Raw genomic sequence first — 275,013 nt, 5'->3', positions numbered from 1 at the left:
CTGCCAGGGGCCATCCTCCCATTGACCACTGAGGGCTTCAAAACCCCCAGCGGGGCTGCAGCCTCTCACAAACCCGGGTCTTAGCTACCTGATTAAATCTCCCCAGCTGAAGCGATGTTGGTTCCCAAATTGGAGATTGTGTTGTTACTTTATTTAAAATGCACCGATGAATAGAGGCAGGGAAGGAGGAGGGTGATTATATCTGCCTGCCAGGAGGAGAAAAGAGCGAGAGTCCCAGACCCCAGAAACATCAAAGCCAGAACAAAAAATCTCTTTCTTAGAGGGCTGAAAACCTTCTGCTCCTGAAAGGGCCTTTAAGTGGTGGCTCTTCGTAGCTCTTTCATGCCAACAGCTTTTCTGCTTGTAAAAGGGCAGCTTTGAGGAGTGGAACAAGCCCTGGCTGAAGGGTGGGCTGGAGGGAGAAGGAGGGCTGCCCACCAAGACGGGAGAGGACTTTAGAAATCATGGAGTGCCACAGGGGTAGGGCAGCCAGGGACGGTCTGCAGCCGCTTTCACAGGCAGCTTTTTGGAATTAACAGGCATGAAATTGAGCCCAAACATGCGTCCCTGCAAAGACACGACCGGTTAATTCACCAACCCATCAGAGAAATTCGGAGGAGGGGAGCGGGATAAAGAAAGAGCGTCCACGCTCAGTTGGCTCGGCGTGCAGATGGAGTGGGATGCCGTGTCCCTCCTCCTCGCCCTCCCCGGCCCCTCTGCAGACCCACGGGAGGGGAGCAGAAAGGCCATAAAGGGACAGTGAGAGAGCCATCGCTCGCCGGTCTCCTGAATGACAGCCTCTTCAGTGAGGCACCATATGCCGGCTCATGCCTCCCGATCGGGAGTTTTTTCAGCGGGTGCTGGCTGCACAAATTGGCACAATTCAGCTCTCGAGCTCCTCAGCTGGTCTCCACACCCCACTTGACATGGGAGCGACCTCTCTTTTGTGGGTCCCAGGCAGAGGGGAGGGGAGACCCCGGTGTGGCGGCTGAATTGGAGGCTGTTCCCCCTCGCATTCAGATGGCCCGAGGAGGAGGAGAGGGGGGAGAGGGAGCAAAGGTGCCCAATTAAATGCACATTTATAGCCGATGCCGCAGAAACAGTTGATTGCGTACGTGGTGCATGGAGTGAGGCCTGATGCAGCGCGTGGGCACCAGCACCGGCTTTGGGCACGACGAAATGCCACCTTTGCCATGGAAAGTGTTGCTGCTGTTTTCATTTTTTCTTTAATCGGCTCAGTCTGAGGTGGTGGCAGGGGTGGGCAGGGGCCAGGCTGTTTGCCGTCGTGTCTGGGCTTCTTTTCACACTAAATGCAAGAGTTCTGCAGACAGCAGATCCCTTTAGCAAAAAACTGTGTTTCCTCATAGAAAAACTTTTAGTGGAGACATTTGGACTCCTCTTTCTGGTCTACTGTTTTTTAACTCAACACTGAGCCAAATTCCCTCCTTGAGCACTCAGCCCGGCCATCCGATTGCACCTACGAGTAGGTGGCTGTCGCAGTATGTCTCTGTGTTCTTTAAAGCCTATTCAGATGGTGAAAATGCAAGAGAGTGGTTTGTTTAATTGATTGATTGCTTATGAACAAAACATTTTGAACTGTTTACAGTGTGCTCTTTGCCGCTTCCTTCCCAGTTCCAACTGGGCAAAGCGCTGAGCACGTCGATCTGTTGACGACCAGGTGATGCTGCAGTGATGGCAGGGAAGGATTTTCCATTCCAGCTGCTCCTGCCATCTGGGGAAATCAAAAAGAGGGGATTGGATCAGCTGGTCGAATTAAAATATGTGAAACTTGTTTCAGATGAGTTGTCTAATAGATTCAGCGCAAGGTAGATCAGCGACTGTTTTTCCTTTGGAAAGGAAACACTTTTTAATCTGTTACACAATGGAGACGCTCCGTGGGGTCTGATAAGTCTTGTCGTTTAATTATCCTTTAGGCACCTGTGTGTTGGTTAGAAAGTCTCTTCATTTGGTTCTTCACCGTATTGTCCTTGCCTGTCTCGTGTGGCAGGGTGATAAGTCCAAGGAAATAGAAATGCAGAGAGGAGGCAGGCGGCTCGGCTCTGGGTCGGGGGGCGCAAGGGGCTGGTTTGTGCCTCAGCTCCCCTGGCTGTGCAGTGGGAGAGCAGCTCCAGGAGGGTTTCCTGGGAGGAGAGGTGCTGCGGAGGCCGCAGCCGATCTGCATCACTGCTGACCTCCGGATCGAGCACTTTTGATATCTGGATTCGGATTTCTTGTCTCCTCTTAGAAATAATGTGCAGTACCCTGCGTGAAGTGTGGGCTTGCACCGAGCTCTCCACAGAAAACACAAACACCCCGGGGAGGATGAGCTTTCATGGATCTGTTGGAGGCCACAAAGATGGTCCGAGGGCTGAGAACAGGCTGAGAGAGCTGTGGTTGTTCAGCCTGGAGAAGAGAAGGCTCCAGGGAGACCTTAGAGCAGCTTCCAGGACTGACAGGGGCTACAGAAAAGCCAGAAAGGGGCTCTTACTAAGGAAGTACAGGCACAGGATCAGGAGGAATGGTTTTCAGCTGAAACAGGAGAGATTTAGATTAGGTATTAGGAAAAAAAGTTTTCTTGTGAGGGTGGGGAGGCCCTGGCCCAGGCTGCCCCATCCCTGGAGGAGTTCCAGGCCAGGTTGGATGCGGCTGTGAGCACCATGTCCACCTGGGAGGTGTCCCTGCCCATGGCAGGGAGTGGAACTGGATGAGCTTTAAGGTCCCTTCCAACCCAAACCATTCTGTGGTTGTATGATTCATCTTTGTATAGAAAGAGTCCAAAAATCTGACCAGGTCTTAAGCTGGGTGCACTGGGTGGAACAGGGAGAACTGGGATAACGAAAAGCCAGCTCGGCCGTGACTCCCACACGCTGCTGCCTGTGCACGGCTGGCTGCCAGCCCGCTCCCTGGCAGCAGCCCCAAAGGGATCAGGGCAGGGGAAGCAGGAGAAGGGTGGCTGCAGTCGGTGCTTTGCCTGTATTGCTCCTCCACTGGGTTTAGCGCCCAGCAAAGTGCTCGTGCCAAAAGCAGGGCTGCTCATCCTGGACCGTCACCCGGTCCATACTCTGCGTGGGGCGAGCAGGTTTGTACGCTCTAGTCCAGCCAGCCCTGGAGATGTGTCTCAGCGGCACCAGGGAAGGGACAGAATGCTGCTCCTGCTCACACCCATCCGGCTGGGGGGGAGGTAAAGGCTTTGGCCCCGCTACCTTTACAGCACTTGGTGTTTTGATCAGACAAAGGCTGTTGCTAGATTCGTGGCATCTGTTAACAGACTACTGCTGTCATTAGCTGCAACCAGGCATCTGCTGCTCCAACCCAACACGTAACAGATGCCAGTTTGGAAGGAGTGGGGGCGGGGAAACCCTGAAGCTCTAATATTTCACTTTTCTGCCGGCGGTGCTTCACAGTTGGCAGCAGGGCTGGTTGTACCTCAGCGACTGCGCTGTTCGGAGGAAATCTGCCCCTCTTGCAAAGACTGCCCCACGTCCCTGCCCCAAGCACTCCCTCTTCACTCCCCCCCAGCTCTGTCTGCAAAGTGAGCCAATTCCCAGCTCGCGTGGTTCCTTCACATGGACACACACAAATCCCCGAAGTGGTTGGGCATGTGGTGCTCAGTGTTGGAGCTGGCATTGCGCTGTGCCAGGCTGGAAGAAGGTGCGGCTGCGGCGAGTGAGAGCTGCCCCGAGGGTTGTGGCTGCACATGGGCAGCATCCAGCCCTGCAGACCCCCAGTTTCTAGGTAAGACATAAATCCATATAATAATAATAATGATGTACAAGGAAAGGCACAGGCACTTTGGATCTGCCCAACCTTCACTTTCAGGTTTTGCAAGCATCTTCTTCAATGGATAAGGAGAAAAGGGGAAAAGTGTTTGTCCTGTGGGGTTTTTCCCCTAATACCATAAAAATGGGAAAACGAGGACCCTGTGCTGATGGGTAATGAGACAATATCAATGTGATATGTTGTTAGTACCGTACCAAATAGGCTTTTAATTTTCTAGGGAGGTGTGGTGCGTCTGTGCAGTGCCAGCATCAATCATCGTCACGAGGTCTAGGTCCCGGCTCTCCCGGGGGCCTTTCATTGTAAAGGATTCCCTCTCCTTCTGACTAGGGGCCGTTCTACCTCCGTCGTGATGCCTCTCGCAGACTAATTGCTGATTTGTTCTTTTTATGATGATAGAGCTCATGTCACTGCAAAAAAAAGAATATTAGGATAAAGTCTTTAAAGTGGCCATGCAGATGGGAAACTAATTTAGAGTTTCTGCTGGTTAAAAAGAAAAGAAGTAGTGGTATTGGTAGCCAGGACGTTATTTGTGTCATCAATGACTAGAAATGAATATGGGTTTGGTCATAAGATGCCCAATACTCAGCCTGGCTGCTTCCTTAAATCTCTCTCCTCCTTTTCTTCCAGATCTTTGTAACAAACTTTTATTCTGCTTTCCTTTGGTTCCTTGGGGAACTGGCGATGCTCAGGATATTTCCTCTTGTGCCAGAGGGCAGAGGCTCTGCTTGCAGAGGTAGAAAAGGCCTTTCCTACCCTTAAATTCCTAATCCTGGAGTCTCCCCACCCGAGCCCAGCTCCCCTTCCCCACTATCACTCATGTTTACCAAGACAGATTTGCCACGGCTCCTAGAGCGCAGCAGAGGGAAGTTGTCAGAGACTCAGAGGACATTAAGGTAAAAAGCTGCCGTTGGACAGTAGTGGGAACGGCCACTGTCTTGCCTGGGGACCAGGAGAAATTCTGGCCCAGATGCCTTTGGAGCCAAGACCCATTTCCCAAAGTATAATAATTTAGTACATAAGAGCCACTGCCACTGACAAGGAGGGTGTTTGGACCCTGTGGTCACACAGGGAGTGAGTGTGGGAAGTATCGAAGCACCCAAGGTGGGGTGGTGGGCACACTGCTGTTGTGTGGCATCACACGTTTGTTCGTGCCTGCCAAAAGTCTGGGAAGTTCCAGCTTATACTGATGTCGCCTTGGCTGCTGCTCTCTCCTAGCGTAAGGAATGTTTGGGGGTGATTTCCAAGTGTGAGATTGCTCAGGAGGGTTCCCGCAAAGGAGAACGGGAGCAGCTCTGTGGTGGCTGCCAGCCCTGGCGCGGAGAGGAGCACCCAGTTCCCCTGGTGCCAGGAGCACCCCGGCTCCGCGTCCCCATCGCCCTCCTTGCTCTTCGCTGGCGCAGGGGACAGGGTGACACAGGGGGAGAAGGCAGAATAAGGGAAAAAAATGTTTGTCTGAAAACCTACTTGGGGGGAGAAAAAGTCTCACTAAAAAAAAGAAGGTGGCAAAGCAGTGGCTGCGTCCCCTTCCCCAGATGCAATCCCACTCCTGTAATTTCTGGTGGAATTGGTTCATCTTGGGTGCAGATATATTTGTGTCAAGGTGCAGCTGCACAGATAGCCTGACTCTATGCATAGTAAGAGGCTTTCAGAGAAAGAGGTTATGCCCAGAGCAAGGCCTTATCAGAGCAAGCTGCCTGCCATTTATCTGGTTCCCTATCAAATATGAAAACAGGCCTCAATCTGCTGCTTCTATTTTCCTTGTGAAGGCTATGGGTGGAATAATAATTCAGTCCAGTTTTTTTGTTTCCGATGCTAACCTTCTGCCAAACTCTGCTCTTCCCAACTTTGCCCGGGCAGCTCAGCGGCAGCGCTCGGGTGCCCGCCGGGCTGGCTCCGGCACGTTGTGGGTGCCAGCGAGTGTGCGCAGCCCGTGGGGAAATCATTTGAGCCCACACCGCCAGGGAAAGAGGGCTTGCGTTCAGGAAAGGGTTTTATATGTGCAGGGCTCATGGGATAGCTGTTGTTTACCGGTTTAATATCATTATAATTATTCATTATTTGTATTACAGTAGCCCCTAGAGGCCTCGCCATGTCCAAGCCCTCCCGCGTGGGCAGTGGGAATGAGACGGGCAGCAGGATGGGAAAGTCCCAGGGATGCAAGGGGATGCAGGCTGGCCCCTGGGCTGCACCCAGCTCCTCCATGCACCCCTTGGAAAGCAGCTGTTTGCTTCAGGCCAAAGCTGAGTATGTCCTTAGAACCATCGCAAAGAGCAGGGCGTCACCCCCAGACGCTGGAGCAGGAGGGATGAGGCCGTGGGAGATGTGCCCAGGTGGTCCAGGACCTGCAGAGCTGAGCCTGGGGCAGATTCCCAGAGATGTGCTGGGGCTGGGGCTCCCTGTCGCCTCTGGATGAGCCGAGCCAGCACCCTACCAACCCAACCATGCCCTGCGCCCCCACCTCGTACACCTTTGCCGTAAGCTCCCACTGCCCCAAGACAGCTTCTGCTGTTTAATGCAAACCCTCGCCTGCTGGAGGACAAGAGGCTGAGCGAGTGTCACCTCGGGGGTACCGGGTGGGAGCAGCTCCCTGACCCCAGGGCTGTGGCAGCTCCGCTTAGCCTTGCGGGGCAGCAGCGGGAGAGGAAAGCCAGAGCATGAAACCCCAGCCCTGCGTCGCACTCCTCCCTCCCTCTGCCATCCATCCTGCGGGGCCTCCCCGGCAGTAATAAGGCCTGAAAAGCCACTGCTTACATTTTTAATTCCATATCTGTGTCTAACTGCTGATGCTAAACTCCGATCCCACAGCTTCTGAGGGCAATGCGATCCACATGTTAATATTTTAAGCCAGCCACTAATATTTTTATGTGGGAAATTGAGATTTTCTACGGTTGCTGGATGAGCAGGCCATTTCTCCACGCTGAAGTATGAAAACTGTAGCTGGGGAAAACATTATTTTACATATTTGTATTTCTCAGAGCTGCTGTCCCATGCCAGGAGGGGCGGCTGCCTTCCTGCTCATCCCTGCGCCGGCTCTGTCCTTCTGAGAGGCTCACCCGAAAGCCCCCCGGCGCCTGCACCACTGGGTGTGGGCAGACACCTGAAGCAGCCGAGCATCTCTTATTTCTCATGCAGCTGAATGTTTTGTATTTTTAAAAACCTGAGAGCAGAAACCTATTTATAAAACTCGGGCTCCTCTTGACAGGCACCAAACCCCGTCTAACCAGCTCGTTAGGAAGCGGAGGGAGGTGGGCAGCGTCCTGGGCACCCGACTGCCACCGGAGCCCATCGCTGAAGTAGCAGACAGTCCATCTGGTGCAATGAGTTGATGGCAGAGGCAGTGTTTCTCCCTAACGGCTGCCTGTAAATCACATTTATGGTCCGCAGTCGTGGTCCAGGCAGCGCTGGCTGGACAGACTGTTTGGCAGCGCCACGGCCGGGGTCACGGGCAGCTGTAAATTGTCGCTCAAACGTGGGGAAGCCAAAGCTGCGCCAGAGTCAGCGCCAGGATGCAGGGAATGGACCTGGACAGAGGTGTGCACGCTCACGAACACGTGCTTGCCCCCTCACCATGGCCCTAAACCTCTGCTGACAAGCAGGCAGACAGTGGCAAAGCTTAAATGAAGTGCAGACAAGTGTCCATGTCCCCAGCCTAATCACTCAATCTCCACGGCTGCTGACACGCTGCGTTATCAGAATCTGTGGAAGTGCACACTTGGGCTGGGCTTTGAGCTTAACGACGTCTTTGTCAGCTCAACACTTAACCCAAAACCTTGCCTGTGTTTCCCCACCATGCTCGGTGCGCTGGGAGCTGGGGGGCTTAGAAGATGGGGTGGTGGTGCTAGTCCAGCACCGCAGATCGAAGCCTTTCTCCAGCTCAGCAGTGGCTGGAGGTGAGTCGAGGGGCAGCAAGCAGCCAAGACCCAGGACTTTCACCCCCAATCCTGTGTGCTGTCCTTCCAGGAGGACTCGTAGGGCAGCCCAATGGCACTGCACGTGTCCCTTGATGCCAGCATCCACCCACAGCAGAGTGCAGCAGCAGCAAGGACGTTGTGTCCAGAGCTGCTCTTGCCAATAGCTATAAACCTGGACAAAAACAGAAGTGAAAATAAGGGAAACTCCAAAGCGTTTTGCCCAAAATACACTGAGAGATATTTTTTCTCCATCAGAAAAGCTTAGCTTTAAAAGAAACAAAAGCTGTGGTGTTCAGTAAACTGGAATTTACGGTGCCAGAGGAGGCAGGAGGCTTGAGTTCATTCCCTTCGGGCATCTTCCCTCCATACTGTCCACCTCCATTGACCTGTTCCTTGGATATGAGGAAGCATGACAAAATATTTTAGAACAAAAACTCACAGAAATGCCCTTCACTGCAGAAAGTGGCCTCTTTCTGCTGCTGAAAAATGGAAAACATTCTTGGGGTTTAAGCAGATTACAGATGAAGGTGAATAAATATTGAGACAGATGCATCTCAGATTCTTTCCAGTAGTTAAGCGTGCATTTCGTATGTATGGACTTTAACAAGTGCTCAGAGATTTTGACCCGCTGGTATAGATTACTGTGAGAGAACCTGCCAGGCCCACATCATTGTTTAAGACAAGTCCATGATGCAAATTGGCAGACAAAGCAGTGAGCAGTCAATACAGATTAGAATTAAGTCTCTCCTCTTGTCCACAACCAGGGGCCCTGCATTGATCGGATTGCAAACGCCAGAAACCTGGGCTTTGCCCAAAGTGGCGGGGAGGGAGCAGGAGCCTGTGCCCGGCTGGGGAGGTGCCGTCGCTCCCCTCCTCCTGGTCCCTGACCTCAGCCTCGTTTGCGGGAGAGCAGGTAGCGTTGGTGCCGGGTTATATAGAGGCACCTAAGAAATCCTGGAAGAGGAGCATAGAGAGAGTCAAAGCTGTGGTTTAGCACAGGCTGAAGATTAACCTTATCACTGTCTACAACTACCTTAAAGGAGGTTGTAGCGAGGTGGGTGCTGGTCTCTTCTCCCAAGGGACAGGAGACAGGATGAGAGGAAATGGCCTCAAGTTGCACCAGGGCAGGTTCAGATCAGACATCAGGAAAATTTTCTTCACTGTGAGTGTTCTCAGGCCCTGGCAGAGGCTGCGCAGGGAGGGGGTTGAGTCCCCATCTGAGGAGGTTTTTAAAAGATGGGCTGATTAAGTGCTTGGGGATATGGTTTAGTAGTGGACTGGTACAGTTGGACTCGGTGATCTCCAAGGACTTTTCCAGCCAAGCAGTTCTATGATTCTAAATGCACATCTGACCATGTCCTGCACTGGGGCCTCTTCCAGCTACATGAGAGCTGACAGAAACATCCACTAATGCTTTCTTCTCTTCTTCCATCATTTTCCAAGATGACCCGGCTCTCACCATGCTTTGCCTTTTCCACCAGCGTGCGCCTCAGTGGGACTTTTGCCTTCACAGACAGGGGGAACAGGGCTTGTTCATTAGACCCCCACCCACAGGTACTTGAAGGTACACCCACAGGTACCACCCGCACTTCACCACTGGTGCAGGAAGGGTCTGCTGTGCCTGCCAGCAAAGGGCGACCACACCTTCCAAGGTACCGGCCCTGCCGTGAGTAATGGCCATTTCAGGGGTTCAATTAACCGCCAGCCCATAGGGCGACATCCACTCACAAAAAACCTGCTTGAATGCTTAAGAATAATGAGTGCATTCATAAAAATCAAAGTTTGCGCCTTGTAATTTGACTCAGAGAATGAAAGGGTATTTCTGTTGGGTCACTCATTTCCTTTAACTACTTTGCCTGGCTATAGTTTTAGCTACAGTTCAGCGTCTGCCTCTTATCGCGTTGCCAGCTGGATGAGCAGCAATCGGGACACCCCAACTGCGGGCCCAGCTTTAGGTGCCACCAAAAATGAAATCAGTTGGTGCTCTGTGTTTCTGGAAACACAGCTAAAGATATGGCATCAGTCATATTTGCTTTGCAGGGAGGCAAAAGGATTGGGCTTAATGATTTCTTGTTTGGCTTCTGCAGAAGACCCGTGGTATCTTGTACCGCCGTGATAGCAGATTTCCTTGTGCTGCAGAATTACCCCAGAAATGCAAATGCCTCTATCAGTCAGGATCCAGAGCAGCAAACCACAGCCCTGAGTGACCCCCAGCCCTCCTGCTCGCTCTCTCGATCTCTGGTGCATTTTCTTCTCAAAATAATTTATTAGATAGAGGCTGCGGGAAATAATCTGTCTTTTTTTTTTTCCATTTGTGTTCTCATGCAAATGAATTCCCACCAACTTTTATTTTCTTTATTTCCCAATTGTCATGCAAAACTCATCTCTCTGAACTGTATCTCCTCTCCACTTTTTTTCTTCTCTCCGAGGAAATTCCCTCTATTATGGCCAAGGGCAAAGCTTGGGTGCATTGCTGCTGAGATGCGTTTCAGCAAGAGGCCCCAAGCCTTTCTCACCCCAGCAGGGTCGGCAGGGAGAGGTGCTGTCACCCCCCGCTTGCTAAGAGAACAGACGCACAAATGTCTACAGGGGGAAGGAGCTGGGTCAGGTCCAGCCTAAAAGCAATGCTAAGCTCCAGAGTCGGGCTCTGTGAAACATCCGGACTGAAAGCAGTGGAGATGTGGGGTTTTGGGACACAAGCACAGATGCATTTAAGTTATGGACTCTGGTCCTGGGCACCTCATAGAGGGTTTGGCCACTGGGCCATCCTCACTCTTCCAAACCCAGCACCGGCTTTGTCACTAATCTGGGACTCGATTTTCCTGGCAGCAGCACAGCCAAAGACTCATGCCTTGCGCAGAGGTTTGTGTGCGCAGAGGGTGTGAGTGGTGTGACAGCATGTGTGCATCACTGCAAGGGTTGGAGATGGCAGTAGAAAATACGGAATTACTGCTCCTTTCCTATTTTGGCTAATCAATCTGTATCATGTCTTTTAGCTAGCTTCCCTCCCCACGTGAAATATTCTGCCGGGAGCTGGGGAAGCTCCTGGTTTTGCGGGGGGTGCTGTGTTGCCTCTGCCTGGGGCTCCTCCGGGCAGCGCCGCGGCGGTCGGGCAGCTCTCCCTGCCTCTTCTCCGTGCCAGGCTTTCCCCACGCACACCCTCTGGGAGAAAGCTACCTTGCTGGGGCAAAACAAGGTGAAAAAAGATCACAATAGGCAATATTGTCCATGTAGAGCTAAACCTTCGACTGCTGCAGAAGAGCCCCCCGGCAGCACGGTGGCCTTTGTTTGCGCTCCCTTGCCCCACGGAGCCTGCCTGCCTCCCCTCTCCCAGGCGTGAGCCTTTGAATTTTCATGCCAGTGCCTTTCTTTGCATTGACCAGAGTTTATCACATATCTCTGGTTGGGATCCTGCCTGGCTTAGCATAAGACAAAAATAGGGGGGAGAAAAAAAAATCGTCTGAATAATAGGACGGATTTGTAGCAGCTGAGGATTTGCATTCAAATGTTCGCCAGCCTCCTCTGAGCTCGAGTTTTATCATGTCTTTACAGCCAACAGCTTGTTTATGAATAAAAAATGTGGCATGAAACCAGAGGAGTGAGTTGTCTTTGTTTTGTCAAGTGTGTGGAGACAAAATGCTCGCTTCTCACAAGTCTTCACTTCATACAAGTCTTCTGGGACGGGGGCAGCTGGCCGCGGGCTGCTACCTGCCCGTTGCCATGGCCGGCGGCACCTCCATGCACCCCTCCATATGCATGAGCCCCCAGCAGAGCCGCCGGGCGCCTATGCAAAGCAGCCCCTGCTTTGACAGGCAGCCACTTTATTAACTCATTAAGCTCATCTTGTTCCTTTAAATGCAGTATAATTACAAATAAAGCTGTCACACTTTGTTTGCGGTTATATAATTTAGCTAAGTGCCGCTACGACCTGGGCTTCAAGGAGGAAAGGGAGGTTGTGAGCCAGGGCCGCCGCAGTGCACGGGGCGGAGGGAAGAGACGGGGAACTTTGAGGCCATCCTCAGCGCGGCTCTGCTGGCGGAGATGGGTCTGGATGGCAAACCCAAAGGGCGAACCTGCGATAACCCCATCCGCTCCAGCACGATGGCTCAAGGAGCATCTTTCCTCCCTTCGCCGCTGCTGCTGGAAAGTGAGAGAAGGATGGGGAGAGCCCCGACTCTGCCATGTGCCGGTCGGGCTGTGGCTGTGCAGCGCGCCTCTGGGTTCGTTCATTTGCAATTAGAGCATTGGCGCCATGTTCAGCTAAAACAGGAAAGTCGTCGGCTTCTCTCCTCGCAGCGGTCTGCATCCATGTGCGGGAGGCGAAGGGGTGGCGAGCGGAGCAGGCCGGCGTGCTCCCGCCTCTGCCTCCAGCCGGAATACAGAGCAGGGCTGGGAGCATCATTGGTAGTCAGGGCACAGAGCCGGGAGGGACGCGGGCTGGAGACCGGAGCGGGAGAGGGGAGGAGAAGCAAAGGAGGCAACGGCGTTCAGAGAGCAGGAGGAAGCGTAGAGGTAGGGAAGAGATGGGGAGGAAAACTTGGAAGGAGAATGCTACCAGCCGTCCGCTTCGACTGCGGGGAAGCACGTGAAAGGCCTCTGCCACCAACCCGCCGGCGTGCGGGGAGATGTGCCGTGAGGAACAGCCTCCTGTAACGGGGATGGGGGCTTAGAGCTGGGGAGGGCGTGACGTGCGGCGAGGACCTGGAGTAGCTGGCAGGGCTGATGGAGGATGTGTCCCCCTGGAAAGAGTATTGGGGTGTTAAAAAAATACTTTTATTTTTAATAATTTCTCTCCTTTTCATAGTGGCAGGAAGAAAGGATAAATATTTGTACAGGTGAGAATAAACAAAATAATGCAAAGAGGCTTTTTTGATGCCAGATTTGAGTGCAGTCCCCTTCCTTGCTGGGGCGGGAGGTCTCCTTCTGCACTAGTCCTGGCGCAGGCCTGTGCTGCTGCCTTGGCTTTTATGCTCTGTCTGGGTTCTCCCAAGTGCACTTGGAAAGTGAGACAGTATTTTTCTGGATAGCAGAAAGGAAGGGATCAGATTTGTGAGAGATTTCAGCCACAAACACCTAAAGAAGACTGGAAAAAGATGCACTCGTGTGACTTCTGTAGATAGAGTGGACTTTTCCGGGCACCAGGGAAGGAGCAGAAAGCCTGGTGCCCACTCTTGGAGGTGATGGGAAGCCCTTCTGTGCTCTGCTCGGGCAGGGAAGGTCTGACCCAACACCACAGCGTCCCCGGGAGCTTTGCTCTGCCTTTCGGAGCGCCTGCAGGATGAGGCCCTGCCTCAGTGAAAATTCAGGCTGGTATCTTCACAAGGCCTAAACAAATTAGCACTTGATTAAGGTCCCAAATGCCTTTGCCCCTGTTGGATAACCCCACTCTGGTGAGGGGTTTGGTGCTGGTAGCCAATGTATTCCCAGCAGAGCCCCTTGGGAGCTGGAGGGGGATCTACAGCCCCATGGCATCCGTGCAGGACCAGCACCGCTGCCACGCAGCCCCTGCCCAGGGGCACGCAGAGCCCCACGGGGAGCGTGGCACAGCCCCGGGGCAGGAGCCAGGGCCAGAGCAGCTCGCTCACCTCCCCAGGGCACGGCAGCCCTTGTTGCCCTTCCCTACCCGTGGTCCAGGCAAAACCTGACCTCATCCCAACAGGAGCAACAGGGTCCTGCTCCAGCGTGTGCACACGCATCCTGGGGAGACGAGGACCAGGCTTGTCACGCCCGGCGCACTGTAATAAAGAACAGCTCGTTTAAACGTCTTAGCAAGGGAAACAATGGGCTGCAACTCATTTTCCTGGTTTTGCAGAATCTCCTGTAAGGCCGTGTCCTAGATTTAGCACAGGTTCTGATAAGGCTGAAAGAGATAAGTCCCAGATTGTACTGCTGTGCCCAACAGACTGGTTACATCGTGCTTGATGACACTTCAGACCCGTTGTCATGACCCCATATAATCCGGCATCCTGGACCATCTGACACACATTTACACTTAACATTTTGTTAGAGACTCTATAAATGAGATCTCTTTGACCTTCAATCCTTGGCTAATTGCTAGTTTCATGTACAAGACTAGCCTAATTTTACGTGATAATTACCTGAAAGTGGCAATACATATGGCATTGCATGTTTGAAATGTCAGAACTGGAAAAATATCAAGTGGCTGGAGTCTTAGGCAAATGGAGGGAGTGGAAGGGTCAGAACAATATACTTTACTGCTCAAATGATGAAGAGGGACTGTATATCACTATAAACCCCAGTAAATAGTATACATCTGTAATAAATCCTGTGCATAATGTTTGTTGAAGGGAGTTGTATCCATGTGCGGCTGGATGCTAAGGCAGTCATAAAACAAAAAGAGATCTTGAATTTGCAACCGGTTAAGTCATTCGTTCAACTTGTTTCTTTTCACCAAGGAGTCCACGCTTCGTGCGTTGTCAAATAATCCTGAATTTCTTGTACCACAGTGGCACAAATCTCATAACCTCCCGCTGTGGGCAGCGCACGGCACAGGTGAGGGGTGATGAGCAGCAGTGAATCAGCGCTGGGGAACCATCGCGGGGGCGTTTGAGCAAAAATTCACGTTTCGTGGATTCCTAAGGGGAAAAAAATACCCTTTTGGTGTAACTGAGTGAGTGTTCAGCGGGTTTGCCTGGCCTTGCGTGCCTGGCAAGGAAGTGGGAATGAGGTGGGATGGTGGAGAGCAGCAGAGAGAGCAGCACCCCAAAAACATCCAACTCATGGAAGGACCCACCTGGAGCAGCGCAGGTGTCCCAGGTCCTCCCTAACTGCTGGTTTGCTTTGCTGGAAATATGATTATGATGCTTGTTTGCTTACCAGGGTGTAACCACCAAACAATGTTGCATCCTGTATTTGGATTTAATTAATTGGTTAATAAGATTATAATTAATGAAAATAAATTAAAATCACTTCAGTAATTAATTCACTGTAAACATTATTGACAACACTTCCTAAATACTGTAAACTCAGATTTAAAGCCCTGGTTAGGAATACTGAGTCGCGGGATCCCTGTAATTAGAGGTGGAACAGGGCTATTGGATTATTGAGCATATCCGCGCGTAGGGGCAGGTTATGTGTCCATATATACAGGAAGGGGGGAAGTGTTGAGATTTTTAGCTTATCAGCTTTCTGATACTGCTTTAACCGTGTCAGCGATGCTCTTCTCCAACAGCCTTTTTTATTAAACTCATGAAAAATACATTTTCAGGTTCTCAGACATCCCCTCTGACTGCAGTTGACTGAAATGTTACAGCCCATATTTAGACACGCAGAGCTGGGTTTGTCCCTGAGGCTTCGTGCCAGCCCCGCTCTGGATCCAGGCTGAGGAGCTCTCAGAAAGGACAAGGAGCCCCGCGCCTCCGCCAGCTCTTCCCTCTCTGTGTCTGGCCGGAGGGCTGAAAAAAATACAACCATAAAACACCGCTATCTCTTTGCGGTGCTGTTCTGCAGTGGCCTTTGGGGACGAAGGGAGGTCTTTGAGTGACAACACAGTGCCCGCAGCTCCACTGCTCCCACGCGAGGCTTTGAACTCTCTCAGGGCTTTGACTCTGGACTCAAGCAGCGGGATTTGGGCTGCAGTGTCTTTTCCCATCCCCTTTCCGTCCTTTACGCTGTCTTGTGGTACCTGCGACGTAAATAATAGTAACGCTTGCTGCAAAGAGGCCTCAAACACTGTGTTTTAATTACAGTCCTCGAATTATAGGGTTGGTGTGCCATTAGAGGCAGAGCTAATTGTGTGCTCTCGTCCTCTGCAATCAGCATTTGGAGGAGCTGGGAAAGGAGAGCACATGGACATGGCACCGCACACCCCCTTCCGCTGGCGCCTCGTGCTTCCCGCTCTGCTAACAAAGCACATTTTGCAGCCAAACGACAAAATTCAAGGCATTTGCAGCGCATCTTCTCCCGGCGATGTCTCAACCCCAACCTCTGTTTTCTCAATATAAAAAGCTAATCCTTTTAGAAACTTGTAAATTGGGAAACAGAGCCGGTGTCAGCCCAAGTCGCGTCTCCTCCCAGGTGTTTGTTAAGACTAAGCGCTTTTCTTCTCTGCCCTCCTACACAAACTGATAAGCAGTTGTTTTATCAGATAATAAAATGGTAAACAGCCGGGTAAACAGGGTGGTAATAATTTTAGTGCAAAAGGTTTAGGAGAACAAGAGGTGTTTGAACGTCAGCCTTCTGTGACCGATTCAGCCGTGTCCGGACACCCCCCAGGTTGCTCATCTCCACTAATTGTAAGAGCGGGCAGCCGAATCCAGCATTTCCACCATTCTCTGGGATCCATGGGCTTGGGAGCTGGCATTGCAGCCGTTGGTGTTCTCTGGGTGGCAAAGAAGGACCTGCCCTTTGGGGGGAAAAAAGACATTTTTAGGTATAACTGTATTTTTGTTTGTTAATTGGCAGAAAGTGATGTGTGCAGGAAGGAAGGACCCTGTGCTTGCCCCACACACCAGTGCTTCCCGAAGGCCACCGACGTCCCAGGGTGTCCGGAGAGGGCTGGGGGGCTCCAGCACTCTTGCCTGGTACTGGGGTTCGCTGGGTGCGTGGTGTGGAGGACGTTTCCGCGTGCGGTGCTGCATGACGATGCCGCTGGTGTTCCTGAGCTCTGAGCTGGCCCACTGGGAGAGCTTTGTCCCTGGCTGCAATGTGTCAGTGTCCAGAAATGCAGCTGACGTGGAAGCAGCAGGATTTTACCCTGCAGGAGCTTTGCTGTGTTATTTTACACCTTGCAGGTTTTGTTGGGTAAATACGTTTGGCAGAGAGCAGGGCTGAGCTCTGCGCAGAGCAGCCCCAGGCTCTTTGCAGACCCCGGGAACGCGGTGACCCATATTCGCTGGATCAAATAGCTGCGCTCAGCAGAAGTCCTGCTCTAAGGTACCGTGGCTGGAGGCTATCTTCACACCTGCCTGCCCCCAGGGCCAGCGAAGCAGGGATCCAGCTCAGTGGCTGTACAAATATTTGGATGAAACTCTCCGTAACGTTCCCAGCCCATGTGAGTTTTTGCCAAGCCTGGGCACACAGCAGCATCCCTTGGGAGCCCGCTCCAGGCTCTCCGTAGTGAAGAGGTGGTTTTATACGGGGACAGCACTCAGTTCTCCTTGCAGCCCCCCCCCCAGACGTGGCATGGCACCCACCAGCTGGACAGGACAGACCCTTTTCTTTCATCCAGCTGCCAAAGTCACTGCTTTGCCCTCTGCGCCCAGGCCTGTGGCTCCGTCTGGGGCAGCGTGGGGGGATGTGTTATGATTGAATCCCACAAGAACCTGTTGGGCATAGGCAGAAGTGGTGCTTGTTTAACTTTTGTCCTGAAGGCCAGAGATCCCCTTGCTCGCAGGTGAGCTTTCCTGGAGCCCCACCGGTTGGGTTTTGCGCGCTTCGGGTAACAACAACTCATTCTGTAGATGCGTCTTCTCCCTTAGCACACCTGTGGGTGCAAGGTATGGTGCGTGGTGGGTAGCACGCTGTTCTCCTCTCCGTGTTTTGGGCTCAGGAGATTGTGTAGTGTTAGGGTTGTGTGGAGAGCGGTGTGACAGCTCACCGTGCCCCGCGTGCGGCACGCGTCCAGCCAGCCAGCAACAAGCACGCGGCCCAGATGCCACCTTATGCTGGCTTGCCTCTTCTTTTATACTTAAAGCATGCATCATATTTTGTGCTGACTTAATACAACATGGATAGTTGTACTTTCCAAGTAGCTGGCAACCCTTAATCAATGTTAATTGGCTCTAATTAGCATATGTTAATTAATGATATTTACTACAAATTAAAGGTATGAGTGCTCCCAGAGGGTTTCCTGTTCATCCAATTAGTGCCAATTAGTTGCAATTAACACGTGTAAATGAGATGCCATTGAACCCAAAACAAACAGCACATAGACTGCTGTACTCGCTCGCAGTTGAACTTGAGCGTGCGGTTGCACAGGGAGGGGAGAGGGACTGCAGAGGGCTTTTAAATTACAGGAAGGTCTCTAACATCTATTTAAGCCGGCTCATTATGTCTTATTTTGTTTCTCACCCTACGCAAGTGAGTTGAAGGAAAGTTGATCTGAATAAAAGCCCTTGACGGTGTAAATGGGACATGTTTTCTTGTCTTCTTCGACCGTGAAAAGTACACAGCACTCTTTTAAGATAACTGCCATGTTCATATTTGCACCTCGTCCTGGTTTGCGTTTGGCAGGGGGATACACAGCCCTCAACTCGAGCTACTTCTGCACCTGTCGGGAGCACGGAGGGGACCCAGCCTCATCCTCTGGTGCCGGTGTGGCACAAGAGAAGCCCACGGCTATTCCTGAGGACACCGATCATCTCAACTGGTTCCCCACCCTCCCCTTGTGGTTATTTTTTTTCAGCACCATCATCAAAAGGTGTACTTTTGGTATATTTCTCTTCATTTTTTTGGCCTGGAGATACAAACATCCGTGCGTTTCTTGCCCTCGGCTTCGATTGCGCATGCAATCTGGCAGGCAGCAGAACAAATTGTCATAATTGTGTTTAATTAAAAAGCATAAATGGATTATCTTCAGGTAAGGATGATTTATTTAACTAATCAGTCTGATCACAGAGAATGTATAGTCTGGCGATGGAAATTGTTTGGGGGAAATGAGTAATTCCTCTTCCCATCAGCCCTAAAATAAGTCAGGGTTTGAGAGCGAAAGCCAGCTCAGAGAGAGGGGCTCAGCCAGGTACGACCCTTGTTCCCAAGAGATGGTTTTGAACATCCTCTCACCCCACATCTCTTGCGCTGGAGTTAGTCTTTTATTTCCTGTTTTCAGATGGAAACAGCTGTGTGATCCCATTTTTGATGGTTTGTGCCATACACCCTGGGCTCATCCTGGGCTCAGTGGACACTCCACCCCTTGCCGCATAAATTCAGCAGGGTGGGGAGGACAACCCCGGGTGGGACGGAGCTGGCAGTGCTGCTCTAACTGTTCTTGCGATGGGAGGCTGTGCGGTTTGGACACGGAGCCCAGGGCCAGGCACTAGAAACACCACACGAGCATAATTAATTGACCATCCGCTTGAAAAGCCAAGTACTGGGTGGCACTGAAGCGTGACTGCCATGTCGTGAGCTTCTGAAACACCTCTGGAAGTTGGGTGCTCTGGGCACTGATGTCCAGCTCAGAAGTCCAGAGCTTTCCTTTGGTTTTATGTGAGTGCTTTTCACTTTTAGAAGGTGGAGGTGCTTCGTGGCATGATGCAAAGCCTGCAGCCGGGGAAGCTGTCCCTTCCAGGGGGTGGTGAGGAGGAAAAATGAAGGGAAGGTGCCAGCTAGCGTCTGCTCCTCCAGAGAAGGGTCTCTGAAGACCTCAGTCCTCACCTTAGCGCATAACAATTCCCTTGTTGTGGTTATGTGTTTGGGGAATTATTTGAAACCATTACAGGTGGGAAATAAGGCACCTGTGGTGTTTTCTGTTATTCCTGAGAAAATTCTCCTTGTATTTAATAGGTGATGTTTAATAAAAATGAAAATGAGCTTATCCTGAGCAGGCATGCACGCCAAAAGCTGGCATTTAAATTAGAAATTATGATTTAATAACTTGTCAAGAAACTCACCAATGTAACAGCGTGATAATTATTGAAAGGAGGCTTCATAAATACTGGAATATCATGATCTGTTATGAGAACCGAGCTCATAAACACCCGGTGATCTCTGCACGGGGCTGAGCTGCAGAGCTCTGGTCCTCACCAGAAGTTCTACCCATGAGGTCCTTCGGGAATCCCCTTCCCGGAGATGATGTACCTTGGGTTTGAGGTGGTTCACTACAGGGTTGCGCTGCTGCGTCCAAGAGCTTCTCTGTGGGTGTGAAGGGCACGCAGAGAACCGCAGGTGGTGGAGCGGAGCAAGCAGGGCTGGGCAGGGAAGGCTCCTGCTCCGGGGAGAGGGGCTCCAGGACTGGGAGATGCGTGCATGGTGCGATTTGGTGAGGTGGTACCGGGGAGCTGTGTACCTCGCCAGGGGCTCGGCGGCGGTGGCACCGCTCGGGAGCACACACACCCGCAGCAGGGCAGCGTTGGGTTTGCATTGGGTTTGCAGCCGCAACCGGGCTGGCGTAGCAGGGAGCTTGGCTGCACGGAGTCAAAACGGAGTCGCCCAGCACTGGAGGCCGAGCAGACGGCGTGTGTCGGGGCGCTGGGGCTGCGGGAGGATGTGACAGACGGGGCTGGAGAGCGCGAGGGAGCCCACGTGGAGGGCAGCGCGGCTTTGCCTGGGGGAGGTTGGCCATGGCCCAAGGACGCTGTTGGCCGTCCAGCTCTGCCGCGGCCGCGCTGAGCTCGCCCTGCCGCCTGGACAAATACGGCTCCACCGCTGAAACCTCCAAGGTACTGCTTCGAGACAGAGCAGGCTGCTGGGCAGAGTCCTCCTTTCGAATAATCTGACAACAAAAAATATTTATAGACTTGGGAGGTCAGGATTGCTCCTTCGCGTCCCCTGAGCCTCCTCTAAACTCTTGACTGATTTGCTAGGAAAAAAATTATCTTTGGTGAGGCCTTATTGTTTGAGTCATGGCCCATCTCTTAATTTAAACAAAACGTTCACATAAGGGCTTTTTAATATATACTTTAAACTGCAATCTTGACTTTCTGTTGGTTGATTATAGCATATGACTCTCAGTTGGAAGGCCATTATTTCTGCTATGATTTACAAAGCAGTTAAAGCGAAATCTATGTAATAAATATTGAAGCATTGTAATAGATAATTCCACATATTTAAATGCAACAGACTCCTTGGCACAATGTTTGGTTGGCAGGACAGCATGAAAAACCCAGACAAAAGCATCTGGCAGGCTCGGGTTTTGGTTTCTGGCTCAGCCTCGTGTCTCAGTGGGATCAGGGTGCTGGGTGTCCTCGTGGACATTGGGGTGTTCCCGTGGAAGATGGGCACTGGTTGCCACAGGCTCTGGCAGCTCTGGGAGCTGAGGGGCTCAGCGCAAAGTTCTCCCATTAAATGTAAGCCGTTCTCTTCATGCTACTTATAGGTGGTGCCATAGTGAAAATGGGCCTTAAAACACCACCGAAACATGCACGTAAGAGCTTAGCTTTTATACCAGATTCCTGCTGTAAATCCAGGGAGTGGAAGTGGGCACCCAATCCAGATTAACTGCAGCCAAGAAAAGCAAAAGCAAACTCTACAGGGAAGCCAGAGATTTACTGCACCCTCTCATGACCACCATCCTGTGCCGCTCAGCAAAGCGCTGCTGTCTCCAGATAAATCACAGCAGCTGAGGAGAGCGCGTGGCACTAACGAGGGTTCCAGCGCATCGCTCTGTGGCTGCTGGAGCAGTCTGGGTGCCTGCCCGAGGCACGGCGCTTGCACATCTCTCCCTCCGCAGATCCGCAGCCCTAGCAGCTGCAGGGGGAAAAAAATGATAGTTGAGGTGGCAGCTTGAGCGCCTGGAGTTTGGTGCCTTTGTTGGTGGTTTTTCGAGCTCACCTGCAGTGGTGCGGGAGTGGGCTGTGGTGTGACGTGGGGTGGCACCGCCGCAGGACGGCGTTGTGGCTGCGGAGCTACAACGGGATTGAGGGGCTGTAGGAGCTGCCTGCAGCACGTCCAGCAGTCGCTCTGTGTCCGGGGGTCATCAAAGCTTTCTGCCAAGGCCACCAACCAGATCCTTTCCACCTTTAGTCCCCCATGCCTCAGTCTCCTACTAGGAAACAGGGGAAACCATACCTCCTTCCTTTCCTTTTTCTTGGTTGTGTTGACTGTCATCATGCAGACAATCAGGCACCAACTTTGTGTTTCAAATGTAAGTGGTGTTACAGAAACCGGGCACAGAGCTTACAACAAAGAACCGGGGCTGGTTTGGGGGCCATCTCTTGTTGTGTACATTCAGAGCTCCTGTCCTGATGTGACCCCATCCCAGGTGAAACCTCAGGATGCTGCTGTAATGCCAGTACTCTTATTAATAACAATTAAATGGCACTCTGGAGCAGCCAGTGGTTTCCAAAATCATGTGAATCGGGGCTTTGCTGGCCAGGAGAGCTTTAGGAGAGGGTCTTCCTCCTTGCTGTTTGGGAAAGGATGTTTGAAGAGGTGCCATGGATGCCAGCTGATCCCGGGGCTGGGCACCACGCTCTCCTCTACAGCAGGACATGCACACCTCACTGCTCAGGATGAACCAGCACCCTCAGCTCAGCCCAACTCTTCTTCCTTTAGTCCAGTTTCAGCTGTGAAGTCAAGTCTGTGAACAGCTACTCCTGTTGCCACTTGCACCTCCCGAAATCCAGATTAACCCGAAATCCAGATTAACTCGCTGGCTTCGCCCCATAGCCCTGGGTTTGCGGCACCCTGACCATGACAAGGACCTGGGGCTGTGACCAGCGACCAGCAGCGCTCCCTGCTCGCTGCTGAGTTTGGAGCAGGTACATCTCCCACGCACTCTTGGCAAAGTGTTTTTTCCTCCATTCATGCAGCTGTGTTGCACGTGCAAACAGCTCGAACCACAGGGGCGTTCTTCGTACAGCAAGTTCAACGGGGAAGACACAACAGGACCTTATCCAGGTCAATGCTGGGGAGTGGAAATGTTCCCATTGATTTCGGTTGCATTTGGGTCAGGACTTCAAAATAGCCAAATTGCTGGTGAATTTTATCTTAAATTAAATTCCTACCATAAATTCTGATTACAACTATTAAGCTGCATGCATAATTAAAGAGAATTCCATCTGGGCTTCTTCCAACACTTTGCACGCAGAGCAGGGCAGGCGGAGGGGACTCCGTTTGGCAGCTCTCAGCTGGCAGAATATCAGCTGCAAACTACCGTTAGGTGCAAACAGCCACACTTGAGTGTCGCACAGAAGGTGGCTTGGGAGAAGGGATGCCCAGCGGTCGCTTGTAGCAACCTCCATCTGAGGATCTTAAAGGATTATGCTTTAAAATCACAAAACCCGTCTGACACAGCCTATTTCCATTCTGTGATGGAGTGAGACTCAGGAGTAAGGATTGTGATGTTCCTGGGATAATACAGGCAAATATTGACTGAGCCAGGGACAGAACACACCCCTCCAAGCCCCCGTCTCAGGCTACGCTCACTCTTGCTGGCTCCAGGCTGTTGTCAGCTCTTGAGGATTATAAACTCAGATTTTGCTGAAGAAATAAGTCATAAAAGCCGATAAACCTTACCTTCACAAGGGAAAATGTTAAAAAGTGGCTTAGCTTGGTCAGCTTGTAGAGTTAAAACATTTTTACCTTTATTTGGAAAGCATCAGAAACAAAAGAAGTTTGGTAATTTCTCCTTCTTGAGATGTGTCGTTGTTCCTTGGTGGTTCCCAATGTCTTGTTCATCCCGGTCCCTTTTTCCTCAGGGAGTGGCTGGCCATCCTGGAGCATCTCTTGGGGACGAGTAGAGAGAGGGAAGAAAAAATAACAAACTATGAAAGTGATGGGGAAAAATTGCTCTCCTGTTTCTTCTAGCCCAAGAAAATGTCACAGGAATACTTTCCTACAGATTTTTCCAGTATTTTTCAGTGAAAAATATGTTTCCTTGGAGAAATTTCAGGTCACTCTATGACTAAATAGTGAGTCTGCTTGTTATTCTGTCCGGTGCTCCAGGACATTTTTTTTTAAGTGAAAACAACTTGAGAGAGAGAGAAAATCTCTTTGACACTAAAATCAAATAGGTGTGTTTGAAAGTAATTGGACTGGCCTGGAAAAAAATGCTTAGTCGATAATGTTGAATTATAAAATGACCACTGTGCCGTACGAGGGTGACCGGGGAGGCTCGGTGGTGACCGGTGTCACGGCCGCGCTGGCACCGAGCGAGGTGCAGGCGGGAGGGAGCTGCTGAGGGCAGGCATGGGGCACGGTCCCCCACATCCATCCCTCCCGCCCCTCCTGACCGCGGTCCAAATGCCCTTCCTCGTCCTCCCCCATCGCTTCCATCCACTTTGGCACTTAATTAGACGAGGAGATGGTGGAGCGCTGCCGGCACCTCAAGAGCGCAATTATCTGGGCAGCATCCTCGGGGGCTGCAGCTCCATGTGCCTGGATTGCAAACGATGGTGGCTCCCGCCGGCTGAGGTCCTGCCTGCACCTCGCTGGCAGAGCCGTTCCCTCGCTCAGCTCGGTCTGGCAAGACTAAAATTCGTGACTTGTGAGATTGTAGGGCCAGATTGGCCAGGGAGTTTAGACCAGAAATCCATTGTTTTTTCTTTATAGAAAAAAAAACAAAACACAAAAACAAGGAAAAAAGCTTTTTGTTTCATTTTTGCTTGTTTTTTCGATCTTGGTACTTCCTTTTTTCCCTAAAGAGAAGCGAAGTATTGCGCTTTTGTTATCAAAAAGTGATGGTATGTGCGAAGCCCCACGGTGCTGTCGGGCAGCTCTGCCCGACGGATCCTGCAGGGATGGGTTTGTGGTTCTTCCCCTCTCGTGTCATCTCCTTCAGCCCAAGAAACGGCAGTTTGTCGCCAGCTCTGGCCAGGCTGCCATATCTCTCACCTCCCCTCCCCGTCAAAGGTGGGACGTGGAGAGAGGTTAAATTCAGGTCAGCCCTTCCTGGTCACACGTTTCTGAAAGCATCCCTTGGAAAGCCACAGGGATCCTCGCGCGGCGGTGCCCGCCGACTCAGTCAAGGTGAGAAGAGCGGCGGGTGCGGGGGCCGCTGCGCTGGGGAGGGCTTCACAGCCCTGTGTTCCTGCACCGCGTCCCCCTCCAAACAAACAGAGCTCATGGCGAGCTGGGGGCGAGAGATGGATGGCAAACAAATGCGCCTTTGAAGAGTGACAATGAAATAAATCACGCGGTTCCTCCGTTGGCACACTTGATAATGCCGTTATCGTAAAGAAGGGACTGTCAGGAACACCACGGCAGGGGCTGGGGGATGCCAGGGTGGGGGCTGCACGCAGGACCATCCCCTTCCCCAGGGCACGGGGGGGTTCTCTGTCCGCTTGGCTGGGGTAGGGCAGGTTCAGACTCGCAGAGCGCTGATGAACTTTGCCTTAATTGGGGTGCCCGTGCCTTAAAATGCAACCTGTTGGTGTTCCTGCTGGTGCAGCCGTCTCTCCCCTGCACTGGGTGAGCAGAATTTCATCTGGTGTCATAACCTAACGCTGATGTTTACCCAATGGCCATCGATCCATGGCATCCGTTCAGCTCTACCAAACACATCCTTGGCTCCACCAGCCTGGAGCTCCTGATGCAGAGGTATCTGTGTTCAGTTTTCCCTGGAAGTCAATAGATTTGGGATCAGGGTCACAGCCTGGTCCAGGGCTTTATCTCAGGGCAGGAGAGATTTCTCCTGGTGGGTTTGCCTCCCTCTCCACCAAACTGCATGATCCCTCTCCAGCCTGGGAACTCGTGGGTCTGTGTAGCAAAGGTGCTTCAGCACCTCAGCCCTATTGTATTTAGACTCTTATTTGCTTTAAACTGGTGGGATTGGTTGATTTTGTTCCTGTAAATTCACTGACTAAAGCTGAGCTGGATGTCATTGTCTCTGAAAGTGGGCGCAACCCTTTGTTTTCACTAAATCGGTGTAAAATCATGCTTTTACATGATGTGGCTCTGTGTAAATCCTGCTCCTCACTGGCTCAATACAAATCTGAAGTAATCCTTTTACGGAATTACATGTACACCAGACTCAACCGATGCTGCCCGTGTCCCTCCTGCCTCTCCCTGCGCTCTGAGTAAGGGGTTCACAACTCTTCAGTGAACCTCGATGGTCATGAGGAGGAGGCTCCTTCCTCCAATGAGACCTTCAGCTCCCATCGTGGTGCACCGGCGTCAGTGGGGGTTCACGGGGACTTCTCAGCCTTTGGGCATAAAGTTAAGCGGGTGCTTAAGAGCTTGGTCCTGAGCTGTGGAAGTCGGACGTCTTTCTACTGACTCGAGGAAGAGCAGGATCTTCCCTCAATTCCCTGCGGGTTTAGGGCCAGAGGGCTCCATCCACTGCCCTGCCCACAACAGAAGGGAAAAAGAAAGGGAGGGGGACAAAATATGGAGAAAAATGAGGAATGCTGAGATGAAGTTGTGCTCATTCAGAAGCCCAGGTCTCCATCATTAATATTAAGCAAGCCCTGACAATACCACTCTGTGTTTCCGAAAGAATAACTACCAGCCAGGTAAATAAACCTGGGAAGGTACAAAATTCCGCAGGATGTCTCATCTATAGTGGCTTTATGATAAATGTAACAAGGCAACAGCTATGCAAAAAAAAAAAATAAAATTAAAATGTAGAAAATTGACATTTGGAATTGAGCTGGGATGCGCTGGAAACACCGGCTCTTATCGACAAGGGGGGGACCCACAGCCCTTTCTTAAACCCCAACGATAGAGGCTAATTTATATGCAGTTATTCACGTGTGCAGTAAATTCCAATTATGTTTACAGATGTCTGCTTAACATTTATGAGAAAGGAACCTCAGCATGTCTGAAATATCCTTATAAGGATTGGGACTTGGAGAGCTTTTTTCCTTTTTTTTTTTCTTTTACCAACACCAATTTAATTATATTTTGCAGATTTAAAAAAAAAAAAAAAATCCAGCTGAGCGCTCTGATGGAAGGTTTAACATCTAATGCATATATTTGGGTTGTACGACCATTTCAGAGATGTTGTAACTGTGGGGTTTTGTTTTCATATGAAACTCGGGAGTTTGGTTGATTTTTGTAGACACAAAAAGAAGCGGCAACAAATAAGTACAGTAAGAGATGCACAGGCTTACGAAGGACTCCCCGTTGTTGGTTATTTTTATTCTTTGTCTTGGAATTTCTTTATTTAAAGGAAATATTTCATGGCTCCGGCGTGGCATGCATCAGACCAGGCTGTGATGGTCTCGCCTATCACTGGGTGGCATTTTGCGCTCCACTGTGTGAAGAAGCCTCACATCCATCCTCATTTTTCCCTGTGAAAGGTGTTTCTCGCCCTTCTCCTCCCTAAACGTGCACGTTTCCCTCTCCTCTGTGCAAGTTCAGCTGCAGGTTTATACCCGGTTGTGTTGCCGCTGCTGCTGACTCTGGTGTTAGCAGGGCTGAATAATGCTGGGAGCCCCGGTGAGCGAGAGGTCCCCGCCTGGAGCCCCACAGCCTGGGCCATCCAGCCGGGCACACGCCTGCAAGGATGGGCTTTCTTGCTGTCGTAGTCATAAGAAAATATGTGTATTTTCAAGATGCAAGAGGCAAGAAGCAGCAATTTTCACGCTGTCCCACCCTGGGTCTCTGCTCTAAAGGCGGCTGCAGCCCTGAGAAGTGACAGCCCCGTGGGGAGACCTGGCGTGAGCTGGACCTTGGGGGGCAATTTCCGCCAAGAAAGAGGGTGGTTTCTGCAAGTTCTCAAACCACTGTGTTCAAACATTCTTCCCTCCTCTTTCTCTCTCAATTTGAAACACTCATAGTACACTACAGCGCATTGTGTGAGCAGCAGCCCCGTGAGTGGCAGCCTGGCTCCACAGACGTGTCTGCCTGGGGACAACACGTGTCCGGCGGGGTACCCCAGCATGGCCCCGGGGGACCGGGACAGAGATTTCCTCTGGGAGCCGGAGGATTGGCATGGTTTATTGGTGCCCGCCTCCACTCACTTTTCCTCTGGAGAGTGAGGGTGATGCACACTCGCCTCCTGGGGCTCTGCAGCAATGCAGGAGTTACCTCAAGTCCCACCTCAGTGTCTTGGGGTGTGCTGGGACAGCGTCAGGTCCCTGAACATGACTGTCTCTGTCTGTGTCCGGTAACTCGTTTGCAGTACTGCCGGCCAGCTGCTGGTACAGCCGCTTGTGGTGGTGGTGTGTACACTGGAGGAGTGAAAAAGCTGCTCCATCACCACCGTTAAAGCTTGGTAAGTCAGGATCTTGGCTACGAAAGTACCCAAACTCAAATAGGGGAATGAAACCCACACTGGTATTTGGAAATGGCATTTCCCTCTCCTATGAAGCACCAGCCCTGCAGAATATTAATCTGGGGGTTTAAAAGCTACGGTAGGAAAACGTCTTTCCAGAGCACATACGGCCCTAAACCATTCCTCAAACACTGGAGCCTCCAGAGGACTCTGCCATGCGTGTTTGCTTGTCCAGCCTGCAGACAGAGGTGGGAAGGGAACCTTTCTGTGTGCTTCCTTGTGTAGGGGACATAATCTCCTGCACAATAGAAGTGGTAACAGCCTACAGACATAAATTTTGGTATGAGAGTATGGAGTTGATCTGGGACTCAAGAGATCCATCCAGGGACTCCTGTGGATCTCAGGCTGGGATGAGGACAAACGCTGAAGCTCCTTTGCAGAAGTTGTGACCTTTTGGGAGGCTCCTGCAGCTGTCAGCCCAGGACCGAGGGCAACGGGTTTGCTCTTTAGGGTGCTGGGTGGGAAGAAGAGCCTGTCCTTGAGAAGCCCAGTGTGGCAGGTGTTAACGAGGAATTAGAGACGGGGGAGAAGAGGAAGAGCGTGCTGTGTTTAGAGGGACTTACTTGATCTGAGAGCATATGTGGAATAAATGTGTCAGATTTTAAAAATTAGTTTTGTTTATTAGCACACCCTTAAGGAAATAAATTGTACATCGTTAGGAGTGATGTCCTCTCACCAGCCATCTTCGTTATTATTAACACATTTATCCATCTTTCAGACATTTATTCTGGAATCCTTTACAAATATTAACTAATTGCAGCAATGAAGATTTTATTTCAGCAACTGAAAAAAACACATTGATGGGGAATTGTGCAGACTCAGAGTTCCTAGGTTTGAACATGGAATCACAGAATAGTTTGGGTTGGTTTCCCATCCACCAGGCAACGCAGTTGGGAAGGGAGCTGAGAGGTGATGGAATCTGAAGGATACAGTGCATCCACGTGGGAGCTGGGAGGTTGTGCCCATCTCTGAGTGAAGGAGAAGCTCCCCACGCGGTGCCCTCCCGCGCTCCTCACCAACACAGCGGCTCTGGCGGGATCTCCAGGCCCAGCAAGGAGCAATGATGTTGATACGTTTTTAGAGCTGTATGGTTTTTTTAAAGTGAGCTTCTGAGCATGGAGAATTGGTCCTTGGTAACGCCGGTGTGTGACTCTGCCCGGCGTGAAGGACTCATGCTGGAGCACAGCAGAGCTGGCCGGACCCTCACCGGGCCGGGGCTCTTCCTCCAGCTTCTGCTGGAAAATTTATTTGAAGCTCGTGAAATATCACATTCTACAATGGAATTACCTGGGTATTTTTGTCTTGAAAGCAGTATATTGATGTGCTTCAGGGTAGTGGGATCTTGGCTGTGCACACCGTATCCTTGCTATAGTGTGGAAATGACTTGTATATGTGTACAGCCAAACTTAGAACATCGCTTACTGCTGTACGAAGGGACGGTAACAGGAGTTTTAAACGTGCATTTTTTTATACAATAAAGTGTTTGGCCACACTTCCTTACTGCAACGTTCCAGTTTCATACCAGTGCAGTGGTGACCCTGTAGAAATGAGATGCTCAATTAGCGGCTCAGGTGTCATGAGCAGCACAGGGCTGTTCAGGGCTAACAAGCCCTGTCTGGAGCGTGCCAGTGACCTCTTTAATTGCCTCCGTGCTTGCAGTACAGGGGTGTGCGAGCACTTTGAGCCATGGGTTCCCATGCAGCCTCTACCTTCTACCTGGTTCTTGCCCACCTGGACCAGGCAGACAAAACGTGCTGAGCTGCAGGTACCTGGCAGCCAGGAACTTTGTTGGGCTCAAACGGCGTAAACCCAGCTGCCTCGATTTGTGGGCTTATGGTGAAGTGAGGAGAAAGAAGGGCATGTTGACCAGAGCCTCTGCATCCCATCAGAAGCCTCAAAATAGAAGCCTGTATAAATAGGGTGTGACATAGGATATTATATAGTAGCATGGTATCAAATTACAGATTCTATATATAGAAGATTAATCAGAGGTCGGCACTAAGCAGACAGTTATAAATACAGCCAGGAGCTCGGGATTCATTTGCATGAGCAGCAAGGGAAGTTTGTGTTGCTGTGGTACCTGGTCCAGGTGATGCTGTTTTATCACCCTGAACTGAGATCCGCTCCTGCCTCTGCAGCAGGTAGGCAGAGGCCAGTGCTGGCTTCCCACCAGTGCAGGCGTGTTGTCCCTTTATTTTATTGGGATGGTCCTATTTGTTTTCATTTCAATTATTTTTCTCAAACACTCTCTGTGACGGTGATGTCAGACACCAAAAGCTGACATCCTTCTGATGACAAAAAACCCTCTTACACTGAGAACCCTCTTCTCCAGCTGCTTGTAAAGAACAAATAACACAGCAGTGCTTCTTCTGTATGCGTATGGGAAAACGGGGACAGCGTTTGGCAGAGAAAAGTCGGTGCAGTTACTCCTTTCCGAGCAGGAGGATGCGCTCCTGTTGGAGTGGAAGGTTCTGCCCACCCTCAGAAGGAAGGAAAACAAAGAATGTGCCTGGTTTCTCGCAGCAGGTCAGCAGCAGGAGAAGAGGGAAGGGTCTGGGCACCCTCATCCCTCCACCACTGCCGGCAGACCCACAGCCTCCGCACACAGTGGCGCGTACGTGTGAGATGGGTGGATGAGATTGACTCTCACTCCCAGGGAAGTTCAGTGACTGTGAAATTAGTAAATTACACAGGCCCACAGAACTTAGAAAAACAATATAATCCTGAGGGTACTGAAATAATTAATTTGCTAATCAACTACACCTTGCTTTTTTAATTTGCAAATAGCGCTTGCGTTTCGTTTCCCCTATCAGCCACCTTAAGGAGAGCGGTGTTGCGGGCGGCAGCGCGGGGCGCAGCACCCCGAGGGCTGCGGGGACCCAGCGAGAGCTGAGTGATGCTTTTGGGGGGTCCCGCTGTGCTCTGGATGCGCCCCCCGACTCCGGCCAGAGCCGGGCTGGTTTGTGCTGGTTTGCCTCCTGGTTTCGCCGCACCGTTGTTTGCTTTAAATCATTTCAAACGCGGAGGTTGTCAGACAAGACAATTAACATGGGGAAGGGGGGAAAGTATTACCATCCATTATTTGCCATAACATGAATTTAAGCCGAGAAGTCAAATGATAAAATATGTGGTGAAAAGTGGTGGTGGTGGTGGGAGTGCCTCGATGAGTAATAGCCCCGCGCTGCTGAGCCTCGAACTCGGCCCTGCGGGGGAAATCCCCGAGGTCAAAAAGTAGGAAAATTGTTGCAGCTCGGGGAGATATATTTTAACTTCGCCAAAGGTCCCCGCGAAGCCGCCGCTGGGCAGGGAGAGGGCTGCTGCTCCGGGGGGAACGGGAAATGAGGGAAGGAGAAGGCAGGAGCGGGGCTGTGCGGGCGCCCGGGAGCGGCTCCGGGGATGGGGAGCGGCTCCAGAGGCTCCGCAGAGCCATAGCTCGGCCGGGAGAAGCGCTCTAAAGCCCCGCCGGGAGCCCCGGGGTCTCCGCTTCCCTCCGCTCCGCCGCGCTCCAATTCTTCCCCTTTAAAACTCCTTCTCCCTATCGAGCTGACCACGCGGCGGGATTTATGGAGAGAGATGTTTTAGCAGAAATCCCCCCGAGTCTCCCATCAGCCCTAAATCCCCAGCCCGCTCTCCCTGGGAGACCTCATGACACAGAGCATGCCAAAACAGCTTCGTTTTGCCTATGCATTAGCAATCTATTTTACCTTTTTGACATCTCTCACACATAAAACCGTAAGAGAGAAATAAAATATCTGTCTCTGGGCGAAAATAAAGCTTTGCCTCCCTCCTGATCTATAGGATATAAAATAAAGCCATGGCTTTGATAGTGGCTTTTCCTTATACCGGAGTTGCTTTTGCACACACGGAGACAATGAAGATGGATGAGCAGGGGTCGGTGCATCCTCCTGGGGTTGGTTTCACCCTCTTTTTTTATAGGCCCGCCCCCGCCACCTCTTTACTTTTCTTTCTTTTCTCTTTTGTTCGTCTTTTATCTGTCCTTTCTCCCTTTACTATGGGGAAGAGCCCCGCGCCGCAGCCGCACACCGGGCTCTGCCTCCCCCGCCCCGCTCGCCCCGGGCCCGGTTGAGCCCCCTCTCCCCGCTGCCCCCACCGGGACCCGTTCCCGGGGCGCTGGGGCCACCACCGGCCCCTTCCCAGGCGCTCTCCCGTCTCCAGCGGCAGCTCTCAGTCAAACGCAGGGATGCACACCTCGGATTTGTAATTATTTATTAACTATATTTCCCATAAACAATGCATGAGCTTGGAGTGTAAGCGACAACATTTAGCGACGTGGAAGGAAACCCGGGAGGGGGAATCGAAGGGGAGGGGGGCAGGAAAATAAATAAGGGAAGGGAAAGGTGAGCGGAGCCGGGAGGGGACGGAGCGGGACCGCCCGGGCGTGTTTACCCTCAGCATCGACCCCAGTGCGGCAGAATAAACCGAGAACCCCGAATACATAATTTAAAGAGCTTTTTTTTTCTTTTTCTTTTTTTTTTTTTTTTAAATCGAGCTCCTTTAAAACAAACCTGGCGCGGAGCGATGGATCCTGTCCAGCAGCAATGGGGATGTTCTACAGGCTTAATTACATCTGAACTTCAATATTTGTTTAGTGCATTAACCGCGTATACATTTAATCAGGCGGAGGCGCTCTGCCTGCGAGAAAAGTTTTTTGGGGAAAGTAGCGGAATGGAGATGGGAAAGAGAGGTGACCCCCAGCTCTTCCCACGGGATGCACCCCCGAAGCGCTGCCCGGGCCGGCGGGGGATGCTCCCACGGCCGCGGCGCTCCCGGAGAGCAGAGCATCCCCGCCGGCCCGGCTCCACCGGGAAACCGAGGGGTCGGAGCGGGGCTTGGAGCTGCCCCCCACCCCGGGGGGGTCTGGAGACAGCGCGGGGGGAGCGGCTCCGCGCAGCTCCGAGCCCGGCAGCATCACTGACCCCGGGCGCGATCGTGGCGAAACGTTGCGAGGGATGGAAAAACCAAAATAAACGGGAAAAGAGGGAAAGCTTCGTGCTGTCAGGGAATGGATACGGGAGAGAAAGTGGCTGTGCCCGGGCCGGGAGCGGAGTTTCTTCCTCGGCTTCGCTGGAGGAGATGGAGAGTCTGGGGCTGGGGGATGCTGTGGTCCCCGGAGCTCCGCCAGCAGCCGCGGGCAGCTCGGTGTCCGGTCAGAGCGGGCGCCGGTGTTCGCACGGCACCAGTGCCCCGTAAAGGAGAGAGAAATCCCATTACCGAGCGCAGCGGTGTAGAAAGGCTGATGATAAACGGGGTGATGTTTAACTAAAAAGACGGGAACGACATCAATAAAATGCAAATTCAAAGTCGCCTGAAAGGGACCTATTTTAAATTCTATATTAGATTTAAAATAAAATTTGAGGAGGTTTCTTAGGGGGTTTCTTTTTAACTCTTTTCATTCCCCTCTTTCCCTCTCCGGGGCCGGGCGGGGATGCTGGGCTCTGGACCCCCCCTCCCGCCGGGGAGAATTGCAAAATACAGTGAAAAAATACCCCAAAAATGAACTCGGCCCCCTTGCCCCGGGCGGGGCGGCGGCAGGCAGGTCGTGCCCGGGGGAGGTTTGGGATTCCCTCCCCGCCCGGGCTCGGCGGAGTCCCCGGAGGGCAGAGCGGGCCCGTGGGAGCCCGTGGAGTTTTTCCTGCGGGAAACAGCGCTGGCATTTTCGCCCGTGCTGAGTCGGGGTCAGCGGGGGGGGGGGAAGGAGGAGAAGGGCCAGGACCCCCCGTCCCGGGAGAAGCAGCCCCTGGAGCGGGATTTTCGGGGGGGGGGGGGGGGGGAATCATGTCCCGGGGGGATGGCGGGGGCCCCGCCGGTAAATCCGTGCAGCGGGACCCGGGGAACCCCGGGCTCCTCTCCCCGCTCCTGGGATGGAGCCTCGCCCCCAGCCCCGATTTCGGAGGGGACACACACACAGCGGTCTGTGCGCATCGCGGCGCCCCCGGTCGCTGCGCGGGGGGGAGGGGGACGGGCTAACCAGATGCTAACGCCTGGGAAAGGGAAAGAAAACAACAACAACAACCAAAATCGCTGTGAAAAACTGGTGCTTGATGGACACGGGATGCTCATCCCCTTCCCCTCATTCATCCCCACCAACACATGTCACCGGGGGGCCGCAGTCGCAGCGCCGCGGTCCCCTGACGGCAGCCCCACAGCTGTCGCCTTCCCGGGCGGTGAGCGGGGCCGCCGCGGCCCCTCCGCCCCGCATGAGAAGCGGCCCAGATGGGGGGGACCGGGCGGACCCCCCCGCCCAGGGCTCTATTGATCCCCGGCAGCGAAGCAGCCCGACAGCTGCCAGGACGCGGAGCCAGAGCCCCGCGCAGCCCCGACGGGGCGGGGATGGCGGTGGCACGGGGAAACCGGGAGGGGGGGGGGGAAATCGCCGAGGCAGCCCCGGGGCTTTTAAACACCCGCAGAGACCCCGGGAACGGCCGAGGTTCCGCGCCCTGCCCTGCGCTCCGCCTTCTCCTGTTTATTTTCCCATTTCTCCCTGCTCTGCTTCCTATCTCCCGCCCGAGGAGGAGGAAAACAGACGGGAAAGAGGGTGAGGGTGATGCGTGAGGGCGCGGGGAGGCGGGGGATGCTGCGGGGTGGGGGGGCGGCGGGGGCTGCGCTCAGGCCGTTTAATCCCCCTTTTCCCTCCAAATTCCCAGCCAGCGGATCGCTCAGTGTTAGAGAACCACAGAATGGTTTGGGTTGGAAGGGACCTCAAAGCCCACACAGTTCTATCTCCTTCCTTGGGCGGGGACACCTCCCACCGGATCGGGCTGTCCGCAGCCCCGTCCCTCCTGGCCTTGAACCGCTCCGGGGGTGGCGCAGCGGAGGGAAGGCGAGCGGAGGGGCTGCCGGGGGCGACACCTCCCGCCGGGCATCCCAGCGCGACGGGAAGAGCATTCCCGTCCCTGCGAGCCGCCCCGGCCGAGCCCCTAGGAATGGGAAAGCAAATGGATTTTTATTTGCCAAGGAAAAAGAAATCCATCGGCGGCGGCCGGAGCCGATCGGCCCCAAACGGGGGCGGCGGGTGCCGGAATCACCGCGGAGTTCCCGGAGCCCCCGGCCCCTCCTCGCACCCCGGACTGCCCCGCGCTGCTGGGCCGGTGCCTCCGCCCCTCCTCCCGCGGCACCGGCGAACCGCGGCGGGTTCCTCCCGGGCCAGGATGCTCCGCTCCCCGCGCCCTCGGGGGTCGCCGTTCGCCGTGGGTCAAACCTCGCTAAACCGGGAACTCGTTTGACTCCGCTTCCTAACCGACCCGTTTGCGATGGGTCAAACCGCGTTAAACCGGCAACTCGTTTAACTCCGCTTCCTAACCGACCCGTTTGCGACGGGGGGGGAGGAGGGGGGGGCTGGACGGTACACGGGACGGGACACCGTGCGAACCCGGCAACTCGTTCGACTCCGCTTCCCAACCGAGCCGCTTGCGGTGGGTCAAACCCGTGCGAACTCGCCTCTCCCGAGCCGCGCCGGTCGCTCCACCGGCTCCGTCCCCGTGCGGCGGTGCCAGCCCCCGTTCCGCTCCCCCCCGCGCACCGGCACACCTACCGCTGCAGCCGGGGGCTCCGAGCAGGGCGCGCCGGGGCCGCGGCGGCTGCCCGGCTCCTCTATTATAAAGGGGCGCGGACGCCCCGTCCGGCGGCGGCGCGGCGGGCGCGGGGCGGGCGGGCGCGGGGCGGAGGGGAGGCGGGGGGGGCGGCAGCGGCGGCGGCGGCGATTGGCCGTGTCGGGCGGTGACGTGGTGTCGCGGTGCATAAGGCAGCGGCGGCGGGGCTGCCGGGAACATGCAGAGCGCCCTGCGCTGCCGGGACGGCGCGGGCAGAGCGGGCGGCCCCGCTCTCTGCCCTCCCTCCTCCCCTCCGCTCCCGGCCCGGCGCGGGGAGGCGCGACAGGGAAAAAAAAAAAGCCGGCGGAGCCCGGGCGATGCCTCGAAGGGCGGGCGGGGAGCGGTGAGAGGGGGTAGGTAGGAACCGGGCGCCGCCGAGACGTCGAGGGAGAGGAAAAGAGCGAGAGAGGCCGGAGCCGGGAGCCGCGGAGCATCCTCCCCGCGCGAGGCCGGCGCGCCGGGCCATGTCGCCGCGGCCGCAGCCGGAGCCCCGCTGAGCGCCGCCCCTCCCGCCTCCCCAGCGGGTCCTGTCGGCTGCTTTTTTATCCTCCTTTGATTTCCTCTTTGGGAAAAGCACTTTTGACTCCTGACTGCTCTACCTCAGACCTGAGAAAAACTCGTCACGCTCGCTTTTTGGCGTTTTTTTTGTTTTTAATTGTTGAATTTTATTTTTAATTTTTTTTTTTTTTTTTACTTTTTATGAGCGCCGACCTTTATAGTCGTTGTTTTATTGTCACTGTTATTATTATCACTATTCTCGTGGTTGGTAGCGGCCGGGATTCTGCGGTTGTGCCGAAGCGCTGGTCTCCTCGGGCAGAGGGTGCTTTCTCCTGTCTCTCCCTCCTAGGACACTCGAACGAAGATTTTTCTTCCTCCCCTTCTTTTTCTCCTTCACTTCTCCAAGGCTTTTAAAAACAAACACGCACACACCTAAAAGCAAACCTACGCCGGTGTTGTCGTCTTCTTAAAAAAACAAAAAAACAAAGCATTTTTATTGTTTTTATTTTTATTTTTGCTTGACATCTGGGAAACCAATCCCCCGCTCTCAGAAATAACCAAAGACAATGGTTCACTGTGCAGGCTGCAAGAGGCCAATCTTGGACCGGTTTTTGTTGAATGTACTGGACAGGGCTTGGCATGTGAAGTGTGTTCAGTGCTGTGAATGTAAATGCAATTTGACAGAGAAATGCTTTTCGCGAGAAGGCAAGCTTTACTGCAAAAACGACTTCTTTCGGTAAGTACCGCACCCCGCCCGCAGCCGTAGCTCCTTCGCATCCATTTTTCATCTCCGTTTTTCCGTTTTTTTTCCCCCCGTTTGTTCGCTGTGTCCCACAGACGCCCCTTCCCCCTCCCTGTGTTCACGCAGCCCCCCGCAAACCCGGCTGCTCCCGGGGTGCCCGGGGCTGGCGGGGGTCGGGGCGCCCCGTCGGGGCCCGCAGGGCGAGCACCGCCCGAGCTCCGCTTCCCAAAGTTGCCTCAAACTCTGCGGGAGGGGCAGCGGCTTTTACCGGAGTTCCCGGCGGGGCTTTCCGTCTGCCGGAGCCCGGCGTTGTCTCCAGCAGGCCCGGTGCCTCCCGTTAACCGGGGCCGCTCCCGGAGGGCACTGGCCGCCGTCTCGGCGGATTGATGGAGCGGGTACCCGCGCCGCATCCCGGCGAGCCCCGACTCTCGGGATGAATCTGGAAGCGGGGCCGCCCGTGTCCGGCCGGGCCCCGGGATACAGCCGAAGGGCGGCAGGGACCGGCTCGGGGCCGGGGGGACCGGCTGCCCCGAGCCCCGGTGCGGAGCCGCGGCTGCCAGAGCCGCCCGAGCCGGTCCCGGCAGCTCCCCCGGCCGCCCCCGTTTATGAACACAAGAATGTCTGCTTCATATTTGTGGAGCGTCGTTAATCAACGAAGGGGACCCCTGGACGGGCAGCCCGGGGATTAATTGCTCCCCGCGCTTCATCCTCCGCCCGCATCGGGGCTTTTCTGTTTTTTAAAGGTAGAATTTCCGGCATTCGTTAGCGAGAGAAAACGCTCCGGAGGGATGCTCTGCCTCTTTTTATTCTATGTCACGGCACTGTGCGCGGCCCGGCGCGGTGCGGTGCGGTGCCTGCGCGGGGTGCGGTGCTGAGCCGCCTCCCGGCCTCTCCCCGCAGGTGTTTCGGGACCAAGTGCGCGGGCTGTGCCCAGGGCATCTCCCCCAGCGACCTGGTCCGCAGGGCGCGGAGCAAAGTGTTCCATTTGAACTGTTTTACGTGTATGATGTGTAACAAGCAACTCTCTACCGGCGAGGAGCTCTACATCATAGACGAAAACAAGTTTGTCTGCAAAGAAGATTACCTAAATAACAGCAATACTGCCAAAGAAAACAGCCTGCATTCAGGTGAGGGAGCGCGGCCGGGGCGGCGCGGGCGGGGATGCGCTCAGACCCGGCTCCTCCGCGGGGCGAGAGCCGCTCCTCTCCCTTCTCCTCTCTCCCTTTTCCTCTCCTCTCTCCCTTCTTTTCTCCTTTCTCCCTTCTCTTCTCCTCTCTCCCTTCTCTTCTCCTCTCTCCCTTCTTTTCTCCTTTCTCCTTTCTCCCTTCTCTTCTCCTCTCTCCCTTCTCTTCTCCTCTCTCCCTTCTCTTCTCCTCTCTCCCTTCTCTTCTCCTCTCTCCCTTCTTTTCTCCTCTCTCCCTTCTCTTCTCCTCTCTCCCTTCTCTTCTCCTTTCTCCTTTCTCCCTTCTTCTCTCCTCTCTCCCTTCTCTTCTCCTTTCTCCCTTCTTTTCTCCTCTCTCCCTTCTTTTCTCCTCTCTCCCTTCTTTTCTCCTTTCTCCCTTCTCTTCTCCTTTCTCCTTTCTCCCTTCTTTTCTCCTCTCTCCCTTCTTTTCTCCTTTCTCCCTTCTCTTCTCCCCTCTCCCCTCTCCCCTGTCCCCTCCCCTCCCTCCCCCGGCCGCTCCCCCGGGCTGACGGTGACCCGCTTTGCTTTCCCGCAGCCACCACCGGCAGTGACCCCAGCCTGTCTCCGGATTCCCAAGACCCTTCCCAAGACGACGCCAAGGATTCGGAAAGCGCCAACGTATCCGACAAGGAGACGGGCAGCAACGAAAACGACGACCAGAACCTGGGGGCTAAACGGCGGGGCCCCCGCACCACCATCAAAGCCAAACAGCTAGAGACTCTGAAAGCCGCCTTCGCGGCCACCCCAAAGCCCACGCGGCACATCAGGGAGCAGCTGGCGCAGGAGACCGGCCTCAACATGCGGGTCATCCAGGTACCACCGGCCCGGGGGAGCCCCCCGCACCCCTCCATCGCTGTCGCCGCGGCGGCCGAGGGGCAGAGCCGGGGTTTGCTTTTAGCGAGTCCTAAAGAAGCCGTAAACGGTATCGAAATTAATAACCATAAATGTGAGGGGTTAATGGATAAATAAAGAACGACAACGCGCTGGAATTATTAAAAGGTTTATAAACCCGCAGCGCTGGGGGTAATGGGGGGTTAAAGGACCGTTAAAGGCGAGGTTAGATTGGAGAGGCTCAGTGTGAGGGTAATTAGGAGTAATCTTGTCAGGGTAATAAGAATTAACTCCATCGTTCCGGACCCGCGTGGGCTCGGGTCGAACGAAGGAGGCCGGGGAGCTGCGGGTGCCGGGGGGGCTCCGGCCGCGGCCCCCCTGACCGGCCCCTCTCCCCCCCAGGTCTGGTTCCAGAACCGGCGCTCCAAGGAGCGGAGGATGAAGCAGCTGAGCGCGCTGGGCGCCCGCAGACACGCGTTCTTCCGCAGCCCGCGCAGGATGCGGCCGCTGGTGGACCGGCTGGAGCCCGGCGAGCTCATCCCCAACGGGCCCTTCTCCTTCTACGGAGGTGGGTAACGCCGTGTCGTGGTGCCCCTCGTCCCCGCCGGGATGCTCCCTCATCCCCGCCGTGATGCTCCCTCGTCCCCGCCGGGATGCTGCCTCGCCGTGTCGTGATGCTCGCCCCTCTCTCGTGATGCTCGCCCCCCCTCTCGCGATACCGCTGGCCCGAACCCGTCGGGGCGGCCGCGGGGTCCCCGGGGATGCGGGCTGGTGCTCCCCCCGGTGTTTTCGGAGCCCGGCGGGGACGCTCCCCGAGGACCGGGGCATCTCTGCGGAGCGGGCCGTGTCATTTCGCCGTTCCCGAGCGTTTTCACGGAGCTGAGCCCTCTCCTTTCGATGTTCCCGAGCGTTTCCGGGCAGCGGGCCGTGTCCTTTCGGTGTCTGTGGCCGTTTCAACCGAGCGGGTCGCGTCATTTCGGTGTCTGTGGGCGTTTTTGCGGCGGGGCCGTTTCATTTCGGTGTCTGTGGCCGTTTTAACGGAGCGGGTCGCATCATTCCGGTGTCTGTGAGCGTTTTTGCGGAGGGGCCGTTTCATTCCGGCTCCCCCCGCCGGGGGCTCCGCCCGAAGGGGTCCCCGGAGCCGCCCGGAGCCCGGCCGAGCCGTTTCCCCGCGGGGTTCCGCCGACACCCCGAGTTCTGCCGCCGACACCCCGAGTTCTGCCGCCGTGGAAACGCACTCGCGCCTGTTCACACTCGATTACTCGGTGCGTTACCTCCCCTCTGTCTCTCCTTGTCCACCAGATTATCAAAGCGAATATTACGGCCCTGGAAGCAATTACGATTTCTTCCCCCAAGGACCTCCTTCGTCTCAAGCTCAGACCCCCGTGGATCTGCCCTTCGTGCCCTCCTCGGGGCCGTCAGGCACCCCCCTGGGGGCCCTGGACCACCCCCTGCCCGGACATCACCCCTCCAGTGAGGCTCAGCGCTTCACTGACATCATGTCGCATCCCCCCGGAGACTCGCCCAGCCCCGAACCCAACCTGCCCGGGTCCTTGCACTCCATGTCCGCGGAAGTTTTTGGCCCCAGCCCTCCGTTTTCTTCGATATCCGTCAACGGTGGTGCTAACTATGGCAATCACTTGTCACATCCACCAGAAATGAACGAAGCGGCTGTGTGGTAGCTTTAAAACAAACTGGGTCTAAGTAAGTGATGATCACCTAGTCTGCTTATTGTTACGGTGTACAGAAATGAATAAATATAACATCTCTCCTGCCCTAAGACAATATTACCTTGGGAACGAACTGAATCCCATCGCTCCAAGGCAAGCTTTGCTCTAGACCGGGACAATCTCCATGGTATGGTTGTATCAAGGGGACTTTTTTTGTACCATTGACAAAGAAACTGGTGAAGCTGTACAGTAAAGTGCTGCCCTACCGTAGGATGGCGTAAGTTTGGTTACCCTGTTGGATGTCATCCTAAGAGCCACAATCCTTAGAAACTTCTCGTTTTAAAAAAAAAAAAATAATAATAATTGAATGAAGGAAAGGTCAAAGGAAAAAAAGGGGAAAAAAAAGCTTCAAGAACTCTAGCGTTCCCGGTTAAGGATGGTTCTGGCATTATGAATTTGTTTGTTAATTTTGTCTCTCAGAAAGTTCAGCAACAAGAAACTCTTTTTAGCTTCAGCCATTTCAGCCTGCTGACTACCAGGTGGGACAACTTTCTTTTTTCCTTTCTTGTTTTTTTTGTTTTGTTTTCCAAAATAGCAAATACTAAATGTTAAGCCCTCAGCACCAACTCTTCTACCTTCACAAAGCTACACGTACAAAACCTCCTCATCATAGCAAAGGTCACCACCCAGACCTCTAACGAAAATGACTTGAAAACAGACAAACAGAAAGTATTCTACCTTCACAGAGAGAGAAAAGCTAAACAAAAAGACTCTATTGAACTAAAAACAGTCAACTGTTTACGTCTAATGTTAAATTCAGGAGTTCAATGTTTTACTAATAAATCCTGTTTTAGAACCTCTTGTTCAAAAGCAAAATATTTTGAGCAACCAACCAAAATAGTTCCTTTTCTTTTCTGTAGATGTTATAACAGATTGCAGGGCTTGTGGTTCACTGTGCTAGTTTGTAAAAGGTGTTGTTTACAGAAGGCAAAGAAAAAAAACCCCACGAAACCCAGACAGTTGCCAAATAAAGTAAATATATAGCACAAATACTGTAAGGTGCTTTGCACCAGCAACCCGAGAAGGTGTTTAAAAAGTGTTACAAGGTTAAAAACAAGCAAACAAACAAACATCTTTGCTAATTTTTAGTCCTGTTGAACATTCATGGAATTGTTAATATGACTTATATAGACCCACACAGGTTTTATTTTTGTGTCTTTAAAATAAAAGTCCAAAATATTTAAATTTTATGGTCAAATATGCAGTCAACAGCTGCTACTTTTTTCTTTATATATTAAATTTCTCATATGTCTTTTATTGTTCTAATAAACCTAAGCTTGTGTGACCTCCAGTGCATATTAGACCATTCACTGTATGAAAGAAAACATGTTGGATAAAATTTGTGCGTTTTTAATAAAATTAGAAAATCTGATGTTTAGATAACTTGTGTTTCATTTGATGTTTTAAGCAATTTTAAATGGATTCTCTCGCGTTAAATAGCCCTGAGAAAGACTGATCCACTCTGCTGATAATCCTGTCGAGCTCTCTTGCGCTGGTGCAGCTCTAAGCCCTGGTGTCGATGCAGCCAGTGGAGCTCCAGCCTTTCTTTCCATCTGCAGCCTCAGCTGTCAAAGTGCAAATAATACACTGTACGTTAAATTTCAGAATTGCAAACTAATCAAATTGTTAAATATCTTTATCTGTTCTTGGTTTTTGCTAAGAGAAAAGAGATTCAAAATGCTTATTTTATGCATAAACAAAAATGTATTGTAAATGCAAAACGTGTGCAAAGATATGGTTTTAAATTGACCCATATTTATCTAAATTTGCTCTCCAAAGGTATTTTTTTTTCCCTAATTGGATGGTTTTGAACACAGCATAACCTCAATGTCATGAAAGTAATTTTAATCCTTTTTGAGAGCTGATACAAAGTCAATTGTTTCGTAGCCTTTGCTGTATATGGAGTTCTCTGAAGGGCAGCGGGGAGAATGCTTTGCTTTGCACTAGATACGTGCTAATGTGCTTGGAGAAAAAGGAAACAAAACAAACCAAAAAATTCGGCAGCCTTGTGAGATGACAGATTTAATGTTTTAATTATAAACGATTGCAGAAACCCAAATACTCAGTTCTTCAAAGTCTCACTGTTTCCGAGAGGACTTTGACCCGTGTCAAACGCACAGAATTGGGTTCGGTCCTGAGAAGTCACTGGTTTAAATGTTTTCCACTTGCTGAGCTAATAGAATGAGATGAACTATAATTGCATATTTCCCATCATCTCTCAACTAATCGTGATTCTGGCTTCTTTTTTTTTTTTTTTTATTTTATTTTACTTAGACAGAGAAATTTATGCTAAAAACACGATTTCCTACATTCTCAGCGATTCAATTATTGATCTCTTTGGACTGAGAGAAGAGGGGAGGAATCAAAAGGCTTTAAAGTTGTATGATCTGTGATTTTCAGTGGTGATTTCTTATTCACAGTCTACCTAGTTCCTTCGCCTAGAAGAAGCAATAGTTCACTTTAAACACAAAATGTCTTATATAATAATATAAAGATTAAAAACTATCTGCAAGGGATCTGTTAGTGTTTCTAAACAAATTCATGCTTTATTAAATACAGGGGAGACTTCTTAAACTTGTGGACTCTGTGTATAACTCATTTCTTTCTCTTTTGTGCTCGTTCTATGTTTTGTTGCTGTTTTGCGTGTCTATAAGCGAAGTACTGGGCAATCTATTTATTACAAACTTTAACTTATCTGGGCAAGTGCTATTGATAAATGCTGCTGTTTGTCCTGCCGGGCTAGGCTGCTGGTTTATTGTTGAATCAATTATTTTAAATGAGAATTTCACTAAATGCGGCTTGTTTTGTAGAAAATATGACTGCTCTATGTTTTTTCTTTTTTTTTTCTATTTTCCTCTTATTTTTTCCTTTTTTTTTTTTTTTTCTTTTCAATAAGGTACTCGTACGGTTTGTTCTGTGTTAATTTAGGCAGCAATGTGATACGGTTCAGTTTAGGTCACTGGTTTATAAAAGGGAGGGAGGAGAGCCAGTATTTTTTTCAGCGCTCCCATCCCTTCCGCAGGGGTTTTGCCCATGAGCCGTTCCCATGCTTAAGGCTGAGCGTGTCCTTCAGAGCTTCCCGGGATCCGCTCCGGAGGCCCCAGCACTTTGCAGATTGGAATTCTGGGCTCTTCAGAGCGAGCTCGGTGTTTCTGAAGACCCTAATCCAGCAACAATTGCACAGTCAAAACTCCTTTTGAAAGCATTGTCACGTTGGGTTCTTGTAAGTCCTTGTTTACAAGAGCGTTTCCACTGACTTCAGTAGCATCGCTTGGGTGAATAGAGGTCTGCTGGAGAAGGGCCTCGAAAATATGTGCTGCTTGGGTGGATTTTACACGCGTGCAGGTTTTTTTTAGCCGCAGAACCACGGATGTGACGTGTCTGCAACCACACGTACACGCAATGTCCTTTCAAATGCGTTTTTAGAAGTAATTACTCTCTTTTGATCTTCTCTTCCTTGACTGCTGCTGGTTTTGGTGACCTTCGCCTTGCGCTGGGTCCCGGCGACGTTAAGCCCACGTCCTCTCGCCCGTTTGGGACGGCAGCCGTGGCGTTGGGCAGGGCGAGCGGGACGCCCTCCCGGCTCGGACGAGGGAGGCTGCGTGTTTACACGCCTGAGACCGAAGACCCGTGCAAACCCCGGGCGTGAGACCGTTTGCCGATTACTTGGAAAAAGGTACACGGCGAACACTGTGAGTATGATTCACGTTGAGCTCATCTGTGTGATGGAGATATTGTGAAGGTTAATCGAAGTGTCTTTGAAATGCTGTGCGTTTCCAGCGCCCAAAGGACTCTGCTTGTGGCCCAGGCTGGCTGTGCACTGTGTCCCACCGTGCTGTCCCTGTTGAGCCTCCTCTTCGCCCTCGGTCACTGCCGGTGTTTATTTCCTCAGGCCTTTGTTTTGGGAGCAGTGGGGGATTTGTAAAGATCTGTATCCCAGGAATAAGAATGTTCTTAAACTACGATTTGTAGACAAATTATGTATATTCTTTTAATATGTGTTCGTGTGCCCAGATGCCCAGCGCTGGGGACGGGATACCAACCTATAAATGAATATAATTTAAAAATACCAGTGGTGGTTCACATACTTTTGCCATTCTAGGAAATGGCAGATGCTGCCGTGTCCTCTCTGGAGCGATTCCTTTTGCCATAGTCTGGATTTCTAACCTGAGCAAGAATGTGGTGCTTAAGCATTGCGTGTTCTTACAATATTAAATACAAGCAAATGCAGTCTCCCTTTGTGTCACTACCGCTAATACATAAATTCACATGTATTAAGGTTAAACAACTGATACAGATCCTTAAATGCTGCCGGTGCTTTTGAGCTGGAAGCAGGGAATTGTGATGCTGGCACAGGTTCTGGAACGTCTTTTATTTGTGTCCGCCATGGGACTGGGGTGCTCAGTGCTCCTCATGCCAACAAAATATCCGTGAAATTAAAAATGAAATTCATGGGACCATTCAAAGTATATTTTGCTTATAAATCCTGATGGGATCGCTGTCTTCTTTTTCAAGAGTATTTGTGGTGCGTTTCGCTGGGGACCACAGGGTTGTGCTTAGAAAGTGGAGTTTGTTGTTGTCTGGAGAGATTTTCATTCATAAATGCAGAACTGTGATGCAGAAATCGAGGAGTTAATGTGATCTTCCAGTTACTGAGTGACTGTGCTTGGGATAACTGGAACTGAGGTGTGAGGATGCTCCTCGGGCAAGTGATTTTCCTGCAGCGTGACTAGCCTTTGTGCGTGGGATCACGGAACGCGGTGCACGTCGCTGTTTTTATTGTGCGTGTCATGATCTGGGTCTCGGAGGATCCCCCTGGCCCTCTGCATCCTCCTCCTTGGGGACGAGGGACACGGCTGGTCGCTCTTCGGTTCCAGGCTGTCTTCAAATTCAGGAATAGCTCCGCGTTGATGGCATTTGTGCTCTGGAGAGAGGGCGTTTTTGGCGACTGTAAGAATTAGATTTGGTTTTAATGCAATCTCGCCTCCTGCCAAGCCTGAGCCTTTACAGGCTGATGCTCTCTCACGTGGTTTGGAATGAGCCCCTTAGCTCTGCTAATGGGGGAAGCACCGAGTCTGCGGGACAGGTCTAGTGTGATTTTCTCGGGCACAGGCTGTGCCCGGGGGCTCCAGCTTCAGGCACGTGCCGAGGGAATGGTTGGGAGCAAAGCTCATGGCAAAGGCTGCCTCGAGTGGTTGTGCTCAGCACCCGGAGAATGGCCGTGTGCCGGCGTTCCTGTGCGCAGGAGGGTGCGCACATGGGGTTCGCACGAGGAGACCTTCTTGTGGATTAAAAATACATTTGTTGTTCCATCTAGAAAACATTTTCTTCTGGTTTTTAAATTGTTTCTTGGTGGCCTTTCGAATTCTTATCTGCTGGAAGCATCTTTAGGCTGTGCGTCTCTTCTTTGCGCGCACTATAGTCATTATATTTTTAGATGGAAGAACAATTAGGGGCTGATTAAATCTTAAAACAATTGTGCTTTTCGAATGAGTGATGGGTTAGGAATATCAGAAATATGTAAACAAAAACACGGAAGAAAAACAGTAATAAATATTTATGAGGAGCGTACATAATCTAAATTTCCCGTTATGTAATTTGTTTTAGTGGATGGCGTTTATGTGTGCTTTTTCCTGCTTCTCCCCGTTTCTTTTCCCTCTTTTTCACTGGCAAAATGTGTGGCTGATTTAAAGAGAAAGATCTTAAAATGAAATAATATGACTGAAATGAAAAAAAAGTTGGTTTGGAAAATTACATTTGCCAGCCCAAGTGTGGGAAAGATAAGCTCAGCTCCGGCGTGCGGCTCTTTCTGGGCAGCGTGCGGTCCCCTCTATGTGGGTCAAATTCTGCTGTTGATAACGCAATTCAATTAAATTCAGGAGACGCGGCTCTGGTGTGTAATTCCCGAGCGCGGCTGTGGGAACGCCGTGGCAGAGCCGTGTCTGCAGCCCACCTCGCGCCCTCCCCTCCGCTCGGGACCCAACGCCGGGCGCTGCGGGGCGCAGGGGAGCGGTGAATCCCCCAGGATGGGCTCCGAATGCCTTTACATTCCCGACACATTTCTTTATTTATATATTTAAGTAAAGAAATGCTCGCAGAAATGGGTTCTTATTAATAACCTGTAATCACAGAGGCACACAGGGATGATGCGGTCTTTCACTGCCAAAGCCACCATCTAATCTGACAGCCCCGAGTGGATGATGAGCTCCACAAACGCACGGGAGCCAAAGAAGCTGAGTGTGAGAAATCATGGGTGCTTTCCTGTAGTACAGACTATTCAAAATTCACTTGTTTATCCCTTCTGTGTTTAGGGCGTTATTTCCATTTTAGCAAATAAGCATGTAAATAAAACGTAAAATTAAGAGAGAAAACGCCAAAGAAATTATGTCCGTTAGTTTGATGGCTTCTGCTTATGGTTTATAAACAGGCAGAGGGTTTTACGGAACGTACCGTGATGCATAAAAAGGCTTTCATGATCGTCTTAAATTAAAATGTATTGATATAATTTTTGTACAAATATTCCCCGGCATGATGAAGAGTCCAAACCGCGGCAGCGTGGTTTGAGGGCATGTGAACCAGAAATTAAAACCGAGCCTGAGAGTCTGATTTAATTACCCTGCGAACTGAAAGGCAAAAGAGAGAGAATAAACAGCGGAGACGGAGACTCGGTCGGTGAAATGTTTTAACAACCCATGACTTTCATACACTGCGTTTTCTGTTTGATGTTGGTTTATATTGATGGAATCTCCTTATCACCCATTCTGAATTAGCAGCTCCTGCAGCCGTTCGAGCGCGGCTCGGTGAGGCTGGGGGACCCCGAGCGTGGGGCCTCCCCCTCTCCTGCACCCAGAGCGCCATCTGCACGGCTGAGCCTGGTGGGCTTTTCCCCCTCCACGGTTGTTTTGCGCTAACGTGAGTGATGGATGCAGGGCAGAAAAGAACCGGGTCTGTGAGCTCTGACGGAGCCCTTTGAGTCTGAGTTGTACACACGTGAATTTTAATGCCTTGCTGGCTCGGGGGTTGGACTGACCCATCGTCCCATCAGTCTCAGTGGGTCAAATCCTGATCCCACTGGTGGTAGTGGCAATAATGCTGTCGACTTCAAGAAGCCCATTTTTAACTCCAAAAGATGAATGCAACTCACTGTGTATTTTGTATTCATTGTATTGGCTATGTTTTATTTATCCATCACTAAAAGGTTCTCTCCCTTTATTAACAGCGCTATTTATTATTCGTTAGGTTAGCGAACATCCCTTTTTCACTCTGTGAGAGCGCAGAGGTTTGGAAATGCAGTCATGCGGGGGGGCTCGGCAGCAGTTCTTTGGTTAGGTAAGTGCAAGGTTACTCCTGAGTAACTGTTCAGGTAAGGACTTGTTTCTGCTACTTAATTTTCTATAGATTTATTTCTCCAGGCTCCTCCCTTTGTTTATAATGGAATCTTTTATTCTGAAAACAAAATGTCTAGAAAATAATAAAAATTCCCAAACCAACGTAGAAGCCAAGCCGGGGAATTCACGCTGTACACATCTCCTCTTTTATAAAACCGTGTCTTATTGATAAAAAAAAAATAGCAGTGCTTAATTTGATGTTGCTGGAGCAATGCGAACGCACGTAATATGTAATGCAGAGCATCGCAGCTGTCAATCACGCCATGAAAAAATGAATACAAGCTACAAAATAAAGTTGGAATAGGATTGAAATGCTCAACAGCATAAAATCCAGGGGGTTTGTTTGCAATGAAGATGTACCTTTTCCGTTAGCGCTGGTTTTTGTGTATATTGGGTGCAGATCGAGCTCCAGCCCGGGGTGTCACCACTGTCCAGAGGGGGCTGAGGAGGGGGTGCGCTGGTTCAGTGCCTTACGGCAGCACTCGGCAATGTTCCTCTGCCCTCTGTAGGAGAGCAGCCTGCTTGCACCCTCCTGCCTACACCCTGCCTGCATCCCGTCCTGCATCCCACCCTGCCTGCATCCCACCCTGCCTGCATCCCACCCTGCCTGCATCCCATCCTGCATCCCATCCTGCCTGCATCCCATTCTGCATCCCATCCTGCATCCCATCCTGCCTGCATCCCACCCTGCCTGCATCCCATTCTGCATCCCATCCTGCATCCCACCCTGCCCGCACCCCGCCTGCTGCACCCTCCTGCCACTTACAAACCCGATAAGGAGTGGGGAAAAGCCTTGTGTTGGCGAGGCAGGGATGCGCCAGCGGTGCGGCCCGGGCCAGGGCCGGTGCCCGGCTCCTGCTGGCACCGTCGGCAGCGGAAAAAGCCCAAATCCTGACCCCTCTTTGGGTCTGCTGTGCGGTTCGGTGTTCAGACCCACACCTGCGACTCAGGGCTGAGGCACTGATTTGGGGCCCATCTGCCTCGTAACAAAACACACGGCACCCTCTCTTGCTGTTCCCTAATTCCAGCTCTGACCCGGTGTTCGGGGGCCCCAAACCCGCCGGGAGATGCTGTCGGGGGAGCGCGCTCTCCTTAACGCTCGCAGCAGAGCACTCCCGCTCTGCTTGGCCGCAGCTGCCAGGCCGCGGTTTGGCAGGAGCACCGCCGGAGCGCTGGCGCTGATACGGGTTCGTGGAGTCTGGGATAACTCTGGTGTAGGGATTGGTGTGGTGTAAACCTGGCGTAGGGATCCTGGTGTAAACCTGGCGTGGGGATCCCTCCGGAGTCAGTCCGCGGTAGGGATGCCCGTGGCCGGGCTGCCCGCAGGGCTCCCCGCTCAGCACCCCCCGGCTGGCGCAGAGCCCCCCAAATGCTCAGCACAGAGGACAAGAACGGAACGACTCCCGCTGGGCGCAGGCGGCGGCGCTGGCTGGCCGTGACGCTGCGCTTGGCTCCCGTTCCCGGTGCCGCTCCGCTCCGACCCTCACGCCGCGATGTGCGGGGTCACCGCTATCCCCGGTTTGATGCTGCGGGACCGGGCGGCGGGGCTGGGGCCGGTGCCTCTGTCCTTTGTCGCTGCCACCCCTGGGCTCACAGCGTAGCCGCTCGTTAGACACGGGACGGGCACCCCCGAGCCCCGCTGCACCGGTTACCCGCGGGACGCCGCGCTCCCGCCCGGCGGGCGCTAGGACCCGGCAGCACGGACACGCCCCCCGCGCACAGACCACGCCCCCGCGTCTGCGCGCATGCGCTCACAGACCACGCCTCCACACAGCGACCACGCCCCTCAAAGAACCACGCCCCACACTCTAAGACCACGCCCCTTCGTCTACACAGTGTCAGACCACGCCCGATCCGCACAAGCCACACTCCCTCCGCAGACTGCGCGCTCTCTCTTGGCCCCTCCTCCTTCCTCCTCCCCTCCCTCCCGCGCGAACATGGCGGCGCCCTTAGCGCAGCAGCTGGAGGAGCTGCTCAACCCCCGGCCCAGCTTGCGCGACCCCGAGGACGACGCGGAGGAAGGTGAGGGAAGGCCGGGAAGAGGATTTCACACCCGCGACCGCCGGGGAAGGGCTAGGGAGGGCTGGGCGCCTCCGGACCGGCCGCACGTGGCGCCTCCGCGTGTGGGGTGGCGGCCCCGCTGAGGCGGGACGAGGCCTCAGGGGTCGGGGTTGTATGAGGGGAGCGATGTGGGGGACCGGGGCTACCACAGGGGGCAGGGGGGCACCTCGGGGGTTGGATTCACCTCAGGGACTCGGGCTGCTTTAAGGATGAGCTGCCTCTCGGGCCGAGGCCACCTCAGGGGCCGGGGTTATGTCGGAGGGGGCACTTCAGGGGCTGGAGTAACCCCCACCGCCATAATCTCGATCCCTAAGGTATCTCGGGGACCGGGGCTGCCACAGGGATTGGGGTTACGTCAGGAAAGCTGCCTTAGGGGTGGAGGCTGCGTCAGGGGCTACCCCAGAGATCGGGGCTATGTCCGGGGGGCCACCTGAGGGGTTGGATTCACCTCAGGGATTCAGATTATCGCAGGGGGGGTGCTTTAGGGGTTGGGGCCAGCTCAGGGATCGGAGATTTGCCGGGGGGCACCTCAGGGGCCAGGGTCACCTCAAGGGCCAGGGTTGCCTCAGGGGTAGGGGCCGCCTTGGGAGCCACAGGGATCGAGGTTATGTCAGGGGGCACCTCAGGGGTTGGAATTACCTCTGGGATCGGGGCCGCCTCAGGAACTGGAGTTAACCCCAGGGTCCGGGGTTATGCCGGGTGAGCCACCTCAGGGGCTAGAGTTACTCCAAGGGTCAGGTTAACCTCAGGAACCAGGGCTACCACAGACATCGTGGTTATGTTAGGGGAGCCACTTCAGGGGCCAGGGCTACCGTAAGGACCGGGGTTGTGGTGGTGACTCTCAGAACACCAAGCGCTCAGAGCAGGCTGCAGCATGCCGCATGAGTCTTACTTGATGCCAGTGGCCAGCTTATCTTTCTAATCAAGCTCTTTTTTCTTAGTTGTGATTTTTGATACATTTATCCCTTTCGCCATGACAAATAGGTGGCAGTGTCATCTCCTGAGTTCCTATGCTGATGGCTGCCATATCTTTGACTTACCCTCTCCAGGGCAGATCTTCCCACTGGCCAGTAGACTAGGCAGCAGGACCTGTCTCTGGAGCATGTCTGACACACAGTTCCTGCATTCATCTCATGAGATAGCAGGTTAACCACTATCACACACTGGCAGCAGTCGGCTCCTCTCATGGTAAATGTTGTGCCAGCTGGCCTGGTTCTTCTGGACAAGTGTATGTGAGTGCAATAGTATCTTGTAAGCAACGCGTTTGTAACCACTGGAAATGAATGCAGCAGAGGCATTTTGCCACTTTAGTAATCATGATTTAGTTTCAGACTTCATGCTTTAGTGGTGCCAAGACTGAGAATGTCAGAAGATCCATTGAGTGCCACAGGCCGTTCTGCATCTGCCCCTCTTGCCAGGTCATTTCTTGGTGGTGAGCTTCCTGCCATCCTCTTGTAGCTGGAGAGACTGTATTTAGACCTGATCTTGTGGCTTTGATTATGAGCAGAGATTTTTTTGCTTCCCCCCTGCCTCAAGTAAACACTATATATGAAGCATTAACATTTCCAAACACACATTAAAAGAGCACTTAGCGATGTTCAGCCAGTTGGATCGCTCAATTGGTTGAACAAAGCTAACCCTGTAATTTTGCATACAGGGTGTCTTGCACATGAATGAAAATAAAGAGGGAGTATACAACGATGTGTTCTCTTTGCTGGGCTGCTCCTTCCCTGTGTCCTGGAGAAGATGATAATCTTTCAGTTATCACTGAAAAAGAGTGATAACTGCAGTGAAATGACTTTGTTAACCATTCTAAAATGTTAACATATTTATTTAGCTCACATATACAGCAAGAGGCCGAAGCGCATCTGAATTGCAGTTTTCCTCATCCAGTCTGTATGCGTGAAGTGAGTGAGGGCATTCCAGCTTTAGCAAGTCCTGCTTCCAGAGGACTACACTTCTCATGAGACCTCGTGAATCTGTGGAAGGGCCTGGATAGGCTTAGTTTGTCTAGTGCTTTGTGTGGGTTCTCTGAAATAAAGAAGAGATAGGGAAGAAAGTGTGAACGCAGCCAATGCTCATTCAAAAGGAGAGAAGAATTCAGCAGGATTTTTGGTGTTTGCTAATAAACGTTCATCTCTGCATTGAGTTTGAGCCTTCTGGTACCAAACCTGTACATGGAGAAGTCCAAAGTGCTGAGAGGGGGTTTGGAATTGGTCAGTTTGTATAACATCTTCCTTCCTTCTGCAGAGGGGAATCTGACAGGTGGGAGAACACCTCTGGGCACAGAGAAATTACAGGAAAATACCCTTGGAGCTGTCTGACCTATTCTGCTATATCTTAAGTGTAACTTCACTCGGTAGTTCCTATGCAGGAGTGGTGCTGATGTGTGCAAAACCCAGCTTTGAGGGTTTTTTCCTGCCTTTGATTTCCCAGTAACCTTTCCCCCTTTGCAGAAAACTGGTGTATTGGCTTTCCTTCACCAGGCAGGGAAGAGCCACGCACCTCCTCAAAGCCAGCCTCTGGTGTGAGACTGTGTTGCCATCCAGCTCACCTTTGCAGTATATTCTTGTTTGTAGAGCTTGAGGAGTTTTCCATGGCTCTTTCTCACAGCTAGTTCTGCTAGTCTGGAATTCAGTTCAGTTTAGACATGCCTCCTCCCTTTTTTTTTCCACAGCTACAGTCGCTAAAGTGATTGACAAATTTGAGGATGAAACTGCAGATGACATTTTCCCTGTTGGTAATATACGGAAAAGAGCTTCAGCATCTCTCTTGGAAGCTGATAAAAGGTACGGTGGAAAAGCTACATCGCGCAAAGCCTTGCAAGAAGAGCTCTGGGGAGATGCTCTCTCTGAAGAAGGATCTGGTAAGAAATTTCATTTCTTTCCTCTTTTCACTAGACCATTCAAAATTTGACGTTTACATATTCACTGAGCTAGTGCCACCTGAACCAAGATGATAAACTTTAGGTCCCTGTTACAGGGCAATAAACAGGTACTTCTTAAAGTGCCTTCCTGAAATTCAGGCTGTATCTTTTGGCCTGAGGGAAAAGGAAAGCCTGGAGAGGAGCTCCCCTTCTACAGACTGAGGAAAGAACGTGACTAAATGTAAGGTTCTGTGCAAGGACTGAGCATTGTGTGGAGGAAAAGAAACAGCTCCCATTTTTAAGCCAGTTTTTCTCACGAGTCTGCAAGTACATGCAAGTTCTTATTTTAAAAATGCAAATAGTGAATTCTGACCACCTTGTTTGCTTATCATGTCATTGTTGCATGGGAAAGCTAAGCCATGGATCTAATTGCTGCTGCAGAAAATGTGAGCTGTAATCTTTTTGTGAATATGGCCTCAAGCTTCCATTATTTAGCCAAAACAAAGAGCAACATCATACACAGATAAAACAGGGTATGGAGCTCAACTAGCCCAAGCCAGTAGCTATTGATGATGTGTACTGCAAAGTGGCACGTTTTGATCATAAGTAAATAACTTTTTTCTTTCAATTTTTAGCTGGAGAAGCATTAGATGAATGGTACAGTGGCAGTGAAGATTCAGAAGAGGATGGCGGCGTAAGCAGTGAGACAAAGGAGAAGCCCAGTGGTGTTGGCAGTGACCAGGAGGATGACTTGGAAGATGTTGAAGAGGCAGATCTGGCTGTCGAGGCTAAGGCACCGAAGTTCAGTTTCCAGGATAACACAGACTTTGAGAAATTTGCAGAGGGGATGGATGATGTTGGAAGCAGTGAGGGAGAAGATGAAGATGAGGATGAAGATGGTGCCAGCATGGAAGAAGGAAGTGACGAGGAGGAGTATGGGAGTGAAAATCATGAGAGTATAAAGGAAACTAAAGACAGTGAAGATGATGGGGGGATAAGGACTTTCTCAAAAGCAAAAGAGTCTGAAGAAGTAGAAAAAGGAAAAGCTGTGAGGAACCAGCTAGGTTTGTGCATGTTTGCCTTGTATTTTGACAAGACTTTCACCTTGCTGACACTGTAGAAACTGGCCAAGTTAGGAAGCACTTCAGCATGTTAACATGCTTTTAGCACACTGCGTGGGCCCGCTACGGCAGCCCTAGTAATTCAGAAATGTTCTGCCAAATGTGCTGTGCAAACCAGTGTCACTGCTGGTACAAAATCTCATGTGACGAAGCGTATTTATCCACTGGATCAATTGAGCCAGTACTGAATAAACTTGCAGTATTGTTGGGGATGGGGACTTGCTACAGTGGTTATGCTGAGCAGTGGTGCTGGTACCACTTCTGTTTTGCTTGAAAATGTAATACTGAATACTATCCGTGCTGTTAAACTATCAGCCTCCATTTGCAGAATGTTCTTTTAAACAGTAAAGCAAAGGGATGTTTTTATTGTGAATCACAGAATTGCAGTTGTGATTGTAGGGTGTGATGTTGCTTTGTCCGGAGAGACCTCGCAGTGACAGTTTGTGCTGGGTCAGCGAATGCAAAGATTTACCCTAATCAGGAGTAATGTAGGCCAAAGGAGAGGGCCTGTGCTGTTAAATCAACAGCTTCTTCACAAGTCTCTTGCTAAATAATTGTATTTTTCTCTTTGTTATGAAGTACTGTGGGATCAACTATTGGAAGCAAGAATCAAGATGCAGAAGGCACTTACAACAGTCAACCGGCTTCCACAGCCAGACACTTACCCAGTCTTCAAAAAGGAAGGTGGACAAGAATTTGACAACGCTGTGGAGAACTGTAAGAATTTTTCAGTCTTTCTGCTTTGGGTAGACTCTGCTGTAGCCCATACGTTTTGCCTGTGTTGAGAGGTGTTAATGGGAAAGTGGGGGCTTTGGATCGCATGTCTACATGTAGTATTAGCTGTTGGTTTGTGTTGCCTTAATCATGAATAAGGTACCGTGCAAACAGAAACCAAGAAGTGTTTCTTGCCCCAGCAAAAAAAAGAAAACGTTTCCTGTCACCCTGGTCTGCGTGTGCCTGATTTATCTCTGTTGGTGGCCCGTCATCACTTATGTAGTGTTGGAAAGCCTCAGCTCAGGTCCCACTGCTGTTTCTATTTCGTGTGGGAACTGATATTTGCTTATCAAATTTTAAGTTTTGTGCTAGATCTTAGGAGTAATTGGTTTGGTTATTGTTGTCCGGTGCATAGTTGGGATGCTGTGTGGTCCAGAGACACCTCGTGGTGCCAGTTTTCTGCCAGGTCAGTAAATGCAAAGATTTGCCCTAACCAGGAGTAACATAGCCCAAAGCAGAGAGCCTGTGCTGCTAAGTCAACAGCAAATACATTTTCAGCTTGGAGCTGCTTCATCTGTTTGTTTCTTAGGATCAGTATTGATTATATTGATCTGATGAGATTTGTAGTAGATTATCCAATATGGCAAATAGAACGTGCACACTCCAGTTGATAGGGACTGAGTACTTGACTTCAGTGTGTTGTGGGTCTATTTGATTGTTAAGATTTGACACTTTTTTTTTACTGGCGTTAAGGTAAATCGGCAGGGAGATAAATGTCTGGTATGCTGTCCTTAGGAATAAATACAAACTATTGCAGGTATCAGTTGGTGTCTGTTCCTCCCTTACATGTGTTTTCTGTCAAAAACCACACAGATGAGCGTTTATACACAGGTTGTTCTTTTTTCTAATCCCACTAATCAGAAATTAATGAACTTCACAGTGTATTCTTCCAGTGATTTTAAATAATAAAGATAAGCCTAGTAGCCTTTTAAAGCTTGCTAGGTTGGTTATCACTTTCACTTCGATGTCTTCTTTCCCAATCATGAGATACTGTTCCCGTTCTGGGATGTTTTAGCTCCATAGGTGAGCACCTCATGGAGGATCCCAAGAAGCTACTTGAAGTGAACCAGTCAGTAGGAAACCCTGTAGTGGTGCCTGCTGCCTTTCATGCTGGCCATCAGAGGCTTGTCTTTGTTGTGGTTGTGTATCTGCTCAGCCATACAGTGTGCCAGCTCATATGTGCTGTAGGGATACCTGCACATGGGAAAATTCTGGCCTGGGTTTGCACAAGTCATCTTAAAACTGGATTAGGAACTTTCACTGTCATCAAACTTGCATGTAGGGGCATGAATCTTGCTCCTACACACACTTTTGACGTCGTCTTATGGCTTACACCTGATCTGAACATGGCAGCTAATGAGCTTATCTGAGTTACAGCAGGTGAGGTAGTTTATATTTTAAAGTTAGTTCTGCTGCTTTAAATGAAGTGATTAAGGAAGAAAAGGCGAACTCCCAACAATACTAAGCTGACCTTTCAGTGAAATGCATGTTATTAATGTATTTAATGAGATGCATTACAGACTGCACTGAGCACCATGTTTCATTACAGGTCTAAAATGCAACATCATTAAAGACCTTTAACAGAAACAATGGCTGACATTTTGATATTCCCCATAAGCAAAATACATCCAGGAACATGGAATATAATACTGTACACAGCACAGCTGAGAGGTTAAGCTTTCACTTGTCTGGAATGCTGAAGGAAAATCCACTGTTAATAACTGTTCAGTGATTCCCTGTCTTCATGTCTGGGCAGGAAAGTTGCAGTAGTATACTCTGATGTTCCTGATAGCCTCAGCTGGTGTTCTGCATTTCATCTGTGAAGATAGCAAGGAAATAAGGCTGGAGTGGCCTGGGCAAAGTTAGCAGAGGAAGTGCTCAGACTGCCAGATGGAAAGTAATGAATTTAGAAACATGCTGCTACTACTATACTTGTTTGGTGTTTTCTGGTGTTCTCTAAGGGACCATGGTTATATTCCTTTTTTCAACTTATATATTTTTTAAATAAAATCTGTAATTGTATGATTAAAGTAAGTTACAACAAATAGTAATTTTTGATGAGCTGCACTATTGTCTGTGCAGTGCCTTTCACTGCCCTGCACAGATGCTCTTTCCGGAAGTTACAAAGTGCCAAGCATGAAAAAAGGAGCAAACTTACACGAACATCTCACAGAAGAGTAGAGATGTAGTTTGTGTTATGTGACAAAGACCCATTTCTGTCTCATTTTGCTGTATAGGGCCTTGGGAGAGGGATTCAGCAGCCAGAGCTTTACCCCGTGAGCAGTCTGAGCTGTCTTACATCTTCACTTACAGAGCCTCTGCCTGGGTAACGGGGCTGTGACCTGTCAGTTCAGGAGGTGAGACTAGGTCCTTTCTGAAATCATACAGCGTAATATATTTAAAGTTCTTTCATGAACTGATGCACCTTGATTTATGAGGGGGAAACATATCAGTTATTATAAATTAGCTTCCAGTAGAAGTCTTAATTTTTAGCTGTTTAAGTGATTTTTCTATAAAAATAAACTTTTTTACTCCATACTGAATAGTGATGTAGCGGGCTGGGTAGACATTTCTGGACTCCTAAGTTCTCATCTCAGTTGTGGTAGGATCCCATTCCCCAGACAGGACAAATTAGAATTGTGCATGAGAAAGTTTAAAGATAACAGGACTTGGTAAATCCTGAATGAGGAGGTGGTTCCATTGTATGTGATTTCAGTCTTGGACAGCATTTGGGATATGATGACATTGACACCGTTTTGGACTGAATGATATGCTTCTTTTGGGGAAGCCTCAGCACTTCTTTCCAAATCCACAAAATAAATCTGGCATGCTTTCATCATCTTCATTGAATGGGAGGAAATGATTTTCAGTTCAAGTTGCAGAAAGCAGCTGGTGCCAAAAATGCCAGCTCTGGGTGTACACTGCAGCCAGCTGAGGGCAGAAGTCTTGGCACCTGGCTCTCTGAGCTCCCTTGCATCTCTTTGGAAGCTTTCAGTAATTTATCTCTGGTCCTTCCATTGCTCATGAAATTTCTGTTCTGTCCTTGCAGGAAGGATGAATTATTTGAAATGGAAACAGTCCTTTGTGTATTTGCTTCTTTGGTCTCTCCCACTTGTGCCAACCCTCAGTGCAGCCAGTGCTGGGAGTGAAATTCCCTGGGGGTTTGAGTATAATTCTGTTAAAGAGGAGACAGCGATGTTCTAGACATTTGTGGTTTTAAAGCCAAATCTGAGTGGAAATGGGAAGGTCATGTTTGTTTGCCAAATTTTGAGATCGCAGGTTGCAAAACCTCGATAATTTATTATTTTCATAATCTTTTATGAAATAATTTTTTTTAAAAAATGATACAACGTGCTTTGGACAGTCTTGGATTCCTGAGATCTCAGGTTCTGGTGGATGATTTACTGCAAAATTGCTTATAAATTGAAGTAGAAAATGTTTTGCAGACCTGGCAGCTTTCAGGCTTCACACCCATTTGTCACCCAGCATTTCCCTTTGTGTATAGAACAAGAATTAATTAGGCTGCACTGCAGGAAAAGTTTATGGCCATAATTTATATAGGATGAATTTCTATTTAAAGAGACAGCATTGCTTTGTTTGCACTGTCTCACTTTTTCTTTCCTTTTTTTTTAATCTGTAATTATATTCCAGTTTTTTTTTTTTTTTACATACAAATCGGATACCAAACTGTGGTCACAAAGCTCATGTTTATTCCTGTTTTGCATCCATGGAGAAAGTGAGAGTGGTTTTTAATACTGAAATAACGATGGCTGGGCTCTCTGCAGAGTGCAAATGTTTAACATTAAATGCACTGCACACGTGAACTCCCCCAGCTTACGTTTCTGAGGTGCTAGAGTGGTCTGTTTCTCCAAGATACATTTGTATTCTCTTGCACTGTGTCTTCCAGCCTAGTCCAGGGCTTGAGATGTTGCCTCTGTTTGGGGTCTTGCACGTTCAATTAATGTTTTTCATAATCAATGCAAGTCAGAATTTGCAATCTGCTCCTGATTTGCACATTAAAGAGACCCATTAATTAAAAATTCCGATCCCTGGCATGTTCCCGCAGGATCTTTGCATTATTTACATAGAAAAAGGGTGCAAGGTGCAAGTTTCTGTGCGGTGTCCCTGCACAGATTGCATGCCTGCCATTCATATTTCTATGTATGTTTTCAAGGGGAAGGAAGCTTAGAAGTGGATCTTACGGAAATGTCACCAAAAAATTACCTCAAGGGCAAGAAAGATCTAGAGAAAAGGTGGAAGCAACATCAGTGAAGCCACAACCAGTGTCAGGAATTAAACAGTTCCCTGGTTTGGGGCTTGTTATGTTAAATTTTGATTCAGTGACAAAAAAACCCCACAGCTGACTGGAGGGCAGGGAGCAACAAGAGCTTTAAGAAATTATCTCTTGATCAACAAAGAGTGGAAGCTGTTGTATGGGCCCCGTGTAGCCATTCTTGCTATTTGAATTATTTTCTCTTTACAATTCTTGTTAAAAATACTAAGCTGATAATGTTCCAGTGGTCAGCAGTTAGACAGGCATACTTTATGCTCCACAAAAGAAGCTGTGAATTTGAGCTTTTAAATAGTCTTATATTATTTTCAGTCTTTAGTTGTCAAGATGAGTTAAAAACGTGCAGAAACCAAAGTGAGGCAAGATACTGATGGAATTGGCAAGCCTTTAAATGGAGGAGTAGTTGTCTATGTTTTCATATGTACATGCTTTCGCTTTCCAGGAGTTCAATAGGTCCCTACTGGATGATTTTTTTGGCGTTTTTTTTCTTTGATTCTGTCTGTCAGTGGATTAAGATGAAACACTGGAATCCTGCATTCCTATCCTTCAGCATAAGCTCAAGACAAGTTGTTTTGGAGAAATGGAGTAAATACTGGTTTAGGTAAAAGGTAGACATGCAGGGTCTGTAAGAATGGGTTTGCTCACTGAAGGAAAAAAAGTGGGGGCAACAAATATTAACTGTTATTTACACCTTGTGGAGCTGTGGCCAAGTTATATAAAGATTTGTGATCAATCAGAAAATAAACCTGAATAAAGTATATCAGATAAAAGAATCAAATGAGATGCTCCATGTGCGTGCAAGGCCGCTGTCCCCAAACCTGCCTGGGTTCCTAATAGATTAATGGAGTAGGAGCAGTGAGCTCTGCCTGGCAGCAGCCTGAAGTTTTCAGCACAGTGCCTTGTCTGCTGCTAAGAGATACAAAATTGTATACAGCTTTCTAAATTCCGCTGAAATTTGTGCATCTTTTCTGAACTCACAGTGATGTTTGAACTTTAATTTGTACTCTCTATAGTCAACTGTATCGTCGTTTCCTGCCCGCTGTGACATTACTCTAGGTGATTCAGCCATGGATGTTCTCTGTTGCCATGAGGTAGTGGCATTGCAGCCATGCACAGGATGTGATTCCTGTATTTGTTGTACTCAAGCAAGATGCATTATCCAGAAGAAACCTTGTTTCCCCATCATTTAGCATTTCTATAGTATCCCCCTTTGAAATCCCTCCAGAAGAACTGGTGCATTGAGCATGCTGCGCTGGGCCCACAGACAGAATAGTGCATTTTGCCTCTTGGAAAGAAGTTAAATGTAATGGTGGGGACCAGTCCTTTTCTGTGCCCTACAAGTAGTCCTGTAGCCCTCCTTGCAGTCTGTGTGGCGTTACAGATAGTGTGCTTCTTTGTAGCTGCTCTAGGGATGCAGTTAGCCTTGAAATGGCAAATGACAGTCGTCTGTACAGTGGTTCCCGTTCCTGCCTTTCCTTCTCCATACTGCATTTGGACTGCAGAATATTTGAGCACATGCACTTTTTATGTCCTTCAAGACGTATTTTAAATGGAGTGATGTGAAGAAACTTTATTCTAAAGGAAGATATGGAAAAATGAAACAAGGGAAATGAGTGTGAACTCTGTAAAGTTTGCACTTGCTATTAACAATCCTACCATAGCCAGTCTCTTCAACTCTAAGTCATTGCTGGGTAAGTTATGTTACTCATTGGTTAGTTATTCCCTTAAGGTGTTCTGTGTCTCACATGCAGCTAGCCAAGGTTGCTTTATGCAGTGATGCTTTACTTAAACGTAGGGCTAAAAGGAGTGCTTGGGAAAATTTGCAGGACTTGCCTGGGACTGCACAAGGTTGGGTGTTCGGTGCTGTCTGGGCAACGAAAGGGATGTTAGCTCTTTGTTCCTAAACTGTGCAGTCAAGTCCAAACACTTTGACTGACCCAGAACTGTCTGTTTCTGGGGTGGAAATAGGTGCGTTTGCAGCAAGTGTGTTGGTAAAGGGCTGTGCTTCCACCTGGAGCTGTGAGGACCTCTAAAATAACTGCCTGAGTTGGGCTCTCGGTACGCTGGGTTGGTTAACTGCTCCCGTGACAAATATCTGTGGCTTCTGACTAAACAGTGCATTCATGGACAAGGCCTCTTAAGGATGTGATTAAAGATCCCACTTACATTCATTGCCAGCAGGAGACCTCCAAAGATGCCATGTGTTTTCTGGTTTTACATTCTTGCATATTAAACATTTCTGTATGAATGTTCCACACTGAATATCTTTATTTTCTTCTGAGTTAGTTCTGTAATATGTTGCTGAAAAGGGACTGAAGACAGAGGGTAAGATACTCTTTAGTATCTATCTAGTGTATGTTTGTTTGTGTGTTCTCAGTGTCTTGTATTAGAGGATTTTTTCTGGATTCTGTTACTCTGATTCCTGATATTTTGAAAAAATAAATTACGTTCTGCGCAGCATCCAGGTAAGCCATGTCGAAGCCACTGATTAAGTACTGACTGACTCTGAACAAGATCAAGTCCGCTTTAGGTACTGGAGAATATTTTCCAGAAAGAGAGGATGTTTCTGCCTGGTGGGCTCAGCCTCTGCCTTGGCTGCATCTGGTTGTTATTTTACACATCTGTTTAGAGAAAAGCTGTCAGATGAGATGTGCTTTATTGATATGGGCTTGGGATTTTTCAGAGAAGCCTGCAGGAATCGGCTACCAATAAGTCACTTATTAATTTTGTCATTGTCTCTGTTCGTGGATCACTTTTAAAACTGGAGTGTATCCCTGCGTATATCTGGAGATGATAATGCATTAATGCAGAACAGGATAGGTGTCGCGGAGGAGTGGGGGAGGAACTAAGTCACAGGCAGATTACACAGTTTCCAGAGGCGTAGAGCAGTTACAGGATTAATTGGTGCTAGGCAAGATCATGGACTTAAATATATTCTTGCTTTGAAGATTTTACTGGGAGCCTGCACAAATGTGTGGCAGCAGAACTGGGTTTCAAGCCTGAGTGTAAATTATTGTGATCTGATCTAGCCCACTTTAAAACTGGTAGTTCATTTTAATTGAATTGTATTAGTCTAGACACTTTTTGAATACAAAAACATTGTGCTTGCGTTGAATTTGATTTAAATGGATGTGGATGCAGGTGTGCCCAAATGTCACCTTTCCTTTCGGATCTAATGAGGAATCTATTCAACTTTTTGGGGGCTGAGCCAAAGCCTGTTGACATTAATGAAGACTTTTCTCTTGACTGAAATAAATGAATGAATCGGACCCTTTTTTTGTAAATACTGTTGTAATGATCCTATGCCTTGAGGAGCTTTTGGCAAGAACTGGGGTCAGTCAGGAAGGTAAACTCTTGAGGGGCCATTCTGCGTACATGCCAGCGCGTGAGAAGAAAGAGAGGGGAAGTGAGAAGTGGTAGTCAAAGGCACAGGTCTCGGTTTTGGAGCCCTGTTGTTTGTACGCATGTTTAGGTGGGTTATGATGTTTTGTGTGTGTACAGAACGTGGGCTGTGCAAGGTGCCAGGAAAGTATTCTCCCACACAGAACGTCTGAACAATTTTTAGGCTTGTAGTTCCTGCTTGTGAATTATTCAGAAATTCTGTGCTGGAGGTGGAGAAGCGTAGAATATTTATTTAACATGCAGTTTGGGGTTTTTTTTCTGAAAAAAACTCCTCTTGCCTTTCCTTACTGAGTGTTCAGGCTTTTGGCTTGTGGTATTTAGCCTTTTTGAGCAGTATTTTATCAGCTTCTCTTGTATAGGTGTGGTAAAATTAAAATGCTCCCATTTTTATAGGTTATCTCCATAGCCATAGGTGTTGGACAGTGTTGGTGTTTGAGATTTATTTTAAAGCTGTCTTGAATTCTATTGCAAGAAATAGGAGAGTCCATAGTTGTTGACCTGATGCACCTTAACTCCAAACTGTGGGATTACACCACGTTTCTAAGCACATCGAATAGGTTTGCCTACACTTGAGTTTCCCAAGATAATTAATAGCTAATTGAATTGAGTTCAGCTAAATGCTTGGGCATGTTAGACTCTATACTCCACAAACAAGGTGCAGGGAAACAAAGGCTTACAAGGCATCCCGACAAGCATGTGGAAATGCCAGCTAACTCGGATTAATTGGCAGTTGGTTACGTTGAGATGGAAACTCAGTGCTTGTCATGATAAATATAATTAATGAGCTGGTATTATATGGGGAGGTCAGACTAGATAGGCTAATGTTCCCTTCTGGCCTTAACATCTAGATAACTATGAAATTTCACATTTCTTCTTCCTTTCTCATTCTTGCACATGTACTTGGGGATTCCTGCCTGGCAGAGACTGGAATGCATGCTGTCAGCTTCTTTACATTTACAGTAATGTAAAACATCAGTTCTTATAAATCTCATTTTTACAAGGCCCATCCCCTCCCTGGTTTGGGCTGATATCAAAAGATGACGGTCGAGGCGAATCAGTAGAGCATGAACTTCATGGAAGTGTTTCTCTTTCTCTCCCTTCTAAGCTTCCCCCTCCCCCAGCCCCACTAATAAAACCCTTGAATACTACGCCTTTTATTCTGTTGTTGCTTCTAGTTATTTTCGTTACTTTTGGCAACCTCATCTATGTCTGATCCTGTTGTCCTTACTGTGAAATGCAGTAATATTAGAGTAAAAGGGCTAAATTGAGTCCGTTCTGTAACTCTTTGGGAGTCAGCTGAACTGCTTGTGTGAAAGGGGTTTGCAGCACTGGCTCCTTTGTGCTGAAGGAATACAATTTTCCCCTCTGCAAAGGCTTTTGCATCATTTGCATTCCAATGGAACCAGCAAATTGGGCCTTTGGTGTGGAGCAGATTTTTTTTTTTTTTATTGCAATCAGCAGAAAAGTCGGTGGTTTTCCTACTGCCATTTGATAAAATTCCACAAACAGTGTTTTGGAGAGCGTGAAGGGAATGTTACTCCAGTGATTTCCTAAAATAATGGGAACAGATTTACAAATGCTTTGTGCTAGGTTTCAGCTGAAGTCCATGAGGAACGTGCACATAACTACACCACCTCTAAAGAAACCAGATCACTCTCTGGTGCCAAAGGGCTTGTGACTGGCCTGTGATTTAGTCCAGGCTGGCTCGTGGAGCTTCTGCCTTATGCTTATCAGTAGTCTTTGATTTCTGTGCCATCTTGGTTTTGGGACACCAGGACATGCAGGAGTGTAAATCTGAAGATTGTGGAAGTCCTGCCTGCACCACATTGTCCCTCCTACAGTTAGTTCTACAGCTGAAGTTACAGAAAAGCTGTTGTCCAAAGCCCCGTGTTTAAGATGCGATACCTGGAGTAATTCCCCCCGCCTTTGCCTGGCTGGTAATGTTGCTCTGCAGTTGAGAATATAGAGCAAGCTCCAAATGTAATACTGACAGACTTCAGAATTATGATACACCGGAGCTCTGGCGTAATTCTTTGTTGAAGAAGTTAGAGGCCTAAAATGTTAAGGCTTATTGTTATTCTGAGTTGATAATCTCTGCCTTGCTTTAATAATTTTTCCTCATGCCTGGATAGCCTGCGAGTTGCACAATAATCACTCACACAGCTTTGTAATCAATGCCCAAAGTAATAGGATTCCGCTGGCCAACGGCAATTAATAAATTTGTGTCTTTTTTAAAACACTAGCAAGTCGGGCCTGAAATACGACTGACTGGCTTTCCTCATTTGCATATTTATTGCAGTGGAAAAATTCTTGCCGAATGATTGATGTTGAGCCTGCCTCTTGAATTCCAAACAGCACATTATTATGAAATGAAAAATGCCGGCCATACAGTTGATTAAAGTTGAAGACAGTGGAATCGGTGTTTTTTAAGATTGTGGGAGAATTAAAGGCATATTTTAATAGATGTTGACAAGAAGTGAACTAACAAAAGCAAAGCAAAGGATTTGCTTGAAAAGATTTAATCAAACGTGTTTCTTGGGGGATTAATTGCTGGGGATGACTAGTGCAAGTGGCTGGCTTGTGGATTTGAATGAGAAGTATTGTTCTCAGGCCAGCGCATTGAGTGCCATTTTGACCTGTAGTTTAACTCCTGTCCCACAGTCCTTTGAAAGGAGTGAAAATTTCCCCTCTTCATCTGAATGTTGGGATAAACGCACGTACCTGATAACGATACTTTTCATTATGTACGGCTATTAAAATAAAAGAGGTTTGAATCCTCTCCTCCCTTCTATTTGCATAATGTGACCGGTGTGTCTGTTCCATGCAGTGGTGACACGGTGACTCCATGGGGACAAAGGGAACTCTCTCAATATTTGGCAGCTCAGTTTTTGCTCTGCGTTCCGTTGTTCAAATGCCAGCGCTGTTCCAGCTTTTCTGTGTGAGCGCTTCATACAGGCTGTGGAGGGACATGGAAAATTAAAAGCTTGCACGCCAATGATATTCCTGTGATGCCAGATCCTCAAATTTAATTGAGGGGAAAAGTAGTTAATTTCCAGCTTTGGCGTGAGCTCTGGATTTCAGCCGTGTCCTGTGCATGTGGTGTTTTGTGCTGGTACATCGTGGTAATGATGCTCCTGTTTGTGTTTGCATACGGAGTGCATACAGAGCAGGCTGGCACTGTTCTGTAGGGCAGCAGTGCCCCATCAACACATGTAAGACACAGGAGCATATGGCGATGGAGTGAAAATCCTGGGGGGCTTGCCCCAGTTTTTAGGATTCTGTCCCTGACCGTCAGAATCCCCTGGATGGATGCACCAGGGTCCAGTGGGGAGGAGCTTGCCTGGTGGAGCAGTTTTGGGAATCCCGCTGACTGGCTCTCTGTGAAAGCCTGGCCTTGAGGCTCTGGAAGCCTGGCCTTGAGGCACGAGCCTTTTTCCATCCACTTAAAGTGTCTCTGCATGGGGTTGTTCCCTGCTGCTCTGCACCAGCTGCTGCCCTCCACATCTGTTGAGGAAGATGAAACAAGACCCCATTTTTAGAGGTCATGGAAAAGAGCACAGGTATTTTTCTGCGAAGGAAGCTGCCTTGCTCTAGAAATGCTGAACTTACAGCGAAGGGTGAGTGCAGAAGCTATCATGCCTTCAACTCTACATCACGGTACTACTTGGGTTCCAGTGGCAGTGGAGATAGAGCTGACTTCTGTGTGTGGGGAGGCCTGTTGGGAACAACACTGGGTGGGATTGGTCCCCTGCAGCCAGGGGCCACCCTGTGCCGAGGAGGTGCCAGCAGCACAGCCAGTTTGTCCCTAACCACTGGCATTGACAAAATTGGTATTTGTAGTTTGAGAGCAGTAGGACATATTTCATCTCTGGTGGGTCTCCTGACACTCTGATACACGGCCGTGCCACCCCTGTGTGGTGCTAAATACCTCAGGGCTATTTTGTGATGGGGTGAAGGGGTGTATGAAGTGAGAACATGTGAGACAATATTAACAGGAAGGCGCACTTCAGTTTACTGATACTGGATCTCTTCTTTCTTGGTGGATTGATACACTGTCTGCTGGATCTGGAATAATTTTTTCACTACTTTACACAAAATGAAGGGACTCCTGTGGACTCTTAAAAGTGACTCTTACAAGTTAGTGACACACCACAAATGTTCCAGTTCCCATTTAAGCTGGAAGTTATATTCAAACCACATTTGCAGTGTTCTTGGAGCAGCTGCAGGTGGATCCCACTCAGCATCTTTTTTCTTTCCGAAAAGGCAGCTTTAGAAAAGGTTTGATGGAAGGAGGGACTGCCTAGGACCCCATGCAGCTTGTGGCAGTGGGAGGCCGCTGCTACTACATGGTCAGGGCTGACACTGCCTGTGTTCTTAGAGGTGTTGCTGGCTTTGTTCTGTGAGCAGAGCATGGAAGGGAGCAGGAGGTACGGACCTGTTGGTTATCGCATGTGACAGCTACTAACTGGTTGCCTTAATGTACTGGGGTGCATGAAAGCTCTGTGCTTGTGACTGTTTTCGGTTTAATTGTTTTGTTTCTTTCAGACAAGGAGCAACTTTAAAAAATTTGCTGGAGGGTAGGAGAGCAGGCAGGTTATCACCCAGCTTTCTTTCAAAATGATACAGTTTGCATCTATGGAACAGTTTTGTTTCTTGCTGCCTTCATTCACAAATTGATTCAGTCTTTTCCCCAAAGTAAACAGTGTAAGGGCAGATGAGGGCATTAGAGGGAAGAGAAGATGAGGAGGGAGAGGAGGCTGTGAAGAAAACAGTCCCTTCTGGAATTAAATGTGAAATAGATAGGACAGGGCTGGATGGGAAGAGGGCAGGGGAGGGTGACACTTGGCTTCTGAAGTTGAGTTTACAGCACACTTAAGCACCCAGCAGTAACAATGAGAATGCCATCCAATAATGCTATTAAATACACAAGAACTGAAAGCATGGAAATTACCCAGCTGTAAGAGGCTCATGATGAAGCCACTGCCCAGAATAATTAGCCCTCCCAGCTGGTTAGACGCACGATCATTGTCTTCCTTCCCTCTCCATCCCCTTCACTCCAAATAAAATTGCTCCCCATCCCCACTTCTGTTGGGGTCCATATCGCATAGCCGGGGGGAGCTTGAGCCTGTCTTTATTCCTTGCCTGCTTGCCGTGGCCCTGATATACCCCAGAAGAACTGGAGTGCTACTCCAATTGTAATTGACAGGATCAAAGCCGCCTGGGGTGCATTAGCACTGCTGCTGGAGGATAGGCAGCGGGTAGAAAATAAACAGTTTCGGAAGCTCTGGGGACGTTTAGCTGTGTTGCAGGCAGTGGGAAAGATTTTGCTGCTGTAAGCTGTGCACTCAGGCTTGGGTGGGGGCACTTTGCTTTGCAAGTGATGCTTTAGCTGCAGACACATACAACAAATGCATTTTTAAGGGCTTTTGTCTGTTTGTCTTTTGGAATTGTTTTGATGCTAACACACGACTGTTTTACAAGAACAGCTAACCTAATCCGTTAATAGGTTTATAGAAGAGCTGTCAGAATGTATCTGTAATGAACGGCAGGCTGGGGGAGGATGCGCCCAACAGCTGATCTGCAACAAAAATCTTAAAGCATCTTCCTCTTGACATTCCTGTAACTGAGGTCAGCCCGTAATTTATCTGAAGATGGTGACAACTGAGCAATATCACAGTGGTAACACGCGGGAGATTGAGACCTCTGAACGTCTGGGCTGATTTCTGCTGGCACTGTCTCTGTCTGCCTGATGAAGATTTGCGGTTCACTCTACCCGTGATCTCTGTGTCCTCCATTAAAAAAGAACAAAAAAGCAAGTGGTGAAAAGTTCCCTCCATTCTGTTATGGTGACTTGAAGAAAGAAACCGGTTTGGGAGTTAAGCAAAGGAGCTCCACTGACTTCACATCAGTGGAGGAGCTGGCAGAGGAGGTACCAGGGGGTGCTGTGGGGAATGTGCCCCCACCACATTGCTCCTCCTGCCTTTCAGCTAAATCTACGTGCTCTGTCAGACAGAGTTAGAATTGCCCTGTGAGGCTGCCTGCTCCGGTCCTGTGGGGTGGGAAGCCAAGCCGGTGTGAATGTATCCAGCAAGAAAACAGATCCTGAAGTTTTGTGCTGCGTTCCTCCAAGCAGTGCACTTTTCCCGCTTTCTGTGGTGCCCCTTTGTAAAAACAGAAGGCAATGCACCAGTGTTGGGTAAATATAAGTTAATCTGGGTAAAGTTCAGTTTAGGTTTTTTGATAGAGGCGTGCTGAGTGTTTTACCTGTGAGAGCTGACCCTGTGATTGATGAGTAGCGATGTACGAAGGGAGAGTTTGTGTAGGCCTAGGCAAACAGTTGTTTTATATCAGCGCATTCTGCAGGGAGGCTTGTTGGTTGCATGAAAGAACTATTTTTAAAGAACGGATGCGGCGACAGTGTGCAGTTAACCCTTCCCACAGTCAGCTGCAACTGTGTGTCCTTGGAGAACATAAAATCATTGGTACAGAGATCGTTTTCTCTACATCTGTGTAGATACTGGAAAATGTCAGCTATGAAAGCCTTTGGATACACAGCATCAGATCTACATTCAGGCTTTGTGTCTGCAAATACCCTGGAAGGCAACTGCTCATCGCTGTAAAACTAACTGTCACACCATGTATTGATCATTTTGTACACCTTGCCACCTGAATCTTTTCTTTACTTTCTCTCTTTCTAAGGTTCTCTGGGCCTGCAGTTCTGCTTTTCTGATCAGAATCTTCTCATTAAACTTGCCAGGTCATTGTTGAACTTTCCCCCATAGATCAAATCTTGCTACATTTAATTTTACTTACAATCTAATTTCTCATACCTCCTTTGTGGTGAGCACAGCAGCACAGAAACCAGCGGTAGTCACAGCTCTGCAGGGGTTTGTTTTTAATTCTTGCCTTTCCTCCCTCTGCTCGCTATAACATGCACATTATGTACAAGAAAGAAAAGTCAGAGGTCATGCTTAGATGAGATGTGCATATATACATTTTCCCTTATGTTGCTTCATGTTATTCAACTGAAGCTGGTCTCTTCTGCAGAACTTAACACAGGAGAGAAATGACTCAGTCAGCAGAAAAGTGTGTTGTCATGTGCACTTGTCATCAGACACTTCTGCACAGAGTACTTGCTTCTTCAATAGATAATTCTGCAGGCTCTGCAGTCCAAATGTTTGTCAATGAAATAGCTCAGTGTACTCCAAATGTGCAGCCAGGCAGATGTTTAGAAGGCAGCCCTCTTTCCGTTCCTCCCTTTTTAGGAAAGAAGTATTCTTTCACAGCGTGGTGGTGTTTGACATTAACAGCTATAAATCAGTTGGAAGATAAAACCACATCTCTAGCTGATTAGGGAAAACCAGTTCATGGGACATGGAGTATGACAGAAATTCAGATTCAAGATGAGAAACTAAGCGCTGCAAAACTAAATCTTCACTAGAAGCAAGGATCAGTGGGGAACTGTCACTTATGTCTCTTGTTCTGCAGGTTGTAGAGCCGTGGAGGCATTGCTGAAAGTATTAGTGGACCTTCAGGATGAGCTGCTTTATGAATACCCAGGCACGAGGCATCTGGTAGATGGAAAGCAATCAAAAACTGAGAGGTAAATACAAAACAAGGCAAGACCTTTCTGAATCCTTTGGTCTCCAGCTCTCCAACAAACAGTATGGCACACAGCCTTCCTGGCCATATGCACTCTTTGCTGTTCTCTCATTTGCTGCTGTATCTGGGTGACAGACGCTCTGGAGAAATGGCCATTTGAATTCCTTCTGCCAGTGTGAGAAATCTGTTTCATAGTCTTTTGTGATAATGGAGGAGAGGCTAAACCATGGATCTCTTGGCATCAACATCACCATGGTGTGGAAAAAGCATGGGTGGTGGTGGAGAGGCCGTTAAGAATTCGCACGCGTTACTTCGGAGACATGCAGGGTGTTTAGTGTGTGTATTTTTATTCCAGTGATGATGAAATCCCTAGCAGTACCGATGAAGAGCAGGTGGATAAGGCTCCAGAGAAGAAGAGGAGGCTCCCCAAACGAAAACTAAACATGGAGGACTACCCAGAATTCATAGCCAAGCGGTATGCCAGCTTCAGGACGTATCGGAACAATGTCTTGCAGAAGTGGCATGAGAAGACAAAGCTGGCATCTGGCAAAATGGGAAAGGCAAGTCTTTGTTTATATTCGCTGACATACTTGTTGTTTAGCAGAGATCTGTGGAACAAGTTGATTTGAAAGTTCTGCAGCGTGGGTATTCCGAGTGAAACTGAGGGTTACGGCAGTAAGACTTACATTAAAAAGTACACGCTTTTCCCCAGCCTTAAAGGAGTTTGGAAAGAATCTGGGCCCTTAGACTTCAAAAGCATAAACTGCTCTCTTTTGTTTTGAACCGATGGGCAGGAAGAAAATTTTCACGGCCAAATGGTTTCCCATGTTTTGGGAAAAACTCTTGGATAGTATTGGTGTTCTCCCATCCAGACATCTTATCATCGTAAGTCTCCAGCAGCAAGAAAGCTCTGTGAAAATGCCGCCATTGCTGATCAAGAAGCCATTTGTGGTTTATAACAGAACTGGGGGCCTCTATGACTGTGTACACTTTAATACAATGGATAATAATTTCACCAGAAGATCCAGGGTCTTCTAACATCTATGAGTTAGTATTAATCATTGAGAAGTTCATCTGAACCAGAATGGCAAAGGCGTTTTATTAAGCCAGGCGTCAGGTTGCCTCAGGTTGGGAAGGGAAGGAGAAACCAATAAAAAATCCTAGCAAAAATCCTTGCAACAAACATAAACCCCCTCCTCCTGGAATGCTGTCTGCTTATCCACTGACATGGAAAGATAGAGGAACATTGCTGCCTTGAGGAAAAGCTTTCTGCATTATCTGACACTAGTTAATGTTGTTGCAGGGTTTCGGTGCCTTTGAGCGTTCAATCTTGACTCAGATTGATCATATTATGATGGACAAAGAGAGATTACTACGGCGGACACAGACCAAGCGATCAGTGTATACAGTGCTGGGAAAGGAGGAACAGGAATCTCATCCAGTCCCTGAATCTTTGCCTGAAAATTCGGTAAGGGTATTCTGTTTGTATAACTCATCCTGTAGAAGCAGTGAAAACCTCTGCAAAGCAATTAGCTTGAGCCTTTAGCAGGTAATATTCTTGTTTGTGAGAGATTTATGAAGGAGATAGCTGAGTGTTGATTCCTGTAATGTAATGGCTAAGAAAAAGATGTAGACATTTCAATTCCAGTTTTACAGTGTTTACGTTATCTCCTGTGCCAGTTCTTGACAGGAAAACAAGGTTTGGTCTGTGATTGTGTCCTTCCTGTCCTGCGGGAACAGTGCTTACTAAATCTGCTTTTAGAGGTAGCAGCTACGTAACTTTGGTTTTACCCTGGAGTTTAGAATCTTTAGTGCAAAAAGTCACTTCTAAAATCATGTTGCATAAAACCTACAGAATATGTTAGTAGGAAGTCTGTATGAATTTAGTATTTAAGTATGAATAAATACTCAATTCTGAGAGATCCCAAAGAGTTACTGCATTTGCAAGACATATTTTTGCCACTACATTAAAAATATCAGTTGTATTTTGCCAGAAAGACTTCGCATAATCCTATTTATTTCCCAGTAAAGGTATCGTAAATCTATTTTGGCATTGGCAGCATTTCTAGTCCTAGTCCTTAAAAGCTTGTTATGTTGGGAGCTTTTCTCCATTCCTTTGTATCTAGAAGTGTGTTTACAAGCTGCTGCACATGGTATCTTCAGTTAGGACAGAAGTATGCATATACGAGCTTTCAGTATTTCCTTTGTGCTTCTAGGAAGTCCTCCCTGAGTCAGATTCCAACAGGCACCTGAAGGACATCGATGAGGAGATTTTTGATGATGATGACTTCTATCACCAGGTAGGTGATGGTAAATCTGTGTTGGAATTATGGCTCTGATTGATTTTTAATACTCACAGAGCTAATGTGGTGGGTTCTATGCTCTGAATTTCTTTGACCAGTGAAAAATATTTATCTGTTTTAATATGCAAAATCTCTGTAAATACCTCAGAGGACTTCACTCTCAGCTTTTGATAAAGGGTTAGGTATGCCCGGACTCACGTTGTGGATGTTAACTTACTGCTGTTAGTGGCACTGCTGTGCCAGGGCTGCAGGATAAGGTCCGTGCCTGTCGCTCTCTCTGGTGAGCATTGCTACACGAGAATAAAATTACTGGATTCTCTCAAGGTTCTCTGTGGGTAGAGTCCTGTTATGAAAAACAGTTCTAGGAGATCCTCAAAAGCACTCTCTTCTCAACCTAAATCATGTCATCAACCCCCAGAATGAAAAAGCTCCAGGTTTTCTCCAGCACTTTTCTTGGAGTTGTGCCAGCTTGGATTTAGGCCAGTTATTCTTTTTATTTGCAAAATTCTTAGAAACAAGAGATTGGCACTCAGTGCATTTAAACTGCAGCTTAGGGAAACCTTGTGCTTGTATTTTCTTTAATAAATGATAGTACCGTCTTTATGAAATACTGAAATCGCCATATATTGTGGAGTATGATTCACTGTAAGTCCTTCCCCAATGCATGAAAAACTAGTTTTGCTCTGATGATCCACAGAGAGCTTTAACTTCAGGACTAAACAAGTATCATACCATTAGAGAGACAGAAATTTCTAATCTGAATAGATACCAGAGAGGCTAGTAAAATGTTAAGAGCACTGGAAGAGAGCCATTGCCCCGTGACTGTGCTCTCATAACTGATTTAACCAGAAGCATTTGAATACTTTCAAAATTTTGGCTTTTGTGTGTAGTGCCAGGACTGAAGATGATTAGAAAGATGAATTAAATTGGTAAATTTTATCAGTGTTTTTCAGATAGGAAATACAGAGAACATTCCCCTCCCCCCCAGGAAGGTGTTGAACACACTTCCAACCCTGCTGCTGTACAAGTCCAAGGAGGCGTTTGCAGTAGACCTCACCTAGTGCAGAATTAGGACCATTATACAAACACTTTGAGTAGTTGGCAGCCTGCCTTAGAGCCAGCAGTGAATTCCAGGCTAGCTCCTCTCCAGGCTGTGTGTCTATCGTAAGAGCATCTCTGGCATTATTGCTGTGCGTTGAGCAGCATCTCTTGGGTGGGTGAAGATGCTGGGTTCATCTGCATAGGCTCTGAAATGGAAATGGCCAAATCTGTAAGGCAATGAGATAATAATGAGGTGGAATTTGGGGTTCAGGTGGCCCATCTTTGGGTACCGAGTGGACCCTAAGAACAGTGAACAATTTAAGTTAGCAAAACAACGTAATGAAGTGGTCAAGGAGCCCTAGCTGTGATTGACAGCCTGTGGGCCTGTGCAGAGAAAGTGCTCATTGGCCGTGAAATGTTAGATTTTTAAAAGGAAAATAGCAATAGATGAATGGCCCGTCTTTCCTTCTAATAACTTTAACTTCGATAAATCGTGATTTCAGAAATATGACTAGTCACAGCTTAGCTTTTCCCCTCACTGGTTAATTGGGGTGCTGGGGTTAATCTAAATTAAAACTTAAACTAATAGAGGTCATTGAGGGAAGAGAATCACCTGAGTAAAACAAATGGGTCTGCCAGGCACAACTGTATCTTGGCCGTTTCCCAAGAGGGAAGTGGCAGCAAATTGGAGTTGTTTCAGCATTCGGTAGAGGTGAAGGATGGGTGACACCGGTTTAATATACGGTACCTCCGGAAACGTTCCAGATTGCATTCCTTGCTGTACCAACTGCTGCTTCCTGCGTGCAGTGAATAGGAGCAGGACCAGTCAACAACATCTGGCAGCACAGCAAGGAATGGGTGCAACTTTCGAAACCCCATAGACTCTAAATATGGTGCTTAGCCTGGTGGAGGCTTTAATCACTTACCACTCCTTGGCAGCAGGCTACGACAGCTTATCCTAGCCTCGTACATCACGCACAGACATCTGCTGAGCCGCGAGGCAGCTACACATCCATTTTCCTTTCTTGCTTGTTTTTTTTTTTTCATCCTTTTCTCCCTCCTTCTCTCCCTCCCTCCTCCCTCCCTTCCACTCTTCTCCTCTCCCCCTGTCCCCAATATGCTTCTTGGGAGAGATGATCTGTAAAGATTACTGCTTCATTGTGTGCAAGTAATTGTGGGGATGCCAGCCCCTTGCCAGACACAGCGCAACACCTGTGCCGCTGACCTGGTTAATGTCTTCTGTTGAGTGGGATTTGGCAGAGATTGGAGCTGAAGCCAATTCAGTGATAAGGCTGGAGAAAATGGCTGTATGTTTTCTGTCACCTCCCAATTAAATTGGTTTCATAAAGTGCTTTCCTTTATTTGTCAGGGTGGTAAGCTGAAGCTGAATATTGCATTCAGAAAGGGTAGAGTGCTTTACAATAGAGCGCTGACAATGCAGTGAATGTGTTTCCTTTCAGATGGGTCATAACCGTGCAGCGCTTTTGTGTGCGTGTGGGGATGTGCATATATAAATGAAATGTAGAAAGGGAGCTGGTTCTTCCGGAGTTATCAGCAGCAGTGTCTCTGGTTGTTGGAGCTGAGGTTGCTCAGGAACCTTGACTTCTGAGCATAATACTGATTGGAAAGAGCGTGTCTGTGTGCATTCCAGTGGGGGCTTTATTCTTTATATTTAAATTTAGAACCAGACTTTTTTAGTATCACTTTCATTTTTCTAAATAACAATTTATAATGATTGGTTTATTTTGGTTACTTCCTATGTTTTATTAAAGGTAAACATTTAGGTAAAGGAGGATATTGGAAAGCAACTTCGTGTACATTTCAGTGTGAAGCGAAGCAAGTAAAAATGAACAAAATCTGAAGAATGTGCATAAGTTAATGATAGCAGAATAAGTACCTTTACTCATTTGTTGTAGATTATAATACAAAACTCTTTAATGAATCTGTTTTTCCTGTGGAAAAACAATGTTCTTGTCCAGCTCTTGGTATTCAGTGGAATTTACCATTTGAGGCTGGTGGAGTTGTGCGATGTTTTGGGATTTAACTCTGTTCTACAGTTCATCCCACTTTGCCTTTTCTAATATTCTGCACTTGTTTTATAAGCAGTTATAAGTTTAATTGAGGTGGCCCATATTGAATGGTAATGTACAGCTGAGCTGAATAATATGAGTGAAATATTGTTATTTGGATTGCACTGGGTGTGAATAGTTAAACTGTTGCAGAAAGATGCTCATTACTGACAGCACTGAGAAGCCGGACCCAATTGCCTTTTTTTTAAACTTTCCTTCATAGATGGTTTTACGGGAAGAAAAAAGATTTTTACTTTTACAAGTCATATTTATGTAGAATTCATTACAGCTGATACTGCAGCATTAAGACTTAAAATTCCAGCCTGCTACTAGAGAGCTGCTGGTCTGACATGCTACACTGGATATTTTATTATTAGGTTGAAATACTGCTCTGGTAAAGACGGGAGTGGAAATAGGTTTATTTCCAACAGGAATTAGGTTAGTGTTCATATGCTAAGCGTTCACTGGTAGCAGCTCTTCCCAGAACAAATGTTCATCATTGATGGCAGCGTATATGCCTAAGGAGAATTAGGAATGTACATAATTCCTTTTTTTCCCTTTGCTATCCTTCTCCCTTCTGCCTCTGATTTTGGTTGTGTTGCATGCCATGGCATGTTATAACAATTCAAAATAAACAGTTTTGTCTGTGATCACCACAACTTCCAGAAGTTAAGCAGGGCCAAAGTGCATGGGAAGCATTCAACGGAACGCTGAAGTCTTAAAAGAGAGATGGTAGCAGTTTGCCAGGCAGGACTCGTAGGTTGGAGAGGACTGTCACCCCTCCACTGTGCTGTGATGAAATGAAGTGTTACTGTCTGGGATTTACTTCCAAGGTGAGCATGCTTTCATAGCAAGAAAGAGGCTTATTCCCTTCCTTATCTATACCTTAATTACCTAGGAAAGGAGTTGATCCTGTAGGAAACGTTTAACTGTAGGATTTGTAATTTGTTTTTTTTTGTTCCCCCTTGTGGAGTGGCACTGTATTTGTGTGGCCACTCTTGCACACTCTGTGTGAACGGGTTTTTACAAGTGAGCAAAAGATCTCTCTGACTTCCTTTTGCCTGGTTTAGCATTCAAAATGCCCGCGTTGATCTGTGTAACCACAATGTGAACTTCCAGGTCTGAATCTCTTGTTAAATACTTGTAGTTCCATTTGTTTCTCTTCTGGGATGTACTTCAGTCTAAATCGTATTGTGCGGCTTCTGAGAAAACTTTATCTGATGGGGTAGATTTTTCCATGTGCCCCAAACAGGAGTTGGCTCGTAGCAGTTCTTGGGCACGTGCCGGGGTTTTCTCTCCCAGGTATTTGATAATGCCATAAACAAGTAATTACTAATCCAGCAAAATATTAAAAGTCAATAATGGTGAAGAATAGAGAGAAGACTGGCTTTCTGACAGGCTGGTTTACCTTAATTAAACTGGTGAGTGATTAATATGGACAGCTGATCTTGTGGCTTTAATTAGATGCATTTAGAGTTTTGTGTGACTAAGAGATGTCTCGAACCATCCCACAGGTTAATGGCAATACAATACTCTTATCCCAGGCATGTATCTTTCAAATGGCTGGGTAGATGGTTAATAACACGTTTTAAAGCTTGATTTGAAACTTCTCTTAATGGGTTATTAGAAAATACGCAAGTCAATGCCTGTTTTATACAAACCTGCATTTTAATAGTGTTTTTTAAGAAGTGACTGTCCAATGATTTCATCTTGCAGTTTAGGTTTTTTTACATTACAAGTAGATTGCAGAAAATTGAAACACTTTTTTAATAAAGTGTTTCAAGGAGGTTTAAAAATACTATTTGAGCTGCAGTCTAATGTTCTCTGGTGTTGCTAGAAATCCAAGTGGTGTTATGCTGCTACTGTGTGGGAGCTTGAAAGAAGAAAAGAAGCTTGTTTCTACATCGGGCAAGATGCAATGTAAAATACATGCTGAGAGTCCTGGGCTAGAAGCAACTCTTTCAGAGTTTATGCTGTTTAAAATAATTATATGGCATGAATCTGAAAGAGAAAGGGAAAATGAATGTGATTTACTATGTCTCTCCAAAGACTAAAGGAGAAAAAAATAAAATGCAAAGTATTGAAGCCACATTGATAAAATGCAGCTTTGTCAACTTCTGTTCAGTAGTGGAGTAGCTTCACATTTTCACTAGAAAAGAGGAGAAACATTTGGTGTTTGTAGCTTTACATCTTTACTGGGACTTGGGAAGCTGTACTTAACTTCTCTCGCTTTCTTTCCTGTAGTGCCGTGCTTTTTCATGTTGGGGTTACCTCTGAAGGTGATTTGCCTGAGCTTTTGGAAGGATTCTATCTTAAAGGATAGTGGAGCACCATTAGTAGACATTCACACCACAATAATTGTTTGTTTGCTGTCTTTAGTAACAAGTAGATACTTAGCTAGAAAAGTCACCATAAGCAGTTTGCAAGTATTTTAGAGTTCCTCACTAATGAAGTCAAATATTGCTGTTTCTGTTGCTTTCAGAAAGTGACTGAGATGGCAGAAGTGCTATGAGGTTCCGCTTTTCCATCGTTCTGCACAGTTGTTTTAAAATTAACGTTGTTCTCTCCTTGTTTGATGATGATATTGGCGTGGGGAGCCCGATAGGACTGCTTTGACTTCCTCGCACAGCAGGCAGCATGATGGCTGGGCTGAGACTGCATCTCACCTCTTCGTGTACCTGACTCGGTAAATTCAAAGGCAGCAGTGCCACTTGCAAAGAGAGAGAGAGTAGGTGGCTTTGATGCCCTGTAGTGACCCGTGCCTTTACTGGCTTTTCTGAAGATTTTAATAACATCAGAGAAAAAGTGTTCCTTTTGTTCCTATTATATTTCTGAGCTATGTAAACCGAACGGTTTCCTGTGATATACCGTAGAAGTATGTAAGCAGAAGTATGTAAGCTTTTGTGAGGTATTAATTGGAATTGGTGTGTGAGGTCTAAGCAAAGTGAGCCTTTTGTCACGAGCCTTATTTAAGCTGTACTTAGCTCTTTGTCTCAACTGGAAATTCTTAGGGGTCTGCAAATCAGAAAGGTCAGCAACTGTAGTGTGAGAAACACTGATAGATAGTGCATGAAAATGAGACCTAACCTCTAAAATGAAAATTGACCTCTAAAATGAGGAATGAATCTCTATTACCCTTGAACAACACCCTGATGGCATTTCTAAATCCCTCTGATTTTGTACAATGTACTTTATATGCATCTCTTTAACTGGCACAGAGAGGGAGTCCTTTTAAGGTGGATTCTTCAGAAAGCAACTATGTTAACTACAGTGTGAATTTTAACTATGGCTTCGGTGTCAGCAAAAGTACAATACTAACTGCTTTAGAAGCTCCTGCCTTCAGAGGTGTTCTGTGGGAATGCTGCATTGCTCTTTGTCAGTGATTGCAGATTTTAAGCTCTCTCAAGACACAGGAGGGAGAGTAGGTTCCCATCTGCTCCCAGCTCTCCATGCACAGAGCTCACAGGCTTGGCAAAGCATGCAGCTTCTGCATGCTTTTCTTTAGTTGTGTGTTAGATAGACCTTGATTTTGACTAGGGAGTCTGATTGGGTTGGTTTCAATAGTATTTGCCAGTGCTTCTTGACTCCTGATGTGAAGCTTTGTTGAGTTCAGAAGCAACATGTACAGAAGCACTCCTGGCAAGCATCACTGCTTCGTTCCAAAGACAAATAAAACTGATGTTAACCGCTTTCTTCTGCTTGCTATTGTCTGCCTTGCACATAGTTTGTCTTCCTGGTCCCAGCTTTTGGTGGGAGCAGCTTGGAGTCCAGCACTGCAAACTGCTGGACATCGTTGGACTTTGGTGCTGGTGGGCAGTTGTGTTCATTTATGTGGGAGAATGAGCTTTAGGTTTTTGAAGTTCAGGGAAGATATGAAGAGGTGAAGGAGGGAAAGCAAAAAAGGATATGTTTCAAGTCAAAGCCTTTTGAAGCTGAACTTGCCTGACTCAAACTCTGTCTTCACACATCAGGGCTTAATACTGATAGTGATTTACTTACACTTCCTAGTTAATAATTAGGCATTGGGAGACACCATATATCACTCGTAATGGAATATATGGGGTCTGATGAGAGTTTTCTGTTTTGACTAATAAATTTTAACCAGAATCACCAAGCTTAATGAAATATTACAGCTTTAGAAGTGTTTTAAGTCTTGTGCTGTGAAAACAGCGTTGCTTTATTCAGTAAATGAATTTATCATTCATTCTGTATCGTGAGCCCTAGCTGGCTCTGGACCATGGGCTGAATGCAAGACTCTGAACTAGAACGCGGAAAAACTAATCAAATCCTTAAAGACCAAAAGCAGCGAGGCAGGTCTAGACTGACTTTTTCAGTGGTAGCCTCTGGCTACATCCACTTTTATTTTAGTAACCATTGTTAGCATGATTTATAACTTTAGCTTTAAGACGTACACTATTTAGATGTAATAAGATGCTTTGCAGCTTTTATTTCTATTCCCCAATTTCCCTCTCGTCCCTGCCTTTTTTTACTTTCCCCCTGTCTTTTTGTCTCCCTCTCCTCTCCTCTCTCCAGCAGTGTCCCAGTCCTGCGGTTGATGCTGCACTGAAAGAACATTTAGCTGTCAGCCCCAAGGTCAACGTAACTGTCTGCCCCAGCGAATGGCTGATGGGCTGGTGGCCCAGTTAGTGCCGAGGAGAGAACTATCAGCAGGGTTTAGTCTCCTGCTGTTGCACAGAGCTTCTCCCTGCTAATGCTGGTGGGAGGATTCTCTGTACTCAGAGGAGAGGACATGCACTTCAGCAAATAATGGGATCCCTGCAGTCACCCTGCTGAGTGGCATGCAGTTCAACTCCTTGCCTTTCCTAGCTGTCATGGGAAATGCTGCCTTGCCAAAAGGAGAGTGATCCTGTCCAACAAGATCCTGCCCGCTTCCCAGGTACAGCATTAGGAACCTGCCCAAAACCTGCATCTTGTTCTAACCAGGATATACATAGTTAGAAGATCATTGTGCACTCTCGAGTCTACCCATTTGTGGATGTGGTGGGCCACCAGGAAGAGCAAGTCCTGCTGAAAATGTCTTGCTGTTTAATTCTCTAAGAGTGCGGGACGTCTGTGTGTTATGGTCCTCTTGTGGCTTAGCCTTTGCTATTACTGCTCAGCAGATTTTTCTGTGCACCATGCCAAGGAAGCAAGATAAGAGGAGACAGTAAACACACCCTATTGCCAGTACAGAAAGAAACCACTAAAACCTTGTTGCACCATTTCTCGCTGCTGTTAAAACCCTCCCTCCCACCTTGCTTTTGACAGAATATTGACTAGAAACCAAGATCCCATTTCTGCTGCGCCTTAAGGGCAGCTGTTTGCAGAGTCGCGGTGTTACATAGGTTTACTGTGTCGTATGTCTGTGTAACACTGGATTTGGATCTTGTATTTAGCTGCCAGAAGTGACTGTGATGAAGTGGGAGAGATAAACTGATAGATTGTGTGCCAGAAAGATGTTGGGAATCAATCAGATAAACAGGGGAGAGAAGTAGCTTGCTGTTTTCTAGTGATAATAAACCAGTGGCCTCTCTTCCTAGAATTTTGAAATGTAATTGCCTCAGTAATAATCTCCAAAAATAAGGAAATAGGAAAGAAAAATCATGGCAGGTTTTTAATCATGCTTAAATTGCTTTTGCTGTTTTTTGTAATATGATGTATACCTTGAAGGATGTGGACATTGAGTGTCTCTTATTTGAAAATAAAAAAGAGTCATAAAATGACACTCATCTATTTTTATGGCATTTTCCTTTCGTGGGGTGCATGCCTTTTCCCTCTCTCACTCCAGCAGTGTACTTAAGTCATGAGGAGCTGTGGGGGTCAGTGAGTTTCTCACACAGTGCTGTGCGTGGGACAGCTTTTGGTGTCAGCTGTGCTCGGTGGGGCAGCGTCGGTGCCTGGGAAGCCGTCTGAGAGCAGGCTGCTCTGAGCACAGTGGTAGTCAAGAGCTGAGCTGTGCTCAGAAGTGCTGTTGTCACACTTGAGCTGGTATTTCGTTATACACGTTCCCAGCTGCTGGGTGGACTTGGAGCTTCTTTCTTGTCCTCTTGCCTTGTCTGCACATGCTATCTTGGACCTGGTGAAGAGCAAAGCCAGGACCATGGCTCTTCCCCCAGCCCTGCCTTCCACGACTGTTATTGTACGTCGATTGAGCATTGCAGTTGGTTCTCCTAGTTCAGCAAAAGTATAGGGTGGAGGAAAAGCGTCCTTCCTTCTTCTCTAGCACCTTTGTGGAGTTGCCTGGACTCTGCTCTCTAGGTGGGTCTGTTTCAGGTCCTTTCTGAGCTGAGGCATTAACTTCACTAGTCAGTGAAATGTGAGCATCTAGGAAGCAGTCTGTGCCCCTCAGTTTTGGAGGGTTTATTTCTGTTCTTTGTGTTAATATGTTGGCTAATACCCAAGGCACAGCATGTACAATTTACAATGAGTGGTGATAAACGTATAGCACCAGTCAAGTATCCAAAAAAGCTGTTCACAATATTCCTTGGCTGCAGGAAGCAAAAAGGACAAAACCCAACCCTCAGGACATGAAAAGAAATAGAAAGTCTGCTTGAGCATAGCTGCTCTAGCAATAAAAATTATTTTGCTGTGCTGTTGCTCAGAGTGAGTGTTACTGCCCAGCAATGCTTGGCTTCTGTTTGGTGAAGTGTTTTAGCTCCCCCCTGCCCTCCCCACTCAAAGCGTGGGGTGTGACCTGTGAGGCAGAGGTCTTGCTGCAGATCTGCTGGCATTACATCTCTTGCCCATAGGAGTTGTGTACACAACAGCCTCTGAATATTCAGGCCTTTTTAATCCTTCCAATGGCCCAGGAACAGTGCTGGCCTCTGAAATACAAGCTGAGTTCTCCATTCTGCTCCTCTGGGTGAGAAATGACCATCTCCTGTCAGGCTCAGCTGCTCACATGCCTCCAGGCTTGTCCCCTGTTTGCTGCTGTGGGATTGTACATTTTGCTCTGGGCTTCTGGGACCAGCAGTTCCCAAACAACTGGCCCATCTGACAATTCCAGAGGGGGCTTTGCAGAGCCCGGAGAGATTCCAGTGATTTGCCATCGCTTAGATTTGATACCGTTAGTTTGCTTTGCCCATGTGGATCGTGTGCTTGGACCACGGTGCTGCTAAATTCTGTCCTTCTGGCTCTGCATAGCCTTTTAGATTCTCCTCAGATGAATGACTTGATGCTACGTGTCACCTAAATAAACCATGATGTGTTGAAGGGAACACTATGCTGCCTTAAATTACATACAGAAACTCCTATAGTGTTGTGCTCCAGTCACATATTCTACAGGGACCTTTTTGGAAGAGGGGAATGATCTACAGTCACTTAAACTTCTAAAATAGAGGTTTGCTTCCTTACTTGAATCTTTTCAGAGCCATCAGCTTTTTGCTGTGGAAACTTTCGTGCAGAGGAAATATTAAAAAGCCTTTGTTCTTGGCTTGAGATTTTCTAAGGAGTTTTAAGAAATGAGGCATACAGATTCCCTTAGGAATTTGACAGCTGATTTCCTAAGTCTTCTGAGGAACCTGTGAGCATGTTTGTGTTAACATCTTTACTGTGATTTTTAATGGGATATTTTTCTTTCTTCTAGCTCCTTCGAGAATTTATAGAACGTAAAACCACTTCGCTGGACCCCAACGACCAGGTAGCAATGGGCAGGTGAGTATGGAGTTGTCTGTAACGTCACTAACTTCACCCCAGCATTGCATCTAAGTCCAGAAGTGCAAAACTACCTGTGGCCTTCCAGTCCAATTCATTGTAGAGTGCACTGTTTTGAATGACACTGAAGTAGACATCTGAGTGTAAGAAATTGCATAACAAATTATTAAATTACTACTTATTAAAGCAGTACGACATTAGTCAGCAAAGTCATCCTCTGTAACAGATTCCTTAGTTATGGATCACACTGTCTGACTCTGAGTTTGCCAGCTGTGACCTGGTTTGTCTGTGATCCGCTGAAGATACTTCACAGTTGTAAAAGGCTTGTTCCAAACGTGGGATGTTTCTGTCTTTCAGTGATTGCAGCACAAAGGGCATCCATAGAGAGGGCTCTTAATGGGACCTCATGAGGGGGAGCCAGGCGAAGTGCCTGCCCTCGGCTGAAATTTGGCCTTTTTTCATTATGAGTTCTGATTTGACATTGTTTTAGAGGAGCAAACCTTCTGTCGTGAGATCAGCTAAAACAATTGCGTGTATGCTCTCTCCCTGCTGTAAGAAAAGAGGCTTTACAATTAAAACAATATCAGGAAATGTTTCATGCGTATGTAAGTAAAATATAACTCCATGCAGGGAAGCTCTTATTCCTCTGTTTAATTCTGTAGTTGGAAAATAAAGAATCTTCCAAATACTACTTAATGAACAGTGTCCATTTAAGTAGCTGTGGGCTCTAATTTAGAGAAATGTAAAAGCAGAGGAAGGCTGAAAATGCTGGAGTAGGGGTCTCCACTGAAAAAGTGCTACAGGGTTATGGCTATGAGGAGGGAAGGAAAATGCTTTAGGAAATTTTGTGACAGAGAAATAATTTTTATCCCTATAAAATATTACCCAAATTTTAGTGCAATGTGTCAAATTTATTTTGTATATGTCTGGAATATTATGGAAAGCTATTCACTATAATTTAACATGATATAGACAAAATTATATTTAAGTGGTGATTACATTGTACATTTATCTGACTTTACAATAAAATAGATTACAGTAATTAAGATTATATTAAGATTGCAGTAATTGGATTTTGTTAGATTTTTTTCCCTGATGTCGAGTTTTCTTTGTATAAATCAGGTAAGATGACACTCATTTTCATAAAAAAATATTTATGACTAGTAGAAGTTTTTCCCTGCTGAAAACTTCTTTGGCTTGATGAAGTTCTGTTTGAGAGGTTGAGCCATCCCTTCTAAATAGTACAGCCAGGGATCAGACAGCACTTTCTAAAAGTGCTTATTGCTTTTCTTTCTTTTGTATTTTTGTTTAGTAATATTTAGGGCTTCCTGCTACATTTTTCAGGTTTAATAGTCAGAGAGAGTGGGCAGAAATACTTGCTTAGAATTTTCAATATACTTCTCAAAACTGAGGAAAGAAATAAATTGAGAGCATCTGTTGCATCAGGGTAATTCTCATGAAGTTAGCATAACGTGTCTCACTTATAGAATCAGTTTAGGATGTGGCAGACTATCCATTCTGTTATGGGCTTTCTATATGCAAAAGAGAAGTTGTTCTAGTAATCAAGGCTGAAACACAAAAGCAGTACCACTAAAGATGTTTTTTACGGATTTTAGCATTTATATTTTGTGAAGATTTTTTTTTTTAATTCTGAAGATTCTTAAAAAAAATCAGTGATCAAGAAGGAATAAGAAATGCAGCCAAGCTTACGGCCTCCATGGATTTCCCTGAGGTTGGAACGTTCTCACTGAACAGCGATTGTCTCAATGGGGTCAGCAGACCTGATCTGGTCTCTGTTGTGGCTGGAGTCAGGAGGACCACTTATTGTTTAAATGCCATGTCCATGAAGTAAGGCAGTACCAGGGGCATTTGAAGTTTCCTACGTGTTTTCCTGAAGTTCTGATCCCCTTCACTTGTGTAACTGCAATAGGTAGAAGGGCTGGGAAGGGCTTCAGACCCCAGTGTACCTCATGCTTGTTTTCCTAGTGGAAAGTTGTGTAACTGTAAAAAGTTGTGTAACTGTCGGTTTGCATTGCACAGGCAGTGGCTGGCCATCCAAAAGTTACGAAGCAAAATAAAGAAGAAAGTGGACAGAAAAGCCAGTAAAGGAAGGAGAATTCGGTAGGTGACATCTTCTGCAAACAAACAGAGGTTCTGACTTTGCCAAATAAAGTCAGGCTGTGCTGAGTTGGCTCTGGGGTGCATTGGTAGGCTTATTCATGCCTTTTAGGGCAACGTGTCTTGCCCTGGAGCATCCACTGGGGAATCTTAATGTTCTTTGAGCCTAGAATAAGGGCTTGGTTGGATGCAGCCTGTGAGCGTTGCCCGTCTTGGCAAGAGTGTTCATTGGTCTCAGACAACACTGGAGAGAGGTTCTCAAATGTCCCTAAGCAATGTGGGGCCGTGATTTGCAGTGAAAGCCAATAAACGCGTCTTGTGCAATATATATTTAGCTGACTAAAACGTGGATAGTGACTTTAGGGGAAGATGTGCAGAAATGCCTCAGTGAGGTGGATGTCTATCTCCTGCTGACTGTCAGTTGGAATTTGTTGTCTAATCTCTCTTTATCTTTCTAAGTCCCATCGCAGCTTTCTCGAGCTTCAGAGCATTTCAATTCATGACTACTGAATCACTAATTCAGGCTGATCTCTTCTGTTGCGTTTCCAGTGGAAGAATCTTCCATGCAGTAGGGTGGAAAGGGAAGCAGTCTGGGAAGGACAGGGGTTTCTTTTCCCCTTTGCCGAGCAGATATATTAGTCTGTCTGAGTTTAGCATGACTGCATGATTTGTAGTGGAGGAGGCGTTTGTGGCAGGGAGGCATGCTGAAAAGCTGCACCGCTTCCTGAAAAATCCGCAACATTAACCATCCTTTTGTGAGTAAACTATAAATCGTGAGTTTAGATGGCATCTGATAGAAAGTCAGTGCAGTCAGTCTGGGTCAGGCCTGGCATAGCAATTTTTAAGATAGATGTCATAAGATAATTTATTAAAAGAGGGAAGAGCTACTTTGTTGGCCTGAAAAGCCTATAATTATTGACTATCAATATTCTTTTCTGTCAGCATCACACATAATTGGATATATTCATGATTCAGTCAAAACTACTGACAACATCACACAACTGAGTCAGACTCATAAACCTCCAGGAATAATGGGGAAGTCTCTCATTGTGTGCAATCTGTGCACTTCAGCATTCCTGAGAGATCAGCTATCTCACTAAGTCAGTTGCCTTTTAGATCTTTTCTTCTTTAAATAAAAGTTGCACTGACCCTGCAGGGAAAATATCAATAAAGGAAAAAAGTGTCATTGTCTGGGTTTAGGATTAACATGCAGTTAAGCTCCAGCATCTTTTCAGAATAGTCCTGTAGAGCCCAAATGGGTGTTGTTGAATGGTTGGTTCTTCCACTGAGAGACTCGGTGTCACCCCATGCAGATCATTTATCCTCTGTTCTTCTCTTTCCTTCTCTAAAATTGGGGCAGCAGTGCTTAGATCTGTTTTCCTGAGGGACTTTGAGATCCTAGAGAGCAAAGTTACTAATTTTCATCTGTCTCCGTAATTCTTCCTTTTTAATAATCCTTTAGCAAATCTCAGTATTATAGCATGTTTGGACGGAATGTGCTAGTTTATTGTAGGGTCTGTGAATCCTCAAGTGTTTTCAAAAGCAGTCGATCTCCCGCTTGGCCTGAGTACCCCTTCATAGACTGGGTAATTGGGTCACTAACAGGGCAAGTGAGCTCATCCAAAAATTCCTCAGTCAAATTTAAGAAACTTGGTGCCCAGAACTCTGCTGGCACATGCCTTTTCGTGAGGTAGATACAGAGGAGTGATGCATGCACACTTATTTTTCAAGTCTGGGTTTTCTGATCCTGTGTTGCTGCAACGTGGGATGTCTTTCTGTGAATGCAATTATGTATTTTATATGTGCTAGACCGGGATTTTTAAAGTCCTGATTTAAAAAATGTGAACAGTAATTAGTTCTGGACAAACAACTTGGGTCAGAGAATTTATCTGAATTGCATAGTCCCCTTGCTGCTATGCAGGCTGTCCCTATATAAGCTTTGATCCGTATGAATCCATCAGTTGTTAATGTCTCATAAGGATAGTTTCATAGTCCAGCTGTCGTCCTGTTACCTGTTGCAGTCCCAGCCCTGCAGGCTGTGCCTGTTCCCTGACTTGATCCTTACAGCGTCAGATCAGGGAGTGACAAAGACTTGATTGTGCAGAGAAGCCCTTGTGTAAGGGTGAGCGTGTGCTGTGCCTGAAGAGCCATTCTGAAACAGTCTTGTGAGCTAAAAATCCCCTCCAGGGAATGTTCCTGCATAAGCAAACAAAAGGGAGCGCAGAGGTGACGGAGTGGAAAGGTGATTCTGGGCAAATGCTTGTGAATCCTTTTGCCTGCTATTTGTCAAGCTCTAAAAATAGCAGCAGCTTGGATGAAACATTTCAGACTTGGGTAAGCAGCATGGTAGTGTACACCAAAAGCCGTTGGTTTGGAATCCCTTGTCCTTAGACAGTAGGGTTTAAAGCCACCTTTTCATTCAGAGTTTTTCAGAACTCTGTTAAATTTTGTATGTCAGTTCCTAGCCCAGTGTGGAAGGCAGGAAGGGGTTTCCGTGTCTGGAGGTGCAGTACAGCTTTTAGAAATGTTTTGGTGGATCAGAAGCTGAGTCAGATGCAGCAGGGCATCACCTTGGACAAGCCTCCTCTCTTTGCACAAGTCTTTTTCCTTTCTCTTTCTTTGCCTGTTTTTGCATGCTCCATTTGTAAGTTATTCAGAGTAAGACCTCCTGACTACGGTATGGCTAGCAGAGTGGGATTTTGATATCCTTTAGGGCCCTAGATACCACAGAGCAAGGGAAAAGTGATAGCAGATGGATGCTTGAGAAGGTCTGATGCTCTGACGCTTCTGCTGCCTGCAGTGGGCTCTTTGGGCACAAATTCCAGAAGGTGATTAAGACACCAGCTGAACAGAAGGCTGAAAACACATTCTTGTTTCTCCATCTCTGACTTTTCAGGGTTGACTGTCTGGGATTCTGATTAGACACTTGCATACAATTAATGGATGCTGTATGTCCTCTTTCTAGCTTTGATAAACAAGGATTTGCTTGCTGTTCAGTTTGTTGTATCGTCTGATTGTTCTTGTGTCCATGTTATAAGAAAGGAGAAGGAGGGAAGGGAGGGGAAATTGGCAGCTACAACTAGTGACTCAAGTACGTCAAGTATGGGCCACCAGGAAAGCCAGGGCTTTGCATTTCAGGGGCTGGTGTGTTTCTATTCAAGCAGCTACATTTCCTCTTCATTAATAGCTACTAATGTGCTGCCTGCTTGTTTCCTGCACTATTCAGGTATCATGTCCATAGCAAGCTGGTGAGCTTCATGGCACCTATTGACCACTGTACAATGAATGATGATGCCAGGTAAGTAATAGATTAATTACATTTCTCAAATAGCTTCACGACAGCATGATATTGACCTGTTCTTCAGGCTGTCACCCCTTCTGTTTCTTCTTATCAGTTAACCATTTGTCACTGGCATCATAGCCTGGGTGTCTTGGTCACATCTGTCCTGGCAGTCCAGCTGAGCTTCCACTCTGTAATTACTGGGACACCAAACAAGAAATTTTCATAAATCTCCACACCTACATTTTGATTCCTGCTTTAAAACTCCTCTGATTCTGAAATGTTTTAGTTTTAGGGAGTTATATTGGAAATACACAACTAAGTTATCTGGTATCTTCAGGTATAATTAAAATGTAGGAAGAACTTGTCTTTTAACAGAAATGGCGACTGTTTTAATTTCTGTTTAGTTTGCATTTTCTTAAATCACTTCATAACTGGAACAGTTCAGGCAAGATTCACTCCAGACCTAAATGCTGCCAGTGCTTTTGTCAATTTAAAGACTGAAGAATTTTATTGGAAAACTATCATGTTTTAGTGTGCTAATTAGTAAAGAAAACATCAGTGAAGTTTTGTGCATAGTTACTAGATATTTTTTCCACGCATATACCCATATTTCTTAAGTATTACATTTTTAAACTAAATCTTGAATGATGAGTTTTTTTGTGGGAAGGAGGTAGAATAATTTTTCCAGTGAATGGATGTAGAAGGCTTGAGAAACATCTTTCCCCTGGGTTGTAGAGCATGTTTGTGCTTTGTGAGAGAGGGATGTCATTTGTCTGTTTGTGAAATGGAAATCACATACCTGCTGTTTTTAGCCTGCTGGATGAGAGCTTTCTAGTAAGCTTGGTGCTAAGGTGGTTTGTGTCCATACTAAGATCTGTGCTGTTTCATCCTGCATCTTTCTCGTGGTTTTTTGTGTGTTTTTTTTTTTAAATGAGAAAACTGCTCTGATTACTAAATATTCTCTAAATCCTCTTGCCATAAAAATAAATGTGTTAGATGAAAGCTATACCTCCAGCCACACAGGGTGGTCACTTCTTCCGTGCTCTTGCCTGGATCATAGGCAAAGAGGAACAGGAGTGACTTCGGCATTGTGGTATTAGACAGGCACATTTTTGTCTACTTGGCAAATAAATCAAGTGCATTTTTGTTTCTGCTCTGCAGGGCCAGAGCTAGCAGCTTGTCTGTTCTTCCCAGCTAGCGAGGACCTTCTGACCTGTATGGAATTGTCATCTTTGCTTTTTCAGATAGCGCCAAATAAAATGTGGGGCAGGATAGACACACATTCCTAGTAGAGTCATACCTGTAGGAATTGTTCTGGGATGTGGTGCTCATTCTTCACTTCTCTTTATCTGAGGGTAATTAGAAGGTGGCATATGTGTGTTTAGGAAAAAAAACCAGTTCATACCATATGCATTAATTAACTCTAGTATTATTATCTATTAGCTTTAGTATTATTAATTCTGGTATTTGTCTATCTTTGTATTATGTCCAGTTGACTGGTTACTCCTTATGCTTTGAGAATTTCAGATGAGGTTAGGGTGTCTGTCATTGTTTGCGTACACTACTTATCACGCTGTCCTGCAGGCGGGGCAGGCTCGCAGAACCCCGCTCCGTCCCCAGGGGGAAGGCAGGCTTGGCTTGCGTGGGGTGTGTGTGAGGGGGGGTGAAGGGGAAAAAAAAGTGAGACTGATCCTGAAGAACAGTTATACAATGTTTGCTGTCCACAGAGGTGACATTGCCTCTTCCTTCACAGTCCACCGCACTCGCTTGTGTTCCCAAAGTTGCATAGAAAATGCATTCTGTAAGCCAAAATCCTCCAGCAAGTCAATGCAAACGTGAAGTGCATCGAAACAGCTGGGAGAGTGGAGTTGTTGCGCAAAATGGCTATCTTGGGCCTTAGCTACACTTTGTCTGGCTGCCATCATAGAATGGCTTGAGTCAGAAGGACCCTCAAAGATCATCCGGTTCCAGCTTCCCTGCCATGGAAGTGGACACCTCCCACTGGATGAGGTCGCTCCAAGCCCCATCAAACCTGACCTGGAACACCTCCAGGGTTGGGGCAGCCACAGCTTCTCTGGGCAACCTCATGGGATGTGTTTTGGCCTTGTTTAGTCCTAATGTCGAGCTTGAATTTCCCTCTGCCGTAATTTGGGACTGTTATTTCTTGTTCTACTCAGTGCGGTCAGGCACTTAAAAGGCGTGACCCCAAAATAAATACACATCTGAACAACGAGGTGCTCTGCGTTGTAGTGTGGAAAATTTTAAAGCATACTGAGCTGTTAATTTAAAAAGGACTGTAGAAACAGAGCTGGCAGAACATTCTCTTTAAGGTCTGCCGGTGGCTACGGTTGCAGGTAGATACCTAGAAAATGCTGTAAATAAGTGCGTCTGCAGATGTGGATGGGCAGAAGCTTGGAGGGACTGGCATAATGTTCAAAGGGTGCGAGTGGTGGCGTGGTTTTAATTCTTCAGCTCTGCCAAGTCCTCACTCACTGTAATGAACTGCACATGCCCTTTGTCCCTGGCGAGAAGCAGAGAGGAGTTCTGTGAGTGTTTCCTCGCTTTGCTTGCTCTAAGTGCTTTCGAAGGCATGAGTCTGTGTGGCACTGTAATCCCTTGCTGTGTTCTGTATATTTAATTGGCTAATGCAGCTTAGGCGTACATCTGGGGCCTGATTCTCCTGCATATTTAAGCCATTTTACACTATTCTGGCCGTGCAGAGATATGTTAAAGTAGTGCAAGGAACTGCTAACACTCGCCTAAAGGTCCCTACGAAGTCTTGTCATGGCTGTCAGACACCCAGGACTTCTGGGCATCTGGCACATCAAGTTTATCATTTGCCACTGCCGCTGGCTGGGGAAACAAAGAGGAAATGCATGTGAGGAGAAGCAGCCTGAGCACCGTGTGGAGAAGGGGATGAACAGTCACTCCAGAATTATTTTACAGCCTGAATTCGAGAAAAGAAATGTACAAGTATAATAACTGCCTTTGTCAACATCACTGTCACGTTTTTTTCTTATTCTCGCTGCTGGTTGGAATAATAGCATTTGTGCAGGCAATTAATCTTCCACTTGCCAGTTTTCCATGCACCCTACGCATGGGCATGGCTGTTTAACCTTGTGCTCACATATATTATGTTGTAATGTGTGGGACAATAGTGGCCTTGAGCCCTCCTCTGTTTTAACCCCTCTTTGGTAGTATTTTAAAACATACACAGGAAAGTGATTTTTATGGTTATCTTGGGGTATATGTTTGTAGACTTAAATACGTTTATCGTACTCTTGGGCCAAGATTTTCTAATCGCTCTAAGGTGAGTGCTATGTAAAGGGATCTGCCCTGAGATGAGGAACCTGAAGGCAAAAGCATGAATGTTAAGGGCACTGTGGTGGTTGTCCAGAGGAGAGGGTAGCTGTCTTGGGCAAGAATTACCCAGGATTAGAACTGGATTGATCTCTCTCTGGCTGTCATTTCACCAGAGTTTGAGGGTGACGTCATGTGGATGCCACTTCTTGGACTTGCCTTGAAATACACTTTTCCCATGTTCATGGCTTCACTGATCCCATTGCTCCACACTCTAACGTAGTGTAGAGCTGCAGCTGAACCCAGATCTTCTGTGTAGACACCTTTGGCCAGCCTAGCTCTGAACAGCTTTGTGTTGTTAGGAGATCAGACAGCTGTGTACTCACAGCAAGTTCCTTTGTGGGGAAACTGAGACCAGAGATTCCCACTGAAGGCCTGTGGGTCTGTAGACAAGTGAGCATATTTTCAGTTGCCTTATCCTATAGACAGCCGAGTTGTGGCAAGGTCATGTGGAGTCTGTGTTCCTGGGAGAAGCTGTGTGTGGATTTTGGGTTTGTTACATCTCTGTCAGCTTTGATCTGTAGACCTTCAGATCTCTGCCCTGTACCTGTGTGTGCGGAACAGAGACTAAACACAGACACTTTAAAAAAGGTACAATATCAAATTACTGCTAAGTTTGATGAACATCATTATTTCACCTCTGGAGGATGGTAACTTGCAAGAGAGATGTTCTTTAAGGACACGGATGTTTGGTCCAAATACCTTTATCTCCCAAGACGACTCAGGTTGTTCTGACAGGTAAAACAAGATTGTGCAAATACGCAACAGTGATCTAATCAGCTGGAACAACAGCAATATTTTAACTGGCGCTACCTTTTAACAGCATCATTAAGGGCTCTCATTACTCTTTTATTAGAGGCTCACTCCATTTCTTATCAGATTACAGAATGAACATAACTCATGGCACTGATTTGATCTCTTGTTAAAGAGGATTACAGCTTTGCATTAACTTGGATTGACACGGTTTATAATTTGCTGTTGATACACATGCTGGCGGTGTCACTTATTTGACCCCCTCCCCACAGCACCACTGAAGAAAAGGACACCCATACATCATCATTAAAGATGGCACCCGGTGCAGAAATGGGAGGCAAAAGGAGGCTTTTCTGCAGTAAAGTCAGGCAGGACAAAAGAGACGTGTTCTCAAGTGCGAGCTGGAATTCAGACCGGGGATTTATTACTGGGTGAAGGTGGGGGAGAATATATCGGCTTTTAGCTAGGTTGCTTTTTACCTCAGCACATGGTTCTTCATTACGGAGGAGGACTTTGCATCCATTATGAGCCAAATTAGAGGGAAGAAGGTGGTCATAATGGGACTATGTCAAACCATGCACTTCTACCCACAAAGTGAGCCACAGAATCCTTTCCACAAGCTGGGGAAAATGAGCTGAGAAAAATTCCCCTGCTCTTTTTAGTGCTCTTAACATTGTGATTGTCACCAGTTAGTGAGCTGGTCCCTGCCTTTGGGCAATATTGATCATACACCACCAGCTGATGGTGTTAGTTTAGCCAGATAACCAACCCGTTTCCCTGTGGTGGAAGGTACCTTATTGTCACGTCCCTGGTTTGTAGGAACCCCAAGAAACTGAAATCCCACTGCCAAATGCAAGAAATTAAGCCCATGACTTCACAGTCCTGTTGGCCTCAGGTCTTGCTTGGTAGATCATCCAGCTGTCTCTCCTTCTTCCACAAGCAGACCAGTGCCTGCTGGGAAGCTGAATTAAGACACAGATTATCCAGCTGCCAGTGAGGTTTGGATTAGAGCATTTCCCTTGGATTCAGCCAGGATGTTGTGTATTTTCCGAATCAGCATTGTCACTCTTGGACTCTTGGTGCAGTTGCTTTGTCACAACGTGTCTTGCTGCAAGCAGAGTGGAGTACGTAGTAGGAAATCCCAGTATTAAAAGATTAATTTACTTACATGACATAAGAATTTAATGTTAAAAAAAGTAATTTTAAAAAGTTGGTGAGATACCAGTCTTAACTTAGCTCACTTTGTAGTTTGGGTATTAAACCACCATGAGACTAGATTAATGGAGGAATTTGGGCTCTGTGATTGTCAATCCAGTACGTTCACTATCACAAAAGTCCCCAAAAGGAGGCAAAACCCTTCTTTCTGAAACAACTGAACCGTCAGCTTCTGTGCTGTGTGGTACAAACCTTGGGTGATGGTGTCGGTGTGAGAAGAATTATCCTAAGTTTATATGGACACTGCCTGGAAGAAATACTGTGCTGCTTTGTATTGCTTTGTTTTGGGAAACAAAGGGAGTTATGCTGACATGCAGGGCAGTCTTTTAGAGTGTGCAGCTCATGATGTTTTGGAGAAAACCAATGTTTCTGGGATGAGGCTGTGGGTGGGTGGAGAGCTGCCCACCAGGGCTCTGTGGTTCCTGTAAGAGGCACGCCTCCTGGAGAGGTGTACCCTGAGCTGGCTCCTTCAGAAGCTTGGTGCACATTGGGGGAGAGCCCTGAGCTGTACTGAGAACCGAGATAAAAGCATGTGTTCTGTGAAATTCAACCTGCTTGGCTTGGCTGTTGGTCCTGAGGCATTGTGGCATCGGTGTCATTCTGCCCTTTGTGTATTGCTTTGTTTGGTGGATTTATCCCCCTAGCTTTTGACTTAGCCTTAGAAGTCAGCTCATGTAGATGCAGTTAAGTATCCCATATCGCTTTTAACCATGGTTGTTAGAAGGGCTGGTATTTGAACAAGGAGTTTCTGTACATTTTGAAGCTGGCAGCAGTGAAGTGGTGTACGTGACCCCAGCTAGTGCCAATGGGCTGAAATCATCGTGTCCCAACATTTGATGTTTGACATCCCTAGTAAGAAGACAGACGCCTCTGTTATGGAAATTTCCTTTTTAAAGGGAAAAAAAATAACCTGTTAAGAGCTGCAAGATGATTTGTCGTCCTTTCTTTGTGAGACAATTTGTCTTCTCCTGCATCAAATCTGTTATAAAACAGGCAAGCTGTGAAAGAGGGAAATCATCCTAGGAATATGGGATGTTAAGGTACACAAAGAATGGCCCCCTTCTAGTGGCTGTGTGCATGTCTGCACAGGGCACTTCACGCGCAATATTACAGTGGCTGCTCTGCTCAAATACCCATCTAAAAACAAAGATTAGGAAGGCAACATTTTATGAATTTCATGAAGAAATTAAAGCTTTTGGAAAGCATACCGGTGGACTAAGAGAGAAGTTTGTGAAGCTCCCTGTTTTTTGGTACTTCTCCAGCCACTTGTCCACACCTTTCATACTTTGTGCTGTAAAAGCTCATATGAAAATGTGAATGCAGTTGGAATCAGGATGGGAGAGGTTCCATCTCTGCTCCCATTAATGCTGTCCTGAGCTCAGCGCTGTATGCGGGTTTAAAGGGGAATTGGTGACAGAGGCAGCAGGTCTGAACCCTGGCTCTGGTTAAGTTTGGGAGATGGTACCTTGAGCAGCAGCCCTTTCCATCTCTATGCTGTCTTGCTGCTCCCCACAGCATCCCTAGATCCAGCCTCACAAAATGTGCAGAGTCCCTTTGTTTAGGGCAAGAACCAGCTTTCTGAAATATTTATAAATCTTGTGCCTGGTCTCATGAGACAAACCGGAGGTCACATGTCACCTTTCATAATTTAAAGCCGTGGGGCTAAAAGCATTTGCACGGACTTGAAGGACCCAATCCTGACCTGCCTGAGCGAGAGGGAATTGTGGCAGACCTTTCTGAATCTCCTCCAAGCACTGGGCATGGTGATGAGAGCCGTCTGGCTGTGTAATTTATAGCTGGAGTTGTGCACTCCGGTTTTTGGCCGTGGTGGGGAAGCGAGTGAGAGAGTGCCATCTCGTGGGCCTGCCTTCCCGGCCAGCACCACGCTGTCTGCACCCAGCACCCAGCAGTGGCTGCTTTGCATTTCAGGCCCTTTGCTTTGAAAGATGTGGGTATTTTAATTCTGCTTTGATGATTGCCACTGCTTGTTTTGCTCTGCGTCATCGACCATCCCATGGGTTTGTTGCTGCAGGAATACCAGAGTAGGGAATGCATGTTGGGAAGTGTGTGAATAAGGAGCCAAATCCCATGCCCCACGTGCTGATGTAGGGTAATGTCTTTGATCAGAAATTGAGAAATAAAGAGCTTTGGCTTGTTTTGTCTTCCTGGGTGCCTGCTCTGCTTGCTGGAATCTGAATTTCACACTGATGGATGAAAGAATTCTTAGGATACAGACAGAAAGTTTTCCAAGAATATGATTGGCCATCTGTTCCACAGCCAGCTGCAGTTTGCATTAAGAGTGTGTGTTTTTCATCCTTCCTGTCTTCATGGGTGTTCATGCTGTGTCTTTCACCAGTTTTTGTGAATTAAAAATTCATTGTTCCCAGTGGAGGATGTCAGTAGGAGTGGTGTAGGTGTAGTTATTTCAGTACTGCTTGGGGCATAGTCTAAATTATCTTCTTTTTCTTTTCCTTAGAAGAAGAGAAGTAAAAGATACATGGGAAAAGGTAGAGAGATTTGTTGGAGGGTATAAAAGCAGCCCAGCAGTGACTCAAGCAGTATAGCTATATTAATAGTGCTCTGAAAAAAGAACCAACAACCCACCAGAAACCGAATTTTCTCTCTTTAATATTGTTCTTCTACTAGTTTACAGAACTATACTGAAAAGAAGTAGTAATGTGGCTATAATTAAACACACAAAATAGTACAGCATTAGCCATTCTCCCCTCCCACGTGCAGGTATGTATTTTTTCTCCCCTCTGTGTATTTGGTGGAACAGCGCTACCGCAGATCGGCACAGTGGATTCCTGGGGAACTGCTAGCAGGTTTTGTGATTTATATTTTGGTGATCTGTATATTTATCAAATGTGCTGTTGCTATTAATATCCACCCAGGGCACTCGTGCCCTCTGCGTGGGTGTTTCCTCGCTCTCTGTTGCAAGGGCTTTACGTGTAAAGTGTGTGCAGTAGCAATAGATGGGTTTCGGAGGGAGTTGAAGTCTGCTGGTCTGTTAGCACACCGAGCTCACTGGGTGAAGGAGCTGTACCTTTTATTTGTTTTTTAAAATACTGCTGTTGACACAAACCCACCAGTTAGTGTGGTGGGGAGCCGGGCAGCGTTTCTGCATGGCTCCGGAGCTGGGCCTTGGCACCTCTTCTGCACGCGGCCGGATCCTTTGTCTGCAGAGTGCACATCGCTCCGGGAGCGTTGCTGTGGCCGTGCCAGGGCCGTGCAAGCATATTAAGCTGTGAATGGGAAGGCAGTCAAGCTGCTGGCTTGGAGCTTGCGTGGGGAATGCCCTCCCTGGGGGCCGCAGTGTGGCTGGGTTGGTCAGTGGTGCTGGGCATCCCTTTCACGTTCTTCCCACAAAACCAGCATAGGCACCTTGGGATTTGCACCGAGACTGGGATGGGCAGGGACACAGAGAACAGGGTAAAAAAGTACCCCTCACTGTATTCCTTTTGTATCAGGCTGCTGGTGCTTTGAGAAAAGGGCTGTACAAACTTTCTGGGTGCCTGTGGAGCAGACCCCGAAGCTGGGAAGGGGTGAGCGCCTGGGCACAGCATTCCCGGTGCACCGAGCACCTGCACCATCCTCTGCCTTTGGAGTCAGCTCAGAGGAAATGGATAAATAATTAAGCCAAGGTACTTACACACACATGTTTTATGGCAAACGGCTATGTGGTTCGTGATCATTTTTTCCAGAAACAGGTTTTATGATAATATAGTAAAAATATTAAATTAGAAAATGCCTCACTAAGAGTGATAAAACCTTACTACAGTGGAAATAGGTAATTATCCCCTCTACAGCTTAAATGACAGTTTAAAAGAAATAAAAATGTTAGTGCTCATTACTTGCTTTTGTAGGTTGCAATAAAGGGTAAGTTAAATTTTAATTCAGGGAAGACCCCTGTATTGACCTGCTTCCTCCGTGCTCTCCACCTGAGGTGTAAGTACTGTTAATTACTCGCAGAGGTTATTCCTCAGCACGTCGCTAAGACCAGTATCTCTTTGCGCTAAAGTCACCTTTCCTTCGTCTGGAGGTAGCTGCCCTGCAGTGGGGTGGATTGTCTCAACTCAGTGGCTCAAGTCTGATGTTTAATACATGTGGGTGGAGGAGAGAATTTTTATATTTTTTAACCAAAATCCAAGTTCATTATGCGTAGCCTTAAGGGGGCTGAAAGTATTAAAATCCACACTTACCCTGGTGAATTGAAACAGAGACAAGGTTAAACCTGGAGGATTGATGAGTTTTACTCTCTGCATGGTTAAATCCTGCTGAGGGGAGATGCTGTACAACAAAGGTAGCCTAGAGGATGAGAAGAGTCAAAAAAAAAATAGGTTTTTTGTTTTTTCAGGGTGAAATACTTGTTTTGGTTAGGGGGTTGTGGGGTTACTTGATTTCCCTCCTCCTGTCACTCTCTGCTAGTGTTTCTACCCATACTGTGTTATTATCCAGCAGCTCTGCTGCAATTTTTACTGCAACAGAGGTTGCCAGTGTCGTGCCCAGGCGGATCGGGCTGTGGGGTGCTGGGCTGGCTGCTGCCGGCCCTGTCTGCGTACTGATGGGTGCAACCCCTCTTTTCACCCATCAAACCTGGGGCAGGAATGCTGGAGTCTGTTGATGCTGGCAACATTTCTCTGCTGGGGTAGACAGGTTCTTGCTCAAAATCTCCCTGGGCCCTGCTTACCTGAAAAGTTCAGCATTGATCCCTGAACATTTTACCTATCTCAGACTCACAGAAGGATTCAGAAAGACTCTCAGAAAACAAAAATGAAGGCAAAAACCCTTGGAGACTAATTCTTCTCCAGTAAGAAAAGGACCAGGTGGGCTGTAAAGAAACCTTACTTTTGGCTTTTGCTTGCTCACCAGGAAAACATGGAAACTCCTCCTCTCCTTGGTTTGTGCCTGGGGGGTTCCCTGGGATGTGCACAAGCCTCCTTACATTACAGCGGACTGTTAAAAAATGAAAGAACGTGTAGAGGAGAAGGGCAAACATAGAGAAACTGCAGACAGGACCTCCTGTGTGCATGGAGGTGATGTCTGGGAGCAACTCCCATTTGAATTTTGCAAAAGGCCTTTGAGTTGTGTTTGGCAAGCAACCAGTTGAGCCAGAAAGTTTGAAGCCTGTTACCTGTGAGCGAGGCTCGTGGACAAAAAGCACTTTGCTCACTGGCACTGTGGTGTGGAACAGGAGCAGGAGAAGAACTGTGTGCAGTTGTTGCAAGTGTGTGCAGTGGTCAGGCTGAACAGGGTTTGCCTGGGAGTGGATTTGTGGCTCTGGCAGTGCTTACATGTGCTCTCGGCTCAGTCTTTTGAGTTGCTCAAGTGACTTAGCAGCCAGGGAAGAGTGTGGGTTTATAGCCAGGACAAAATATATCTCCACAGTGTGCATTTCAGGTTGGTAGAGGGCAGTGGAGCCATCTGCAGTGGGAGCAGTGGATCCTCCCGAAGCAACAGCCGTGCCTGCAAAGCCACCTGATGGATCAGGACTAAGATCAGAAATAATGTTTACATTGGCTACACAAAATCTGTGGGAGAGCCTACAGAGTGCAGAAAACGTGCAGAGACCATGTTGTTCCTCAACAAAGCACAAAGGGATGGGAGCGAGTCCGTGTGCAAGAGCTGTGTGTTATTTAATAGCTGAGAATCAAACTTGTCTGTTCAGTGCCTGTGCCCAGCATGTGCCTTGAAACAAACTGCAGGAGCTGCACAGACTTGAGGGTGGAAGGGAGAATAGAAACCATCCTGAGAAGAGGAGTCGCAAGACCCTGCTGCTGCTGGGAGGGATTTAGCAGATGCGCTTTCTTCTAGCACAGGGGTGGATGGGCCGGAGTCTGTCTGCAGGTTCCTGACCCTTTGTGTGGCTCCTGCTGCTGCAGATGTGGCTGGTAAAAAAGCAAAGTGGGTAGTTTTGGAATTGTCATTTATCTTCCTTAGATTGTTCTTCCTCAACGCCTTTAAGTTGCCCTTTTTAAAACGAGGCACATACCTGAGAGAGGGGAGAGAGAATGAAATCGGAGGTGTTTCACTAAGAGTGCCCAAGCCACTCAGCCTCCTCTGACAGCAAGCAGCAAGCTGAGTGTCAGCTTTGCCCACCTGAGTATGAAATGATCTTCTATCAAGGCGCCCATTTCAGGTTTTCCCTTTCTGCTCCCGACACATGAATCCCGCTGTGGACAGAACCACTGCGTGCTGCCCAGGAATTTCACCGAGATTGCAGCACAAGTGGAAGCATTTGCTCAGGGTAATGATGGGGTCTGAGTCGACCCAGCAAAGCAAAGCTGGAGGCTGTGATTGTCAGAGGACTAAACAGCATCCTCTGCATTTCCCTTCTGATCACTTGACAGAGCCTTAAAGTCACAATGTCCCTGTTGGCGGTAGCGCCGCTACCATCTGATTTCCCTCTTGAACAGCAAAAGCAAGTTGTTTATCTGTTATAGTCAGGAAAGATGGTAAATGTAGGTTTGGGTAAGATGTTCCTCTCCCTCCTCCATTTTTTCTTTTAAGTGTTAAGGTTTTCAGCCTTTCAAGCATCAGTTCTGTTTTCTAGCAGTGTTTCAGTTTTGCGTTTGTGATAATATTGCTGAAACCTGTGTGCACGCTCCCAATTTAACACAGAAATTCCAGTTGTGTTTTCATCTTGGCTGAGCTTTGCCCACAAAACACAGTGTCAACCATTTTGTTAGGTAGGGAGGTGCATCTCCCACCACAGACTCATTTTCTGAGGGTGGAGCAGCTGAATGGTTAATTACCTTCTAAATGAAAATTAATTTAAGAGATGTGGCCCTGTGAATTAGAATGGTTTCTTGTCTCAGTGGTCCGTGCGCATTTGTCCAGCCTCCTGCCTTGCTGGAACGGATAGTTTCTTCCTCATCTTCTTCGGATTAATGGCTGGCTGTTTTCTGCCGTCGCTGTTCCAAACTTAGAGGTTCCGTCTGTCACGAGGCTGACAGGTAACTTTCTCCACTGGAAGCAGCAGACACTTTTCAAACCAGTTGCCATCTTTTATTGATCTGTGAAGGAGCAAGGCATCCAAGCAGCCCCTAGCGAGAGTAGTCCCTGTTGTGGTCTTAATTGAGGAGGCAGCCAAAGTCACAGTATCTCTGTCAGGTCTGGATTTCAGCTTTTGAAGCTGTATTTTACTCATCCTTGAGTAGTAGAGCGGCCTCTTTTTGCTGCCTGCCCTGACAGTTCTTCTGGCCTGGCTGCTGCAGCGGCTGCTTTCCCAGGCACTGGCCCTAACGAAGCATCGAGATACCGGCCCAGGACGATGGGATCATTGGGTTGTTGCTCTGCTGACCCTGATGGTTGGCGTTCTCTGAAGGAAAAAGCCCATCCTCTGTATAACCGATACTCTGCTCTGTCTGTGCCATCCTCTTACAGCAGGCTGTTGCCTTAAAAAGTGCGTATGTAGAAAATAAGGCTCTCCCGATGCTTTTTCCTTGGTTTCCAGTAATGTTTGATTTACAAAATGCTCTGACCTTTCCCCATCCCTCTTCTCAGGTTGCTTTGGTTTTAAAATTAAAGATAAATAATGCCAGCCCACTGATTTATTTTTTTTTTCTTAAAGGGAAACTTGCTCCTGTTATCAGGATTGCTGTATGTGTGATATTAATTGGAATCTTGTTGCTGGGTCATTTTCATTGTTCTTTGAGTACCGTCAAGTCCGAGAAAATGTATGAAAACTAAATTATAGTCCCGCGTAGACTGTCTGATTGAATCCTCCCTATGGCTCTGCAGTCTCATACATCCTATTAAAATATTCAATCTTGTTTTCTTCCTTGAAGAGGCTGTCTGTAAAGGGCAAACTTATAGAAACCCTCGTTCTCTAGAGATACGGTATCCAGCCACACTGAAATATTTACATATTTCTGTACTGCGTGTGATTGGTCTTACGCGAGTTCTCCCCTTTGCCTGTATTTATTAATAAGGATCATTGAATGCATTTTTAATTATACAAGGCCTTTTCATTTTAAGGAGTGGATAGTTCTGCTGACAGCCTTTTGCTTCCATTTTGACCTTGAAAAGTAACTTTTCCCCCTCCTCCTTCCTCTTTTTCCCCCAGGACGGAGCTTTATCGGTCGCTGTTTGGGAAGATCACTAGTGCCGAAGAACCTGAGCAGAATTAGCATTGGGCGAAGACTGAGCCCAGCGCCAGGCTCCACACCGCACGCCTTGGCCTGGCCGCTGTGCCAGGTAACTTCACCCTGTGCTGGCGGCTGCTGCGGCTCTGACAGCCCCCCCTGGCCTGGAGCACCCAAGCAGGGGCTCTCCACCTGCTGGTTCCTTGCTGAAATCCTCACCGAGGGAACATCAGACATGGTTACTGCTAAATCACACAGCTCAGGAGCGAGGTTAGACGCTTAAACGCCGTTTAAGGACGGTTAAACGCCGTCCTCTCTAGCTTTAAAATGAACTCCCCTTCCTCCCAAAGACAATCCATTTTTAACTATTCTCTTTAAATTCCTGACCTTGATTTTGCAGCCTGCTCAGCGCAGGCACGGCGTTCTGCCGGGGGGAGGGACGCAGTTCAGACCAGCGGGGACCACCAGCCCCCCTGCAATCAGGTCACCCACGGCTATGTTAAATCCATCGGGATTTTCATTTGGGGGTTGGGGAGTGTTTAAGCGTGCTGTTCTGGTCCTTGGCTGCATATCTGGAATGAGTGACTTTATTTTTCACTGAGTCAAGAGGATTTAAATGTCATTTACATAATTAACATGGCCTTAAAACAGAGGAAAGGTGCTCTCCCTTGCAGGCAGCCAGAGCTCCCCGTTCACGCTCCCGTTCCTGAATGAGCGCTCGCTGCCCACAGAGACATTTGCTGACTGGGGATGAGCACAAGGCGGGGTGCATGTGGGGGTGCTTTTGCAACTGGAATATATGGGTGAATTTTTCAGCCCAGCATTGATCCTTTTTACACTTAATGATTGCTGCTGCTTGCGATTTGGAACCATTCTGTCTTCTCCATCATTGTGACACACTGTTGAAGGATGCCGGCACAAGTGTGAGACTGGCCAGAGGAGATGGCACAGTTGAGGGCTTTGTGGGGGTTTTATATCCAGAGGTCATAAACCAGAAATTAAATTCCCGTAAGGGGAATTTGTCAGCCTGCGGTGATCGGTCTGAAATGGGGTTATCTTGTGTAAATAATATGTGTGCATGCGTGTGTGCAAGTTGGCCGTTGCTGGTGACCACATGAAGGGCACTGCCTTTGGTGTTCTGTGCGATCTAATTAAAATGCTTTGTAAACTGATTGTCCAAGTGCAGTGGGTGCAGGAAAGGTCCCAGCAGCCCCGGCCTCTCTCAGCCCCACTTACACGGTGTTACTTAACTGGTGTCTTTGGCGTCACTTTGCGCAGAGCCGGCACTGTGTGAGCAGTGAACAGCCAAAACACACAGGCAGAGAGGCCAGAGTGCTGTAGGATGGAGCTGGAAACCTCTTGTCCAGCCGGGGCTCATTCCTGGCCGTCCCTGGGGTCGCGGGGGCTCTGGAGCTGGTCTGACTCGGTACAGCCATTTCACAGGGCTCAGGTGATCTGAGCCCCTCTGCAAGGTCCTGCTAGTGACAGGAGGAGGTTTCTGCCAGGCCTCTTGTGTCTCTGTGATGCTGTGGGCTCGTGAGCTGCTTCCCTGGTTTGGGCTGGTGCGGTGTGGCTGCTGCAGTGACTGAGTGGAAGGTGGTGTTTTTGTGACATCCACTGCACAGCATCGAGTTGGGAAAGCTTGCAAGAGTATTGACATTTCTGTTCACCATCTGAAAAGCCCCATTTCTGAACTTCATAGTAAGACACGGGGGATTTTGGTTTCTTCCCTGCGTAAGTTACAGCTTAGCAGGTTTTCAGTGGGCAACTAAATTCCTTTTTCAGCTTAAATAAAATTCCACTCTGTTTTCTAAGTATGTAAAAAGTTAAAGCAGAGGGGGGGAGACCACCCCACAGCCCGTGTTTCCCTGGCAGGTGAGGCCTGGCCTGCAGGAACATCTGATCACACCTTGGGTCTCCTCACGGGCGTTACCCCTTTCCTTCTCCTCCTGCTGTGCTGCTCCCCAGGTCCTGCTGCTGCTTGGAACGGGATGTGCACTGCACCGTGCCCGTGGTGCTGTCTATAGAGCTGGTATTAATTAATCAGTTTTGTGCCTCATCATTGCACGTTTAAGTCTCCCCTCTAGTCACCAGCTTTCAATACAGAGCTTCCCGATACCTTCAGCATTGTGTGGAGTACAGGGGCTGCCCCACGGAGCGAGAGCCAGCTCAGCTGCAGTGCCTTGGCCTGAGTGGTGCCAGGTGTGGGCAATCCTGCGTTAAGAGCAGGAAAAACCCTCACACCTGAGTAGGGGTGCAGTTCTGGCTGAATTCCATGTTGGTGTGGCTGTGCCGGGAGGAGCTGCTGGCTCTAGGAAGCCATTGGAGCTTTTCTTTTCCCTGTTCCTGGCTGGTGCTGGCCCTCGGCCCTTCCGATCAGTGTGGGAGAGACGGCAGTGGAGGGCAGGCTCCCTGCCTGCGGACAACGTAGCATTTTTCTGGGCTTTAGAAAATAAGTGCCAAGGTGAGTATTGACTTTGTGTGGAAAACATACTTATCATGGATGAATAAATCTTTATGCTTGCTTGCAGCGAAGCAGGAGCTGCAGCTCCCTGGGCAATGCATTGATTTCTCCCGTCCTGCTCCAGCTCGCATCTCTCTGGTGAAAATTCACCAGGCAGAAATGTGCTTAATGTCACCATTGGCTCCTCTCTGCTGCCCTTTCTGTTTCAGGATCCAGTGATGGCGTCAGGTACAGCAAAGAGCCCAGCAGCAACTTCTGTCCCTCCCATGAAGCTCATGTGAGCTGCGAGAGTCAGAGACAAGGCACGGTTGTGGGAGCTGTGGGGAGAAGAGCCCAGAGGGCCCTTGGCTGCAGGGAAGGGCTGATTTCAGACACCTGTACTGAGGTGTGGTGAGCAATCAGCGAGCCCCTTCCTTTAGTTCCCTGTGCAGCCTATCTGTGAGCTGCTCCACTGCAGAGGGATGCAGCTGTGGGACACCCCAGGTGTTCTGCTCCTCCAGGTTTGACTGTCTTCCATGGCAAATCCTGGCAATATTGGGTCCTGTCTCCTCTGTCCATTCCCCCCTTCAATTCCGGCTCCCTGGTGAGAGGCAGAAGCCAGCGTGACACAGCGGCACCTTCTGCCGTATTGGCACACTGTGCCCACTGCGAGTCGGGGCGGTGTCCCCACCCGTTGAACTCTACCTGTACTTATTTTCTGAGCAGCAGCAAAGCTGTGCAGTCTTCGAACATCATTAAAATCTCATGGTTTAATAACCACAATTCTGAAAGGCATCAAGGGGAGTAAATTAGCTGCTTCCAAAGTTTGTGTCGGTGGAATGGTTTCACGCTGCTTGCGCTGTCAGAGTGAGCATTAGGGATATTTAACAGAAAGCACCGCATCCCTACTTTGGGGTTTGCTGTGCTGGCAAGTCTGGCTGCTCTTTGCGGCTGAGGCTCGGGGTGTTGTCGGAACGTGCTGTGGCCGTGTCACCCCTTTCCCGTTTGACAACGCTGTCCTTTACAGCCCCAGCACCAGGGCACTTGATTTTCCCTTGTTTCCTGAGAGCCCGCTGGATGTGATGTTAAAAGGGTAATACAAAACACTTAAATGTGATATGTTTGAAGAGATAAGAGTCCAAGCCCTACTAAGCATGCTTTTGAATTTACTTATCAGTGTTTAAGCAGGCTGTTCTCCCTGCCAGCCCCCACCACCTGGGTAGCGCGATACACGGGGAGGCCCTGGTGCGGTGAGGCCCATTCCATCTGCTGACCTTGCTGGTAAGGGCAGTGCTTTATTCCTGGCAGGAAAATGGTCCCTCGCCTGGATTGCACTGCGCTGCAGGAGAAAGTGCAGCCGGTGTAATCCCTGAGGAACAACGCAACAGCGCTGCCAGCGAGGTGCCTGTGTCCAGCAGTGGCGCGGCTGCAGCTCTGCCCTCAGTGGCTCTGCCAGGGAAGGGGTTCCGTGTGCGCCAGGCTCTGCACTACCCACCACCCCCAGCCCGGCACAGGGGCAGGCGCTGCTCCCCGGCTCCGTCCCATCCGCACCCCCAGTGCAGTGGGTGGCCCTGGAGCAGCACCGGCCGGGCCAGAGCCAGCGCACCCGAGAGTTGGGGGCTGTGGCGCAGGCAGAAGCTTTGAGAGCTGTGTAATAAGGGCACAGATAACCAGGATGATTTCCACTAAGTTTTCCTAATGCTGCCAATTAACAGCAAGTGAGATATTCCTCCTCCTCAAATCGAATATTAATTCTTTATTAATTCATGGTACAGCTGCTAATTAGTACCTACACAAATAGGCATTTTACCTTCGCAAAACATTGCCCAGCGACGAGACGGTTACTGGGGAATTGTGTGTGTGATGGGGGACAGAGGGGTTGGGTTAATCCTCCCCCCAACCCCACAGTAGCAAAGAATTTCAACTTTCAGACAAACAACTTCATTTACAAGTATGTCTCTAATTAGCTGCAGAATTAGTAAAGCAGAGTTTTCCCCCCATAGATCGGCCAAACCCCTGAGGGAGGCTGTGGAATAGAGAGAATCGCATTTCCAATTATTTTGTTGAATTGCTAATTTAGTTATTGTGCCTGGCGTAATTGTGATGGGTATTGGGTGTGCAATTCAATTTGTTTTAAATATTTGTGGGAAGGCTGATCAGTAATGGAGCTGACCTATTTCATGGCCCAAATTGAGGGAAGAGACTAAAACAAAACACAGCTACAAAGCCACAGTTTGTCTCAGTTTTTATTTTGATGTCTCTCATCCCTCTTAAGACTGTTGATGCAACAAAAGGTTTACATTAAAAGATGATGGCACTTTGATCTTGGGCTTTTGAGAGCTTACAGCTCTGGTACTGCTTTTCTTGGCATTTTAATATGTAGATATTTTAGGCTAAAGAGTTTTAAATGTGTTTCTGGAGTTCAGTGGGCTCCATCCCCTCACACACACAGTTCTGTTCGTTAAGGTGATTTGTGTTTTTAACCCTCTGAATTCTGCTTTGACAAATGTGTGAGAAACAGCTGCTGCCGCTGTGTCCAGTTTAACACATCCTGGAACGCTCACCTTTAACACAGGGAACGTCTGGGCTGTGTTTGTGCCTGCGGGGCTCCGGGGTGGCAGGGGACGCCCCAAGGTCCCTGGTTCCATCCAGTGGGATCCTGGCAGAGATCCCTGCCCGTGGGGGCTGGAGGCTGTGGGGGCTCTCCTGCCTCCCCCACGGCAGTTGCTGGGGCTGTGCTTTCTGCTCGTTTCAGTTGCTGTTGTGTTAAAGACAACAACAAATCCATGGAGGAGGAACAGGACACGCTAATGGCTCGCTGGGATGGCAGCTGCAGGCAAGGAGTTGCGCCCGGAGCCTTGGGCAGGGACCGGACCTGCGGGGGGACAAGGAGCCGGTCCTTTTGCCCCAGCACGGCTCCGCGCCGACCACCCCACTCCTCCGGCTGCTCAGGGGCTGGAGTGGACGCAACAAAGCTCGGAGAAAGATGAAGGTCTGATAGGTACGAGCGCTGTTTTGCTCTGGGTGTTTGGTGTTGGGATGGGCTCTGCCCTGTGGGGTCACAGCTTGGGGTTATTACACACCTGCATGCGCAGAACAGGAGCGGCCACGGCCCTGGTGAGTGGCCGCGGTTGTGACGAACCCAAGAGACCCCGGTGAGGGCACAGCTCAGGCCAGAGGCACTCGGGCTCCTTGCTCTTCCTGTAGGGAAAGCGGAGCTCTCCGTACGGCGCTTGGGACAAGGGGGACAGATTTCCACTCCTGGCAACAGCGAGGTAATTCATTGTTTTTATTAAAAGAAACTGAGGTAAGTGAAATACTTCAGCACCAGCGAGAACCACGTGTACCAGGGGTGCCCTCCCCGCCACCCTGGCCCTGCTGGGGAGCCGACCCGCACCACTGCTGGGCTCAGGGAGAACGGCCGAGACGTCAGCTCCTGCAGGCCTGGACCTCCTCAGGGCTCCTGGGCCTTGTGCCGAGCTTGGGCTTAAGCTCCAGTGTTACCCAGCGGCTGGTTCTTGGAGCTACTTTAACCCCAGATTAAGTGGGGCCTGACCCCGTGCCTGTAACACTGCAACAGAGGGTGGCTGCTCCAGCCCGAGCAGGAGCAACGGAGCAGTGGGCACGGGGACATCTCCTGTAACACCTGCAGGAGTCCTACCACCCTGTAGGGAATCCTGGTGACAGCAGAGGAGCTGCAGTGCCCCCGAGCTGTCCTGCCTGGCTGAGAGGAGACATTCTCTGTCCTGTGCGTCCTGCCGCGGCCCTGACTGGCAGTAATAAGTAACAGCATCTTTGGGGGCTCAAGGACCGCTAGTGGAAAAAAAAAAGTCTCCTAAGTCTCCTAAATGAAATGAGAGTTCTTAACTATTAAGAAAAATCTCGTCCTTCAGCTGACGCAGCTCTGCTGGCCGGGGCTGGGCTGCCCCGCTGGCATCAGGCATCCAGCAGGGCCGCATCGCGTGTCAGAAGGAAACAGTACAGGCATGAGGCACAGGCGTTAATATATGCTCTCACAGAAACATCCCTTCCGATTCATGCTTTACTGTCATAAAACCTGAAACACTTTAAGACAAGTTCTGTAACAGTAACAGCATCCAGATGCTGGGGGCTGGCAGGGCTTCCCTCCAGAGTTCCAGCTTCTCTGGCATTTTATTATGCTCAGGAGGCCCATAAAAATAACAAAGGGTGAAACAAGCCAGAGCCCTGGGCTGGGCTGTGGGATCTGCTGCTGCGCCTCCAACCCGGGCAGCCGCACTCCACGCCAGTGCTGCGCTCACCAGCAAACATCCACTGGAGAGGGTTTATTCCTGGCTGCCTGCAAAGAGTCACCCCTGGAATAGGTGCAGAAGACGGCAGGTGCTAAGGATGGGGATTACCAAAAAGAACTACCGCCATCTCCCTAGAGGAATCACAGCCATCCTGTCCCGCAGGGCCGGGCTGGAGCCAGCTCCAGGGCAGAGGTGAGTGAGGATGGAGAAAGACTTTGCTCGGCTGCATTACAGCAAGATCTCCTTTTGCAGTTTAAAACCCATTGGTGTATTTGACTCTGCCCTTTCCCTCCCTCTCCCTGCATCTGCTCCCTGCCTCAGGTACCACTCAGATGAAAGGGATCAGCACTTCCATGACATAGGCACAACAGTGGGGCTGCCCCGTGGCTGTTATCTCTCAAGTAGGGAAGGATGAGCAGAAATGGCCGAGCAGCTGCGTTTTGGTCTCCTCTTTTACCTCCTCCTGGAAGGGCCTTTCACACGGTTGACTGACCTGTTCCTTTAGAGGAACTGGACACAAAGCCAGTGGAGATTCAGCCTCCAAAATCCTGCCCTGCCACCTTCCCAGTCCTGGGAAGCCCTGGAGCCCTCCCCGCAGCCCAGGGCACAGGAACAGCCCCGGCCCCGCTGCCTTAAATGCTGTTCTTCCTCTACTGCTAAGAACCAAGACAGACATTTGAACCAGAAAGCGGCACTGGCTGACAGAGAGGAGAGGGCCGGCTCAGCGAGGGGCTCTGCTCCCCAGCACAGGATCTCTGGCTCCAGGGAGGCAGAGCCCATCCCGGGCTGCAAGGCTGCTCTCACAGGGCGGGTAACATTGGCACTTGTCAGCACAAAGCTGCCCAACCAGGTGGGGTCTGAGAAGAGAGGCAGGCAGGGGCACAGGGTGTCATTTAAATGAGCCCCTCTTTGCTATGCCAAGACCTCACGGCACCGGAGCGCCCTTCATTGCCTGGCGCAGCGCTTTCAGGTGGCAGCCGAACAGCGAACTGATGCATTGGTCCAGTCACGCTTAGTTAAATAAATAAGGTACAGTTAAGACAGCTGTAACTCAATTCCGCGGGCGCTTGTGTTTATACGTTTCCTCGTGTCTCTGGTCAAAGAACACACTTCCTCTGGTCACTTTGATTTGAAAAAATAAAAATGTCACTTCCAGCGTCTCCCTGAGCCTCCCCGTCTCGGTACAGTGGTTGCGGTTGAGCAGACAAAGGGCAATTCTGAGCCTTTTTTTTCCCTCTCTGTACCAGGCAGGGAGGAGTGTGGGAAATCAATGCTCTTACGTTGAAGAAGGCGAGTCCATTGTGGAGAGGATCCGCACGATCTCGGCTCGCTGGGTGGGTGATATATGCTGGGTCATGTGCACAATCGAATCCATGGCAACCTCTGGATTGGCCTGGACCAGGCTGGAAAGAGGTGACAGTTAAGTGATGGCAGCCGCAACATTCGCACCGGAGCGCGATCCGACAGTTCCCTGTCAGCCCCGGGGGGGAGGACTGAAATATGGGGTCTGTAAGAGAGACCGGACGAGGCAGCAGGCGCTGTGTGAGCTGTTAGCAGTGCCAGAGCAATGCTCACCTGCAGCCCTTCCTGCAGCTCAAATTGCTGGTGGTGAACCTGCTGGGACACGGATAGAGCCTGAAATCCTGAGAGGCTGGACCGTGCGGACCCAGCGCAGACATGGAGAAGCCCGAGGCGCGTCCTGATCCCACCAGCAGCACCTTCAGAGGCTGCCGAGCGCTCCCACACCTCCCCCTCCCAGATGTTGCAGTTGCAACGGATGGAGAAAGTGGGGGAAATAATGGGAGAAGACCCCCAACGGGGTCAGACACAGAGCACGGAGACCAGCAGTATTTCTGTGCCCTGGCTCCTCACAGCTCCTGTAGGGAAAGGGATCACCAGGGAGGTTCGGGTACCACTGGATTCAGTCTCTGCTGAGTTGCGATTCTCCTCAAGGCGCCTGCACATCCAGGAGCCTGTGCAGCCGGGACACCAGACCTAGACTTTGTACCTCTGTTTCTCTGTGGCTCCATATTTGTCCCCATATTTGCATTTCTAAAGGAAAATGTATTTCCACAGACTCCTTGTGTGTTTGCCACACAAAAAGGCCGCTGGATGTGGAACTGGCTGATCCATGCCCACACCCATCTGCGGAAGTGTACGTGGCCAAGATCAGAGACTGAACTTTTTAAACTCAAAACAGCGCTCACCTCCGTATCTGTTTGAGGATGTAGTCCCTCGAGATGTATTTGATGTTTTCATCCACAACTGAGCGAACACCCTCTTCTTCCGTCAGTTGTTTTTCCAGCCACTCCACCAGGTCCTTGTTGCTGTCCCACAAGTACCCCTGCGAACACACCCGAGAGTCAGGGGGGTTCCTGCCGCCTCCCGCCCCCCACGTACCAGTCCTGAAATTGGGCTTGCGACTACTGCCAGGCGCGGGTGAAACATCTGGCTGCAGCCTCTCTGGGGTTCTCCTTTTCTCAGCACAGCTAACAATGAGCAGAAGGCAAGAGGATGCATTTCTTTTGCATCTCCTTCTGTGACTGAGATGAAGGGAACCGCAGCGGTGGCGGTGCTGCCACTGGTGCCACCAAACTGTTGGTAGCGGTGGTCCCAGGAGCTCCGCAGCCTCCGCTCCCTTCTGTGCTGGGGAAGCACAGGACAGACGGAGCCGCTCTGGGCCTCCTCCCACACCGAGCTGTCACGGGACCCACGGGTCCCCGTCACCCACCACACCGACCTGGGGTCAACGTCCCCCAACAAGCATGGGGTTCCCTGATCCAGCCCAGAAAGCCAAAGGCCCCTTCAGCAGGCACGGGCACAGCAGAGGAGGTCGGGGTGGCAACATCCCTGAGAAGCCGTGGCAATAAAACCCCTTTTTTCCTTTTGCAAGATCATTTCACCTGATATTTGCTAGGTAGTTGACTACATAATAATTCAGGAGTGTGTTAGATGCCTAATAGCCTTCTCGCTCCTCTCTTCTCCTCTCATTTTCTTTACAAATCATTTAAGAATCGTTTTGTTAATGGTTTCCGGAAAAGCAAGTACTGCCATTAGCACTCATTCATATTTATGTCATTTTATTTGGGTAATTAAACACCAAGCTCGTCATTTAAAGGTGCACTATCCTTCTCTGTTATCACTAACGAAGTCAAAGTCAGAATGACAATGAGCTCCGTGCAGTGCGGACGCACAGCGGGCCGGGCACAGACCCCAGCACCCCTCGCTCCACGCGGGCGCCTTCAGCTCCTCCATCCTGGCGGTGCCTCTGCGCTGCACCTTCAGCTCAGCCTTCAGGGGCTGAGCAGGAGCAGCAGCACCCAAAGGCAAAGCAGCGAGTGGGGGGCAGCAGGAAAGCCAGCAGACACCTCCCCTCGCCCGCCCGGGCTCTGCACGCAGCACGTCCTCACCCCTCCTGCTCTCCCAGCACAGATGCCAGCGCTGCCAGCTCCTCACAGGCCTCGGCAGAGCCAATGTGCCCCCGTGCTTGCCGGTACCAGCGAGGAGCGCAAAGGCAGCACTCGCACTCATCAGCCTCCTCCCTGCTCACCCTCTATTTATATATTTAACTGCAAGTTTCCTAAGTCCAATAAATGGGCTCCCTCTTTCCTGGGACCTCGCGAGCCTCCCCGGGCGAAGGCGCCCACGGGTGAGCGTCGGCGGTGCTCAGCGTGGCTCCCGCCTGCCGCACCTGAATAAGAACCCGGGATTTTCTTTCTTGTAACACCTTGTCTTAAAACAGTGATGTCATTTCAACCTCAAGATTTTTGCTTATTTCATTGGTTTTTCTTATTAGTATTTTAAACTCGTTAGGTTTTGCTCCTTGCCTCTGGCCCAGACGCCCAGCGACGCTCCCCGCATACAAAGCAGGGCACGCGGGAAGATATCAGGGAAGGGGGAAAAAAAAAGAACCCAAGAAGCTGCCTTACGGTTGCAGACCTGCGTAAAGCTAGATTTACCCAAGAATCCCAAAGCTTTTAGTTTAGGAGAATATTTAATACTCTTATTAATCATTTTTAATCCGTTTGCTTTTAATTAAGAAACAGCATGATGCTTTCCTATCAACATATGCCAGGGAGCAGATTAATTGTGGCTTAAGATAACCCTCCTTGATTGGTGTAATGTATTAGCTAACGAGATGCCCGCTTTTAAAGACGCTCAGACACTACCTTGGAAAGCCTGCTGCCCTCCAGAGAACACTTCCCCCTCTTTTCTAGCACCCCTGAGTGTTTGTGACTTTAAAAATAGAATAATAAAATATTTAAAATAAATAAATAAATAAAATAAAATGAAATAAAATAAAATAATAAAATAAAGAACTCAGATTGAAGGACTGTGACAAAACCAGCCTGAAAGCAGCCCCAGAAATCGCTCTTCAGAGATTGCCAGTTTGTGAGTCCGAGCACAATTGAAAAAGAAACCCCCACAGCCCGGCAGTTCCACCCTACAGCTGATCCGGGGCCCTGCCTTCGCTCGCTCTGTGCTGTGTTAAAGCACTCGGGGATGTGGGACACGTGGCAGAAGAACTGCTCCTCTCTGTAAGGTGCTCAGATTTCCACATCAATGGTGCTACATGCTTGGGAAAAAACATTTTGCTTTTCTGGCCCGCTATAAAACACGTCCCCATAAAACCATTCCTGACCTGGAACATTACCCAGAAGATCTGTTTTACCACCTAAGATGTTTGTGGTCATTTTAATTAAAAACAAGAGACCAAACTCCCCTGGGGAGAACCTCACTGAACTAATGCCCGGAGAAACTGCCTTTGCCTTTACCTTCACCGTCCCTTCGACTTCCACAAACCAGCGTCTCAGCATAGCCTGGATCTGCCCATCAGTCAGCTCAGGATTGGCATCGTGGATCTTCTTTTTTACCACATCTTCCAGAAGAAGACGCCTTAATCTCCAGTAGAAGAAGGTACGGGAAGTTTTCCAGTCTAGAATGTCCTGGCCAAGACAGAAATGGAGAAGGAGAAATGAGGGAAAAGATTTACATGGAGAAATACATATGCCTTATTCCCTGTTGGAATAAAAGGCCTGTACTCACTGTACACTCTGCTATTCCACTCGCACAAGAGAAATGCAAATGCTGCCATGTCCGAGCTTGAAGACTGACCATTCACCAGAAGCTGCTTCCAGCCTCCCCGTCTCCCTTCTACAGAGACCTCGTCCCCGAATGAGCAGCAGAGCCCAAGACACATCCAAGGGGAGAAGGAACTAGGAAAATCTCACTGTCCAGGTAACAAACCCTGACGTGAGAGCTGGCCTTCCGCTACGTCACGAGAGCCCTTCCTGTCACAGGCGCAGGCTCTCCCCCTTCCCAGCCTTCCCTTCTGCCGGGGCGGACGCCAATGGCGCTGTGGGGTTTGGATGTGGTCACCTATAAGCTACCAACAAAGCCTGGGAAACGCAGGGTTTCAAACGGACATGGATCAGGTAAAGATGCTGGAAAATAGGATGCACTCGTGCTGCAGGCCAGAAAACAGCCATCATGGGGAGAGGGCCTGCTGCTGTGGCAGGAGGCACCCGGGCAGGGGTTTGTTTGAAGCCCTGCAGGATGACACGTTCCTCTGATCCTTCCCACGTGCGCCAGACCCCCCAGTGATGCCCTCAAGGGAAACTCCACGATACTCACAGTTATGACGCCCTTTTCCTGCATCCGGCCGGGCGTGTCGTGCAGGTCAGCAAACAGCATGGCCACCTGGTGGTAAATGGGGATCAGGAACTCCTCCCGCTCCTTTAGCTTGGTCTCCAGCTCTTTTCGGTCGGAAGGGCTCAGCTCGGGGGTACCTGCAACCCGGCACAGCCACAGGTCAGAGACCTCGGACAGGGTGAAGCTCGGGGGCTACAAAGGAGGGCTGCCTGCAGGGAAGGCCGGCGGCTCCAGACAGTCTGGAGGGAGAACACAGGTTTCTTCTGTTCCTGTGTACGGGTGAAACCCAGACTGCACCAGGACAAACTCGAGGCCATCAGCTCCCAGCAATGCCAAGCAGAGTCTGGAGTCAAATGTAAGCATTTCATAAAATCATAGAATTAAGGTTGGAAAAGACCTCCAAGGTCATCAAACCCAACCCTCAGCACACCACCACCGTGCCTACTAACTCATGTCCTGAAGCGCCACATCAATCTGTCCAGGGATGGAGACCCCAGCATTGCCCTGGGCAGCCTCTTCCAATGCTTCACAATTCTCCCAGTAAAGGAATTTTTCCCAATATCTAACCTAAACCTCCCATGACACAACTCGAGATCATTTCCTCTCTTCCTATCACTTGTTACCTGGTAGAAGAGAACACCATCCACCCCGCTACAACCTCCTTTCACACAGTTGTAGAGAGTGACAAGGTCTCCCCACAGCCTCCCCTTCTCCAGGCCAAACAAGCCCAGCTCCCTCAGCTGCTCCTCGTAACACTTCTGCTCCAGACTCTTCACCAGCTTCGTTGCTATTCTCTGGACACAAATTTCAGCCCGGATTTCCTGCCACCTATATTTAGGCAAGAGCTCCAAAGGAGGTTTCACCACAGAAACTCTATTCCATTTAAATGCCAATGACCTGAGCCATCAATTAAGTGACATTTACTGGACTTACTCCTAAAAAAGAATAATGTCCCAACACACAGTTCATTTAGCAAGAAACATGGACAACGTAAAAGACCATCCCAAGTTCTCCTGCAGGCTGGTTCCCGTCGGCAGCCGTTAGAGCCACTGCCTCACTAAGGAGAGCACACAAGTTACGCCAGAGATGCCGACACCGCTCACATCTGGCTCCAGTGAGGGGCACACAGCAGCCGCAATCACGGACTGACAAGATGGACAAGAAGAAAACTGTGTGAAGAAGATAACGTCTTGTGGAATTCATAATTCTTAATTTATCGTAAAACATTCAGCTCAGATAAAATGAACCTTGATTAAAACAAAACCACGCATTAACCAGTTTCTGATTCAGTTAGGAATGGCCTGACCCGGACTAAGCCAGGCAAGGGGAAACACCTGGTGCTCTGCAGACACGTGGGAAGCGACAGAACAAGGTGCTCCTTCTCTCAGCTGCCCCTTTATCAACCCAAGTATGTAAATCCTTTTTTCTGCCTGGAACAGACCACAGCAAGTGTAACCTTAAGTGCAGCTCTCTGCCGAGCCTAGAGTCATTTACACCAGGTCAAAGTTGGCCCAGAAGTGGGTTGATGCTTCCCCTCCATCTGCAAGAGGTCCTGGTGCACAAACAGAGTATTTATAGCCAATCTTAGTTCAATTTAAGCAAAGATTGCATCTGAGCCAAATTATACAGTACTGGATACTCTGCTGAATTGTGCCGTTTTTTAACCTCCCACCCACACCAGAAGCTCTGGTTGCAAGTTCGTGGCCTCAGAGCCAGCTGCCTCCCATCCTGCCTCCCCTTTTAAAGCCGAGGTTGCTGGCCCACCTCCAGGCTCTGTGCTCTTCTACTTCATACTGCCTATGTTTTCATTTCCTTCCAGAGTTCCTCTTCCAAGCCAGAACAGGTTTGAACACATACACACACACGCGTTTCTAAGCCACCAGCCAGCCATACAATGATTCTTTCTAGGGAAGGCATGTTTTTAAGTGCGCCTACCAATATAAATGTTACCTCACCTTTCAAATGCTGGTAAGAAGGTTTTAATTAAGAGAAGCTACTCTTGAACCCTCAGAATAAAAAATTATCTGTATTTATCCATGTTGAACTCTCAGGCTCCTACACCTCCTTGTTTTAAATGGTGATGCGTGCACTTAAGCCAGTACCGCTCATGTATTCTGGCCTCTCTGCCACACTCGTGGTGTACAGTCAAACCAGCCAGGCCCAGTAATGATTTAGGTGAGATTAACAAATATGTCAATGTCTATTTTCTGCTTAATTTAAAAGCAGCGTCTATAAAGATTTTTGACTTCTGAACCCTGTTCTCCTGGAAGAAAGAAGGTAACAATGAGGAGGGGGGATAAAGAGTGATTATCCCATCATCGATCGTTTGTCAGGAGCATTTCTTATTCACTGGACTATTGTAAAAAGCTAAGCTCTCGATCAATCCTGTAAGCCCCCTGTACAATTAAATATCTTGGAATGGTTTTCTTTCTTTCCTAGTCAGATCCTGAGGCCTCGGGGTTTTTCAGAAAGCTGGAGCTTTATTTATTTATTTCTCGGGAAAAGAAGTCTCCCTCTACAAATCTTACCCTGGCAAGGAGAGGGGATTTAAAATATGGGATTCCTTTGCTCTAAAGGTACTTGACAGTTAATGAAACTGTTAAAGTTTAAATCATAGGAACATTATAGACCTCTAGGTATGGATTGGCTACTAATCAATAGAGAAACAAAAGAAGCAGCATTCTGAAACGGCCATTAGAATGCAAACACAAAGCTTGGCGGGTTTGGCATGCAGGTGGGGTGGGCAGGTGAGACAAGGCGACAATTTAAAGGAAGAACGAACATGTGTGACCTTCCTGCCTTGGCAGGCAGCACAGGACACTTTCTAAGGCAGCATTCTAAGTGCCATAAAATGTCACATTTATCTTGGACTGCAGTTTGCTCTGCAGTGTCCAAGTACGCTCGTCTCTATATATAGCGCTGGCATGATCACAGCCATTGCCATGATCGGAAGAGGCCAGGTAAACGTCTTAATCTGGCTCCTGACACCTTTAAAGCCTACCCACAGCACTAAATGCACCAAGACCTCTTTGTTCTACTGCGACTTCTCCTTTTTAAGGCAAAACTGCCTTAAACAAATTGAAAAAAATGCCCTGGGTAAGCAATAACACTGGGGTATAGAGAAGATCAGAGACTTTCCTGAGGTCAAGAGAGCAATGTCCAGGGCCCTTGGCTGGGGAGGGGGCTCTGGCCAAAACGCCCTCACCCTACAAGTATTCTGCATGAGCAGGAGAGGGATTTGCCCTCGCTAAAACCCTCCACACAAACATAATCGGTTACACCAACAAAACCTAGTTTAAAACCGTACCTAAGCAGTACGTAACCTAAATGTTCCCAACTACAGCCCGGAAGAAGCTGGTGGTTCATGCCCACCTCCCTCTGCCATCCTCCCCGCCCTGGCCCGTGCCCAGCTCTGCTGTCTCACCACAAGGCGACAACAGCCCCCCCATCCAGCTGCCATAGCCTGGCTTTTGGGGTTACAAACTCCTTTTTCCATGTCCTACAGCTTGTAAGGAGCCCCCAAAGCTCAGGTATGGGGTCTCAGTACCCTATGGTAGAGAACAATAAATGCCAAATTCTACGGTCACCAAAACAAGCCCTTTAACCCTGCTGCAGAGAAGGCTTCCCAGCTGCCGCAGCAGGGACACGCAGGCATGCTTTACAGCCCGCGATCACGCAGGAAGGCTTCAGAGCAGCCGTCCTCCCTGTGCAGACAAATGGAAAAGCTGCTGCAATAAATCCACGCAGAGACCTCTCCTGTAAAGCGCTCCGATGCTGAATATCAATTCATCCTCCTCTCCAAAAGTTAAGGGAAAGCATCATGGCAGGGAAAGCACCACCTAAAGTATTTTGATTTATGCCCCCTCAAACAAAAGTCCCTCTGAAGCAAGTGGCATCTCCACACCCTCCCGAAGGAGGTGCGGGGCTGAGGGAGCCAGCGCCGTGTCCTGCAGGGACTGCAGCCTGCCGCGGTGGCGGGGCGCGGGCTGCCTTTAATAAAGTTCCTGCCAGACGGAAATGGCTCAGCAGGAACATGAATCACAGCTTCCCATAACATTTAGTAGCAAAGTGCTTTTTTTAAATATGACCAGTTTAACAGGTTAGACAAAATGACTTCAAGAAATGTTATTGTAGGTTCCCTCTGATTGCAGAGAGCCGGGCAGCTTCTGAATCAATTTGATGGTTTACAGTTCCTAAGCTGCTAAAATGTGGGGTTTTCTCCCTTACCCTCGGTGTACGGCTCCAGCGAGGCCAAGCATTTTCTTGTCAGTTTTCTTGCCTCCTCCTCAAACCTGGGCAAAGCCCAGCATCGAGGCCTCTGACCCAGGCGATCTGTGGAGACAGCCCTCAGGCTTTGCATGCTGAGAGCTGGGCAAAGCCAAGGGCTTCAAGGCAGGCTCCAGCCTATCCCGCCCAGCAGAGGCGCGAGCAGTGGGCGAGCGTGAGCATGCTGCTTGGGGCCACTCTTCTCAGCAAAGCGGTTAGGTGCCACTGCAGGATATGCAGGACAAGCCCTTAGGAAACAAACTCTAGAGAAGTACAGCAGTTACTCTGCATCCAAGTATGTAATTAAATGTCAATTTTAATGCTGGTTATGACTGCTCCATCAAATTTCCGCACCTACAATAAGAATCCTCCTACTTGCATCTCACCTTCTCTTCCTTTGCCTTACACAAAGCTCTTGCCAGACAAAAAAAATCAGCAAAGGCAGCAAGACTGCCGAGCGTGTCCAGGCTGCCCAGGTAAGTCATCTCCCAGCCCAGCTGGAGGGAGCTGCTCTAGAGGGGAGAAGGAAGGTCACTCAGAGCCACTCACGTCCCTGGAGAGACAGGCGTTTTTGGATTGTCGCTTGTTTCTTTAAATAAGACTGCTTGTAATTGCTTCACTAAATATTCAGGAGGATTTATGTTAGAAAGGTGCAATATGAAATAGCAGTGAAGGTCACACACACTCATGGCACAGGCTTGAAATATCCTTGTACAACTGCCCTGTGTGATGTTCCACCCTAGTCCTTCCCGACTCTTTGCTCCTAAGGTCTCCCAGTGGCATCAGAGCAAACGGGCAAAGCGTGGCAGGTACGTAATCCCAAAAAATTCCTGTCTGGGGGGGAAACATTGACAACCCTCCCTGGGAGGACATTCAAGATGCCCATTGTCAGGAAGGAGCTGACAGAAATCAGTACTTGCTCTTCTACAGTCATGATTATGAATTAACAGCAATTTAAATGCAGCAGCACTTGCACACAGAAGCAGTTACTGGAATCAGCATCGCCTAAAAAGACAAAGTTACAACCACACTGACTGCATTTGTCCAAGACTCTATGAGGGATGGAATGGCAACACAGCATTTTTCTTAGTTGTTACTCAAGAAAACAACTGGCATTTTGATTAATTGTAACACTGAGCAAACACCTTCCCCCTCAAAAAGAATGAGCAGACTTTAGAGCTGCGATCTAACTTTCCAAGCTAAAGCCTGGAACAAGACGGGTCACAGGATGGAAGTTCTCAGCCACTCAAGAAACAAGGCTGTGCCAGGGCTGTCCCTGGTTCCCCAGCAAAGTCCTCACCAGGTGGCACGGTTGGGGCTGAAATGTCCAGTCTAAACGTTCCCTGATGCAACTTGAGGCCACTCCCTCTTGTCCTATCGCCTATCACTTGGAAGAGGAGACCAACACCTATCTCTCTGCAACCTCCTTTCAGGTCACTGTAGAGAGTGATGAGATCTCCCCTCAGCCTCCTCTTCTCCCGGCTAAACAACCCCAGTGCCCTCAGCCGCTTCTCGTAAGATTTGTTCTCCAGCCCTTTCACCAGCTTCGTTGCTCTTCTCTGGATGTGCTCCAGGACCTCAACGTCTTTCTTGCAATGAGGAGCCCAAAACTGAACACAGGATTGAAGGTGCGGCCTCACCAGCAAAGAGAACATCACCTGTGGGAAGCTGAAGGTGCCCATGGCACTGGGGTTTGTGCAGCAAACACCCAGTACTCCCCCGGCACCACTGGACCTGTGGAGCCATGCGCTCCCCTCCTGCGCCTTTCACAGCGCCTACAGGTAAACTCAGAATGGGGATAGCATTTCAAATACAATTAAAGATGCAAACCAGCACTCGGGAAGCTATTTCACAGGAGGAGTTGAAGAAGACATTCAGCCTGTTACAATATAGAGCAGGTGACGACCAGATGCTTTCCTTTTACTATAAGATAAATACCTGACAGGAGAAAAGAGGAAAATCTTGCTCTAACTGGAGCCATTTTTCCATTCCTTTCATTCATATTCCGCTAAATTTGTGTATGTTACAGCATCCATCTGACACATCACATGCCAAGAATCTCCGTGACAAAACTAATTTCCACTGCTACATGTTTTACTCTAATTGTAATAAGTAAATAAAACAAAATTGAATCTCTATATTTTTAACTACAGCCTGAGGCTCACAGTGGGAATCGCTCCTCTATTTCTAGGCAATCGCCTCTCTCCTTGCTCACCTACTCGGAGTGGAGACGCGCTCTCGGGCAGGACACAGGCTCTCCTTTCTTCCCTCGCCCTTTGCTCCGCACTGTTTGCCCATTTGTAAGAGCACAACTCTGAGTGACATTTAATAAAACATGGGGCTAATAAACATTTAAACGATAGTGCCGGGGAATTGATAATGAACAGATTTATGTCAAATTATTCAATATCTGCCAGCCTTCTCCGCTCTCACGCTTCCCAACTGCAAGCCCAACCCCAGTGTCGCCTGGAAGGAGAGCGCAGCCACCCTCCTCTGCAACAGGCACACGCTGGAGTGTGTCCCCTTCCCCTGCTATTCAGCAGCTCCAGGGAGGGATGACAGCCATTCAGGGGTTAAAGAGAGGCAGTGAACCCCCAGCTAATGAGTAAGAATTCAGCAGGCAGTGTAAGATAAATGGAGCTTTCTCTGCTTCTGCTGGAGTCAGCATGAACTGCGGCCCTGCGGCTTGTTTGTGGCAAATGGAGTGCGCGAAATATCAAAGGGCAGTGATCCAGAAGAAGACCGACTTTGACAAATTTTAAATTGGCCAGAAAGAAAACCAGAAAAAAAAAAAAAATTATGCAATTCAGTGTGTCCTGCAATCTTGGCTTCCCTGCTCCCTCCCGTATGGAATTAGTGGCAAAACAACAGCAATGATCGCCCGATGTTGGGAGCAATTACAGCCATCTAAGTGAGATGCTTATCAGTGACTGAAGCTTTTAGAGCTCTCCCCATGTACAGTTGTAAGTGACTCGCTCTTGTGTTGCAGTCATTTTAATTAAAGTGTACGGAGTTTGCTGGGAGTAATTACCCTGTAGAGGAAGAGGGGGAAAAAAGCCCCGAGAAGGCTCACAGAGCCTATGTTGGATTTCTGAGACTGTTGACAGTGAACTGCATCCCCTCCTTCTCCCTGTATTTTTTCCAGGGATGCAGGTCCCACCGGTGTGACTGAAGGGACGCTCTGCAGGGGTCCTGCAGGCAGCCTGGGTGAGGGACCCTCTGGAGAGGCCACCCCACAGGGACTAAGCTCACCTTGCTCTGCTCACCTCCTTCCTCCACCACTTCAGGATTTAAACAGCCCTCTCTGTCCACAACCAGCGACTCTGCTCCTGGGAGAGGACACATCCCGCTGTGACTGCGCAGAAGACACCGTTTCTTTGCAGAGGTTTGTTCATCGGCAGAGCCAGTGGCTTTTTACACTGGGGTGAAGGTAAATACTCTCAGAAACGGTGCTCCCGCCGTAGTGCCATTTATCTGCATGGACCTGAGCTGACTGCTCAGCATATTGCCTTCTCTAACCACACATCTGATTTCTCCTTCCCCTGGAGACCTGCGCACCAGAGAGGCAACTCTCCCGCCTCGGTGGCGGAGGTGGAAACACCCGCAGGAGGTGCAGCTGTGAGCCCCAACTGCGCACAGAACCTGTGCACAACCCCCAGTGCATAAGGAACCTGACTGCAGCCTCTAACTGGGAGGTGGGAAATGCCTTCAGAGAGCATTTGTTGGGACCCTGTGCTGTGTCTCCACGATTTGGTGCAGCCGCACAATCCGTTTGCTCCTAAAGGGACACAGTCACGTCTAACATGGGTCAAAAGTGAGGGTTTGTGAAAACAGTCTCTCTGCTGCCACTACAAACATTAAAGGTAGTTGTTAATCCCAGGAGACACAGGCAGACAGAACAATGCATCCAGCTGGGTATCCGTGTCCGCTCTCTCACGTACTAACACGTATGAGCAACCTGATCCAGTGGGAGGTGTCCCTGCCCACGGCAGACAGGGAACTGGATGATTTAAGGTCTCTTCCAACCCAAACCATTCCATGATACTATGAATGTACTTGAGCAGGATCCGAACTCGAACAAAAATGCTTGCCTGGTCTGCAAAACTCAAATGCCTGCTAACCTGCTTCTTAACCAGAAAGGAACCGTCACAGTGAGAGAAAGAGAGGGCCAAAATACCATCATTAAAGAAAGAGAGAAGATGTCTTTGAGATTATCAGACATCAGTAAGAGCCTGGATTTCAGCAAGAAGCTGATTCTTAACACTCCCCGCACCCTTTACAATAATTATTTCCTTCCCGAGGCATATCAGAGCAGTTGTTTCGTATATAAATTGTCACACTGCCATAAATTAAAAAAAAAAAGCTAAATAATAAACTGTAACTGCAGCAATAGCCCCAGTTTATCAGTCATTTGCAGAACACTTTCCCTCCTGAAGGATTCCAAAAGGCTTTATGAATTCAAACCATACCCACATACCCTGCTTCTTCCACTACTGAAATATAGTCAATTTTGGAGGTAAAAAGAGGCTCTGTAAGATTATACTCTTAGAGTAAGAGCTAGTAAAGAACTATTTAAAGAGCCTATTCCCCGAGAGAGTACATATCTGATATTAAGTGCATTTTGCTGAACACTCTGTATTTTGGGTTGTCGGGTGTATACCAGGCGCTGGGATCATTTGGAGCAAAAGGCACAGAATCATCCAGCACCAGCAGTGCCGTGCTGGACGTTGAGCACCGCAGAGCACCCCGTAATTTCACCAAGGAGGTGAGGAATACTTTTTATTTTCTTAAAACTGCGGAGCAGACAGATATCATTACTCAAAACTACCTTGGACACCCAGAGATAGACCAGCAGCCCAAAGCCTCTTTGACCAAATTCAAATATGCCAAATGACACCAGCTGAAGGTTTCGCCCACAAGCAGAGCTCAGCAACTGCTGAAATGTAAACTAGATTCAAGCATCTCTAGTGTCTGTGGTAAAACTCATTCAAAAAACCCAATAATATATAGAAGAAATCAGTTCAAAAGGACCCCATATTACAGATACCCTAAGTATGTTAAATGCACATGAATATCACCTCTCACACATACATACATGCAGCTTGTCTCATCTGGTTTTCTTCCCAAGTTAGATGACAGTAAATAAAAATTATCATGAATTTGATAAAATGCCTGAGTGCCCCTTTGTAAGGTCTATAACCACATTCATTAGCCACCCGCTGAACGGATCGCTGCTCCGCCAGCCTCGCGCAGACGTACCCAGCCGCTCTGCCAGGCGCATGTAGACGGGGTCCACTCGCCTCATCGTCTTCACCAGATCCTTCCTGCGGAATTTGATTTCTACCGTCCCCTCCGGTTCCAGGATTCCTCCTCTGATCAGTGACGGGGAAAAGAGAAAAGAAAGGCACTTTCAGGTCATCAGACAAGGGGAAACACAAAATGAAATGGTTCAGTGTTATCTAGAAAGTATGTAAAAAAAAGAAGAGAAGGGGAGGGAGACAAAACAAAGAGAAAAAGAGAACAAGAAAGAAAGAACCTTAGCTGCAATACATCCAATGCCACAGATGCACACCAGGCATCACAGAACGATGTCTATCCCGGAGAAAGCAGTACAGCCTGCCACAAGCAATGCTCTTCAGCACTCTCTTTTAAGCTGTGACCTGAAAGCTCTTCCAAAGGTAGGCGAGCTTGATGAAACAAACCAATTAACCAGTCATTTTCATCAGAGATCCTGCCCACTTCCCAGGTCAAAGACAGAGGAGTGTGTGACTCGAAACTTGGGCTTGGGAAATAAAATCATTTTAGCCTTTAACTGTGAAGGTGGGAGTAATGACAACAAGGAACGGCAGCACTGAGGGTTATGGAACAGCAGCAGCAAGGAGAATTATTACAAATATTACTTAGGGAAAGGATGACATATTTTGCAAAATAATCTCTCTCGTGGCTACCAGAGCTCAGGACGTCTTGAGTTCAGCTACAGCTCTGCAAACCACATGTGGTCCTTCCTGATGTCTCACAAAGTTGGGAGTTGCCTTGAGATTTCCAAGAGCATCCCAGGAAGGAATGGAGCAGAAGCAGCAGGAAGGAGTTGTTACTGCATGTACCCAAAGTGCACTTGGTGGGGAAAGGAGTTTGTAGAAGTCCTGCTCACAGTGTGTCTGGCTGCGAAGCAAAGAGACTCCGCATTTCTAAGTCGGAAAAGAACAGCAAAAACTTCTGACTTCCAGGAGGCAAAGATTAGACAAAGTTTGCTGAAGATGCAGGAAATACTATGGCACTTTTAACTGTGAGCTTCTCGCTCAGCCAGGTAATTAGGCCTCAAAGCAGGTGGTTCTGGAGGGAGGAGAAACTGCCATACCTGCTTTCTCGGTCTGCGTACATCTCCATGTGACGAGGATTAATGGTAGGGTCAATCACAGCCCAGGATCCTCCCCTCAGCTCCGCCTGCGGTGGGATGTAAATAAGCACGGGCTGGCGATACTCTCTCAGGCCATCCACAATGTAGGCACCAAACTTGAGCACTTGGTCATACATGTCTGCAGAGAAAGAGCACAGTGCTTAAAACCACAGCACATCAATGCTTCGGCCCCACCACGCTTGGTCAAACTGCGAAAACCCCACAATTACTCAGCTCTTCCAACCACCTCCTGCTACCATACTGCAAGCTCTGGCTGGCATTATCTGGACCCGGGCGAGATAGATTGAGAAAGGAGATGTTCCCACATCAGTCCTGCTCCCAGCCACTAGACTTCCCCCCTGGAGATGCGGTCCAGTTATTTCCAGTGCAACCACGTCTGTTCGCAGAACATGAACCGCAGGGTCCTCGGTTCACACCAGCCAGTCCTACACCACGTGCCCTGGGGAAAATCCACCCCTCGCTTCCCAGTCAAGCCAACAGGTATTTCAGCAGCTCTGGAAGTCAGGTCGGGTATTTCTGCACTCGACATGAGCACAGCTGCCCAATTTCAGACTCACTACATGGACCTGTATCATAATCCATGTAATGTGCACGGCACACCTAACGGCAGCAGGCTCTTCATGTATCTTCATAAAAATTATGTGTGGAAAAAAGTTCAGGTGTGAAATAGCAACTTCCTCTTCTGGCATTCAAATTTGTTTAAGGCATTTTGCTCAAAATTAATAAGAACAACTTCTTTGTGTAAAGACAGTACGCTGGAGATATCAGCGCCAAAGGTGAATTAAATAAAAGAAAAAAGGAAGGCAAAAGAATTTATATGAGATGATATAGTTTACAACAGATATAGTTTCTAATGGAAACAGGCACCTTTGAAGATATATATTTTGTCACTTATAATTACATATAGAAGTATCAAATCAAATATACAAGCAATGAAAACCACTTATGAGGACCACCCAGTCCAGCTCTTTGTTCACACAGGACCATATCCTACATTTCTTTCCCAGTGCTTTTTGAAGCTTTCATTTAGAAATCCCTAACAATAAATCTACTCCTTCTTTAGGGACATTTCCACAGCCAAATAGATGAAATTTTCCTCAGTATTCACCCAACTTCCCCTCATTCCCCATCCCCATTAATCTCATATTACTACTCCTCACACCACCCTACATAATATCTCCGCTCCTCTGGGCTTGCTCTAAATGGCAGTCGGCTTTCCAGTGGGGTTTGGTTGTCCCTTAGAACAGGCATTTGTTTCTCATGTCTCTGAGGAGAGTACTTTCCTTCCCCTTCATCATTTTTGTTCTTTGCTCAGTGCCTCCTCGTTTGCCTGATCTTTCCTGGCTGTTAAAATACCAGAGCACAGAGCAGGAACACTACGAGGGCTGCGTATGCACACCACACACGGGGGGTGGCCTTCACAGAGAAACTGAGACACTTATTCCTCTCAAATCCTTACAATCACTCGAGAAAGCCATCATTTCCAGGGGAGAAAGAGTCTCCAGCACAGGTCCCCTTGTCATTTAACTCCAGTGTAACGTTAAGCATTAAAGCGAACACAGTTAAGCACTTAAATATGTGGGAAATACACATACACACACGCACTCTCGCATAAATATGCACAAATATATAGGGAGCAAGCGAGAGAGGCGTATATAAAGCCCGTGTGTGTGTGTGTGTATATTAGCACCACACGCACTGATGTGATCTCTCCAGTTCATTTGCAAAGTCATTCTCCAAGTACCCAAGAAAGAGTTTCATGTTCTTTAAGAAATGTCAAATGCTGATGAAGAGAAGAACAATTAACTTCCTCTAATTCCAAATAAACATAAATTCTAGCAGACAGTGGGGACTGAGAACCAAACAAAACTCCAACCTTTTCCTTTGTCCTGAGCAAAGAAAAAGACCTCAAAAGGGGTGACAAATTTATTACTAATTACACAATTATTTTATTATGTAGTGCTAGTAATAAACCACTTGAAGTACTTTCAGCTAATTCTAGTGTTAAGAAAATAATTGCTTGATTCAAATTATTTTAACTGAATTAATTCTTTACTAGACATTTTTTACTAGTGCTACATAATAAAATAATTGCACAATTAGCACTCCATTTTTCACTCCTGCCAAGGGTATATATTTTACTCAGGTTAAGTGCAGAAAAAAGAAGCGCTCCTTGTTTGAACAAGGCAAAGGTAGGAGGAGCAGGGGAATCGAGGGCAACTGGATGCTTTCTGTGCCTCTCTCTCTCTCTCTCAGGTCTACCAGGTGGCATCAGCAAGGCCAAGGAAGCATTCCTGCACCTACAGCACTTCCAGGCTCAGACTGTCAAAGTTGTCCAGAAGCACGCACTTCGTGGTGCGGTTCTGTACACAGCTCCTCCTCTTGGGATCCTGCAACACAGCACTTCATTTTCAGGAATGTCCCAGCAGGCTTAGCTAAACGTTTTATCTATGGATTTACACCAGCCGCCAGCTTCTCTTGCATGCTCAAAGCTTCCATCGAGGTCAATGCTGCAGTAGTTTCAGATCTGGCTGTAAACACCTCTGCTGCCAAGGATTTCCCCTTCTTTAATGTAAAAACTTACTAACAGAGACCAAGTTTTGCCCAAACGAAGAGCAGACAACCAATCTGAGTGCCACCAGTGAAAGGTCCCATGGAAATTGCTGAGCTCCAGAGATGAGCCAAGGGGACCTGTGGTGGCCACACGCCATGGAAGGGTTCAGAACCAACTCTACCACTAAGAACAGCCTGCTCTTCTGTAGCATTTTCCCTCACGCCATGTCAGCTGTTCCATTTTCCTATGCTTACCACTTCAGCAAAGCAGGGACTCTTACTAAAAAATTCATATTTTTAAGAAGTAAAATATAAGTAGAGTTGATGAAGATCAGAAAAACACCGCAAAGGCAACCCAAGCCACTTGCCTGCAGTGCCCATGCTCCGGCACAGGACCACACAACCCCCCTGATTTACATTAATATTGCCTTTGAGTGTGAAACCATGACACATTTGCCATCCTGTGACAACTGCCTCTTCTTTGTGGTTTTGCTGCATTCTCCACTCTTGCAATGGAAAATAACGCACCAAATTCAACTGCTGCAGGTGGGAAACAACGCCAGGTCCCAGCGGCGCCCGCTGCTCTGTGCTGGAGCTGCCCGTGCAGCCCTGGGTAGTGTGCGGACTTTGTAAACTGTTAACACTGTAAGGAACACACCGTGTTTAAAACAAAACCCAACCGCTTCCATCGTCATCTGTGCAGCACAGACCACCACACATATCTTAAGAGCAGGCTGTCTGCACAACTGTTCTTGCAAAGAAGTTGCTTATGTTGAGACTGGAAAAATTAAAGTGAAATATACTCGTGGGCCAAATTTAATTCCTGTATTAATTAAAACCTCAGCATAAAAGGCCCTTGAAAGACAGAAATGCTGCAGAAGTCCTCTAGGAAGAGCAGCGCCCGTTATTGAGCAGGGCAGACAGTGTTTGCAGCACACTTTCCTGCTCTCTGCCTGCCTGCTCAGCTGCGGTGTGCATCGGCGTCTCCTACACATAGACATGAAATCCGCTGGAAGCTCTTATCATTACACTGTATGTGTAAATATTGGCAGTCAGACGCATCAAGCACGGTAGAAAGGCTGCAAACAGCCTTTTTGCATTTCCATAGTGTCGGGCAGCGTGCCCTGAACCTCCAAAGCTGGAAAGGATCTCATCAGCTTGGCTGGATTATCAGATAGGACCTGAAGGTAAACACCAGGCGTGTATTGGCTGCAGACACATAATGTCTCTCATAAACCCATTACATACAAGCAATACCGTCACTCAACGTTCAGGTAATCAGAGATTTAAAACAGCCCTTTCATTCTGCTGAAATTTTTTTTTATTGTTATTTATAACCTGTCCCAGGAAAAAAATAATAAGTAAAACATGAAAAACCAACTGCGAGTGACCCTGTAGCACAAGCAGCGCTGCGGTTTAATGTCGCGGGGATTTGCATGCTATCAAACTATTCATGCCGAGACCAAGACCCTGGTGCTAATTTCCAGTAAATTTCACGCTTGATGTCTCCCCGTTGTGGGTCACTGCCGGTTCGCCTAAATAAACTCCTTCCAAATGGCTCCTCCATCTAAATATTCAAGCCAGTTTTTATAATTTAATTTTGCATTATGCTGAACAGCCTTCCGGCCAGATACAGCTCATTGGGGAAACCACTAACGCCATTGTGATATGCCTTTATTTATGTTATTTATTTATTTATTTTACGCCTTGAATTAGACCTCCTAGGCCGACTAGTAAAGAGAGGGTTTTTTTTTTCCTCTCTTTTTTTTTTCCCCCCTCCGCTAATGTCAATTTTCAGCATAGCAAGAGCTGTCTCTAATCTTTTCCTACTCATTACACACAATTTTGGAGTCATTTTACCCACAGTGCAGTCGGCTCCTGGCAGCGTGTTTGTGTGCACTGAGGGGTGGCATAATTGTTTATTTTCCCTCCCTGCATAATCCCCAGCCAGCACTGAAACCAAAACTGCAAACAACTCCCCGAGGAACACAGGGAGTGTCAGGAGAGAGCAGCGCTCGCTGTGCGGGTCCCAGTGCAAACAAGATGCAGGAGAACACATGGCCCAAGGTGCACGCTGCAACGGCTCCGCTCTCCCCTCTCCTCCTCCTGCTCCAGCTGGGGATAAGCACTAGCATAAACACATTAGCGTCCTCCTAGTGCCTCTTCCACTTTGGGCTTCTGGTCCCAACTCCAAAGCCAAGCTCAGTTTCTGAGGAATCCCTCAAAAGGCACGGCCAAGCCGGCAGATCTCGCACCACAGAGAGGCAAAACAACATTTAGCAACTGCTTGGTAAAGTTACCCCCACAACTTCCCCATAAGTTTTGTGGTAGGGGAAGCGAGTCACGGAGGGAGAGCAGGAGCCGCACACGGAGCAGACACCATCCTGCAAGGTAACAGGTATTTCCCATAGGGAAGGGTTTTGCCATAGAATCACTGAGGTTGGGAAAAACCTGTAAGCTCATCCAGTCCAACCATCAGCCCAACCCCACCGTGCCTCAAAGCACCACACCAACGTGCTTTTTGAACCCCTCCAGGGATGGAGACTCCACTACTTCCATGGGCAGCGGTTCCAATGGAAACTTTCACCTCTGCATCTGCAAATACAATGGCATTGCTTTCTGCACTGCTAATGAGACAGCAGAGCACGGGAGCCTCTGTCACCCTGCAGTCTTTCCAGAGCACACACTTTTATCCTGTTAAGGCATCTGTCACTTTTCTTTTGTGTTTGCCAATTGCCATACGCAGGTAGGGGGCCGTAATCTTTTACTTATTTAAATTTTATAGTATCAATCTTACATTCTTGGCACTTCACTAAATTTAAAGGAGCAATATGCGGTGCAAAAATCTAACTGCTGGTATATTAACAGAGCAGTTTTATAACTCTTCACTTCATATGAACATCACTACCACCAGAAGAATCAACTGTGAGACAGTTCTTGATAGGACAATATTACAGTGGGAGAAACCATCAGGGTTTCCATTTGATAGAAAATACCTCTCCGTTTTTCATGTGCAACAAAGTTGGCTTATGCAACCCCAGTGTTAAGCTGAGGCAGAAAGATATAAAGCATTCCAAGCAGAAGGGGTTTCCTGAGATTAGTGTTTAATTAGCCCAGGTTGGCAGCTGTAAATTTTGTAGGAAGTAGAGCCCTGTTAACCTCCAACGACCTGTTCTCACTGCAGATTCTCTTGGCCAGTCCCTATAACCATACATGAGTGTACACATAAAAATACAACTGCACCGTTTATTGTGAAAAGACCTTGTATCATATTTGCTCCTTGCATATGTTATTGCTCTACGTGGCTATTAAAGACAAGACACCCATGGGGAGGAGAGGACTGAAACCTACTGCAGCGCAGTGTCCCTTTCCTCTAGCTGCCTCTGTAACAACCACGACCCACTTTCAGCAGAGCTGGGCAGAGCACTGCCACCATCTCAGAGGGCTGACACGTCCAGACGCTCTGGCAGGCCTGGAAAAGTATTCCCTAATGAGCGTTTTTAACAGTGATCACATACTTGCCACAGAAGAAGATGCAGACTGCATCGAAGAGAGATGAAGCAGATCCACTCTGCAAATTTATGGGTGCAAGCTGTCACCACAGTTAAGCCTATCTAACAGCTACCTGCTGCCCAAAGACAAAACCTGCTTCAGTCCCCTGGCCCACACGCTCCTACTGCTGGTCTGTCAACAGGGATTGGCTTCAGGCTGCTAAATCAGCAGAGCTTGTGCCATCGGCTATGCCACAGCCGTGCCCTGAACAGTAACACGAGCCACTCCACGGGACCACACTGAAAGGGGATTCAAATTGATGGTTACCTTTCATTCCACCAGAGAAACCTCTCCAGTTAGCAAAGACCATGAGAGGCAGCCCTTCTCTGTTAAAGTCATTGATGGCCTGTGCGGTCTTAAAGGCAGAGTCAGGGAACCAAACCTGACCAGCCTGTTGGATTATCTGTTGGGAATAAAAAAAGACAGTTAAGCCTTGACATGCGTCAATGTAAGAGCATAAAAATACAGAAATGGATGCACCAAGGGCTGTGATGTGGAATAAACAATGAGGATCAGCACATGAAATGCTTAGGATTTGCTTGACCATACAAAAATCAAGACAATCCTTTTGTCACCAACATCGAGTGTTCCTGCTGATTTACCTAAGAAGAAGAATACAGATGGTATGGAAAGCGTGATACCATCAGTGCTTGCAAGAAGACGAAGGAGATGAAGAGAGAAAAAAGGATATGCAAAGCAGAAAACCCCAATGAGATGATGTAGGGACAGAGCTGTGAAATCAAGCAGGAGAAAAGCAAAATGTCAGGGCAGAAAGACCGTGAAATGCTATGGTCACAGCGAGAGAACAGAGAAATGATTTTTGCTTCCCAGATCTTCTGGTCCTGGTCCCTGCATTAGGTCTCACCTAATGAAGAGAAGCAGGGATGCTGGGGAATGTCTCCCATACAAATGTCCAACACAACTGCCCATTCACTTCTCCCAGCAGCTGCCACGCACTAGCACCCCACCAAGGAGTGGCCAGGCTTTTTGTCCCACATTAGGGCAAAAAAAATCCCATTGAAACCAGTAGTCTTTCCACAGGGACATTTGCAGAGGACAAACAAGCAACTGCACAGACGTTCAACCTACCTTGGCCTCTGAGTCCAGGTTTGCAGGATCAGCAGGGATGCTGAGCTCCACTGTCCTTGTTTCTACGGCAACTACTCCTACAGGTATTCCTCCCAGCCTGGTAATACACGAGACAAATCAAAATTCATCGTTCCATTGTAACAAAACTAGACATTTTTTCCAATTTGCATCAAAATACTCATGAGAGACAAATAATATGAGCCAACAGTGGAAGAAGCATTCTGGCCTTTATGAGGAGTTTAGGCTGAATTTCTGAGCAGAACTGACAGTTCTCAAAGCAAAATCTAGTTCTAAAAACTAGCACAATCCTCACTAAGAATTAAATAGAATAAACCGAAGCCCAAATTTTGAATGACATAGCTACATCTCCACCTCCTTTCACCTGGTACCATGCAGATTTTGATCTTGATGGTGCTGACCATGAACGATAAACACGAAGACCCAAGGCTTCCCAAGCTCTGCTCTCACAAGCGCTGTCAGCTGATGAAACACACCCACACGCTGCAGGTCTCAGCAATGCTGATGTCTCAGCCACCCTAAGCCTCCACTGCTTTGACAGAAACTCCCTCTCCCAAGAGGTTACGGTGAACGATGGGTAAAAGGTTTGGGTTTGCCCATCTACCTCTCCCCTCTGCTGCAGGACGACCGCAGGGGTGGGAAGGGTGCAGGGACAGAGGGATGGGCAGGCAGGAGCTCAGCTCTGCTTTGTACAGCATCCAACCGCTCTTTTACACAAAAGGCATCTCGCTTGCAATGACAACTGCTTAATCCCAGGATGGGAGTCCCAGCAGAGCCCACACTCTCTCCTCAGGCCCCTCAAGCTGGATGACACACGCCACAGGCAGAAAATGCGACAAGGCCTATGTGCACTAGGGGGCTGAAAATATTCCCATTCACCATGATTAAGAGTCTGCCTAGAAACCCGTAATTGCAGAAGCCGTCTTAAATCGGTAACTTATAACTTCTATATTAGGGCCCATGTGACCTAATAAAGAACATCTTTATCCAAGTATTACAGTTATTTATTGAACCTGAAAACAGCTCAAAACAACTTCTGTTTTCCATTATACTTCATATAAATTTTATCAGGCTAGCACATGAAGATGCTACATCTTGTTTTATAGTGTGTCCCTGGACAAGTTGCCATAGAATAATAAAAGACAATTTACAGCCAAAAGCACACATATTCCAAACATACATACAAAAGATGAGTTTTGGCAGCACTTACAGTAACAATCCCAGAAGAATACATTTATATTTGTTTTTTCAAAATGCCACTGCTTTTGAAAGAAGTCAGTGTCATTTGTGTTATATATACCTGTCCATGAGAGTCCAAAGCAACTTGGAATTCGTCAGAAGAAAGGAACTGCAAGTCAAGCTGAGCACAGGCCTGGACAGAGACCTTCTAGCTTTGCCAAATCATTGATCTCCCCCCACTCCCAGCTCACCAGGATACTGCTTAACATAAAAGCTTTTAAATGGCGTTGCAAGATAAAACTTTAGTGTCACGGATGGCAGATAAAAATAACGAAGTGTATCAAAAGGTCGCAGGACACCCCAAGGTTAAGTGCTACAATTAGGAGTGGAGTCAGCAGGTATTTTCAGCTCCTCTCAACAATATATAAAGATCAGACAATATTCTGAGGCAAAAGGATCTTCAGGGTGACAGCACTCAGAACCCTGGGAGCAACAGCGGTCAGAGAAACAAAACAGCAGGAAGACAAAGCTGAGTTGCACCTGCATGTGAATGCCCCTTCGGCTGGGCAGCAGCTCGCCTCTAGCTGGGCTTTGTGAGCACAGGCTGCTGCTCCTCCTGCCCTGGAATAGCACCTGAGGGAATGGGGACATTTCTCTTCATCACATTCTGCACTACAAGAGTCCAAAGGCAGTTCTAAACCCATTAAAGACCCTCAGAAGTCTTAAGAAGAGAGCAGCAAAGAGTCGTTCTGCTGAGCACACCCCTGTATCATGAAGCCTCCTTCAGCTGTTATGCAGCATTTCATTAATGTATTAACAAAGCTCCTGGTGGCTGTTTCAGAGACACCCAGAATGGACACAGCCCTCTGAGATGAGCTCTAGGGAGTGTCATAAGCATTCCTACTCCCTAGCTGGCTCTCTGACCCACATGAGGAGGGCTCTCTAGAGCTGTGGCTTTGAAGAGTCTAAAAGCAACAGGAGCTCCCAGTGCCAAATACTCTGGGCCCATGTGTGCTATCGACATAATGGAGATAAGAAACAGCACTGATTCTCGGTTACGCTGGCTGGGAGCCTAGCCGGCAATCCCAGCTGTGCTGGGTGTTTCAGGAACAGCGGTGCCTCTTCCTGTCTCCCATTGAATGCTCTGAAGATCAAACACAGCATCACCAGGGATCTCCTGGTACTACGGTCAGTCCTTGAGTCACCAGTTTGGTGAGGCTAAAGGGTTATAGAGTCTGACCCCAGGGGTGGCCACAGGGGTTCCAGAAGATCATAAGCATTACAAGTAATGTGGCTCTGGATTGTTGGCACTGTGATACTGACAGCACCGGAGGTGAAAGATCTGTAAATAAAAGATCTTTCTGCTAGGAACGAAGGCACTGAACACCCATCACGCACGGGCACAACCGTATCTCATTAAGTGCATCACCTGAAGCCTCCAGGATCCCACTCAGACACTTTGGGGGGGGTTTCCCTTGTCACTTGTTAACAAATAAAAGAAAAGGTTTACAATTAACCAAAACCACTGACATCAACTAGAAGCAGGGAGCCTGCTGGAGGCAAGAGCGTGAAGCTCTGTCTTGAAAGGAGAGCCCGCAGTAGCCCAAGGAATGAGGAGTGACAAAGGATAAGCGCACTGTGTTTGGACAGCTCAGGCACTTGGAGGGGAAACTCAAGGGAGATAAATGTACTCGTTCAAAACGGCTTATTCTGAGAGAAAGCAGGCGATCAGATCAGGAAACTCTCAGTGCCATTGGGGGCGGGGCGGGCAAAAAGCTAAAGAAGGAACTAGAAAAGAGGTGACTGAGGGGGTTTTGAGTCCAGCTCTGATTTGCATTCTGACAAAATACAGAGTCCCACCTCCAGGCTTCTGCTTCCTGCCAGCTCTGAGCACTCACGGACCTGCAACAGCCAGAATGACCCAGGCGGCCAATATTGTCAAGGCAGGGATCTCAGTCGTGGGGCAGTGAGGAATAGGATTCTACACAGAGACCACTTTTGCAGCGAGGTCAGGGGAAGGGACTCCCTGGGGAGGAGGGGAATGGCACAGGACTCTGCAGAAATAACATGATGAGAAATAACTGAGACCAGGTGTGGTAGCTGCTGGTTTGGAAAATCCTGTTATTCCACACACACCTTAATGTTAAGCTCTTCTCCATGCAGAGTTTCTGGCAATTTGCTCTAGTTTTAGCTGAATTTTTCTTGCAAGTCAAATAAGACTGCAAAGCAATAAACTGTGCAACATGCCGTCGACTAAGTCAAAGCTCAAAAAGGCCTCACTGTGCAACCACGTACCTAGGGAAGCATATACTGTCTGCCATAATTTTTAGAATATCTCTCTTTTTGGTTTTTGTGCATGTTAAAGCTGTCACCTCCAAGCAAAACAGGAGAAATGATCAGACCACGCTTCATTCGTGTGGTAAAGGAAGATCTCATTCAAGTAATGACTCATTTTTACTTAGAGCCATCGACTTTCAAAGGATGTTCTGGAAAAAACACAAAGCATACTGAAAACTTGATTTCTACAAATGTCTAAAATGCCTCTTAGAATTTACCTTGCTCTGCCAACCACCACTGTCTGCGCCCAGGGCTGCATGATCTCCAGGAACGAGCCATTGTCAAAGAAACCACTTAGCCATTGTCCTTTTTGACCTAAAGGGAAGGGTGAAAAACAGAAATATCAGAGGAGGGAGGGGAGAAAGGAAAGACAAAATGAAAGAGGCAACTGAAACTTGCTTAAAATGCTAACCAGAGAACTTGGCACAGTCTTTTTATTTATTTATTTTTAAACAGATTATAATACAAAGGAACATTAGACAGCTGAGCATTTGTCTGCCTTCAGCCATCATGTCTTATTTCATTTGCTAGTCTGCATAAAGACAGTCATTTATCAGCAAAAGCATAATTTATTGTTAAACGATGGGGTTCGGATAGCAGAGGGACTTTGTGTGTTTTTAAATAAATAACTCTTGTTTTTTTCAAGATACTACAAGCATTTGTCAAAAGGCAGGGAAGTCATTAAAGACGTTTTTCAAAATGTCTGTTTCTACTTTAAAACTTACTTCACATTTTCCTTTTGATTCTGCTGAAGAAATTCAGGATCTAAATATAAAAATTTCTTCAATTTTTAAAACCAGACCACACACCTGAGCACGTTTCACATGTTCCTCTAGAAAACCCGATACTAAGTACTTTGATACTGAAAGCCTACTTGCTTGGTAGAAGACAGGCTGAGAGAGTTGGGCTTGTTCAACCTGGAGAAGAGAAGGCTCCAAGGAGATCTTATAGCAATCTTCCAGTACCCGAAGGGGCTACAAGAAAGCTGGAGAGGGGCTGTTCACAAAGGCTTGTGGGGACAGGATGATGGGAACGGGTATAAACTGGAGAGGGGCAGATTTAGACTGGGCATAAGGAGGAATTTCTTTACCATGAGAGTGCTGAGGCACTGGCCCAGGTTGCCCAGGGAAGCGGTGGCTGCCCCATCCCTGGAGGGGTTCAAGGCCAGGTTGGATGGGGCCTTGGGCAGCCTGATCTAGTCCAATATTTCAGCTTGGACCCTACTCCAGAGAACAGGGAAGGACATCACAAAGAGCTTTCATTTGGGCTGATTGCTGATGATGGACAGGGGAGTGAGAAGGTTTGCAGATGTCTCTGCAGTCTTCCAGACTGTATAAGTTGTATATCTCGAAGTCCAGGCATGGAGACCCTCTATCCATTCAGACAATTACAGAAATCTGGGGGCAACTGCTTTCCACTGGGGCTTCATGAAGCTCTGAAAAGAAACCCCCTAAAGCCCGAAACCCAAATCCCTCCCAGCTTTACCCCTTGGCACACAGCTTCTGCAGAATGCTTTAATCTGAACAAGCACCTCTGCTTCTGCAAACCCAAGTCCAAAACCAATTAAAAGTGGAGATCCAAGCAAGCTAACCTCTGCTGACTTAAACAGGATGGAGAGTGTTTTATCAAGACCAAACTTGTAATTACTGTGTTCTACATTCCTTGCCTCTGTGGCCCCACTGTAAAATGTGACCATCCATTTCAAAATTATCTCTTTATCGTGAGCCCAAAGCCGATCCTTTAGATTCTGGCCTCGTGTTGGGCGTCAGTTTGAAGAATATCACAGCAATATCTCCTCTAATAAATGGCTTTAACTTTTCACCTAGGAGATATCTGCTTTAACTTATCACAGGGAATCATCTGCTTTCCTTAACGCTTCCACTAAATTAAAATCTGAAGTCACTCGATTTGGAAGCCAATGTTAGCTGCACTCAGACAGCTGGATGAATTACTTGAGAGATGATGAAAAAATATTATCCAAAACCAGAAAACTTAGTTTATCACAGATCTCATTTTAGCCCCCCAAACTCATTAATAACAGTTTGTCATAACATAATGGTCACCCAGTTTGCAGCTTGTATGTACACAAGCTTCACAACCCCAAAAATGTGTGTGTGGGTTCAGTGGTTTGCAGTGTTTCCACATAATTATTTGCCAAGATCTGCAGGAGTTAATCCTTCAGTGTAAAGACTTTTGTACACGTACTTTCCTCTAAATCATAAAAAATAACTCTACAAAAGTAACTAATAATTGTAAGTGTCCTCAAGCACTCAGAATTTACAAGCTATTTTGATATATTTAAATTGTTTAGAACTAATTATTTTATAAGCTGTGAAATATGTTTGGATTACAGACACAAAGCCTTGACAAGCAGTCTTGAAACAAGATGCATTATTGTGTTTCCTGGCCCCAAAGATGTACATACTTGGATTTGGGCGTCCAGCCAGCATCCAGCGAGGGTCATAGGGAGTCTTGGTAGGAACAAACTCTATGGTTCTGTCTATAGGATCCTTCACTTTGAGGATAGGAACAGGGCTGTATACGCTCTAAGGGAAAAAGAAAAATATTGAAGGAAGTGATTCTCCTGCATGGCTTTGCACCAAACACCAACTCTACGGGACCTGGTCGCAGTCCTCTCTCCCCAACACTGCACAACCCTTTGACCGATGGGATGTTGTGGCAAGAGCCCAAAGAAACTTCCAAGGTGCTCCACACACTGTCTCAAATCCTCCTTTGGCATCACACAGCATATATTGTACTTCATTTGCTCTTGAACTTCAGGCACAGCCGGCATTAGCGAGGGCCTGCAATTTAATTTCTGAAAGGTGATCAGGCCACCTGACTCATTCCATGCACTCCTTCCTGAAGGAAGGTGACCTGCGTTTTCTTGTTGCCGCCTTCCTGGCTGCAGAGCAGCTTACACATATACATCAACTACAAATTACCAACTCAGAGAGGAACTCTTAGACTCTCCTAGGTAAGAGACAATCCAGTGCTTACACAAAACCCTGCCACCCAGCGTACCGAGGGAACAGAGCAGGGCAGTGATGTGGAGGTATCCAAGGCAGCGCCAGGCTGCCCTGCAACCCAAGAACTACTTTGTGCACTTCAAAGTAACGGCCCTGATCATGAGCCTAGAACACTTTTCTAGGCTGCATGCAAACAGAAAACCCCCACGGATCCAGCCCCCCACCCCCCAAAACCCTGTGAACAAAGCCAATAGGTGATGGCACTTGCACTGCGGCAGGGCCAGGCATTACCTTTGGCATGTAGGAAAGCCACTGCAGAATAGTGTAGACTCCTTCAAAATCATCACACACCGTGCTGTGCGTCACTCCGTTGTTGTGCATTATCTGGATCCCACCCAGCTGGTTGTTGGAGGTATAAACTTCCCGTCCAAGCACCTTTTGAAGGGAAAACAGGAAAACCATCAGAGGATGGGATGTGACAAGGAGGTATTGGCTGAGCAGACGCATACAAGCCCATCTCTGCTCCAAGACACGATCCCCCTCCTCTCCCCACAGACATCCCAAGGCCTGTGTGCAGCTGAGATCTTGTGAATAGTGATCACCAAGAGGAATGACACAAACAGGGAAACTGAGGCAAAGGGCAGTTACAGACTTGCCCTTGCCAAGCAGCGATGGAGGTGATCCATGAACAAGTCTCCTGGGCGCTGACCCAAGCTCTGCTCACTAATTCAAAACTGCTCTAAGACGACTGGTAGGGTGGACCCATTTAAACCTTTAACTGGGGAGAAAGCAAACACCGTGCACAAAGACAGACAGAGCAAAGACAAAGCCCCACCAGCTCCTTGGAGAGACTAGGAAGAATAAGACTCTTGAGTGCTGGGCTTCCAATATTCCTGCACGGCTCCATCTCTAATCTCAGCCCAGGCACCACAGCTCTTTTCTCATTCTCCTGCTGTCTCTTTCCATTTGCCCTCTCACTGACTGATACACTGATCTCTCGGTCACTCGGCTTTCTGCTCCACTGAGTCCATATTACTAATAACACCTCTGCCACGGCCAGTTTACCTCATGAAGGCAGGAGCACATCATTACAAAATAAACTCATAACTTTGACATTCTAGCAAATACATGCCGTTTGTTATTTTTATGGGTTGAGTCTTTCTAACAGACAGAGGGCATTACATACCTGCTTCATTTAGATCTTAAAAACCCCCTCAAACACACATAAACAACCTGCCCTCCCCCACCAAACGAGCAGCACAGCTCGTTTTAGGGAGAAGGGCTACACCGAGAGAGGAGCAGCCTGGAGCCCAAGGCAACCCGGTCCTTGAAGAAGAGATGCTTGGGGCTGACTTCATCCCCATCCCGACACCCTATAATGAGTGCTCAGCACATAACTCCTCTCACCCAGAGTACAGAGGAACATTTCTCAGGATTTGACCTTTTGGAGCTGAAAGTAAGAAGGTGCTGAAGGGATATGCAAATAGAAAATCTTGATCTGGTTATAAAACTACGCTGGACCAATTAGCTCTCTTCCCACACATCCCCCAGTTAATCACAGCTGGGGTCAGGGAGCCGCCGTGTCCATCTAAAGAGCTGTCAAACCAGCAAGGCATAACACCACCACTTGTGATCTCCAAATTTATTTTCCTTCGGAGGAGAAAAGGCCTGGTGGCCTGGCATTTCACAAAACTCAACACCTACACGCACAGAACTCCCTGTGAGATAGATGTCAAGGCTTACATACAGAAGAAACCAAGGCACAGAAGTTACACCACAAGCCCCAAAATGTAGAAGTCACCTTAAGCACTGTGGTTTTGCACAGAGATGGTCCCGAATCTCCCTTCTGAGATCAAACACCTTCATCTTCCTCTAACAAAATCAGTGCCAGGAAAAGCCATGGCAGAAAAGACAGCAACAGAGATTTAGGTTCAAGGAAATGAAAAGCACAGGCCTGCAGATGCCAGGCAGAAGCCTAGCTAAATGCCTTCCACAGAGGAAAATAAAAATAAAAAGGATTTAAACTCCCCATCTATGAACTAATGCAAACGTATGTACATGCAAAATGGGCCTCTGCTTCCGCTTATCTAGAGACACTGTAGACAGCTCAGGTTTACCACCGCTGACAGGCAATGAAAACAGTCTAATATACCGCCTGCTCTCGCCCTTAAATCCCTTTTTGGAGATCAAGATAAATATGCAGTTCCTTCTCCCGAGTGCTCCAGACATTTCAGTGAAGTGGCAGAGCATTGTGAGGGGCTGTGCAAATGAAATCCCTCCGTAATACTGAGCGAGTGTAGTATTTACTTGTCAGTGTTTGTCAGCAGAGGCAACGTAGTCCCAAGCCGCTTTTAAAAGTTGTACCGATGAGCGCTCGCTGCCTTCATTTGTGTGACATATATGTCCACACATGTGCTCCTGTGCCAGCGCTGAGTGCTGCGGGAGGGATGCGTCACACGGGCTCACGCAAGCTCCATATCAGAGCCTGACCTAAGCACAGTCCAAACACAAAGCAAACTGCTCCCCTCCCTGGTGCAGAAACCGTGCAGCCAAGGGGTTAAAGAGGCTGTCGCCAGGGGTGCTGCTAGGCCGGGTGCTGGTTCCCTAATGGGCTTCTACACGTGGGCTCTGCTGTCTCCTCAGGAAGGAAGAGATGCCACCAACGTGCTTCACACCTAGAGCTGCAGACTGCCTTGGGCGGCAGAGGTTAAAGGCAGCGAAGGGCCAGCCAGCTTAGAGACAACAGGGCTTGAGAAAAAAATGAATGCAATAGCCCATCCATTCAGCTCTGCTAACCACCTCGTCTCTGACCTCAGAGGACTACATTTTTAAAGGCTGACAAGTAATTCAATCTCCAATTAACAATCTTAAATGGTGCAATGCATATTGCCGTGTAAATGTTTCTGCAAGAAAATATCCAAGGGTGAAACAGAATACATCTGCTGGAGAAGTCCAAACCCAACGCTTCTGCAATTAAAGGACTCTGATGTTCCTCGGTAAGACACGTGGTCAGCAGAGGCATGAGTGGATGTTGAAGTGTAGCTAAATCAGTTAGACAAGTAATGCTCGAATCAAACTTGTGGGAGAAAAGACTGCACAGGATTAAATCCTGAATTTGATATGAGCAGAATCTGCCAAAAGGGTAAACTTCAAACCTTCAGGGTTTAGGTCTGTCAGGAAGGCAAAACAGAGTCACGTAAGCAGGAGGTTAAGAAGTGGAAGCAGCTTTAGCCCAAGGCTTAGAGAAGGCATCTGTTTAACAGCCCAACACGTGCATGGAAGGGTTAAGTTTGTGAAGCAGGTCCTTCCTAGCAGAAAGGTTACTGGCACTCCAGGGAACAAAGGAGCAGCTCCCAGAGTCAGCTGCCACAGACCAGAGATCAAGAAAGGTCCAGAAAGAGGGATAGGAAAGAACAGGGTTCAAGATTTTAAAGCTGAGATACACAACAAACACACCTGAATCCTGGTAATATTTGACCTCTGATCTTGCGTTTAATCTGATGGCAAAACCAGTCAAAAACCAGCAGCCATGAACAACAAAGCACCAGACAGCAAGCTTCTGGCACCAGAAAATTTGCTTTAAATCAGAATTCTTTCCAGCCCATGGAAGCCAGAAAACCTAGAAACCAGGTTTCTGTCCACCTGGCATTTGACAGGCTACCAGTGAGGAAGCTACTGCGTGTGACTCGCCCCACGGAGAGGTCCCAAACTGTCCCCTTCTGAGGTGTCCAATAAGGACCCCTCACTGCTGTTGCTGCTGCTTTCCTACACATTATCCCAGTTCCTTTGCATTTCGGATATACTCTCCCCTTTCCAGTTCAACAGCAGCCACTGTGACATTTGAGTGAGGTGTAGCAAGCGCTGGAAGGTGCCAGCAAACGGGTCTGCTCCCCCTTGTACCAGCAGCCCTTCCCTCGCCTCCCCACCAAGCGCAAACATTAGCCATAACCAACAAAGCAGGACTGCCGCCACCTACTCCTTGTGTGTTTGATGGCGAACAGTCTCCCAGTCACTGGGGACCCAGGTGGGATTTAGACGAGCCACTCAGCCTCCCCTTCCTTTGCTCTTGAAGACTCAAGTGTACAGAAAGCAGGGCAATTAACAGGCTACACGGGACGAAATGCTTCCTCACGCCCCTATCTCAACAATACAAGGACATCAGTGTCGGAGGGCAATGCCAGGTCTAGAACTGCGTGTGTTAAAGCTCAGCCCATGACTGCAAGAACACACGCTATTTTCCAGAGAATGCAACCTTTGATATCCACATGCCTACAAAACACATGGGCGGTATTGTCAACTCTTACTTCATTTGCCCCTGCAGAAGCCCCTCTCCCTACCGTAAAGGGAAACCACATTTCTTTTTACTTCAGCGGATCTTCTGCAAACTACAAAGGAGAGCCAGAATTCTAGCAGTCTTTTCAGCCTTTAAAAGACCGTCCTCAACAGGTCTGTAGTTGTGTCATATGCATATTAATCATTTTCTAGCACTCAGGCCCTGAGGACCAGCTGCTTTCTCTGTGCTCCTTTTCAGCAACGGAGCCGCTAGTTAGTTGAGACATTCACTGCGAAGCTGGTTTGGCTGCAAACTTGATTGGCTCATATGTTCCATCAAAGATGAAAGATCTGAAAAAATGACAGCAGAGGGCTTGAATGGGAATCATTATGTAACATAAGTGCTGTTACTATTCAGAGCATATCATGTATTTATATCAAATATAAGTGCCAGATTTTTATCTGAATAATTTCAATAATTGCAATTCCCATCCCACAATTTATATTATCTGCCAGAAACCTGAAGCAGAAAAGGCACACACACGTACTATAAATAGCCTATTTTTCATAAACAGGCAGAAATGATCAGAATGAATGTCTCATCAGAAAATACAATGTAGGAACTTAAAACCTGACTGCTATTATGTGCAGTCAAGCCTCAACAGATCTTACAGTGTTCATTTCTACCACTCAGCTCTTCCCCACACATATCGTGTCATTAGAGGGCAAAACAGCGGCACCACTGAGGAGGAGAACCAAGCCGAAGTAGGATGCCAGCACGAGCCATGCTCTTGAACAGATCCATTTCCGAGTCCTCAGCCCATCTCTGCGGCGGTGTGAGCACAGACCTCCCCTCTGCCTGGAGACAGACTGTGCTTCTTGCATTTCTAATCTATGAATGCGTGCAGTTCCCGCACTTTTAATTTACGAGCGTTCGGTGGGAGACCCTTCTGACTTGGGAACATATTGGCTCGGTCTAATGCTTGGAGATTATTAAAGTCAGAGCTATACTCCACTATCAAGTCTACAGATCTTTTATTTAGAAGATATGGTGCTCTAAATGCACAAAGAGCTCCCTGTCACCTTCACATTAAAGCCCCTAGTGCCTGGTAAATGGAATTATATAGCTGTCATCTCCTTTCCCCAAAGTTTTAAGAGTACAATGGGCTCATTTTTTCCCACTCCATCCCAGCTTCAGAACTAAGAGACCTACTTTGTATTGATTTAAAGTCTCAGAAATAAATAAACCTGCTTCACCAATGTGATTCACAAGAAATTCATGATACACTATTGCATGATATATTTCAGGCTGTGGCTCCAGCTCTTTTTTTCCTTTGGTGAGTGATGGGGGAGGTGGGAGGTAGGGGGAGGTGGGGGGAAGCTGACAGCCTGATGGTTATTGGAGATGGCTACTGACTGCAAATCCAGAAGCAGCTCTTGCTGGTGGAGTCTTTTTCTTTAATTTGGTGAGATCAGAGGGGAAAGGGCGAAAAGCAATTGCACTTCACCTCGGAGGCAGCAGGGGAAGACGTATCCAGATGGACACTGCCACTGCCGCTGGCCTTCCTACACTATCTTCTGCCTGAAGACTCCAAAGCACCTTACCAAACCAAGAGGAGCAGGGCTCCATGGGGATCAGATACAGAAGAGGCAACCCCTCTGTCTCCAGATGGCGACATAAATGTTATCGGGAGGAAACAGTTGTTCTATCCTACATTAATTTATGGAGATTTTTGAAAACTTCTGGATTCCAACAGGAAAATTGTGCAATCTTGAGATCTGAACAAATATCAGACAGGGTCAAGATGTTTGTTTCTGACTTCTGAAATATTTGTCGTAGATATTAGAGACATGAATTTGGAAATAAAAGGCAGATTGGAGGGGGAAAAACTTTTCATTGGACAACAAAAATTCCAAATGACAAATTCATCAAAACTGATACTTTTTTCCCCAAGGAGTTCCAGTTTCAGTGAACTGGCATTTCCAAATGAAAAATGCCTTGTCAAAAAACTCCTGCCGAGCTCTCCTTTTGTGGTGTAGGGAGACTGCATGTTTTGCTCAAGGTCACTCCATCAGTCAGCAGTAAATCAAAAGGACTCAACATACTTTGCAAACTAAAATTACAGCCTCCTATTCTGCATGGTGCAAACACTCATAAATCCCATCTGTCTCGGTTAAGGGTTCCCTAATCTAGACACCAGCCCTATAAACAATGTTAATGATTGTCTCCATGATAATTCAAGATCTTGTGTTGGTCATTCCCTTGGTCACCTTCTGAATCCCAACAGAACCCTCTCATTTAGAGCCCATCCAAGGGGACCGGCCGGAGGAAATGATTCCACCAGGGCAGGGAAACTTTGTTCACTTTGCAGCGTGGGTTTAGACTTAATCAGGAGATATGTGACAGCTCTCCAAGGCCGTTCCTGGAGTTCCCACTCATGTGTCCAGAATGGCAGATCATTTCTCCACAATTCCCTGCAGAAAAGACCCCCAGGCCGGTCACCCTGCTATCTTAAGTGACACCCCAAGAGCGGGGTGCTCAGGACCAGTTATTCCTGCACATGCTTGAGAAGTGCCGCCTTCTGTTCAGCTTTAGTGGAACAACAGGTACCAGAGTTAATGCTCCAGTAACAACATGCCCTGCAGGATCACCAGAAACTGGGACACAATCCTGGTTACGTGCAGTATATATAGGGTCTAGAATATATAGGAGTTTCCCTGCAATGTATAGGAAGAGATTTAGACAGGCAGAATATGGGTCACTACGCCAACTCCTCTTTAGCAGCGATAAATACACACGCAGCCCCCACAGCACAGGTACCATCCACACAGATAAACTGATCAAGGTCCATATTAAAAATGATAGAAGGAGGGAGGAAAAAAAGTCAACAGAAATCTATTAGACTTTCTTCCCTAAGCAAACATAAAGGGACTGATAATGCAATGCCTGGGACGTAAATTGTCTCTAATGGGAACAATACACAAATATAGCCACTTAAAGAAAGGCAATTAAAAATAAAATGTAGAAATGGAGGTTGGTGTTTGTTTATTTGCACTCATCTGAAGTCCAGGCATCCATCCTGCTTACATTCATTTCTCTACACAGAGCAAAGACCTTTATGTTACCAGGACTGCCACCAACCACACTCCCAGCAGTCAATGCCCTCACTGGCCTTAAAAGAAATAAATTCTGCTCTCTTCGTCTTGCCAAATATTGCTAACCTGAGACCAACTCTTAAACCAGCTCTGCTCTGCATTCCCAAACTAGACGGGCTTTGTTAGGGTGTGAGGATTGGTGCCCTATGCCAAGGAGACCTCCAACAGCACCGATGTCCTGCAGCAGTTCTGAGAGAGTTGCAGAAACCAACCCGCACCCACGACACCACCCTTGCTCTCCCCACATCATCTGCCATAGCCAGGCAAGGCACAGCAGAGCGGCCCCTCCTGCTTCCTGAGCCAAGAGCGGGGTAACCTTGGTGAGATCCACGAGAGGAACCGACTGACGGTTAATGCTGTTGAAGTGTCAATTTCTGTTTGACATTTCCTAGCCCCTCTTTGATTAGCATTCTCAAACACTCTGCGCCCATACGTATCTTCCTAATAGTCATGCAGTGCCACTACAGAAAGATTCATATCATGCATTAATAATTATAATGCTTCTTTGAATGACAGGGATGGCACTTGCTGTTCTAACTCACATGATTGCTCTCACATGATTGCTTTGATTTAATCCCAAGACTGGAGTCATCTTGAGTAGATACTGAGCTATCCCTGCCTTGAATCTCAAAAAAAGAGCTTTCCGCATTCTCTATTTTACAGTAAAACCCCCAAACAGCATCTGTGTCACCAGGCTTTTATTTATTTTTCCAGATTGTGAAACTGAGGGGTAAATATTGCTGCTTGTGGTACTGAAGACCAATCACTCACACAGATGGACTGACAGACTATGTGAGCTTCCCACTTCTCACCCCAGAGGTCACCCAGTGAGCCTCACACCTGGCCCAGCAGCCTCTTAGGTGGGCCCAGCACCTCTGCCCATCCCTCCCAAGTCCTGACCTGTTGTTCCACACTGTTATTCCATGGCACCCAGCAAGTTCTGCAGGTTCCCCCAGCCTTGATCTCCAACCACCAGGTCAGAGCCAGGCTGCTTTAGCACCAAGATCAAATGGTATCCCAACAAGTCACAAAGACAATCAGAGAGTGGTAGCACCTCTCATAGGAGGCCACACTTGGAAAGTTGAGCTTGTGCATCCTGGAGATGAGAAGGCTCCAGGATGACCTCTGAGCAGCTTCCAGTACTGAAAGCAGCTCCAGAAAAGCTGGGGAGGGGCTCTTGATCAGTGAGTGCAGGGACAGGACAAGGAGGAACGGGTTTAAGCTGAAAAAAGAAGGGTTCAGACTAGATAATTATGAAGAAATGTTTTCCTGTGAGGCTGGGGAGGCCCTGGTCAGGTGGCCCAGAGAGGTCGTGGCTGCCCCATCCCTGGACGTGTTCAAGGCCAGGTTGTACAGGCCTTGAGCAACCTGATCCAGTGGGAGGTGTCCCTTCCCATTGCAGGGGGATTGGAACTGGATGATCTTGAAGGTCTCTTTCAATCCAAATCGCTCTGTGATTCTGTGATAAGCAGGGAGGTGCATCTACGTGTCAGTCAGAAGTCACTGAAGAGCAACCAACATCAGAGAGCCATGTTGGCTGAACTGCCTCAAAGAAACCTTATTTCAACTGAGCAACTTACAGCCAGGGGTAGCCACCATCCCAGCGAGCTGCTTTCAAGGTAGATCCTCTGCCTGCCGTGCGGATCATCCCACAGTTCCACTCCAATCCTCCCCCAGATCTACACCAATGAAACCATAAATATCCTCAAGAGCAGCCACATTGCTCTGAGTTCTGGCTGCGACACTCGGTACAACTGAGGACTCTATTTAAAATACAAGGATATTCTCTTCTGGCCTTGTGCAAAGGAGTTGCTGGGTTTTAAATGCAGATTGTCAAAAGGATCTTTGCAACAATTATGGTCTGTTGTATCAACAAGTCCTCGGGGACCCATCCACAGTCACGGGATTGACACATTCCCTGCACTATCTTGACACTGGATGGCACGTATCATGTTAACGTCTTCACCATGCCCGAGCAGCGTCTGCACTAATGAAAGATGTACGCAGGAAAGGTCACTGGACAGTTGCTGGACAAGGCTTACAAGTTTCCTGGATATTTACATATTGCATTAGCAAGCCACCAGGTTTTCACTAATCAGTTCATCTCACAAACATCCTTCTCAACACTGTTCTTCAAAAGTCTTTTCTTCTCCTAAAAAGCACCAATTCCAAGTGCCAGAAATAGTGCATTCCTAATCTGGTAAACAGGTTCCTGAGCTCTTTTAGGTCTAGAATAGGTTAGACAAGCAGACACATTGCTTAAATCAAGATAATTTCAAAGGTAAAAACTTCCACAGTAAGAAATCCTGAGGATGGGTTTACCTACCCTGCCAAGGCACCGGCAGGTACTTATCTGATGAGCTCAAAACCCATTGCAAATACAAATACTGAGGTTTCAAGACCAAGCTGCCAGCAGGCACTGCCATTATACCTGTTCTGATAAACAAGGCCAGACCACAAGCAGCAGGCAGTTGGCTGCAGGCGGGGAAATGAAGCCCAGAATTCTAGTTTTTGAACCTTGCTTTGAACATTTCCTATCTCAGCGGTTTCTGACTCTTCATCCTCACTGCCTCTTCCCCCACATGGACATATCCTCCTGGCAGGTGGTATTTGTCCAGTTCACGCTTGGATGTTCTTCACAAACCCTAAGGACGAGCACACCAGAGGACAGGTCTGATGCTCATTCAGGCTGGCCAAGCCTGGAGAGTTTAGTGGAAAATAAAGCTAAACAGGAGAGAGGAAACAGAACAGCCTGGTGGTTAGATGCCTCCCTTCACCAGAAGAAGGGATGACCACTTTGTATGTCCTACTGGGAAGTGCAATGTGTGCGACAGTTCTTCAACATGACTCAGAAAATTAACTGTTTGAGATACCAGGCTGAACATCTCTGTAACAAACCGAAGTTAGTGGCGGTTCCTGAAAACCTCTGATAAATCTGGTTTCCCTTAGCAAAAGCCTAGAACTTGTATCTGGAGGGAAAACGTGATTGAAAGCCACTATTTGCTTACATCTCAAAGACAGGATTTCTTTTAAACACAAAGGATGAAGAGGAGCAAACTAAAAATAGGTCAGCAACAGACTTCAGAACATCCTTGTGAGGGCTGAAATGAAATTTAGTCCTGGAAGCTTGAACCTTATAAGCAATGCATAAACTGGGAGTGCTGGGCTCTTCAGCCTTGCTTCTATTAAAAAGAAAACCAACAGAAACTAACCTGTTAGTGCTTGGCAGCAGCATGTCACCCACCTCATATGAAATAGCTTTGTGTTTAGCTTATGACGAGGAAAGGGAGTTGAGGGAGGTGGAGGATGGTACAGGGGTGGAAAAAGGGGGAGGCAAAGAAAGTTAAAAAAAAATAAAAATCTCTGCCTCAGCAAAAGTTTTCATTAAAATTTTAGACAAATGATCTCTGTGTCCTTCTCCCATGCTGCCTGGGGCTCCATGCTATTTCTATGCAAATAACAACCTCGTGGTTTATATCTTATTATTTCCACCGGAGCTGCGGCGACATGACCCGAGACGTGTGTGAGGTAGACAGCAAAAGAGAGAGAGGGAGAGAAAGAGAGGGAGAGGGAGGGAGAGAGATGGAGTGGCTGCTTGCTGAAGTGTGAAAAAATATTGTCAGGAGTGAGCGGCAAGAACAAAAAAAAAAAATTGCAGGGATAACGTGTTTATTTCAGCCCCTCTCCCCATGTGAACCAGCACCTTTTAAAATTCATTGGGCATCAGGCGATCATGCACAATCCATCTGCTTTCACTTTATCATTTGCATTTCATGCCTCCTGGCTTTTGATGTGCTGATACTTTGATGCAGTCAGGAGACGCGCATTATCATTATTTCAATTTTCAGGGGGGTCAGCGGGCTCGGCACAGGCGCGCGCACACACTCGCAGGAGAGGAATGAAATGTCATTTCCACCTCTCCACCCCCTGCTGAAATGCAACGGTGAAGACAAAAGGGGTACAGATGAAACGCAGCCCTGGTGCCCCACACGCACAGCGCTGTCCCCACCACAGAGCATCACACCTTTCCCCCAGGTCTCTCCCTCGCCTGTGAGTCTGGACTATGAACAAAGACAGCTTCATCGGGAGCAGAGGGAAACCTCGCACAGCTCTTGTGCAGTTCCTTCGTCACCCCGACAGGCAACGGGGCTCAGAGAATCCTTAAACCTGCCCGCTATCAGGTGTCTCACACAATATGCCTCTCTACTTACAAAGCAGTGACACGGACGCAGTGAACAGGCAGCCTGTGATTAGTCAGCCTCTAGAACCAAACATTAGCTTCAGCCAAAAACCATATTGACCTTGAGCTCATCGTCTAAGTTATAGGTTATCATCTGGTTTTGGCAGCTGGACCTTTCCCTCTACACCTAAACCCGCAGGCTAGTTTTACATAATGATAATGAACGAGACCAGCAACAGATCTGCTGGCACATAATGTTTGTCGCAGTCCCCCTCTGCTCCCTCTGTAAATTAAGAAGAATTCAGTATTTCACAGGAAAAAAATAACATTAAAAAAACAAACAACTTTACAGAAAAACCTTTCCTGCTCTCTGAAAGCCTCACTGTTTCCATTGCTGCGGAAACATGTTTTGCACTGCACATTCTCTTCTTGCAGAGAGAAGACATTTTGAAGATGTGTGTGCAGACAAGACTCAGTGTAAGCTTTGTACAGCATCCCCTGTGAAGACAGAAACTAGAAATCGCCATTGGAAAAAATTGTCCCAGATCTCTGACACTCAGTTGGGAAAAGCTAAAGGAATACGTGCATGCAACTGTGCTAGAAAACATTCAGCTCCAAGAGGCATGCAAGGTAACGGTTCCTGTGTGCTTGTTTTTGTTTCAGTCATGATCTTTCCTCAAGCCCCTGGACTGGTGACCTTCTAATTCCCCCAAAAGAAGGCATCGGCTTTGCTGCGCAGGGCCCTCCTCACCATCTACGCTAAAGGAACAAACAGCAGCAAGGCTCACTCGCTCCACAGAGAAAGAACGACATTAGGTGTTCACCACGAGACCCTCCTGGAGTGCCATTCATGCAAACAGAAGAGAACACATCTGATATCGTGCCCAAACGGCCTCTGCGCTCCTTCAAGGGAAGATGTTGCCTAACTGGACCCTGGCTGAGAGTGACCTGACTTCTAGAAAAGAGAAGATTCAAACTGCCTACATTTGAGAGACAAGTACTTAATTTACAGAGAAGAACAGAGAGACCGAGGACAAGTCTGAAGTAGATACTGTTGCCATGGCAGGAAGATGGAAATGCATTAGCATTCTCTATTGGCTTCAGACCCTCCTTAAGACTCAACTGGACTGAGCGTGGTCATTTCAGGCCAGCATCAGGCATCATTCCAGCACTTCAACATACTTCTGAGACACAGCTAGAGCTGGATCTAACCAAGAAGCTCTGAGCAGAACTGCAGCAACTGGAAAAATCATAGAATGGTTTGAGTTGGAAGGGACCTTAAAGAAGGGACCCAGTTTCAACCACCCTGCCATGGGCAGGGACACCTCCCACTAGCTCCGGCTGCTCAAGGCCCCATCCAACCTGTGTGATGTAATGAAGATCATCACATCACACAACATCCATGAGTGGGTGGGGATTCCCAGTCTGCACTGTTCAAGAACAGGTAGACCTACTGTTGGGTCTGGGCCTGTCTTACTGGGAAAGCTGGATAGGATGCAATAGGTTCCTCTTTGCCTGACCTTCTGGTCCAGTGCCTACATAAAAATACATGCCTTTCCAACAAGGCAGGGAGGAGAGAATTATGGGATGGGATTATTCTACCCACAAATTCTTGGGATGGGATGTCGCCCCCAGAAAGCATCTCCTTATGCCTACACCTGCTGACAGATGACAGGTGCTTTACTATAACCAAACCCTTAATTTTTAAGTGCCTAAAACTTAGTGAGATTAATCTGGTCCTATAAAAACAAACATTCATCCTCGGGGTAGAGAGCGCAGTTAAACCTGGAAAGAAGAGAGCAGAAGAGGAGGACTAAACAGTCTGGCCCTGCCATCTGGGAAACTCTGCAGGGCCCTGATCCCCAACAAATGACAGCTGGAACCAGGCAACTTACTCCACTTCAGCAAGCACTAAACTGACTCAATTTCTTTCTAAAGGACGGATCTTCAAATGCCTCTTTTCCTTCCATTGATGCAGGTGTGTGTGATGTGTGTAAGAGATCTAACTCAGGGTGCTGTATCCTAGAGTTGACAGGATCAATGCTTCATTCTCTGCACGGCCCCCTTTATTCAGGGGAATAATTCAACGAGAGACTATTTTCCTTTTATCTCCCATTGTCAGGCAGGCACTCCTTGAAACACAGCTTGCGATGAAGCACAACCACCCCAGGTGCTGGAGAGTGCCTGAGAACAAAGCTGCACAATGGGGAAGGGCACTCGCGCCCGCACAATCCTAACTCCCACGTAAACAAAGCCCTCGGTGAGAGGGACAAGAGTGGAGTCGGCTGTGAGCCATGTCTGCTACAGACAAGAAGCTGGAGGCTGTGATATTAATAGGCTTGGAGCAGCAAGGGAGAAAAAAACGCCTCTGGTGGGGAAAAAAAAAATGAAGAGCCACTTTAGTAGTGAAAGCAGTAAGTTTCCTTACAGCCTGAGTTATTTCCTCTTGCCCCTACAACTGAGATTTCCAGCAGGTCTCACCCCTGGAAAATCACCGTCCATACACTCTTTCTCAGGCTTCAGAGCTCCCCAGCGTTAATGCAATGCTGAAAGTTGAGGGCTGAAAGATGAGAGTGATTCTGGCCCACGTATTTTGAAACACGGTCTTCCAGACACCGGAAAGAGCCCCATTTCCTCTATCACAGTACACAGTGGGTGGCAGAAGATGCTGCCCTTTCAGTGGGCTTCTCCACTTCTGTTATTTAGTCAATGCATATAACCTATGCGAGAAGCTGCTTCTCCATCTTCCCCTTCACCTGGTTCATGCTCAAGCCCTTAAATCTGCAGTTCTGCACAGGTCCCCTGCCAACCACCAGCCAGGACGCCGGGAACAGTGCCTCTGGCTGCCAATACAATGTTCTTGTCAAGAAAAACAGATGCCTGGGAGGACTGCTTTCTGACCAGAGAGAAAAAAAGACTGCAAAGGCAGGGAAGTCTCATAGCTGCTGCCCTGTGTCAGCTCTCCTCCTTGATCGAGAGGAGCCTGAGAATGGAGAAAGCGAAAGGAATCAAGCGCAATGACAGGTGCAGCAGTGGCAGCTCCTGAGCCTCTGGCAGAACTCACAGGAACACCAACTCAATTCACACAGCTCTGAAGACTGAAATGCAAAGACTTACTTTGTTGAGGGCTCCACAGCCAGTCAGGATTATATGAGAGTTCTCGACCTGGATAGTCCTCTGGCCTAGCCGAACAAGATAAGCCCCAATTCCAATTGCCCGACATGTAACCTTAAATAAAAAGAGAAAAAAAAGAAATCACATTGATTTCTGTCTTACCACACAGCCAAAACCTATCGATTTAAACATCTAGATAAAGCTAGGCGTGTTTGTATTACAAGGCTATAAAATCTACTCTCACTGCAAACTCCAGAATCTTATGTTTTTGTACAACACGGTACCTGAACATATGTGTATTTTACCTTAAAAAAAGAGAAACTGTAACTTTTACAGACTGAGCAAACACAAAGCCAAATTAAAAGTGTTTTAAACTTAGTCTGAAAGGGACCCAGTCCTGTAACAGTGCCAGCAGCATTGCTCAAAGCCCACAGGAGCCAATTTACATCAACCAGAAGTCTGATCCCAGCTGCACCTTCTGGATTTCACTCTATGATTTCTAGCTGAAACAGACAATACCACTTGAAGGACAGAAAGCAGTGGGGGATTACCAAGTTGATGGTGATAATACTGTCATAGGCTAAAGATGATTCTCCAGCAATCATGCCAGATCCTCTGAGGTTCTCTGTTCCAAGTCCATCTTCCTTTCCGATAATATCTGTTATCTTATACCTGAGGGAGACACAGACAGCCTGAGTCACAAGGTCCAGTGATTTGCTGAATCAGTTTGCTACGAAGAAAATGAAAAGCAACTAAATATCATTAAAGCTCCGATGAGTAATGTGCATAAAACCTGGCCAGGACCTGTCCATGGGCTCATTCTGCAGCCTCGCTGAATGCCACAGAACAGTCCTACACAGAGCAGCCACAGCAGCGCTGCAAGATGAAATGCCAAGGGAGAGGAAAGCCCGTGAAAAGCGTTCCTCTGTCACATTCCCTGCTCTGACCACACACAGCTACTGCTTGGTACATATCTGGATCCCAACGAATGCCCTAGCTGAAGACAAAAATGTGACATGCATCACCTTGTACATCCAAGGCTGAACAGAAAGCTTTTATTTCTGACCTGTGTGTGCTTACCTGGACTCTCCATTGTCCTCCACGTGTTCACAGTGAACTGAGTTCAAAGCACTGACTTTCTTATAGTCTTGAGGAGTCAGGTACAAGTACTTGTAACCCTGCAGGGAAAAGCAGTTCTTTCATCTCATTCCCACCTGTAGTCCCTTCCTGATTCCCAATAAATTCTTCCAAACAGAAAGTTTCAGAGGAGCAGAATTTAATTCCAGACAGCAGCAACATGGGAGCTCCAGCTGAGGTTGGTGAAAGCTACAGATGTTTTCAGCATTTAGCACTAACTCATTCTGGATGCCAATCCTGCTGCCCAAGAGATCCAATACCAAGGAGAACTTCAGACCTAACAGTCTGGCAAATATTCACCTCACCTCTTTTAAAGAGGTAGTGTATAAATAAGATTCTTTGGTGAGCTGCTGCAGAATTACACCTCTGACCTTGTGCCTCCTTACCTTGTATGGGTCATCTGGGTCTTCCCAAGCTACATGGAACATGTGCCGAATCTCCTCAGCCAAACCAATCCTGGCTCCACTGTTGGCAGCCACATAGATACGAGGGATGCCATGTGTTCGAGCAAGCTCTGAAGCTCTCAGGAACAGCATGTCCTCTTGAGGCCCAAAAGAACCTATTCGGTATGTAATGTCATTGCCAATGACAATGATATCACGGCCTTCTGGATACTCGGGGGTCTTGAGAGTCATCTTCCAGGCCACCATCCCGATCTGCAATCAAAGAGCAGAGAACAACTAAAACTAAATTTATATCTTCAAGACGTGAAAGAGAGGAATCACTCAGGGGTCATTTCATTTTGGTGTAATGCACATTGTCTGTTTTCTTTGGGGACGCAGATAGCAGCAGCTCTGACATGCACTGCCAGCACAGAGCACAGCTGGCAGGACTTGATCCTTTCCACACTCGCTGGAGCAGATCCTCCATCGCTCTCTTCCCACTCAAGACACTAATACTGGCCCTCCCTCGCCCCATTCAGGGATTTGTCACAGGTCCAAAACACATTCTGCAAACATCCTTCTCACAGGGTGCTGCATTCATTCCGTGTGCCAGTTCTCCCGGGGTGAGGATGGATGTGCTGCTGTACAGGACTCCTGACCATCTGCTGAGGCTACCCAGACATCACCCCAGAAACTCATCACACAGTTTGTCCCTCACTCTGCCCTCATTTTAATAATCCTTTTATTTCATAACCGTCTCAATTATTTCCCTGTTTTTCCTTTCACTCCTTTAGCTCTTCCCTTTTTCCTCCCCAAACACTGCAGCAGTTTCTTTCCAAGCCTGCCTAGATAAGTAATGCTTTTGGCTGCATATTTTTCTTTTTAAAATCACCGGATGATCTCTTCTGGCCCATCTTATGGAGATCAGCAACATCTGTACCCTGCGTCTCCCATCTCTCAGCTGCCACGTAGCGCTGCGCTAGGGAGTTGGCCATCCTGGAATGCCATTAACAGATGGAAATAGCAGCGTCCCTTGAAAGCCACATGCATCACCCAGTCTCCGCTTGCCCAAGGATCATAAGCTCTGAGTACACATTCCTCAAGCCGATTGCACATCCTCTGCAATCAAGAGGGTTGAAACTCTCATTGTGGAGACTCTGAATTCTGAACATGATGAACTAAAGCGGGAGGGGGAGAGGAGAAAACAGCAGATAGATATGTGCCATTTAATCCAAATCAAAATGGCACAATACACCGTTGAGATCCAATCAGCATCTGCAATAAGATATGCCAGAACAGGCTCATTAAAAAAAATAAAAAGGCAGAGGAATTAATCAAAGGGTCATTGGAAGTAAAGCAGGCAGCAATCCAAAAATATTACAACTGCCTACTGGCAGATCCTTGCCTCATACCTCCCCGTTAGAGCCGAGATTGCAAGTTAACAGAATGATGGTGTTTCAGTTCACCTTCTCCGTGGTCTCAGTTTCACCCACTGCTATTTTGACTGATGTGTCATAAGGGATTAATTTGTTTGCCTCTGAATATTTGCAGATTTACAGTCACATCTTAGCATCCAAACGCAGTGTTTGGAAGAGAGACTGCAATAGGTGCAAAGACAGGAGCATAAATCCCTAAAAGTCTGTGGGATGCTTTGCTAAAATACCAGTATTGCAAAACTAAAGGTGGAATTTGCAATGCTGAAAACCAGGTGGAGGCAGCTGCAGGTCAGGCACAGAGACCAAAAGTGCGTGCAGAGACACAGACTGGTTGTCACACAGACAACCAGTCCAGAGTCTGGAAGAGCAACCCAATTCACCCCAAACCTACACAGCCAGAGGCATTCCTTGTCCTTCTGCTCTTCTAATATTGGGCTTTCATAGCAGAAAAAGGAATAATAAAGGCAAAAAAAGGGGAAGAAAAGTAAGCTTTGTCCTCCTAGCCTGATCGCTGCAGAAAAAGAGATGCCAGAGATGGACGTTGTCTCTCTGTTCTAACTCTCAACTGTGGGCAAGCTTGCAATTAGGAACGGCAGGTTAAAAAAGGCTGCAAATCTGAAGTTAAAGGCTTCAAGATGAGTCTCTAAAAAGTAAGGAATGTCCATCTTCACCCTGCCACCTACTGCAGCCCAGTTCTTTACCATATTTTCCAGGCTTATTTTTTCCTGCCATAAATGAAATCCTTAAGTGGGCGCTTACCAAATCTTTCCAATATCACCTCAGAAACCTGTTCTCGCTATTGACAGGAACCCACAGGGAAGACAGGATAATATTCCCTTTAAAACTGCACTGCAAACTTCTTCCAAAACACCACATAAATAATACTAATTTACAAGTTTGTACCTACGCAGACATTTCCTCGCGGCTGTGCTTATGCCATCAGCCAGGACCACACCAGGAAGCTCCCAGCACCATCGGCTGAACACAAGCCACACGAGCAACAGCAGAAATGCTCAGGCTTTACATTTGCTAAATACATGTCACCACAGTAAACTGCGAGATAGAAACACATGAAGACACTGCCAGAAACCTACACAATAATCACAACAGAGTGGAAGTGAAATCCTAGCACCCTCATGAATTAACAATTGCTCCAGGGCGTAGGACCTGGTGACCAAGCTCAGTCAGTACCCAGGACTGGTCCCACATGCTGTCTCACCTAAGGTGTAAGAGATTTTCCCCACCTTCATCCGCCTGATGATTTTTTAGAGTGCAGAAAACAGGCAATTTAAGAGTATTTCCTATTTAGAAAATCCAGATTGTAACAGAAATGTTGGAACAGTTCCCTGATCCAAGATCACATAGCCTATACAGAAATAAAATCCCCTTTGCTAATGCTCACCAGAATAAGAGAACTACCGAGCCAGGACACAGCAAACATGAACTCCTGAACGTAGCTTACAGCCGATACAGAGCAACCATATGCAGTTCAAGAAAAGAAAAACTCAAGTGCATCGCTTTATTGACTTGCATGTCTTTGCCTCCCCAATACACGGCATGTTTTCTGCCATTTAGCCAGCATTAAAAACCACACGGCAAAACTGAGGGTTTTTTCCCTACAAACAATGCAGATTCTGTTTAAATTTATGGGTGGTGGATGACGGCTTTCTATTTCAGGAGGAAAAAAAAAAAAGATTAGATTTTTAAGTTAAGGGCAGCATGCCAAACAAATGGAGAGTTCACAGGTTAATTAGGCAGGCTGAGCTAATCACCTAAGAGCACTGTCGGAACAATAATGGGTGATGGTAGGCGGCAGTGGCTTCAAAATGGGCTCTTTTTAAGAGCCAGTGCAGTTTGGAAGTGTTTCTCCTGCCACAGCTCTATTCCCAGCACACTCGGGAATGAAGGAGAGAGAGAGGAAAAAATAAAAGCAGGAACAGTCTTATTTAGCTGTTTTTATGTTGGCAAAATGATTTGTGCCACAGTATTTCCATAAGAAGTGGGACCATTATTCTTCTGTAGGAACACATTTGGTTTGAAAAGTATCACTGGACAGAACGTGGAAATCAAACCAGATGAATTATTCACAACCTCCGATCAGAAGTGATCATTATTTCTGATGTTCCAAACTGTGATTAGGATTCAGTGCTCAGATGTCATTTGCTCCTTGAATAGCACCAGCAATGCAGAATTGCATGACACACATATATTACATACAAGTTTTAGACATATAATTTTATACACACCTTCTTCCGCTGGATCTCTGCCTTAATGCAACCATTAGCAGATAGCAAAAACATGATATTAACTAACATTCGTTTTCATGGTGCTCATAAATGCCATTAGATTGACACACAGTGTCAACACTAATCATGGCCTAAAATTAACACCAAAATTGACTTTAACATTAATTGCGCTATCGATGTGAACAGTAATACACACACTGATGCAGTTACAAATTGACTGCTAGTGGCAGCCGGAGCTGTTGACAACAGGCTCCGAGGGGAATGGAGAAGAAACCAATGTCAGTCCCTCCTGAACGCAGAACAGGCTCCAAATGAAGGGGAGTCAACATGGATGGCGTCTGGGCTTCAGGCAGAGAGAGCTCTGAAGCCTCTTCCTAGCTGGATCTGTAATTCCTGGAGAATCATAGCTGACATAAAATCTGATGTAAATGAGAACAGCTTATTATTTGACAGCATCTATGCTTGGGTCATGCCAATTGCATTGTTTATTCAACTTCTCTAACAACAAGGACGATGCTTGAGCCCAGGTACGTTATACCATGCTTCTTTTTACTCAATTACATCCAAATTTGGAAACCTGAATGTAGGTCTTGATATCTCTAAGTAGGACAATTGAACCTACAGAACCCTGACAGCAATTCTTTCTTGTTCTCTTTCTGGTGCATCTGTGTCATATATAAGTTTTATGTGTAAAAAATATGAGACATGAATACATGACTATGTCGGTATTTTTTACGTAGAAAAGTCACAGTAAGAAAGGAAATGCAACAGTTGTAGTGTCCAGCATGTGAGCACTGGAAACACCGGAGCTAAACATTACTGAAAGCACAGTTCTCCCCACTGTGCACACGTGTTCTGGTACTGTTAAATCAAGGAAGGCGTGTTTTATTCCCATTCACAACCTCTATCTTCCCCAGAGGTAAAGTGCTGCCTCCAGGTGCTGAACCACTGCTGCACAGCCACGAAGAAGGTGTGTTTATAGAAAGGAATAAAGACATCCCCAGAAATTTAATTTGATGCAGATGTAGCAATTTTGGAATTTCATCATTCAAATCTAATGCCCAGAACTTCAGATCTAAAGGAGAGACTCTCTGCACTTATGCTGTGACCAAAAGCTGTAAAATTTTTATCTTCAGCATGAACCAACTCCTAGAAAAAGGACACAATGTACGCGGCTCACTAGAGGCATTCGGACTTAATGCCTTGACAAGGGTGGAGTGCCAAAACCCAGGATTCCTTCATTCTCCTCTTGGCTCTGAAAAAGGTGTCATTTAGCGATCAGAGCAGTGGTCACAGGCAGCACAGCCAAGCACACATTGGCACGGTTCTCCTGAGCAGCACGCAGCCAAGTAGATGAGAGATGGGAAGAAATGGTTCCAGGATGAGACATGGCAAAGGCTTGCTCAGAAAAAGGCATCGCGCGGTACAGGAATTGAAAGGCTGGCTGAATTCGTAGGGTCTTGGTTCATTGTGCTACACCAAAAGGTACTCCGATGGCAAGCCAGGAATCAAACCAGCAAAAGGTGAAAGCAGATAGACACACAGAGCACCAAAAAGCTAAAACCACCCCATTAAATACAGAGTAAAAGGAGGTTTTACTGCATTTGCATCTGTATTGCGAGGTGTGAAGGCTGCAGAGTCTCTGGGGACAGCGAAAGGCATCGCGCTGAACCCAAAACAAATTCTTTAGAAAATTTAAGTTTCGGCTCCAAGCCCACAAAATCAACTTTGAGCAACACTGCTGGCTTTCTCACCAGAACAAAAGCATTTTTGATGAAGCTTTCCAAACTAAACAATAAACAACTTCTCCCTAGGCAGAGTGCAAGGCTAGAAAACTTCAGCTGAAACAGTTTACATCTGGTGAAGTTACTGACAGATAAAAGATCTGTCACAGAGAGTGACAGACAATCTTCATTAGGAGCTTTCTCGTAGGCAAGAACTTAGTCGAGAGGACCCATAACTTGTTCAAACATACATGTCAAAATACAGAATAAAACTTCGTGCTGCCATTTACAACTCTGATCTAAAAATGTTCATATTTGAGGATTTTAAAACCCTTCAACAAATTTGAAGCACTAGTTGGTGTTTGAATAAGACATGATTTGGGCAGTCACTGCTTTCAGTGTCCTCTGGAAGCCTCCCCTGTGATGTGTAGGGTATCTTCTGCCCAAGAATTTTATATTCATAAGGCATTAACAAATATCACAAAGACTTATTAATGGTGTCCTTTAAAATGTAAACAGTTGCTAAAAGTCAGGATTACAGGAAAAGTAACAATTAAGCTTCTGTATTTGTTTGCTAGCATTATGACCACAACTGATTATATAGATATATAAAAATCTATTAAATTAATTTTCTTATAGCCTTCCAAAAATTAATCTTAATTAAATTACTATGATAAACACTAACTTAAAAGCATATGTTAGAGACTCACAACCTATAGTTCTGTAAGGAAAGCCTTTTCAAAGCTTGAACTTCTAGTATCACTATAGCATGTGTGTCTTTTTATAAACCAGGCTCCTGGAGATACTGCATCTACTGTGAGAAAGAGCACACTAAAGAATCTGATCTGCACGAATATTAACCCATCACACAATTCAAGGTGTCACAGAGTACTCCTGCTTAACTGTACAGCCACTGCTCAGGGAAGGTGATGCTCCATACACAGTGGGACATGCACCCATCCCAGCTCTAACAGACTTCAAGAGATTCTGCATCTCGCCCTCCTGTCCTTACGCCTGCTACTCTGAAAGCTAAATTAAAAGACCTTGGCATGAGAAAAAAAATCAGCTTTTAGTGATGCTAGAGGGACTCTCTTTTAATTTATGTTACATTCCACTTGTCACAAGACATCACACCTTTTACTAAAAATAAAGCTCTCCAGTCAGCGACAAAAACATGCTCCGTCCTGATCCCCACCCCCACATCTCACTGTGACCTCCGAGCATCTCACTGATAGGGGCTAAAATTGTCCTGCCCAAGGAGGAACACCCTCTGAAACGCAGCACGTGTGGTTCAGATGAGGAGACACCGCTTGCTGTGCATAAACAGTTCTTCAGCTTTCCTGTTATTTGAACCCATTGCTGCTACCCTCGGGTCAGGATTGCTCCCAAACTCATCAAGAACAATGGTTGGGAAACACAAAGGAAAACAACTATTTTTACAGTAATCTCTGGGAAAAAGAGTGGTGGGGATGGGGGAGAAGATGCATGGATCTTTTCCTTCACCCTCCTGTTATTTCACTGACTTTGCCATCAGTCATTCACTGCTTTTTCTCCAGCACTCATCCATCCGCTGTATGCAGCCCAGCGGATGTTTTAATGCCCTGTGCCTGTCATAAAATGCAGGAACACAAGGTGACAAAGCAGAACATGCAGTTCAACTATTAAGCTTTGCTTGTATAAAATTCATTAGCTACACCTTTCAGCCTCAGGCTGTCCGGCGAGCTGCGAAAATGGAGTTCCAGCAGCCCTCTGCCCGCTGCCATCCTGAATTTCACCTGGCCAAACCTTCCCACGTTCACAAGAAAGGGTGCCTGCCAACGTTCCAGCTCTGATTAAGGATTATTTCTGGTCCTCGCGCTACTGAGAAGGAAAAACTGTGACATCTAGTGCCAACAGGGAAAATGACACATTTTGCATGGACGCTGCGTGAGAGACGCAGAGTGATGAGCGGTGTTGCCGCAGGCGCTCCTTACACTCACTTTCCCCTTGTCCTTGAAGATGAGACGGGTCTTATCAGTGGATGGTGCAGCCCCAGTGCCAGAGGATCACAGTAAATTGCAGTCAAAATATACAAAGTGCTATGGAAAAACATCAGAATGCCCAGCTCAAGAACGACAAGTAATGCACAGAGCTGCCAGCGGTGGAGGGCATTACCTTTCCACACCGAGATTCTGTTAATATGCTGATCTTCAGAACAAAGCCATCCTCAATGGGCACTGGAAGAAGGTGTCACTGCACTGCAGGGTGTCTTCAGCAGAGCTACTGCAACCAACGTGCTTTTAAATGCCGTACGAGTTGCCGTCCAGTTCTGAACTCCAGCTCTGTATGTTTGTCTGCGTTCACACCATTTCTGGCTCTTTCTGAGGGTTCACTGGTTTAGCACAGCCAGGTAACCACAGAGCAACACCAAGGCTGAGAGGCCAGCAGGCAGAACAAGCTGCCAGGGCAGCTGACTCTCCGGGGATTCAGCTCCTCTTCACTGCCAAACAGGGTGAGGTGCTGCACGCTTTCAAACCCAAACATCCCAACATCAGCGCAGGAGCCCCAGTCACACACCTCTAACCACACACCCAATGAAGGTCTTGGCCAGAAACACCACAGACTGCGCCAATAAATAAGAAGGCTTCCACTTACTAATTTTTTTTCCCAAATAATTAATTAAAATAGCATGAATGTTAAAAGTCTTGCGGTATCACCTAGACAGGCATCCAGGCCTGAACTGAATTTTCTTGAACTTGAAATTTTCTTCTTAAATACATTTTTAGAGTAAAATGTAGTTGTTTGTAATCTTGTTTTTTATCTTCCCTCTATACAAACTTCGTACATTTCAATGGTCCATGTTTGTCTTGAGTCAGACTGAAGACAGGCTGAGCATCCACCTGCTGCTGCTCAGTCCTTGATATGTTCACAGTTGTACATTAAATTACATCCTGTTTGTCCCAAAGCCTTTATTCAGTCTTTACTCAGGAGCATCACAAGGGAGCTATCAACTGGTGTTTGATTTTGCTGACAAAATACTGTCTTCTTCAGTTCCCTTCTGTGTCCACTGGCTACGAAAATTATTTACAAACTGTTCTTAACTTTTTAGTGTGGCACATTCAGTGTCATCAAGGGCTTTTGTCTTCCTGAACTCTTCCTACTGTGCCAGATAGAGCTCATCAGAACAGCCTCACATGTGAGCAGAGGTGTCAAAGCACACAGAACAGTAATAGAGGAAAACTGAGGAGGGGCCCTTTATCAGGGAGTGCAGGGATAGGACAAGGAGAACGGGTTTAAGCTTGAAAGAGAGGATATTTAGATGAGATATTAGGGAGAAATGTTTTGCTGTGAGGGTGGGAAGGCCCTGGCCCAGGTTGCCCAGGGAAGCCATGGACACCACATCTCTGGAGGTGTTCCAAGGCCAGGCTGGATGAGGCTTTAATCAACCTGATCAAAGCGGGAGGTATCCCTGCTCATGGTAAGGGGGGTGGAACTGGATGGGCTTTGAGGTCCCTTCCAGCGCAAACTATTCTGTGATTCTACGATCCAGAACAGGAATCATCTAGCAGAAAGCTCCAGGCAGCATCCAGGACTCTGTTTGCAGCCCAAAGCAATAGCAGATGCACTTCAGAAAGCACTCTGGCTGCGCTGGACAAGAGGTTGGGAAAAGTCCCTGCCCTAGTGATGTCTCCTGCACTGCAATAGCAGGCGGCCAGACCAGCAGCCCTGCAAGCTCCCTCGCGTGGCTGTGACGAGCCACAGGATCCTCTGCTCAGAGGGAGCAAGCACGGCCTGGGAATAAATAGCAAGTTGTATTTTCATGGTCCATTAAGTCCTCAGCTTCTTTGTTGAGACTACTAGCAAAGAGATAATTACTGCCAAATGAGGTGGTGGGCTACGTGAAGTGGTCGCAAGCTAAGCGGAGAATAACCTCTTGTATTGTGAAAGTTCTTGGGAATTCCCATTTCACAGATTACCCTGGAAACACAGACAGGTTGGCCCGGTCAGCCCAGAACCCTGCTTACAAACTCTGCAAGGACAAGTGAACCCCAGCTCCAAGCTCCTGCTCTGCCCCATAGTAGAGCACAGATCACAGCATTGGTTGCTGACATTCAGCTGAACACATGGTCGACAAATCTCCCAGATTTTATGCTGGTTTCTCAATTTTGCCTCCTAGCTAAAACAATTAGGGCACTCAGCTCAGCTGAATGCTTTAAGAGGAAGAGTGTCTCGACCACTTTTCACATGGAGAAAACATAATTGTTCATAGTGTGTTGTACAGCTTGGACAGGAAAGACAAGTCTTGCCTCAGAACGGCTGATACCCCAATGGTAAGGCTCATTTGCAATGTGGGAATAGCCAGGTTTGAGTCTGATCTAGAACAAGCAGGAGAGTAACAGAAACCTAAACAAGCTAACCAGCAGCTACATTCACCGCAGTCCAAAATTTTCAACAGACACTTCCTCTTTAGTGAAAAATGCAGGATGTACCACCTCTCAAACAACTTTGGATTCAGAAAATCAGCAGCTTTGGCCAGGGAAAATAAAAAAATAAAATAATCACACTTAGTTAGAAATTTCCTACAGAGCACCCTCCCCATCTGAACCAGGAACAGCTCCCGCCACCGGAGCTCTGGCGCCCACGTTGCCTTGGCATGGGCCATCAAGCATTGCTAACCAAAACTGGAGGACAGCCCACGTGGCACCCGGCACTTAGCAAGTAGAAATTCAAAGACTCTCATATCATGTTTGTTTAACCCATCCTCACGACACCCAAAGCGGTTCCATCTTATTAGGATATGAACAAAATGAAGCAGGGAACACTCTCGACTAAGGCTGCCAAGCCAGCCACTGCAAAGCTTGGGAACCTTGGCTTCCCCGCTGTACTCATTCCTTTAGGCATCATCTCCCCTCGATTTTCAGCGTATGTGGGCTTCTGGCATTTTGAAGTCAAATACACCCATTTGAGGACAAAACCTGGAAGAAGGGCAGACCCAATTCAAACTCGCTCCTGCTCCTTGTCGCACATCTCTTCCTACGCAATACAACCAGCCACTGCCACAGAGATGGATTACCCCAAGGATCTTTGCTTCCTGGCAGATAAGATGCTGTATTTCTTTGCCCAGATGCTATGCAGAATGATTCTCAAGAAAAGTAGAATGGACCCACTTAGATTCTTAACAAAGAAAAGGCTTATGCTCTGGATTTACGTAGCATCCTGTCTCTTCCTTCTCCACCTCTTCAGCCGTTTCCTTTGGAAAGAGAACCTTGAGTGCCCGTTTGTGAAAATTTGTTTTCTCAGCTGAACGAATTAAACCATAAAAGCCTAAAGTCAGCTCATCCAGATAAAGAGTGCAGCACGGAGGAATGAATCCGCTCGGCAGCTCATCACCTCCTGAATGTCACCTGTCCTTCAGACTGCTGCTGGAACCTCTCCCGCAGATTGACCGCTCTCACCTGTGAATGAGCGCTATTGTGCGCAGTGGCTATTGGTAACAGAATTCAATACCCAAGCCTCAAAACTCATTCCAGCTGCACGTGGTCCCACCACGCCTCAGCCAGGCTGACAGCACAGCACTCCCAGCTGCGAGCTGCAGCCTCTCTGGGTGCACATAGAGCACTCCCTCGGTCTGGATGCTCACTGCCTGCACCAGGACAAGGGACCCTGGGCTGGGGTTTCATCTGCAGCCAGCACTCTCACCTCATTTTTTTGAAATCATTAAAAAGCAGGTTAGAGTCTGCTATACACCTCCACAAGATGTGCACTTCAGCAGCCAGTGAAAATGTGGGGTAACACTGTACTTTCCCCTTGTTTATCTCACTTTCCACTCAGCCCTTTGGCGTAACAGCCACAAAAGCAGGGCCTGAACCTGTGCGTTAGATAAAATGCTATGCACACCGCAACAGCCCTGTAATTTCTTTTCAGACTGAGCACAACAAAGTCTAGCAAGGGTTAAAAAAACTCCTAATTTTTTTTGGTGGTCTTTGGGTACAGAATCTCTTATAATAAGACTATTTGTATTCATACGGGCAGAGTAAACACTACATGTTCATGCCTAGGCAGCTCTGTGCTTGTAATTTCAGCAAAAACAGAGCTACGTCCCTGAGGGACTTTGCTATTTCCCCAGCCACCATCCACTCAAGCGCTGAATGAGAGCAGAGAAAGAGAGAAAGATGATGGTATAAGCCTCCACAACACTACAGCCTCAGCTTTCCCTAAGAATACAGGGAATAGCTCATTTCAGGTTTAATTATACTAGTTAAAACGTGTCTTCTATAGGCCAGCAAAAGACAAGGAAGTAGTGCTCTCATAGTCACCATTTACTGATTAGGTTCTATCCAAAAACACCCTATTCAAAACCTTCCCCTGACAAGACACACATAGTAAATAGTGATGAAAACCCCTATTTCCTCTCATCACTATACTTGATGTTTTTAAACAGAGCTTTTGCAAACCTTAAGTTATATTTCTACTAAAAGGACGGTGCTGGTTCAGTAATGCCAGGGAAAAAATAAATGGTATCACCACTTGGAATTGTTCGAATGTAAATTACTGGAGGAACATGTTGAACCGCACCTTGCCGAGGCAAAATCATAAATACATCTTCTAGCAACTACCTTTTTTCTCCAGGCATCTCGGGTCTTTGGCTCGCTAAGGTGAGGACACACCAGCAAAAGCCCCCCACAACAGTAAAGCCTCCTCCTGCCTAAGCCGAAGCAGTAACTCTACCATCTCAACAGCACCAGCTTGTTGGGCTCAAGTACATCCTTCACTAGAGGGGGATGTTGCCCACACCTTGCCCGAGTGCTACACAAACACCGCAACACCACTATTTAAATGGAAAGCATTCAACTGGGCTGTCATTTTTTAAGCAAATAAAAACATTTCTATTTAGTCTCGTAAAACATATTTTGCTCAAATACAAGCCCCGGTTACTGGAATAGCTGAATGAGCACTTTTTAATTATGAAGGAAAAACAGCACGGGCACAGGTTTGAAATGGAATCATCATTTACTATGGAGGTTAAAATACTCATTGTATGGAAAGTATTAATTTTTAATGAAACAAAAATCTCATTTTCAAGAGAGAGATTTCATCTGTGAAAGACTGAATGAATAGATTTTGTGCCTGGCTGATAAATTTTCGTTACAATTGTCAGACCTGGTCCAAACCACAATGTATTGCAGGACACGGAAAGAAAAGTAGCGTTAAAGAAAGTGCAACTTGCCTCATTTCCTCCTGGCAGCCTGTTCATGTGCACGAGTTGGCCCTGATCATCCAACACCAATTCAGTGTACATTAGTATGTCAGAAGGCAGTGGTGGTGTCGGTAGGAATGCATGTTCATTCATAGAGTTCCAGAGTTTAATCAAAGACTAGAGGACGAAAAGATAAATTCTCATTTAGAATATCATCTGCTAATATTTTTATTCAATCCACTGTGAATTAATATTCAAGACAGAACAAAATGAAATATCCCTTCTCCCAGTTTGACTAACAATATTCAGTGGATATCACTTACTTCGGAATTTAAACCACGAAACACTATTTTGCCAAAGTAGTGTAATTCAAATCATGTAATTCAGGATAGGACCAGCAAATCAGACATACAATCAATTCTGCAACTCATTAACACATTCTAAGATGTCCTATTCTAGGATCTATCGCTCCTGCACTGTTCAGCCCTCTAGGAAGGCTGGATAACAGGGTGAGAAAACAAACACAAACAAGAAGCACAAGACGCTTCACATTTCAGCTTCTATTGTTTGACTCATTAATGAACTACCCCAGCAGCGTATCAGGGGGCCTAACTTCTCTCCCAGCAGACTCAATCCATAGCTGTAGAGACCCTGAGGGACCGCTGTTAGCCACACCAGGCCACTTGTTTCCCTGACAAGCAAGGATGGCAACTGACAGAAGTGCTTTGCAGGTACAAAAGTTTAAAACAACCCACTGCGTTGTTCTTAAGAACACTCACCTGCCGAAACATCTCAGGAATGTCATAGACGTACGATGTCCCTAAAGACTGTGCCTGGAATCTCTTGGACTGAAGCAGGTCTTTGGTCACATATGGGGTATTGATGAGCATCCCATGAAGTGGTCCCTGTTTATCCCCGTACGCCTGGAACATAATCTGCAGCACAAACCAGGACCAATTACAGATTAATCCACTCATACCATGCACCCATATCATCCAGATTTTACAAAAAATTGTCAGGCTATTCCAGACTGTTTCTGTTCTCTACAAGTATGTTAATGCGCATACCCTGTACCACTGTGCTCCATCATGCATTACTACCCTTCGGAGACAGCGCTGGACCATTACTGCACGGATCTGAGTATCACTGACTTATTACCATATCACAGCAGAAAGCAAAGTGAACAGAGCCACATCCCCACAGAAAAAAGCTGTGACTTAGATGACTTCACATTCACCAGTATTTCCCCTGACACCGTATCTAAGCCGATGGATTGTGATAGCTGGGAGCAGAGAGAACTCTGTTATTTATATAGTCGAACAGCACGGTATCCATATCTCCACTGACTGATCATGGAAGCTAGGTCAAGACTTGCATATGTCATTTGGCTTGAAGTTTTGATATTATAAGTTTAAAAGATTTTCCCAGAGTAGCAACATGAATTATCAGCTGCCACGCTTCATGGCACTATATATTCTACTCAGAAAGGACTCAGAAAGGAATCTATTTCAAGTAAGAAACGCAAGGAGCACTGCTTAACTGGGACAACGCTGCACAAATGCTGCTGAATAGAAACACGCCTGATAGAAGCAACACAATTCAGCTGTTTTTAACTAAACAGCAATCAGATCCGACACTATGAAGGGCAGGTCTTCTTCTAATTGAAGATGAACTAATTGAAAAATTCCACTAAAGATAAAATTCAGTAAGTAAAGCCTGTGTTAGTTTTTAGATAAAAAACAGTGGTTCGTGCTCTTCTCAGTCTTCACCAACGTTACTTTGTGAAGTAGCTTCTTCAATGGGGGAAATATTTATTCAGGGTAATAAGCACGTGTGACAGTGCCCACGTTAGGATCTGTTACTGCGCTTGGGGCCTGATTCTGCTTAAACCTCTGGAAAGCTTCAGAGCAGGTCCGTGGGAACTGGAGAAGGCTGTACTGAGCATCGCCGCTCAGTACCACAAAAAACTGCAGAACAAGAAATCAGGGCCATTCTCTCAGGATTAATCAATCTTTCCATTCTTCAGAAGTCATGGAAGTGCCCGACACCCAGTACATCACTAATGTCTGAATTATTTTAAAAGAATCCCCTCCGTTCAAAATAACCCTCTGAAAACAGAGGAAAAAAATACATGGATCTGAACCCGTCTTAGAAACCTCGTCATGAGGGGGAAGATATACTGAACCTTCTTAAAAACCTAACACCTTCAAGCTTTCGAAGACAAACCTTCCTCCCAACTGCTCCAAGAGTTAATAGAAATAATTCCTATCAGTAGAATTTTTTAATACAACCTGGTTTAATAACCTGAAAAAAAAAATTTAAAAAAATCCAATACTGGAGAAGTTGCTACAAGCCACAGACACACAAGAACATTCCCCTAGCTTTAAAAAATAGAGCTCATCAGAGACAGAGTTTAAGAGGAGAGGTGACCTTCACAAATGACTAACAAAACGAAGTGTCAAGCTCAGCTACTGGAGATTATTAAAATGTTCTTTTCTTTCCTCACCTCCACTCAAAGGCAGAAATGAAGTAAAACATACAGACATTATCTGTTCTGGGATCTCCAGAACCGGACGGACTGTACAGCCAGGCAGCTGGCCAGAAAAATTTAAATGGAGCAGAGGGGGAGAAAAGGTGAATCAGCACTTTGTGTTCAACATTAACAGTGCCCGAGTGATTTATTCTGCTGCTACCACTGCATGGCAGAGAGATTATTACAGAGGGAGGTGTAAACATTGCTGTATTTAAATATTTTTCATGCATCCTATGCTCCATGTATTTTAGCATATGTAGGTATTTCAGTTAACCACACTATTTCTCTGCCACAAAAAGCAGAAATACCAGAATAGCCACAACCATTACAAAAGAGCCCATTATGCTTCATAAAAATGATATAAAAGCACCTTCAATAATTTTATATCATCCTACCCAGGTCATTCCCTATATCTTTGCAACATAAAAGACAAGTTCACAGATTTTCTCTATCTACTGAGGGAAACATATAATTAATAACATTTTTTTATTATGACCTACAGGATGAGCACCAACACTCACTCTATTTGAGCACTACAGCTGTACAAATGCCTGATGGTACATACAAAACAATTAGAAGACTGGCACTTTTACCTAACTGATTACATACTGCAAACCTACACGTCTATCGCAAGATCATCTTTACATCCTCCTTCCTTTGGCAAAGTCGAATGGCAATTTTAGATTACCTGAAAACACCATGAAGCACAGATATTCTTGGTCAGGTACAATGTGCCCCTCTAAATAATTTGCTTATCAAACCATGGAGCCTATGGAACCATACCTGCGCGGTTCTGGAGTCTGTCACTTCTTTGTAGAGGCTGATGTCCAAATAGTAGCCTGACTCATTGGTCAAGAAGAGACGAATGGGAATTGCCTTCCCAGTCGGTGTCAAGCGAATGTTGATCTTCAGCTCGGCTTGAAGGACACGGAGCTTCCACAGACGACTCCCATAGCGCATCACCATGCTCCGCACAGATTCTTCAATCTTGGAACACAGGAGAAGAGTTTCCCTCACCTTTCTGGACACAACCACTGCTTTGCCACTCCTCCATCCCACTGTTAGAAGGTCCTGCTCAAAGGGGCACCCCAGCCTTCAGTGGGAACATCACAGGAGAGAGGGAAGCACCTGGTCCTGTTATGGGACCTCAGTGATCTTTCTGTTCTCCTCCTAATGAGCCTTGAGATCGGCAAGAACTGAACAGAGCCTGGGGGCCACTGAGGCAGAGGGACAATGCTGGATTCACAACCCCGTTTCCTCCCAGCGCATCCCACTCCAGCAGGGCACAACGTGCCCACAGCTTCCCCTTCATCTCCCTTTCTTCCTGCAAGCATAGCTCACAGCTAAGAACTACAAAACAAAGGAAAGCGAAATCCTCAACAAACAGTTATGTAGCACTTTTATGCACAATAATCATGTTTCACCGCACATGCGGTACAGTGCCTTAAATCAACAAAGCAATTACTACTTGGAGCTTGGCCTTCTGGTGTTCTATTAAACTTTATAATATACTACTGTTGGCAAATAGCGCATATTAAAAGAAGGCAATTTATACGCTGTTTTTAACATTCTTTCAAAAAGTAAAAAGTCTCTTTTCCACTGCAGCTCTGGGAAAACCTACAGTACAGAGCTGAGAGCAGCCCGGCTTCCAGGGGCCGCACAGCCCAGCTGCTTCTGAACTTCCTGGGAACTAAAGATTTTTTGGATGCATCGAGAGAAGATTTATTCAAAAGCAATTTAAGCCACCAATTTTTAATCAAGATTTAAAAGTCAGCAAGCAAGAGATAGTTATTTTGATAACCAATTCATCTTTTTAAACTTTCAGTCATTCTCATAAGGAAAGGTCAGCTCTCATCTTCTGGTAACCATGAACAGAATTTTGATTTCCACCTAACTGCAGCCTTTGCAGTTTATTTGGGACCTTCACTGTGGTGGTTCGGCTAACCAGAAATATGCTTCATGCCTAAACACTTCCATTTATGCATCTACAAAGCTTAATGTTAATTTATTTAGAACACTGATCCCTGTGCTTTTGGATTAGAATGAAAATGAGGCATTTCTTTTTGTGGCTGAATTTACAAATTCTTTTTAAGATCACTTTTTGTCTCGCATTTTATTTGGATAGAATCTGAACTTTTCTAAGAAACAGACAAGCATTTAAAGATATTTCCTTATTAAAATCATTTTTCTCAAACACATAATGGAAAAAATAAGTGTAGTTTCAAAAACGAAACATATTTTTAATAAACTGCTCCTGAGTTTACATGGAGGAAGTGAACTGCATGGCCCAAAGGACAGTGTTAATCCACTAAAAATATGAGCTCTGCTAGTTCTGAAACCTTACATTTAATATTTATTCATAAATTGGAAGAAAAAACAAAGCTTGCTTCCTTCCTCACTGCCAAACAAGTTCCTAATACAAAACAAAACGCTTCTTGCTTTAACCAGCTAAAGTAAAAAGCATTCACTCCGCTTTTGAAGAGAAGTCGGTTTAGCAGCTCCACAACCAATCTTCAGAGATGTCCATTAGTTACGTGACTCCTCTTTACTGAAAAGCAAAGCTCCAGTATTTGCAGAGCAACTACACTGACCCTCATGTCACCGCTTCTAATACTGGTCCCCAAGTGCTCGTGCTTTCTGTCATAAAACGGCTGGAAGAAACTGCCCATCATCAGCAAACAGTATTAAAATGTACTCAATCACAGGTGCACTTAAATAGCATCAGAAGGCAAGAAAAGATCAGTTAGTTCTGGGGAGTCAAGCGCAAGAAAAACAAGCAGTTGAGAGCTAGGGAGGAGACTGTACCTTAGATGGGTCCATGATGACAGTAGGCACGAAATTTAAGAAGATGTGATTGCAGTCAGTGCGCACGTTGGTATTATTAAAAGCAACCTCCAACTCATCCATGGCTTCCAAAAGCAATCGCTCTCCCTCATTTTGCAGATATTCAAAGGAGGCTTCCTGCCAGATATTGTCAACAAATAATTTATTTTCTAGGAAATACACAGCCCAACAATACAGCGTTTGAATAACTGCAGAAGGACTTGACTGGGAAAACCGGTAACATCAGTTTCAGCGAGATGTGCAACCCTGAAACAGATCCATCACAGTCCCCGAGCCGGTGCTCCCACCGCCTGGAGCTGACTTGTGCCCTCGCTTAGGCCCAGCATAAATCCGAAACCAGACAGGGCAAACCACTGCGCAGCAGCACAGAAGCAACACCGAGAAAAAACTGCCGCCTCAAAGTGCAAGGACATCTGACTGTCCACTAGGCCACAGAAAAACCTCCTTGAGGCACAGAAACACCAGGTCTGCGAAAACACACTTCTGCAGAGCCAATACTAGCAACAAGAGGGCACAAAGCCACTGTGTTCTGTACAGGCACTATGTTTGCATGCAGGTTCCTAGAATGATTTAGTGTTTCATACACTGTTCGGGAAAGAGACCTTGCAGGGGTGACAAAATGTACCTTGGTAACCAGATCCGAATGCCTTATGATAGCCCTGACGAAGAACCTGTAGTCTGTCACTTCTGTTCCCACTTCAACTTTCGCGGCTCCCAGGTAGAGATGCATTTTGTGATTGGCACACGGAATGGCAGTGAGATCAAAGTTTCGCATTCGGTTCAACTCTAGCTGGAAGGCCAGAGCTGGTTCCAGATGACGGTAGATCCTATCTTCCTCAAACTGGAGGTAGAAAAAAGGGTAAAAGAGGAGCGTGGGTTAAGAAGCCAAAACACTGATGGTGGGCAGAGCTAGACAATACCCATCATGAAATTTTATATTTAATTAAAAAGCTAAAAATTCAAATAAATCCATTCCAAATTTTCAATCTGATGCAAAGTCATCAGCACTAAAATGATCACACACTGAAATGCCGATAGTAGAAGACACATTGCAAGACAGCAAGTTCTCAAGCTCACTCTTCAAAACCCTCTTTTTCACGGAAACCAAAAAGTTTGGTGTTGAATCGCTGTACCACTTCCAACATCCCTTGATACACTGTGAATAAATTCCTCAAAACCAAAAGCCTCAGGTCATGCTTCTAGATGCATGAATTTTATCTCTAAATATCAGAGACCCATCACTGTTACTGCCACCAGTTGCTGCGTGTGCAGGGGACCGGGCTAGCAACGGAGGAGAAAATACCACCCGAGGCAGTGAAGTTGGGCTGAAGTAGCTCCCACCCTCTTAAACTGTAAAGGAACAGCTACATGGAAGAAGGATAAAACCAGGACTTAGAGAAAATTTTTAAGAATATACAACTTACCTTATCCCGGGCACGGAATGTGAAGAACTTTGGAAATTCCCTCTGTTTTAAAATAAAAACAATGATGTCAGCCCTCCAAAATTAAGCCATTTGACCTATTTGGAGAGTGCTCGCAGGCCAGGCCCAGAGCAGATGACAGCAGTTGTGAAAAGCTACTTTTTCAACATCACAAAGGGTGGTGGAAAATGAAGTTACCCTCCACGAGGCAGCAGAGGTAGTTTAAACCTGTCTGCACTGCTAATGCAATACATGCTGCTTGATTGGCTTTTGATTATTATTGTCAATTATCAACAGACAATAACATGGAACCATCCAGACGTGGTAGCGGGAAACTTCTACTTCTATTATGATGATGATTACTGTGGAAATGTTTGGGAGCTGTACAATGATATTAACACCCCATTATGTGAGCAGATGTACCCAAAACAATGCTCTGTATTCTATAGCTCTCTTCATGCTATTACTGCCAGAAATACTCTTCCCAAGGAAAACTATGAATTGTAATCAAATAACTTTATCCTCACGTATTAAATAGTAGTCTACAAAAAAATGCCGCAAATATGATTGGTTTTCTCCGTTATTCTATTGCACAGATAAAATCACAGAAATTATAAGGGCTTTATGGTGTACTGCACGTATCTTCAAAGAAAGAAAGACTTGATAGCATCCTTCTACCTACCCCTCCAGTGCCGTCCAAGCAAAGCCACCCATTTCTGTGGAATTACACTTTTACTGGGTGGAGGAACTTCCACGAATGCTTTGCACCACTATGAAAATTCAATGGTCATACTGGGCGAGCCCGTGAGCACCAACCGCATTCTAAGGAACAACCACTTCCATATTTCCTCGCTTCTCTTCCAAATCCCTCCTACCTGTCCTCCTCTGCATGCTGCCAATTTGTCCTAACACCATCCATGCTCATTCTATCACTAATATAATTGCTTCCAAGGCATTTGCTTGGTGTGGTGGGCAAATATAATAATTAGATGTGCACACATACAAAAATTCTCAGTGCTCTGGTACCAAAATCCAAAAGAGTGCTCCATTTCCTAAGCAGGAGAATTATACCCCTGCTGTGTTCTAATCAACCAACCATCATCAAGACAATCAAAATAATTTGCCTAAATTAGCCAATCAAGACACCCTGCAAACTGCCGAATGTGAAAAGCTACAACAGAAATCATCATAGTTGATTATTATACTAATAATCACGTTAAAAACCTAATGAGATGAGGAAATTGGAAGCTTGCTGAAGCAACTCTCTATTACCTCAACATGCTGGGAACTAATTATATAGACTGTAATTAAAACAAAAACAAACCCAAGCCCAGGCTCTGGCTAAGTTAATAGTTGGTCCAGTAGTAAACAGAATAGAATAGGAGATGGTAATAAAGACTGACACTCGCAGAAGATCCCAGAGGTACTCTACAAACTTTGCAAGCAGATTACACACCACACTGCCTCCTCCAGCTTAGGAACCAGGACCATGGGAACAGGGCGTTGCTCCAAATGGCAGCTCAGGGCAAACTTTTTGTGACGACTCCTTATATTCTTTGCCTTCCGACCACTGGCACATGCTACGGTGCTTATTCAGAGACGGTTATTTTTCATTCCCCATGTATTGGTTCGGTTCCCTAAAACGTCCTTTTTTAAATATAAAACTTGGACTTGCTTAAAGTCCCAACACCGCTCCAGAGAGCCCCTATTCCTACAGAAGCCGTTGACTGATATGTCTCTGCACCTGTACTGTGGGCAGCGAGTCCCATGTGGTGACACCCACGTTTGTTCAAATACTACTTTTGCTGATTCATAAACTAGTTTTCCTTGAGCGAAGCGTGCTAAGCAAGGCGTGTTGAGCACAGGGTGAATTTCTTGTGCTTTCAAGATTCATAATAACCTCCAGAGCAGTAAAGTAGATACGTAAGGGATAAAAATCCAGCCTATTCCTTACATTGCCACCTTGAAAATAGGGCTAACCTAGCCCTCACTGATGCCCAAGCCCTGGGGAAAGAAGTAATTCTTAGCAGTAAGAGCATCAAACATTTTCCACATCACTAAGCCATTATGCGAAATTTAGCACGTCACTTCAATTGCTCCTCTAAGTCATTTTAAAATCGGTGAGAAGCCTAAAGAAATCACCACACTACACAAGAAATATAAAAATTGAGTTGTATAATCACATTTTAGAATACAAAACTACACTGAAACAAACCAGACCTTTATTAATGTGGTAGTCATGAGTACAGCCAGGTAACAAGAAAGACTTTAATGTGTGAATGGCCCCGCTGAATGCAAAAGGCCCAGTCTTGTATTTGAAATTCGATGTTTGTTTATATTCTTCACTTAACTCTGACATCAATGCTGGAATTAAGTGCCTGACTAAGAACCAAACAAGAAGCCTAGAGTCACTTATGTGTCTCCTGGCCTCAAATCAAGAATACCACCATGTTCTAGGCCATTTTACTTACATGAAATCTCTGATCCACCTCATAGTTGACCTGTTTCCTGAAGTCCTTACAAACGAGACATACAAACACAAGAAGGAAAAAAAAAGCAGAAGAAAGCTAGCAATTAGGATGAAAATCAAAAATCAATTAACTCAAGATTGTTTACAATTGTAAATTAATTTTTAAGCGGATTCATCAAAACCATCTCAAATTTTAGAGAACAAAAACAGTGAAGAGAGAGCTAAATACAGTTAATGCAGCATTTAATTTGGAAAAGAACACATCAAATATCAATGCGATTATGAGCTAGAAACCCAAGAGTTCTGAGCAGCATGAGAGATATCAAAATACCTTTTGTGCGACAAGGAAAGTCAGCCTCCGAATCCCATGTTCAATCAGGACTGATTTCTGTAAAAAGGCAAGCATGGAGTCAGGTGAACGGATTAACAGAAAAAGAGCACATCAAAAACATGTTGAAGTCTTCCACGAACTGAAAAAGCTCTACAGATCCTCCTGCATCTACGCTGTATGTTCCAGTCCACTTCAGTCTCCTCATAGCTGAGATCTCTCATCTGATGATCATCTAGTAGCAAATAAATTAAATGTGAAGAGGTAAGTAACCAAATCACAAGAACATGGCATTCCAGCTGAGCCTCACTAGCAAGTGAAGTAGAAGAGGCGTGTACAAGTCTTGCAGAATAAATTCTTGTTCATTTCTCAAAGTATGTTGCTCTTTTTAGCAAAGATTAAAGATTACTTTTTGAAGGGAGCACAGCATAGACATGATAAGGCCATGGAAAATGATAGCAAAACAGTTCTACAGGAACTGACTCAAGGAAGCACGTAGCACATCCTTGATTTGGGCACAAGAAGCACACAGACAACCCCGACCAACGGACAGACATGTCAGTACTGCAAAGGGGAGCCATGAGAGGTGTTACTGAATTTTTTCAAATGATGAGAAAACATCCATTTCCATTGTTTCTTTATCAAACTCCACTAAGCCACGTTTCAAACAAGAGCTCCCACCAGCGCTCACCACACCACTGATCTTTTGAAGTGTTAAGATCTCATAATTCTGCTCCCCATCTAAACTTTTACCTTTCTCCTCCTTTCTCCAATTTAAAAGCAAAGGGGGAAAAAAAAAGAAGAACAAAAAAGAAACAAGAACTCTGCTAGACCAGGAACAAAACAACCCCTTTCAGCACAGACTGAAATGTTTTACTAAGGTTAAGCCCTTTGAAAATGAGCATCAGTGACTCTATTCATGGCAAGAGGAAGAAAATAACTTTAATAATGCCATGATTTAAAAAGCAAAAATTGTTATTGCTTTTAAAATTCCACAAGTGGCAGACAATAACAGCATAGCAACAGGATTCTGATTACATCGTAATAATGTGGGTCTCACAGCAAGTCCACAGCTATTACAGAGCGATTAGCCATCAGCACCTGGAGAAACTCCATTTACACTGACTGCCTCAATCTCCTCCACAAGTCATTTACAAGTATATGATCCTAATTTCTATTAAAAAAAACACACACAACATGCTGGGACTAGAAGATTATTTGGACAATTTGGACCAACCTATTTGATAGTTTAATGTGGTTTGGCATTTTTTTTTCTTATTTCTTTCCTTTTATTCCCTCCCATAAAACGCCTGGAGCACTATCAAGCAGACGAAAAGCAGAACTGGCTTTCATTTTTATATTTGATTATTTTCTTCGCTTAAAGAGACAGGAAGCTGCTGAAGTTGTGCAGATGCCAGCCCCATTTTGGAACTCCTCATTTCTGCAGAATGCATTGCCTCTTCCCACCCTGGGAAGTGAGGTTAGAAACTACTCGCTCAGTCCTCCCCTCATCATCGCAGGAAGCACGGACGCAGCAGGGTCCCAGGGCCTGATGGGCTATTCACACTCAGAGGCCAGCTGAACTCTTCACACCAACCAGCGCGTGAAGGCAGACACCAGAGCACAGAGCGGACAGGAGGGGGCTGTCCCCAACCCACGGTGTCTCAAGTAACCACAGGACTAACATCTGGTAATCTGATGGGCATCCCATGCTTACGAAGGAGCAACAGAACACACTAAACCAATCCACTCTTTGCCAGAAATATCACACCAGGTGGAATGTTCCAGCATGCCAGCAAGGAGATCAAATTTTAATTCCATTAAGACTAGCATTATACAGAAAACAGACCATTTTAATGTCCCTTTCCATGCCTCTGTCACTCATTTAACAACTTTGCCACCAGGGAGATGAATGCAGCATGTTCTTTTCAGAGCATCTACATGGATACTGGAGATTGATCTGATGCATTTAAAATCTCAGAAGTCTTTTACTCTATCAAAATTAAAGAGAAGAAGTCCTGACCTGATAAATTAGAAAAAAGAGAAAGGATGACCTGGAGGCTTCAGAAAGGTGCAGCTACATCCAGTCAAAGAAGTGGTAAGATTTTAGATGGGATAAATTAAGGACGTAACTCAACAAACAAACAAAAAACTGAGGAACATACTGACTTTTCCCAAAGCAGACAGAACTGTCCTGCACAATCACACAGTTCCAGAGTGGAATCAAGGCAACTTACCTTGCTTTGCGTGAACTCTCTGAACATGGCTGCCAGCCCATCATCATCTACGTCACTGTCAGTTTTAATAGCAACATTAAGAATGTGAATGGGCTCTTCACGGGCAGTCTGCAATTTAAACAAAATATTCCCCATAAAGAAACTGTTAACAACTTAACACCTGCGAGTTCTCAAAAAAGGCTGCCAAAATACAACTCTAAAATACAGATGCCCTGGGGAAAAATGACCTCAGCAGAGCGGTAAACCGATGAGGGAAATCCTTCTCCAAGCAGCCTCACACATTCATAATCTCACAGAAGAGTTAACGTCCACAAACATCAAACTGGAGCTTCCTTTAGAGAATCCAATTCTGATGGCCACATCTGACAGGGTTAACTCAAGTGTGCTTCATTTGGATGCAAAAGGAAGGGAAGGTCAGGTCGCCTCTTTAGGAGATGCAGTACAGGCGGGACATTAGAGGACTCAGGCATCAAGAAAGGTTATGCAATGAAGAAAAATCAAAGTGTAGGGGCAAAACAACGTGTGTTTTCACACCTGCAGCAAAATGAAATAACGTGGAAGCATCAATTACATTAGACCTCTAAGAAATGACAAATTTAGTACTTCAGAGGCTGCAGCTAACCATGAAAAACTGTGCATTAACAGGCAGTTATCTTTGGTGAGGTGAGGGGGAGGCAAAGAGAGAGATCTGAGGACATTAAGGTTGATGGTAATATTCTGGAACTTAAAGTACTTATATCCATAAAGATCAATGGATCAGTTTAAAACCAAGCCCTATTCTGGACACAGACTATATTCCAACAAAGTTCCACACAGACTACCTGTGTCTCTGAGGATAACAGGTCTCTTGCCACTAAGGATTATAAACCATCTACTTCCTCTGTGCATCAATTCTCCACATCGATCCCCAAATGGAGGGGTTCCTTTCATGTTTTCCTCCTAAAAATAGTTCTAAGAGGAATGTAACATGACTAGAAGGAGTGTAAGACAGAGTACAGCAAGTCAGACTTAAGTGAAGGCAGCTAAATAAGCAGTTCAACGCCCCGATAACCAGAGAAGGCTTGGAAACCTAACTGTAGGTCTAAACTCTCAGTTACGCTGCTGTGGATCCAGTATTACCACTGATGTTAAAAGCTACAAACGAAATTTACATCGAGAGCAAGAGAGTTGTAGTTTTAGAATGGAGCGAGAAAATGGCCACCTGCTTTGAATCCCTTGTTGTGGAACAATGAAACAAATCACATACATAAATACATAAAGCTCTTAACTCCCGCTTCCAGCACTCTCACTAGTGAAAAGTGTCTAGCCTGCAGTCACTGCGGCATGCTGCACACCTTCTATTTCGAACCTCAGAGCATTCTCAAGAGAAAATAGCACTGTACCTTGTCTTCATCATACAAGGAAGCATGGCCAGCTTCAGGGAAGGTTGGGCTCTGGGGAGGAGAGTCGCAGAAGCAACCCATCACTTCATCAAAGATTCTGAAATACACCAGAGAAGTATTAGTCATCACCACGCCGCTGCTGGCCCGCTGCGAGCATACAGCACTAAAACCCACAAATCATTTGGCTAAGGACAGGGGAGAGAGAAAAGGATTCCTTTCTTTTGCAGCACTGAAATTCAAATGATGAGGAGGCAATACCTTCTCCCCACCTCAAACCAAAGGAGAGCCAGACACTCCAACACTTGTCAGAGATGTCATGGCTGCAGGCCCTCATGACTGCTAGGGTTTTGACAAGGGTTTTTTTGCCTATCCCTAGGAGGGTGAAAGCATAAAGAGCATCCTCCCACCTAAATACGTGTGAACAAGAGCATCAAAAGAAATCAGCATATTTGAAAATGATCTCAAATCAATTCAAGACGTTGATCCTTCTGGCTGCAAACTGCTCTTACGGCACTCTGAAATCTCAAGGAGGCAGATGAGGAGATCCAAACAAATGTCCACCTCAAACTCCAGAAACTTAGCAAATTAACTCAGGACCAACTCAAATCTGACTCCAGACACAGCCAAGACTTTGTCCAGTTCCATTTGACCCACCTAGGATGCTGCAATACAAACAACTGTTCACCTTTCCCCACATACCTGACAAAATCTTCAAACGTGCGGAAGGAGACCATTCCACCCATCCGCTGGCATGGTGGAGTGAATGAATTGTCTAGCAGTACATCACTCACGCTAGCTACATGGACCATCCCGTAGTGATTGAGGTTGGAAGAGAAGGACATTCTAAATAGCAATTCAATAAGATCACGGTTAGTAGGAACAAGGGAGAGAAGAATATCACTGGAAAAAAGATCTGTGCATGTGCATATGCTTTGACCACTTGAAGCGTGGCTTATTTTCCAATATAACTGATTGTTAGATTCTTCAGCACACCAGACCTGCTGTGCTGTCTTCTCCAAAGTCCCTGCAACCCCGGCATGCCTCTGGTACCAATTAATGCCCTTACCTGGACCTTGTCCCAGTGTACAGGAACAGTTAAAGAATTAGGAAATACTGTTCTAACTATACCTTTAAAATAGGTATTTCTTAAGGAGTACCTTGAGACGACAGGTGAGTTATGACTATGCAAAGCTGAATGCATTTTTCCTCCCATAGGTATCTTTTGCTTTACAGGTGGAATATTGAGATAAACAACAATAATTCTAAGTTTGTACATGTGAAAGATCTAGTAAATTTGACAAATTAAGTTGAAGTGTACTGAGCTGCATTATCTTATTGCTTCCACAGTTTTTCTGCTCATACTATAACCTATGCTGCTCAAATGCAGTGTGGTAAAGTGACCCCTCTAAAATCCTACACTGGAAACAGGGTTTTCTACAGTCCTACACTAGGTATTACTACCCTAAATAAAGTCCTATCACAGTGCCTTCCACTTCAACTGCTGACCAAGTTAACGTGCTCTTCCATCTAATTTAATCCACACTTTAAAAACATCGCAACTCCACCCTATTCATTTATTTTGCTCAGTTTAGGTGGTTATAAGGTGGCTGCTAAATATGGCCGCAGAAGACATGTTTTAAGGAGCAAGGAAGGCAGAGCTCCAGACACTCGCTGCTCATACCCATGCCCAATATCTGCTGTTCAAGCACTGAGCTACATCACAGTGACACATCACTTGTGTGGGACTGATCCTTTATTTATGTGATGAGGACTGGAACAGATTTACACAAGCTCAGAGGAAGACACTGAGTGAAGGACTTCTACTTAAAGCAGAAGCCCCATTCACTAAAGGCAGCATTCCTTCTTGGCAGAGGGCAGGATCCTGAATACACTGAAGTATCACTGAGATTTTGCACACTTCAATTGCTACGGCAACACCCACTAGCTGTGAAACACTGTGTTATTTGGGGGTTTGGGGTATTACTATTATTTTTATATTTTTTTAAGACCCAGCAGAGGAAGTTTCTCACATAGTGAACAAAAAGCATGCTACAGCTTACTCGATGTCCTTTCCCTCGTTACTAGAATTGGGGCTTGCTTTCTCTGCAATAATTATTTCTAATTTCTGAACTGTGCTACACGGTCATCTTGAATCACTGAGGGACCAACTTCAAAAGCTCCCTGCAACATGGTGAGACCTTCAAGCTTTGCTCTGAAGAGACAGAGATGCCGAGCTGGCACACGGCAGTGCTCTGCGACACAGGAACAGCTCACTCGCACTCGGTTCGTTCTCCCTGGGGCTTAGGATGACATTAATGAAGTTTCTGTCCTCTCCAACTGGTGCCACAACAGGAGGCAAAAGGCAATGGGGAAAAAATCAGGGCACTAACTCAGCACAGCAGATGCTTGACTTACAGCTTGTAAAGTCAAGATGCTGCTCAGCGGCTGGGCTGGATCAGCCGCCAGGCAAACCGGGCGTCCAGCCGCACTGGCCACAGCACTGCCACCAGCCACAGGCCTGCAGGACCAAACCGCAGATCGCTGACAGTGCCACTTACCAGCTTTCCTAAGATTTCTTTCCTTCTATGCACAGAAATCCATTGTGATATGGTCCTAAGTATACTGTTAACAAGTCTAAAGTATCATCAGTTTGATTAATAGCTCTCTATGTTTAAAGTCACCCTATGTTTCTGTAATTTATCTCTGATTAAGAGCCGTGAGACTTTCAAGCCCATTTTTACTATTTTTCCCTAAATAGGCTTGTAAGCAGTAATAAATAATAGGTATTCACGTTTTGAAAGAGAAAAATTTTTCAGGACGTGCCTCGGTGTACATTTCTTACAACTAATACAAAAAATACCACAGAACAGTAACTAAACAAAAAGACAGCAGACATTTTTCATGTATTATTTAAAACGAGAAATAATTTTCAACTGAGACATGGGAGGAAAAATTAGCGTCCAAAACACAACAAAACATGCTGTCAGCTGTTTGAGATGTAGATTCATCTATGGTGTGAAACAGCCTCGACAAATTCTACGCTAATGGCAAGAAACCGGAGTAGCACCAGGTCTGCTATCGGCTGGGAGTACCTGCCTGTTCCACTGTGACACCCGGCCAGAGGGGCGGCAGCCGGAGTCCAGATCCAAAGCAGAGACCCGAGAAATAGCATTCTGCTACACGTTTGCTGTGTACCAAACTGCAGATGAGCCGAGTCACCTGGCAAATTTCATTTTAAAGATTGCTGCATGCAAAAAATTTTTTAAAGGGTAAAGAAAAGCTGAAAACATGTTTTAGACAAAGGGAGAGGAAAAGGGAAGGAAAAGAGAGTTACGTTTTCAAGCTTCCCAAGTAAAGGTAAGGGCACTAAAACAAAACATGTTAAAACATTAAGTATTAGGCTACTTCTTTCTAGTCTGTCTTTTCAAATTTTAAAAGATGACAAGTACCATACCTGTTTAGCGTGGGGATGTTCCCTCTGTAATCAAACAACCACAGTTAGTTACAGATTGGTTAGTGAAAGCCATAATAAAGAACTATCATCAAGCTGATACACAGACCAGCAACAAGTTTACAATTTACTAAACCAAAATTTGTCACCCATCAGGTATCAGGTAGAATTCAGTTTCATGGATCCTGAGAAGGCACCCACCACCTGACTTCGCTTGCCATGCCTGCCACAGGAATGAGCACAGGCCATGCGCATAACAGGCAAATGATGCACCCCAGGAAAACACAATGCATTTGCAGGGTACCCTGCGTTTCTACAGCATCTTTGATCGTACTCACTTCAAACCCTTCGCACACACAGAGTGAGCATCACAAGCAAGATCAGAGTGGGGAGCTGGCACTCCCTGGCAGAAGGGCAAATAGCAGAGATGCAAAAAGTGACGATATCACACCAGAGGGTTGCAACAGGTTAAGGTAAACAAGCCAAATGCTCATTGCCCAACCTCTACACTAAGCAGCAGCCCACAACAATGCACTGGCATCCACAACAATGCAGTAATAAAGCAACCACACACATGTAAACACTGCATTTTCAGCATTCAAGGCCCTGAATAACAAAACGAACAAGCAGAACTTCAGGCTAATTTTAGGAAAATTTTACAGTTCCTTTTATAAGCTCAGTCCAACTCTTCGCATTTCTGCATGCAGACTAGGGCTCAGTGATGCACATGAGACAGGAAGAAGGCAAGGAGCACATTTTCACACCAGCATAAGAACAGCACAGTCTGGCCCATCCTGGCTTCACTCATGAAAGCATTAAGTGCCATATTGCTCCATGTGAGACATAGAAATTGCTATGATCTGACATTCAAAACAGTAAAGATTAAACTGAAAAAAAAATACATGCACGCAGGAGGCCTGTACAGAGAGATCAGCAAACACAGGAAGATTGAAAGCAAAGCTTCAGGGAGCATGTAAGTGGGACATTCACCCTCCCTTCCCTGCAGAAACCTGTAGGACATCAAATCATGGAGTTTCTTAACACTCTTGACCATAGAAATGACCCCAAGTTACTGGGGATGAAGTCTCAGTTCTTAAAGACCAGTGTATTCCCATGGTCACATTGCTAAATGAGCTGACTGCACTCAGTCCTGCACTCAAACTGGTTTTGTCACAGCAGCATCACCGTCACTACAAGGCTGTGTGTTTGGTGCATTACTGGTAGATGTACGAAGAGTTCCCATCATCTCCTTAAGCCACAGAGGAGACAGCACCTAAAGATGTATTTTCCACAGTAACTAACACAAGTATTTAATTTCATTTGGAGGCAGTGGGAAGAAGCACTGTGCTGAAGAGCCTGTGGTTAGGACCGAAAGGGCCACAAGGCCTCAAGGAACTGTGACTTTTCTTTCTTTTAGCTTGGCAAATGCTGGGAAAGCTGCATGTGATCTACTTCCACTGGGAAAAATAGTCTGGAGAGGACTGGAAGTTCCTACACCTGATACACTTGCGTAGCAGTCCCTGGAAACTTTGAGAAGACAGACAGAAAAACATCCAGTGTAACAAATGTTCCTTTCCATCTCAAAATAGGGCATCCTGTTGCCTTGCTCCAGGAACTGTTCTCCAGCCACTCAGTACAGAGCTGAAGAGACTATGGCAAGAATCACAATGAGGAAACCAGAAGACTCGGTGGCTGGAGATGCCAGAAAATAACACTGTCTTCCAGCTGCACACTGTGGGGCTGTCTACCGGTCACTGGAGCTATGGAGGGATTTTTCGTTAGAGGAGCTGGATTGTCACTTGCCACTGAAATGCACTGAGAGGTGAAAGGTTGATGCTTGCAGCACAATCAGACTTCCTGAGCAGGCACTCCAGCCCACCCGCCGAGCCGCACCTCTAGCAAACACAACACCAGCTGCAAGCCAGCCTGCTCGCCCTTACAGCAGCACCAGAGTAACGAGCAGCACTGCGGTTCAGGGAGCTGAATAAAGGCACAGCTGATGGTACACACCGACTGTGTTCTCCACAGCCAGCCCCGTGCAGCTGATGACAGGATCAGACACTCTCTCACCGCACCAGCCCCAGCCCTTCTCCCTGTCTCTTCTGAACTTCTATAAAGGACCCTTCTTGACCGGGGAAGCTGATCTCACCAGGAATCTGCTCCATACCAATGCAAGCTCTACCGTTACAATTACTCCTTCTGCTCAAGCAAACAAAAATCCCCTTACCTTCCCCCTGCACCTCCTGCTCGAATCTGAATTTGTTTCCCCTTGCCTCTCCCTTTCTTTTCTTTAAACAAGAGCGCTCCCCTATGAAAATGAAGGCAGTGCATGCAAAGCGCCACTGGTTATATCAAGCTGTGATTGAGTGCCAGCGCAGGGCAAAGCTTTTGAAATCAGGCAGCAAAGCAGAATCAGCAGAGGTCGGCTGAATAACCCACTTGTAGTTATTAACAGCAGTACCACAGGAGAAAGAGCAATTCCACTGGCTGTGACCAGTGGCATTCCTCTTATGTTTCTTCATTTCTGTAGAAGAATCTAAACAGAAGGCTGTGAAACATGCCTCAAACCATACATTTTGATTGGGTTTTTCCTCTCCCTCTTTCTTTCCTTATTCTCTGCTCCCTCTGTGATTCAGCCAAGCTGAATCTGCTACTGAAGTCCAATTTGCATAAAATTATCGTCGTTCCATTCAGTTTGCTGCCCCTTCAACAGCCTCTTCTTTGCTCTGTTGGAAGATTTTGCCCTTTCTGAAACAGGCAAGCCGAGGGAACTGCAACACATTACTGCTGCCTGCTGTCTAATTAACATCAAACCCCCAGCACGGAACTGCAGGGATTTACAGGTGTCCTCAAATCATTTTCCCCTCCTCCCTCCCAATATCAGCCAGTCTCTCACAACAAGCAGGGGACCTCAGGCTACCTAATGATACCCTGCGAGTTACGCACTCGGGTCTCCAGGCCCATACAGTCAGAATCCAAAGTGGCACAACCGATTCAGTACCAGCAATCCAAAGACTGATGCAAGAGGCTGCATCAGCAACTACTGTAGCCCCCTGAAAATGCTTCCATTTTGTCAGAAATTCCAATCTTATGAATATATCATAAATGACAGTAGGAAGGAACCTATAAACACTGCTCTAAGCATAAACAAGATTGGGGTCCTTACTCTCCTGTAAAAACCACTCTTTGGAAACAGCATTATTTAATTTGGTTTTTCAGCCTTCAAAGTGGTTTTCACCTAGAAGCTAAGGCAGAGGCTGACAAAAAAGAACAACCAAAATATTCCATAGATGACAAAACATCAAGAGACAGCAAAGGAGAGTTCATGCACCACTCTTAAGCATTGTTATCAGCAACATCAAAGTCCAAGTAGGGTGTCAACAAACATCCACAAGCACAGAAAGAGAAGATACTGGGGCAAAACCAAGCACAAGGTACTTGAGACATTTATATTGACACACTTGGAAAGACAAAGCAACTAATGGCTAGACCCGAATTTCACCCTTGGAAGCATCATGGACAGCAGGATGCATTCCCAATAATGAATTCAACCTAGACAAGTCTAAGTAAGGCATTTGACTGCACGTCCATGTTTGCCAAGCTGTGTGCATTCCTAACTCTGAATGCAGCTAGGGTTAGCTGGCATCAGATATCTTGGCTATCCAGTTTCAAAAGTAGAGCTTCCTTTAATGCTAAATAAGCCAATTATCAAAACTTTAATCTTAATCTGCAGCATAGAAGCTCTCCTTCCCTTCCACCTCCCAGTGCTACACCCTGACTCAAGATTCCCCAGGACATCTCAAGGCCACGCAGGGCAGTTTGAGGTGGCACGTGGGACAAAAGGAAGGCATGGGCTCAAGGCACACATGGTTGGGAAGGCACGGCTCAGGCATCTGAGCAAGCAAAACAGATTGAGTTATACTTGAATTTCTTTTGGGGGTCAAAGTATTCAGAAGGCAGAGCCCTCTGGTATCACTGCCATACCCCAAAATGAAGACATACCCAGATAGCATCTCTAAATCACCCTTGTCGGCAATTGTCTCAGCACTGACAGAGGGAACACATCAACCTCTGAGTAAAACAGGGCGATCTGTTTTGTGGGAACAAATTTACCCCGGAGTTCTTCCGTTGCGATTCTCCAGCACATCTGCTACCAGGGAAGGAAAGATCAAGAGAGCATTTAACAACCTGGCAAGGGGACGTGGTGAGCTGGAGAAAAGGGGATGCTTTCAGAGGAGCAGGGCAGTAGCACAGCTCTGCTGCAGGCTCCAAAAGCTGGCTACAGCAGACAACGTCCCAGTTTAATTTAAACCTTACAGCTTCAGACACAAGAAGGGTTGCTCAAAAGCAAGAGAGGGGGATTATTAGAAAAAAACCCTTCTCCTGTTGAAAAAGCACTATAATTCCCTCTCCCTATACTAGACACACAGTATTTCTTTGAACAGAAGATTTTAAGCTAAGAATAGGCAAGCAGTGTTTCATGTGCTGAACACCTAAGAAAGGCCTTTCAGTGTCTGTCACCTGGCTTGCCATTCTCACAAAGGAAGCTGAACTCTCTAAACACCAGTCAATATTCCACCAGCTTCCCATCTCAGCAGGGCAGTCTGAACAAGAGGAAGCAAAGAACAGCTCAGAACAGGGCTCATTTCTTTCTCTCATCTTTTCTCACCAGGACTCTAGATGACTGAAAGGGGCAGGTTGTCCAAATGCAAGGGGCTGGGCACATAAGCATTTGTTTGCAGTACCCTGCTGCAGCACACAGCCATCAGCATCCCGTAGATGCCTTCGTATCCTTTCCTCCAGATCGGATAACTGCAACGCCCTCTACTTGGAAAGGGCTTGCAAACTCCACTTACTGCAAAAGGTACCAGATGGTTACACTGTACTCCTCATCTGCCTTGCACCGGGCAATAAGGAATGCTGGTTTTGATCTATAAAGCCCTCTATGGTTTTAATTATAAGAGGTTTTTCTCCATATGTCTTACCCTTGCAATCGGGATCAGCGGGGATTCTTCTAACAGGATGTTTTCTATTAATTTAAACAAATAATTCCCGTAACAGTTTTTGCCCACAAAACCCCCCAGGAGCACGTTGCATTCTATGACTCTGTTAGCAGATTTAACAGTTTTTCTTTCCTTTCTGCTTCCATGTGCAGCTTTCCTGTGGGTAGCTGATGGCAATCATTCAGTGGCCAAAAATACAAAGTCTGAAGGCCTAGCTGTGATTAGTCACATCAGAAGAGGTGATTGTGATTTTCTTCTGTTGCAATTAAAGGCAGGCATAGCTGGGTTAAATACCAATAGCAAAGAATTTAAATATAGCAACCATTATCAGTCTGCAATTTTCTCTACCATGAGTATCTGCTCCAGTACAATTCGGGCCCTTTAATGTTCTCAGAAATCAGACATAAAAGGGACCAGGACTTAAAAAGTTGAAAAATGTGTGGCACCACACAACTAATACCAATTCCAAAAGAGAATGCTCTCTGAAGGGCTCTCTGGTATCCACTCCTGATTCACCAGGATTCAACCCTGCAGAGCTTTGAGTGACATTTTTCTTGGTGACCTGGGATATTTTGACTTTGGAGCTTGTCCTTGGAATGCATTTTTAGCTTTTCATGCTACAGAAAATACAGAAGAAACACATGATGGACACAGAACACAGTCAAAACTAACAAAGACTTAAGCAAGACAATGTCAGAATTCTGAGATTTCTGTGTCTTGGGCTTAACACAAGGTCTGCCTTTACAGCTAGCTTAAATCTACACGCTCAGTGGGAATTTAAGACCCTAGATATCCTGGGGCGGGCCGTGCTTCAGCACCCAGCCACACAATAGCCACACAGGTTGGCATACACTGCAAGAAGCTGCATCAAGCGACAGGAGCCAAATTAATCACCAACAGATGAAGGTGCAACTCAAAGGAACTGAACCTGCCTATGCAAGCAGTGAATTTGTCCCCAAGCTTGCTTGCCTCACAAGGACTGCGATGCATTTTCAGTAGAGAAGCAGAACCGAGCTTCGGAACATTGTCCCAGCGAATTCAGCGTAAAGGAGAGAGGAGATTACAGGACAAAACAGCTGTTCCCCAAGCAGGTAACAGCTCTCCTATTCCAGCTGACCTTGTCCAATTAAGCTTGCGCACAGTAATAGAGCAGTGGTCAGCATGGGCAGGCCAAACAACCCCCAAGGAACAGAGGTAACAGAGACCATCAAAGAGAAGAAATGAAGAAAGAATGGCACAGGGAGAGAGTATTATAAAGGGGTACTAAAAATAGTATGCAATTATTTACAAATATTCTAGAAATGTAGGAAACAGATGAGACCAAATGCATGTCCCATTTGTATCATGAGTGTTTTGTGCTGCTTGTTGAGGACGGTTATTCATTTCTAGCAAACCAGATTCTGAAAACCATTTCGTACAATGTACTGATGGATTCTCAATGAAGCGAGACTGGACCCCATTGCCCAGCCCCGCCAAAAATAAAATAAGGAAAAAGATGTTTGGAAACAAAGGAGAAAAATAGTACTGGTACCATCCTGCCAGACAGGCACAGATCAACAGTGGCACCCAGCGGCCACGGAGACTCACTGCGCCTCTTGGCTCCTGCACGCTCTCCGCTGCCTGGGACAAAAATAAAGTATCTCCTAAATTACTCCCTTGGGTTCCTGTTGCAAATGAAAACACACAGGAACTGTCTAACCTAACAGATGCTGAGGAGGTTCTGTTATGGAGTTTGTTTGGTTTTTTGTTTTAAAATGATCTTAGCACAGGCTGGGAGATGCGACCCTTCTACAAGACAGGGCAGCCAACGGTTGATGTTTTTTGTTGCAGTCATGAGAAAGACATTCTGAAAAACACTGACTGAGAACCAAAGTACGCCAGCTGCAGGGTTTCTATATAAAATATATTTATACAGGCAGCTTGGTCTTCTCAGTCAAAAACCCACATTCTAGAAAAGATTTTACCTTATCCAGTAAAGGCAGGTTTGAAACTAGAGCCCATTGCAAACAGTTACAAAGGACTGGCAGGGCAGCACTGCCGGAAGGGGAGAGAGACTGTTGGACTGTTCATTATTACAGTTCAGAGTAATTGATTATTCTGTCTAGAATTGTGTCATTTGGAAGCTACAACTGAATTTCTAGAGGAAAGTTAGCACACAAACCAAACTTAAAAATCGGAAAATACATGTAAACTGTGTATTTAGATGCATCCAAACTGCAGAAAGTACTACCCACAGCTCCTGAGGTTTTAAATAACTTAGGAGAAGGAACTGGGTAATGTAGGGTTTTCTCTTCAATATTTTGTGCTTATTTGAGGCACTGGGACTCTCCCTTTCTCTTCTATTGCAAGTTTCCTTTGCCAAGACAGGATGTAGCCCCTCATCAACCTCCGCCCAATTCCAAAGGCACCTGAACACGTGACCTGACCTGTTTGGATGGGAGGTAGGCAGCATGAACTGGAACTCCACCACACAAGTGTTATCCTTCAGCTGGCGATGCTGGACACTGTTTAATTCGTAGGCAATATATGCCCTTCGAACATACACCTGGTTAGAGAAAAACTTGATCAGCCCAACTGTGTAAGGAAGCAGAACGAGAGAATGAAGTAATACAATAGAGACTTCAAAAATACTAAAATCCAAACCAAATACCACCAAATTAACATCTAGCTCGAACTCTTAATTTCACCAGAAGCTGGAGTTACTGTTTGAGGAAGGCGAGTCTGGATACAGTATCAGCACAGGGAACACAGGGCAGGCTGACCACATTCTCTGACAGCAGCTTCACTTTCAAATCTTTCAATCTCCTGAGTTTTCTTCAAGCAAAGGAGATAATTTGAGTCTGAAATTTCAGTCAGTTATGAATATTAATGATGTTAAATGCCAGACTCCAAGTATGCCAGATTGTACAAAGTCTACAGATCTCTTAATTTTGTAGGGTAACAATGCTCAAAAAAAAATCCCAAAACCCAAAGTAAAAACCACAAGAAGATTAAAATTATTTATTTTTTCAAATGGAATAAACTTACCTCCAAAGCTGCCATTCTTACCACCTGGTTACTGTGGTAGAAAAAGTTGGGTAGCACATCAAAGATGGATGTCTCAGACAAAATGAGTTTCTAGAAGAGATCACATTATGCAATGCTAAAAACAAACTGCCTGTCTTGTAGAGTCAGAGAAAAAAAGCAAAAACTTCAAATCAAGCCTGACTAGTTGCAATTTCTGTGCTTTTCCTGTTGTTCATCAAGGATTATATGAAATCATTGAATATCTCAATTTGGAAGGATCTCAATAACGACCATCAAGTCCAATTCCTTGCTCCTCACAGGACTACCAACCTAAAACTAAAACACATGACTAAAAGCATCATCCAAACATTCCTCAAACTCTGACAGGCTTGGTGTTGTCAACCGCCCTTTCAGTGAAGAACCTTTTTCTAGTGTCCAATCTGGCCTTCTCCTGATGCAGCTTCATTCTACTTCCTCGTGTCCTGTCGCTGGCTACCAGAGAGAGGAGATCCAGACCTCCTCTGCTTCCTCATCGAAGGAAGCTGTGGACTGCGATGAGGTCATTTTGTTATCAGTGCAGGAATGAAAACAAAAATACAGGGAAACTAGAAACGAGAACAATATGATTTAAAGCCTCAAGGACCTTGTGACTACAGGTGAGATTTAATACAGAAACATTAAGATCAGTGAGAAGGAAGCAGGGAAACAAGGAGAGAAGTCTGGTAGATACCTGCAGGTTCTCAATGCAGAACTGGTGCCCATACATGTCGATAGCGGACAGGAAGATGGACTCCACCTGGTTGTGCCGCAGCTCGTAGGATGGCAAATGGGAAGCAATGAGGACCTGGTATGTGGCAAACACAAGGAATGTCAGTGAAAGGACCTCTGATGGGCCATCGGCAGGAGGCTGTTACCTCCAAGGCAGCAGTAGTCTGCTCCATCCCAGAAGAGGCAGTCCGTGTCTCCTGTGAATTCTGTGGCACCTGGGTGATGCTGCAAACCCTCTCCCCTCCCCAGCCTCATTTGTGTATCTGCTCGGTTTGTATTATTGGCAATTCCCCATGGAGAAAAGGAACAGCTTCAATCAAGTTCCATCAGTGCATGTGATTTAGCATTGCCGAGCTGCTAGTCCTGGGGATTGCCTGACCGGCTGTTAATTGGAAAGCAGATCTGGCAGGCAGCAGCTGTGGGGAGGCCAGCAACGGAGACTGCCTTTCACAGCTTCTGAGCAGAGGAAGCAAGAGACACTGGTGCCAGGTATTAAATGCCCAACATGAAGGACACAGAGATAGGAAGGGGGAGCAGCTTGCAGGGGAAAATGAAGTGAAAGAGCAGCATAAAGACATACACAAGGACTGCAGTACCATCCCCAGCATGCTACTGAGAGGTTCAATAACCGAACGGTTCAAGGACACAAATACAATCCTGAAGGAAACAGAAGGTCACTGAGCAGCTTCAAACACTCCATTCATTTTCAAAGCTCTGAAATAAAAGGAGAGATCCCCAAAGTGTGAGCTTTCCTGCTGAAGGCTTTTGGACTGGAGATAAGGACGGTAGAGTTGAGAAGAGTGATCAGACTACAGGGTTAGCACTACCATGAAACAACTGTGGCCTCTCAGTGTTTCCTGGCTACAGACTAACTGCTAAAGAGGAAGCTCACAATAATATCCAGGTGCATATCTGGCATTCAAATTATTATCTGTACCAGACTCTTGGAATTGGCAATACCAAGGGTTTTCCCAATTATTTTCAGGTTGAAAAGGAATTGACAAAATGCAACTCAAAAGCTAGAAGAAACCCTGCAAAAGAACAACCCAGTTCTTTGATAAAGCTCCTTAGCGGCTTCAAAGAACATCTGGGTCCTGTGTAAATTTTTCTCTGTGCTCTCCACATACCCTGATTCACAACTGTAAGGTAGCTGATGAACCTGGACAGATTACAAAGCCAGAAGGAACGACAGTGACTATACATTTCAACCTCCTGTCACAAAAACCATAGGCTACTCTCAGTTAACTCCTATTTGAGCAAGGACAAAGTAATGTAATCTTAACTTCAAATTTTACAGTGACTGGGAATCCACTGCAGCCTTTGTTAGACTGTCGCAATGGTTAATTGTTGGTTAATTAGCTTCATTATTAAAGTGCTGCTCACAGTAATCTACTCTTCACATTTACATAGTAATCAAAATAGCATCCAGAGAGACAGACTTCCCAAAAGAGCAAGCTCCAAGTGGGAGCAGTCTGTATTGATCTGATCAGCAACGGCACAGTCTGCCTCTAGCAGGGATCAGCTTGGATTGCTAAACACGCTCCCTTACCTGCCGCGCTCGCAGAGCCACTTTGGCGTTGGTTGTCTTGCTGAGCTGGGTCAGCTCTGTCAGAATATTAATCAGCTCATCTGTCAAGGTGGGGTCACGGCCACATAGCTGGTCCTAAAAATAAAGAGAACTGAAAATGTTCAGAACAGAGGAAAACCATCTTCCATCCTCCTACAAAGGAATTTAAACCTGAAATATGTGCATACGTGCACTCCGGTGCTGGACCACAGCACCTCTAGAGGTCCCTATCTAAATTATTCTGTCATTCTGTGCTCAGAGGGGTACGAGTGTTAGGCTTTCAATAATTTTATACATGTAAATAAAGCTACAGAAATGAGACTGGCACCATCACCCATTTTCTTATTTGCAGCACATGTGCTGGCACCCAAACACGAGAAATACTGACCTGTCAAAGAGACTCAACTAAAACATTTTCCCATTACCCAATTCCAGTTTTGTGCCAGAAGTCTTCCCTAGCAGCAATGCAAAATCCAAAAAGCATTTCATTGTAGCAAAATGTCTTGTGTAGCATGCAAAGATTAGCAAACCTTCACCATGAAAGGTGACCAAACAGAAGGAATTTAGCCGCCGAGAGAACCTACTGAAATCCACTTAGAAAAACATTTCAAAACCCAAAAAAGCTCCACAACTCCAAAACCACAAACCAACCCCTCGCTTTGTACAGCTTCAGCAACACCAGGAGAAAAGATCCTGTCATTCATGTAATGAGGCAAAGCTAACTAAAACTGCAAATGATCTAATGGTTTTCCTGCCACGGTACAAGACTGATTCCATAAAACTTCTTCTAATCACAGGATCCTGGTTCTAATCACGGGATCCTGGTCCTCAGGCAGTTCGCTGGCTGACCTACTGTCTAAACTGTTTGGATAAAACAATAAAATTGAACACCACAATGTTCAGTGTTAACACCATTTGAAAACCCTTTTGGATTCAGCCATTAAAAGAAATGCAAGCAGGAAAGACTTTAATCTGGTTTGTTTTCTGAAAAGAGGAGGGGCAGTCTTATGCACACTTTCTCCCAAAAATAGTTACAATTCCCATGAATAATCCCACAGTCTTCAACTACTTACACTGGCTTCTGAGCCTCTTCCTTCCTACTCCCAAAGCTGGAAACCCTCTAGGAGTATCTGATGTGTTTCTGCTATACAGCACTTAACAGCTTTCCTCTGAGTAAATTAATCATAGGAGGAAAATGCAAGATGAAATACAGATTTGCAATAGGAAAGAGAGCCGGTGCTTTAAAGTTTTAAGACATTGTAAACACACACAGTCCAAAAAAGGCCTTATGAAGATCCAAGAAATAGAAAGGGAAAAAAGGGAAACCTCTGCACAGCAGGTTAGATTTATAAGCCCACCAGGGAAAATAAAGAACAAAAAACAAATAATACAAGTCCCAAAGACTAACAGCTAACAGCTTGTACTGCATGCGATTCCAAAGCTAAATAGCTTTTCCCCCACATTGCTCTTGGCCCCTTTCTCTCCAACCCCACTCAAGCACGATGCCATCCCTAGGAATGATGCTGTGCATCTCGGGGAAAGAGACCACAGCCAAATCACTCGTATTAAAAAAAATATAAGCTACTGACTCGTATTAGATTGTTGGCCCCTGCTAACCCGTCGTAGGCCAGCAAACACTGCAATGACTGTTCCCAAAGAAAGTTTTGTACATTTATCCACTCCAGGTCAATGTGAATTCACAGCAAATAATTGGGAGAAGTGCCTTTGTTGTATCTGAAATACAGATTCCTGGGTGATGCAATGTTACTGCTCAAGGTAACAAATATTCCATAGGAGGCAAGGCATCTGCCATGCCATAAGCAGTTCTGTCCAGTTAAGGCTAGGACGTACGTACAACAGTCGTTAAGTACATAAAATGAACCTACAACTTCAAATCACACTATATTTCAACAAATATATGACGGATGAAGTAGTTCCCATCCTGCCTTAAACGCCTGCTAGCTAAAAAAGGTGAATGATGGCAGCAAAACGCTATTACTAAAACCATCCTCAGAGCCCCTTGTTAATAATGGATTCCTAGGGATACATCAATAACAGCAACATAAGCATCAAGGTATTCTGACATGACGTGTGCCCTTGGAGGACAAACCGAACCATCCCACACAAACAGCTTGGCAACCCATACGATGCCACAGTCTTCTCCATGATTACACCAACTGTACCATGGGGTTCCTCAGACATGAAGAGTAATGTGAGTCAGAAGAAAGAGGAATGATGGTGTTCTGCTTAACGACGTGACCTGTAACTCAGCAGACAGTGACCCTTAGCTGTGCCATGGGTGACACTGTGACCAACGACATGTCGCCCCACCGCGGCCTCCGTTATCCCTCTCCATCTAAGAAGCCTCTGTGCCACAGTGCTTATGTGAGGTGAGGCACCCATGTGTGAGACCTGGGGCACTGCGCTGGCAGAGGCCACAAATGCCGCTCGGATCTCTGGCTTGCTGTCCATCTGCTCTTCCATCATGTCCAGCACGGTCTCTCCAGTATATTTTAAGTTCTAGCAAACTGGAATGTCAGCCTTCACTTGAGTAGAAGTTAACTGACAGTGGTGAGAAGAAAGACTACGCTGGCAGGAAAAAGGAAAACTCTTTGATGCTTCTGTGTGTTCCCTATCTCCCAGCATGGCCTTCACTCCCTCAGATGGACATCCTACCAGCCAACGGAGGTGAAAAACTAGACAAAAAGTTTCAGTCCCATTTTGCCAAGAAATAATCAGGATGACAACAGCAATAGAAAGCAGGTAGCTGGCGCTGCGCTGGCTTTTGCCTGCACTGATTGGCAAAGGCAGTGAGCAAAGCCTCAAACCAGCTCTTTGACAAGGCCTAACGCCTCCCCGGCACCCCCGTGTAATTACACACTTGAGTGACCGGACTCTGAAGAAAATTGAAGGCCTGAGCTGCGAACAGCTGCCATTTTCTCTCTCCATCACGCCAGCATGATTACTTGAGAAATGAACAGCCCCGGCTCAAAGCTACTCCAGAATTCTCAGAGGAAATATGGCTCCGTGTTCAAATAATGAGATTCTTAAGGCAAGCGTTACTTACAATCACACCACACACCAAAAAGGGAAAGAGAAAAAAGGTGGGGAAAAAGGAGAGCCAGAAAGAAAGGATGCCAGGGTCCTTATATCTTACAAATTCAAATGTAGGAAACCCAGCCTCAGTCTAGGACAATTATGACTCTTTTTCTGCTTTTGAGTGTTATTTTGTGGATGGCTACTTTGGACATATTTTTGGCAGTAACAGAGCACATTTATGTCTGGAAAACAAAAAGAAAAGGTGGTGGGGAGAGAGACAGAGTATTGTAATTAGCCTGCCTCCTAAAATGCAGGATACCTAACTTTAGTCTGTTGAAAATCATGTCACAGCTAAATTCATCCTGCCTTGAGGAAGGTGGCCATTCATTCTGCATCAAAGCATTATGTGGGACACGGATTTCTTGAGGGTTTTAAGGAAACAGGAAAAAAGAGACAGGACTCAAATGTTTTTTAATTATTTTTCCTGGGAATGTAGTATACTGAGAGTTTTATCCAGAAAAACATGAGAAGGTGATGGCAGGTCCTGGCATGAGGATTCATTTAGGTTTCTAGGGTGGAATCTGTCTGTCCAAAAGGAATTCCAACCCCAGGAGATTTCCCATCCCTTTGCAAGGTCTCTGGACAGCCACACACCATCCCAAGGGTCAGAGACTTGATCTGGAGTGACCAGCTGAGATACTGGGATATTACTGAGCTACTGAGTTCTAGTCAAATTCCATCACGCAGCCCAGAGTACAGTGGCCCAAAAGCACCACTGCAGACCTGAGAAGACTCCTGAGACTATAACCAAGAAGAAGCCAAGAAGCCACTGACAAACCTGTAAGACCAAAGTACGGCTGATCAAGGATGAGCATCTGAAACCCCTCAAGGGCCTCCATATGGGCTGGTTAATGCCATTGACTACCAGGACATCACCCTCATTAGTAATGAGGGTCCATAAAAATGTTGCTATTACAGAATTGTTACTACAAAAAAATCATCTGTTTTTTTGCGCTGGTAGCATATTGCTTTGCTTTCCAAGCAACTCCAGTTTGAATGCCATGAGCTGTAAAAAGACAGGATCTCTCTGAGAATCCTGAAGATAAAGAAGCAGACTAAATCAAGTACAAAGTCACAGTCCAGTGTCTGAAAGCTAGCCTCTCGCATCCTCCCAACGTAAGAGTTAAGTCTGCATTCTTATCTCCCCACAGATGCTCACAAATCACTTGCATAATTAGCCTTCATTGCAGTCTGATAGGCAATCAATGCAGGACAGTCATGAACCAGAAGGTGCACAGACACTGAGCTGAACAGCTTGCTTTGGGTCTCCTCTAATGCATGGCTTGCATACCCCAAGAACACGCGAAGGCACTCCACACCACTGCAACTAGAAGGTTTGCATCTTTAAGGATAACAGCTGCCAACTCAGAAATTTTTAAAGCATCAAACACACAGCTATGAGAAGCAAATTCTGAGAGCACCAATAAACAACTTACAATGAGCATTGTAACAAGCAGGTTCTTCTTGGTGACCTGAGCGTGTGAGAAGATGTAGTTCAATACAGCATTCATATCACTTTTATTCTCTTCACGAAGGGTGAAGACACACTTGTCATAGTGACCTGCAATCAGAAAGGCACATTTTTCCAGTCTCCACACTTCAACATCGAGGAATACAAGTTATTAAATGTATTTATTTTTCTACATATATGTTTTGAGAATCTTCTTTGCATCATCCACGCAATTAATTCTGGGAAGGAAGCGCTCCTCCCAACACCACTCCCTCAACTGCAGACTTTAATTTAAACATCCTACTCTTATTAAAACAGTTCTAATACCAAATACCTCCTTGTGAGCAACATGAAAAGGGCAGCACTGAGCTCAGTCTTTCACTCAAATGACAACCAAAATAAATAGGAAAAAGACTTGCATCATCCTCTACTACCAGCAAACTGAAGAGAAATTAATCTGCAGACCCGTTAGGCTGGTGCAGGTATTAGAGCTGGACAAAAGAAAAGTAAAGTGGAATCCAAACTACCTGTAAGAGCTAGAGCCTCAGAATTAGCTAGTGCTTCATTGCCATCTTGTGCCTGGATACAGCAGTGCAATGCATTTATTTCAATGCTCAATTCCAGGACAAGGTTTGTCGTTAGGAACAACAAGCGGCTTCCTGGTATCTCACAGTGGGTGCAAAGAAATCAGAGACTTTTTTTACTGCATTTGATTTTCTTGCTACAGAATTTAGTGAATAGGCAAGACAGAAATAAATAACGTGGTGAATTTAAAGTTTTTCTCATTCTAATTTTTCTGCAGATGCTCGAGAATCAGGAAGTAAAAATCAAGCTTCTAATATGAAGCTTCTACACGTGGAAGCAGGAGAGCTCTCCAGTGCCAGGCCACTGCTGACAGAGTCGGTGCGGGAATGCACTGAGAACTGCTTCATCTCTGATCTAGAACAAACACACAGACTGGCTGAGCCTTAGTGACCTCAATATCAAATCAGAAACGGCAACACAAAGAAACTCATAATTCAGTGAGTCTGTCTTTTTACTCCAGGCCATAAAAAAGCCCTCACTGAGAGGATCATAAACCCATATAGGAGCTATTCTTTTAAAGACTGACAGGCATATTCTGACATGTAAACTGTGGAACAGATGGCACAGGATGTAAAAGATGATGGATATACCACAGTTGAAAACCAGTACGACAAACAGCTTTGAGGTGGAGTCTGCCATTGGCTGGTCATAAGCATTATGCACACTCTTGCCACAAAAGCTCCAACCGGACATAAAGCTGCTCTAAAAAAACAGGTCCTGACTGACAGACCCTTGGAATGAAACCTGCGCAGCTTAGCCTCACCACAAAGTCAGACTTTCAGAAATCAAACCCTTGATGCGCTTAGAGACTCACCATGCTGAAACTGAGTCTCCACCTTCAGATACTGACGGAGCAGATCCATCACCACTGCCTTCATGTGACCCCGGATACCACTGCGGTACCTGCAGAAGGAAACAAGTCAAACCTAGCACTGAGACTGGCAAAGAAATGAGTGGCAGAATAAGCTGGTTTGCTTACAGAAAGAAGCATATTTGGTTCTGAAAACCCCAATTGTTACGTGAATACATAACTCTGCTATTAATGTTGTGCGATAGCACGGCTCATGTTTTGGATTAAAAGGTCCTTTTTCTTCTAAAAATACCCAAAACTCTAGATGTTGAAAGCATAACACACACCAGCGGCTTGATGAAACGGCCACGGTATGGTCAGTGTCAAGGCAGAAGTCAAATCTTTCTTTCACATGGCAAAGGTAAAAAGAGGAAGGATCTGTGCATGCTTCACACAGGCAGCCAGGAGCCACACTCAGCTCTTGCACCGTGGACCTCCCTAAGGCAAGTAGGCAGGTTTATTCCTAGTGATTTAGAGCCTGAGTGTAATAAAACCAACAGAATAAAGACAAGCAGGCTAGGACTTCCCAGCAGCAGCAAAAAAAAAGTTAGGAGGCACCCCTGAAAATGGCTCACCTCTGTACAAGCTGCACAATGCTCTGAGTGTTCATGAAGAAGACCTCACGCTCTGATTTGCGGTTCAAGGTGGCCGCATGGCTATCCAAGATATTGGCAATCTGAAAGAGAGCAATCACATGACAGTCCCAGTTCTGGATGGGATGGTCTGGCTGAACAACCAGCAGAGAAGCCAAGAACTTCCAGACAGACAGACGAGAGCTCTAGCACAGTCCAAAGGCCAAAGCTTAAACTGCTAAGGAAGTCAATGACCCGACAATGATACAAGAATCAATGCACAATACCAAACACTGGAGAAATCATCTTCCAGCACCTCATGACGTGATCAGGCCTTGTATAATTGCAATCACGCTTTTTTAAGGTTACATTGACATTACAAATCACACCACAGTACATGTGCCAGGCAAAAAGCAAACAAATAAATGCCCACAAGGCCACTGATATGATTAAACTTCTTCCAAACTGCATGTTTAAAGCTATACTGAGCAGGGAACACAGACTCTTCAGCACAGGTAAAGGAGGCAAGCCTTTAAGCTCAAGTGATACAGGTATTTTTCATGTTCAAATGCACCTTTTGGGTCCTACCAACTACCAGATAATTTAAAGGAACTCTCTCTCTCTCTCTCTCTCTGCTCCAATGCAAACTGATTTTTATTCCTCTATATAAGTGTGGTTAATCACCTGCTGGCTGGGGAACTGGCAAAGGACTGATGTGATGTTGCTGGCATATTGGGCCATCTCCTTCTTGATGGACTTCTCTACATTGGGTGGGATCCTTCCAGAAACACTTGTCATGATGTCCTGAAGTTCCAGCAGAGGCAAAGATGGATCTCTTAGCGTCTTCATTAGTCGCTCAACCCAGCCTTTCACCTAGAGAGAGACAAGTCAGTGTAAAGACAAACACAAAGAAAAGAATAAGCAACAAGAAGGGAAAAAAGGAAAGGCTTTTCATTGAGGCCTTCTTCAATACTGTTTTATCACACAGCTAGTCCAGGGGCAAAAAGTGAGAACTGAGGTAGATGACAAAGCTGCTGTGCTACCTTACACCAGCAGCTGACTTAGACTTGTCCACCTTCTTTCCTCCTCCCTCTAGGGCCTCCGCCACAGCTGGCTATGCGTGCAGCTCCTATGTACAAAGCTGCAGGCACAAGCAGTAAAGATCCAGCTCTATCCTGTCCTTGTTTTGGGTGCCACAAACGGGACTCTCTCATCTTTCTTTATAGAGAGACTCAATATAAGGAAGCCTAAGCAAGAAAATTGAATCGAGCTGGCACCAGCAGAGCAGTATTGCCCCAACTCTTGGTCCTCTGGCTGCAACATGCAAACAGGCCAGCCTTTCCCTGAACTGAAAGAGTATTTGTGCTCTCGCTCTGAAAGAAGTAACCAGTACCTTGCTACTGAAGTAGGGCTCTGGCAGGCAGTATCCGTTCATCACATTGACCAGGTTATCTAGGACATAATGGAAGATGCGATGGAGTTTCTCGCCTCGAAGTGCTGTGCTCTGGATCTGTGGCAAGGCACCTGTGTGCAGTTCAGCCTGGAAACACAACGAACAGCATGGTGTCGCTAATCTTTCCATATGGCATCAGCCATGATGGTAACATCCAGAGACGCTCAACTGGAGGCTCAGATTTCACTTGAAAGAATGCCCAACATGGAAAATGCCCTTGGTTGAGGGACAGAAAGGTTATGAACTGGATCTCCAACAATTCTATGTCGTGTACAATCACTTTCCAGCCCCTGTTCAACAGCTTCCCATGATTTTCAACTAGCCATTGCTAGAAGAACAATAGATTCTCTTCCACCACCACCAGCTACAGGCCAGCCTATCATCCCTAAATGAACGTAGCTTTGCCTTTCACCTAAAAAAGGTCCATGTTCTAGGATCTTTTTTCATATTTACAGATTTGCTACAATCGTTTTCACGGGGCCTGACGCTCTTGGAGTTGGGATATCAACTCCCATCCTCCTAAAGAGGGTCACTTAAAGAAGAATACGTGATAAAAAGAAGTTATGTGAACTTGCATAGGAATAAAACAGAACAAAAAACCTGGCCAGCCACTAATATCCTAGACAGCCACGTACCCACAACAGCACTGAGGTAAGAAGAGAACAAGGATCGTTCTGAATCAGAGAAAGAGACAATAACCTGAGTCCTAGTCCTCGTCTGAGACACATAAATGGTAAAGCAACAGTTCCAGTACAATGCATTAAACTGAAATTGGTTCAGTACTCTGGATTATCTCATACCACTCTCAATATCGTGCGTCTATTAAAAAGACAACAAGTATCTCTACTTCCTGCAGCTTCTCACCTGCTGAACCCTGCTGGGATCATCCAGCTGGAGCTTGGCAATCACACAGCCAGGATCCAAAACTGCCCCTGGGCGTTTGACATAATGGATGCAGCCCGATTCTCCTGCTGTTAACGTCATCACCATTTTCATCACCTGTAGCAAGGAAAACGGGTTACACGATCAGCTTCCAGGTTCCCCAAATGGTTCTAGTTTTGTGAGCCAGCACCCAATACCCTCTCAAGATGAACTAGCCAGCATGAGCACCTTTTGGTTCAGGTTTTCTCAAAGGCTTAAAAGCACACACATTGGAAATGAAACCCCAGACACAAAAGTGAATGGTAGAACAAACTACTGGCCACAAATTAGTGCAGCAGGAAGCTATCCCTGGGCAGCCTGACCCAGTGGGAGGTGTCCCTGCTCATGGCAGGGGGGTTGGAACTGGATGATCTTTAAGAGCCATTCCAACCCAAACTATTCTATGTTTCTATGATGCCCAGGAACATCACCTGTTCCACACTGCTTGAAACAACAGGTAATCAGAGGCCCCACACACAACACAACGAACAAAGCAGACACAACTTGTGGCTGCAACAGCCACATTTCAAAGCTAGAAATGGAAAGGCCACCCCTCAAAAGCTATCACAACACATTCACTTTCAGCAGAGGGAACTCTGCTTTCTAGAGGTCATTGGTCTCCACAGAGATGCTTCCTTAGATCAACCACAGATGCTCCTGCCTTTGGAGCAGAAGGGTTGGGTATGGGGGGAGGCAGTCTAGTTTTACAAGTGCTGTAAGATACATCACGACTGGGAACACAGGGATTGAGTAGGAGGCTCCTTCTTAGCCATGGCTCTGTTGCAGTGTCAAAGCACTTACACAAAATATCTGGATCTCTGGCTTGATATTTTTCTCCTACACATTGTCCCTGACAGGTTTAACTGCCCCTCTGTCAACACACACTTCCCTCTCTCAAATCTGTTTTGAGCCACACACTCCTACACAACCACTTGTGCTTTCCTCACAGTGATGCAGAAACTGTTCATCCTCCTCCTCTGTAAGAGTTAAGTAACTTCAAAGGGAGAAGGGAGGAGTGACGTTTATTAACCCATTTGATCAATCTGATAAATGATCAGGTAATCAGAGAAGTCTTAATTTGACACTTAATCCTGGCATATAAACTCTGCTTCTGAGTCTGTGTTAGTACCAAGGTCTACAAGCAGGTGGCCCGCTTGACCACAGGTAGAACACACAGTACACGTGGAGCCCATTCTCCCTTGGTGTCACAGCAAGGTGATAACCACAGTCCCACTGCTGAGCACTGCTCCACCACTCTCACTGCTGATTCCCACATTAGTCTGGGTTAAATCACCGACAGAAGTTGGAAAGGAAATACTGTGAACTATCCTTCAACCTCAATTCCCAGTTCCAAAGCATTCAACTTTTTGTCTCCCCAGTTTTTGCCTGGGCAGATTAAGCACCCACAGCCAACTCAGTTCTTTTAGAATCCTTTACCTCTATTTCTGCAAAGCACTGGCCCGCAAACACGTGTCCCCCATCCTCCACCACATACTGGATAAGTTTCCCAGCTGAAGGTGAGCGCAGAATGGAGGGATCATTCTCCTTTTCAAACACACAGGTCTTGTTACCTATAGTGATGCGATACCTAGGAATGAACAGGACAAATCACTGCAACAGAATTTCTTGTGGAAAGCATGGGACAGGGAAAATCCATTCTCTTTCCCTATTCTACCACAAAACAAAACTAAAGAAAAACACCTCAAACAGCTCTTCTGAGATGAACGGTACAGCTCTGCATATGAAAGTTCAGATTAATCACATCAGAATAGAACTATGGAAGCCAGGGATCAGAAACCAGACAAAGCAGCTCTTAGCAAGTTTGTACGTAGGTTAGTTTTGTGCTTCTTCAGTACCAACAGGTATCACTCCTTTTCAAAACCAGAACCAACAAAGTTCAAGACTTCATATGAACAAAACCTGACATTAGTGGAGATTACATTTGCCATACATTACACACAATACATTCACAAAACTGCCCACTTCAGGCAAAATCCTCCTGTATACACAGCACAGCTGGGAAGAGCAGGATGCACTCATGTAGCCCCCTAAGAGGGTGAGATTTTACAGCATTTTCTAACCCAGAAAGTTACCCAAGCCCTCTGTACTCCTGACCAGATTCGTTACATTTGTCATGGAAAAGAAACCAGCAGAGGGGGCAGTGGTTCACATTCCAGAAGCTGGAGATTTACCAACCTTATGGCTACCATCCCGGTGGGGAATTTTGAAGGAATGCACTGAAATAGCAAACCTTGTGTCTGTTTCTAAGGCAGCTGTGGAGTTTAAAGGATTTTGAAGATCTTCATATTCTGGTTTTGTTTGGTGGGGTTTCCTTTTCTAATTGAAAAGGACACTTTTAAAGAACCAGCAAGAGAATATGGACTCCACGTGGGCACACAAGCAGATCTCTCCTCTAACAGCAGCCAAGACATGTTATTCAGGTGAAGGCAACCTCTCCCTTTAAACTCATCCAAAACACATCTAGTAACCCCTTCCTAGGAGAAAATTCCATTCCCAACTGATCTTTGGAAAGCGGAAATATACAAGTACACGTAATTTTGGCTACTATCTAAGTGTTAAACACTAATGTTTACAGGCTGGTACCTGTCCACTTCTTCTTTCATGTAGGTGGTATAGCTGCTACCATCATAAGACAGGAGCAGTCCTCCATCACTGAGTCGGTGCACATCAACTTCCACACATGAGCTGTTCATGATGACCACGTAGGAGTTGGGAGACTGTCGGGTCACCTGCAGAGCCACCAGAATGGTACGTATCACATGAAAAGCACACGGCACTGATAATGCCTCGTTTGCCACAACATACACAGTTTTCCAAGCACTGCAACAGTGGCAATTAAGGAAGGAGAGCAGAGTCATTTGTTTTCACGTTAGGTAGGAAAAAAAGATGTAACAAAATTTGGGATCACAAAGCCAACCATTTAGCAGCCAAGAGATGCCAGAACTAATGCTGTCCAGAAATCTGGATTTAACTCTCTCGCACTTCTGCACTAATTGTACAGGTTCGATTGCAGTCATTTACCATTTCTTCACCCCGATCTACATACAAGTCACAGTCATGAGCTACAACTGCATAATGAATAAGATAATTAAAAAAAAAAATAAAATAAAATAAAGAGAGAGACCTAGCTGCAGAGAAAGCAGCTAATGCTCTCCCTGGAAAAGAGGGATCCTATCACAGTCTCTGCCAGAACTTCCATTTGAAGCTGGGTAAATCACTTAACGCATGCTTTAGCTGCTGTCCAGTGCCCCTCTGGTTCTCACCAAAGGGGTGCCAAGACAAAAATCACGGAGATGCAGGGGTGAAGAATTCTTACAGCTGCAAAAACACTATATGGCCATGTCATTAAAAACGTCACCACAATGAATTTGCCCAAGAAAGCTAATTAAGATCGCACAGGCAATCTTAAGTCTAATATTTCCTAACTTTAGCGTGCTTGGTTTCGCAACCTTCGAACAGTGTTTCTAACATTGTTTTCTGTCCACAGCAGAGAAAATGCAACACCAAAGGGAAAAATTGCTAAAATTCTGTCATCCTGATGAAATTGGGCTCAAACACTCAACGGAGTAGATCTACATATTCAGAAACGTTAATTAAAAGTTCTGGTCTACCAACAGGCAGTGGTCTTTGCTTATAGCAAAGTATTCCTTACCCTATGCATGGCATTTCTTGACCCCAAGAGGTTAAAATGTTTAGAGAGAAACACAGAGACATTGCAATGGAAAGACGTGATGGGGTATTATCACAAGGGAGACTGTACCGATTTCTTAACTGCCCTAAAGCAGAGAAAACAAACCCTGCAAAGATTTAATTCCAATAATTACATGTATTACAAAGATTAAACCAGAGCAGCATGTTTCCAAGTAAAAGTGGCAAGAAGATGGGTTTCCACACTGCACATCGTACCTTCAGCACATACTTCCGTCCTTCATAGATGAGTTCCACATCCACAGTGTTTAGCAGAGTATGAGCAGGTAGGACTTGGCCCCTTGAAAGAGAAATGCAAAACAAAACTTGTCTTCCAGAAGCCATCAAACAGCTATCGGGGGCCCAAGCAGGTTCAAAGATGAATTCAAGAATTTGGAAAGCACTGTTAAGAACGAACCTGCCAGGATTATACCAGTCTTAGCCTGACAGCGTGTTAGGACTAGTTCCACTACAGCACCTGCTCTTAAAGCCAGCAGGAGCAGAGAGGGTTTTCTAAGAATTTGTGGAAAACACTAAATTTGGAAAATTATCTCAAATCTGGAAAATTAAATTAACCTTCAAAGCAAGAGGAAGACAAAATCTGGTGATTAAATACGCCCTAATGTTGCCCTAACAGCACACAGAGAAACAACTCCACATTTCTCAGCCATTTCTTGGAGTTTCTACTAAAACCGCCAGAAACCAACCCAATCTGTGCAAACAGCAGGGGATACTTTGGAGAAATGCACAGGTTTCCAGTCTTCTTAGGCCATTAGTTAAACAGCTTCCTGGGGCCAGAGAACAGGCAGCAGCTCGGTGCTGCCGAACAAGCTTCGTGCATTTCTGAACTTCTGAACTTGTAAAGCAAAAGTAATTCCTATCCGCTTATCGGCTATCTATCAGACCAGCTTGCAATTTTACCTTTCCAGAGAGTGCAGGAAGTTTGAGACGCTGTTTCGGAAGCTGACATCAGCCACATGCAGAGCTCCACACACCACCCCTAGCATGGTATCAGGCCTTTCAGCCTAGAAAGAAACAGGACATAACATAGTCACATCTCCTTCAGTTTCAGTCCATTCTGGACACCCACTTGAAGAACAGTCTCAGCTCTGGTTTTGGTTCAAGGCCAACCTCTCTTTAAAATTAAGTTGGTCTAGCATCCATGCAATCATGATAAAGAAGCAACTAACTCTGTAACTCCTTAAAAGAAAACCACAATTTTTTTTTTCTGGAAAAAATCTTGAGGACCCACATGTTTCCACTACCATCTGTCCCAAACACCAAACCAAAATATTAGCCATAATTCACACATACACTAAGTTGCTTTTCCAGACAACTTTACAACCACCTTTCCCTGATAGGGGTGACCAGGGATTTTGAAATAAATAAGAATTAAGGCCAGTGAAAAGGATTATTAGTAAAGTCATAAATAGAAATTAACCACTTCTAAATCTTTGTCCTCCTGCAACCAGCATGCACTCAGCTTGCCTCACCTCCAGCTCCTTCCTCACTCCAGTTTGTAGTTCTGTAAAGTGAGAGGCTGTACCTGCACTTTCTCAGCAATAAGCCGATCCAACCAGCCAGTGTCAATGCGGTTCTGCTGGAAGCTTTCCGTTTCCAACAGTTTAATCAAGTACTCAACAGTGGTTCGGAAATCCCCTCGGATGGACAGCTCCTTCAAAGCCACTACCATGTTTCTGAAAGAGAAAAGAATACCTGTTATCTACCCCATACTAACAGTAATGTGCGAGCTGGTAACTCTAGATGGTTCCCCATGAGCCGTTAGGTAAAAACTGTCCAACGGTAACAGCAGAAGAGCATGTGTATTAGAGCAAGATCCTATATGATAACCTTGGGAATGAGGGAATATTGAATTTATTCAATCTGCTGCTGCTGTGAGCACAGCAGCTCAGCCAGTACCAGCTATGAGACCAGCAGTTCCCACTGCTATCATCATCTAGGCACCTACCACGTGTGAGAGGTACACATGAAACAGACAGACGTGGTCTCCATCCCACCAAGAATGGAAGAGTAAAGGCTCTGGATGAAAAATGGTAAGGATGACAGGTCAGAGAGTCCTGTCTTATGATAGATGCCTTAATGTTCCACACCCCTTAAACACTCAATGGTTTATAAACCATTATAAGGCACAGGTACAGCGAGTCATCAATGATTTTCCTGTTAGAAGTTTTCCACCAGAATGCTTTCAAAGAGGGACTTCAACACAACGGTAGCTATGTCATATCCCACCAGCAGGTGTACAAGGCAGGAATGAAACAGAAAGGAAAAAGAAAGAGAAGTAAGTAAAAAGTGAAGAAATGTAGGTGCAATACAGTGGAACTGCAAAGCAAGACAGGATGGGAAGCCTGACCACAATATGAAAAACAAGATTAAAGAGAGGGAAGCTTCTCTTAAAAACTCCTAGAACGAGTCCTGTTTTATCCATGGCAGTTCAGATCAAAAAGGACCAAAACAAGCAGTTTCCAAGGTTATACCACTTTTCTGACTACTTACGAGATGGCTTCTTCACGATTTTCTCCCCAAGAGAAGCAGTGACCAAACTGAGAATCGGCAAATTCATGAAGCCCTCCTGCAGCAGCAACACTGAAATAGCCCCAGACATTCTTATTGCTGCGGAAATTCAGTTCCTGAACGGTACCAGAACTGGGCTTAAATCCCTGTAAAGACAGACAGACATCGCTATACAACCTAAAGAAAAAGTACATAATTCAGAATTAGGGGAGTCATTAGAGTTCAGAAGTCTAGAGCACCTCTCTGTGCTGCGACATGACACAGACACAAATAAGCTCAGGCTGTGCCTAACCAGCGTCTACAGAAGTGTCAGGTAAATGAGATAAGGGAAGAATAATCTTTTAAATTTAGAATCATAAAATGGTTTGGGTTGAAAGGGACCTTAAAGATCAGCCAGTTTCAACCCCAAACTGCCAAACTCTTCAGGGTCAGCAGCAGGGATTGAACCTCAGTGTAAAGCCTACGGCTATCAGAGTGCGATCTGTAACCGCAGAATTTAACCACTCACCTCATCAGGATTCTCGCTGGTGATACGTGCAGCGATGACATGGCCACGTGGACAGGGGACATGGGCTGAATTCTCAAAATCAATAGATGTATCTCCCCATGGAGAAACACCATACATCACTCGAATGTCCTTGATCCTGTGGAGGGGAATCCCCATGGCAATCTAAGGAACAATAACAATAATAATATAATCACTAAGTCAGCTTTCCTCCTCACAGGGAGCACCTATTCCTTGAAGAAATAATTCCACCATTTCTTTGCAGAAGCTGATGCTGCAGTTCCAGCACAGCAAACACACACGCCTGCTTTCTGCTGCGAGCCTTCTCCACTGACACGTCTTGGAACATTCATATTTCTTAGGACAGCTGAGCTCTGCGTAATATCCACCTTAAGCCCTTCAGCCAGTATTTTCCATTGACTGATTAAAAGGCTCCAGAGAAAGCTGGCCAGTGCTAGGTCAGCTGAGGATGGGCATGCATTAGGCCTGTTAAAAATATACTAACATCCAAGTGAGACAGAAGGCCCCTAACTGGTTATAGGAAACTGGTATTTTACAACTATAAACTGTGGAGAGAGTAACCTGTAGAGCTGGCTGCAGACTTATGGAGCAAAATCCCACCTGTTCTGTTAATTAGCTGGTTTGTTTTTTTTTTTTACAGCTACAGTTCAAAAAGGCTGAGCTTTAGCTTAACCAGACACCAAGAGACAAAAGACCAAACCAGCTACAATATCAATGTGCCATTTCATGAAAATGAATCAGCAATGTGAAGAACAGTGTCCCAACAAGGAGGAAATCACCTGACCAGTTACAAAACTCTCAACACCTGGCACATACAGACACAGGCCTACTGGAATCACCTGCAGAGGGAAGGCTCAGGCTAAAGCCAAAGAGCCTCCTAACAAAACGAAGATGATCCTGCTCCTGAGCAGACTATAAGGCATGGCAGTTCAACTGTTTGTTTTCCCTACCACCTACCCAATAACTTCAAACTGCAAACAGCAGGGAGGAGAAAGAAGCTAGAAAGAAAGCAAGGGGGTAAGAATGGAAGTGCTGAGAAAATGGAAGTAGAAAAGGACCTAGAGCCCCTTCTGTGGTGTAAGAGGGAAAGAAGACTGCAGTATTCATCCATCAGCGGAAAAGATTGGGGCTGAGAGCGGTGGCAGCACACAGGGAGTTCAGTGGGGATGCACAAGGGAAAGACGAGCCACAGCATATGCAATAAATGCTTCCTATGGGATCTGTGCAGGATTCCCTCATTACTTTGGGGATCAGAACAACAAAAACCCTACTGGTTGATATAAGCTGTAACAGACTCCCCCTGTGAACTGGCTCCCCCTTGAAAAAGCAATAAATCAAGACAAATTCTTGGTCACTCTACCACAGCTACTGAAGTACCTAATTATCAGCCTCAAACCCCATTTTGTAGAAAGGCAGGGCCCTCAGCCAGGAGGATGAAGCATCTGCCATGAGCAAGGGGCTCAGAAGAGGTGGAAACAATTGCTCTGGAAGTCAGGAACTGCTCATCAAAATTACAAACACCTAAGACACTTTCCAGAACTTCAAATGACTGCTTAAAGATGAAAAATCCAACTGTCTATGCTTTTTCCCTCCCCCCTCCTTTTGTCATCAGAAAAACTGAAAAGGCTGCTGTCCCTTGGAGGCAGAGGGGGCGATGCACTGCTCAATAGCGGCACAACATCTGATTGCTCTGCTAGCCTCAGAAGCCAACTCATCTGACAAAATAATTTCAGAGCTTAAAGTTGAACTACTTACAGCTAAAGTTTGTCGAGACAGGTTTTTTTTTTTACACACAACCTCTCCTTAAATCAATTTTCCTATCTCTATATTTTATACCTCTACTGCTGCCCCTTGCATTCCCTTTAACTGAAAGTTTCCCTGAGCAGTCCATGAGGAACAACTAGAAAATAACCTCTTTGTATTCCAAATCAGAAAGAGCCAAATGGTAGAGCTACAACTTAGTGCAACAGTGATAACAGAAGGCATGCACATATATTTTTGGAGCAGTGAATGAAGCTTTGCTACAGCCACACAAGATAAAACCCAAGCCGAGAAAGTACCAAAATAGGCCTTGAGTTACGGGGTATTTTTGTTGGGCAGGAAAGGTGAGAGAGTCACACACCACCTGTCTGCACATGAGGATATAGGTCATATTTGGTATATTTCTTTACCTTCTCTCCTTTATCAGTACCAAGATCTAGCAATCTGCATAATGCCACTGTGTGAGCCAGTTTTAACACAGCACCCTGGCTGTGACTCAGGCAAGCGTCAGCCTCCCTGTTTTACTAAGGTTTCAGCAAAACAGGTTTTTCATGCTCAGGCCTCTTCAACATCCACAGTTTGAGTACTTCTGAAAGCCTCCAGAAGCAGAGGGCCTGGGCACCTGACTCACCTGGAGCTGTGCTGCTGGCAGATTAACATCGGCTACCATCTCGGTGCAGGGGTGCTCCACTTGTAGGCGGGGATTCAACTCCAGAAAGTAGAAACTGCCATCCTGGCTGTACAGGTATTCCACCGTGCCTGCGCTCACATATCCCACCATTTTGGCAAGCTTCACCGCACACTAGGGTACATGAAAAAAGTCTATTTAATTTCTAGGCCCCATTCTCAGTGAGCTGGGCCCTGTTCATCCACCCTACCCACTTCAGACATTTTTGCTGGCATTCAGAAAAGCTTGTAACACACTCAAGAACTGCTCAAAGAAAAGCACATGGCACAGGAGTTTTGATTTCCAGCTTATTTCATTCACAATTTACACAGGGAAGAGTTTGAAGCAAATATTTATAATATAGCAGTAGAAAATTCATACAACTCCTACAGCTTGCTTTCAGAATAACAACATATATTTAAAACACAATTCCCTTGAATTTTTGAAGGGAGCTCTACAGCTGTTTGTCAGCATGTAGCGAACTCAGTTTTGGAAATGTAAGTCGTTGCCCAACCTAAGCAGCTTACAACATGCAACCCTATGTTGCTCCTTTAAAAGATTCAACAATGCAAATCGCTTGGCTATGTGAAAGAAAAAGTCCTGTCTTGCAAGGAAAAGGTAAGTTGCAGAGCCACCCTCACCTGTTCCATGTGCTCAAATACCACTGAAGTCGCAATAGAAGCGGGGGCCTCCTCAATAATCTTCTGGTGCCTGCGCTGCACAGAGCAATCCCGGCCAAAGAGAGAGATGGCATTGCCATACTGATCTGCCAGGATCTGTACCTCCAAGTGGCGGGACTGTTTGGCAAGTCTCATTACAAAGATTGGGGAGCCTGGGACTTCAGCTTGAACCTGCAGCAGAGACAGTGTCAGAGGCAGATAATTTCTAGCAAGCACCTATTTCAGTCATCTCAAGTTCATTTTTAAGCAAGAAACACCCACGAAATTTCCCCTGGGCCACTTAAGGCTGAAAATACCCTGTTTTTCTGCTCAGGTTTCCTAGGTAACCCATAAACTAAAGAAGGCCTGGGTCCCTCAAAATTTTATAGTTACACTGCACATGCCCTTCATCATTTGGATTTTTTCAGCACGTCCTATGATGTTTAGCCATTTGGCAATTGGATTGGATATGCAGATAGATCAAAATACTACCGAGATACACAGCAAAGAAAGCACAAACTCATGATTCAATGTAGCTAAACAGGCTCTGATACATAATGCAGACTTTTTCAGTTCTTTACTATTTCTGATTCAGTGTTCTCAGAACCACTCAACCTGAACATTTAGAACAACAGTACAAATCAACGGGAAACATTACCTGTCTAAATAGGTTGGGGAAATCATCCGCATTGTTAACTTTCCTGATTCCTTTACCTCCTCCTCCCTCAGAAGCCTTGATCATGACAGGGTAGCCAACCTCCTCAGCAGCCTGATCACGATGGGCAGAAAGACACGGGTAAGTACAAAAAGTTAGCAGAATCAAGTTGAAAAGATCATTATTTCCCTATTAATTTGTGTCCAAGCTTCCATGTTTGATTCCATTTAACAACCAAGACATGAATGGGACAGAAACCAGACTCCAGTTTGAGAGGGTGCCTGTAGCTGGAAAAATCAGCAGTGATTTTGTGACTACAGAAAACTCTAACCTCTCAAAGTGGTCACAAATTCGCACACCATTAAACTTACAAACTCATAGAAGAGTTGTTTTGTAATAAGGAAAATCATTAATCTGGGTTAACGTGGAAAAATCATACATGCCACCCCCTCTTTTCACAAAACAAAAATCCCAAATCTTGTACTGTGCCAGGAATGTTTCTTATTCTAGAAATCTTCCTCAAAGGAACACTCAGCAAAAGACGAATCCAAGTGTGAGGTCATCGGTCTCTATTAAAAATACCTCCTTCCAGTGTTAAACAAAATGCAGAAGAAAGTCCTCAATGAAATACAACTTTGTTCCCATGTTTATCTCTTTCTCCTAATTCTCACCAAATTCTGCAGGCTTGGCCCAAAGAAAGATATGTGAAAGATCACTTTCCAATTTCAAAGACTCAGTTCTGCAAGGCTGACAGTCTGGTTCTCATTTCTATTCCCATTAATAATAAACTAAGCCTGTAGCTCTCTCCAGGTGTGCGTGCAGCAAGACCTCAAATAGCTTCAAACTACAGGCCACCTACCCGCAGGCCATCATCTGCATCTTTCACATAGCCTTTCTCATAGAGTTCCTGAGGAACATTCAAGATGCGCTTCTGAAGATCATTCTCCTGCCAGTCCACTCGAAGACCTGAAACACAGTGTTATTGTTTTAGCTCATTCTACAAGGCTCAGTGAGAACTCACACATCAGGCATTGGCGAAACAAACATCAGTCACAGCCCCACAAGGAACTAGCTTGGAAGCATTTACAAAAGAGTGAATGTGAATGTAAACAGACATTTCTGTTTTCTGGGGAGCAGATCTTTTAATCCAACAAATTACACCCTCTTTCATTTACCCTGTGCAGTTCTGAGAAACAGGCTGTTATTTACAACCTTTTGAAACTGTACAGAGCTTCCATGGAAGCAGGGTATTGGCCATGTGTTCCAAAAGTGCGTGCTATAAAAGAAGAGACTGCAGAAATACCGAAATATTACAGCTAGACTGTTAGACTAACATACTTTACACAATATGCAAATTTTGCCTTATATATCCGTATAGATCATAGTCACTATGTCTAAGCCTTGAATATGACAAATTTGAAACCCTAAACAGATGGAACATCTCTTCAAATGCCTTTTTGTGCACAAACACTTCTTAATGATTAGATGAGTTGAAGGAAAAAAAAAAAGATCAGAATGATCTTGACAAACACAGCAATTTCCTCCTTACCACTGCCACTCCAAGGAAGAGTTGGGATGCCAGCAGTCTGCGCCACGATTGAAGAAGCAATTTTATCTCCTAAGGCCCACATTGCTTGGCTTGGAGGACCTGGAAAGAGCAAAAGCAATGCATGAGAGAGACATAAAGAGATGCCAGATATTAGGGAAATGGCCAGAAGTCTGATTTGGGTTCCATGTAAGAGGGATAACTAAACATTCATAAGCAGCGTTGCTGCATGCTACATCTCAACTACTCTAAATCAACATTTCTGAACCAAAACATAAAGCATTAACTGTATCAGCCAGGAAACTAAACATAAAGCATTAACTGTATCAGCCAGGAAACTAAAGCCAAACAAACTGAAGCACTTTTGACCAAGAAGGAGGAAAAGGAAACTGAAACCATAGCAGTGCAACCATAGACACATCAGAACAGCTCTTTAAGTGCCTGTCCTGTTAGAGAAGTCCTGGCACACAGAGCTTGCAAGCACCCCTTCCAAGTGGCCTCAAGCTGCGCCTGCTCTCAAGGGGACAGCAGGCAGCAGTAACTGCTATCAAGCATGCACATCACATGCTACTGGAATAATAACTCAGTGCCCTGATTTTACTCAAAATGTGGTTTGCATAGGACTGTATTGTATGAGAGATCTAAACTAGAATTAAAATAGAACTTTTAAACCCACTCCTCTTCAAAGCCCCAGAGTCTTTCTGTGGTTATGGCTCAAGACATAACAGAAAAAAAAAGATCTGCTGGAATTCAGAACATCCCTGGGCTACGTTCAAACCATGACTTTTATCACAAGTCCATCTTTAGTTTTAAACACAGCACGTGTCCAAAACCTTATCCAATATTCAGATCCATGTGGTTCAGGAGATGAGGCTTACTGCAACAAACACCTCCAGTACTTGATTAACTACACTGCTAACTAGACCACAAACGTCATGTATTGTCCACACAGAAATCCAGTCTTTCTGTAAAAGTGAACTACAAACACCCTCTTTAAAAAGACAGCAGGGGCGTCCAGCATTAAAAACAGGAATCTTTTCTGACTTCGTATCTCACAATATTCAAAGACAGCTTGGAGAACTTGCCACTTCTCCCATACAAGAACTATTTCCCAGCATATGCCCAAATCTTATCTAGTTTCATTGGCCTCAATGACTGGAACCAGCGTACGCTGTTAGACAGCATATTCTATGGCTCTGACTGCTGTAGAGAACACACCATCCATCTCACATGTGTACACCATATCTCATGGCTCTGCTTTAGACTCAGGATTTTCTATCTCACTGAAACCACTCATCTTAAAATAAGGACTAGACAGTAGATCGGACATGTATATCCTCACCCATGAAAGCAATTCCATTTTTGTGAAGCAGTTCTGGCAGTTTAGGGTTCTCGGATGCATGGCCCCAGCCAGCCCACACAGCCTACCAAAGAAAATAACATAATTCACTCTTTGTTTCAGTAAAACAAGCAACTAGGCAGAAACAGAAAGCATGCAGATACTTCAAGTCTTTCTTGTCCTCATTGAAAACAGCCTCATGACGTTCACAACCCAGACCAGCCTCCTGAAGTACATGGTATGCTTAGTTTAAAGGGCTAGCGTCTTGCATCTTGTAGACACCTCAAAGAAGGCTGCCAAAGCAAACTGTTGAAGAGGAACTAAGAGTAGTGAAGTGAAGGATTGAAGGGAACCTTCTATCTCCATACTGGAAATCCACTGCATTGTAACATGCACTGCCTTTTGGTGCATAGGTGTATGTATTGTATATATAGTATAGGGTTGCCATTTCCATGTCTTTGACCTGTCTTTCTCCCAAGACACAACTTATCATTTAAGAAGAGAAGATTGCTTAGCGTTATCTCCTGCTCTGGAAACTATCTTTGACACTTCTCACCTGCACTGGAATCCGCTTAGCAATATCAAGAATGAGTTCCACATTTGCATAGTTGTTGTTGTTTGGTCCTCCTGGAACTGGGACGTAGTGATCTGCCATTTTAATATACTCTGCAAACACAAAGATGATCTCATTTTGATTGCAAACCTAGAATGGTACTCGGTATAAAACTCCCTGGATCTACAGAATTTAATCTCCTCCCAGAAAAATCTGTTACTTGTCAGAATGGTACACAATGCAGTGGAGATACATTCAGCTTCTTGAATTCTTGTGGGCGCATAGCTCTGGGCAAGGCGAAGGCTGTGCACCTTCGCTGGTCTTCACAACTCACCTGCATTTGCTTTCAGATCCTCAGGAGTCACCATGACAACAAATCTGATTGCCCGCTCATTCCGAAACATCTCATAGGACCAGCGTCGGATGGATCTCATGCATTTCACTGCTGCAATGCCATTATTTGCTATCAGGACCTGAGTATAATAGAAGTAGGCATGAGACATACTCTAAATAGCACAAAACACTAAACAATAATGAAAACACTTTTTTCTCTGCAGACTCTTTGTTCAATTTTGGAGCTGTTTTGGTAGCTATCCTTCAATTCTGCAAGAACATTTAACAGCCTATCAGTCAATTCAGAAACCAGCACGTGTTCAACCATAAAGATTTTAATGTATTAGGCTTTGCTTGGATTAAAGAGCAGAAGCACACATGAGAATAGGTATAACGATTGGCTAAAATGCTCAATAGCTGAAAGGAAGAGACCTCATCCATTAAATGAAATGTATTTTTAAATACATTTCTTAGTATTCTTTTTCTGGTCTACTTTTGCTGTATCCATCTTATAAATCCTTCTGTATCAGCAGGAGCACTCCAGCTCGCTCAGTTGTTTTTCCTGTCACACTAAGCTAAAACAATGACATGTCTATTTCTCACATAGAAAGTAAAATGGAAACACAATTACAGGCAGATGTACAACTTTCACCCTCAGAAATATTAATATTTTAATTTCTGCAATGTATATCCTTAAGTAAAGAGAAGTCATCGCTCAAGAGAAGAGAACAAAATGCAATATGCTTAAGTCAGAAAGGTCAGTAACTTACCTTTTCAATAACTTTATTCCCTCCAAAACGAGTAACAAATTCTGCTGGAGAAGCCACAGTGAAATCCCGCTGCACGTCAACTTTCTTCCTGTCCCGGCCTTGCTTTGTGAGGTGTAAACCAGACATGCTGGGCCTAAGGAAATTTGTGGGAGACATAAAAAAAAACAGCTTGGCAGGGCTGATGTACCCTAATAGATGAGGATATGTGAATAATTTATAAAGCTCCCCTTGGCAGTATTCCCCACGTATTAAGCAGAATCGCTCCTTGCCTCTAGTCCACTGCCTTGCAGGGATGAATTTGGTTTTTAAATATGTTTTGATTATGTCTCTGCAAAGGCCAGGTTATCTGGAGAAATTCTGGTTATGCTAATATATAAACAGGTGAAAAGAGATTCGCTGTATATTGCTGCCCGGCACAGAACAACAATATCCTCCACACTGCTCTCAATCCATTTAGGAAAGGGGGGAAACAACAATAACATCTTCTGACTTTGGTGAACCGAGCTGCTAAGACTCTGCAAAGAAATCCTCTTGGGGAACGACAGAGAATGAGAACAGCCTCCAGGTGAAAATAAGAGACTGTGACTGCCTACTTAAAATCATTTTCCAAGAATTTGCCACCATCCAGTCTTCAATATTACCCACAAAAGTTCAGAGAGCCAGAGAACAAATTAATTACTTTAATTGAGCTAAAAGCAGTAAAAGCCAGTTTCATGCCTGACAAGATCACACGCTTGCTCTCTGTCTGTGTGGTAATGCAACAGTTGCTTCTCTCTCTTATGCTTCAGCTTCCACAGAAATAACACACGGATAAATCACCCTTTGCTTCTGCAACCACTACAGGAGTTGATTTGCTAAAATTTACAAGGCTGAAACTGTGAGAGAAAACTCAACAGAAAAGCAAAGCCCTGCCCTTCACACCATGCGTCTACCAAAGCATGACTGTGGCGACAGTGAGGTTCTTTCTATGTTGAAGCCCTACCTCTCAGGTCACCCCACAGCTTTCCTGTTTTTCTAACTGGATTCAGGGCAGGTTTTTTTAACAGGCTCCTTTCCCCCACCCCCTTCACTGATGCAAAGTCCTTCCCCCTGCCACCACACAGGATTACAGAACCTTTTTGTAGGAAGGGGAGATGAATATAGACAAGGCGTTGTAATGCTTTTTAAGATCCAGCTGCATCCAAGGGGGCCGGTGCCACTGCCACAGCTGTGTAACCAGCACTGTCTGTCCGCAGGAGCCACGGCGGCCCTGCTGGCTGCCCCTCGGCTGCAGGGAACCCGGCAGGAACCTCTGGCCCCGTCAGCTGCTGAAGCGCAGCTACCATTGAGCAACTCCACAGGGAAATTGGATGGGATGTGGTAGAAAGTGACAGGAATTGCAGAGGGAGGCCATGAAGGGAAAACCAACCCAAGGACATGACAAGTCATGTACAATATCCAGAGGTCTTTTAAACACTGCCACCAAGGGCAGGCAGCCTGAGAGCTGCACCTGTGAGGATCACTGCCCCACGTGAGGTGTGGATGAGCTACATTTGAGGAGCTGGGGACAGCTTGAGAGGAAGCACTCAGACTCCAATGTACACTTACATTATGTCCTATGAAGATTTACCTAGCTGGAACGAATTAATAAATCCTCCTTAGCATTTCACCAGGAGCAGAGCAATGCCACAAACCAGTATTTTGACTACAAAATTTGCCAATAAAAAAAGCCCTGAATAAACTGTAGCTCATATCTGGTCTAAATCCAGATTCTTCTCCTACTCATCTTTCCTGTGAGCAATCATGATACTAACACAGAGCACATATTGGCAGCAAGGATCTTGACCCATATCACCTAGAACAACCTATTCAAAAACGTATACACCAAATCCTGTTTTAACCAACCAAAAACTGAACTAGAACAAAAGGCAAGCTTTCAAGTAAGGCAAGATCAGTGCCCAGCTCTGACCATAAAGACATCTTTATACACCACACGTAGGATGCAGTGGATACTTCCCTTGATGATGATGCTCTCCACCTTCGAGCATGCCATCACTTTGGCTGTGACATTCTACTGTGGCACAACCCTGACAGCGAGAGGATTTCCAGAACAGCAAGACAGCATATTTACAGCACTTGAAAGTTGGATCCTGTGTTGTGCACTACCACATCAATCTTTCACAAAGGTGATATATTCTTATGATAAATGGCCATGGTGGCAGAGAACATCAAGTTTTAGTATTGCAAAAGTTGAGCTTAACTGGGAAGTGAAAACCTGTTCTAAGCACAATGAAAGAGACTTGGAAGCAACACATGAAGCCAGAGCGTGAGAAGTAAATGTAACTGGAGAAACAAGATCAATAGGCTGATTTTAAAGCATGCTAAAAAAACAGCGGCATATCTCCCAGTGATATTCTGGAACATGTAAATGGCTGTACCAGGTCAGACCAAATCACAGCCAGGCCAGCAGCTTGTCTGAAAAAGCTGCTGGCTGATACAATGAGCACAGGAATGAGTTAAGTGTGCAGAGGTTCTTCCCCTGTGCACTTTCTCTACTTTCAGCAAACTGCACTTTCAGAGATAAACGTTGCCACTGAACTTAAAACTTGTCCATATCAGCAACCATTCACAGACTGCTCTGTGATAACCTCAGCCCAGGAATTCAAGCATAGGCAGGAAAAAGACAAAAGGTATAATTAAGAATTAAGGTAGAATTTCTATTAAATATGTGTATTTAAAGAGTGTCAGGATCTATGGCACGGCAAAGAAGAGCACAGTCCAACAAGTGAGAGAGGTTTATTCATTACAGATTTATTAACAGCAGTCTCAACAAAAATAGAAAAAAAATCTTGGGGTCAGAATCTATGAACACGTATGGTATCCTGCCAAGCTGAAATTACTACATGCATAAAGACACTGCTAGAGATAGGATGTCAATAAAACCAGAGCTTCATCATCCACAATAATGCACAAACACTTGTTCATAAGCAAGTAGAGTTCAATTTGTGACAGTAAGCATTCCATGAACATTGTTTATTTACTAATAACCACAGACTGCATATTAAAATCAAAACAGGAGAGGGTTTGTTTGGGTTTTTTTTTGCTGGGTAAGATGAGGTAGTAGTTGGGCAGCAAGGAAGAACACTGAGCTCTAAACAAAACAGAATAAATGCTGAGTTAGTAACAGTCATCCCTATTAATCATCAGCTCACAACTGCGGTGCTTTGTTTACACAGGAATTTTCAAAATGCTCATCCATCCTTCAGAGTTCAGAGATTAGAAGTTGTGCAGAATCTCAAACTTTAACACTGATTCCCCAGCTAAGATGCATTCCAGCATCCTTCTTACAGACTGCATGCAGATACCTCACAGTAACCAGCAAGGTTTCAGAGGATAAAACTAACATGGACAAATGTCAGTAGGCATTTCCAGTGCCGAGTGCCTGACTGCCTCACTCCCAGATGGCTCCTACTATGAGGAGGCAATCATATCTGTAATTCTTACCTCTGCAGCATGTGATATCTCATTTCCTGACTCTGCTCTGCAGAATCCTCCATGCTGTCTCAGTGAAGGAATTAACAGATTTCAGGCTTGCTTATGACTCGCCTAGGGTAGCTGCTGGTATTTTATTTTTTTCAATACCGCAGCTCAAAACCCAGCAGCAGAAAGCTGCAGAGAGCCTCTTGCAATCAGGCGAAGCAGTGGCACTTCCCAGATTGCTTCAATCTTTTAACCTTTGTCCCTTGCTTTCCACCACCCCTCTCTCTCAGTCACTCTTCCTGTGACGCAGCATGCACGGAGAGCGGAGCAGCTTCCCTCTTCTGCATTCAGAGGAAAGCAGCTGATCAGGAAAGAGAGAAAATGATCTACAGGTTACGTAAGCGGGCTGCTGCAGCCCACACGATGCACCGTGGATGCTTGCAGTGACGCTCAGCCCCACTCCACGCTCCCCACGACAGGCATCAGGTGAGGGAGCGGAGATGGCACAGCTTCCTCTCACACTCTGCCTGAATCCAGAGGAACATCGCACCACCGGCTGCACAACTGTGCCGGGAGCAGAGGAGCATCTCCTCAGCAACCAGCTTTGCATAAGCAAAGCAACAACTACAGAGGTCAATTTGCCTGAAGAACTGAATCAACGTGTAGGATTTAACGTCTGATTTTCAGGGGGAGTGAGGAGGTGACAAGGAAAGCATTTGCAGGGCTGCAGAGAAGGAAGTCAGATGCACAGTTTGTATGGGCACACAGATCACAGTGGTGATCCAGACATGAGACAACAGATCACACTGGACATCAGCCTGGAAGCTGGCAGACCCTGAGCAGGTCACTCAAGTTTTCCATGCCTCTGTTTCTCCACCTATGAAACAGGGATGAGATCTTATAGCCAAGTGCTCTAAGAATAAATATCCTTACAAGCAAAGGTGCTGCAGTGCTGTGGGGTCCATAACCTCACTGGAGGGAGGAAGAAAGTTTTCTCACAACCCAGCGCACGCAAAAACATACATTGCAAACTTGAGGTGGGAGAAGGATGAGCAATGGCAATGACTGCCACAACACAGAGATGATTAAACCCAGACTGGAACTAGGACACAGCAACCAGGCTACATTTTTAATCTGAGGACATTTAGGTCTGTCCTGGTGTAGGGCCACATGAGGTGGCACAACTTTTATGGGATACACATATATTCCAAGAGCCTGAGCACAAGCCATGCAGTCACGCAGAGGGGATCACTCAAAAAAAGGAATGAGCACCCAAAGGAGAAGTGTCACACAATGACAGTATAGAACCTTGTGCCCTGAAGGACAAGGTGAGGTCACTGCAGAAACCAAGAATAGTACAGGCGATAAGAGCAGTAACCAACAGCAAGTGCCATGTGTCTGATCAAGCACAGGCTAACAATTCTGTGCAGATCCAGTTTCCTCAAGCACTGTCACAGCAGGGCAAAGGGGCAGCGACACACTGTGGCTGTGAAGAGGGCAGCCACAGTGAGAACATATCCTTCACGGGACATCAGAGACAAGAGATACCGGCGAAAGAATAGAGTTTGAATATACAAACCCCAACATTATATACCTACCCAATAACTAAATGCCTCTCTCACCTATCATAGAATCATAGAATGGTTTCGGTTGGAAGCGACCTTAAAGCCCGTCCAGTTCCAACTCCCCTGCTATGGGCAGGGTCACCAACCACTGGATCAGGTTGTTCAAAACCTCATCCAATCTGCCCTTGAACACCTCCAAGTCTTTGCTTCCTCACTGACGAACTACTCAAACTGCCCAACTACAAAGTAGACCAGAGATTTCCCATGTAATTCACTTTAACACAGGAGTACGTAAGGAAAAGCAGCTTGTCTTGAAATATTTTTCAGCACCTTTTCCATCTTGAGATGCAGCACTTACCCAGCTGTGGTACACATCTCAGAGCTCCCTGCCTCCCACACCCTGGCCCTGAAAGTTGGCTCTCCAGGCTCCTACTTCCCTTCACCTCTGCAGTGAGGCTACCACAAACCCGCCACTTGACCAGTTCCAAAGAAGCCTGCTTGATAAAATCTGTGCCACATTCTCCTCGGTCATCATTGTGTAGGACCAGCACAACCCAACAGACATTCAGTGACCCCACGGGATATGCATTTCACTAGAAAACAGTATACAGAAAACAATATATTCCAACATTTTCAAAATAAAATAGTTGCACTATCTATGGTTCCATTCAATTTCTTCAGGGTCTTTATATTGATTCCAGAGTAAAATTTATACATGGTATAACTGAAATTTCATTTTTCAGTTTTTGTGAAAACTCTTTCCCAAATATTTGCCTGGAATCCAACCCACACACACACACTTCCCAAGCCAAACAGTTTCTGACCACTGTAGCTGCAGGGAAAAATAACCTACAGCTACACAGCCCGATGCTGGAGGAGCAGCATGGTTAAAAACATTCATCGTGCCTTCCATCAGCTGAATCCGCTGCTGTGAAATCAATGGATACAATGTGCTGCAGATACCTACAAAAACGTGCTATGCACGGATATGTCATTGTGATACAATACTTACCACCAAACACGCACATGGACTACAAAGCTCGTTTCCCAAACATAATTACTGCTCAGAACCAACATGGCAAATGTATGAGAACCATCCCCCTCTTCAGACCCTAGGCCTGCTGCTAGACAAAAGGACTGCCTCGCTGTTCCCTCCTGTTCCAGCCTCCAAGAATAAAAGCATTCACTACAGACACATACCTGACGCACATCGCAGCTAGGAGCCTGCATTGATCCCAGCAATGTAACATGCCAAGTGCTATCCGTGACGTAGCAGTTTATTCCAAAGGCAGTGATGCATTAGCTGGCTCCTTTGAAAGGCAGCTGTGAGGAGACTGCAGCACATACACACATGCACACACGCATCCTGAGAAAGGGGCTTTTTGATTTTTTTTTTTAATTTTTTTCCTCTGGATTAGGCCTGCGAAGGGTGTGGAAAGAGAGTAAGTCTCACCATCAGTTTGGGCTTTATTTCTTGCAAATATGTACGCATTGATGTGGAAATGTGTCTGATCAGTTAAAGCACCCGTAAGATCTGCTCCAGTTTTAGATCTGCCCTTGCAATATCCTTCACAAAAAGGCAGAGAAAAAGAGCAAGCACACATGTAGTGCAGCAAGCTATACTGAATTATGCAGCCGGAGTAAACGATTTACTGTGTCCTGGCTAATAGGCACTGGGAGGCAGCAATCTGGATTTAATCAAAGACAGGTTTTGCCTGCAAGTTTAAAGAGACAGGACAGTTGGCTTTAGCACAGACGCTGCCAGAAACCAGAGCTTCAGCCTATAAATCAAAACAAAATGAGACTCAACTCAGCTGACAGATTAAGGATTTAAATAAAGGGCACAGAACAAAACCCAACAACAGCCCTCTCTCTGCTCCCTGGCAAAATAACTTCACTTTCATGCTAAGGCAGATTTTGAACAGCCAAGGTGAGTCTTTAGCCTAAAGCAGTAACTTTGGTTCCAAAACTACAGAGCCCTATTGGGCACAAGCTGCTTGGATTCCTCTCAAACAACCAAGTGCCAACACACACACAAAAAAACACCAAACCAAACATCACTGCCATTATTATGGGAGGGAGCCTGACGATTTAAAGCTCCTCTGGGTCCCACACACTCACGTACTATGATCAAAACCACGTCACTCCTGAGGCTCTTCCACAGACCCCATGACCCATTCCCTCTGACAGCGCCTCCCAAGGTATTCTGCACTCAACTTCAGCAGTATCATGCTCCACAAGCCTCCAGCCTCCTGCACACTCCAATGCCTTAGGCGCTAAGGGCAAAATTGTTTGTGGGCTTAAAATCAAAGGTAACAGCTGAGCTACTTCCAAAAATTTGGCTTTCAGTTGGTGCAAGTGGATTGTCAGGTGACTTTGTACACCCATTGCATTGCTTATGAAACCCGAGCCCTGATGTATAAATACCAGAAGACATGGCATTTATTCTATTTTAAACAAGAATTTGATACAAGATACCATCTTTGAAGCTAGGAATTAAATTTAGCAATAGTCAAGAACAATTTATTAAACAAAACAAACAGACCCAAAATACTTTCCGAGCGGCTTTTACAGGGAAGTTACTTAATCTACCAACAAAACTTCAGAAAGGAGCATAGCAACTGTCTAAGAGCTCACAACACGACAAGCAAAAGCTATATCCCAACAGGACCACTGACTTCAGTTGGAAGCACCAACAGACATTTCTGAACTCAAAAACCATCACCATTATTCCTGGAAACAAAAAATATTAAGAACAGGTAATAAAACCAAACATATTATTTTAAGGTGCAAATCGCAACACAGAGTAAATTTTGTTGTAGACTGTATACAAGTAGAATATTTCCCTTGAGAATACTTGTTTCGATGTTGAATGCTGTAACTAACAGAGCAGGGAGGACATTCACATGATTTTTATTACTGACACTCTTTAAATAAAGCACAACTACAAGCAAGCAAACAATCGGGACATTTTAATCTGCATGGTTACTCTTACAACACACGACTTCTGTCAAGCACTTATGTACCACACAGCATTCAAAGTTCATTATCAGAGTATGGCTTTCTCAATCCTATGAAGTAGCAGCCAGCTGGCACAATCAAAGGTGTCCATAGATCTCTTGTGGAATGGCAGCCTACACTGTACAACCTGTCCCAGCAAGACTTTAGCAACACCATCGACACTTAACCAGATCAATAAGGTGATAGATGGAACAACCCAGCGCACACACACTCTGCATGCCCAAATGAAGAAACAGGAGTTGGCATACAGTCTAATCCACAGCTGGGTCAGGATATATTGACTGCACATCACAACTCTGCCAGACGATAAGGCTCTCAGCAATGTTTTCCAGCTCAGGCAGCGGAGCTGCAAATCGCAATACTGAACGTATGCCAGGCAGTCTACTGAAACATCTACACTTCCTGAACTGAGAATGCAATGTTGCTTTTTAGGGGGGAGGCCAAGAGCAAGTGAGAAGCAGCAATGCCTGTCACTGCAGGGAAAGAGGTTCCCAGATGAACAGGTCTGATGCGAGGCACAATTGCCATGAGACTCCCATCCTGGCATCAAAAGCTCAAGCATCTCTCACAATGACTTAAATTTGGCCTCTACTATAAGGAGTCTGTTTGCTATAAAATAGCACAAACAGGACAGTTTATGAGAGCTGATGACCATGGAAGAGCATTTCTAATCACCGAAGTCGTTTTGATTTTGAGATAGTGCTCCTCAGAGGGGTAAAAATCTGCTTTGAGACATCAAGAAAAGCACAGCAACAGCTCCTGCACAGAAGGCACAATCACTGGCTCTGAATATGATAGTATGGGTCAGACAGTCTTACAGTCAACACAAAGCAACAAAATGGAGCTTAGAGGGGAAAGGAAGTTTTACTGTCTAAACTTCAGTAACCGAGAGTATGAGGAAAAAACAACTTGATCAGATGGCTGACGACCATACCTTTCAGCTCTCCTGTGCTGCAAGAAGAAACCTCTTTTCTCTAGCTCTCAGAGCAAGAGACTTACTACATGGCACACTACAAAACGGTAAAAGGATAGTTCAGGTACACTGACAAATCCTTTTTCAGCTGACTAAACTCTGGATCTTAGTCCAACTGTTCCCTGAGAAGGAATTCTCTGTAGCTAAGCCCCTCACTTCAAACACCAGATATCTTCATCTTTATCAGACCAAACTTCCTGTGTGAAACTAATCAGCAAATGGAAAGATTATTGGCACCTTCATCAAAAAGACACGCTCCCTTGGACCTGCACCTTGTTTGACCTTGTTGGTCAAACTGCACAGAACTCCCCATGAATTCATCTTTGTCACTTCAGAAAGTGTTGTAGCTTTCTAACTAAGAAGAAGAAGCTGGAAGCAAGAACACCCATGTGTTCCATTAATTTACTGCCAGTGTGACTTCAGGCAAGTTGTTGAACTTATCTTCGTCTCAGTTTCTCCATCTGTAAATATTATTTTGAAATCTTTTGATGAAAGGCACTACCATCCTGGAAAACTATTTCAATCCACCTTTATCTTAGAAAAACAGTCTATATTGCTGTAACTTCTCTATTTGATTTGGCATTTCTCTCCAATTTAACTAAGAGTCAAGCACCCTCAAAAGAGTTACAAAGTAAGCAAGTTACAACAGAGGTGCTCAAGGTTGTGTGCCTATTGCATTACAGCTCTGATGCAGGCAATGTCACAGAAGCTGTTTGATTTTCTTGCTTACCTATTGTCCGTTTCCACACTAATGGTTATGTGCTCATCCAGTTTCTTCTGTTCCCAAAACATATACAGTTACAGGGCTAGATCTTTTCCTGCTTCAAAACTACCTTTTGTGCTGCCAAATTATTGTAACTGGCAGCCTTTGGAAAGGTAATCCTCCTCAGATTTGGTTTAAGATTTTATATCTATCATATTAGTGCCAGCTGGCTAAACATGTCCATCAGCATGGCCATAACAACCCTGCAAAGTATGGACTCATCTCTCTTCTGCCCTAACCCAAAGAGTCCGCTACTGTTTGTTTTCAGTGGTCACCTCCCTGAGGTGGGAAGGGAATCACCAACAAAAGGACAGATCAAAATTCTTTAATATCCACAAGCAAAGAAACTGGAAAACAGAAGAACAAGCTAAAAGGATTAGCTAGTCATACAAATATCGACTCTTCATCAGTAGAAGCCAGAAGCCTTTTGGCTTCTTCAAAAACAACAAAGTGAAGGTAGCACTATAGTGAGACTCAGACTGTCCTGTACATTCCTGGAATAGAACACCTTTTAAAAAGGCAAGCAGAAGAGAAGGCTCTTCACCAGAGAGAAAAGCCAATGGGCACATCCCACTTCCAGTATGTAAATCAGTAACACTGCAAAAATACAGGGGCATTTTGACAAGCAAATATTAACAACATGATGTCAAAAGCCCAACTTAAAAGTTCATTTGAGCCATGAAGAACTAGGACTGGGAGTGAAACAGCCCTTCTCCCAGCTGCGAGGCCAGCACCTCACTGAGCTGCAAGCAGCAGCAGACACATCGAGCTTTTCACCACTTGCAGGATACCGGTCTTTAATCACCAACAAAATCGTCTCTATCCAAACTGAAAAACATTTCAAGTGCTATGGAGTCACTGCTCTTAGCCAGGGGTCCTGCCAATTCTTTGGCTACATACAAAGGAGCAAATGCCACATAAAGACAAAACAAGCAAATACTGTCCTTGTTCTCAACAAACATGGCCCATCTAAAAGACACATGCAAGAGAAAAGTTTAAAGATCTCAACCGACACATTTCAGTTTTCAGAAAGCCAGGAGAAGAGACAGGCAGTATAAGCAAGCCTACTGTAACAGTCAACAGCTGAGACATCCAAAAGGCGCTTAAGGAATTCAGGCACAGATATTTCATTAAAACCAGTGGAAAATAGAAGTTTTTGATAGAGACAAACATACAAGAGATCATTTAGAAACAGAATGCTGGAAGACACCTTGACACAACAAAAACATTTGAAGCCAAACCTGGATATAAGGTTGAATCTTTGAATTATCTTTGGAATGGATGGGGTAAAAAAGACTGAAGGCTGAATCCAAGTACTGTTTATCCATACCTCATATGGCTTGCCAGGCCATCCTGAGCATTAGAAAGTCCTAGATCTGAAAGGGAGTCGGAGCTGACAGACACAGGCGACAAAGACCTTTCTTTCTCCTCCAGCAGATCAAGTTTCACCAAGGAGCTTGTCTCATCTTCTGAGTTATCTTCTGACACAGAGCCAATAATAAAGCGAGAGTGAGCGTTCGTCTCCAGGGGTTTTGTGGGTTGGGAAGACTCTTCCATGGCTCCTACAAATTGAGCTCTCAGCGCTGTAGGGGGTAAAGGAAAGCAAAAAAACAAAACCTGAGGTTAATACCTGCTATTGCAGGACAAATGAGAGGACAAAGCAAGGTTCACCTCTGACAGGAAATGCAATGTGAAAACACCACAGCTGAACCCAGAAAGGACTCCAGGATCAAGAATAGTTACTTCTGCTATAATCATTGACTTTTCTGTTTGCACAGGGACTATGAGATCAAAGCAGCTGGTCATTCTGATCTGTGGCAGAACCTGCTAGTTTAGACAAAGCTGCAGTAGTCATTTAAAAGAAAAGAAAAAAAGAAAAGCCATACAAATGCATGAATAGAAATCCAAAGTTGTTGGTTTATCATTATTCTTTGGTCAGTTAGTTAGTTATTGGTGAGATTTAAAATCTAACTGGATGTGGACCTGGGCAACTTGCTCTAGCAGACCCTGCTTAATCAGGCAGTTGGGACAGATGATCTCCAGAGGCCTTTCCATCCTGTGCAATTTGGCAATTAAAAATTTGTACTTCAACACCACCTGAACGCTCGAACTCATTGTGCTAGTACTGCACTGAGCATTACTTACTGCTAATCAAATGATGGATTTGATTGGTCAAAACCATCCCTTTCCCAGGCTGAGCCAAAGCGAGTAATTTTGATTTTTTACTTGGAGAAGCATCCACAAATTCTGGAACAACTACAGGGTCTAACTTAATTATCCTATAAAAAATGATTCTGTAAGAGTTCACTCTCTATATATAACAGGTATATTATAATAGCATATATATATATAACAGGTATATATATAACAGCAATGAACTCCTTCCACATACTGTTGTGCCATCTGCTTTATCCATAACCCGAAAAGATCAAGCTTTAGGAGGACTTCAATCTTCAAAGCTCGTTCAAGTCTGAGGATAAGTCATCACCAGGATGACTTTAACAAATCTAACAATCCATCTCTGCCAAAGTGGAAGGTCTCGCTCCATTCATATCTACTTCTTCCGCAGTTATGTGTTCACATTGCCTATTCCCCACCAGCTCTGGTGCTTTCGAAACCGCCCTCTGATCCAATTCAACAAAAGCGTCAGAACCATAGCCAACCAAACAAGATAATCTCCTGCGAAGTTAGCAAGCGGAATTGGAGCAGCGAAGGGAGGTGATGGGAAGACACCAGTAAGGAATGAAGGGGACAGAAGCCAAACCAGCCCTTTTTGGCAGCAGTGAACTGTTAAGACTGGCGCAGCCATCTTCTATATCTTCACCTTGACTTTAACCCTTTTGGTCCTAGACCATCCATGTCTGCTCTACGGGAATATGTTGAAACTTAGTGGCATGACTTACAATTGTCAGAGGAAAACACACAAGTTCAGGTCTCCATTTTCCATTTAAAAAATCGTTACATAGAAAGAGAAGCATATCTCAGTATGGGGAACTCTGAGTACCAAAAATTCAGTGTTGTTCCAACAAGGAATAAATGCAATTTCATCAACATTTAAAAAAAACAATAATTACAGCTGAGCATGACCAGTGGAGGAAACAAAGGAGCATCTCACAGCACAAAAACAGGTGGGACAGGGAGTAAACATTTGATACGCCATGTTCCTCCTGACTTTGGTGCACTTACAGGTTAACTACACACAGCTGTACAGGCCACATCATTACACAATTAGGAACGCACTAACCTCTTGTTATTCTTGCAATCTGAGCAGTTATCCACCTCCAAAACAAACTGGAAAAGAAAAGAATCAACAGGTAAATATTATTATGAAGAATAGTCTATGTGTGTTTTCCAGAGGATAGGAGTCATTGAACACGAACCTGTCACAAAAGAAGCACAGGTACAGAATAGACTAGATCACTTGCTGCAGGTCACAGAGTAAACCAGGAACTGAACCTGCAATGTTCCTGTCGCGCCATGGCACCTCCAGCTTAGTCCATCGCTCTGGCAACTCCTGAGCAACGTGTTAGCACACACCTCATCATCCCACACATATTTCAGTCCTGTTTCTAAAAGGAACTACACTTTATACCCGCGCTATCTACCCGTGTCTAATTTTTTTCCCCCTGTCAGCTTCTGCATCTGCTGGCCAATTTCAGCTGAATTTGATGGTCAGGAGTAAATCCCTAGGATAATTAGAAATCTCTGAAAAAACGGCGGCTAGAAGACACAGACGTATTTTTACATGAACAAACCTAATTGTTTACCTGCAAAACAAATGGTGATATGGCAATACAGACATGGACCAGACAAGGGGACGTTTATCACAGGACCCCATCTTCCCAACAGGTACTTTACTGTGCAGAAAGGACTTTTTAGATACCCTTATGTCTCACACTACATTGACATCCTACACCAGTGGGACAATCCCGTCAGCCCCACTAATTACAACCATGTTATGTCAAGCACAGGGATGCAGGATAATTGGTTTGATATGAACATGACAGCTTCCATCCGGTACACAGGCGAAACTGGTCCATGGTATAATATAAATAGGACATGATAGTAGTTTAATTAAAAGTACAGACAAGGAATTTAGAGACTGCAACCCTTAAACACCATGCTCCTTCTTTTCATTAGTAACTGAGAATTAAAAACTGATCTAACTGGCTTATGCACTTTTGCCATGAATGTACTTGGCTGAATTATTTAGATCAAACTCTGTGTTGACATCCCTACTCCCACAAACTCCAGTTTCACCGGGGCCACAAGCAGTTCATTTTACAGAGATGTACTTAACCATTTTGTGACTGAGAAGCCACAAATATGTCACCAACATAGGCATAAAAAGGGTAGGTCGATCTGCCTTTTTTGAGGGTACAGATGGAGAAGGAGGGGAAGAGCAACCATAAAGGCTGCATACCTATCCATCACATGCAGAAATCAAGGCATACAGGAGGAGTTCTTTAACTGAGGTGCTTGGGCAGGACTTATAGCTCAGGGAGAACAAAGGTTAATCAAATGTTGTTCGTGCATACAAACATGAAGACAATATTTATGTGTATATTTATCCTGGCATCAGATCACTCCTACAGAATTTCATCCAGACAGATTTACTCTTCATACAAGCATCAGTGCTGAAGAATCTGGGATACGGCCAAACTAACTTAAATTCTTTCTTAATGAAGAAAATCTTTTTCTAATTTCAAGAACTTTTATGTTATAAGCAAATTTCAAGGCTATTTTATTTCTGAGCAGAGAAGGAAACAGGCAGTGAAGCATTTCACTCAAATACCCCATGAGAAAGCAAATGCCAAGATTCCCAATCCCCAATACCACACGCAAACAACGTAACTCGAACATCTTGTTAGTATAACTCCATTCAGAAGCAGTTATTCATGAAGCCCCATTCAAGTCCATTTACCTGTGCATTTCCAACCCCTTGTAGTCCAGTCCCAAAGTCATGAGTGCTGCCGAAGTTTTGCAATCAGCCAGTAACTCAACTTTGCATTGAATTAGACATAAGCTCAGCTTGTTCTCAGTACGCTAAAATTTGTTATTCACTTTTTAAAACTAATTTCAGCATTGTCTGGGGCCAAATACAATGCATACTTCCTCGGAGATCACCACACAAAAGCCTTTTACTTTCAGTGCTGCAAACAGAATGCACAAGTCTCACCAAACCTCTGCAGATCACTTTCACTGTCTGAAACAACTGCTGTGGTTTCTAACAAGCATCTTGAGCCCAGCTGACCACCAAGACAATATTCATGTGTAGCCACAAGAGATGTAGTGTTTAACAACGTTGAACTAGACCCTAAAACTTGTCTGGATCCTCAACTATATAGAGCCCCTACACTTCTTTTTGCAGGTTTACATAGCCTGTCACACCAGTTAACTTTTGCAGAGACTGAATGGAATTACACAGATTGAGAATACGATCCTGTAAAGACTTAATAACAGGTAACATCATGCATTGAGCCTGCTCCGTTACATAAATATGTTTAATCACAGTTGAATCTTCACAGAACCTGAGCCATGCTGTCCTCCTCCCTCCCTCCTGAAGCCGGCTCACATTGGAGGCCTGCAGATACACAGCACTTTCCTAACTCCCCAGATCTGCAGGCATCAAGGTATTTAAGACACAAATCATGCTTTTTGTATGCCTCCGCACAAACAATGAAAACTCTGCAATCCAAATTAAAAAAGTAATATCTTGTATTGCCCGAGGCGAAACAAAACCCCATTCACTTCTCTGCTGCCCTACTACTATCATTAGGGAAATATTTGGCTTGCTAATAAAATGCATACATAAAAATATTGGACTGTAGAAGTCTTTTAAAGTTTCATTTTAAGATCACTTTTATTCTTGTAAAATACACCCAGACACTAAACCTACACATCAGCTGGAAATAAAGTTTCTAGTTTTTTCAAACCACTCAATTCTGAAGACAATTACACTACTGAGGAGAACCTTATTTCAGTGAAAATGTCTTGAAGACTCCTCCAAAAGACTCAAAATAGTGCCTCTACAATATCGATAAGTCATATAAAAAAGGAAATCTAACAAAACAAGTTTGATTTAAAGGTCTTCTGTTTAAAGCCCATGGATCTGTGGTATTGCTAATCAACAAAAATAATTGTAAACCAGTGAAATGGACACGTGTAAGTCCATCACCCTAACTGAATGAACACAGGTAACAGAAAACAAAGGAAGGAAAAAGGTAAAACCACAGTAAAATAAAGACAGTATCTGTTCAACAAGTTTACTATTCAAATGCTTTCCCTAAACACATCAAAATCAGTAACACGCTCACCTATACCAGGACCGAGAGTTTCCAGATCAGGAGAGGGCAAAGAGATGACTTGCACCAAGACAGGCCACCAAGCGTCAAACTGTTCACCTGCAGAGCTGCCTGGCTGCCTTCTCCTATCAGCCCAGCTGCTGCAGTGTTTAAGGCTCACTCAGCCTCAAAGCTGTGCCAACCTCTATCTCTATGCAACCAGTGGGCCACGAGTCCAATTCTTCTCCACGTGTGCCATGCCTCCCCGTTAATAATTCGGCATTGCTTCACTTCCTATCCCACATTGTCCTCAGCAAATATCAAACACCCTGTGACGTTCTCTTGCTTCTTCTGTGCTGAAAGGTACTTCACAAACTGGATGTGAACAGGTTAGGAGTTCTGATTAGCCAGTGTTCAGATTCACCCTATCAATATTAAACATATAAAGCTAAATATCTAAAAGCAGACACTTCCTGGGTCTCCAGAGGTAAAGTATGTTCCCGCTACTTCCAAAATACAAATACAAAAAAAAGAGCTTATATTTACAGCTATCCTTCCTTGCTACAACACCCAAGACCGTGTCTAAACCCCACCATCAGGGAGAGAGGTAGACATCGCTTAAACGGTTCGCGGAACGTTTACACCCTGCTACACTGAACAGACAACAATTTTTCTTTGGATTTTTCTTCAAGCCGCGGCGCCTTGCATTTTAAAACTTTCTCAAGGAGAGCTCACAAAGCAGAGGCGAGGATGGCTTGTCCTGCCAATCCGCTTTTACAACTCCATTATTTTTTTCCCAGCACTTCCAGCCTCTCCACAGTGATCAGGCCCCGCACTTTCCCCTCACGACGCGAACCTCCCCGAGGCGGGAGAAGGCTGGCGATTCGAGGGATGCCCTGCTCCAGAGCGCTCCGGGGGCTCTCCTTTGTGGATCCCCTCCCTCCCACGAGGCCGAGCCGCCCCTCCCCCGCCCCGGAGCGGCCCCCGGTGCAGCCCAGGCGGCAAGAGGAGCGCGGGGAGGCCGCGCCGGCCCCGGGCAGCCCCACCGGGAGCGGGTCGCGCCGCCGCCCCCCCCTCCGCGCTCACCTCAGCGTGCCGGCAGCTGCGGAGGCGCCGCGGGCCCCCGCGCCGCGCGCCACTGGCCACGCCCCTCCCGTCGGGCCACGCCCCCCGTCCCGGGCCACGCCCCCCGCGCCGCGGTGGTGTGATGCGAGGGGTCACCGCGGGTCAGCCACCTCCGACCCCGCCCCGCCCGCCACGAGCCCATTGGCTCCCGCGGGGGACGCAGCGGGGGGCGTGACCAATCGGAGCGGGCGCGGGGGGCGTGGCCAGTGGGGAGATGGGCGGGGCCGAGCGCGGGGGGGGCTGCGGGAGGGGCTGCGGGAGGGGCGGGCAGGGACACACAGGGACACGGAGAGACAGGTGACGGAGGCGCTGGTGACACAGGTAACACACAGGGACACACACACAGAGGGACAGACAGAGATAGGGAACACACACAGGGACACCGACACATGCACAGACAGACACAGAGACACAGAGGTAACACACAGACACACACACACACAGACACACGGGTAACACACACAGAGACACAGACATGCAGAGACAGGTAACATACAGAGACACAGAGAAATAGCTAACAGAGACACAAGCACAAGGACACAGACACACAGATAGGTAACACACACAGAGACACTCACACAGACACAGAGAGGTAACATACAGAGACACAGACACATACAAACAGGTAACACTGAGACACACACAGGGACACAGACACACAGGCACACGCACAGAGACAGACACACAGACAGAGACACAGACACATGCACAGATACACAGATGCACAGAGACAGATAGCGCACAGACACACACAGGGACACAGGCACACGTGCCCTCCTGTCCCTAAATCACTGTATGAAACCTGCACGAGGGTGGATTGGCAGGTGGGAGTAGGCACCCAGCCGGTGCCGGGGCTGCCAAGGCAGCAGCACCCCCACCTGCCAGCTCCTCACTCCCTGGCCATCACCGCACACCAGGCCTGGCACCTTGCGCCCAAGCAAGGACATGACCTGTGTGTCCCCTCCTGGGCACAGGCTGGGAACAGCAGGAAGCGATGGCCAGGATGCTGCAAGGTGGGCCAGGCACTGCCAGAGCGTTTCTTTGACCCTGAGCTGCTTGTTCTGCAGACTACGCTTTAAAGAACCACCCCTGCTGCTTTTTTCACTTTTTAAGCTTTGCTTAAAGATTGTTGCATTACAAAGCTACTGAAATCTAATAAAGCAATGCGAGTTTCATTCTTGATGCTGCTGGATCTGGTAATTGGTGTAGGCAGATCCTCTTCTTGCTGGGAGTGGCAGTGGTGCCGGGGGAGATAAAAGCTGAAATACCAGCACAGCTTCCAACCATCAGCACCCTCAGAGTGCTCAGAGGGACAGAATCAATCCCTGTACATCACTGTCCTTTCTGTCCTTTGTGGGGAAATGGGGGATTTGTGTATAATTTCTATGTGCATTGGGCTCTTATTCCTGCACCTCAAACAAAAGGTGATGCCAGGTTTGAGAGGAGCTCCTGAGAGAGCTCCTCCTGGCTCCAGGGTTTGCTCTGGGACAGCCATCTCTGCCTCACAGATACCTCGTGGCAGCAGCAGGAGTCAGAACAGTAAAATTCCTCAGCCACAGACTTCAGCTTAAAACTGCTAGAAATTTCTGTCTTGAGGTGTGTTTTGAGACCAAGCCAATGGTTATTGGGGATGTGAGACTGATTTCACAGGAAACAACAACATGCTGACTTGGGAGCACATGTTGGAATATGTGCCTAATGCAGGCAAGTATTACACATCTGGAAAATCTTACTGAAGGCTTTGTTGTTAATAGTATTATGAGGGGAACAGACCATTTTCCCAACTCCATGAGAGCTAAAGCTGGAAAATTATTCAGGGCATGGACATTTTTATTTGCATTTTACATAAAGAATCTTCCTCCATTTAAGTATTTGTATGGAGGAGCTAAAAGAGCAGGCTCGTCAGTGTTAGCTTAATCATACACAGTACTAAATCCCAACTCACGCGAAGCGAGGGGGAGTACTTGGCACGTGGAGGGATTGTGTCCTAAGTCACTGATAATAACCATCCATTGAACTTACAAAATCAGAGATTACGACAGGTGCCGAGTTCATCCTCTCTAGTGTTCTAAGTGCTCTGGTCATGCTAAAACCTGCCTGCTGCCTGTCTGCCCTGCCCATTTCATCCATTCAGTTAACACATACTATTCAAACACTGCTGGAGGACGGATTGCTAAACATAATTAAACCCTGTAGCAACTCTCTTGTTCAAGGCCAAAGAGAGAAAAGAACACGTGAAAACAGCAAATGAAATACATTAACCTTAAAAATAAAGCATGGATTTGGAAGGTGCTTTTCAAATTAAACAGTAATAATAGCCTTGGGCCTTAAAGCAGCACTTCATTTATCATCATAACGTTAATGGTTGGGCTTCTTCACAGAGACAGATCTGAGGGCACATCATACAGAAGGACAGATGTTAATAGCCTGTAGACATACCACACAGAATAGATCCCAAAATATTCCATTATGGGAATTTTACCCCAGCAAATAAAAGCATTGGGCATTTTGTCTTTCACACCTTCTCTTACCCACCGAAGCCAGCAAGCAAAACTCCCTTCATTGTGAACAGGTATTGGTGGAACACTTTTTTACAAAGAAAGACAATTTGTGAGGAATTGCAGTAACTGATTTGGAATACACTGCAGGGTAAGGAATGCCCAGCAATTGCCAATGGCCATGCTGAATCAAATCCTGGATTTAGGACACGTGGTGAGTTTTGCCAAGTTACATAGGAGTTCAAAATTTCCCTTAATTCTAGACTGAATAGTTACAAAGAACTCATTAAAAACATGCTCAAGCTTGAAACTGTAGGCAGCAATAATGCCTGTTTTAACACAAACATTGTTTCACAAAGCTCAGACATACTTTCCAATAGTTTTATCAGATTTTGATTTGCAACCATATTTCTGGTTTGGGGTGAGGGGTTGGTTAAATACATGTACTTTTTCTATCATGTTCAGAAATTGCACACAGTACATGATTTGCTCTTACGTGACTTATGAGTGCCAAGCACTCTTTACATGTGCAACCCCCTCCATTTTCTCAAGAAAGCAAGTGTAGCCTTAATAATCCAAGTAAATGATTTCCAAAAAAAATACAGGGAAAATGTTATTACCTTTTATGACGCCAAGTTAGGGTTCCACATCTCTTCCCCAGGCCCTGATAACATCCATCAGTGCAAACACAGAAGAGATCATCCTAGGTGAGGGGGGGTTGGTGACACCATCCATCCTGGCACAACTCCCGTCCTGGCAGGCAACTAAAAGAGAGAAAGGTCAGACAGCTTTTTAAAGCAAAATCATGTTTCAGCCGTTTAGAAAATGTTAGAGAGGATTTTAAACATCAAAAATGTAACGTTAATCCTCACCACGCTGACAGTATCTGCCCATTTTCCAGGATAATCGCTACTAAAACCCCTCGTTCTTTCCAGTTAGCAGGTCGGATGCCACCACTAAACTCAGTCCACAAGAGGTGCTGTTATTGGTCCCAAGTTTTCTTACAGCTTCAGGAAGCAACCTAAATCCTTGTGTAAAGCTGCAAAGTTAGGCTTGTCTCGGCGTTCCCAGCCCAGAAGGAGACACAGCAGAACTAATCGGAAAGCGAAACTCAGCACTGTAAATGGGGTGGTGAACATTTAGTGATGGCATTGAATAACTGCTTTAAAACCAAACACTTAGTTGTTTGAAATTATTTATAATTTAATTACGTCTCCAGTATTTTGAGTTTTTATCTACAGGCTGAAGAATTTTTAATTTGTAATGATTTCTGTCTTGAGGGAGTGGCATAACAATCAGCAAGCATGGAAAAATAGCTTAAAAAAATGATACAGAATTGAAATGTCTTATCCAACCTACCTGTAGAAAAGAAAGTTTGGATAAGACACTGATCTGCTGAGTGAGAACACACTTATTGACCAGATGACGAAATCCTCCTCTCTAAAGGATCCTAATGGAGATCCCTTGGAGATCCGTGCAGTGCATTTCACAAGCAGAGAAATGTGAGTGAATATCTTTATTTTATTTTGCATTAATATATTATTTACAAAATAAAAGATTAATGCAACCGGATGGTCATTTAAATGTATTGATTTGGAGCTGTACATTCTTTATACTCCCTGGTGTGAGGGATTGTATGGAGTTTTATACTTCTCAGTAAGAGTCAAATTCTTATTTTTTTCACTGGAAAATGGTGAACAGTATCTTTATTCTACATTCATTTTTTATGACTGGTTTGTGGTAACTGGATGTTAGTTATGAATAAACACAACACTTCACAAAAACATGAGGGCAAACGTATTGGAAAGCTCTCCTAGGTATGGAGCGGATCAAAGCTACTTCATACTAGCCACACTATTTGAGATGCTAGAACTATCTTATCTTTTCATACCTTTACCGTAGTGGGTTTTTTTCCAATTCTAGTACTGGCTTTTCAATTTTAATTGGAAAAAAACCCCACCAAAATCACTGAACTAGCAGCTGGACACAATAAAATGAAAAACCTGCTGAGAAGGGGAGTGCAAAAAGAATCTGTTTTTTATACCACTTGTTACATTTTAAATATTAAATATCTGTACTAAACTCCACCCCACCATGAATATCTAAACAAAATAGGCATGTAAAATAAATACCGATGTACAAGCCCTTGCCACTCCATTTGCTCTTTTTAAACTCAAGCATCTTCTGGCAGTAACAATGCTTATGGGAAAGGTTTATGGAGTCTCTAGAACATCAGTCATTTGGAATGTCAGGGGTTATTTTACAGTGAACAACAATGTTCTGTCTTTCTGGGATCGAGGACACAAGCGTGTAGTTACTCAGCATTTAAAAGCCCGAGGCTCTGGAAGAAGCAGGGATTCCCATCGCCACCTCGTGTCTAATACAGAAAACGCCAGCTCGCCACAAACAATTCACCCCACAGCCTCAAGAAACCTCACCAGGACTTTTTTGGTGAAACTTGCAGACAGCAGCCTGATAATTTCCCCATTTTTTTTCTGGATGCTGCCTTTACCCATCGCCTCTGAGTCTGCTGGGCATAGCCACTGCTTTTCACGCAGCGGCACAGGGCTCCAACCTGGGTGCAATCCACACCAGGGCTGGCAGAAAAGCACAGGCTGCCTTAATTTCCTAAGCAATTGTAGGCTTTATCCAACATCTAACAAGCCAGTAATGCCCAGGGGCCAGCCTGCTTGGCATCACTCCTCCCCACACCAGCGCTGTGACCCTTTGCAGCACTGTCCTTGCCCTGTGCAGAGCTGCCCTCCACAAGTGGGAAGGCTTGTCTTTTCAAAAGACAGGCCAGGGCAATGCTACCTGAGAGGTTGTGTCATGCTGGTTTTACTCCATCCAAGCAGCACGGTGTATTTAGCAAGGCTGACCCTTGGCTTGTGCCTGGGAAGGCTCAAGCCCACCTGCAGCTCCCCCGGTTCTCAGACAGTTGTTGAAGACACTCTCTTTGTGGGAGAAGGCTGCAGGAAAGGTTCTGTTCGCCCCAGTCTAGAAGGAACTCAGCCCCACGGCCACCAGTGGCCCCCAGCCCACCCCAGGATCCCAGCATGGCCCAGACCACTCTCCCACAAGATGCTGCGTTTGCCTTTTTCAGTGTTTAATTCTGGGACTTGTTTCCAGGACCAGGGTTGATTTGTGACATATCTATTGAAAGAAGATTTGACTGACAGATACGTTTCAAAGTCCATTTTTAACAAAATTCCACATCTCTGCTGATGGGATCAAAGCTAGAAATTAGTACAATCTACAGTGAATTAAGGCTCTTACTTAAACTGTGCACATTGTTGACCACGCTAAAGGTGCAGGAGTTCAGAACAGGAATATATTACGGAGCTATTTGGGGATCTCTATCAGTTCAGTATCTGCTCAAACACCTTTATGACATTACTCAGAGGAAGCACTAAAGATAAAAAGGGCTTTGAGATTATCAAGAGAAGACGTAATTATGCTCACAACATTAATATTTAGCTTAGTGTTTGCCCACAAAAATCTCAGCAGAAAAGGTGAATTCTTCACATACTCCCAACTTCTAACTGAATAAAACTAAAGATTTTGTAAGAGCATAACTTACATAATATTATGAATACCTATATCTTTGTATGTTAACTTTCTCTCCTCTACCATGCGCTGAACTACATCTTTAATCCATATGCCCTCACCTCAAATTCTTTCACCTTTGCTGTCAGCAAAACATTGACATTTAAAACTTCTTACTAAAAAAAGGTAGTACTGACTTAACTATGTGTCATAATTAAAAGAGGCTCATCCTTCACTCCATTCCCTCAGACGCCAAAAACTACAAATGTCACATGAAAAAATGCCTCAGCAACACCGGTCAGTGTAAGAAATCTGAGCATCATCCTGCAAGACGTCCATGGGAGAGGAAAGCTGTGACAGTTCTTAATAGTGTGGAACATTTTCAGGAGATGTAAAGGACAGAAAAAGACACTGGCTTTCACACACACTACCTAAACACAGTTCTCCCAAACAGGAATTTCTTTGACTAGCAGTACTGCCTCCACCAGATAATGCATTAGCCCAGGTGCTTTGTGAATCCATGGCTGTAACAAGGGAACAGCAGTGAAGCGGTGACTTGCACAAGAAGTTACCGTGTCCAAGTGTGCCACAAGAGGGATCTGAGCTTCCCTTGAAAACCTCATCTGGCATCAACGGGAGGTTGCAAGCCTCACTACTATGACTGGGCTTGCAGACCAATTTCATCTAGGGACCAAGCAGGAACCCAAAAACATTGGAAATATTTTAAAGTAAAAAGTTTCTAAGATTCTAAAAAGATTTACAGCTTCCCGTGAAAGTCTACAGGAGACTTGGAACTGTTCTTCTGTGTAAACACATTTGAATCACTCTACCTCATTTTAGATGGAATTCTATCCACAAATGACAAAGATACACTGAACAGATAAAAACTAAATGTCGTCATAAAAGTGTTCATCCCTTGCATTCCTGGTAGCCCATGCAATATATGAAATTCCCAGGCTGGTAAGTGTTTGAATAGGACTGTTTCTCATCTCAATCCCTAGCTGTATTCACCCAGAACACTGCCTTGTAAGTATGATTGATGAATTGAAATACATTTACCAAGTTATCAGGAGGAGAGAAATGTTTTTACAGATATGTGCAGAAGTTGTGTGCTCAATACAGCGAGACAAGGAAAACACATAGTCTGAGATTTGCAGACCTCATGAATTCACTGTACTATGATGACGGCAATCACCTCACAAACTTCTTGATTTATCAGGACCCTGCTCTTGCTAGAGGAAACCTTGCCCTCCTCCTCAGCAGAGATTAGCAGCAGGTTAATTCACTACCTTCCTGTCAAGCCAGCTACTGGTTTACTGGAGGAACGTCTGATTTGGGGTTGCAACCAACTGCTCCTCAAATCACTGCTGTCACTGTGAGGCAATTCTGTCAAAAAGCAGAACAACCCAGAACAACTCCATGCTCTTGTGCACAGGCAGCTGCTGGCAGCTGGGAGAGGTGGTACTGATGAACAGTTTAGGGGTGGAAGAGAACAGGCAAGACTTTCAAAGACCAGGCAACCCTCTCCAGTCTTTTAGGCTGCAGGATGAACTATTTATGCTGGTTGAGGGCATGTATACAAGAGGGAGATACTAAGAACACAAGACATAGAATAGTTAGGGTTGGAAGGGACCTTAAAGATCATCTCATTCCAATTAGATAGACCTATGCCTTCCCCCTGAAAAAAAAATCAAATAACCCTGAATTATTAATGTGCCTTTTCACAAAGAAATGATTTAATCTTGTGCTTCCTACCCCATTAAGGGAACCGCTGAGGTTGAACACTTAAGTCTCTACTCCCACCTCTCACTGTGACTTGGGATCAAGTCACTGAACTTGAGCTTACACAGTTACTTGTCTGTCACCCAGCTTTCACTGCCTCATAGTGCGACCAGAGAGCTTAGCCCTGTTGACACAGGAGAAGCCCTCTGGACATTACACATACTGAACAAGCCGCTTGAGAGTATTTAATTTGCAGAAATTATCAGTAAATAATTTCAAATAGCAAATGAAAATTACCTCATTTGTTAAAACTTCTGAATAGAAAAAGGCAGCATGTGAGCGCATTACTCATTGCAAATTATCCACTTAGATCTTCTCGGAGTGTAACTGCAGGGAGAAATGTGCTATAGTGAGAGGTTTGGAAATTGAACTGAGACCCTTAAGAGCCATTTCACACAAGCCATTGAACAGCCATCAGGTGGTAAAACCTTTGGGCTCCTACTAAGCTGAAAACCATTTGAACAGACGCAAGGCAAAAGAGTTTTTATGTCCTTGCTCCCTCCAGGAGACATCAGGCATGCTGTAACTTTAGTTCAGTTCAGCCAGGAAATGTTGCCCCACTAAATGACCGATCTGAAAAAACGCTGGCACTAGTGTGTGACTCTAGAAATAGGGTGGCTTAAAATTCCTCATGAATATTTTTTTCTTCCCTTCCCATACAGAGACATAATAGCAAGATCTCTAAAGAAATGATCCAAAATCATTGCCATCCATGAAACCTACTCATGCACAGCTGCAGAAGAACACCCTTTTTACCCACAAAGGTGCATCACCGCTTACTGGGAACAGCAGAAAGCAGCCACTGAGAAGACACCCATATGCTGATTCCTTTCATTAACTACCCAGATTCTTATGTTAATTCCCGGATATAGGAAAAACTTGTGGCAAAAGCAATAAATACTCCATTGACATTCCAAACTCTGCCTCTTCTAAATCCTTAAATTTTTTCCTGTAATTTTTCACATACATTTGGGCCTGGGCAAAAGGAAAAGGAAACAATTGCCAGTATTTTTAGTCTTGCAGTTAAGTAGTTTGGACAAGAAGCATACATGTAGCAAACGTCCTAGGATACCAAACCTTCTCATGCAACCTCAACAGGAATCACACAGATATTAATTACTGAGCTTTAACCTTACCTTGGGTCTGAGTTGGTGCACGTTCTCATGTGCTGATACAAAATGAATCTCTGATCTATTTGAAATGTACTCATATCTAATGCAATCTTCATCTCTCAGATCTGAACTGCCAAAGGCTACATCTGTCTGCTACAGAGAACAGCTCTCATCTCAGGTTCCCATGTGAAGGATTAAATGCTTCAGAATCTGCATAAATGAATAGATGAGCCTTCAAGCCTCGCAGTGAACAATGTACCACTTCCCCCCAGTGATGAAGATCCTGTTCATCTAAATCAACATCAGGCATGCTCCGAAGGGCACCAGAAGAATTTCACACAAAATTATTATCTTACAACAGCATAAAAATGTTGCACAGAAACAGTATGGATGGGAGTGTTTTGTGGAAGAGGTACAGGGTCACTGAGCCACCTGGGACAGACAGGTAGGGTTTTCCAGTTAGGTCGAGTTTACTACAGAACAGCACTCAAGTATAAGGAAGTATTTTAAAGTCATGAAATACATTTGCTAGCACCAAGGCACCATAAACATATAGAGAACCTACTTAACATCTGTGTTGAACCACATTTTAATTGTCAGCATTGTTGTTACAATTGCAGCAGGCTCTGAATGAGTACCTTGTCCCCACAGGAATATGATGCAGTGTATGAGGTGATGAGAGGTGAGTATTGCCGCTGTGCCATGCTGACTGTGCAGATGGTCAAATACGAAAACAAATTACTATTTGAAATCAAGCAAGTTTAATCATTAACCCGAGCTCTAGGGTCCTATGCAAAGCAAAACACATGAAGCCCTATTAAGATCATAGAATTATAAAATGGTTTGGGTCAGAAGGGACCTTAAAGCCCATCCACTTCCAGCCCCCTGCCATCTGCAGGGACACCTCCCACTGAATGAGGTTGCTCAGAACCCCATCTAACCTGGCCTTGAACACCTCCAGGGATGGGGCAGCCACGACTTCTTTGGGCAACCTGTGCTGTTGCCTTACCACTACATCCTTTACCAGGCCTGGGCAATACAAGAGAGTGATGTCCATCGATTGTGTGCAGTGAGACAAGAGCTGGGGACAGATTTCCCACCTACATTCATATGTATAAATTTTCCCAGAAATCTTATGCATATTCTCTTATTTTACAAGGACTAATTTTAATGTTATTATGAACTTCATAATAGTCAAAACTCTTGCTAATTTGGAGCCTTGGAGCTAGCTCTGTGTGTGAAGTAGAGAAAGAGAGGCAAAGAGAGGCGATTATAGAAGACCCCTCTGTTCAGCACAGGTCACACTGAACACAAGACATCGTCTCCAAAGAATGAACAGTGTGGACATAGACTGGACATAAGGAGGAATTTCTTCATTGTGAAAGCAGTGAGGCCCTGGCCCAGGCTGCCCAGAGAAGCTGCGGCTGCCCCATCCCTGGAGGGGTTCCAGGCCAGGCTGGGTGGGCCTTGGGCAGCCTGATCCAGTGGGAGGTGTCCCTGCCCATGGCAATGGGAGGGACTGGGTGGGCTTGAAGGTCCCTTCCAACCCAAACCATTCTATGGTTGCCTCAGAGGGGTTATTCCTGGTCACTACGCGGTTTAACACGGTTCACAAACCTTTGCCCAGGTGACCTCTAAAATTATAACTCAGGAGAGAGCACACACCGAGACTAATGTGTCCAACGCGGCTGCGACGCCTCACGCGCAGCCTCGAACTCGCGGCTCTGAGGCGGGGCCGGGGGCGCGCGCTCGAGGCGGGGCCGGGGGCGCGCGCGGGGCGGGGCGCGGGGCGGGCGCGCGCTCAGGGCGGGGCGCGGCGGCCCCTGGCGCGCGGGGGTGCTGCCCGCCACCCGGCCTCAGGTGAGACCGCGAGAGGGAACAGCGAAGGCGCCGCTGCTCCGGCCCGTGAGGGGCCACGGGGAAGCCGTGACCGCAGCATGGCGGGGAGGAGGCGGCGGGGGAAGCGGGAGAGGCGGCGTCTGGGCAGCCGGACGGGGCGGGGGAGGGGGAAAGGGATGCCGGGAGCGCGTGCTCCGCTCTGGCGGCGCGTGGGGCGGGGCCTGAGGAGGGGCGGGGCCTGAGGGGCGGAGTTAGGAGGGGCTGAGACCGAAGGGCGCCGCCTGGTGGTGATGGGAGAGAACGGGACAGGACATGGGGTATGGGGCAGCGGGGTGTGGGGTGGGATAGAGGGGAGGGGGGACTGGGGAGTGGGGAATGGGATATAGGGGAGCGGAATATGGAGCATTGGGGAGGGGGGATATGGGATACAGGGGAGTGGGATATGGGGAATGGGGATATGGGGAGTAGGGATATGGGGAGTGGGGATATGGGATACAGGGGAGTGGAGACTGGGGAGTGGGATATGGGGCTGCCTGAGCCACGTACAGCAAAAATACCTTGTAAAAGTGGGACACGGTAGAGATCCCACACTGGGAAGCAATTCAATTCTCTGATGGTGGACAGCAGTGTGAGACCTCCCTGTACAGAGGTGGATCTTGGAGGCTCAGAACACTTTGTGGGACAACAGCAGTTCATAACTCTACTCAGTGCATACATTCCCACTGGAAGCCTCAGTTCAGAATTGGCTTACATCCCCATCACTTCACAGCTCGTACTATGTATCCCATCTCTCCGTATTTGATTTCTTCTCATATGCAGAAAACAGACTCTCACCTGTGTTAAATGGTCCGTGTTACGAAGATTGCTGACAGAGCTTTTGCTTTTCTGTTCAGGACATTCCAGAAGGATCCCTTCTGTGAGAGCTGTGTGAGAGACGTCCGCAGGGAGAGGATACCCTTCTGGGACATACTGGTTGGCTGGGGCAAGGCTTGCATTACGGGCTCTTAGGCAAGACGGGTTTTACTTGGAAGATTAGGAACAACACCGAGGGAGAGGAATGGAGCGCCTGGCCTCCTTCAGTAGTAAGTACCGTAAGATGATATTTGTGAAGTGTTTACATTATTTAAAGACTTTTGCAGCCATCTCAGGGAGGGAGAAAAAAAAAGTAGCAGCATTGTGTCGGCAGGGTCACTTCTTTGATCAAATTCTCAAGAGCAAGAGTACAAGAAAGATTCAGTGGGAATTTGGGTCTTTTTTTCTATCTTCTTTTTGTATGACATAGTTCAAATCCATTTTCTTGGAAAAAAATGTGGCTTGTAACTTGACAGTCTATTTATTTTGACTCCTTTGCAATGAACAAAATAAAAAAAGCTTGCAGAGCAGTGTTTCATTCCTTGTTCAGCAATCTGGGCAGAGTCTGAGGTTTGGATGGGTTGCAGAACAATCATGTTGATGCCTTTGCAACCACAGCAAGATGCTTTATGAGTCTGACTTGAGGTGGATGGGTGGGAGACTGCAGCTGTCTGTGCAGTATTCTCCGCAAATAAGGTCTTGAGTCTGGTCTTCAGTGCAGATGACGAGCATGGGCACTGGATGAAATCACCCAGCTAGCGCAGCTTCTGCCGTCGCTGCTGAGTTCCACCAGGAGGCTGCGCAGAGAAGGTTTTCCTTTGGCTCTGTTGCACAAGTTTAGGTTTAGCCCTCAATGTATCAGGTCTGGTGGGAATGCAGTGCCAACATCTGTCTTCAACTGTAGCTGAACAAAGAACTTTTAACAGGTATTTGGAGAATCTGCAGTAAGAGGTTATTTGCAGTTGAGTTCACTTAAAATTACTGGGCACATGTAAATTTAGATGACTGCAAACCAATGCCTTCTTTGTGTTGCATGAGATTTACTCTTGGCTTCACAGATGACCCTTTTGATAAGCCTCCGTGCCGGGGTTGCTCTTCGTACCTCACAGAGCCCTATGTCAAGTGTGCTGAGTGTGGGCCTCCTCCCTTCCTCCTGTGTTTGCAGGTGAGTGCAAGGAAGAAACGAAAGGCATTAATTTATTTGAGAAAGTCATCAAAGGGCTGCCCGGTGCCAAGCTGTTCCATAAACACATTAATAACTGGTCTCAGTAAACTTGTATCAACACACTTTGCTCAGGGACAGGGAAATGACAAAGCAAATGTTGGAGGCTGTAGAACTGAGGCATGAGCAGCTGAAGGAGGTCTTTGTGAAGGCAGCCAAAGCTACCTAAAGACATGCAGTCAGCCTGACTGCGTCATGGAGCGTGCTGCTGCATGTCTAGAGAGGTATTGTTTCTGTCATTTTTTATGGCATGGAAAAGAAAAGCCATCAAGAAACACCCTTTCCCTGCCCCCACACATTGTTTTTTTTAACCCACAAATGCAAAGGAAAATTTGGGCAAAATTTGCAATATTGACAATAATTTTGTGACCAGATATTGTTCTTCAAAAATTATGTGGGATTTTATAACGATAGAAAATTCTGCTAATTTTAATTCTTAAATAAATAAGTTTGCTTTATTTATGATTTGAAAATGGCAGTAAGCTCTAGAACAAAAAAAAAAGGAGCTTAGCTTTGTGCTCGGTTATCTACAAAATACACAATGCCATATTTTGCATATTGGGTGTATTTTATTCATTTACTCGTACTTAAAAAAACCCAGAAATTTGACTGTTGAAAATAGTGGCAAACGAATGGTGCTGGTGCTTTTCAAACAGAAAACCAAGATTAAAGGGAAACTGTGCTTTCAAGACTTAGGAAATGCTCTGTGCTCTCTTCCTGGAACAATCTACTTCAAAACATTCCACTAAGCTCCTTTCTCCTGCCTAACTTTGTCATAAATACTTAACAAAAAAAAGTATGCAGATTTGCAGGGGTTCTTTTCTAATTTTAACAAAGATTTTTCTACCGTTTTATGATTTTTCTAAAATGAAATCAGAAAAACAGAATCTCTCTTTCAGGATATCAGTGCTGGATACCTAGTGGTCAAAAAATAAATGGGAAAAAGGGGGCAAAATAAATGGGAAAAAGGGGGCAGTTAAAATGGTTTCAGAACAGAAGTCAGACTAACATGATGCTCATCTTTTGTTCTACAGTGTTTCACACGAGGATTTGAATATAAGAAACATCAAAGTGATCATACGTACGAGATAATGGTAAATAGTCCTTTTAGACAACACCTACTCAACCTTGAGCTTTCGTAACTTCTCAGGAGTTAATATTCCATTGCAATGCTAATACTGCATTGAAAAGTTAAGTGAGACAATTCTTTGATTTTGAGGTTTCAAACTATTAAAAAAAAAAGTCTTCTTGAGGGCAAATAGTGTCCACCTGAAACATAATGGGATAGTGGAGACATTTAAGACTACATTTTGTTGTTGTGCCTGGACAGCACAATGCATCTCACTAGACTAACATTAAGTTACAGCTGGTAGATAAAACATGTAAAAGTATATCAGAAGATCTGCAGCAACAAGCTGGTTTCTGCTGTAGTTCGTGACCCAGTGCCCTAAATAATTAAATGATTATTTGATCAGGTTTCATGGGACACAGTAAAAGTTTAAAACTGCCAGTACTATATACTACATTGCCCTGTAGTTTAGAACTTTGTTGCTCTTCATGTAGTGGATTATAACAGAGGATTACAGCAGTTTGGTTTGCTCTTTTCTTCTCTAGACTTCCGATTTCCCTGTCTTAGATCCTAACTGGACGGCTCAGGAGGAAATGGCACTCCTAGAAGCTGTGATGGACTGTGGATTTGGAAACTGGTGAGGATTTAGTGGTTCAGCCAACTTTAGGGAATAATGGGTAGTTTCTCCTTTCATTTCACTAGATCTTGCTGTTGAATACATCCCTGCCCTTTAGATGTTCAGTGACTTATTGTGGATGAGACACTAATTTAGCAGATACAGTGGAAGACCAGAGTAGCAAATTTGGTTTTCAAATATGCAGTTAGATATACAAGGAAATTCTTAAAGGCATCTCATGGGATGGAGAGCATCTCCAGTGAAGTACAAAGCTCCCTCAGTTCACATTAAAGTCACTAGGTTTTGAAGGAGCTCAAGTGCTGCGCAAGATTTTCCATGCCTCAATTTACTCCTGTGTAGAAAACAACTACAGAATTTCTCATGCTGTGTGGTTTCAGTTCCCTTACGGGTGACTAGTTAGGTATTGTTAGTTTTGGAGGTTTCCTGCTTTTCTTTCATATGTAGGAGAGAGCATTTGAAATAGTTAATACTTTTGCATTAAATTCTGTTGTGCCAACTTCTGTAGTTGTACATTTGTAGAGAAAGGAGCTCTTTAGTCATGAGTTAGCTCTCTTCTCTTGCTCCTCTTGCATGAAAACGTGGCTGTATTAAAAGTGTAGAACTCCAGACTTCACTGAAACAGAACTGTGAGTTCCTATGTGTATATTGCTGTCATAATTAAGGCTGAAAGCTGGTTGCAGTTATGTTCTGCAAGTATGCTGTCTAGTACAGTTTGCCCTACTTAGCAATACAAGTAATCTTAACTTTTTCCTTAAACACTTGGCTTTTTCCATCCTTTACCAAATAAAGGAAAAAATTACTTTTCTCCCTGGAATCCCTTGCATCCAGCTTTTAGTTTAACAGAAATTGAAATTATTGCTTCTTGTGGGTTGTTTGCTTTTTTTTAAAGTCCTCAATTTAAATAACCATTTTATAAAGACAAAATATTTCATTTTCCTAGCCAACCACTTTTCCAAGAAATTTTGGCAAGATTTCTAGAATGTGTTTTGTACAACCATTTTGGTGTTTAAATAAAAAAACTGTTTAACATTGCTATGTGAACAGGGAAAACACTATCCAATTAAAACCACAAGAGAAACTTGGGAAGCAGAATACGATTCCAGACTTAAGTTTTACCATTACCTGGAGTTAGTAAAAGGTATAAAAAGCTGTCAAATAACAATACTAAATTGTTAAACATATGAAAGGTTTGGTACATTCCACCAGCCAGGGAGCTTCTCACGTAATGGCGGTGAATTGTGTTCCTTATGATCACCCAAAAAGTGCTCATAGCACTGCATCAAACGTGTGAGTGTTGGCTCAGTACACAAAATGTGAATTCAGACATCATCACAGATCAGTTGTCTGCACACAATGCAATCAGTCTCTTGTCCAGAGAGCAAAAAACCTCCAACGTTTCTGTGTTCTTTGTATTAAGCCTCCCCCTCTCCCCACTTCAGGCAGGATGTAGCCAACCAGATGTGTACAAAATCCAAGGAAGAGTGTGAGAAACATTATATGAAACACTTTATCAACAATCCCTTGTTTGCATCTACATTACTGAACCTGAAGCAGGCGGAGGAAGCACAGCACAGCGAAACAGCCATTCCTTTCTACCGTGAGTATCCCCTGGCCACCAGCACAGGCAGCGAGCTTCTGCGCAAGGTCTCTGCTCTTCCAAAACCGGGATGAGCAGCCTTTGGCAAAAGGCGTGCACCACACATGCAGATGGCTTTCACTCCCAAAGGGGGAGCTTGTTCTGATGGCTAACTCGAATAAATGTAGTAGTAGGGTTTTCCTGACACTGTGTGAAATTATGGGTGTAGCAAATAGACGAGACTGCTGGTGGGAAAAGAGAGGGAACAGAGTGGGCTGATACAGATGTCAGGGTCTCACAACCAGGAGTTCCTGCACAACCAGGGAAAATGGTCACTCATAGAAACCACCACAGCAAAAACCTGGACCTCAAAGCTATTTCACATGTGACACAGCTTGTCCGTCACAGTAAATACCAGCGTGAGTCTCACCCTGATGCTTGACCGGTGACTTTTCTAGCAAGGTGAACTGAGGTGAACTGAGAAGGGGTTTCTACCTTTAAAACATTTCATCTGATTATCCACTATGTAGCGGGTCTAACTGCCAGCGTGATTTGTCATACAATCACTCCCTTTAAACTATGCTGCTTTCACACCTTTCTCTTTAGAAGTGCCTTCTAAAAAATGTATGTTAGATTTTTAAAAAATTTTCAGTTTTCCTTACATTTAACATCTTTAGAATTCCCCCAGTCTTAAAAGCTGTTCTATTAAAAAGCTCTCAGAATGGCTGAATAAAGAGATTGTTTGATATCTGGAGGTTTAAATTCACAATAAAGTGGTTAGAGCTAAATCAGCAGGAACTGGACAATTTTGGTTCTGTTGCTGGCTGTCATTGATTTATTTATGCGACCTGGGCCAGGACAAATTCTCTGTGCCTCCGCTCGCTTTATTTGTAGTGTGGGACTTACAATCCTTAGCTCCTTCACAAGCGTGTTGTGAGCCTCGGTCCATTATTGTCTGTAAAACACTAAGCTCCTCAGCTGGGAAGCGCTGTAAAAATTCCGAGTTGTATAGCTTTAATTGCAGCTCTCTGTAAACGGCACCCAGAAGATGGCAGATTTAACACCCCTGTTGCAATTAACTAAAAGAACCTGCACGCTGAGACCGAGTGATCTGCAGAGGTTTACCGGCGGGATGCTGAGCTCTGAAATGCAGAGTTTACATTTCATAACCTATTTATTACCTTGAATTTCTGTGTTTGACTTTGGAGAATACTATGAAGATCTCAGATTACTGCATTTTTCTTCATTTTTCTGAATATAACATCGAGTAAAAGCCCAATCAGGATGTTTTTCTTCAATTAATTATTCCCACTTTTCCTGCAAGAGATACACCTATTTACAGATTGTTTTGTATAAGAGAAGGCCCCAAGCCCTACATAACAACTGAAAAACTTTATTTTTTCAGCTGCTGATGATCCCCCACGGCCTACTTTTGATTCCTTGCTCTCCAGGGACATGGCTGGGTATATGCCAGCAAGAGCTGACTTTGTTGAGGTAAGGCTCTCTCTTCTCACATTATCTTAGATTTGCTCCCGAATGCGAGAACAGAAAATGCACACTTTGCCCCTGCCTATAGGTCTTTACTCTTCATAGTGCAAACGTGAGGACAGGACAGAGTGATTAAAGCAAGGAATTAATTACGGAGGTGGCGCTGCAGGCCCACAGAGCTGCCAGCAGGCAGTCTGGGTCCCCGGCTTTGTCCCTGTGTGCTGCCACCAGATGCCCAGCGAAGAATGGCTCTTATGTAAGCGGACTAGATGTTGTGAATTAGATGCTTAGCAAAAGGGGTCAGCTTCAGCATGCTTCTATTTCATTTCCCTTAGAGCAGCACATATGAGCCTGATCCAAAGATCACTTGAAAGACCTGCATTGTTCTCAGCGTTTTTAGCTGTGGGCCCAGGGCCTCAGTTCCTGTTGCAAAACAAGCTCCTGTACATGAAGTAATGAATTCTGCCGTATAGGGGCTTGTTGGTTTTGTACCTTTGAGCAGAATTTCCACCACAGTGTGGGAGTCATGGAGATTACCTGATTAATTCTCATTATCCTATCCCAGCATCCTGTTCAGTTCCAGCCACAGGGGTGCATATTATACATTCCCTAGTTAAAGCTCCCCTGTGAAGTATGTTGATCAAGTACGGAACCTTGCACAGCTGTGTATGAGTAAATATCTCTGTTTTCACTACTTGTACACATACTGAAACTTGATACCATTTTTTTAGTGCTAGTTAGTGACAATTTATTAATCACCTCTGAACAGGAGTTTGACAACTATGCTGAATGGGATTTGAGAGATATTGATTTTGTAGAAGACGATTCAGACATTTTGCATGGTAAGTCCCATATTTTCATACGTTGTCTGAAAACAATTTTCCAGAGTGCCTACACAGCATTTCATTGGGTCTTTTTCTCCACACGTTTTTTTTTAAAGGTGAACATACATTTTCAGTCATCTCATTTCTGTGTACTGGGATTTAAACACTGCCATTTCTATAGCCCTCACTTTCAAGTGTCTTTTAAATGCTCTTAATCAACGGATGTACGAATGGTACTTACGTAAATAGAATAATGCGCTTCCATTATTGCTGAAATGTAGCCAGTTGTGAAGGAGAACACGACTGAACTCGAATAGTCTCCACCAGTAGAAGGCATCTCTTTAGTAAAGAAGTAAATGATGTTTTATCCAGTATAAACTGTAGAGAAAGTTTGGCTAAGTAGAAGCAATTTGTCTGGAAACAGGTAGCAATGCATCAGTGTTTGACTAAAGAGACCTACAGGCCTATTAAGAAACAAAACCATCAATACCTTGATATTTCTTCCCCTCTGTGGCCAAAGGATATTTCAGTCTACATAATGTTTGTGAGCATTATAGTAAGTCACAACTTTTGTTCTGATTCAGAAAGAGGGACACTTTCTTCTCTGTTGCCAATACCCTTTTCCTCTACTATACCTACTTTCTTAGAAGATCTGTCAGTTATCCTGACCTCTGTTCTTTTAGGAAATCTGGTATCAGGATAGGTATTAATACAAGCAGCAAGAGGGTAGGTAGTTTAAGACTATATGCAAAACATTGAAACTGTTCTACTCTTGAAGTTGTGTGATTTTTCATGCATTAAATGTGCACACTGAGTTATAGTAGCATTAGCTGTATGTGACAACTTACTTCTTTATTGTGGAGAGGATGCTCTGAGTCCCATTACTGCTAATAATACCAAATAACAGGAGTTATTAAAATGACATTTTAATCCATAGAGAAGAAAAGATCATACTTTTCCCCACATTTATAAGCACATATAGTGTTTAAAATTACCATGTTTATGCTTCAGAATTCTCCCATCTATGCCAGGCAGTTCGAAGCTAAAGCCTTGGCATTCCTCGGAGACAGACAAATCACATTACGTACAGTCTTTCCAAACTTAAAAACCCAGTTTGAAATTTAGCAGCACACACACAGCTTGAAAGAATGCAAACTCCCTCGGCTCAGAAAAGGTTATGAGGGTGGTATGTGTGTCTGTCTTCCCATTTAATGTTTATTAAAAGCGGGACTGGTTTGTGGACACATCACGGATTCATCATACCAGCTCTCTATTATTACAATGAAAAGACGTATTTTCTTGCTTCTGTGTCCTATACAGAGTCCTGCTAAACTGCAAAAGCAAGATAATCTCCTAAAGCTGTTATTAACTGGAAGCTTAATATTCATTCAAGCTGGTTTAGCTGCACTGTCTTCCATATCCCCTAACGCATCTTCACCTGCAAGTTCAGCCATTTAAGATATCTCCTACCAGACTCCTGTTTAAGTTGTCAATCTGAATGCAAAAATCATCTTTTCTCATCTCTTCAGAATATTGTGAAGCTATGCAGGGCCAGACGCTTTGGTCTGTAGCTCGGCAACAGTACCGCATAGCAGGTACACACAAGAAGAAAGTAAGGAAGGGTAGGTATAGGCAGATACTTGTCCTGGCATATCTTCCACATCTCCTGCAGTGATAAGTTTAGAGACTCCTTGAGCCATAGGTTGTGTTCCATTTTGACCAACGGAGCTGTCCTCCATGAACTTTGCTCTCTACTGTTAGGACTATATGTATTTGTACTTTTCCCCTGTAACATCCTGTAGCAGAGAGTTCCACAATTGAGTTACGAGTTCTACAATTTAATTAGGTGTTGTGTGAAAAAATACTTCCCTCTGTATGTCAGATCTTTTGCCTGATAATTTCATTGGATGTTCTCTAGTCCATTCTTCAGTTGTCTTAAGTATTTAGTACAGGATGTCAGGCGTTTGCCCTGTGAAAACTCTTTGGCAGAGGTTATGGAGTGCGACATTTTCGATCCCTTAGCTCAGAAACTCTGGCAGATTCCTTCCCACAGCTGTCCTAGATCTGCCCACGTGAGTGAGAATGCCTCTACAAATGAAGTCTTAGGGTCTCACCAGCTGTTTTTCTCTTACATGAGACATCTTGAGGAGAGAGGAATTATTTTCTGGAAGAAACTTTGGAATTAGGTCTTTCCATTCTCCAAATTAATACGAAAAAGGAAGAAGCCACATCCTCCCTGTTCTGCAGTTTTAAAGATCTCAGGTGCTGACTTTGAGAATGTTTTACAACCTAATTGTAGGATTGCACGCTGTAGAAAATGGCTCCGCATTTGGATTTGAAGGAGGGGAAAGGCATTTGGATGATTTAAGAAACCTTTGTACTTTCTAGTTAACAGGCAGAGAAGGTTGTGAGGCAGCCCTGGAGGCCCACGTTCTCATAATCTCTCCCAAGGGTGCCTGTCCTGCTACTTTCAGGCAGCGGATCTATCTGCCTCTTTACCCACCGGCGAGCTTCTTACACTCGATCTTTTCAAGCGCCCTTGAGAAGCAGCCCCGTGGCTGTCTTCCATACCTGCTCGCAACAATTTTTTGCTGGCCAAACAGCAACCTATATTTTTTTTTAAAGGCAGAAGTGTAAAACAGGGGTTTAACACATTTATAGCCCAGGGAAATATAAATAGCATCTTGCAGCATGGATTAAGTATCCGGGTTGTGACAAAGTCCTCAGTTTGTTTTCCTGCCATACATTAAACCTCACTGTGTTCAAGATTAATTTTTGAAAACTACTTCTATATTCCATTTTCTGAAAGCTACTCAGGTGAGACCCTGAGAACACAATGACCAGGATAATTTCTATGGTTTCTTTCTTTTGTTTTCCAAGTCATAGATCAGTGCTGCAGTCTCTGGGTTGCACATACCACAGGAATATTGGATATTTTCATTGGAGCAGAATTCTCCCTTCTTTCCTTTCCTCCACATTTCTGTGCTTTTCTTGAAATTTTGTAAAAAATAATTTTATAAAAAGTTCTAGACCTTAGCTTCTTGACCTGTGTTTCCTGATATCGTTGTATTTTCCCCATTACATTTTCCTGTGTCACTCTAAACAAGTTCTCAGTATTTTCACAAGAAAGAAGAAGGCAATTTAATACAAGGTGGGAAGACTCCTGGGCGGCTTTTTACGAGGACTGCAGAAACTGTACCTGCAGACTGAGCAGCGCCTCCCACCACAGAGGAGGTCACAGGCATTGTTCAGTCACTTCTCAGTATTAGTGAAATGGTAGAAATTGTATGAAATCTCTCATATTTCAATTAACATCTCAAATGGTTAAGTTTTGTTCAGTACTTGCAATATAATAAGTGCATGCAAATATACGTTGCAGTTAAAGACAAACGTAATGGACAGATCAAAAGGAACAACTACTTACGAATCTAATTCAGCCCAGAGCGCTTGAATTTTTCATGAATTACAAGTTTTCATCAGGCTGAATTAAAACCTTACTAATTCATCTTTTTCTCTGCTTTTCCTTTGCATGTAAATGATTTTTACTTCTAACACTGGAAAGTAATTGCTGAAACCACAGGTTTAGAAGTGGAAATGGACTGCAACCCTGGCTGCACAGCAGTGGCATTGCATTTTATGAGACACCAGGCAGCCAATATCTTTCTGAATATTACATGGTGTTTATTCATTTGTGGAAGTTCCTGACATGCTCTGAAGGCAGATCCTCTGTTTGCCCAGGGTCCTGCTTTCCTCCAGGGAGGGTGAATTTGGGTTGTAGCCCTTCAGTTTGTGCCACCCAAGGCACACACTGGGTACACAGCCTGTTTACTCTGTTTCGCTTGCATTCTTCCCATTATTTGGGCCTTGCATGCCAAACAGAGGTTAGCTAGCATGAAACAGAGGTCTCACTCATTAGTGTTCAAAAAAGATTTTGCAGACCAAATGAAGCTGAAGAGGAATGAAAAGCAAAGCAACTGTTTTGGACACACTCTTGAGAAACCAAAATATTTTGATTTTTATTGGAATGGAGAAAAGAGCCTTGAATTTCTGCCTATCACTGGATCCTTCAAAGCTACTCTGACCATCTCAAAGAACCTTATCATTTCCCAGAATGGACACTTTGAACACCGTGTCAGCTTAGATTATCTTGAGTTACCAGTACAAACAACTGCCTCCCTAGTATAATCCATGGGGAAAAGCACAGGCAAATCATTTTCATTCCTACAGCATATCTTTTCTCATTTCAATGCAGCATGTAACAGTATAGTAGTCCGAGTTATTCATGCATTCCAGATTTTGTAATCGGCTGTTCCTGTGTGAATATGTCTATTAAAAACAAAAGCCTCTCCAGAAGTGCATGTGGCAGCAAATACTATTTTTTTTGTAAGCGGAAGTTCCATTTTTTCCCCTCATTTGTTCTCATGAATGTTCCTTCCCCTCCCCAGCTGATCATAATTTCTTTCAGAATATTGTGCACTCAGGTGGAGGCATCAAAATGCAGTGGTTATAGGTGCATAATTACTTGTGATATTTATAGAGGTTCTCCAATGCAATTTCTGCATGTACTTATTAAGTTCTGCCCACACAAACCCCAGAAAATAACGTGTTAGCTTAGCTTGCAGAAGGTTTAAAAATATAAAAATATTTTCCATAAATTGGCACCAGTTCCAACACTTAGTAATATATTTCATTCATGTTTAACTTGCTGCATTTCCCAATTTCTTATCCCCACATTAAGGCAAGAAGGTAATTTCTTACCTGTGCTTGTTTTTAAATTAGGAGACTTAAATACCTCTTGATGAAAATACGTGATGAATCTTGAATGCTCTGGTTTGGCAAGAAATTTGTGAAAAGAATTAAGAATATTGTACCACCCCTCCTATCTCATATGCAATCTTTTGCTCCTAGATTAGCATCAAATCAGGTTTGTATAAATGGAAGATTCCTTTGCTAATACAGGATCAGCGAGTGTAACTCGGAGTTCTTGGCTCCTGAGCTAATACGCGCAGCCTTTGGGCTTCAGCTGTCCCTGTTTATATGAGATTTTATTACCCAGAGGACTGCACAGATGAATTGCCTGGAGGCCGGGGGCTTCCTGCTGTGTACATAGACATACATATTTTAAAATAGGCACATAAACGCACTTCTTTCTTAATTGCATTATTAATTATTTATCGGAGACTGCAATCAATAAACCGCCAGTATCAGTTTTGCTCTTTTCTTGTAACTACAGAGAGAAGAGTGGATTCTGCATTGTGTCACACTCAGGCCACCCCTGTTTGCGCTGCGCGGTGGGCTGAGAGGGGACGTGCTCTTGCTTAGTTTCGAAGAGCTGCATGGTGTCTCTACAGACTGTAAACCCACTGTCGAGTCTTAAGCCTCCTCCTTCTGAGACCATATTAAAATGATTAATGTAAGGGAAAGAAAGCCAACCAAGAAATCAGCCAACTCTATGCTTATTTAATGACCTAGAATTTTTGCGTTATTTAACATAATGAGGGTAGGGAAGGTGATAGGTTTCTCCTTATCTTTCCCTTCAAGAATTTACCAAAAAAGTTTATTAACCTACTGGTTACAGGAGAAAGAAGCTGAGGGATCTCCGAGTGGATTAGCCAGGCTGCATACAGATTTGATTTCAAAAAGGATATGATTTCTAATGAGCATGGCTTTTTCCTGTGCTGCTTCACATTGTCGTGAACTATTCTCTTCGTTCTTATGGCAGACAGATAAGTTTAGACATTAACAAGCTAAAATCTTGTAGATGTTTTTAAGAACTATAGCAAAGGCTACTTTGAATCTCTACAGTTCAGAACTGGTCTTTCTATTTTTGTGTAGTTCCTCGTTCTGTGCAAAGAAGCCTTTGTCCAAAGATAATACCATAGATCCTTAAATCTGATGAATTTGCTTTTCAGAAGGAATACTTAACAGCTGCATGTATGAAGGAACAAATAAGTGCCAATAGTAAAACAGTCCAAGAAGGAAGAGAGTTCTCAGGATCTACCCAGGTCCATACTTGCGGGCAGCAATGTATTTGGAAGGAGGAAGCAAAAGAAAGGTTCTACATGCAGCGCGTATAATCTGCAGGAGGTCAGCCTCGAATGAGTTTATGACCCTGTAAAATTGCCACAGATTTTTAAAACAGCAGAGTGACCATTTCAGCCTACCACGAACACAAAGGCTTGAAAATTAGGACAATACAGTGATTAATTATGTATTCTTTAATCTTTTTTGTTTGCTTGTTTTGCAGCTCTGAAGATTGCAGTTGTCGATATCTATCATTCCAGGTTAAAGGAAAGACAGAGAAGAAAAAAGTGAGTTTTCAAGCAATAACTGTGTTCCTTTGCTTCATTACCATGTTTTGGTCCCCAGTGTTGTCCGCATACTAAACATAATTGATTTCCTATAGCATCCTTCCAGACAATCCCCGTGCACTGCGACCCTCTGCTCTGAGCTGTGCCTGTCAGGCTGCGTCTTGGCCGTGTGGTTCTCATTCTGTGCACAGATTACAGTCAGGCACGTGGCTTCCGCCCCGGGACCAGCCCAGCACAGCCAGGCTAACAGTCCCTGGTGCTTATTAGTACACAAGGCTGACAAAGGACCCCCACACACCATAACTGTCCTTTAAACTCACTTTAAAACAAGTCATTAATTGTGAAAAGCCTACTTTCCAGTCCCTTTTAGTCCATGAACGTCACGTATGCATTGCTCTTCATATTACTGTCCCAAATCCAGTTACACATAAATAATACACTTCTGGCACACCGTGTGAGATCACGTAGCCGTTCTGCAGAATGAGAAGCTGCAATACTCTCTGGGAAACCACTCACAGATCCACGGCTAGGAACCAGAAAAAAAAGAGGCAGATCTCTGTTCTTTTTGTTCTCTAATGCTGATGGACTGCACATAATTCATTTTCTGCTTTAGGGGAAAAAAAAAAAAGCTGCCAGTCTGTGACTAATTGCTAGAACCCCACATACTCCATAGAAATGTTGCATCATTATTTTTAATTCTTAGTGGCCCATAAGTTAGTTTTCCACAATGTGTAATGAAGATAACTATATTGCTGACGTGAGTTTGAATAATTTATTCAGTTCATTTGACAGCTTTTTAGAATGACTCCATCTATTAATTAAATTCAGTTTTATTATAACTTTCAAATACTTTGTTCGATATTTTAAATTACATCTGGCCATATTACTCTATGCTGGAAGAATTAGTAATTTGGAGTAAGGCTCCTCCATTCCCTCTCCTCATAATAAAGCATAGTTCTGGTGAATGACGGGTAAGAGCTGATAGGTACTGACCGAGCTCTTTATACTTCATTAAAAAAATATTTATGTGGTATAATTTCCATAATGATAAATCATGTTATACTAAAAGAGAGTGCCGTGATAACTCCAATCGGTGTCAGTTTCTGTAAAGTTTCTACAGCAGGATGGGACAAAAATCTGGAAAATGACATAAAAGTGCTGACGTCACTCTCAGAAAGGCCTCTCTACATGGGACAGCAATATTCTTTTATGTATAGGAAAGGAAGTGTAATGGATTTAATAGAGCAACCTGACCTTGATCTGGCTTTGTAGTATCTCTTATCATTTGCAAGAGCCATTTATTTATCAAATCACCACATAGCAATGACCACATGGCATCTGCTGAAACTTCTGACAAATATATTTGTCACACACTTACAGATGTCTTACCTGCCTTTTCATTCTGCTCATTTTCCTGATCCTGTCAGGAACATTTCAAACTTATGAGTTGCCTGAATCATTTTCCTCTTTTTAAAATCTAACCTGTCATGGAAAAATTCTTTCATCCTGCTCCCAGGGATGGAATTAACAGTCCCTCTCTCACCCTTGCTCCAGCAGAAGGACATTTGTCTCCCTCGGAAGCTGAAAATCATGCTTCAGAGGCATTCCTTTACCTCCAGTTTTGGAAGGACAAATTGTAAGATGCTGTAGATGTGAAATTTGTGCCAAAAGAGGCAATTTCAAACCTTTAAAGTGATTTTAGCTCCCTTTGTGCTTAGTGCTGTCAGAGTTGGGCTAATGCACACTGCTATCCAAAATTTACCCTGATTAAAGCCGTGCTGCATCACTACATTTCTCAGCTCGCCAGCTGAAAGGTTATGGAAGTTTCATACATGTTTAGTTTTAGACTCCTCTGATGGTCGAAATCAAAGTTTCTTTGGAAGCCTTTGTATTTATGAGGTCATGCACGAGTTAATACCTTTTGTTAATACCATTTTGCTCTCAATTACAGAATTATAAGAGATCATGGCCTAATCAACCTCAGGAAATTTCAAAGTGAGTATCAGGTGTAACTGCTAAACTTCAAAGAGACATCTACTTGAGAAGCAAAACTTTGCATTTTCACTGTTTCCAGTACACCACTGTGGTTTATTCATACTGGACTGTATTCAGATGGTCTGAATTCCAGCAAATTTCCTGCTCCAACTGTTCCCAGCTGGCTGGCTCTAACTACTCCCAGCTCAGTGTTTTAGTTACTGCCTTGGAAATTTTCTTCAGAAGCATTTTGGGCTCCACTGAGCAGGGAGAGGGGTGAAAGTGAAATCTAGGCCTTTTAAATGCACCTCACTATTCTATAAAATAATCAGACAACATTTAAATACCATCCTTTATGTAGTCCTTAACATTAAAAAGCATGATTTTGTTGCTTTTACCTCAGAAATTTGTATTTGTGACACCAGAATGGCCCAGAAGTGTACCACGTCTGGTTTTTTGGGCAGTTCGCAGAGGCTGGTAATCACTTCAAGTTCCACTGAATTTATTTTCTTCTCACGGTAGAAGTGATAAGGTGTGTCACTTTTTTCCCCTCTAGTTTTAGAAAGGCGGTATCCAAAGGAGGTTCAAGACCTTTACGAAACAATGCGACGATTTGCACGAATTCTTGGCCCAGTAGAGCACGACAAGTTCATTGAAAGCCATGCACGTAAGTATTTTGAGCGTTTTAGCATATATGTTCTTAAACATATGAGGCATAATGAGGGGTTGCATCATCTACAATCCTTCCTAAGTATATACCACTTCTGGAGGGCAGGAGGTTGTTTTCATCCTCCTTTCCGATCTAACTACGTCGGAAAAACAAACACATTTGTGGTTTGATATGTTAAATGAACAGCAAGTGTTTTCTTCCCACTAAAAAGTCCGAGTTGTTTGTTTGATTTCTCAGTTGACTGAACATTCTGGTCATCTTTTAGAAGCAGTATTTTCTTATCAAAAGACCACTATTCATTTACTGGAACTCTCTATCACTGAGAGAACAAAATTCCTAAGATTTATGTCTGTACTGAGAGATCGGAAGCTGGCAGCAAACTGTGACTTCTTTGAAAGATACATGTTAAACTATTATATGTGTACATAATTATATACTATAGCTGTCATTATGTCCCTTACCTTAAGGGGAGAGGCATTGTTCAATCACCACATCATCTCAAGTCTTTGTGCATAATCACAACATGCATTTAGTCAAATTCCAGTACGAGTCATTACATCCTGCTTCATTCTGTGACTTAAACTGGGAAAACTGTTGCTCATTAGAAGGAGGAAAGCATTTAAACAGTTGTGACTGTATTTTCAGGTGTGCAATACCATAAGTATGATCCTGCAAAATCACGAGTCTCATGTGTGAGTGCTAGTCCTGGAGCCTGGGTCTGTTGTAGTGACGGCTGAGTCCTCAAGTTAACCTGATAGTCGAGTACTCGCATTATACAGGTTTCCTGAGTAGTACGAGTAAACAAATCCAAGATAAGCAAAATTACTCATTGTAAAACTTGGCAATGCCTGAAGGCCAGCTGATAAAAGCTACAGGCAGTGATATCTCTGAGCAAAAGATATACAGGTATTTCATCGTACTGACTGCAGAGAAAGACTTGTCTGCAAGGAAAAATTTTGGAAGGTCCAGTTATAAAAATCATGGCTCAAAGACAGTATTGGATGCTATAAGGAGCCTGGATGGAGTAGTTTTTCAAACCCATTGAAATGCCCTCCAGAAATCCTACGTTATTGTTATTTGCCTTGTCCAAGGTATGGCAAAAGAACTGTCAAAGCATGAGGATAACTTTTCTGAGCACGCAAATGCTAAAAACCGGCTTAAATCTCTGATCTGGGAGCATTAGGACACAGCGATTTTGAAATCTGATACAGACTTGTGCAGAGAGGTTAAACCTGCCTGTGATTCCGTGTGCTTCATAGCTTGGCTGTGTAGACAAATAAGCAATAGCAATGCTCCTGGTGCACCACAGTTCGCTGCTGCCCCCACTGACCCGCATTTGTTTTTTTTTTTAACTTTCCTTCTGCTTACTCGTGGGGTAAAACAGTGGAATTTGAGCTACGAAGGGAAATAAAGCGACTGCAGGAATACAGAGCAGCAGGAATCACCAATTTCTGTAGTAAGTACCTGATACATTATTCAGCCCATTCCCATTCATCAAGGTGCAGAAGGATGATTTTACAACATTTAGGATATGTTGAATAAAAAGACACTTATTTTTGAAATGTGTTTGCCTTGCTCTTTAACTGAAGGAGGCTTTAGCAGTAATGCTTCGGTCCAGCTGTGCTCTTTTAAAGCTAGTTTGAGCCATCAGCCTGCAGAAATGCTGTCTTAGAGCTCTGCTTTAGTCACTGCTCAGCAAAAGATTGAGAAAGAAACATGTATGTGTCATGGCACAGTGGTCTCCAGGGCTTTATCTCTGGTTGCTTTTACTGGCTGTCAACAAGTGTGATAGCTGGTGTGATAGCTGGAGAGAGGCTTAAGACCTCTACATAAATTAGAAGGGCTATTTTGTCCTGGAATTGGATCATGGAAGCCTTTTTTGGTTTGGTTTTTTTTTTTTTTTGGGCTGAAATTAATAGGGAGAGGGTTGCAGGGTGGAATCTAATACATCCTGATGCCAATTAGTTGTCATGAGGGAGAATAGCAGAGTCTGGTCCAGAGCTGGAGAAGGGTTTCTCACTTATTTCCTAAAGCAGAAAAACACCAGTCTGAAAATTTTGACCGAGGCAGCCAGTGAGAATGTAGTATCTGTTTGTCATAGGTGCCAGAACTTACGATCACCTAAAGAAGACGAGAGATGAGGAACGCCTAAAGCGCACTATGCTTTCCGAAGTCCTGCAGTACATCCAGGACAGCAGCGCCTGCCAGCAGTGGCTCAGTCGACAAGCTGATATGTACGGTTACAGTAAGACTTTGCATTTCACATAGCTGGGCTCGAGTCAGAGAGGTGCATCAAGCACATTTTTCTGTCTGACAAATAGCAAATGCATTCCCAATTTATTATGGTAGGAACAGTCTGCAAAATTCAGAAGGGCAAGAAACTGTGGATAACGGCAGTATTGCAGACAAGGAGGTGACTAGTAAGGGCTCAAAATCCCAGTTTTCTGTATTTTATATTTCTGGAACTTCACTGCTGTTAATAAAGTCATGGAGGGAATTAAGGTCTTTACAGATATTAATGGGGGCACAGATGACACTTGAAATGTTTCAGGTGATCTTGGATGTATCAGCATTATTAATGTGTAGTCACCCTGCACAAGCACTTTGATTTAAGGAGCAAGCTGCAATGCAAAGGAAGTGCATCCTGTATGCTGAGAAGATGATTTGGAATTTCCCCAGTCAGTCTACACTGAATTTTTTATTTTGTTCTCTCCTCCTCCCCCTTTTATTAAAACAAGTTTCAGACACGGTCTTCAGTCTGGGAGTGCTAAAAATTTAGAAATCCTGTTAACTTCAGATCAGGGCCTGGCTTATGCAAGTTGAACTGTTTAATTATTAGAAGTTGGGGAAGAAAGTAGCTTCAGGGCCAATAAATGCAATTATTCGTAAAAAAAATAATTTGAAAATTTCCTTTCTTTTCAGTGATTCCGGTCTGAGTCCCACAGTACCAGTTCCTTCGAATTCAGGTAACTGTTACGTGATGGTCCATCGTAAAAAGCCATCAGTAATACTGCTATGGCTGACAGTTGGACTGTGGCTCTTCTGCTTGAGCACCAAAGTGTCAGTCCTCAAGCCTCACGATTAAGCACTGCTCAAGTCAGCATTACCTCAATCTGCAACTCATTCCACATACAAATCCTGTAGGGCATTTTGCTGAATTTCTAGATTTTTCTGACTACAGGTGGAAAACCCATCCTAAAGTAACATTAACAGGGCAGGAAAGAAAAGAATTTTTACATGAGAACAAAATTTTACCTTTAAAAGACAAAGCTCATCCAGGTTTTTAATGAAGCTGTATAGCACGTACCATAGCAGTATGGAGCTGACAGAAAGCACATTTGGAAGGGCAGAACACCAAAAAACAGTTGCCTGAGAAGCAGGCAATGGCTGCAGCATTAAGCACTCCAGAGTGATAGAATAAGAGGATGCAGGCTGCCTATGCAACTTCAGTTTTCCTTTCTTATGAATATGCTTTTATATTCTTCAATTCTGTAATCACAAATCGTTCATTTTTCCACCAGGAGGACCACAACTTCTCACAGTGCCCAGTAAGGCCAGATTCAGGGATCAGTTAAGGCCCTCGTGAACAAGACTTCTATAACATCCAATCCTCATTTGTCGAGGTCACAGGGCTAAAGTTTTACTATAATTATACTTTACTACTGTGTTGCCAGGGAAAACTGGCTTCTAACTCTGTCTCTGCATCCCTTTTTTATGTGGATGCTCATAAACCAAGCTTCTCAGAGGAGGCCACTGAGTCTATATGTTATTCCTCATTTCTGCCAGGAGCCCTCAGAATTTGGGTCAGAATACCAAACAATTACTCATTGCCACATGCACTACGTTTTAAACGTATTGGGCGATAGCTAAGATCAGGTGTTTGGTGAGAAGAAAGCATTGTGTATCTCAGGCTGTGCATCCCAAATCCGTGGAGTGGGTACGGTATCCCCTCAGCTGGAGGGCAGGTATGAGGAGTGAAGTTAATGGTTTGTCAAGTGTTCAGTGGCCACTGAAGGAGATGAGCCCAAGAGAACAGGAATTGCTCTGCCTGTGGAACTTGGATAGCTCGCAGTGTTTACAAGCAGTATGACATGTTGAACAAAACCCAAACAAAATACTATATAGTTGGTAATTAAGCAAACATCCTGCACACTGAATAAGGCAAGGGTACTGCAGAAAGCTGCCACGTGTCTGTATAATTAAAGACTGCGTCATGCTCAATATACAGTAGGGCAAATTAACATTGCTTAACTTTACTTCTAGATTCTGAGATCTTGACTTTGCAGTCTTAATACATTTTCTTTAATGTAGTTTGTGTGTCTGTTATTTCCTAGGCTTAAGAAAGAGTAAAACCACATTCTGTTATGTCTTATCATAGCACCCTCATTCCAGGCTGTAGGAAAAGGGAGCAGTTCTGAGAAACAACTTTGTCTACACCTGCCAGAGACTCACTACTCCAGTTCTTTCTAGTCTTTCAGTTCTCTTTCTGATCAGGCTCCACTCACCCAGACAAACTCCCATCTGTTTCCTACAGATGCACAGAATAAAGAGAGAGACTTCCTACTCCTAGAGGTAGAACCTGGACAGGACAGGGCCTGGAGCAGCAGCCAGCACAGTCCTTGGGAAAATGGAGCTGTCGATTTTCCAAGATCTCATCACTTTGCCAAATTTGGGAAGTCTGTCCTGGGACAGAGAGATCTATGACAGTACCAAATCTGCAGCTCATAGCACAGGGACTATAGACTTTCTAAACATACAAACAAATAATTCCAGCTTTGTTCTCAGCTTTGGAAGTTAAAAAAATACTATTAGAAAAATACTATTGGAAAAAAAAAACCTGCAAGCAGACAGCCTTTGTGAAAGTTTAAGCCGCGCCAGTTAAAGTTCAGCAGTTATAAACAATAGTGAAATGGAGAACTATCAGACTACCTTGTGATAGATATTTCTTTCAGTACTGTTTATCATAACGGACAAAAATAAATCCATGAGCTACATTTGCTTTACAATATCTGCATTTTATGCAAAGGCATTTAAAGAAAACTCTGCTTCATGAAGTTGTCAGTAATGCCAGAGAAACTGGGTGCCAGTCACACCAATACATGATCTCAGCATCCTTACAAGGTGCTGGTTTCACCGCTGCTGGGAGTTAGCCTGGTGCGCTGTGCACACCCGGCACGCCCTCCAGCAGCTCTGGCCTCCCTGACCCCAGCTAAAGAGTCGCTTTAGTCAGGAGGTACAGCCCAGCGTAACCACGGTCGGTGCCAGCTTGACAGAAAGCTATTGTCTTTCGGTTCCTCCCAAGAGCCAGTGAGCCAGGGCTGACAGCGTAAGAGTCCTCATGAAAGTATTCACAGTGCTTAACTCTGCCAGTTACAAAATCAGACCTTTTATCAAATCGGTGCAGTTTTGTGTTAAGCCGTAAATAACCCTTGGATCATACTGGGCTAAAATCACAGTGTTTTAACTGCCTCTGTGATAACACACCCAAACTGCTCCAAGTTCTTCAGTGCTTTCCTTTCTTGTCTCTGCAGGCAGACGGAGTGCCCCACCACTGAACCTCACAGGTCTCCCAGGAACAGAGAAACTTAATGAGAAGGAGAAGGAGGTGAGGAAAGAAGCGAAAAGATAATCTATATAAAACTTTATCTTCACAGTGCAGGGGTGCTCACACCATCTGTTTCAGGTGCTGTGAATATCACCTCGGCTGTATGCCCTGACTACTCTCCCCTGTTCACAAAAATCATTCAGGTTTTCCAGTTGGCTTCTTAATTTCAGTTCCTGTACTTTACATACAACATAGCTGCAGCAAATTAGCTTGTTTAGCAAAGAAAGCTGGAGCATGCCAAGGTGCTTTTGTCCAGACTATGACATCCTCTCTTCCTCTGTTGTGGGACTGGGGTGAGCAGAAGGGTTATTTTTTTCTTAATGAACATTGGTTTTTAAAATATTGGCAAAGGATTTTGTCAAGGGCTTCACGGGACAGAGCACTGAACCCGAGTAGCGGCGCTCTTTCTATATCACAGACCTCTCACAGCCAGACTTAAGCAGTTGTGGTTGGCTTTTCACTCTAACACCAATGTGAACCACAGAGGTGATAACAGTATATTGTTCTTCCCATGTTTTTTACATATTTCTGCTCTGCAGTGCATATGCTGAGCTTTTTGCATGCACGCGTGGCAAAGAACTGAGTCTGGCTTTCTCTAAGCCAGGGGTTGTTAGCTCAGCCTGGTCTTGCAGTTGCAGTCCCATAGAGAGAGCAGTCACCTAAAGCAATGGGAGGCAGAGGGAGGATCAACAGAGCAGACAGAAAGGGGACTGCAAGCCATGCAGCAACCCCAGGAGAGGGAAACATTGCAGCCAGGGGCCTGCTGGGTATTTATGGCTCAGTTTCATCTGCAGCCCAGTGTAGCCCACTGCAATTCACTGAAAGGCAACACTGGAAAACTATTGAAATGAAAGGCTTATTTTTTTTTTAATAGAAGTCATAATCTCTTCTTGGATTGTCCACAAGGCAGATTTCAGTGTGTGTGAAACACACATGTTTCAGACTTTTTCCTCTGTGCAGAAGCCGTTTCCCCTTCACTGGAGATGGCAGCATTGAAAATCGGATCACAGCTTCACCGTGGAACATGGCATTTCTGGCTCCATTCAGCATATAAATAATTGTGACTAGGACATTAGTGCATATGGGCAATCTGATTTCCTCATCAGCTGAGACATAAAGTCTGAGTTCCTCTGGATTCTGCAATTTCCTATCAATGAGGAACAATCATTAAGTGTTTCCTTATTAAAAGGAGGAGACAGCCAGTATCCCCATTGGGAGCAATACAGCGCACCGTCTAGAGGGCGGCTGGTGTTTGAAGCTAAATAGGAGCATTGGAGCTAACAGCAGAGCACAGGGGCTTTTGAAAGCAATTCCCTTCACCAAACTTCCAAACACATAATGCTCTCCCTGCACAGTTCCCCATCCTAGACTTCCGGAAGGGGTGTGCATAGCTGCTTTTGTAGAAGGGTATTAAAGACTTACTCTGCAGGGGATTAATGGACAGATGCCCTCCCTGGCTCTCCTCCAGGATGCTGAATTTCTGGTTGCAAGTCTCTCTGCCATGTGTGCTTGCCTTGGTTTGTAAAGAACAACGCCCACACAGGGCACACTCATAGTTACGCTCCTGTGAGCCGAGAGCTTGCTTTCATCCTCCTAGTTTATTTTTTAGTCAGGAATGTTTTTGAATGCAGCAGCCTGCAAAGCTCCTCCCCTCCCTACCTGTGGATAGGAACAGCTTATAACACAATCACTGTACACCTCCCCCAGACAAAAAACCCACATCTAAAATGTTTTCAGAAAAATATTCACATTGTTACTCCCGCAACAGGGATCACAGAATGAAAGAGCATGACAAGTGTTGGTGTTTATTAACTTCACCTTTTGTCTTCCAGCTCTGTCAGATGGTGAGGTTGGTCCCTGGAGCCTATTTAGAATATAAAGCTGCTTTAGTGAACGAGTGTAACAAACAAGGAGGCCTGAGACTGGCGCAGGCGAGAGCGCTGATCAAGATCGATGTGAACAAAACCAGGAAAATCTATGACTTCCTTATCAGAGAAGGGTACATCACAAAAGCCTGAGGACAGACAGCAGCACTTTGGCTGGAGCAGGCAGATGTGGAGAAGCTTTGAAGTCACTTTGACAGTGCTGGAAGATTTTAACAGTGTTGAATGAAGGACGTTTCCTTTTGTTTAAAATCTTTTGGGGCTTTTTTTTGTAAAAACAAGTAGGGAGCTTTGTTAAATTGTATGAATACTGACATTTCTTTGTCTCGTTTCCTTTTGACTCTGCTGTTTAACACCACTGTTGTCAGAATTACGCTGCATAGCACTGGAAAGATTCATATGCCATATAAGCTAATCTTAAATGTGAATGGGCATTCATTTCTAACACCTCCTGTAACTAAAAAGAGAATCACGGTACTTTTATTCTCACAGTGACACAGAATAAGGACAGCAGAGCAGCACGTAATGAGAGTCAAACTTTGACTTTGTGCGAGTACAGGGGTATAGAAACGCAGTCCCCTCCCTTCTTGTACTCCTTGCTGAAACAGTGTCAGCTTTCAAAGGAGATAGCACATGCCCGAGGGTATAAAAATAGAGCTCGCAGTGGTCCAGTCTTTTTAACTTAATTGTGATAAAGGATGGGAAAGGACATTGCAGGGAAGCTCCTCAACAGTTGTTACTTTTATGTGATATTAGCACATATCACAGCATGAGAGCACTGTACAAACCAATAAGCTTCATCTGCTCACTACTTGACTTGTGACTGTCAAGTTATATATAATCCCCCAGTTTAAGTCTTCATTGCTCCAGCTTGTTGGGAAGGCTGGATGTTACAGCCTGAGCGGCCCTTTGGAACATAATAAAGTGACGCCTGGTACCCCAACATTCTTTCACAAGAGATAACAAGCGAAGAGATAACAAACGGTGCAGAGCACACACTTCAGCCATTCCTGCCCTCCTGCTCAGGGTCTTGCCCACCCGATGTACCGCCTTAGCAGTGACATACGATGCTGCCCAACAAAGTAACAATGAGGAGCAACAGGTTACAGCCCACGTCCCGTCCCATCGGTGTACAACTTCAGAACAAGACATCTGTATTTGAAAAGATGACTGGATGATGAAGATGGTTCTTTTCAGACACAGTTTAGCATGGTTTACTGGTGGTAAAGTCTCTATGAAACAGTTTCCATTGTTAATATATAGGGCTGAAATAATGCCAGAGGAAACCTAATAGCCAGAGCAGGAGGGATGTGGGTGCTCTCAAATTTGGGATCTCCCGTGGAAAAGCTGAATGAGCTACAATGATACTGATACCTATTGAAGGTATTTGGGGTTCCCACCCCAAGAGTAATTATCCCATGTACCTGAGGTGTCATTGAATGTGAATATTTTGGTTTGTAATAAAATCAAAATGACTTGAAGCAATCTTATATCTGTGTTGCTGGACTCCAGGTGAGACTGTAAAGGTCATGCAGCTGCCTGTATCTATATCCATCAGCTTCTCACCATGAGAGAGAAGAGAGAAAGAAAGGCACAACAGCACCTGCATGGACGTGACCACTAAATTACTTAGAAAATATTACTATTTAAAGAAAAGCAGCAGTATGAAACTACACGTTAAAGATAAAAGTCTGTAGAAATTGAGACTGTGTAGACTGCAACTGCCAAAGGAGGGGACAAAGTAAGCTGCAAATCCCTGGGAATGTTTTTCCCAGTTATCTTTTGACATTAAGCAAACAGCCACACTAGCTTTCCTCCTGCCCGGTCTCCAAAGTGGGAGGTATGCCAAACACACTGCTACCTCCCGTAACCGTCCCGAGATCACCGTCCCCACCCAGCAACCCCCAGTGCTGTTCCTCTGCCCCAAAGGGACCCAAACATGACTGTGAGCGTCAAACAGAACTACCCGAATCAGAGCCAAGCCCTGAGCTTTGAGCAGTGCTGAATAATTTGGGCACCTGGAAAACACTGGGGAGAAAAGGCGAGAGCTGCGGTCCTTTAGCCGGCAGGATGGGAACCAGAAGAGATTCCTCTTTCCAAGACAAGTAAAGGAGCAGCCCACTGCGGCACAATCGTCCTGGGGCTGCTCACACCCATGGTCTGAGGGCAGGCGAGCAATCTGTCACCACAGACACACTCACTGCACGATTTGGGTACAAATCAAACCGCTTGTGACACCAGCTGGGGCCAGACAGCCTGACGGGGGGCACCTCTTCACCCCAGAGCTTTCAAACCTCTTCCACTAACATAAACCCCAACAAATAGACAAGCACAGCCCACCCAAGCTGTGCTGCTGAGGCTGAGCTCATAGGCTCAGGAGCAAGCTCAGCTGCACTGGGTTTAAACACAGCAAGCTTTTGGCAGGAGATTCCTCCGGGGCACAAGGGCTCAAGCTACGCCAACAGATCCCTACCCCTTCAGTGACAAATGCTGCTCAGGCGTCCTCCCCACCACATTCTCATGAGCACAATTAAACAGAGGAAAGAAAAGCCAGCGCTCAGGCACAGGGCATCACTTTTGTCCCCCTCCTCCCAGCTGGGTGTGTGTTGCTGTGGCCCCTCTGAACCATTTTCTGCAACAAGGGGAAGAGGTTTTTCAGGAGAAAAGCCACCACTGCGCTCCTGTCTGCCTCTGCCACGCTGGTCCCTCCGCCTTTAAATCCGGGCTCCTCTCTGACTCCTCACAAAATGTCTCCGTTGCTGCCTGCCAGACCCGGCTCCAGCCTCCCAGGAGCTAGCTGTCACCTTGATGTCATTTGGAGAGGCTTTGAAAGGGGGATCTATCTTTATCCGCCCTGGGAAGCGCCATGCGCAGCTCTGGCACTCTGCAAGTAATTAACAATAATGAAAAGTTGGGGTTGCCATGGATATGCTGTTCTATTTACAACGCGCATCTCTCCCCATCACCCAGACCCGCGCAGCAAACGAGGGAAATCAGAACCCCATTCACTGCCTTGGCGTGTGGTTTTATTTTTAACTGGGAGGCTGTAATAGGAAGGCAGCCAGGCAGAACGTCAGGGGCACGACAGCGGCTGCTCCTCAGGCCGGCTCCTCCACCGGATGCTTGGGATGTGGCTTGGGAAGCGGCACACGAGGTTCCCGTGCCGCCTGCCTCACCCAGACATGAGCTCTCTGGACAGAAAAGAAACGTAATAGAAGTGCCTTTCAGATCCCTCAAAACTAACCAGTTGTGTCTTTACTGTAAAAAAAAAAAAAAGGGAGAAAATAAAAGACAGTCCCCACATGCCAATTTTGAGAACTTGGCTGCTAACGGGCCCTTCCTTCAGACCCAGCTTTGAGACCAGTGTTAGTTCAGGGGGTAAAAAAAAAGGAAGAGAAAAAAAGAGAAAACAAAGGAGAAAAAGTCCACCTGGGGGCTGTTTTGGGGGCTGCTGTGCGGGTCGCCCAGGCACAGCACTCCTGGAACGCAGGGCCTCGTTAGTACGCTGCAGGCTCTCAGCTATGGGTGGTAGTTGGCTTAATTAGAGACTCAGGTGAACATGAAAGATTAAATATGGAACAAGGCTGGGGACGGGCGGGAAGACGGCCAGTTTGGGTTAATGTGCCGATACGGCTACCTGCAGAATTAATTACGGCAGGACTCGAGTGCTGCAGGGAGGCTGTCGCTGCTCCATCCCAGCACCATCTTAGTCACCAGTAACAGCAGTCACACAAGGTATGTGCGGTAAGAACCTGCTTCAGGGCTATGTTATTTGCCTGTCATTTAAAGCATGGGGGGTTTTGGGGGTCTCACAGCTGCTGTCACAGCAGCAGTGAACGCACCCGGCCCATTGGTGACTCAGCCCTGGGCGGTGGGGGCTCCCCCACTTCCCACCCCGCTGCAGCGGAGCAGATAACGCCGATAACCGAGGCACGAGAAGCCCTAGTTTTAGTGCCTGCTCGAATTCCCATCGGGGGGCCCCGTGAAACCTAAACCACCTCCTTTTGGAGACACCACCATGCTGGAACAGCAGCTTTTCAGCTGTACTTAAAGAAACACCAGAGCTGCCCTTCCAGCTGGTGTGACACAAAAAAGGGAAAAAACAGGCAGCAATGCCCCATAGCCATCTCCTCTGCTCTTCCAACAAACTGCTTCAGCAAGATTCTGGGAAAAAAACAGCATGGATTTTTCAGTATGGAGAAAGTGCACTGAGCAGCACAGGAAAAGCACAGATGTTTCTAACCCGATTCCTTCACATGGAGCCAATGGAGTGAACCCACCAGCAGCTGCATGCACACAAATGCCTGCAGCCCCCGTCCTGTGGTGCCACCATCCCATCAGCTCCCCACGGAGCCAAACATGCTTCTGTGGGGGAACCCCGGGCCAGACTCACATCCCAGCCATGCATCAGCACAACATGGCAGCACTGGGTCAGGACTGTGTGGGCCCCAACAGGCAACAATGGAGTAGGAAGGAGTGTAGGAAACCTGGTCATGGGGTCAAGCACAAGCTCGGAGCCCACCACAGAGTGTCCAGCATTCCGGATCTCTACGAGAGGAGACCTGGTAGGCAATGCCTGCTCCCTACCAGCTCCAAGCAAGGATTACCTTTTGCACCAGAGAAAGGAACCTAGCATCCCTTGAGCTTTCCGTACAATTGCTAACACCTCATTTCTTTTGCAAAGCCTGTCTGGGAAGTCGATGTTTGATGAAGCAGCATCTGCAGGCACCAGCACTCTCCAACCCTTCCCACTAAACATGATGGAGATGTGAGCTGGGAGCACCCCTGTGCAGCGCTCGGTGGGTGCGCGCTGCAGTCTGGGCTTCCAGGAGATGTTTGAGGTCCCTGCTGTAGGGCAGAGACGC

The 275,013-nt window shown here is 46.0% G+C and overlaps 4 protein-coding genes across 13 annotated transcripts; 3 read left to right on the top strand and 1 right to left on the bottom strand.

Annotated features, from left to right (window-relative positions):
• Positions 1-35,523: 35,523 nt before the first annotated feature.
• Positions 35,524-42,630, top strand: LHX1 (LIM homeobox 1). The gene is made up of 5 exons (XM_009567388.2): positions 35,524-36,372; positions 37,279-37,505; positions 38,097-38,374; positions 38,795-38,960; positions 39,695-42,630. The coding sequence occupies exons 1-5, from the start codon at positions 36,203-36,205 to the stop codon at positions 40,072-40,074; spliced, it is 1,221 nt and encodes a 406-aa protein (XP_009565683.1). The 5' UTR covers positions 35,524-36,202; the 3' UTR covers positions 40,075-42,630.
• A 6,742-nt stretch (positions 42,631-49,372) lies between these two features.
• On the top strand, positions 49,373-108,624 carry AATF (apoptosis antagonizing transcription factor). 2 transcript variants are annotated; one of them, XR_008453124.1, is made up of 13 exons: positions 49,373-49,532; positions 52,249-52,437; positions 53,073-53,501; positions 54,138-54,275; positions 69,514-69,628; positions 69,983-70,187; positions 70,931-71,095; positions 71,844-71,927; positions 82,626-82,693; positions 84,734-84,814; positions 88,038-88,109; positions 101,491-106,953; positions 107,160-108,624. XR_008453124.1 is itself a non-coding variant. In XM_054085071.1 (12 exons), exons 1-12 carry the CDS (start codon positions 49,448-49,450, stop codon positions 101,552-101,554), a joined length of 1,695 nt encoding a protein of 564 aa, XP_053941046.1. In that variant the 5' UTR covers positions 49,373-49,447; the 3' UTR covers positions 101,555-107,058. The 2 variants fall into 2 exon arrangements, 1 of the variants encoding a protein (XP_053941046.1); XM_054085071.1 differs by lacking the exon at positions 107,160-108,624 and having other exon boundaries at positions 101,491-107,058.
• ACACA (acetyl-CoA carboxylase alpha) lies at positions 107,227-235,316 on the bottom strand. 9 transcript variants are annotated; one of them, XM_054085069.1, is made up of 56 exons: positions 232,776-233,116; positions 231,096-231,142; positions 229,182-229,434; positions 218,071-218,203; positions 217,302-217,440; positions 216,971-217,080; positions 216,418-216,499; positions 215,079-215,177; positions 214,389-214,495; positions 213,533-213,643; positions 212,857-213,066; positions 212,180-212,350; positions 209,770-209,931; positions 209,244-209,407; positions 208,276-208,426; positions 207,651-207,754; positions 206,949-207,030; positions 205,626-205,771; positions 204,459-204,609; positions 202,965-203,099; positions 202,041-202,187; positions 201,332-201,520; positions 200,651-200,751; positions 200,040-200,128; positions 198,627-198,751; positions 194,074-194,187; positions 192,487-192,600; positions 191,778-191,867; positions 191,177-191,295; positions 183,751-183,774; positions 180,996-181,139; positions 180,297-180,393; positions 178,915-179,022; positions 176,681-176,737; positions 176,351-176,395; positions 173,883-173,924; positions 173,084-173,299; positions 172,420-172,575; positions 170,398-170,601; positions 167,861-168,016; positions 167,112-167,258; positions 154,502-154,771; positions 154,059-154,156; positions 153,530-153,650; positions 152,982-153,092; positions 138,548-138,691; positions 137,713-137,833; positions 135,506-135,602; positions 131,754-131,850; positions 130,932-131,067; positions 124,500-124,677; positions 123,401-123,513; positions 113,858-114,012; positions 112,999-113,169; positions 110,431-110,567; positions 107,227-109,626 (listed from the first exon to the last, which is right to left on the bottom strand). In XM_054085069.1, the coding sequence occupies exons 1-56, from the start codon at positions 232,814-232,816 to the stop codon at positions 109,500-109,502; spliced, it is 7,158 nt and encodes a 2,385-aa protein (XP_053941044.1). In that variant the 5' UTR covers positions 232,817-233,116; the 3' UTR covers positions 107,227-109,499. The 9 variants fall into 9 exon arrangements, with proteins under 9 accessions (XP_053941044.1, XP_053941045.1, XP_053941043.1 ...); XM_054085070.1 differs by lacking the exons at positions 229,182-229,434; positions 231,096-231,142; positions 232,776-233,116 and adding an exon at positions 221,554-221,805; XM_054085068.1 differs by lacking the exons at positions 107,227-109,626; positions 110,431-110,567; positions 112,999-113,169; ... (11 more) ...; positions 154,502-154,771; positions 232,776-233,116 and adding an exon at positions 235,222-235,316 and having other exon boundaries at positions 166,962-167,258.
• Positions 235,317-246,897: 11,581 nt separating this feature from the next.
• On the top strand, positions 246,898-271,269 carry TADA2A (transcriptional adaptor 2A). The gene is made up of 15 exons (XM_009567393.2): positions 246,898-247,119; positions 247,948-248,054; positions 249,146-249,205; positions 249,726-249,817; positions 251,257-251,414; positions 252,799-252,887; positions 253,651-253,723; positions 259,953-260,016; positions 261,968-262,011; positions 262,547-262,657; positions 264,045-264,116; positions 264,762-264,894; positions 265,583-265,626; positions 268,192-268,265; positions 270,098-271,269. The coding sequence occupies exons 1-15, from the start codon at positions 247,095-247,097 to the stop codon at positions 270,281-270,283; spliced, it is 1,332 nt and encodes a 443-aa protein (XP_009565688.2). The 5' UTR covers positions 246,898-247,094; the 3' UTR covers positions 270,284-271,269.
• Positions 271,270-275,013: the final 3,744 nt, after the last annotated feature.

The sequence above is a fragment of the Cuculus canorus genome, chromosome 20 (genome assembly GCF_017976375.1).
Source record: "Cuculus canorus isolate bCucCan1 chromosome 20, bCucCan1.pri, whole genome shotgun sequence".
NCBI lineage: Eukaryota > Metazoa > Chordata > Aves > Cuculiformes > Cuculidae > Cuculus > Cuculus canorus.
Note: the sequence above shows the minus strand (reverse complement) of the source record. Positions and strands in the feature narration are given on the sequence as shown.

Bases quoted from the DNA above. Each gene is read 5' to 3' on its own strand.
- LHX1 (XM_009567388.2), top strand. From the start codon at position 36,203: ATGGTTCACTGTGCAGGCTGCAAGAGGCCAATCTTGGACCGGTTTTTG. The intron at 36,373-37,278 runs GTAAGTACCGCA...CTCTCCCCGCAG, and splicing joins TGCAAAAACGACTTCTTTCG to GTGTTTCGGGACCAAGTGCG. The intron at 37,506-38,096 runs GTGAGGGAGCGC...GCTTTCCCGCAG, and splicing joins AGAAAACAGCCTGCATTCAG to CCACCACCGGCAGTGACCCC.
- ACACA (XM_054085069.1), bottom strand. From the start codon at position 232,816: ATGACTTTGGGACTGGACTACAAGGGGTTGGAAATGCACAG. The intron at 207,755-208,275 runs GTACAGCCTCTC...GTTTCTTTCTAG, and splicing joins TTATTGCTGAGAAAGTGCAG to GCTGAAAGGCCTGATACCAT. The intron at 191,296-191,777 runs GTAAGTTTATTC...TTCTCTAACCAG, and splicing joins TAAGAATGGCAGCTTTGGAG to GTGTATGTTCGAAGGGCATA.
- TADA2A (XM_009567393.2), top strand. From the start codon at position 247,095: ATGGAGCGCCTGGCCTCCTTCAGTA. The intron at 252,888-253,650 runs GTAAGGCTCTCT...ACCTCTGAACAG, and splicing joins CAAGAGCTGACTTTGTTGAG to GAGTTTGACAACTATGCTGA. The intron at 268,266-270,097 runs GTGAGGAAAGAA...TTTGTCTTCCAG, and splicing joins TTAATGAGAAGGAGAAGGAG to CTCTGTCAGATGGTGAGGTT.
- AATF (XM_054085071.1), top strand. From the start codon at position 49,448: ATGGCGGCGCCCTTAGCGCAGCAGCTGGAGGAGCTGCTCAACCCCCGG. The intron at 71,096-71,843 runs GTAAGGGTATTC...TTGTGCTTCTAG, and splicing joins AATCTTTGCCTGAAAATTCG to GAAGTCCTCCCTGAGTCAGA. The intron at 84,815-88,037 runs GTAGGTGACATC...TGCACTATTCAG, and splicing joins AGTAAAGGAAGGAGAATTCG to GTATCATGTCCATAGCAAGC.